The sequence below is a fragment of the Notechis scutatus genome, chromosome 2 (genome assembly GCF_049901735.1).
Source record: "Notechis scutatus isolate UNSWTSFEM ecotype Mainland chromosome 2, rNotScu1.2, whole genome shotgun sequence".
Lineage (NCBI taxonomy): Eukaryota > Metazoa > Chordata > Lepidosauria > Squamata > Elapidae > Notechis > Notechis scutatus.
Window position 1 is genome coordinate 183,431,680 of NC_142010.1, and position 288,358 is coordinate 183,720,037.

The following is a 288,358-nucleotide window of genomic DNA, read 5'->3' on the forward strand; positions in this document are numbered from 1 at the left end:
CATGTTTCTTTTAAATTTGGAAGACACTCCAGTAGGATGCAGTTGGAGGGCAGATGAGCCAGAGAGGATCCTGAAGACAGAATTTGCTGTGATGGGTATATTTTGGTTCCTTCTCTCTTTGATGAAAGGCTGAAAGGGGTCAGCAGCAAAATCAGAGGAGAAAGCCCAGCACATTATAATGAATGCCACATTCCCAAATTAGGTTACCATTCAGCAGTAACTCAGACGCAGCAATGCTAAGATAAAGATTAACAGTGAGGTCTGCAAATGCTATTATACCAACATCGTTTTGATTCTGTGCCAACTTGAGGATAGGTAACTAGTGAGGAAATTACCTGATTCGCTAGTGGGGAAAAGATCCACAGTCTCTTGCTTGGAAGTTTGCCTGCCCAGTTCCCTAAGTACTGCCTAAAAGCACTTTTGCTTGCATGCACAGCAAGAAGTAAACACACACATTTTAGCCTCCTTCTCTATTTGCCTCTCAAATCTAAATGCATCAGCCTTCGCTGCCAATCTGCACTTACTTTATTTGGCCCCTTGCCTAAGGATTATTTCAGGAATGTGCAATTGGCAATACGTACATTGTCAAGAAAAAAGAAGAAGAAAAACACATAAAAAGTGCTTGAACCAAAAAAAATAATGAAATAAATACCTAGAAAAAAACATGGTTTGGATAGTGAACACTTTCCTTTTGGGTGTGGCGTTGCAAAAATGTGTGCAGGGGTGGGATTCAGCCGGTTTGGCCCGGTTTGGGCGAACCGGAGGTTAAATTTACATCTGGTTTGCCGAACCGGTAGTTGAACAGACTGGCTGGCCCCACCCACCCCGCCCCTCCCAGGAGTCTCCACATGGCCCGTTTTGGGTGCAGATAAGTTCAGAGTCCGCGTGGAGGCTCTGGGAGGGTGAAAAACGGCCCTCCAGGAAGTTCCATAAGTCCGGAAACAGGCCTGTTTCTGGTTTCCGGAGCCCAGGGGAGGCAGTTTTCACCCTCCCAGAGGCCCGAGAGAAGCCTCCAGACTCTGGGGAAGGCAAAAAACGGCCCTCCTGGAAGTTCCGGTAGGCCATTCCCACCCAGCCACTTGAACCAGTTGTTGGGATTTTTGAATCCCACCCCTGGTGGTGTGCCATAATTCTAACAGGAAGTTAAATAAGCCTAATAAGAGAGTAGATTTGCAAGAACTTTCAGAATCAGTGGGAGCACTGAAAGACATCTGCTAGCATTCAAAGGAGTCAGTTAAAATGAAAAGGGGAAAAAAGAAAATGAGGGAAATCTGCCTTTTAAAAAATCCTCAGTGAGTAATTTCTGACTGTTAGGGGGGATGAGCGTTGGGGGAATTTTATTAATATCTAATAACTTTAAAAATGAATGCAGATTTTGTTAGATATCTCCACAAAAATTATTAAAATAACAGTGATTAAAAAATAATATGCGACTTGGTACATAAGGCTGATTAAAGTGATCTTTCCCACGTTATGGTTTCTATTCTCAGCTCATGAACCTGGAAGGGAATTGGGATATCATCCACTGTGAATTGTACCAATTGCAACCCAAAGCTGGGGATGGGACGGGGTGGAATTGCACATTTGAATGCTGCTACATATGGTATATTTTGATGGGTGAGAATCACTAATCTCAGAAATACAGCCAGTCTTCCCGCTGATCTGTTTAAATTAGAGAGTTGCTTACATACAGGGATAACAGTAAAATGTTTCATATCGTACCTGCATATCAAGCTATATGCAGGACACTGATACTCTTTTAGCCCTGGCCTGAAGATTTCCTACTGATACTCAACATGAATGAGAATAGCTGAATTTTGGCTGAATCCTGGCCAAAGTCACAATCAAGTTTTCTATCACACAGGTGCTGTAGATGTATTTGCTCCTGCTTTCTGAGAGAACAACCAGTCATTCTTTTGGCACGAGATTGGCGGGAGGGTGGGGAGAAAGGATTTCAATTGATGAAAGAATAAGATTACATAGGTATAAATTCCAGCTCTGGTAATTATATTTTGCTCCTGAAATCCTTCCATAGGAGGCTCAATTAAGTCAAGGTTTTCTTCTCCAGGTCTGAAATTATATTCTAGCACTGAGGTGTATCGCTTAACAGTTGCTCTTTTGGCCTGCCACATAGGTATAATTTAAGGTCCTTGAGTGATCCAGGCATGTCCTTCCTTGGACAAGACTCACTTCAGAAGCTTCTCAAGGAAAGTGTAATTTCTCAGGTATCAGTCAGTACTTTAAGCCTTACAGTTTCATGGTTTTGAGAGTTGTTAGTAGAATGATACACATCAGAATAGGCTGCGCTTAGATCAGTGTTTCTCGATCTTGGTAATTTTAAGATATGTGGTCATGAGTTGAGGACTAGCTGAGTTTTATTTCCCTACACATAGGGAAATTCAGAGGGCTGAAAAAATGAATTATGACCAGTCGTCGCACTTATGACCTCGCACCTAGCCACGTCCACCCGGTCACATGACCGTGTAGCCAAGCCCACCCAATCACATGACCACATAGCCATGTCCACAGAACCAGTAGTAAAAAAAATTGAATCCCACCACTGAGCATGACCAATGTGAATGGTAGTATAATATAGTGTTGCACTGTCTCAAACACTGGCTAATAGTTTCAGGTTACCCTTGAAAATATATATATTCACCTGGTGGTGAACTTGCAAACGAGAAAAGACAAAGTACAAGGTTTTTAATAGCTGAAGTTTTGCTCTTTGCATTTTTAACCAAATGAATATATATATATATATATAAGGGTATATATAATTTTAATCATATTATGCAAGTTGTGGATTTCAACTTTTCTTCGTATAGAAATTTGGGCTATCTTAGTTCTGAAGGTTGAGGGTTTTCTTTCTTCCTTTTTTCCCTTTACTGCCTACTTACTGGTTGGTGCTTAGTCAGAAGCCCACTATCAACATATTTTGATTGTTACATAGCTAAGACTGTGGTAATTTTGCATTTTCTCTCCATATCTTCTCTCTTTATTTCCCACTCACTCATTACTTTCTTTTCATTAAGTAATCCAGCTTTGATTCTGTTCCAAGTAACATTTTAGTGATAGTCTGACAACTGTGTGAATGAGCACAGATGCAGCAGGAGGTAATCAAGAGAAATTGACAGTCTGCTGCTTGAATGTGGAAGAGATTGTGATAGTGTCCAATCCATTTATGGAATGCTACAATAGAGTTGTTGTTTTAGAACATATCATATCATTTCTTGTAGCTTCTGGCTTTCTATTCTATTTGCATTCATTCGTATGTATGTATGTATCTATGTATCTATATATCTATGTATCTATGTATGTATGGTGACCTGACTACCATTGCGTGTGTGGGTGTAATTTATTTATACATTTTATATTATATTTAAATAGATAGATAAACTATATTTCCATGCGCTGGGTATTAATTTTTATCCTTTCCAATCCAATGGAATGTTAGGTAGAAGCTACGTAAAGGGGCTTGACATTTGGTTTGACTCTCTCTGTGTCTCTACAGATTTTCATAAAATGCACTCAATGGGATCAAATTTGCTCTAAAAGAATCTGGCAAAAGAAAGTTTTTAAAAAGCATCCAGATTAAGTTTGGGACTAGAGAGGAAAACAGTCCAGGAGTGGTGGTGGGGAATCTCTTGAGCAAAATGCATAGCTTTGACAATGAAAATTGAGCATTATGTCTCATAATGTTGCTTTCTATTCTGGGGCAAGCCCCCTTTGCTTCCAATGGGGTGGAGCATAAACAGCCCGCCCTGTGCTTCCTAGTGCATACAAACTCAGAAATGCAACAAGAGAGGAAAGAAGAAACATTCAGCCACCCATTCCCTGTTGCTTCATTAAATATAGACATGTCCAATGGCCACTTCTGGATTGAGTGGAGGTGGGGGATCTAGAAGCGACGTCCTGCATGCTTTTCCCAACCTTGTTATTTTTTCCATCCCCAAAAACATTGGAGTTAAATTATGTAAAGGACGGTAGGGGTCTGATTGGCTTGTAAGCAGCAGGGCCTTTTCCTGGGAGTACTAAGGGGACAGGCTCTCCTCAATCTGGACAGTGAGCGGAAAGGACCTGGGGTGGGCGGTGGAGTAAGGGCAGTAGGGCTAGACAGGTATTAAAGCAGATTGTCATTGCAGGGTGGTCATACAGTCCAGCAGACCAGCACAAGACACCCCCTTCATATCCAATAACAACATCTACCAGAGCAGAGTGAGGTGTGTTTTTTTTCCTCCCTTTATTTTCAGCCCCTGCAGCACGCTCACACACCTCATGCCTTCCAGGATGGGCAGAAAAAGTGACAGGAGTGTGCAGCTGTTGGCTCACCTTGAGTTGAGTTGGTGCAAGGGATTGTCAGTGGCAGCAAGAAGGACGGCGACGTGGACCAGAAAGGGGGAGAGAGAAAGATGTGCGAAGAGGAGGCCCTGCTTGGGCTCTGTGCAGCTGCATATTTTATTTTTATTTATTTATTTGTTTGTCAAACATATGCAAGATAACAACTATAAGTATGAACATAAACAAGAACAAAGCGAGTAAATAGAATGATCTCTTCAAACAGTCTCTGCCAACAAGATGGCAAGAAAGTTAACAGTGGTACCCTGTGCCAAATACTCATTCTGAGTAGCCGGGGCAAAGCCTAGCGGCCCTACTTAACTTTTATAAAGCGGTTTTGCAAGTGAAGACGGCCACCCCTTCTCTTGCTTCACTCCTTCTACCTCCTTCACTTTCCTGTGGAACAAAATAAAAGTTCTTCTGCATGTAAGATTGGAGAGGTGACAAGAGGCCCCTGGAGAAAAGCTCGCCACCCTCAAGAGGTATAATCCAGCAACGTCTGCTTAACAATGAACCAAAGCCAGGGAAAGGCAGGTAAGGAAAAGCGGTGGCAAAAATGGAGTCTCCTGCCTTTCCCTTTCTCATTTGTTCTGGTCAAGAAGATGGAAATCATCCTTGGTTGACCTGCAGCTCACATGTTATAAAAGACTGTTAATTTCTGCTCAAAGGAACAGAAGGTAGTAAACATAAGCTGGCATTCCTGTCTATATCACAATGTTCGGACTACCTATAGTTTCTCTCCCTCCCCCCTCCCTCCCTCCCTCCCTTGTGTGTGTGTGTGTTTACATTAAAAGAATGGGCATTTTCCCTTAGCTTTTTAAGAAATGGGAAAGTCAAGAGAAATCAGGGAGAATCAAGACAGCTTATTAGCTGCATCAACATTGAACTCTGTATACATTGCTTTTGAGACCATTCAGTTTCACACCCTCAACTAACTCTCTTGTAACCTACTTTCTTTGTAGCACAGAGCAAATGAGAGCAAAATGTCTTCTCACATGGGAAAAGTGAGTGTTCCTTCTAAGGCTATGCTTGCTTTTTCCCCAATATGCCATGTAACAGCCAAGCAAAGGTGTTATTCTAGCGTGAGCCAATCGTTTCTGTGTGCCTTGGGTCATCTATCCTTAATGCAGACTTGAGAGTAGCAGAGCATAGATTTTATTCTTCACCTGCACGTCTTCCCCATTCTTTTTATAGACTTGGTAGCCATGGAATGCGGTTATGTCAGCACAGGCCGGGCCAAAGAAGAAAGTGTCTTAACGTATTCAGTTCTAGCCTAGAGCCCCTTTTTATAGACCAAGAAGATCTGTTATTGCTATCTTTATTCTGTTTGCTCCCTCATCACTCCCAATTAGAATTTTTAGCATATATTATGCCATATGCAAATGATGGCCTCCTCGGTTCATTTCCAAACAATTATAAAGCAAGACTCCCAGAGTTTTTTCGGTTGAGATAGAGAGATAGATAGATAGATAGATAGATAGATAGATAGATAGATAGATAGATAGATAGATAGATAGATAGATAGATAGATAGATAGATAGGGATAGATAGGGATAGATAGATAGATAGATAGATAGATAGATAGATAGATAGATAGATAGATAGAGATAGATACATCCATCCATACGTACACATACATAGGGATAGATAGATAAGGATAGAGATAGATGATACATACAGTACATATATAGATACATACATACATACTGATAGATAGAGATGGATGGATAGATAGATAAATCTTTCTTTTTTTAATGGTCACCAAGTGACATCACTGAAGGAAGATCAGTTGAAATTTTAATCGTACGTTTGTAAGGTATGGCAATTTTAAAAGCAAAATGTGTGCATGTAATAGATGACTCTCTTTCCTATTGCATTTCAGAGGCATGAAATTGAATGGCTGTCTTAGCCCCCCTCCAAGAAAGTGGGATATGTATGCAGTTTACATATGCATGTTCAACCATCTCTTTTACCAAAATCACTGTTATAATATGAATTTAAAGAAATACATTTAAAGGAAGAACAAAGATCCACATGACTTTACATTCAAGCTCAAACATTGATACCTGGATGGTTTTACATATTGGCTATGCTATACTTAACCTGGTTCATGAGATAATCCATTGCAAATGAACTGTGAAGAAGCCCAGTAGGCTCGGTTTAAAAAAAAGTATTCACAGTTAAAATAGTCTCCAAACAAAGCAAGTTGCACAGATGTAGCTCCTTGTTCTTCCACATGAGGCGTATCCTATGAATACAGTCACTGAACTGTTAATAGCAACGGTAGCAGCTTGGAATAATCAGGGAATACAATCTACTCTGCTTATATGTGTAGAGGAAAGCTGTGAAACAACACAACATCATCCAGGAATCATGCAAAGATTCATTCAGAAGATGAATGTTGAGATTTTAGGGGCTGCAAAGTACAAAGGACAAAATTTCTGAGATTTTTTTTTTTTGCTTCCTGCAAGAAACATTGCCTTTTTTTCTTAGACTCAACATATTTGCCCTGTTTCACTGGTGTAGTTCTCATTATTTTTAATTAATGCATCAAGCTCAGCAGCTTTGCATGAGGCAACACATTACAAGCTATTAATTCTCCTGAAATGTTCTGATGATTGCTTGTCTAATCCAGAACAAACATGGATCCAGAGCTTGCTGAGGCCAGCGTCGTCCTCCTGGGGGGCGCGGGGGGGGAGCCTTTCTAAATTCAGCTAGGTTACATAGAAGCAAAGAAGAGGTTTTAAAGACATCTTCAGGTTTTCAGAAGTTTTAAAGCTGGATCCAAGCTATCATATTGAACCTAAAGCTTCTGGTTTATTAGGTTTTATTTATTTATGTATCAAATATATATTCTGGCTTTCCTCCAGGAACTCAAGGTAATATAGATTGCATTCTCTCCATCAATTTTTCACCAAACAACATTGCTGTGAGGTAGATTAGTTTGAAGGGCAGTGTCTGATTTAATGGCTTCCAGTGAGCTTCCAGGCTAAGAATGGATTTGACTTGGCATCTCCTAGGTCTTGGGCCATCACCTTAACCATTACATCATCCTGTTCTCTGTTAATTATTTTAAACTCCCAATAGATTTTTCAAGCAGCGAGTCAAACAGGTCAGTCTGACAGTTTGTATGTGTGTCATGAGCTCTCTCTCTCTCTCTCTCTCTCTCTCTCTCTCTCTCTCTCTCACTCTCTCTCTCACTCTCTCTCTCTCTCTCACTCTCTCACTCTCTGTCTCACTCACACACACCAAGAGTGTGTAGACACTCATAATTTTGCAAATTCTAGGAATCTTGGGTTATCTCAGTGAGCATTAATACAATCTGTGAAAGTAAGAGTGGTCCAGGACTGCAAAACTCCTGAACAATCACTAGATGACAGCAAAAAGTTATTATTTGAGCCCCAACATGCAAAAAGCAAATATAGGAAGGGAAAAAAATAAGAAAGGGGGATGAGTGAAAAAAGTTACAGAAATGAAATTTATATTACATATCTCTAAACTGGGGATGGAGAAGTAGAGGGATGGATGGAGAGATGGTGAGACACACAGGTGCCTACAAACAAAAATTAGTTTTATAATGTTATGTACATACCATTGTTTCTGTTTAAGAGTTCAAAGCAATATACATATACTGTCCCACTCTCCTGTGGTTTTTTTCCACAACACATTTTATGTTTAAAACTATATTTTTAGCAGCAAAAACTACAAATGAAAGCACAATGGGTATATTTATTTTTTTAATAGATCTTTTTTAAAAAGAGTATTGCCTCCTTAATGGGCTGATATATACATGACACCGAACAGTCCGGTATATACATGGACGCCAGAACAGGCTACATTTATAAAAGCTTTCCACCTTGACCTTAACACTATTCTTACTCATGATGTTATTGAAATACTATCTCTTGAAGGTCAGTTTGGTGCAGTGTTTAAGACACCAGGCTAGAAACTGAGAGACTGTGAGTTCCAGTCCTGCCTTTGGCATGAAGCCAGCTGAGTGACTTTCAGCAAGTCACTTATCTGTCAGCTCTAGGAAGTATGCAAGGGCAAACCACTTTTGGAAAATCATGCCAATAAAATAAATAAATAAAAACCTTGCAGGGATTTATCCAAGCAGTCACCAGGAATCACTAAAAGGTGCAGAAAAAGTTCTGTCACACCTAATCCTGTGTCCCAAAGGTGCTCCTTCCAAAAGGCAACTGGACTTTCTTTGGGTTTTCTTTTCCTTGAAGACATTTTGCTTCTCATCTGGCCAGAACTGAAGAACCTTCTTGGATGACAAGTGACACATTTTTAAGGAAAAAAACAAAAGAAAGTCCAGTTGCCTTTTGAAAAGCACCTTTGGGATAACCATGGCCTGGATGATGGGGAATCTCCACAGACACCTAACCCTGTGGTTTTGGGATGGTAGTGTGTCCTTAATGTTAGTGACAACAAAATGAAAATCATGTGTGCGGCTGAGTAATATATCCTTATATTTTAAAAAACAACAACCACATAAAAATCTGCAAAAGAGCGGAAAATACGACAAAGATATAATATATTTAATAATCCATGTAATCACAGCTGCAAGATTAGTTTATGCCCAAAAATGGAAATGTAAAGAAACTCCAGGTGAAATAAAAATAATTAGGAAAATTTGGAACTGCGCAGAAATGGATAAATTGACACAAGAATTAAAATATAAGGATGATTCTGATTACTACAAAATATGGGGAAAGTTTTATCATTGGTTGGAAACTAGAAAGGATCAAAAAATATAGAAAATGATTAATGTTTATGTATATATTATATACTATGTATATAAAATGTAAATATGTATTATTCTTTATATGAATTAGCGATATAAGACAACTAAGTGTGTCAGGATGATTGCACCATGTCTATTGTTTTTAAATGTATTTTTCTTTTTTGTGTGTGTTTGTTCAATAAAAACTTAAAAGTTTTTTTTTTTAAATCAGCAAAAGAGCTCATTCTTCTATGTATCTGCATGAGCCCCTCTTCTGGAAATTCCTGACTGACACAAGAATGATTGTGCCAAAGCACAACAAGGTAACACAGCCAGTCACTCCATGGTAATTTTGCTTTGTGGCCAACTGACTGGTCTAATGATACTTAATGCAGCATTTCCCTTGCATAATGGGAAATGATTGGTTTGACCTAAATTCTTCTAGTGAATCATACAGGGACACGGTGGGCTGCCTCTGAGGTCAATAGATATTTAAAGGTAGATTGTTCAACTATTGAATCATTTACTTCTAGCTGTTTCATAGACCATTGGTTTGAGTTAGCAAATGGTTTTGACAACTGCTATGCAAAGAAAGGGTAGACTAAAAATAATTTGGATCATAGGCACAGATATCAACCCATGCAATTACATTATTTTGTCCTACCTATAGTGAAATAGTGACAATAGTCTCTGTTCTTATACAAAAATTTAATCTTGGAAATCTAGCATTGAGAAAACTATACATGTATCCTTATTGTCCCCTCTGTTACATTCTTCCAATTCCTCTTCAGTCATTCATATCACTCATAGTACCTTTTTATTCCACTTTAATTATACATGAATATGTGCAGTTGAAAGGCTGCATATTTTTTCCCTGATCCTTGACCTCATTTTCATTTCTCTTACTTTCCTCTGTTATCTACTTGTACCTATTTCTAGATTATAGTCTTCTTAAGGCCAAGAATGGCGGACAGAAATAGTGATCATATACACATTCAATTTCCTTACATGTCATTCTAGCGGTGTATAATTGGCAATCAACACATTACTATAATGATGCCACACTATTGCTATGGCAACGCCTGTCTGACACGTGCTTGTTCCCCTAACTAATAGTATGCTGTACACCAGGGGTCCCCAACCACTGGTCCGTGGACCGGTACCGGTCCGTGGAACAAATCCTACCGGGCCGCTGGTTTGCTGGGTGCCGCCATCTTGTTTTGATGAAAAAGTGCTTCTGGTGAGCTTTTCCGGGTAGAAAGCTCACCGGAAGCACTTTTTCATCAAAACAAGATGGCGGCGCCCAGCTGATGCCGGTACCGGGCCGCGGCATAAAAAAGGTTGGGGACCACTGCTGTACACCATGGAAAGGATAATGACAATGGTAGACCAGCAACCAAAAAAAAAAGCTATTGTAGCAAATGCTTGTAAAGTACTGTGGAGGTTCCTTTTCCTGGCTGGTCATTTGCTTTGCAGTTTAACTCTACATCCTTTGTACCTGACCCTAATAAAGCCTCTTTTAGCTTCTTACTGAGACTTTGGGTGATCATATGCTAAACTGAGTCACAGAAAGTAGCAGTATAAAAACAAGCTGGAAAGTGGATTGATCTAGTTAGGGCTTAAATAGGAGACCACCAGGAAATCTACAGCTGTTGATTGAACTGAGAAATAAAAGCAATGGAACAGAATGAAACACAAACTATTTCTGCAAGACAACTATCACCCTCAAGATAAGTATCGCCATGAAACACGTTGACTTCAGTTTGGGATGGTTTTATTTTTATACTGCATCAAGGCTGTAATGCTGTGTCCATGAAACTCTTCAATGTGACAGACATACTGGTTGGAACAGTTGAAGCTTGATAATGATAAAAGTACCCGGCAAGTATCTGAAATCAGCTTGCAGTTTTAAATTGCCTGGTTTTAGTTTTACAGTCTTTTGAGTGATTTCCCTTCCAATAGAAGGCCCAGTTTCAATCCATTCTTCTATTAAGCTCGCTCCTGGGGGAATTACATGTGTCAACTCAAAGTACTTGGCAATCTGGCAGTGTTCCCAAGCAGAGTCATTTTATATTTTTGCTATTGCTGGGTTAGTATAAAAATCTTCCAAATGAATGTCTTTGGTTGTCAATCATGTGTAGTGACAGAATGCATGCGTCTCTCCCACCTTCAATACATTATTTCCTCAGAAACCTTGTTCCTCCTAAGGATTTATTGTAGGAGTCACAGAAAATATACAATTAGACTATAAAACTATTAGCATAAATTCAGGCATGGTAAGAGAACTGATAACTGATTTAAGTTGGAGTTCTCTGACTAGATTTGTACAGTAGAAAAGATTCGATGTTAGTTGTTGTGTGTCACTGAATGTGAAAAAGCATTTACCTACTGAAAAACATGCAGGATGTTTTTGCAAATGTTTCGTTTGCAAATGCCCAATGCCTGAGGATGCCTCCAGACAAATGTGTGGTTTATTGTCATTGAATAATGCTGGACTGGAGTGTTTGTGCCAGTGGTGGGATTCAATTTTTTTTACTACCAGTTCTGTGGGCGTGGCTTAGTGGGTGGTGGCGTGGCTTGGTGGGCATGGCTTGGTGGGCATGGCAGGGGAAGGATACTGCAAAATCCCCATTCCCTCCCTACCCCACTAACCTGCTTTCCAGCTCTGTTCTCCTGTGCAGGGCAACAAAAGAAGACCCAGCCGATCAGCTGGGACTTGGGAGGCAGAGAATAGATGGGGGCAGGGCCAGTCAGAGGTGGTGTTTGCCAGTTCTCCGAACTACACAAAATTTCCGCTACCGGTTCTCCAGAACTGGTCAGAACCTGCTGAATACCACCTCTGGTGTGTGCACATGCACAACCACATATACATATGCACACATTTTACATGCCTACATGCTTAAAGAAATCTGTGGCTATCTAGTTTAAACTCCCTTCCCAACAATCTTACAGAAAAAGTTTTTATCTCTTTCATGAGGTATAAAAGTGTAAATGCCAGCTTGATCTCACGCGGTACACTGTTCCAAAGTGAGAGGGCTGTCACTAAAAATGCAACCTAATCTCTCTAGGGATGGGCACCTTCATCTTCTTTTAGAAAGGCCAAGTAAGATGGACAGCTTTTATCTGAAGAAGAAAGCCCAACGTTTAATTAAAAGTTTTTAAACACAACCCTAGAGGGCTGTATCACGTTATAGTCTCTTCAGGATTGCACCAATTCCATTGCTTTTAGAGGAATCACAGATATATCTTAATGTTCTATAAAGGTGCAGTGTGACTATATGTAATTATGATGGGCAAATAAACATCCTTTCTTTTCCTCCCTGATCAACCTATTTTACTGCCTCACTCTGAGGCTACATGCTCTTGTCTCCTTCAAGTTGACCTCAACTCCTAGGGATTGTTGGCATATGCATACATCTCCACTGACTTTAATAACCCTACTCCTCACCTAGGCAGGAGCAAGATGGAAGAATACTTATTCTTAATGTCTTTAAATATTTAATATTTTTCTTCTATACTTTCCTTGGCTTCATACATTAAATATAAAATAGGAGCTCTCCTGTCATCTGTTATCACAAAGCAATACAATGTAATTCTGCTCTGTTTCCCAGAATGTATTTTGTTTTCGTTGTAAGTGTATTCTATGCTAGATAGTTTCTTCAAGGCCTCTCATAGCCAGAAACCAGCTGCCATTGAGAGAACAAATGGCTTTGCTGAGTTGTAGATTCTAATGAGATCTTCTCATTAGAATGTCTTGTTATTCTTTTCTTACAATACATTGATTCCTATCTGCATTGATCACTTAACATGCAGCATGAAAAACTTGATTTTAAAGATGACCAGGAAAAGACGCTTTCATAATTTGATCAATTTTCATTGAAGAGTTGAGTTGGCTTCATTTGTCTGTCGCCCGTTAGGAGTGACTCTAGGGTAAAGTTTTTGAAATAGTATTTCACAATAACTTGATGAAACCTCATGAACTATGAAGGCAAAACACAAAAACCTGCTCTGGAGGATGGCAATAAGGAAAGGCAGTTTCTGTGATTCTAAGTTGAATGGAAAGACTCTTTTTCTCCAGAGGTTGGAGAAAGCTTCCAAGTTTAGTGAATTCATTAAACAAAACCATACCTGTAATAGTTAATGGGTAGCATAACTCCCCAAATAGTACCTACAAGGTAACAGATTGCTATGCCAAAAGTAACATTTTCAAAATGTGTATGGTATATCACACAAGTAATTTGAATATCCGGCATATACATTTTAATTGTATGCTTCCCATCAACAGGGACGTTGTGGCTCAGTGGTGCTAAGATCGTGAAAGGTCTACAGCTCAGCAGTTCGAGACCCAAGTGCCACAAGATGGAGTGAGCTCCGGTCACCTGCCCCAGCTCCTGCCAACCTAGCAGTTTGAAATAATGTAAATGCAATAAGCATACAGGAAGGTAACAGAATTCCATGTTTGGCCTGACGCAGCATGATATGCTGGCCACTTGATCACGGAAATGTCTCCAAACACTGCTGGCTCTTTGGCTTAAGAAATGAAGAACAGCACTGCCCCCTAAAGTTGTTCACAACTAGTGGGATAAAACCCACAGGGACATCTTTACCCTCTTCCACCAACTGATTTTTGCTAGTTAAAGGCTATACTGATTGGCTTCCTGAAAACTCTCTGAGTGCCAGTGTCACAGAGATTTGATATTCCAGACATAATCCAGGAAATGTATTATATATAGATGTTGCTGTATTAAAAGTCATTGTGATGTAGTTGTCTCTAATAGATAGAGGGAGGGACTTCCAAGTACTTCTCAAGATGAACATAAGAACTCCAAACTGGCCAGTTTCTGTGTTGATCTCAACAGAAAGAGTGCTAAATTTGAATCCTGACACACTTGGGCAGCCCCATGGATATCCAGTTTGCATAAAACGGATTCCAGTTAAATAAAAACTCAAACCAGGTACGAAATAACCTCTATATCTGAAAAATGTCTGGGGAAATGTAATGCTTAATTAGCAAAGGCAATGAAATATAATTCTGCTTTTGCAATCTCTTTGAACATTAGGGCTACCCTGTAATGACTGGGTGAGCAGAGGAGGCGGAATGAAGGATGAGAAATTCATTATTCTTTATCTACTTTGCTAATGAATCCTGTTTAAAGACAATGGTGCAGTGGCTCATCACAAGTTGGCTGGATTCCGCAAGTGGTTTGGGATATTCTCCCTTAGGAACAAATTTGAACATTAAGTTTCAAATAATATGGTTGATATGGCTTGACCAATTTATATATTCCTACTGGAGTTTCTTTGGAAGTGAATTGCGAAATACCAAAATGTTTTTAAAAAGGCTCACATTTGCCAGAAAGCTTCTTTAACTCCTAATCATTTCACATTTCATAGTCTCCAGAGATATTGGACTGCAATATGCGTCGAACTGAACTACCCCAGTGAGTTTGAAAGGCAACATCCAATTTCTAATAATCACAATTTATTTAGGACTAGCCTGACATAGGAGCCATTTCATAAGTTCCATATAAAAATGGTGAAATATGAAGTTGTGTATAAAAATTAATTTTTATCCATTGCAAAAAAATAATCTTCCAAATGTGAGAACAGATATACATTTCTTGTATGAAACTGCATCAAAGAAAATGTATACAGTATGAAAGAGAGAGAGAGAGAGAGAGAGAGAGAACTGAACAGCAATGATTTTATGTACATATTATTGTATTTTACATAATTATTTTTGACATTTATATAAATTTATAAATAGGAAAAATGTGAAATTGAGTGTTTGCAGTTTATACTTGACCTGCCAAATGATAAAATGCTTTTTCAAATATAGAAAGAAAAGATTATTTTTTATTCCGACTGTTGTTAATTGACAAATAATAGTGTCCATCAAGCCTTTGAATATCTTTGCATGTATGATGATAAAAGTGTACAGCATTCATTTCCCTGGTCCTTCTCATAGATTACAGCCATTGGTTTACAGTTCAACTTATATATTTATAAATACCAACCAGTGGTGGTATGCTACCAGTTTGGACCGGTTCGGCTGACTGGTAGTAAAAAAAAGCCAACAATCATCTGAGAGGAGGAAAAAAACCCTCACACAATCAGCTGAGAGGAAAATTTGAAGATAAAAGTGCAGGATTGGCCCTTCCACCTGCCCCTGTGCTTTTCTTTCTTTATCCTCTCAGCTGATTGGCGCTGCAGGTCTCAGCTGGTGTGGGAAAAGCTGCGCGCTGGTGTTAGGCAAAGCACGCCCACCAAGCCACGCCCACCAAACTGGTGGTAAAACAATTTGAATCCCACCACTGATACCAACACATTATGCCAAATAAAGTTCCTCTGTGAAATAGCTTTTTTTTCCCCAAAAGGGTTTGTTATGGATATGTATGAGAAGGATGGGGAGGAGCCAGAGGCATCTAGAGACAATTGTCTTAGTGGGGCTGTTTCCAGTAGTGATGGAGCCAGTAATGCCACTAGTTGATCTGCTCCAAAAAGTCCCCAGGACATCTTGCCCACATTTCCCAACTGTCTCTCTGAAGTTCAGCCAACCTGTCCAAAGCATAGGAGAGAACGATCTGGCAGCCGAGATCAGGACTCCATAGATCAAAGAGACATACCAAGAAACAAGGCTACAGAATAGACAATGCAGAGGAGTAAACTGCTGCAGATGGTTGTTGAGCGGAGGCACCACAGCATGGTGGATTTATTGGCCTCCCTCCCTGGGAACAGATGCAGAAAACAACTTTTCAAACCTCAGCTCTGTTGGGTTTACCTGGCTATGCTTGCCTAGGACTCTGGAGTTCCACCTCACTATGTCTCTTGTCTTTGGCACTTCCTTACTGGATTCCTTCTCTCAACTGTGCCAAGCCTGTGATTACCTTTGCAAGTTGCCATCTTAAAATACTGCTAAAAATGACTCTTTTAAGAGTTCTGCCTGAGTTTGTATATATATATCACTAGAGTATATCGGGCATCCAGCTTGCTGTCTTGTTGGCTGGCAGCCAGTAGTGATGGCTCAGAAATGGGTTGAAAAGAAGCATGTCTCCTTTACATGAATCAACACGGTATTGCATTTTGAACATCACGTATCTGCCTTTCTTTTCCTAAAAGAAGCTTAGGTGCCTAATAGCCACGAAATTGTACTTTGGGTTGAATTAATCATACTGATTAATTCAACCCAAAGTACAATTTCGTGGCTATTCTAAAGCAACAGAAATGTCACAAACAGACCCAAAGGATAAGAGAAAGTCTAGAGCAGGGGTGTCAAACTCACAGCATCATGGCGGCGTCACGTGGTGTATCAGGACTTTTTCGCCCTTTACTAAACTGGGCAGGGACAGGACCAGCATGTGAAACATCTGGCCCGTGGGCCGCGAGTTTAACACCCTTGGTCTAGAGAAAGTTGTTCAAGTGAAGAGCTCATATAGTTGGCTGGCTCCTGGTACCATTGCTTAAGCCAGGGGTGACAAACGCAAGGCCCATGGGCCGGATCCGGCCTACAAAGTGCTTAGATCTGGCCCGCAGGGCCACCCTGGAAACAACAAAGGACCAGTCCATGTGCCTCTGCCAACAAAAATGGAGCTCAGGAGGGTTGCGCACGGCTTTCCCAAGCTCCATTTTCACTTGCAGAGCACTGCAGGAGGCCGTTGCAGCTGAAAACTGAGCTCAGGAGCCCGTTTTCTCTGGCAGAGTGCTCTGGCCACCACAGGCACCCCTGACATGAGTGACATCGAGCTGGCCATGCCCATCCCAGCCCCACCCCCCCGAGGTCAAACACAACCCTGATGCGACCCTCAATGAAATTGAGTTTGACACCCCTGGCTTAAGCTAGTGGTGAAGAATAATGATCCCTTTATGACTTGTGGACTTCAACTACCAAAATTCTTGAGACAGCCATGCTGGCTCAGGAATTCTGGAAATTGAAGCCCACAAGTTTTAAAGGGGCCATCATTCCCCAGCTCTGGCTTAAACAATGCTACTTAACAGGACCCAGGAAGCAGCTTTCACTGTTGTGCTAACTGCCTTCTGGGACAGCATCCTCCTGGAGATCACATCATCCTTCCTGCCATATCTTAGTAGCTTTTAAAAGAGCATTAAATGTTTAAAATACAGGTAGTCCATAGATAGATAGATAGATACAGATAGATAGATACGGATGGATAGATGGATGGATGGATGGATAGATAGATAGATAAATAGATAGATAGATAGATAGATAGATAGATAGATAGATAGATAGATAGATAGATAGATAGATAGATAGATAGATAGTGTGTGTGTGTGTGTGTACACACAGATGTTGGTTACTCAGCTCTGTTGGGTTTACCTGGCTATGCTTGCCTATATGACACGACCACTGCTGAATGTTTCTGTCTAAGATTTAAAACAAGGAATTCAGCAAAGGGCTCTTTTTTTTTTAAACCACATTATCCACGTATATCAATCCTTAAAGTTTGTAGGTCCTACTTAGCTACCCATGAAAGAAGCAGGTAGAAAGTATAATTTCTGGACATTTCATACAATTTAAACCACTTGGAACTCAATGGGCAAAGTCAAAATGCATACCTCTCCAACATATTGATTTCAGCAGCAGCAATTCTTATAAAAATTAGCAAAATGCCTATGATTCTAAACGTTCTTATCTAGCAGGATTACAGTCTTTTGAGTGTAATCACTCAACCCAACATTCATTGCTCAAAAATTAAGCTCCAGTTGTTTATATACTTTCTTTCCTACCACAGCTAGCTAAATCCTTTGAAGAATACATTCATTAGGGCATGAATGGATAAATGTACATATGATTGACTTCGTTTATTATAAATATTTCTAAGCTGACTTTCAAGATTGCAGCCTTCCCAAAAGAACATAATCTCTCCCATATGACACATAATTTAATTCCAAACATCATGAATATCTATCTCATCAATGCAACATCCAGAATATTTATTAAAAAGGAGCAGATGCCTTAAGAGGCTCTTAAGGATATAGATGATCTTTTACAATAATCTGGACCTATTTAACTTTTTAAAGATCAAACTCAACTGAGAATTTTGAATTAGAAACTTGCTGTCAATAACCATAACTTAATACAGAATCAGTGCAATACATTATGGACTGTCTTAAATGACTATCTCATTCAATAGATTCTTTAATGGCTCCATTCTGCACCAGAAATAAATTTCAGAGCCCTCCTTTCAAAGTAAGATAGGTCATTAAAGAATTGCAGTCATGATTTTATGCATAAGTATAATTCGTCTTCTGTATTTGCTATTGTCTCTTGCTGTTTGTAAATCTGGCATCAGAAATCATTACCTCTCACTGTGAAATTCTGATGAATTAAGAATGGTTACACTTATTTTCATAACTAATTACAGCTTTTTTTCCCATCAGAGTTTGTATTTACAAGACAGTACATTAAAAAAGTAAAATGACATGTTTTAATGGCTTAAGAATACTTTCTTAAAGTTAGATTGATGTGTGGGACAAGTTGGCTCTAGTTTTTTTTCCTTTAATTTTTTAAAGCTCAAATATTGTTACTTTGTGTTTTAAAACATTTTTCAGGAAGACATGCTATATGTGTTCTTTTCAGTAGTACTTCTAATGGGTTTGTTTACTTTAAATATTTCTAAAAGTCTCTGTATCTTTAAAGATGATAAAGGAGTCATTGCTTCATGCATTTTAGGTAACAGCGAGGAATTGGTTAATACACAAAAGACACCTACAATTAAGTTAAAGCACAAAGAAAGTAAAGTAAGTAAGTAAAGTAAGAAAGTAAAGAAAGTAAGGTAAAGACTGCAACGACGACACTGTTAAGCCTGGATTCCCCAACGGGTGTTAAGGAAAACAAACTAAACAGAATGTGCAGCGAAGTCAGATAGGAAGACAGGTAAATGTGTGAGATAAATTTTCTAGTTAACACACAGCAAAAATACAGATACGCTTGTGCTATCAAAAATTATAATTTATTCCATTTAAGAATTATAGCATAGTCATGTAAACAGTCCAGTAGTCATATATCAAATTCAGTCAAGTCTTGTCAAGTCTTGTCAGGGATACTCTATTTGCAAAGTCCGTGTTGAATAGCCAGTGTCAGTACACATATAATAAATCTGTCCAAAACTTATCTTCTCTCCGTTGAGAAATATCTTCAAAATAATCCAACACTTCTTCTCCTCCCCGATCCAGCAAGAATGCAGTCTTCAATAAGCCAGCCAGTAAGAGCCAGAGAGTGCCTTGCTGCTTATATAGTACTTTACAGCTGCACCCTTAATTACATTCCTTTAGCTTAAAGTCACATACACTTTATCTGACAAACCATGATTCATCATTTTATTATCTTTACCCAAAACAGTTAGGGTAAACAATGTTATCCCTAACATTCTCCCCTTTTGGGTAATAATAATAATATTACAATAATATAACCATTTACACCTTTAAATCATAATTGTCACAACTCTCTTTAAATTTTACAACTCCTTGTGCTTTTGTAAACTGGTCTGCAATATTTTCTTCCGTCATGCAGTACTCAAGTTTAATTAAACCATTTTTAACAGATTCTCTAACATTTAAGTATCTTAAATCAGTATGCTTTGATCTAGTCTTTACAGCAATATTAGTAGCTAATTGTATAGCTGCCTGGTTGTCTTCGTATACAATAATAGAATCTTGAACAGTTATACCCATGTCTAATAATAACTGTTTGTACAGAATTAAGTCAGTGCATAGTAATGACAGACATGAAAATTCTGCTTCCATAGTTGACAAGCTAATATGCTGTTGCCTGATTGACCTCCACTCTATTAGTGTCTTACCAAATAATATAGCCATCCCAGATGTTGATTTTCTAGTGTTTATGTCAGTTGCAAAACTTGCATCTGCATAGGCACTAAGATTCAAATCACCTTTTGGCTCTAGATACAATGCATGGTGCATTGTTCCTTTAAGATATCTTAAAATTCTCTTTAATGCTTGCCAATGACATTGATGTGGATCATTATTATATCGTGCCAGCTGATTAATACTATAAGCTATATCTGGCCTTGACCAATTGCTTATATATGATAAGCTACCAATCAAAGATTGATATATGGTCTTATCAAATTTGGGACTTTGAGCATCCATTTTTCAAATTTCCTGACTCATTGGAGTCTTTGCAGGCTTAAAAAGTTCCATTTTATACAATTTAATTAATTGGCAAATTTTATCCTCTTGAGATATCTTAAATCCTTTTGCGGTTTTGTTAATTGTCAATCCTAGATACTTTTTAATTTCACCTAAATGTTTTAATTTTATCCTTTTGGCTAATAATGAAATAATCTCATTAGCTTCATTATTGGTCTTAGTAATCAAAGCAATATCATCTGTAAATAATAACAATAATGACACCGTTCCATTATTTTCTCTTTTAAACAAACATGGATCTGCTAAACCAGATTTAAACCCTATATTGTTTAATTCTTTCACAATATATTGGTTCCATTCATAGCCAGATTGTTTCAATCCATATAAACTCTTCTTGAGTTTCCAACAATCATTGCTATTTACTTTATTATCATTTATACCAACCGGTTTTTTCAAATATATTGTATGCTGCAATGGTGCATGTAGATATGCAGTTTCTACGTCTAAATGGTTAACTATATAATTATTCTTAGCTGCCCATACTAAAGCGGCTCTTAAAGTTGTAGCCTTAAGATTTGGTGCAAATACCTCATCATAATCAAATACATTTTGGTTAAATCCTTGTGCTACTAACCTAGCCTTGTAAGTTACTTTCCCATTATTTCCAGTCTTTACTTTAAATATCCATTTGCACCCAATGGATTTTTCTCCTGGAGGTAATTTGGTTTCTTCATAAACCTTCATTTCCTTTAATGAATTTAACTCTTTTTCCATTGCCTTTTGCCAATTCTCCTAATCCTTAGCAGGATACATCTTAAGTTCATCTATGCTAGTAGGAACTTTATTTACTTGGCAAACAATACTCGCCTGATATCTATCAGGTGGTCTAGTTATACGTGTTGTGCGTCTAGGTATAACAGGACTTACAGGTGGACTTTCCTTTATTTCCTGTTCTTGACTATCTATCTCTTCTTGATCAATTATTTCCTCTTGATCTGATTCTATTTGCTCTTTGTGGACTTCTTCTTTAATTGGACTTTTCTTATAACTAGTCTTTTCTTTCTGCCTCTTATAGTGTTCTATAATAATATCTTTATCTGAATCCTGCTCTAATCTATTCCATCCTATATGTTCTAGGAATTGTGCACTAGCACTGCAGTATACTCTAGATGTACCTGGTTCCCAGAATCTGTAAGATCTATGGTTTGCTTGATATCCAACAAAAATTAATTTTTTTAGCTCTACATTGTCCTTTGTGCCTGAGTTGTGTAGGGATATGCACCCATGCTGGTGCACCAAATGTGTGAATATAACTCAAATCAGGTTTCCTACCATGCCACAGAGTGAATGGTAATTCACCTGTTGTTGAATTAACAACATTGTTTAATATGTGATTCCCACACATTATAGCTTCTCCCCACAAATTGTCAGGTAATCCAGAATCAGATAACATTGTCCTTCCCATTGATTGCAGTGTTTGGCCTCGTCTTTCTATAAATGCATTATGTTGAGGTCTATATGGTGCAGACTTTTTATGTTGAATACCGGCCATTCTAAGTCTATTCTGGAATTTATTATTTGTAAATTCCGCACCATTATCTGTTATAAGAGTTACTAATTTCTTTTTAGTTTTTCTCTCTGCAAATTTTAACCAATTAAAGAAATTTGTATACGTTTCAGTTTTTCTCTTCATTAAAAAACAAACCATACCTAGAATAGTGGTCCATTATGCTTAATATGTATCTAGCACCACCTACACTTGGCTTTTTAGGACCTATTATATCGGCAAATACTACCTCTAAAGGCTCTTTGGTAGTAAATCCATCAAATCTATTTGCCGGTATAACTTTGCTTTTGTTTTGATCACAAGCAGAACATTGCAAATACTTATTACAAGGTTTTAAACTTATTCCTTTAGATAGTTGAACAGTTCTCTTAATCATTTTAAAATTTAAATGACCTAGCCTTCGGTGTAACAAGTGAATACATTCATCATGAGGTTTCTTATTTTCATAAACTGTGTTAGCCACTTTTAAACCATTATCATTTAACACATATAAGTCACCTCTTAAAGATGCAGTAATTTTCTTACCTTCTTTTTCAATTAAACAAGTATCTCCCCTAAAGGTAACTATGTATCCTAATTTAACCAACATTCTAACTGAAAGCAAATTAAATTTAAGTTGAGGTACATATAACATTTTTATGTTCTCATTTATACTAGAACAATGAGCAATACCTTGACCTTTTGCTTTAATTTTCCATCCGTTTGCCAATGAGATATGCTGTGAACTCATGGACATTTTTAGAAATTTTTTGTTATCATTTGTAATACAGTGGGACGCACCACTGTCAACCACCCATAAATTATTCTTTACAACTCCATTACTATACATTGCTAACTCATAATTCTTATTTCTTCTTTGATGGCTTACAGCATTCTGGCTTGCATTCTGGCGCTTTGGTTTCTTACAAAATCTTGATAAATGTCCTCTCCTTCCACAATTAAAACACTTTTAATTGCGTATGCAGTAGGAGATTCATTATTTTCCTTTTGAGGTTGCTCCCTCCTTAACTGATCTCTTTCAAGCCTTCTTCTGGCCTCTTCAATCAATCTGCCAGTGATATCAGTTAAATTTAGGCTTTCTTTAGGCAATATTTCAAGGGAAGTTACGTAGTCATCAAAACTTTCGTCTAATGAAGATAGAATTATGTAGACCTGGTGTAGTTCAGAGAAAATTAATTCCTTCTCATGAAGTTCTTGGAAAATGCTTTTCATAGTGTTCAAATGACTCAGCATATCACCATTCTTTTGTAGATACGTCCGGAAAAGCTTCCGTGTTAGATTTATGTGAGCACCAACGTTATCTCGAACATAAATCCTCCTCAGTTTTTGCCAACACCCAACTGCAGTTTGCTCTCCTTGTATATGAATAAGCTGCTGATCAGTTAAAGTTAATCCTATGATGCAAAATGCTTGTTCATTTTTCTCTTTAAATTCTTTTATCTTTAGACTATCTTCCTCATCTTCAGGATCCCATTCTTCTACGTTTGGTGGATTCTCAATATATGTTCCACAGACCTTCTCTTCGTAGAAGTAGACTACATTTCATAGACCATGAAACATAGTTTGTTCCATCCAGCTTGGATATAAGGGACAAACTTTGTAGACTGTCTTGTGCCATATTTCACTATATGGATATAAAACTATAATTGATAAAACACAGCTGTCTGTTTATTGCACCGTGTAACAAAACAAAAATCTCACTTTTTACATAAACCTGTTTTTATCCTAGTTAAACTGACTTTGCAGTCTCTCTGGGCCCATAACCAGTGTTAAGCCTGGATTCCCCAACGGGTATTAAGGAAAACAAACTAAACAGAATGTGCAGCGAAGTCAGATAGGAAGACAGGTAAATGTGTGAGATAAGCCTTCTTGTTAACACGCAGTAAAAATACAGATACGCTTGTGCTATCAAAAATTATAATTTATTCCATTTAAGAATTATAGCATAGTCATGTAAACAGTCCAGTAGTCATATATCAATTCAGTCAAGTCTTGTCAAGTCTTGTCAGGGATACTCTATTTGCAAAGTCCGTGTTGAATAGCCAGTGTCAGTACACATATAATAAATCTGTCCAAAACTTATCTTCTCTCCGTTGAGAAATATCTTCAAAATAATCCAACACTTCTTCTCCTCCCCGATCCAGCAAGAATGCAGTCTTCAATAAGCCAGCCAGTAAGAGCCAGAGAGTGCCTTGCTGCTTATATAGTACTTTTACAGCTGCACCCTTAATTACATTCCTTTAGCTTAAAGTCACATACACTTTATCTGACAAACCATGATTCATCATTTTATTATCTTTACCCAAAACAGTTAGGGTAAACAATGTTATCCCTAACAGACACCATTAAAGCCAACATCTTTAACACATTCTTCGGCTCAGTATTTGTAAACAGCAATGGATCATGCCCAGTATTTCCTAGCCGTACCACAGATAACAACAATGATCTAATACATATCGATTTCACAGAAGACAATGTTAAAAAATCACTACGCAATCTAAAACCATCTCTATCTATTGGACCGGATGGAATATGTGCCTACTTCTTAAGAAAGCTATCCACTGCCATAGCCAAACCTCTAAGCATAATCTTTGAAAAATCTTTCAGGACCAGCTCCTTGCCTAACCTATGGTCACAAGCCACAGTCATCCCCATCTTCAAAAAGGGAGACCCAAGCCTAGTTGAAAATTACAGGCCAATCTCCTTATGCTGCGTCACCTGTAAAGTCATGGAATCAATTATTAACCAATCCATCATCCTCCACTTAGAGACAAACAACCTACTCTCCAATAAACAATTTGGTTTCAGAAAAAAACTATCCTGTAATCTGCAACTCTTACACTGCAAAAACATATGGACGACACAACTCGACCAGGACAAAGCAATAGACGCAATCTACATAGACTTCTGTAAAGCCTTTGATTCAGTGGTACACGACAAACTACTCCTAAAAATAAAATCCTATGGTATCTCTGGACAACTGAATAACTGGATAGAAGCATTCCTGTCAAACAGACAACAAATGGTCAAAATCGGGAGCGTCCTATCAAATCCAGTACCTGTCAATAGTGGTGTCCCCCAGGGCAGTGTTCTAGGACCAACTCTCTTCATACTCTACATAAACGACCTCTGTGATCATATTAAGAGCAATTGCGTTCTCTTCGCTGATGATGTAAAGCTGTTCAATACCACAGACAATACTGCTACCCTACAAAAAGATCTTGACTATGTATCTGAATGGTCAAACAAATGGCAACTTCAAATCTCAACAAATAAATGCTCTGTCCTACATATTGGCAAAAAAATCAGAAAATAAAATACAAGCTGAATAGCCAAGATCTTGTTGATGACCCAAGCTCTGTAAAGGACCTTGGAATACTCACCTCTAATGATCTAAGTGCTAGAGCCCACTGCAACTACATAGCCAAAAGGCATTAAGAGTTGTTAACCTAATCCTACGTAGCTTTTTTCTCTGGTAATATCACACTACTAACCAGAGCATACAAAACATTTGCTAGACCAATACTCGAATACAGTTCATCAGTCTGGAACCCTCATTACGTATCTGATATTAACACAATTGAGAAAGTCCAGAAATATTTCACAAGAAGAGTTCTCCACTCTTCTACTCGTTGTAGAATACCTTATGCCACCAGACTTGAAATTCTAGAACTAGAAAACCTTGAATTACGCCGTCTTCGGTCTGACTTAAGCATGGTATATAAAATCATACATTGCAATGTCCTACCTGTCAATGAATACTTCAGCTTCAACCATAACAACACAAGAGCACACAATAGATACAAACTCAAAATAAACCGCACCAAACTTGATTGCAGGAAATACGACTTCAGCAATAGAGTGGTCAATGTCTGGAATACTCTACCCGACTCTGTAGTCTCTGTACTTTAACCTTAGACTGTCTACTATTGACCTCACCCCTTTCCTAAGAGGTCTGTAGGGGCGTGCATAAGCGCACCAACGTGCCTACCGTCCCTGTCCTATTGTTTCTCTTATTCTTTTATTTTTCTTATATGTACCCATTTCATGTATTCACAATTATGTATACACTTATACTTATTATCTTGTAAACAATTGGCAAATCAAATAAATAAAAATAAATAAAAATAAAATAAAATAAAATAAAATAAAATAAATCTGAATAGGCAAAAATGAGTTCATTTTTGTAAACCACATTATTTTTTGCTGTGAATATTCTTATTCACAGAAGAGCTGTATTATTGATAACACCACATCTCTTTGCTATTTACATTTTAATAGTAGATGGTTTAATTGCAAACTCCCCCAACAAAGTTATTGTTAGTTTTAGCAGCCATTGCAATTTCTCTACAGAATACGCTAGACAAAGGAAATCAAATTTTCAAGCATAAATTTTGCTTGGATTGGATTTGAGACAAGCAACATAAATCTTTTAATGGCTTTTCACAGAATATTAAAAATAGAGGGATGTAGTAATTTGAGGAATGTGGTTTTTTTTGTTTCATGTTGGCACTGGAACTTCTGAATAAAGTTAGGATAGCATATCACATCATAATTTATCACATATGATGAAATTATTTCCTTTGGAGACTAGGAATTAGTATGAAATGGAGAACCAATGTTAAGTTTGCTTTGTTAATTTTGTTTTGAACCACTGGCTGAAATCCACAGGAGATTTGTTTGGTTACTTCTATATATACAGTACAATCCAGAAGAAATCACAGGGAGATTTATAAGCATCCAGATGAAAAACCACATCCAGTTCATCCTTCTGAGCTTTTTTTTTTTAATTATAGAATTTCTTTGTACCTTCCGAGAAATATCTTTGCCTACAAAGATTGATACCATGAAAAAAAAGATTCAAGCAGTTGCCTCAGCGTATGTTGTTGTTACTGAAAATAAATAGATTCCTACTTCACAACAGGAATAGACAATTGAGCTGCACAAATAAGCCACCAGTGGGATGTGGCTGCAAAAAGCAAATATAATTGTAGGTTGCATCAAAATAATTCCCAGTGGGAAATAATTATTCCATTCTGTTTTAAATTGGTCAGAAACCGCCCCCACCCCTTAAATTCTGTAATCAATTCTGGGCATCACACTTTAAGAAGAATTCAGAGGATCCAAACAGGTTCAAAAGCAGACAAAGAAGGTACTCTAAAGACAAATAAAGAAAAATGAAAGGATCTGGGTATGATTAGTCTTGAAAAAAGGACAAAGAGAGGAAGAAGAAGTTTGAGTTTTATTTTTTCTTACTCCAAAGTGCAAGACATGAAATAGTGGATTGTACTTACAGGAAGGCAGTTCTATTTGAAAGGGTTATTGCTGTGTGTTTTTTTTTAATTCCTAACAGAGCACTTGAACAGTGGAGCCAATTATTCAGGCAGGTACCTACCAATTTTTATTATTTTTTTGGATGTCCTGTTAACCAACTTGAGCAAGAGAGGGATCTCAAGAGGCTCCTTAGTGGCCAGAAGGGGAGATTTGTGGCATGGCATGAGTACAACTGCAAGAATACAGAAAACAATTGTGCTTATGGATGGTTTCTGTAACTCCAGAACAGGTCTTTATTTTCCTATAATAGTACTATCAAGCTTTTTCTCAATAGACCTTAGAACTAGAAAAATCTACAACAGCTACAGACAACCTTCTGATTTGGAGATTTATTGTAGAGCAACTAATTGTAAAGAATAAAAAAAAGATGACCTTGTTGGACTTGTGCCAGGTCTAGTCGGCAAGGTGTTGAGAAGGTGATAAGAGACAAAACTGATTTTAAATCTACAAAGGACAGATGATATTTGAAATTGTCTCAGATAGTCACCTCCAAAATTCACTGACCTATAAGTTGGAGGCAAGTTTCTTTTATTATAGCCAATCTCAATAAAAGGAGTTTTAGCTTTCCTGTAGAGTGGATTTCTTAATCTGGTCTACCTAGTGGGGACTGACACTAATAAAAGCAATTACAAAAGGATTCCAGAACTGCTGTGTACTAAATGTAGACCTTATTTATAGTGAAACCAAAATTCAAATGCTTGCACCTTTCCTCCTGTCTTGCAAGGAAACAGACTTGATGGGTTTTTTTTCCAAGTGGGAGGAATGACTACATTGGAGATTTATATCCTCTCTTCACACTGTTTTGACTACTAAGTCAAATGGTAAAAGATACAGGCGTAGAAAAGTCTTCTATATCTTTCTTATCCGGCATATTGTTAAGTGTTTAAGAGGGAAAGGGAAACTCTTTTTCTCTCTCTTGGGATTCTCCCCTTCAAGAGGCAATTTAGAGAGATTTTTTTTAATCCTCAGTTATTTCTTAATCTTTTGCTTCCAGTATAATGCATTTTAGGATTTATTGAGAGCTGAGATAAGCGGATATCTCCATCCAAGACAACCATCATATGAGCATATTTTTGAACAGGGTGTTCTGCTACTTAGTATTCTTTTAGCATTCTGCTTATGTTTAGAACATTTTGTCACAAGAATGGATCCAAATCTCCAAAGGTTTTCTACCTGTTTCTAGTTATGGCAATGGACTGGCTTGATTTCAGGTGGTTTGCTGGTAACCTTGCAGAACAAGAGGCATTCGGGAAGATTTCTATGTAGAGAAACTAGTGACACAGCATGACCATTTCTTAAAACCTCGTTTCTGTCAAAAAACAGAATTATGACTGTGTTCTATTACCCCTCTCTCAAGAGCAAAAAGGAACGTCCGGATGAAGGCCGCCTTCTGCTCAGTTTCATTTTCCGAGCAATTCTCTCGTTAGATGCATCCGAGATAGTCCATTTTCAAAGTTACTCAACAGCATAAAATATTGATGTGGAAAATCATGGGCAGTCCAAAACAGTTGGGTATTTGAGGAGGATTATATTATATTCCTCCATTTTATTATACAATGAAATATAAAGAATTAAACCTACCACTGTTTAAAAGGGAACTTTTTCATTTTCTTGGAATAAGTCCAATTTTGCCAATGAAGCATCCTATGTATATTGTCAGACTCTAATCTATGGAATTCCAGCTGGGGATAATGGGGTAAAGGCAAAGTGGATGTATCATTTGATCTTCAAGATAAATTTGTGACTCGGAAAGGCTCTGATTAAATTTCCCTTTGTCTACAAATACCGTTCCCCCAAAAATATGACCTACCCTGAAAATAAGTCCTAGCTTGATTTTTACATGTGTGTCCAATATAAGCCCTACCCCCAAAATTAGCCCTAATTAAGATCCCGCGCACCCCAGAGTACACAGGAAAAAATTAAGCTCGGGTGGGAATGGTGGGGGAGGAGGGTAAAGCTGCCCTACTACTTACCTTTCGACAGTTGTAACCAGGCTTTGCACACCCCGACACCTCCCTTCCCGCCCATTTCTTCTGTAGCTGGCAAGGCTTTCCTAAAGGCCCTGTAGCTGATAACAGAGGCCCAGATTGATCTGGAGCTCTGTTGTCGGCTGTAGAGGCCTTCAGGAAAGTCTTGCCGGCTGCAGAAGAAGAAGTTCCTAAAGGCCTCTGACAGCGAAAAGGAGGCCGGGGGCAATGCACGCAGGTGATGATATCCCCCGAAAATAAGACCTAGTGCCTTTTTTTGGTGGCAAAAAAATATAAGACAGGGTCTTATTTTCAGGGAAACACGGTAGTTACTACAAGTGGAATTAACAAAAAGATTGCTATTTTTGGTTTTGACAATTTATTCTTTTTACTCATTCAAAAATTATTTGAGACCTACATAGAGGTGCCACAATGCCTCTCTAAAGGACTGTAAACATAGAATAACATATGCAAGTTAAATTTTGTTCAGCCTATAGGGAAAAAATCACATAACCAGTCCATTAGGTTTCTACAGCCTCTGTTGATAGACCAACATACAGAATCTATTAGCAATATGAATTACTCAAAATATATCGTTGCTTTGATGAGTGTATTGATTGTCATCTTATTGAAGGCTAAAAATAATATTCACGTAAATAAAAAGAACAGTAGTCTTTTTGCTTCCCTGACTTATGGAAATAGACTTACTGTAATCAGGTTCAGCAGGCAATTAACTTTGACAAATCAGCATCTTGTCAGAGAATAGTTTATGCTTTAATCTGGGATCAGTCTATATAAATTCTCTTCTTCTCTTGTGCTTATGAAACCTCAATGGTTTACTTTTACACCTATCAAAGTAACTATGTCACCTACAAATTCATTAACAAACTTGAGCTAGCAAATCCAATTGGATTATTCCCCCCACGCCCTCTTAAATATCCACCTCTGCCAGTTTTATTACTGTATGGCACAAAGCAGGGTAATGTTTTGTCAGAGTACTGCAGTGGAAAATACTGTTATGATTTATTAAAAGCATAGGAACCCAAAATAGGATAGACAATAGAGGGGAAAAAAATTCAGTTTGTGCTGTGTTCAGCTCAAAACTTTTTTGATGGCTCTTAATTGCTAAGAAGGCAAACCAAAATCTGTATATCATTAAAGATAATAAAGTTATAAAATGTGCTGGAATAGTTCATGGAGAAACCCCATGCCTTGTAAAAAGTCAGGAAAAAAACAACAGATTCAGTTTTGATTTAATAGCGAGCCAGGGCTTCCTTATTTAATCTGAATGTTCTTATGTACTGTTTCATAAACAGCTACATGTGACTTAACAATACTCCATATTGACATTTTATTCCAGATAGAATGTTGATAATTATTTAAGTCTGGTTTTCTTTGGGATCTCAGAAAGAATCTTTGGTCCACTAAATATAATCCCCCCTCTGATAGACAATAGAGTTTGTGCATTTTGGGGGGAAGGGGGAGAGGCAATGCCATAGTCACCAGCTTTCCCTGTCTCCCCATCCGGGATGGCTAAATGCTTATAATACTGTTCCTACATGTGTACGTCAAGGAACATATCTGGAAGCACAACCCGATTGCTACTCCAACCTCAACTTACAAACACAATTGAGCCCCACATTTTTGTTGCTAAGTGAGACGGTCATTAAGTGAGTTTCGCCTCTCAGTGCAGGTTCATTGACTGTTCCTATTGAATGTTTTAAAGTAGCTGGATTGGACCCCAAACAAGTAACATTTCCATTCAGGGGAACATTACAGGTTGTCCTCCACTTAAGCAACTCATTTAGTAACCGTTCGAAGTTACAACAGCACTGAAACAATCAACTTGTGACCATTTTTCACACTTATCACCATTGCAGCCTCCCCATGGTCATGCGATCAAAATTTAGTCGCTTGGCAACTGATTCATATTTATGACAGCCGCAGTCATTTTTTCTCCTTTTGTGACCTGACAAGCAAAGTCAATGGGTAAGCCAGATTCACTTAACAACCGTGTTACTAACTTAACAACTGCAGTGATTCACTTAACAAATGTGGCAAGGAAGGTCATAAAATGGGGAGAAAGCTCACTTAGCAACTGTTTCACTTAGCAACAGAAATGTGGGGCTCAACTGTTAAGGACTACCTATATTCATATTAAAACTGGGGTGCAAAAATCTGAAGAGTCACTAGCTGTCTGCAAAAAGTTAGTGTTGTAGTTAACCGGCACCAGGTGCAGATGGCTGAGGAGAGCGAGGACTCAGATGAGGGGCCAGGACTGTTAGGGCGTGGACTGCTGCCTTCAGAGATTGTGGGGGTTGGCAGCAGCGATGAGGAGGTTCCCGAGGAGCTTGTTCCAAGTGCACGTGCGCGCAGGGCTGCTCGCAAGAAAGAGCAGCTGCAGCAGCACGGGCGATTTGGGAGTAAGGCTGCAAGGTAATGGCCCCTCCTTCAAGAAGATAAAAGCCAGCTGTGAATCGGACGTTCTTTGCAGGAAGCAAAAACGTTTTGAAACTCGAGCCTCATGGACATTGCAGTATTTTAAGTTGGTATTTGAAGACTCTTGTGTTGTAAACTATCTCTAGGACACCTTATCTGTTATTCTTGGCAGCCTTGCACAGTTTTGGCGAGGCTCGTGCTTATCAAAGTTAATTAGTTTGCAGCAGCCTTTTAACCGGGGATTCGTAAAAATCATTAAAAGGTTTCTGTTCCCTTTGGTTCTTGTTTGTTTTATTGGAAAAGGGTTTGGGTCAGAACAGGTAGAGTTTGCTGGTACCTAATACTTCTCTGGACTTTTGCAGCCTAGATATGATAGGCTTATAGTAGGGGTGTCAAACACAAGGCCAGCGGGCCAGTTCCAGCCTACAATGTGGTCGGATCTAGGCCATGGAGCCATCCTGGAAAATGTAAGGGGCCGGCTCACATTGCTTCAACCAAATCTACCCAATGTGAAGAGGAAACATGCCAGCAGTTTGGGGAGTGGTGTCAAGCTGGCCACGATCACCCAGTTGACCAAGCCCAGCCGGCCCCCCAAGGTCAACCACAGCCCTGATGTGGCCCTCGATGAAATTGAATTTGACATTCCTAGCCTATAGCTGTGATGGCAAACCTATGGCACGCATGCCAGAAGTGGCAGGCAGAGCCATCTTCACTGGCACATGAGTCGTTGCCCCGGAGCAGGTCCACTGTGCATACCCGCCCACCGTCCACTTGCCAGCGGATCAACAGATAGCTGTCGCGCATGTGCAGGGGGGGCGCACGGGAGACGCACATGCATGTGAAGGAAAGGCGCGGGGCGTGCAGGGGGGGGTCTCACACACAAGCACAGATATGCACGGCGTGCACATGGGTGTCGTGCATGCATGCACAGGGGGCGTGGGAGGCCCGCATGCATTGCCTTATGGGTGTTGACGCGCGGGGAAAGAAAGGTTAGCCATCACTGGCCTATCGGGTACATGCCTTTGAATCTATATTTATCAGATCCCTTCCTCCTGTTTCCTGGGTTTTACTCTTCGTATGAACATAATCTGCCAAACACAAATTTACCTATAGTGTATTTGTCCACCTTTAAGAGCAATCTCTCCAATTTCCCTGCTCAGTTGTAATGAAGACCACGTCTAGGGAATTCATTTGCTTGAAAAGAGAGAGAAGAGAGAAACAGCAGTTGACAAAATTATTCATTTGTATTCCCATGATGCTTTTTTGCTTGGCAAGCACACAATGTTTTCTATGTGATAGAAAGAACTGTTACTGTTTTTGTCCTGGCTTCTTTATTTCACTGCTGGGCATTTACTTCCCTTTTTTGTTATTTTTAAAATTAAAATGGCAATTATATAAAATGTTACAAAAGCATATGTCGCAATCAAGGCGAGTTAATTAAACAATAGATCTTACACTTAAATGAAAAAATCAAATGAAAAAAGATGTTCCCTTTTAACTCATACATTGTAGCTAGTAATCACAGGGCTATAGATATTTAATTCAATCTGTTTAATTAGTTCCAAGCCTGCTTTGCTCAAAATTTAAGTTGCATATATCTTACTTATATTGGCTGATAGTTGATTTTAATTTAAAAAATGCCAATCATATGTTCTCAGTGCAGTTTTAACTTCTGAAGAAAGAGACATTGGTTTGTAAATATCAATAAACCATAAAATTCCTGTGAAATTGAGTCCTGGTTAGCTAGGTAGGCATGAACTCAGATTTTCCTGACTAGGTACTTGCAAGTTGTGGGAAATGGGAAGAGGGATGGTATAGTTATGATTCATAAAAACAATATAGCAAGATACATAGGAGAGAACCAGTTCTTACTGAATGAGTGTCTTTTGGTCGTGGGATCAGAGATATAAGGGGGATTCTCTTAGTATGTTGTGCCCTATTGGTTCATGAAATTTCTGATAGAGCTGGTTTCAGACTTGATTTTGGAGACCCCTAGGCTGACTGAAGGGACATGGTGGCTCAGTGGCTAAGACACTGAGCTTGTTGATCAGAAAGGTCGGCAGTTCGGCGGTTCGAATCCCTAGCACTGCGTAACAGAGTGAGCTCCCGTTACTTGTCCCAGCTTCTGCCAACCTAGTAGTTCGAAAGCATGGAAAAAATAGGGACCTTTGGTGGGAAGGTAATAACGTTCCGTGCATCTTCAAGCATTTAGTCACGCCGGCCAAATGACCATGGAGACTTCTTCAGACAGTGTTGGCTCTTCGGCTTTGTAACAGAGATGAGCATCGCCCCCTAGAGCCAGAAACGACTAGCACTTATGTGTGAGGGGAACCTTTACCTTTTTTATGCTGACAGCTCAGGGATTTTCTAATCGAGTTTGGGGCTGGCTTGCCTAGAAGTGTCCAGAAGCCCATAGTGGCTATGAAAACCATGGCCTTATCTCAACTGGCTTATGATACAAATCACCCGTTCTACTTGGTATTTTATTCTGATTGGGGAGATGTTCTTTGCATGTGGATGGCTCTGGTTTTCTCACTGTCATGGAGAGTTCACTGTCTGGATAAGGCTGTACTAATGGGCTGAATAGGATGATCTGCTCTATGAGATAACTAGATCCAGCTGGATTTTAAGAAATCTTGGAAAATGCAGCTAACCTGCTCCCAATTACCCTGCCACAGTCTTGAGAGCTGCCCAAAGCACAGCTGGCACCTTTCTCCATCCAGCAATCTCACATCTCAGTTGCTTCACCAGAAGAGTCACCTGGCTTGGCTCTAAGATAGCAGATGGTTCCTGACTAGTTTATTTGGAGCAGGGGTGTCAAATTCGATTTCATTGAGGGCTGCATCAGGGTTGTGTTTGACCTCGGGCGGGGGGGACGTGGCCAGCTTGACATCACTCATGTTGGGGGTGCCTGTGGCCCGAGCGCTCTGCCAGCAAAAACAGGCTCCCAAGCTCTGTTTTCGGCCGGGATGGCCTCCTGCAACCCTCTGCCAGCAAAAACAGAGCCCTCCCAAGCTTAATTTTTGCTGGCAGAGGCACCGTGGGCCAGACCTTTGCTGTTTCCATAGCGGCCTGGCGAGCCAGATCTAAGTACGTAGGCTTTGAGTTTGACATCCCTCATCTAGAGCAATCAAGTGCCCTTCATTAGTTTGGCTGACCATGAGTATCACAGCACCCCGTATCACAGCATATCACTTTCCAAAGTATTCAGGAACCTCTTTATAAGGCTCTCAGTTCCCCCTATCCCCTTCCATTTTTATGCTGGCCATCTTCCTTTCCCAATTGTTTTAGAACTGTTAGAGTCTCTAGCTGGTTTTACATTCCCACTCTGCTTGGAGAAATTGACAGTATTACAGTTGTAAAATGTCTTACAATTTTATTCACAGGATACATACATTATTTTAAGGGCTCGGGGATCATAGAGTTGCAACATTTCTGTTCTATGTTAGGGGCGTGTTTTGAAATTCTGTGATCGTATGTGTGTGTGTGTGTGTGTGGTGTGTGTGTGGTGTGGGTGGGTGGGCGTAAATGTTTGGAATTTTCCAGATATGTTAATATCTCTTCTTGTGCATGTATATTTTGGTCAATGGTTCTTCCCACTTGAGTGCTGAATCCACTTTACATGTTATCAGTAGATCAGGCAATTAAATGTTTCAATAATAGATCAGGCAATATTATGAATACTTCCATTCCAGAAAAATGTTAGAAGCAAAATTGCCTAAATGCATAAACAAGTGTGCTTCACTATTCATTATTGCGTTCACAGAACAAATTTTAAATATCTGAAGTGGACAGATAGCCACTTTCTGATTTTTATCTATTTTGTTATATGTTATTGGAATGGAAAATGAAAACTTTTTCTTCTGTCAACGAATTTCTAATTGGCATCATTTAAAATTCTATGTTTCTTCAACGTTTTCAAACCTGTCTTTATTTAAATGAAAGCCATTTAGGGTCCAGACAATTGATATCACCTTTGGGACTGCAAAAAGGAATTTTCAAAACATACAGTAGTGGTAAGACGAGATATTGACAGAACTTAACACCTTGATATGCTGTACAATATATAAATGGTCTCCCATTCTGTTCTATTTTTACAGATGTTCATCCCCCAATCTCTGTATGAATAGATGCCCCCATGGGAGTGAAGTTGCACATGCTTCCTGCTTCTGCATGATACAAACTGGAAAACAATGAAGCATTTTGCCAGCTTTCTGGATCCATTGCTTGGTGCTATCAAATGCATACATTAGCTCCATTTAACTAATACTAATTGGTTGTAGAATTTTGCATGCATTCTTTTTAAAAAATTATTAGAACAAAAAAGCAGAGCAAAAGAATGTTGTGTGCTATATTTATGGAGCAATCCAGCATGGATTTCTACTTTCTTCAGGCAAACCCAGCTGTCAGAAATATTCCCCAAAGGAATGTAACCACATGGGCTCCCGTTATGCTTAATCAACCAAATATGGACTTCAGTACACTTTCAGTATGAGTGTGCACTTACACAAGCTTCACTGATATTCACAAGAGTTCGGTGTCCCTGTTTGTAGCAATCTCCTTCCACAATTCCTTGACAATGTAGCCATGGGGGGAAGAGCGGGGTGTGTGTGTGTGTGAATAGCAAGGTCTGTTGAAGTCTCAGAAGGAGCCAGTCACCTGACATAATAAAAGGATTAAGATTAATGAGGTGGATTAAATGGCTTCAAAGAAATACGGCTCAGCTAGCCGGTCCTTTTTTTTTTTTTAAAGAATGTATGCAGACTTATTTTTAGAACCAATTATAATGAGAATACTGGTAATCACATCTTGTCATATGATTTTTCTTCTTCTTCAATTTGGTTAAACAGCTTTGCCAACAGATGAACTATTCTGAGAAATTTGGGTTTTTGTAGAAATGCGGGCAATATATATGTGTGTAGAAGGCTCTCAGATGCGAGAGGCTTTAGATCTGACTAAACTTATAGGCCCTACCCTTCATCCCTCCCTCAGCTGGAGTTGTAGCTGTGCATGGATGTACAAGAGGGGTGCCCAATAGTGGTTCCATGTCCGTGTATGCAGACATAGTTGGGAGTAGCTGATGAAGCACAAACCTGGAAAAAGACCTCGGCCCTTTTATGAATTGTGACAGGCCTTTGAGAAACCCTCTTTGAGAATTTGAACAACTCTTATCTATGCCAAAGAAGATGACAAGAAAAATTAAGACATTTTCAGCTGTAGAACTATTGGAAATTGAACTGCTGTGTTTCTTTGCAAAATGGCTTGATCCTCAGGGCTAACATTTTATTTATTTGTATCCCACCTTCATTATTTTTTTTCAAATGCCCAAGAGTGGAAAACATATCCAACATACCTTCCTGATCTTATATTCCCCACAACAACAACCCTGTGAGGTGAGTTCGGTTGAGAGAGAGTGACTGGACCAAGGTCACACAGATGCCATTCATGGCTAAAATGGGACTAGAGCTCAGAGTCTCCCACCTTAACCACTAGATCAAACTGGTTTTATTTATCCCAAAAGTGCTTTTTCAAGAAGCAGCTGGACTTTCTGATTTTTCTCAAAACTGAAGAAGCTTCTTGGATGAGAAGCGAAAAATCTTCAAAGAAAAACCAGAAACTCCAGTTGCCTCTTGAAAAAGCACACACAGCGGAGAATCAAAAAATGTTTGGAGGAAATTATGGCTGAGCAGATTGAATTAAAACCAGAATTTTTCCTATTAGGGATATTCAATAGACAACTTCCAAAAAAAGCTAAATATATAATATTACACATACTTACTGCAGCTAGATTAGCTTTTTGCACAATGTTGGAAACAAGCCTATATTCCAACAGAGGAAATGACAATTCAGAAAATAGTAAACTGTGCAGAAATGGATAAATTGACCCTAGCACTTAAGGAAAAAGAATCATCAGAATATTACAAGAGTTGGGAATGTTGGTACGATTGGATAGAACAAAGATAGATAATATAATAGCAAACATTATTAAACTGTAAAGGAGATTAAGCTACATCGGTAGTAACTATATACTCGCATTAAGATTTAATTGTAAATATGACACCAATAATGATAACAAATAAGGAACCACAAGCTGTCGATAATGAAATTGCTCTTGATTCATTTTTTTTCTTTGTTTTTCTACGTTGTGTATGTGTTTGTTCATTTATTTTAATTGTATATTCAATAAAGTTTGCTTTCAAAAAGAAAAAGAAAAAGCACACGCGGACATACCACGTCACTGAAAAGGTTATTTATGACCATTTCCACACTGCAACATGGTCATGTGATCAAAATTCAGACACTTGGTAGTTGACTCATATGTATGATGTGTCTGGTTTTGGACATCACAATGGAAGAAGTATCTTTATTTATTTTTATTTATTTATTTGATTTGTCAATTGTTTACAAGATAATAAGTATAAGTGTATACATAGTTGTGAATACATGAGATGGGTACATATAAGAAAAATAAAAGAATAGAGAAACAATAGGACAGGGACGGTAGGCACGTTGGTGCGCTTATGCAGGCCCCCTACAGACCTCTTAGGAAAGGGGTGAGGTCTTGAAGAAAAAAAATGCCAAGAAAAGCAACAAAGATGGGAAAGTGTCAATCTGTGCTCATCTGGGTTTTAAAACTATCTTGATCTGATTCTATTGTCAGAAACACTTATGGGACTTAGCTGGAGAATGCTACGTACCCTTTCCATATACATCTGAACTGGAAATTTTTGAAAGGAGGCTAACTACAAATAGTCCTCAACTTATGACCACAACTGAGCCCAAAATTTATGTTGCTAAGTGAGAAATTAGTCAAGTGAGTTTTGCCCCATTTTACGACTTTTCTTGTCACATTTGTTAAGTGAATCACTGCAGTTGTTAAATTAGTAACACAGTTATTAAGTGAATCTGGTTTCGCCATTGATTATACTTGTCAGAAAGTAGCAAAAGGACACCGCAACCATCATAAATATGAGTCAGTTGTCAAGCATCTGAATGTAAATTACGTGACCATGGGGATGCTGCAACAGTCATAATAGCAATAGTACTTCGATTTATAGTTCTTTTACAGCCCACTCTAAGCAATTGCCAGCCTATTGCCCCCAACAATTTGGGTCCTCATTTTACCCACCTCGGAAGGATGGAAGGCTAAGTCAGCCTTGAGCCTGGTGAGATTTGAACTGCCAAATTGAAATCAGCCGGCAGTCAGCAGATGTAGCCTGCAGTACTGCATTCTAACTACTGCGCCACCGTAGCTCCTAAGTATGAAAAATGGTCATGTCACTATTTTCAGTGCCATTGTAACTTGGACCGGTCACTAAGTAAACTGTTGTAAGTTGAGGACTACCTGTACTCATAATTCCTCTCCCTCCCTCCATCCCTCTCTCTCTTTCTCACTCACCCTCTGTCTCTCAAAGTTTTAAAACTGGATATATCCTGCCATCTTGTGATGAACATGGGGAATATTCTTTAAATCCCTTTTGTGAGGACCCAAATATTTATATAATTATTACTGTCCAAATAATTATTTTCAAAAGCAATAAGCATTCAGTGCGGATGCTTCCTTTTTATATCAGAAACCTACTCTGTATTCACCCAGCGTTCCTTTTCAGCTGTCTCTTTAATTCTGCCTTTTAATTGAGAGCTTTGCATTTTTATTTTCAGTTCAACACTGATTCTCTTGGATAATTATTGGCTACCTATTTCTTCCAACACATTGAATTCCTTGCTCCATGAAATGTACAGATGTGTATGGTGTGCAGATATGCACAAACACAGCCAATCATTGATTTCAGATTCCAACATTAGTTTGCTCCTTTATTGATTATAATTCCCATGTTTCCATTGTTAAGAGGAGTCCCATACAAGTGTTACTGTTTTATTCCTGATTCACAATGGGTTTTGTTTTTTTTTGCTAGTTTCTGGCATTTTTTTGTTGGTTTCAGCAAAATAAGTCCAATCAAATGAAGAGGTTTGCTTAATGGCCACCACTTTCAGGAAGGGATGTTGAGTTACAAATCCATGCACAAACAACCCTTCCCTCTAAAATCTAGCCTGATTTAGCTAACAAGGATAGGAAACAGGGAAATACAAAACGTGAAATCTTGCTCAGGTTGCTCAGCTCTTACCAGTGAGGATGGTTTATTTATGCAGATGAAATTCATAATGGAAAAACACAAGAGATTTCTGAAAAGCTTCCATCCTTCACCCATCTAATTACTTTTATTTTGTAAAAAAAATAAAACGGAAGCCATCAAAGCATCTTTCTAGAGAACAAAGAATGAAAGGAATAATTGGGTATGAATGATTAATAAACATGAACTTACAGCCTTGATAATTACTTTCTAAAGACAGACCATATACTTCCCACAATTTCTTTAGCGGTTTTATCAAGATTTATACATTGTTCAGAACATATAAATACTGCGCCTACCTACAATATACATTTTATTAACTAATAGTTAATTTTACATGTTTAAGTTCATATTCATGATTCTATACAGAAGTACAATTTTTAACATTGACAATCCATTGCTTGCTGTAATTTGGGCTGCTGAGATGTGTATCAGTTCTGGCTATGATGTTAAACATGGGGGGAAATTAATTAATTAAACAACTCGTATATTCAAAAACCATTCCAAAGCATTTATTTCTTTCCCCATGCATTAAAGTGTTATATTTAGTAATATCACCATCTTTTTTTCAAATTTCATGGGCAAATGTCATCACTGAATTTTGTTACAAGTTGCCCTTATCTATGTTAAATGAATTATTTTCTTAGATGAAATATGTAATATTTATTGATTTAAACTATCTGGCCCTTCATTAATTCGCCCAAGGTTAAGGAAGAGCAAATACTATATTCTATAGAAATCATGCTACAGCATTTAATAGCATGTGCTTATTATATATGAGTGCAATCTTAATTCTAGTAAAATATTTATTTAAGAACAAGCATTTCATTATCTCTGCTCTCATTATACTTTCTAATGCCTCTTTATTAAGATACGAGTTTCATTGCATTTAATGTGCAGTACCCATATTGCTTATTAAAACAATCTTTTTTCCCCCTCAAAGCCCAACATCCAAAGGATGGGGTATCTCTGACTGCATCTTGATTCAGCCCAATATTTCCATTTAGCACCAAGACTGAAATGCATCAAAAACAATGCCCTACTTCTTCGTGAATTCTATGTTCAGCAGCCTATTTTTCAGGAAAAAACTACTTCTGTGGCTATTGTTCAACATCTAGGACCATAGTACTATTACCAATTTACTACAGATTGCTGAAAGATTTTTCACTGAGTCCTGCTTGGCATGACATGATTTAACCTTAAAAGTGAAGAATAGGCATCCCATAAAAGCCATTCTAGCCTGATGCAATTTCACTGAGCTACTGCTGTGGCAATATGAAATCGGCCTTTATTAGTGATATATTGCCACAGCAATGGTTAGATGATGTCCTAAGGTCTCATAACTCACTAGTGCACAAGTAGTGAAGAATTATTCTGTGTCCATGTGCTTGCGACTAACGTTGTTAGGACTGAGCCTGAGAGAAGACTAGTCAAACACCTAGTCCCGTGATGGCAAACCTATGGCATGTGTGCCACAAGTGGCACGAAGAGCCATTTGTGCCAGCACGCGAGCTGCAGGCAAACTTACTGTGCATGAGTGCACCTCAGCTGATTTTTTGGCTGGTTTGAGGTCTTTATTGGCCTTCCAGAGGCTTTTCAGGACGAATAGGCCCATTTTGTCACTTCCTGTAATACCGGAAGTGACGAAACAGGCATATTATTTGGCCTGAAAAGCCTTGCAGAGGCTTTTACCAAGCCTCTGGGAGGCCGAAAAGGCCTCAAACCAGCCGAAAAATCAGCTGTGAGGTGCAGTGCAGGTAAGGGGGTGGCAGGGGGGATTGTGCACTCATGTGCAGGGGTGGGGGGGCATGCATTGCATTCTGGGTGCTGGCACATGGGTGCGCGCACACTAACGCATGTGCAATTTTTGGCACAGGAGCCCCAAAAGGTTAGTCCTGGTCAGTCCTGGCTTTGATAAAATATACAAAGTCGTGCCTTCATATTTTATTTTATTTTAAATTTAGATGAGCAAATTAAAATGTGTTCAGCAGGCACTCATAAGTTTATCATCCCAGGAAATGTTTTTTTTCCCCCAGGAATCATTCAGTAGAGGAGCCAGTTTGGTGTAGTAGGTAAGGTGCTGGCCTAAAAAAAAACAGGAGATTGTGAGTTCTGGTATGACTGGGTGATCTTGGGCCAGTCACTCTCAGCCCAACCCACCTCACAGAGTTGTGGAAAAAAATAGGAGGGTTATTCAGGGGTGGGATTCAAAAATTTTAACAACCGGTTCTGTGGGTGTGGCTTAGGTGGTGGGTGTGGCTTGGTCATGTGACTGGGTGGACATGGCTTGGTGGCCATGTTTTTGGCTGGGTGTGACCAACTCAATATCACTCACATTGAGGCACGCATCTCCTCGCCTGGCCTCTCATGACTGTGGGGATGCTGCAACAGTCATAAGTGTGAAAAATGGTCATAAGTCATTTTTTTTCAGTGCCATTGTAACTTTGAATGGTCACTCCACACAAGCAAAGTACCAGCAAAGGACAGGAAAAAACCTCCAGAGACGTTCCTGAGACAGGAAGTCTAGTTCTGCCAAGAATGTAATAAGGGTTAACAGAGAGACAGTTTCTGTAAGCAATACCAGAATGTTTCCTTCCTGCCTTCCTTACAGGATTAGGCCAGTAATTTCTTCTAACAACCGGTTCTCTGAACTGCTTAGAATGTTAACAACCAGTTCTAGCGAATAGGTGCGAACTGGTAGAATCCCACCCCTGGGGTTATTAGATATGTTTGAGTTACTTATAAGGTAATAAAGGTTGAAAATATTTTTTAAAAATCAAATAAATATAGTTTAGTTGGCAGAAAATCCAGAGATGGTCCTCTGATGAAGATACGGAGGCATGGTTACCAGGGGTGGGCTTCAAAAACTTTAGCAACGGGTTCTCTGCCCGCTTGCTGTGTGGGCGTGGCCATTGTGGGTGTGGCCTAGTCTGTCTCCTGCACCATGGGGGGTTGTTTTTACTCTCCCCGGGCTCCAGAGGCTTTCCTTGAGCCTCCGGGAGGGCAAAAAACGGCCTCCCTGGGCTCCAGAGGCTCTCTGGAAGCCAGAAACAGGCCCATTTCCAGGAAGCTCATTTTTCACCCTCCCCGAGCCCCCTCGTGGGCCCTGCACTTACTTACATCCAAAACGGGTTGTGTGGGGACTCCTGGGAGGGGAGGGGTGGGCGGGGCCAGCCAGAAGTGGGATTTGGGGGTTCTTCAAACTGCACAGAATCTTAGCTAGGGGCTCTCCTGAACCCCTGCGAACCCCCAGCAGCCCACCCCTGACGGTTACCGTATATAAAGATATGCAATCCTTATGATATTTATTGCTCTTGGAGGCTTTGAAGGGATTTAAAGGTGGGACAGGACTTTTTAAATAGATGTGAGAAACAGACTAGGGCCGGTATGAGGATATACTGTAAGTATTAATCCCTTGATCATTGTTGGGATCTGCTTTTTCTCCCCATAGCCTCTTATCCTATCACACGGGGAGCTCATATTTGAGTTAAGATTTTTGTATACAATATTGCATACATGTGCATGTTTGCTTATGAATATTATGGTGAGGAGGTGGTAGAACCAGCTGTGCTTAATATGTTGCATTCATAATACTGGAATTATCCAAACAGAAGCCAATTATTTTGAACAGATCATCCCCACTCCTTGATTAGCTTGAATGATGAAGTTGTCTTGAATCTCTGAAGTATATGCTATAATGCAAGGTTTTAGCCTTTGAGAAGCTCCAAGGCTAGAGCAAGGAAGGCTAAGAGAGTAAAAATGCCCCGTATTTCTTGCCTATGATTCTCCACTGCTTTGTCTATGGGGATATGCTTTTGTATATCTATATACTCTCGTGGCTCTTTGTAAATTGGAAGGCATAAGGTAAGAATTATTGAACGAAAGTAGCTGAAATGAGCTAATTTACAGAAATCCAGCACCCATGACTCACTTAGGAATGAAGTTTGGGAAAGCTGTCACTTCAGTGCCGCCACCACGCCTTCTGACTACACTTCCCAGAAACCCATAGCTGTATGGTGCAAGGGAGGGTGGGAACACTGTATCTTCACCTTCTTTCCTACCTCCCTCTCTCCCCTGCATCCAATCAGCTGGTGGACAGGCAAATGGCAGTTGGCTGCCTTGGAACCAAGGTTGACAATTGAAATAACAGTGCTGGAGATGAAGGAAGGTGGTGAAATAAGGACGAGAGAAAGACTCAGAAGTTCTGGGGAGTGCCAGAGATTGATAGGTGAGCCCTTTCTCTTTGAAGAGAGGGAACCCTTGCGGACATGCTGGGGTACAGTTTTCCTCACGGTCTGCAGCTTCCATTGTCCTCTCCCTTCCACAAGCAGGCAGTTTCATTGGTCAGCTGAATAGGATCGGTTTCCGAACTCCCTGCCAGATTCCCACAAGCAACATCGATGGGGAATCAAACAGGAAGTTGGAAGTCACGCCTGCTCCCAATCTTTTTTTTTTTTTGCCCACCCAAGACCATTCTGTTTCTCCCTTTCAGTGAGGAAATAGGTATCTCCAAAAGAATCATCCACAAGGGATCATGAGCTGTTTAATATGAAGTAAGACTGACCTCTAGTGAAAATATCCAGCACTTCAACTCATTTGTTTTCCTTCTTCCCCTGATGATAACTTGTTTTTCTTTTTTTAAAGTTCCTTTGCTTTGAGTCCTCGTATTTCATACTGAGGACTCCTCGCAATGAAGGAAGAAGCCATTCACAGAGATCAGCTTTTGTAAATCAACTTCCGTTTCAGATGGTGCACAAAGTATGATCATTTGTTAATATGAAAAAAGTAGCAACTGTTGGATCTTTTCACGACACATATTTTCTGTGGATTGTGCCAAAAGGATGATTATAACAAGCAACATTTTAGAAAGGGAGTCCAGGACTGGTTAGAAATAAAAGAAGCTGCTTTGGATCCCTAATCCATTTAGCAAAATATCACTGCAGGGCCAAGAACCTGAATCTGGGATCAATTCTTGCTTTTGCAACAGAGACAAAGTATGCACACTGACCCTTTCTGACCCTTCCCTAAATAACTTGATTAAAGGACTCGGGTTTCTGTGAGAGAAACGTGAGTTGTAGCTTCTCTTTGGCTAACACCAAAAATGCCACTATAAATATGCAGAAGCACGTGACCATACATTTGCTACAAACAGGAACAAAATTCCCTGCTGATCATATCATATGCCATATTGTGATGTCATGACATGATCATATTTATCTCACTGTAGGCCTCCTATTGTGACATCACACACTGGAGGTCAGGCGGTTAATCTTCACACGTCACAGAAGTGCATTGGAAAAGACAGAATGGAGGCTATTTTGAGGCATGTGGAAAGCAGGGTGCTTTTTTGTGCATGTCACTTTTTGGTATTGAGATTTTGAGAGCACAATCAGTTAGAAGAAGAAACCAACAGAATTCTTTCAAAATACGTCCAATTATCCCATTGTCCTTTCAGTCATGGATGGGAAACGCTCTGTGCGAAGATGTCCAGCTCCAGCAATGCCAGCTTTTCAAGATAACTCTGCTGAGGAAGGTAGCAATTCCAGGGCGACAAGAGGATCAGGCAAGACCCAATCAAACAAGTAAGAAAGATGCATGCATTTATATTTAGGTACTGTAAAGAACAAATATATCTGTGAAAAAGAATCTGGGAGACTCTTCTTCAAATTAATGCTCTTCTTTTGAGGCCTCACTTCCCAGAATTCTCAGCCAGCACAACTAACCACTCCCTCAACTTTCTCCTCAGCTGCATTTGTACAGTATAGCTTCCTACAGGTTGAGAAGATACTATGAATGACTACACGATTGCACATATGCTGCTGCAATTCACCACTTGCTCGTAAATGATTCTCTAATTGCATCACTGGGTTTCCCAATGTGGTCCCTGAAATCCTGAGTTTTTCCAATCATATCCAGAAATCAGTTGCTGAGGAGGACAACAAGAAGATAAGCGGCCAAAAGGCCTGAGAGCAGTATCTCTTTTCCACTGACACACAACAATAAGGATATTTTGAATGCATCTGAGGATTCATATTCAGTTTGTCATAGTTTGGCATCTGGGCCAAACAAGCCTGGCCATATCCCTAGGCAAAACATAAGTGGTTTGTTTGTTTGTTTGTTTTTAAAAATCAGACTCCTCAATTTTCTGCAATGAACCATTGGACAATGACTCCTTTAGCAAACAGCGGTGAAGAGGATTTCCTAGGAACAGTGCATTCAAAAGAAAGTAGGAGCAGCAGATACCATAACATTATTTATATAAGATAAAAATGACCTGTGGAAAAGTATCCCTTGCCGTACAATGAAATATATATTAATATAATATAACTCTCAACATTCAAAAGACAAACACTGGAGGATTGGAAATCACTACAGTAATCAATTGATCAAACAATAGGTTGTATAATGTGATGAACGTGGAATTTGGCATTTCTTAAAACACTTAAAAGCGAAGAGCCTTCTGCATTGTAACGCCAGCCCTGTGCAACATCCTTCCCCCTCCCTCCTCCCCGGGTGAGGAATGTCCCCATCCTCCTATCCTTCTGCAAGAGCATAGCTGGCTGGAGAATTCTGGGAATTGAAACCCACAAGTCTTAAAGTTGCCAAGTTTGGAGACCTCTGGCCTGGAGACTTGGCTTGGCTGGTTAGCCTAGGGATCCAATAAGGAAGTACATCAATGGAGGTATTTGCTAGACCAACTTGCTGTCCCCACTTTCCCCCTGCACTTCCCGCTCTCCCTCTGCTCATCTTTTTTATTTCATATTTCATATTACTGTACTTCCATTGTTCATTCTTTCATTCCTTTACTATTGCTATTTTTATATTTTTAATCTTTTTTTTTCAATTTTAATGTAAGCCACCCAGAGTATTCCACAGTGAGATGGGCGGCAAACAAACTTAACAAACAAATCTTATGGTATCTAACAAACTGGCCTTTCTCCAAGAAATTCAAAGCAGTGTAGATGATATTGAGAAACTGGACTGAAGCATTATCTGGATATGAAGAGGGAAAAGTAACTTAGAGCATGTGCAGGGGTGGGATTCTACAGTAGAACCTCTGGTCATGACCATAATTTGTTCCATAACTTTGGTTGCAACCTGATTTGGTCGTGACCCAAATCTAATTTTGGAAAGTTGGTGCTTGCAAAAAAAAAAAAAAAAAAATGGCACAGAAGAGGAAATTGGCTGTGAAAAATTTTTGTGAATTTTTGGGTTGGAACTCGATTTAGTTGTGGTCAGAAGCGTTCATGACCAGAGGTTCTGCTATATAATCTAAATGTACACATCTCCCTTAATACTGTACTCATATGAACACAAATGAACAATAAAAACAATACAATGAAACTTTGGGAAAGATGGATTTATTGTAACAATGGGGTTAAAAGGTTTTTCACACCTCCTCTGGATCCTGTCTGCACTTTCCCAAGATAGGTACACCATGTTTGGGAAACTATAGTCTAGAACCAATATTTAGGAATAGCAAATAGTATTTTAATATGCCTTGTTGCCACAATGGATAAGACTGAGGACACTAAGGAACATCATTCTTAGGATAATGTATTTCAGGCAGCCTCCACATTACAGCTACAAAACATGAATAAAGCTTTATTCAGGAGCTGTGGTGACACAGTGGTTAGAATACAGTATTGCAAGGCTAACTCACCGTTGACTGTCAGAAGTTTGATCCTGACCGGCTCAAGGTTGACTCAGCCTTCCATCCTTCCGAGATAGGTAAAATGAGGACCCAGGTGGTTGGGGGCAATAGGCTGACTGTGCAGACTGCTTAGAGAGGGCTGTAAAGCACTATGAAGTGGTATATAAGTCTTAAGTGCTATTGCTCAATGCTAAAGGGTTAGTATTTTTCACGGTAATTACAAATGGTGCCCCAGCATAACATGTACATTTTTAGAGCGCTGGAGATCATTTGTAACTCTTCTTCTTTCAGCTGGTACCTGCTTAATTCTTCAGGAGGTTGTCCCAGGACATCTACATCTAACCAGGTGTCTTCAATTTACGATCAGGGAGAAGAAAATGGGCGTAAGTCTAAGAAACATTTAGGCTTTGGAGGACCCACTAATCATTAGAAGCCACAGATTTAAAAAAAAAGGATTGCATCTTGCATCTTTTTGCTAGTTTAGATCTGTGCAGTGTATACAAATCCACTAAAGATCTTCAGTATTGGCCTAACAACACATAATTTTGCAGTTCCCCCCGTTCTCTCTAGCAATTAATCTATTCAAGAGGGCCAAGAAATAAGAATAGGAAAGAAAAGAAGCTACTGTACAGATTGTAGAAATATATATTGATGCAGATGGAAGTCAGAGCAGCTGCTGTCAATCCAATCTATATACAGAAATCATTGATGTAGGACAGTGATGGCTAACCTTTTTGGCACCAAGTGCCCAAAGTGCGCGTGCATCCCCAAAATGCAATGCACCCCCCCCGCGCATGCCCCCTGCCCCCTTGTGTATGCCATCTCTGACACGTGTGCCATAGGTTTGCCATCACAGATTTAGAATGATAGTAATGATTGAATAATGAAAAGGGTTTTCTTCGGCAGGAGGTTTTGCCAGAGAAGTCATTGCCAGTGAGAATTGCTGTAGCCAGTTATCATCTGATTCCACAGCTTCATCTCAAAGGAGTACGCTGAGTATGTATCTAGCAGTTCCACTTTCGTACAGCTTTCCTGAAAATATGGTGCATTTGATAGCTAAAGTTATTGAAGCAGGAGCTAGACAGCTTTCAACCAAGGATGGAAATTAATCCTCCAAGACACCTTCCAACTTTAGAATATCATGATCGTCACATATTGTTTTATCTTTGAGTGATATTTAAGTAGATTGACAAATATAAACTCTTCTGGAGTTTTTTCTTATCTACTTGACACAATGATTGTCCCAAAGGTGCTTTTTTTGACACAACGATGGAAACAAGATGTTTCACCTGGTGGTGTTCATGCTTTTCTGGAATACCAGATCTGTAGCACAGAAACTTACATGTTCATCCAAACCTATAGTAAGCTCTAAATGCAGGAATGACAGACTTGAGAATACCCTTATCCATCTTTCTCATCTACTGTACTTCTTCCTACATGTAGAAAGGGACAGTGAGTGTCAGAAAACTTTTTTAAGGTTGCCTACTGGACATAATTATTTTCTGACCTAGTGTGAAAGTCTTAAAATATATTGCTAAGGTGACATGTTTTTTAAAGAATAGGATTACATTCCAGCAACAGTTTTGGTGGACATGATGATGCATTTAAAATTAAAGCCCCCCTTTTTTATACAGTCCAGAAAAAGTTAACCTTAAAAAGTCTAACTGAAATGAACATTTAACTCTAAAGGTTCTTCTGATTTTAGTAAGCTTTAAGAAGGCCTAATCTCCTCTGGATTGAACCTAAGGTCAGTAGTAGTGATTGGCTGTATTCATATAATCTACTGTGTTTCAGATTAAGCCACTTCATTGTATAATTCTGCATATCAGTAATTTGGAGAGCCTTATTTGATAGAATGGGATGCAGATCTAGATCTCAGTGCAACCTAACATTTTATTTGGGGTTTTAATGTTGACTAGATCCCACCACATTAAAATAGAGTTTGATCCGATATCTCATGTTGTGACATGATGAATCATACATGGCAACAACATACATGGTGCATACCGGAAACTGGTGTATTTGCTAAGAGTTTGAATTGTGAATTTACCAGTTTTATTTATTTATTTTACCTTTATACTTAACAGTCTTCAGCAGATCAGATGACCAAACAAGTATATTCCCAGTTACTTTATAAACTTTCAGAAATAACTCCTTAAATGTTTTGTGAATTGTTCTGTTTCACAGAAACCATATGCTGCCTTCCCAGCCTTATCATATATTCTATTATCTGCTTTCTTCGAAAACTTTTACAATCCTGCTACTGTGCAAGGTAAGTAGCAGTGCAAAAATGTTCAAAAACTCCTTTGAAAAGAAATCACGATCAAGACTTTGCATCTGACAGTCTTCCCCATTACAGAAGATCTCACTTGGGTGGGTTAGAAGTTGGAAATGTCATATATTGGATGTCTTTTGACAGGCAAGACTTTAAAGATGTGCTTTCTCTAATACCTTTCTTATTTTAATTGTCTTAGTGAACTTTACGTATTTTAAATATTTTAAAAAATATTTTATTTATTTGTAAATTCATGTTATATATTAAAATAATTTATTATAATTTTATGAAACATTCCACTATCTTATTGTATTTTAATGGTGCATTTTATGCACAAATTAATTATCCTTATTTTCTCCCTTCCTTGACTCTAAAAGTAACAAATTCTGCATGGTCCCATTTGCACTTCCTTGCTTGTTGTCTCTCTGGTACTAAGTCCCTCCCTCTCCATTCAAGTCTACTTCTTTCAGATTCCCCAAACCTCATATCTTCTCCAGCCAACTTACTTGGCAATTTCTTTGGTGGTGAAAGTTGCCAAGCTTGTTCTACCCACCCTGGCTGAGCTGGGAATGGGACAACCCGCCATAGCCAAACTCATCACTGCAACCAAACTCGCCACGGCCAATATACCGCAGCCAACTCACCATGGCCAACTACCCGCAAGACAACTTGCCACGGGACAATTTAACAATTCAAATTTATTATTTAAAATAAATTTAAAAATGTTTTAAATTTTTGTCATTTACATTTCATCCTGTCCCTCCTTTCCCATCCTTTCTTCAATGATTCTATTCCATCATTTCTTTGATATTAGTGTAGCTCTTGCCCTGTGGCGAGTTGGCCATGGTGAGTTGGCTATGGCGAGTGGGCCGCATCAAATAGTCGTAGATCCAGCTGAGATATCCACTGACTTTGTGAATCCTTTGCATGGATTCAAGCTGCCTCTCTCCTCCATGACTTGCAGGAAGAAAGATAAGGATTGTGTTATGTCTTCCTCTACTGGTTATTCACAGTATTCCTCTTGCTGGTTTCCAACCACTCTTCTTTTTCTTTTCCTCTCCCTTCTGCTTTTCCATGTCTCAAATGTGTGACCTTAACATGCTTCTGAGCGCATTCTTAATCACGATCCTGGTTTATTTCCCCTCCCTCTCCCTGATCTTCTTAGGAGCTGGTTAAAGTATATTCCCAGAGTAAGGATATTTAGAAGAACAAACTCTTCTACATCCTGTGATTTAGCTTAACATTTCAACTTTTGCCTAGTTTACACCAACTTTATTGCAATCCCCTGGATTTCATTTACCATACCGGGACAATGAATGGTAATACTTCTGGTAGCTATCAAGCCTAAACACCCTATCAAGCCTTTTGGCTCACAGTAGATGCAAACCAAAATCAACAGTAAAGAGGGAGAAATAAGACTGGGGTTAACTGCTCGCATCATGCCACTACCCAAGTTGTATAATGAGGCCTAAGGGGCCAGGAGGCTTAATTCACAATAATTGACTCACTGTGTGGTGGTATCACTACATATTTCAAGAAACAGTATTGATGTTCCCATGTGCTATAGCTTTTATGTCTAGAAAGGGGAAGGCACTATTGACCCTAGAAAGTCAGTTTAATGTGTTTGTAATAGAAGGTTTTGAGGTGGAGTAAGGATTGTAGTGTCTCAGAGAAGTCATTTTAATTCTAAACACAGGAATGCACAGGGCATTTGCAGTCTAAAGTGCTATGGATAACTAGAACGGACACCCTGCATAAAATATATGCCCCATATATCAAGATTAGCTCGATACCCGTGCTTCGCTACGAAACTATGTGGTCTGGCTTAGTTTTTGGGGAGGAAAAGAAGGAGGGGGGAATTCTGCCTTTGCCTACCAGCATCCATCGATATTCATCTGGCTAGCATCCTATCTGTGTGTGTGTGTGAGAGAGTTGAAGGCTGTTTGGAAACTGAAAGAGTTTTGCTGTGTGAGCAAGGAGGAGACAGCAATGAGCCTGGGCGTGGCTTAGCTCAATTGTTCTGTACTAAAGCTACTTGGTGCTGTGAAACTAAAACTGAAGCTGAAACTCCTCTGCTTGTGTTTTGCATTTGGAAGAGATTTCTTTTCAAGTGGGGAGGGGGAGTAGAACTCCTTAGCATCAGAGCGTGTTAATAATAATATACAAAATACTAATGCTCTGATGGTCATTTTGAAAAATCCTTTCTTAGTGAGCACCTAGAAGCCAAGAGGAACATACAATTTCAAGTTTGTAGGCTTTACGGTTCTGGTGATTTTGTGATGATGTGTGAGTGGTATTTCGCTTTTATATATATAGATAACTGATTTAAAAATGCATGTAGATTGAATAATGGCCTAATAATTCAAAATGCATATGCATCCATCACAGATCATGATGATATGCAAAGGACAAAATACATATCATGATGCATGTATTGGCCTTTGATATTCCCCAGTATCACATGATAGTACAAAAATCAGGTGGTCTGCAAGATGATACATATATCCCATCCTTTGCCCTCCACCTGTCAAGATGGCTGCCTCTTTCTGGATACTTTTGGATTGCTCTCAAACAGCCAAGATATGTGGAGGGCAGAGGGAATGTCCTTGAAGGGCAGAAAATAGATCCTTATGAAGGCAATAGTTAGAACAAGTTTGAGCCCAGGTCAAGAAAATAATGTGTGAAAATATCTCAGGTCCCTCCCCAGGTCATATGAAGATAAAGTGAAGGAGGGAGGAAGCATGTCAACTTACAAGATTCTGTTAGTATAGATTTGCAATAAAACATCTGAATTTATATGGCTTTGGTTTCTAGTCTTGTCTACATTATAGGACTGACCATATCATATATCATATCATTTCATTCATTCTACATGATAATCTTATGCTAATTTATTCCAATAGCCTCTTGCCTTCTTAAGAACCAGCTTACTTCCTCCCTTACTTGCAGGAAGAGAGACAAGGCTTGTGCTATGTCTTCCTGTACTGCTTACTCACAAGTAGTCTTTCTGCTGACCCTCCTGGTTTCCAACAACTCTCTTCTTTCCTTTCCTCTCTCTTCTACTTTTCTGTGTCTCAAGCAATGGAACAACTTGAGCATTGCCTAGAATTGGATGCTTAGGAGAAAATGACCTGTTTTACACGAAGGCAAGCAATTTCCAATTCCATCTCTGCTTATCCAGTCTGGGAAAGGCCCCTGTTTGAAATCTAAGAATGCTGCTAACATTTTAAGCAATACTGATCTGGTTGAACTCAGTAAATGCAACTTCTAGGTGTTTGTTCCCTCTCTCATGCAACAGCTAGTATGGCCATAAGGTATGATGTGATACCATTGGCACTGGGGGTTAAGGAAACACCCTGTTGATGACATCACACCATGCATTGTTTTATGGCAGATATCAAGCAAGGAAGAGAGGAGAGAGAAAAAGACATGAAGTAGCAGCAACCCTTAGAATGACTTGTTAATAAACCTCTCTGGTTTGGGAAGAAACCAGCAATGTCCTTGAGTGACTTTCGCTATTATCAAGATTCCTATTCTTATCCTTAGCAAGTCCTAAGAATTGTTCCGTCCATTGACTTTCACTTAATGATCCTACCTTCCTCCTCAGGAATCAAAACCCCATGGCAAACTGTGTGAGATGCTTGACGTTGCTCCTCATAGCTGCCTCAATCATTTATGGTAAGTAAGTACTCATTGTTCTACTTGAGATTTGAAAAACATCCGAAGAGCGGCAGGTTCTCATGGGTCTAACATAAAAGGTGAGCTCATGTCGAGGATCTGACGGTCAGAAGTCCCAATGTGCCAGAGATAACAGTCACTTTTATCCAGAAAAGTTCATGCTTTATAACGCAAGTCAGGTGCACAATGCAGAGGTTAAGGAGGGTCTGTTTACTGCTCATTATCACTGTGACAAACAACCCACCAATGGTGCCAGTGAAGCTCCACCCCAGCCCCCAGTTTTCCATCAGTCTGGGTTCACAGACGAAGTTCCAGCCAGCCCACAAGGCGAGAGGCAGGTAACAATACCAACAAGTCCAGTGTTCCAGCAACCAAAACACAGTCCAAGAGTCCGAGGTCTGAGAGCTGAGTCCAAGTCCAATGTTCAAGGAACAGGATCCAGCGAAGCCGGGAAGAAACACTTCAAAGTGAACAAGGTGTCCCCAACAAGCACATCTTCCTAAGTGTCTGGTTAAATCACCCTTCCCCAGCTTTCCTTGTGAGGAAGGGCAAAGCTGCTTCCACCCAAGCAACCTCGCTGACCTCCTCTGTGTCCTTCTCTGTCCGGCTCTGCTCATCCGCGGATTGGCGAGGGAAAGGGTTGTTCCTCATTGTGATCATCTCTGTTGGCCCTCTGCAGCTGCTCTGCTCCTGCAGGGGGCTCCCCGTCCAGTTGGCCGCCACCCCCTACACTGCCAGACAGCCCTGGGACTGCCTCGTCCTCCGACCCTCAACTCTCCACTCCTTTGGAGAGGACTGTGTCCTCCCTATTGGGCGGTCCCAGCTCCAAGAACTCCAACCTCCCTCTCTGAACCGGGATCCGACAAAGTCATGGCACACCCGCAGATTCTTGCAGGACAAATATGCACGACAGTGTACAGCAGAAGGATCCAACCTGCATCAAGGGCATGTTATTATACATCCTACGACTTTCACCCTTTCCTTAGCAGATACAGATTTTTCTCCCAGTACTGAAAGAGATCCTGTCAGGGAAAATTTGGGTAGGTGGTTGAAGTAGAAGTAGTTGGGAGTTTGAATGGCAAGTATTGGTAGGAAGAAGTTAGTTTTTAAATGCTCTTTCAGGTAGTGGGAGAAGATGGCTTGGTGTGGTGATATCTTTCTTATATACACTTCTATATTACACAGTGTTTATAAAACTAGTCTTCCAAGCTTTTCTATTCTTTCAAAATGAAAGTCTTCAATATACCCTGTTTCTCCAACAATACGGCCTCCCCCAGTAGGAAGTCCCAGCATGTTTTATAGGCATGAAATGAAATTAAGCCCCTCCCCCCAAATTAAGGCCTATATTAAAACATGCGAAATGGGGGGGAATGGTGGGGGGGGGCTTGCCGTTAGGAAGCACTTTTGTGGCACACCCGGATATGGTGCTGCCTGCGTTGACCCCGATATGAAGTGCCCCGCCAATGCCGAGGTCAACATCCAAGCCATCGCTGCCCGCCCGCCCGAAGATGCAAGGGGGGGGGAATTAAGTCATCCCCGAAAAGACGGCCTAGCCATTTTTGGGGGGCTCAAAAAAAAAAAAAGACTCGGCCTTATTATATGAGAAACACGGTAGTTACCAAATCTCAGCGGAAATAGGATTAATTTACTTCTTGAAGAGTTTTGAGGAAAGAGGAGGAGGACACAGGAGTCTCCAGTCTTAGCTTTGCTTGGCTAAGGAATTCTAGGAGTTGAAGTCCACAAGTCTTAAAATTGCCAAGGTTGGAGACCCCTGGGATAACATGTTAGAGACTTCTTTCCTAATACTGTTCTAGTATGTCGCATGGCTGCAGTCCTGTCAGAGACCCAAAAAAAAACAGGTACCCCTCAACTTATCACCACAACTGAGCCCAAAATTTATGTTGCTAAGTGAGACTTTTGTTAAATGAGTTTTGCCCCATTTTAGGAACTTTCTTGCCACGGTTGTTAAGCGAATCGTTGCAGTTAAGTTAATAGCATGTGTGAAAAACAGGCATAAGTCGTTTTTTCGGTGCCATTGTAACTTTGAATGTTCACTAAATGAACTGTTGTAAGTCGAGGATTACCAGTACTAAGAAAACTGCATGGACACATGCATAGTTAATAGACATTAAACATCACTCAAAGGAGATTCCAGTAGAGAGAAGCTTCCTGAATATGGGCTCCCACCGGAGTCCAAAAGCTTGGGAGTCAACCTCTGGATCCGGTGACTGGCCCACATTCAATAAAAGGAAATTTTATATTCACTAAACTGGATACTGAGGCTGAGAGTTGTTCTGTAATAAGTCCCAGTTAAGAGGCTGTAGGTGAGAGTCATGCAATTTCAAATTGGACTTGCAGTGTGAAAAAGCAAGTCTATGAATCGGCACTTGAGCAATTCCCTCTGTGTGAAATAACCAGGTTGAGTTCTGTGCGCCTTTAGCCATTTCTTGGACATGAAGCTTCAAGTTAAAAGACATTTATAGAGTTAATTGTAGAAACTTCCCATTTTTGCTTATTTCTTACAGGTGTCGTTTACTGCGTTTGTCAATACCTCCAATTATCAGATGGCCTATCCTCAAAGGTAAATACCATTCCACATAATGGACAGAAAGGGAAGTCATCAAAACGGTTTGGGGCCAGATTGGGCAACTCATGGAGAATTTGGGAAGTATGCCATGGGCCTCAAGACAAAATGGCTGCCACACACAAAGAGCTTTTCCTCACTAGCGATTCTCAATGGAAAAAAGCACTTGCTGGATAAGCAGAGGTCAACATAATGGAGGCGCTGTTCATATTTGCTTTCTTGGGTTTTGAGGCTGCCAAAAATGTTGTATCTGGAAAACAGAAAATGAATTTGTGTATAGTCCACTATCATGGGAGTGACAGTTAAAACCTGGATTTCCTTTGTTTTTTTAAATAAAAGAATGGCTCAAGTAGCTCCTCTATTTTTGTATCCAATAACAGATAGTCCTTGTTTAGTGACTGCAATTGACAAACTACAAGTGGGTTGTTCAGCAAAGCTGTCACTAAGTGAAAAATCACATGACCACAATTCTGCTTATTATTTTACTTCAGCTTTCCCTTGCTTTACAGCATCAGAAAGATACAATCCCAAACAGTTGCTTGAGCCCAAACAATATGGAAGGTGTTGGAAACCCAGTTTATGAAGAACCTGGGGAAAATGCCCTTTTCCCCTATTCCACACCACTTGAAATGCTCACCCTGGCACTGGGATAATTAGAAGGAAGTTAATGTTTGCATTTACAAGAGTGAGCAGGCACACAATGGGGGAATACATATTGAAAGGAGTGTAGCTGCTAGCTTCTTAGGAGGCAAATGCCTTCAGGGTGAAAGTGGTTAGGATTTTGTCAATTCCAGACAGCAGCTGCCAGCAGGCTGTAATCAACTAATTAAGATTACACACCTGAGCCTATTAAGTTGTTCTCAGCAATTTTGGAGGAAGCACTGCTACACAAATAAGCAGCTCAGGAAGTGATAGCTTGGTTGAATTTGGTATAGTGATTAAAGTGCTGGCTTAGAAACCAGGAGACTGTGAGTTCTAGTCCTGCCTTAACCATGAAAGCAAGCTGGGTGAACTTGAGCCAGTCACACTCTCTCTCAGCCTAATTCACTTCATGTTGTTGTAGGAAAAATAAGAGGAAGAAGGTTGGATATGCTTACCACAGGGGTAGGATACGACAGGGTTAACTACCGGTTCGGGATTTACGAGCTTCCCTGCACGCTGTGAGCCGCGCGCCTGTAAATCATCATCAGCATGCTGTGTGCAGAGACGCAGCCTTTGAAACAGCCCTGTTTTCCTGCTTTTTTAACTGCAGCTGTGGTTTGTTTGGTAGCTGAAGTTGAAAAATTAGGAAATAAAGATCAGGTAAGAGCCTGGGTGGGCAGGTGGGCAAAAACATCAGCAGACATAGAACCGGTTCTATGTCTGCTGCTCTTCAGAGCTACCAGTTCTACAGAGGTGGACAGAACCGGTAGAAACCCCCTTGGCTTACCACAATAGATTATTTTGTTTATAATAATACTAATAGTAATAGTAATAATAATAATAATAGAAAGTGGGATACAAACAAGCAAACATAAAAATCTCTTGGCTCTATGAGGGGAATGGGATAAGCACAAGGCAATGCGGACATGTGACCAAATGACGTTGCAAAAATAAATGTGGGTATCAGTCTCAAAGTTACTTTTTCATCATCTTTGTAATTGTAAATTGTCACTGTCTGAGGCAATCACTAAATGAAGACTTATCTGTAATCAGTATGATAAGATTGTAATTTGCCACATAATTCTGATTGGGTAGGTATGGAATTGAACTTAAGTCAAGAAGTATTTTTTTCTAAGATGGTCATAGATTAACTACAGTTAATTATGGTTAGGGTCCACATGTTTGACTGTTTATATTAAAGTTGAATCTTATCTGTTTGTTTATTCTTCCAACAGGAACTTACAAAAGTGTACGAAACTGAGCTAAATGAACTCTGGTAAGGCTATTCTACATCCCTCCAAAATATCTTTTAAAAAAAGACTCATTAATTAAATTTGTAAGCTGCTTCAGCCTATCCCAACTCTAGGCAGTTTACAAAATACAATAGTAAAAACAAGAATGTGCATAAGCTTTAAAAAAAAAGTCTAGAGATCCTCATTCAATAAACTAAAACACCCCAAAGAGGTTTCTCCCCTTCAAACCTAAGATATGGAAGAAAAGTGATGGTTTAAAGGCTTGTATAGCATGAGAGCTGTACAAACCTCAGGGAATGTGGCTTATTGAAATGCAGCATCAACCCAGCCAGGCTAGACTCACATGAACCACCTAAGACAGGACTGCCCTACCTTGGCAACCTTCAGACCTGTGGACTTCAACTCCCAGAATTCCCAACCAGCCATGCCCTGGTTTAGGAGTTTAGGCCTCCACCCTCATGACCTCATGTACATTAGGATTAAAACGATAGGTTGTCCAATCCCATCCTTGGCCTACACCAGTCCCTTTGGAGACAGTCTTAAGATTGAAAACACATTGGAAGCAGTGGTGGGATTCAAATATTTTTACTACTGGTTCGGTGGGCATGGCTTGGTGGGTGTGGCAGGGAAAGGTTACTGCTAAATCCCATTCCCTCCCCACCCCACTAACCTGCTTTCCAGCTCCGTTCTCCTGTGCAGGGCAACAAAAGAAGACCCAGTCGATCAGCTGGGACTCAATGGGAAGCAGAGAATAGATAGGGGTGGGGCCAGTCAGAGGGGGTATTTGCCAGTTCTCCGAACTACTCAAAATTTCCACTACCAGTTTTTCAAAACTGGTCAGAGCCTGCTGAATACTACCTCTGACTGGAAGACTTATCCAGAGAATAACTTTGGTTAGCGACCACAGTGCAACATTCTTTTGCACTGCAGGATAAAATATTTAAGTTGCAATTCTATGGACCTTTTTGTGGAAGTAAGTTCCACTGAATTCAATAAGATTCATTCCTGACTATGTATTTTTAGGGTATTGGGGTCAGGCATGCATAATATATCATTTCCTGAATCTAGCATCCTTCAGATTCAGGGGAAATGCCTTAATTTTCAGGCTTATGTACCCACAATAATAGGCTGCTGCATTGCAGGCCCAGGAATGGTCTGGCAAACAGTTATGATGACAGGCAGTCCCCAACTTACGACCACAATTGAGCCCAAAATTTTTGTTGCTAAGCGAGACATTTGTTAAGTGAATTTTGCCCCATTTTAAGACTATCTTGCTACACTTGTTAAGTGAAACTCTGCCCTTGTTAAGTTAGTAGCACGGTTATTAAATGAATCTGGCTTCCTTATTGACTTTGCTTGTCAAAAGGTTGCAAAAAGGTGATCAATCAGTTGCCAAATGTCTGAATTTTGATCCCGTGACCACGGAGAGGCCGCAACGGTCGTAAGTGTGAAAAATGGTCATAAGTTACTTTTTTCAGTGCCATTATAACTTCAAACCATCACTAAGTGAACTGTTGTAAGGCAAAGGCTCCCTGTATTAACATTAGTCTACGGCAGAGGTCTCAAACACAATTTACCTGGGGGCCGCTGGAGGCAGAGTCTGGGTGAGGCTGGGCCGCATAATATTATACTTTATATTATACTTTATATTTATATTATACACTAATATTATACTTTCATATCACGGTGGGGGCCACAGGATATTGTCCTGCGGGCCGCAATTGGCCCGCGGGCCGCGAGAATGAGACCTCTGGTCTACGGCGAAGATCCGGGCAACACAAGATGGCAGCAACAGTAGAATGATTTGTATCCTTTTGCTGCCATCTAGCAGTTTTTCAGAGTTTTGCAGCCCGTATATAATCCTGACACCCATTTTTTCCCCCTTTATTCCCAGGAAATCACAACATTTGCTTGAAGAACAATTCCAGGAAATTCAGGGCCTTAAAAAAGAGATGGATCAGATGCATTCTGAGATCGGCAGCATCAAGAAAGGCATCCTACAGTCCACAAAGCAAATCATTGAGGAAAGTGACTTTCCAGGAGAGAAGAAAGTAGGAAGCTGAGGCTAATCTCAGAAATTCTCTGGTTTCCTATCTTTCCAGATTATCGTTTTTCTTTTCACATCTATTGCTCCCATAGAACGTCATTTTTTTTCTTTTTTTTCTTTCACAAAACTAAGTCTATTAGACTTGTTCTCATGCCCAGCCTCAAGACTACCAAATATGCTTAAAAATACAGTAGGGAAAACATTGAACCCCAATGAGGGTCTCTTTCCTGCTGCAAAGGGTGTGTGTGTGTTATAATTTCATACTGGGCACTAGTATCCTAGATGGCATCCAGTTTTGGTCACCACAATATAAACAAGATTTTGAGAAAGAAGAGCAGCAAGGATGATTAGGGGACTGGAGCAGAGGTGGGCTGCTGCTGGTTGACACTGGTTCTGGCGGGCTGGTAATTAAGATTAGGTTCACTTTGGTGAACCTGCAAATCCCACCATTGGCTGGCCCTGTCCCTCCTGTTTTTTTGGTCTGTTTTTCAGGCTGTTTTCAGGCTGTTTTGGGGCCATTTTCCAGGCCCAAAAAACAGCCTGAAAACAGACCAAAAACAGGCCAACAAATGGGCGGGGTGGGGCCAGCCATTGGTGGGATTAGCTCCAACTGGCTGAATCTTACCTCTTCCTTTGAGGCGAGTGGCCAGGAGGTGGAGTTGGTTGTGATAAGTGACATCACCCACCCAGTCACATGACCAACCGGCCACGCCTACCCAGCCAGAGAACCAGTTGTTAAAAAATTTGCAGCCCACCACTGTACTGGAGGCTAAAACATACAGGGAATGGTTACAAGGATTGGGTATATGTGGTCTAATGAAAAGAGGGACTAGGGATGACAAGATAGCACTGTTCCAGTATTTGAGGGGCTGCCCCAAAGAGAAGGTCAAATTCTCCAAAGCATCACAGGGCAAGACAAGAAATAATGGATGGAAACTAATCAAGAGAAGAAGCAACCTAAAACCAAGGAGAAATTTCCTAACGGTGAGATCAATGAACCAGTGGAATGGCTTGCCTTCAGAGGTTTTGCAACCCTGTCGCTGGAAGCTTTTAAGAAGAGACTGGACAGCCATTTCTCTGAAATGGTATGGGGTTTCCTGCTCTTGAGCAGGAGGTTGGACTACGGGACCTCCAAGTTCCCTTCCATCTCTGTTATTCTATGAAAGGACTAAATAGCTTTGCATGGTGTACAGTTTAGCTCTTTTATGTGTTTAAATATCTTTAGTGAGGACATAATGTGTTCTGTATGATGGGAGTTATCTTGTCTGCTTGGCTAAGGATGTGCCAGGTGTGCAGTAACATGAGGCAAAAGTAGGACAACCCCTAGACAGGTTTCCCACTGCTCATGATAGTGATACTTATTGTTGAGGTATTCCCCGTTAGGAGAATGAGTGCACTCAGGGAAACGTAGTGAGACTGATGTTGAATAACACACGATCAGCATACAGATACACTGAATAGTAAAATGTAGGTTTTACTTCCAGTAAACGGGTAAACGATGTCCAACAAACAGTCCAAATCATGCATGGTTAAAGCAGGTAGTATTCAATACAGTCAATCCAAAAACGAAAGTCCAGTATCATAAACAAAGTTCAGTAAATGGAGTTTGCTAATAGTTTGCAAGACTCACAGCAATCCAAGCAGAATGACATTCAGGCAAAAGGCAACAAGGAAATGCAAGAAGAGAGCAAACCAGGTTTCTGAACTTTGTTTATGATACTGGACTTTGTTTTTGGATTATCCCTGGACTGATTGTATTGAATACTATCTGCTTTAACTGTGTATGATTTGGACTGTTTGTTGGACTTTGTTTACCCATTTACTGGAAGTAAAATCTACATTTTACTATTCAGTGTATCTGTATGCTGGTTGTGTGTTATTCAACACCACTCTCACTACGTTTCCTGAGTGCACTCATTCTCCTAATGGGGAATACCTCAACACTTATAATAAAGGGTGTTCTAGTATGTTTTAAGTCTTTATGATGAAGACAATTAGTGTTTTGGAGAGTTGGGTGGTATAGAAATTTAATAATAAATAAATAAAAACTAAAATTATAGGATTACCATTTACCAAAAGTTCAAAGGGAATTTGTAGATCTTCAGCCTGCTACATGAACTAGTCTGGCTCGATTGATTGATTGTCCTATGAATTATTAAATCACCTCTCCTTTCTGTCCATTTTTCTTATCTGCAGAAGTCCCAACCTTCACACCCCCAAAAATGTAGGCATTGCATGGAGATTTCTGCACTGACATAAAGTTTTGTCTTTTGACATTGGCCTCGAAGTGCCTTTGACTAGAGCTCTCAAAATGAAATGCTGTCTTTCAGTGGTCTGAAAGATTTGAAGAAATCATCATTTCCTAGAGAAATCAAGATGGTTATTTGAAGTAGAGCTCTCAATTGTGCCCTAGGGCTGGCTACAGTGAGTGTTTCATAACCATCATCTTTCCACATACTTAAATCATATATGAAGACATCTGAATACTATCTAATAGAATTGTGGTACACAGCATCAGCAGCCACTCTTTATTAGCTAAATTTTGATATAAACAAATATTAGGTTAGATCAACTGGTAACATTAGATACCAGTTAACATTCCTTTATGAGCTATTCATTTGGGCACATTTCTATCTTTATCCAGCAAACGTGAGGAACAAACCATTTCCTGAATTGGCAAATTTTGGCTTTTTTGACATGATGCTTCATTTTCCATATTCTTGTGTCTGTTGCTAGCAGTTGGAACCAAGTCTTTGTGCTATTTATAATTTATGGTGTATAAACCATTCCCCTGATGCATTTTTCTTCTCCTTCACAGGAAATGCTCAATATACTCAGTTTGGCTTTTAAGAAGATTTTTGAAGATGACATACAGATGGCTGACTGGGCTCAAAAGTCAATAGGTAACACCCTGACAAGATGGTCGCCAGTTACCCCAGTCTAAACTGTTGGGTTATTCTCCCATTTACTACTATAATCTCTACTGGGTTGCCTAGGAGTCGGAAGATTCCTTTGCATTCAAAATTCAGTGGCCCACATAGTTTTGCACAAGACAAGATTTGTGCATGTATCACCTCTTATGAGGGAACTTATCAATCTGCTTCTGGGTGCAACTCAAAGTGCTGTATGTTACCTTTAAATCCCTACAGGGACATCCTTTCATCAGTTACATCTTTCTATTCCCTCAGAAATAAGATTGGCCTCCACCTTGTTACTTTTTGGCAAGGCTTGGTTTTGTCAGCAGGCCTGAGGACCCCTGGTTGATATGGCGCTAACCAAGCAGCTGATGTGAGTTTGTGGTAACTGTCACTGGGGAGGGAGGGCTAATGGGGTTTTTCACACTGTAATCTTTTTAATGTCGTAAGCTGTCTGGAATAACTGTAAGAGTTGGGCAGCCATATGAATATGTTTAATAAAGAAACATATATATTGAAGGAAATGTGTGCAAATAGATACGTTGAACAAACTGGTATGAGAATGGAAAAGAACTGAACTGAAGCTTGGAAAAAAAAATAAAGTGACTTGAAATTGTTTATCTCTCTCTCCACACTAAACTCTACAAAAGATGAGTTGCTATTGGATAATTATATAAAACAATGTAATGTTTGATGAAAAGTTTCTTTATATTTTATTCTGTACTTATTCTAGCATTTATACAAGCCTATCATCTATCTACATGGAGACTATCTCAGGGGTCGGATTCAAATTTTTTAACAACCAGTTCTGTGGGTGTGGCTTAGGTGGTGGGCATGGCTTGCTGGTCATGTTATTGGCTGGATGTGGCCAACTCAATATCACTCACATCGAGGCACGCATCTCCTCGCCTGGCCTCTCATGACTGTGGGGAAGCTGCAACAGTCGTAAGTGTGAAAAATGGTCATAAGTCACTTTTTTCAGTGCCATTGTAACTTTGAATGGTCACTCCACACAAGCAAAGTACCAGCAAAGGAGGAGAAAAAACTCCAGAGATGTTCCTGAGACAGGAAGTCTAGTCCTGCCAAGAATGTAATAAGGGTTAACGGAGAGGCAGGTTCTGTAAGCAACACCAGAATGTTTCCCTCCTGCCTTCCTTACAGGATTAGGCCAGTAATTTCTTCTAACAACTGGTTCTCCGAACTGTTTAAAATGTTAACAAGCGGTTCTAGAGAATAGGTGCGAACCTGTAGAATCCCACCCCTGGGGTTAATGGAGAGGCAGTTTCTGTAAGCAACACCAGAATGTTTCCTGCCTTCCTTACAGGATTAGGCCAGTAATTTCTTCTAAAAACCGGTTCTCCGAACTGTTTAAAATGTTAACAAGCGGTTCTAGAGAATAGGTGCAACTGTAGAATCCCATCCTGGGGTTAATGGAGAGCAGTTTCTGTAAGCAACACCAGAATGTTTCCGCCTTCCTTACAGGATTAGGCCTGTAATTTCTTCTAACAACCGGTTCTCGAACTGCTTAGAATGTTAACAACCGGTTCTAGTGAATAGGTGCAAACTGGTAGAATCCCATTCCTGGGGTTAATGGAGAGGCAGTTTCTGTAAGCAACACCAGAATGTTTCCTGCCTTCCTTACAGGATTAGGCCTGTAATTTCTTCTAACAACCGGTTCTCCGAACTGCTTAGAATGTTAACAACCGGTTCTAGTGAATAGGTGCAAACTGGTAGAATCCCACCCCTGGACTATCTATGTGGGAACTGATATTGGGAATGAATGAATGTAATTTCTGATAAGAAATCTCTTTGTATTTTACTCTGTACTAATTCTAGACTTTTTAAAAAATCTGTCACCTAGCTTTATGAGAAAATGCATCTATGTGCTCACTAGGAATGGAACATGACTTGAGGGTACATAATCATCTGTCTGTCTGTCTAGGAGCCACGATCGATAAAGACAGGACATCTAAGAGTTACAATTTTTTGCACCAGGAATACTGTTGGTTTCCATTTATCTCCTCAGCCAACCCCCCTGAAACTATTTTAGAGGTGCAGTATTTCTATCATTGCTATTAATTCAATGGAATAGTACAATGTCTCAACTAGAAAAAAATGATTGTCCTCTCAGTCCAGTTTCTATCTCATAATTACATGTCATTATTTTCTTCTGGGTGTTTTCTTTAATTTTTCAATCTAGCCTATATAGCCCTTGGATTTCTTAGAGATCTTGTATTCCCAAATGAAATGTTGATAAAAATCTGACTTCATTTAATTTTAAGGAAAGCTCAGTGCCGCTTGTTATATTCATTATGCACATATTTGTGTATGGCTCTGCAAACTTTTTCTGCAGTTCCTTAGGGCTTATTTTGTTCTGACTGGAAAATATAACTGTTGCATTTCCTTGCATTATACTAAGGCTGAGTTCACAAATTACAATAAGTGATTTTGGTTGGTTTAGAGCAGGGTGAGGGATAGTTTGTGAAGTTTGTGAAATGTTGTGTTGCTGTCTTTAAAAATATTTTAAATGATGGCAACAGCTGTGGTGACAGAGTGGCTAGAATGCAGTATTGCAGGCTAACTCTGCTCACTGCCAGAAGTTCAATCCCGACCAGTTTAAGGTTGATTCAGCTTTCCATCCTTCTGAAGTCGATAAAATGAGGACCCAGATTGTTGGGGGCAATATGCTGAACAGCTCAGAGAGTGCTGTAAAGCGCTCTGAAGCAGTATATAAATCCAATTGCTATAATGTAGACTCCTTATTTATGCTTTCTGGACATTGGGAAACAAAAGGAGAATTCCCTCTGGTTTCTATAGAATTCTTCATTATTTGGGATTCAGAATGGAAGAAAATGGTTCCTTGTATATTTAGTTAGATGCTGGTTAAAGCATTGACTGCTGGTGATAAATGCTTGGGTGCACGCCATCTTTAGTAACAATTTGTCAATCTTCCAGGAATATTCCTGTAATGGGCTTAATCCCATCCATCCCCTTTCTCTGTTCTTTTCACCTTCTACTTTCCTTACTTTATATAAACCTTTTCCTCATGCTCTTTATTTCTAGGGGGATGCAAATAAAAGTGTTGGGAGATCCGGGGCTTTTCTTGCCCGTTCTCTTCACTAATCTCCTCAGTGAGATTAAAAGGCAGAGATAGACAGACCAATCATGAGAAAGAAAGAATGCCTCATTCAAAAGGGAGAAATGGGGGAAGAATGACATTTTCTGGATTGCAATTGATTGGAAAATTTACACTTGTTGGGATATTATTCTGGTTTAATTACAGTACACTATTTGCCGAGTAATAGTTTACTTTGCTGATGTATCTGACCTCTTAATAAGCCAGAGAGAACACAGGTAAAAGGTCAGAAGCAATTTTGTCACACATTCACAATTAAAGTTCACCATACTTTTGGAGAAACTCCAGTGGTTGTTGTACTCACACATAAAATCAATCTGCAGGACCTGAATTTAGACTGTGTCTGTTGAACATTTTATTTATGTTAATTGCCTCCTGTTTGTAGCCGGATGTTAACCCTGGAAACTGCTGGGCATTCTCAGGATCTGATGGCCAAGCAGTAATTAAACTGCCTGAAAAAGTCCAACTCACAGCCATTACAGTTCAACACATCTCTAAAGCAATAGCTTTTTCGGAAGGAATCACAAGCGCCTTAAAAGATTTCTCGATTTATGTGAGTACAACATTGCTTTAACTTATATCTTTTCGCTAAGGTGCATTAAAAGAACTTTGATTTAGAAAGCACTAAGGCTACTGAGCCCTTGATATTGATCTGATATATGATAAGGAGCCATTCTGGTATAAGGGTTACGGTGAAGGATTAGAAATCAGGGCTCTGAGTTCTAATCCTCCCTTTTGCACAAAAGCCAGCGAAGTGACTTTGAGCCAGTCGTTCTCTCTCGGGCCAATTCATCTCTCAAGGTTCTTGGGAAAGAATGGGAGGGGGAAGCATTATGTACATGCCTTAAATTATAACAAATCAAAGTAGGATACAAATCTTTGGAATAATGGGCCAAATGGACATTTCAACTGTAGGATTCTAAGACAAGCAATAGTGCCTGCCTAACTCTACCAGCTTCTGCCCTAAGTAGTTATTAATTTTGCTTATCCAATGGTATGGCCTCGCCTTCTCTGGTGTCTTTAACTCAGAAAATGACTAGCACTTTCTTTGCTGCTTCCCATATGAGTTCATTTAAATCAGGGTGTCCAACCTTGGCAACTTTAAGACTTGTGGACTTCAACTCCCAGAATTCCTCAGCCAGCAAAGCTGGCTGAGGAATTCTGGGAGTTGAAGTCCACAAGTCTTAAAGTTGCCAAGGTTGGACACCCCTGATTACCCACTCCCTGGGATTCTTCCATAAGGTGACTATCAGGGAAACTTTCTTCCTTCACTACAATCTCTGTAACAGGATAGTGATTTGGAATACAATATCTGGGAGGAGGATGAAATGGACAAGACTTTTTCCTGCTACTTCCAGCTTTTTCTGAGAATATTAATTTCTAGATCAGTACACCAGAATTGCTGGAAATCAGCAGCATGGCTCTCTGATACAAGCCCTAACGCAGGTATCTCAACATCATGTTAAAAACAGTGTCTCAAATGCCCCTAGCAATAGTCAGGGTGAAGAGTGTACTTATCACACCACTCTCCATAGCTCTCTGCCCATTTCGTATAAAATAATTCCCCTCACCATTAAGAGTGTCTGCCTGTCGAGACTCAAGGCTTCCTTTCTTTTATCTCTGCACTGACCTGACATCGTTGACCAAGAACTGTTTCTAGGTTGTCCTTCAGGGCCACTGCAGCATTTAAACTCTTCTTTTGAATCTTCTACTCTGATTCCCTCCCTTTAATTTTAGGGGCTAAATGATGAAACAAAAGAGGAGATCCTGCTGGGAACGTTCATGTATGATACTGAGAAAGAATTAATTCAGACATTCCAACTGAAGGTAAACTAGAAATGAGAGAAGTGGGGTAGAGGTAGAACCAAAAATGAGTGCAGTAGGATAGAATAAAACTGAAGAGGCTATGTCGGATTGAACGGTTTTGAAAGAACCTCTCCATGTTCTGCCACATCTCCTAAAAATCAGACAACTTTTAATTCAGCGTTTTAAGGAATGGATTAGGCTAGAGCTGGAAAATCAGAGCTCCTCCTAAGGAATGTAGTTTAGATAAGATGTAGCTAGCTAGCTAGTCCTCAACATACAACAGTTTGCTTAATGACCATTCAAAGTTACAATGGCACTGAAAAAGTGACATGACCATTTTTCACACTTATGATCATTGCAGCATCCCCATGGCCACGTGATTTACTTTTGCACGCTTGACAACTGACTCTGTACATTTATGATAGTTGCAGTATCCTGGGGTGATGTGATCAACTTTTGCAAAGTCAATGGGGAAACCAGATTCATTTAACATCCGTGTTACTAATTTAACAACTGTAGTGATTCACTTAATAACTGTGGCAAAAAAAATGTAAAATGGGGCAAAACTCACTTAAGAAATTTTTCACTCAGCAACATAAAGTTTGGGCTCAATTGTGGCCATAAGTTGAGGACTGCCTGTACTGATGGGAGCTAATGGGACATAGTTTTTAAAAAAATCCTTTTGTAACAATCCCAAAGCAGTTATATCAGCTATTTGGGAAACAGGTTTGCAGATATACAGGTTTTGCACTCTTCTATTAAAGTGATAGAGCCATTCAAGATGGTGACTTCATCTCTATTGTTGTTTATTATGTTTGTTCTCTTCCCTCATCTACATTTCAGAATGAACAAGAGAAGGCATTCCAGTATGTAAAAATCAAAGTGCAGAGCAACTGGGGAAATCCAGAGTACACCTGCATTTATCGAGTCAGGGTGCATGGAAAGATGGCCAATATAAACCTTTTGAGCAAGAAAGTGGACGAAATCTCCCAAGATAAATAAAGGAAAACGGGAATATGAACATTTATACGAGCAAGTGTAAAGAGCACCTAGAACTTGCTCTAGTTTTCCCAGGAGAGAATGGGAAAGAAAACACGAGGGCATACTAATGATGTTGAGTTATTTGACTAACTGTCACTAACAGATTTCAGTTTGATTTCAGCTGAAAATTCAGTTAGATTAACACAAAGGCATGCAGTTGTTAAACTAATTTGAGTTGCATGTATACTTTTGATTCTGTCCAATCTCTCAAAAAGATGAGATGACTGGAGGTGATCTCCCAATAAATATTTCAGTCCAGATTATAGCATAGAGGCAAATGCACTATGTGAGAAAAAGACAGAGAGGGAACAAGAAAACCTCTGTTTGAATATGATCTTGAAATATATTCTGAGAGTTATCAGCCAGAGCTTAATTCTAGAATACTTCTCTTTCTGATGGGCTTGATAGAAAGAAGAATACTTCTTTCATGACAGATGTTTAGCTGATCAGTGGTGTCTCCCAAATAGATATAACTAGCAACAAAGTCCTATGTGTACCATTTGCAAGTAAAGTTCCAGTGAACTAACCATGTGGCCTAGCTATGCTTCTTATGGTCTGCCTGTGAAGGAGAAAAGAAGGTGATTTCTTCCCTCAGTAGTTCACTGTTTCTCTATGTTCTTGGTGGATAAATGGAATGATCTCATCACAGAAGAAGAGATGTCATTTCATCCTACCTAGACAGATCATTGTTTTCTCAGTGGGACATTCCTTGTCATATAGCAATGTGACAGTCAAGTCTGGCTCTAGGCTCGTGCCCTGGCATGAATAGACCTCAGTGAAGCAAACCGAGAGGAAGAGGGGCATCAACATATACCTACAGTGTGAAAAACAGCATACTGAGTTAAAATAGCTTGTACATCTACAAACAACCCGGCTCTGTTGATAGGTAGTACAACTAGCATTAATGAGTGCACAAACTCCACCTTGATCTGCCAATAAAAAATCTAAAGTCATAGGGTTCTGAGTAACAATTTGATACACTGAGGAGACTTCAATTTGTAGTTTTCTAATGGCATCAGGTGTTGTCGTATAATTTTTCAGTAGTTTGGAGAATTCTTTTTGAAGTGGCCACAGTTTCTCTGACAAGTTGCTATTGAAGTCTACCAAAAGAAAGTTAGCTTACCAGAACTGGAATAATTTGTCTGCTTTCACCTTAATTGCACTTTTTTTTCCCTTTAGGGAAAATAAAGCAGAAACAGTTAGCATGTGGCGAGCATTGCCCCAGATAGCTGGTTCCATACTGTAATAGGATAAAGGTGTAGCCAATAGTCCTAAAGCAAGACTTAAACTGTCCAGTTCATTCCTATTTACTCCAGCTGCACATGAATTTTAATACCTTCCCATGCTTAATAACTCCCTAGATAGAATGAGATCTTGCAGAGCTCAAATATACAGGAGTACATATTCCTTGAGCCATGGTGGCACATCGGTTAGAATGCTATACTGCAGGGTACTTCTGCTGACTGCAATTTGACAGATCAAATCTCACCAGGCTCAAGGTTGACTCAGCTTTCCATCCTTCTGAGATAGGTAAAATGAGGAGGCTTGCTGGGGGCAACATGCTGATTATGTAAATCGCTTAGACAGGGCTGTAAAAGCACTGTGAAGCAGTATATAAGTCTAAGTGCTATTGCTATTGAGTGAATGGATTAGTTCTAAAACCAAAAGTTGAAAAAAAAAACTTTTTTGTTCTTGGATAGATCATACCATTCCATGGAGCCTGCATCAAATATTGTCAAACTTTCTTTTCTACCACCCTTTCACCCTTATCAGATGTCATGTTAAGGGAAATATGTCTTGACCAATTTAGGGTTATTAAAAAAAAAAAACCACAGGTAAACCCTTATTGTTTGAGTCTCTCCTCTCCTGGTCCTTTTAAAGTTGCATTTGTTTTTACTTTGTTCCTTGGGGGCCAATGACATATTTTGGATTGATTTCCAGGCATCAGGAGGAAATGCAAGAAGCCGATGATAATCAACGTGATTGGGAATGTCCCATTATCTGCCAACATATTTCCCATTGTGGGGGCCATTTAATTAATTTGCTGATAATTTGTTTATCTTCTTCCCAGGTGCTTTTCGCTTGTTCTTGCTGTCTGCTACAAAATTATTATAAAGAAGTAGAAACTCTCCCACCATCCACATCCATTATGCCTTTCATTTTAAGTTTCCAATTTAGACAGGCTTGCACTTCTAGCCTGCTAAATTGCCTGAGGGAATAATTTCAGGTTGACCTCGTTTACTTAGCCCTTTTAAGGGACCCTTCACACTTTCATGGGCACAAAGGAAAGGATAATGAAATATCTGTGAGAAAGCAACCAAGTTCTGAGAACCCCAGGGACCCCTCAGAGCTCACTTGACACGCTCCGATTGGGACAGTCCAGGCATCCTGATATTATAATTAATATAACACAATAAATGCAACACATAATTATATATGCTATGCCGATATTGTATACAATTCTTTTATTAGGAATCACTCTTTTGCATAAAGAAAAGGCATTCAAGATACGGGAGTGGGGGAGCGGTTGGGGAAAAATCCTTTCCCGTTCGTTTTAAGATACAAGACAATGAGATTTCGAGACACTTCGCAGAGGTCTCCAACCGTGGCAACTTTAAGACCTGTGGACTTCAACTCCCAGAAAGCTTTGCTGGCTGAGGAATTCTGGGAATTGAAGTCCACAGGTCTTAAAGTTGCCAAGGTTGGAGACCCCCGCTTAGCGTCCCCCCTGCCTACTCCAACCCTGCTAATCATGAGGAAAAAATTAATGAAGAAATAGGAAAATGGGCAACCGGAAGCAGATGCCCTTTCGTATAGTGTCTGATATCGCTTGTCTTTATTCCTAAGTCTATGGCTGGGCACGCGACTCGGAAGTGACATCCATGTTACGCCTCCCTCCACCCAGGACTGTCCTCTCTCCGCGGGAAGGTCGCGCAGGCGCAGAGCCGCAGCAGGTTCCCAGACCAGAGATGGCCAAGATGCCGCGGGGTTCGGGGTTGGAACCCAGAGACCTCCCCGAGGAGGTGATCGGCTACAAACCGGAGCAGAAACTCCGGCTCCAGCAGCTGCGCGAGCTCCGGCGCCGCTGGCTCAAAGACCAGGAGCTGAGCCCCCGGGAACCGGTCCTTCCCCCGCGGAAGGTCGGCTGGGTGGAAGGTTTCTGGCAGCGCTTCCTTCAGCCCGAGAGGTTGTGGAAGAGACAGGTGAAGCCTAGGAGAAGGGGAGGGTGGGGGAAAATGGGGTTCCTACCGGGGTAGCCTGGTCGGTACCTTCTGGGCACGGGGGTTGAGGACGATGAGGGTTGTAGTACAGCATCTGGCCCGGGCAACAGCTTCGGGGAAGGTGGTTTACCTGAAGCAAAGCAAGGTCTTGATGGGTTAAGATTGCAAGCCTACATTTTATTGGGATTAAAAGTAGAAACTCCAATCAATCAATCAATCAATCAGAATAGAGGTGGAAGGGACCTTGTAGGTCATCTAGTCCAACACCACCACCCCCTCCAAGCATGAGACCCTACACCATTTCTGACAGATGGCAACCCAATCTCTTCCTTGATCCTCTGGATGTGAGATCCCACCAGCGCCACTTAGCAGACGCGTGTTATGATTTGTGTGGTTTAATACCCCGCCCCCCACACACATACCCCTTCTTGACATCTTGCTTAAAGATGCTCCTGTAGTAATTACTGGTGTCTTTCTACCGTAGCGATATTGAATCTATAGGTCATTTGGTCATGCTACTTTCCCAAGAAAGCTAAAAAAAAATGAGTTTTAAAAAGTGCATTAAGTTCAATATAATGATATGTACAGTAAGGCTGTAAATATCCCTAGCAAATCAGATCTTCCTAGATTTTGTATATTGAGCTTTATTGATTGGATTGGGTTTAGATATTGCCCCTATTCCAGATTGATTCTGAGGGGGTCGTGATGGAAAGAAGATAAAAGTATAGTAGAAAATAGGGGGGGGAAATAGAGATTGAAGAATGAAGTACACAGGGGAATCACATCCATTAGTCCTTCGACTTATGGCCACAATGGAGCCCGCAATTTTGGTTGTAATGTGAGACATTTGTTAAGTGAGCTTTGCCCCACTTTATGACTTTTTTGCCACAGTTATTAAGTGAATCACTGCAGCTGATAAATTAGTAACGGTTGTTAAATGAATCTGGCTTCCCCATTGACTTTGCTTGTCAGAAGGTCGCAAAAGGTGATCACATGATCTTGAGACGCAGCACTGGTCATAAATATGAACCAGTTGCCAAGCACCTGAATTTTGATCACATGATCATGGAGATGCTACAAAGGAAGTGATTGTGAAAAACAGTCATAAGTCACTTCATTCAGTACCGTTGTAACTTTGAACGGTCCCTAAATAAACTATTATAAGTTAAGGACTACCTGTATAGTCTTTAGTCACAAAGGTGATTAATCTTTTTTTTTTAAAAAAAAACAAACAAATTTTATTAATTTTACAGACAAACAAAGCATCATTAAACATTAAAGACATTGAACCTCTTTCCATTATAAATTTTTACAAGGCAAATAAAACATTGTTTTATACAATACAATTCTAATATATCCCATTTCCACTTAAATATTTTTTAAGCAAATTTCTCATTATTTCTCTTTACTCTTGTTCAATTACATTTCTTCTATATTTATCCATTTTATACTCATCATATTCATATTTCCCTCTGCCTTGTTTACAAATATTCCTCTCGCTTTCTCCCAAGGTTTTATTAAATCTCAATCAGACATACACACACAAAACACAAAAACATAAAACTTCTTTTTTAAAAAGTAGCTTGGCCCCGGATTACCTCTCTTTGTATGGACTTCAATTAAATTCATGTTCAGCTTATATGCCATTACCTATCTTATTACCCTTCTATATCTTTATTATAACTTCTCCCCGCTTTCCACTCTTCTTAATTCTATTTTATTTATTTCATCTTAATTTAAATCATTATATTTGTATCTTTTGTCCATTCTTTTCCAATTATCCATTTATCTCATTCATATTAAAAAAAAAAAATATTTCTCCTGAAATCACTAATCGAAGTATGATGCCTTTCCATCGCTCCCCTACATTAACATTTAAGGTAACACCTAATTCCCTATCTAATTCTGCTTAGTACATTCTACTTACTAAAATAGTAAATCCATAAAGTAATTAAATATATAATTAAACATTAAATCTCATAGCATTCCAATTATCTATTTCAAAAACAAATACCATAATAATAAGTTCGTACAAACATCCACACAATAGTCAATTAAACTCTATACTTAAACTAAATGTTTTAGACATTCCTTTTAATATTTTATTAAATCTTAAAATCTATCATTATTAAACCTTTAATATTTTAATCTTTACTTAAGCCTTATAAAATTCTGATTTTCTGATTCTCATACAAATACTACAATACTATCATGTACCTTGCAGAAACATTTTAAAACAAAGTTATGCATTACCCATTATCAATAAAAAAAAGATTTTTTTTCCACATCTTATTTCATACCTTTGTGGCTTTTCCCCCTTCTTCCTTTCTATCTTATCCCATCTGGTCTTTTTACCCCCTTTGCTCCCCCCTCTGTTGCATTTCTCTTTTCTTTTGCTTTCTAACAGTATATTGATTTTGCATCCTATTTTTCTCTTTCTTGGATGTTTTTTTAAGTCTTATGTCCTTTTTCCTTCCTCTCTTTTTCCCTCCTTTCTTGATCAGCTTTGTAGACTCATTAAAGATGGCTTCTTCTTCTTCTTCTTCTTCTTCTTCTTCTTCTTCTTCTTCTTCTTCTTCTTCTTCTTCTTCTTCTTCTTCTTCTTCTTCTTCTTCTTCTTCTTCTTCTTCTTCTTCTTCTTCTTCTTCTTCTTCTTCTTCATCCTCCATTAATTGCTGTGTTTGTTGAAAAGTAGCAAGCGCCATTTCTAAAAAGCAAAAAAATTCTCTCACACCGTCTTTACCTTCTTTTTTTATTCTACCATAGTCCTCTCTCAGTTCATCAACAGATAAAGCCATTATAAACCTTTTCTTCTTCTTTTTTCTCTTCTTCTTTTTAAAACAACCAAGATAATTCAAAGCTTAAAACAATTCCCCAAAATCCCAAAGTCATCAAACAATCCAAACAGAACACAAAGTTCTTCACACTTTTTCTTCCTGGGGTAATATCAATTGGCAAGGGAAAAAAAAAACCAATCTGTATTTTAAAGTCTTATTACAATTAACTTCCAGTCTCAAAATCTTCCAGGCATCTTCTCCAACAAAATCTTAATGAAAATTTTCCTTTTGTCCTCTCCCTTCCCACTTATAAAAGCTTTAAATTTTTACCTTCTATTAAAATCACAGGATTTTCAATATCCGTTTGTTAAATCCATGTGGAAGGAGAGTAAACTTTCTCTTAAAACACTTTCACTCGCCGCTTGTAAATCTCTTCTGGAAACAAAGTATCTTTCAAAAAATCCAAATTTTCAGGATATTACTTGTATTACTTGTATCTTATAATCCAGTTCAGCCAAGAAACTTTCGCTTCAGCACTTTCTCCTTCTTCCTCCAGCACGATCTTGTCCAGCTGTCAGCTTCTTTGTGGCGGCCATTACTGACCGCCGCTCCACCGCCTTGAGAAAAGAGGGTTAAGCCGGGTGGGGAAGGGGTCTGCGAAGACCCCGACCCCCTGTCCGGATCCCTCCTATCTTGGGCTGCCTCTTCATGGCAGCCCTAGCCTCCAGATCGATGGATCGGAGGCACCAAAGCGGCTAGCGCGGCAGGGATCGCGCAGGATCGCAAATCCCTGCCGCTCGCGAAGCCGACAAACTGGAAGTCCCACAAAGGTGATTAATCTTATTCAGGGCCCTAGTATGGACAAAATAACAACAAAAGATCTTTTATACATACCAGTAGATGATGTATAGTATATGTTTGAAGTAACTCCATTGAAATCCAGGAATATTTTCTAACACAGTGTTTTTCAGCCTTCTGTTTTTGAAAATCTCTGAAAAACTAAATTACAAGCAATGCAATTAAAAGGCACAGTGAAGGAAGTGAAGCATTTCTCTAATATATCTGAAATTTCCTATATTTGGAGAACGAAACAGGAATTTGGCAACAGGTGAAAGTTCTAAGAACTTTGGGGATAAAGACAATTTATATAAAGTCTCTGAGATAACCACATGCTGCAAGGCATCTTTTATCTTTCAGCATGGTGGGAAGAGCCGAGAAGCTTGGCTTTCATTTTGTGTGAATTTTCCTATTTGTATCCAACAAACTGATAGATGAAAACTTATTTGGAATGAATTACCTTTACGGCTACTTCAGCTATACATAAAATTATAGTTTAGTACAGCAGGGGTCCCCAACCACCGGTCCCCGGACTGGTACCGTCCGTGGAACAATTTCTACCGGGCCGCCGGTTTGCTGGGCGCCGCCATCTTGTTTTGATGAAAAAGTGCTTCCGGTGAGCTTTTCCGGGTAGAAAGCGGCGTTTGGGTGCTGAAAGAATCCTCGCGCCTTAATTTCATCGAGGGGGCAGCTTCAACAAAACTAAGGCGCGAGGATTCTTTCAGCACGCATGGCAAGGCGAGCCGAGCGACCGTCCCGAGCCGTCATGAAGCCCATCGACACAGGTACAAAGGAGGAGTTGAAGGTGGCGGGGAGAAGCGGGGAAGGCTGGCTGGCCGGTCGCTCGGCTCACCTTGCCATGCGTGCTGATGCCAGTACCGGGCCGCGGATGATTTTGTGATGTCGGTACCGGGCCGTGGCACAAAAAAAGGTTGGGGGCCACTGTAGTACAGAATGAAATGATAAATATGTACGGATAAAAAAATATGTACAGATACATTTCTAAAACCTGGAGGCTATTCCAGAAGGCAAAGGAGATTTATTCCTACAGGACCATAGTTTGCTATTACATAAAAATAACATTAAACATAATTTTTAAATTTCAACAAATCCAATGAAATTGTATTGATGTAATCAAGCATCAAAGAACTAATTTTTAAAATTATTTTTAGGTATTCAATGTCTACAATGCTGGAAAATATGCTATAATTCACCTTTTTATTCCTCTGTGGATTGCCCATTATATTGTCAAGTATCATGTCAAGGTATGTATATATGTGGGGTGTATCTTTTTGCTGATTTAATTGCAATAACAGATTTTATTTCTGATATTAGAAAGCTAGGCTTAGGATATGTTAAAGCCCCACTTCCCCCCTCCCTATCAGAGTGCTGAATTCAGACTGCTGAAATGTCCCTTCTGTTTTAGCTTCTGAGCGACAATAGAGTTTTTTCTGATGAAGCAAGGATTTAGGATGGGCCTGTTTCCTAATTGGAATAGTGTCTCTCCTTTAAGAAGTATTACTGGCTCAGCACTCATGATTTGGTGTGGAATGGTAGAACAGGAGAAAATATATATATATATATATATTTGTGTTTTTTTTTTAACTATTCAGTTAATCTGAGATCCAGTGGCAGTACCAAAGGTGATCTCTTACTTTCTAATCTGATATGCCCCCACCAAGAAAATGCAACATGCAAAAGTCTTTGATACTATGCTACTACAAAATAATAATTATGAATGCCTACAGTTTGATCAGAACTTTGTCTAAAGCTTTTTAATGGGTAAGAAATTCTGGTTAAAGCCCATGAAGAACAATGCACTGCATCAATAGCTTTCCTGAACACATTGAGCCAGTGTTAATCGTTTTTGTGGGAAATGATAAGTGAACTGTTAGATTTAATAACTGTTAACTACTCTTTTAACAATAATGACTTTAACCTTTTTCTTTTCCTATAGCTATTCAGCATATTGCCTTGGAAGTATTTTCAGTGATACTTGTAATCTTGCATGACCTACTTGCTTTAGGTCATGTCACAACAATTTAATTGATTAAGGTCTGGGAATTGACTTGACCACTTTGGAATTAGAAAATTCCTCTGCTATAAATCTTCTCTTGTGTGTTCAGGATCATTGTGCTGCATGGCTCACGTTTGTGTAAACTTCAACTTATACTCAATACTCCTCTGACATTCTTCTCTAGAACTTGGTAATGCAGTCATTCCAAAGGTGCTTTTTCAGGAGGCAACTGGACTTTCTTGTTTTTTGCTTCTCACCATCCAAGAAGCTTCTTCAGCTGCATGATGTTTTCTGAACCTTTGGGACAACTGTGACCTGGGTGACTGAGAATCTCCATAGACATTTAGCTATGCACTTTGGGATGAACGCCCTTCAAATGATGTGGGACTATGAACGTATTTCCAGAACAAAAATACAGATTTTTTTTTTGCAGACTATAGGAACCATGTGTGCTTCTGTTTGAGATGCAGACGACACAGACACATCCCCAACAACCTTGCACCTCTCTTCAACAGTGAAGGGACACAGGGCAGAAAACATCCGGCAGCCAAGAAGGCTCTACACACACATTTGCACTACTCAGGTGACTCTGAGGACATTAAACGAACCTCCTAGGGAGCTCAGCTATTCGCTAAAAGAATGCAAATGACCAGCTGTCTGCAAGGAATATAAATCCTTCCATTCCCTGCCATCCAGTCAGAGCTGAAAAAGCTTCTTGGATGAGAAGTGAAACGTGTTCAAAAAGAACCCAAGAAAGTTCAGTTGCCTCCTGAAAAAACACCTTTCGGACAACCATGACCTGGATGACTGAGAATCTCCAAGACATTTGGTAGTGCAGTCCTGAATTGTGGAGTTGAAAGAGACCTAAGAGATCACCAAATTGAATTCCCTGCACACTGCAGCATTCACTACCTCATTCCCGTTATAGAACTATCCAGCCTTTTTTTTTTTTTTTAAACTTCCAGGGAAGGGAAGATTGGTTGTTCCTCCTGTCAAGATGTTTTTTTTATATCTTTGAAATTTCATTCCATTAATTCTAGTCTTTACTAAAAGCAAGTGAGAATAAGTCAGAACCCTCTACAATGTGACAATAGCTATCACATCTCTTTTCAAACTTCTCCTCTGCTAACCTTATCTAGATCTTTTAACCATTCCTTGAATAGAATGGAATGGAATGGAATGGAATGGAATGGAATGGAATAGAATAGAATAGAATAGAATAGAATAGAATAGAATTCTTTATTGGCCAAGTGTGATTGGACACACAAGGAATTTGTCTTGGTGCAAATACTCTCAGTATACATAAAGAAAAGGTACATTCGTTAAGAATCAAGAATCATCACGTACAACACTTAATGATAGTCATAGGGTACAATCAACAATCAAATCATACCAGGAAACAGTCAAGTGGGAGGGGATGGGTGATAAGGAGTGGTGAGAAGATTAACAGTAATAGTAGTGTACACTTTGTAAATAATTGAACAGTGTTGAGGGAATTATTTTATTATTGTAGGACTTGATTTCCAATCTTTTCAGCATCTTGGTAGCCCTTCTCTGGACTAGCTCCAGTTTATCAATATCTTTTAAACCGAGCTGAAAAGGACTGAACATGATACTTCAGATGAGGCTTAAGGCGGGATAATTACTTTTGTGTCATCTGATATCTGTTTTTTCTTGATGCTCCTCAAGATATCACTCGCTCTTTTTTTCTTCAGCTGGGACATATTGAGCTTGTGATCTACTAATACAGTCAAGTTCTTATATGTGCTGCTCTTGAGCAAGCTTTTCCCCATCCTGTATATATTTTTGTTTGTCTTACTTACGTTTCTGCATATTAAATTCCTTTGTTTGTTTCTACCCACTGTTCCAGTCTTAAGTTTTTTTTCTCCTCCTCTCCTCCCAATTGGTAGCCATTTTAGATATAATGTATCATTATCATCCTCTTTAACAACCCAACCCCAACCTTGCAGGATGGAATCTGGGCAACTGAATGGAGATGAGTGTTTACTGGCCCTTCCTGTCGCCAATGAGGAGGTGTTTTTTTTTTCCAACAGATATATTCTCAGTGTGCCCAGAGAGAAATATCTGCCTCTATCTAGGATTGAACTCATAGCCTCCTGATTGTGAGGCAAGAGCTCCACCTCTAGGCCACTGCACCACTCATTTTAGCTAATATATCCTGCCTTGATATCTGCTGCAAATTACCCATTGTTCACTCAATAATCTTGAGCAATTTGGGAAACTGCCCCGAGCCACGTTGATTCTACCATTTTTCATGGTTGCAATGAAGATCTTTTCTTGGAATGCAGCATATCAACATTTCCCCCCACAATATGTAGTGTTTTTCATCAATGCCTAGTGGTTCTGCTTTCGCCTCACCTGTCAACATGGCATTGTTCAAACAGCCTGCTACATCATCCGTATGGCTTTTGACAAACTTGAGACAAGCAGAGGGTACTGGGGTGAGCAATCTGCTTTCAACGAGTGCAGCAGTGGTTTTCTCCAGTGCACAGCACTCTTTTTTTAGAAAATTCCTTACAGTGGATTTATGAACATTGGCATCAGAAAAAGCAAGAATGGCCTGCAGATCCCTGCGGTTGTTCGTGACCTAACAAGAGTATTGTATGTCTTGCTGTTGGGTTGATTATGTGTTGGATTACCACACATGTCCTTCAGGGTAGACCTGATTAGGAAACTGACTCCATGGGAAGATTAGAGCTGTTCTTTCTTGAGATAGGCAAGACAGAACAATAAAATCTTGCAAGCCTGATTGTGCTTAACTGCTCTTATATCGAAGACGAGCCTGCTTAAGTCTCTTCTAAATACTCTTGTTGCCCAAGACATAAGGAATTTTTCAGGCCCCTTTTATAATAGTTCTTGCCCATTTTCTTCAAGGTCATCTTCCTAATGTACTCCGCAGCGTTATTGCTTTTTCTCTCATCATGCAGTATTCGACTGACCATAGATTGAGGGAGGCCAAATTCTTTCACAATGGTTTTATGGTTCTTTCCAACTCATGAGCATTAGCAATCATACATTCATAGACAAACAGACGGAGTAAATTTTGGCTTAGGGTGTTGTATGACAGTACATTGTTTTATATTTGGTTTGAATGAAATGTGTTAATGGAAATAAGGTTCTGAAAATTTAATTACCTGTGGGATTTGACTCTGCAGCAAAATACAAAATTTTAAATTAAAATAAAACCACCAAAGCAGTTAGCGTCAACGATGCACAGATGTTTCTGCAGTGTCCTGGGTCTTCCTTTGAAAACTATGAAATAGAATCTTAGTGTGATGAGCTTCAACTCTCATCTCTTTTTTTACTACACCACTATTCCCCATTCTAATACTGGCATTTGACCGTACCAGTAATATATTTAGTAAGCACCTGTGTAATTTCGGAAATGTGTTCTTTCACTGTTAAGAAACTGTGTTATTCACTCATGTGCTGATATGCACAAATAAGAAACAGATACAGGTATTTTCTAGAAGCCTAATTAAAAAACGATTACCTCCTATTCGTGAAAATGTCTATATTCCGATTTAACTTGGCTGCAGAGAATTTTGCTGAGAACACATTGAGGTCAAATGTACAGATTCCATAATACAAGGAATTGAACAGATACCAAGAGAGGAAAAATCTATCAGATAAATTCCAAAGAACGTCCAAATTACTTCTTTCTTCATAATCATTATTCTTCTGTTTTTGTTTGCAGCCCACTCCCTATGGGATTATTGAAAAGAAGCCTGTGATATATCCAGTAAGTTGTCTTCTTAATATTCTGTGTAGCATCTGTTTATGTATTTTCGTATTCTGATTATTATTTTTTTCATTTATCAGGGAGACAGGATGGAGGAAAAAGGAATTCCCCCACCACCACATGGAACTGCAACAGAATTACCATTTTGTGAGGACTGAGATACTCTTAAGACCTGCAAAATGAAAACACTTACTTTATTGTTTCCTATATAAATGAGTATATAATTCAATAAGAAACTGAATGATTTTGGCTAATGTGCGTATATGTGGGATGCAGTGCTATGCTGGGATGGTCTCTAAAGGTAGTCACTAATCGTGTATAAATACTGAATCCAACAACAAAGTATTTTGGTTATTGATAGGCCTTAGAAACATACAACATAGAAACAACATTAAAATATAAATAAAATGAAATAAAAGATGTGCGTAATAGCCAAAGAAGATAAACTTTCTTCATTCAGATAAACCACTTTGAACCCTGAAGTTATTCACTTTAAAGTTTCAGTGAGGAGACCATCATAAATATATCCAGAGCAAATAAACAAGAGGGTTAGTGCTTACTGCTTTACTTGGAGAAAAATAAATTTAATTAATTATAGTAAGGGCCTGTTGACTTTTGATGGCTGTTAAGCAGATTTGACATTGAAAGAGTGCCATCAGCTAAAAAAAAATGATTGGGATAAAAATAAATTAAGGTCTGGGTATTGTACCAGAGAAGAAACCTCTAAGACAGGGGTGGGCAAACTTTTTGGCTCGGGGGCCGCATTGACTTTTAAAATTTGACAGACGGGCCGGGTCAGCACAAGATTTTTTGGGAATCGCCCCCCCCCACCCTTCCCCCCCTTCTCCTCCTTCCCCTCCTTTCGGAGGCCCCCTGAGTCAGGAGTTGCTACCGCCGGTGCGGCTTCGCGCGGCTCCAGTCCCGCGTTGCCTCGGGAAGGAAAGGCAAAAAGGAAGAGCCGCGGCGGTGCTTTGCAATGGGAGCAGCGGCACCGGAGGCTCAGGCTCAGCGGCTCCTGGTTTTGCCTTTTCCTTCCCAAGGCAACGCGGGACTGGAGCCGCACGAGCTGCGCCGGCGGTAGCAACTCCTCACAGCCCCAGCCAGACACCTGAGCGGAGCCCGGGCGAAACTGCCTGTTGCTGCTGCCGGAGCACTGCCGGGTCGCCTCCTCCAAGCAGCTCGCCCGCCCGCCGGGCTTCCCTCTGCCGCGCGGCTCGGGGCCAGGCGCGGCGCCCGCGAGTTAAAAGGAAGCTGAAAGTTGCTGGGAAGTTGCTCGGGTGCTGGGAGCAGGCTTTTAAAGTGCCGCCCGAGCAAAGTTTAAGCCTGGAAGCCCCAGAAATCCGAACAACTTCCCAGCAACTTTCGGCTTCGTTTTAACTCGCGGGCGCTCGCGCCTCGCCCCGAGCCGCACAGCAGCCCGATCCAAGCAGCCCGCCCCGCCCACCGGGCGGAACCCTTCCCGCTCGGCGGGAAGACGCTCCAGCCTGCAAACTTTGCCTTTGCAAAGCCCTGGAAGCCCCGGAAAACCGAGCAACTTCCCAGCAACTTTCGGCTTCGTTTTAACTCGCGGGCGCTTGCGCCTCGCCCTGAGCCGCACGGCGGAGGGGAAGCCCGGAGCGCCGCTGGGTCGCCTCCTCCAAGCAGCCTGCCTGCCCGCCGGGCTTCCCCTCCGCTGCGCGGCTCGGGGCCAGGCGCGAGCGCCCCAGGCATGATATTCTTCCGATTAAAATCGAATTCCGATTTTTTGGGAATCGCCCCCTCCTTTCCCCCACCCCTTCTTCTCCTCCTTCCCCTCCCCTCGGAGGCCCCGAGTCAGGAGTTGCTGGCGCGGCTCCGCGCAGCTCCAGTCCCGCGTTGCCTCAGGAAGGGAAAGGCAAAAAGGAAGAGCCGCGGCGGCGCTTTGCAACGGCAGCAGCGGCTCCTGGTTTTGCCTTTCCCTTCCCGAGGCAACGCGGGACTGGAGCCGCGTGGAGCTGCACCGGCGGTAGCAACTCCTGACAGCCCCAGCCGGATACCTGAGCGGAGCCCGGGCGGTGCGAGCGGAGGCCGCTGAGCGGCAGGAAAAGGGAGCTGGGCCAGCCACAGACCAGCCTCCGTGCAACACGCCGCCGCCCGGCCCCGGCGAGGGAAAGCAGCGGGCACTCCCCGGGCGCGCGGCAGGGGGTCTCTTTTGGCCGGCCCCGATTTTTTTTTCAGAGCGGAATATCATGCCTGGCGCCCGCGAGTTAAAACGAAGCCGAAAGTTGCTGGGAAGTTGCTCGGGTGCTGGGAGTAGGCTTTTAAAGTGCCGCCCGAGCAGGACCGCCGAGCCGGGAAATGGGCACCAAGGCAAGGCAAGGCTCCACCAGCAGCGGCCTAGCTTTAGGTGGCTCCAAGCAGCCCGCCCGCCCGCCGGGTGGAACCCTTCCCGCTCCTCGGCGGGAAGACGCTCCAGCCTGCAAGCTTTGCCTTTGCAAAGTTTAAGCCTGGAAGCCCCGGAAAAAAAAGGGGGATCGGCGGGGACTCACCTTCGGAGAGGTCGCACTCGAAGGTGATTTCGAACTCCCAGCCGAGGCCTTTGCAAATTTCTTTTCTTTCCTACCCCTAGATCGCTCCGCACTGTTTTGCAGCTTTGGGGGCCACGCGGCACAGGGCAATACGCCACACCCAGCGATTTTTTTTCAGGGGCGGGCCGGATTGGACAGACCAATGGCAGTGATTTTTTTTCAGGGGCGGGCCGCATTGGACAGACCAACGGGCCGGATGTGGCCCCCGGGCCGTAGTTTGCCCACCCCTGCTCTAAGAGAAAGTCAATACTCTAAAAAAAATCCTTACCAAAGCACCAAGCCATTTGCAGACAAGCAAACTCAAGCTGAGATTCAACCAGAGGAAAAAAATGGTCAAGAAACCCAAGCATTGAGGTACATTTATGAAAGGAAAGTCACTGATACAACAAAGCGTGACAAAAAGACACAAAAAAGACAAGGTGGATAAAAATCTTACCAATTCCCCTCATTATCTTCTGTTGTAATTACAATTGACAGTAATAATGATAGAGAGAATGGCACCACAGAAATTAAACCTTTCAGCTAGTTACCAACTAACAGATGGTCTTTGTTTTTATGTCTGGCACAAATGAGTTGGTTGAATGTCTAACTCAAAACTCAAGTTTGAATGTCCTTATTCTACCAAAAGAGAAAGAAGGGCTCTTGACTGCATGATCTTAACATGTTTATTCATTAATAAAAACTCGATCAAAATTGGAGTTCAGTGCAGAAGTTCCCACTGTCCTCTTCCTTTTTCTTTCCTAATCATTCATTCATTCATTTAATTTATATGCCATCCAACTCCCAACAAATTTACAAAAGGCTAAAACACCTAAAAGCAAGAAAAAACATAAAAAAGAAACAAAGATGGGAATGGTAACTCACCAGAACAAAGCAATGAAGAGGGCTTCAATCATACTTGCCGAATGCACAGGCAAGGGTCTTCTCTCTGACTTCTCTCAAAGGTGCTTCTTCAAGAGGCAACTGGACTTTCCGGTTTTTCTTTGAAGAGGTTTCGCTTCTCATCCAAGATGCTTCTTCAGCTTCAGAGCTTGGATGAGAAGCAAAATGTCATCAAAGAAACACCAGAAAGTCCAGTTGCCTTTTGAAAAAAGCACTTTTGGGACAGCCATGACCTGGATGACTGAGAATTTCCATAGACATTTCTCTCTGAAACTTGGAAACTGAGTATTTATGCTGCTTTGTATTCCTTCTGTTTCCTAAGGGAGTTTTTGTTCTTGGATACTTTGGGAGAGGGGTGTGTGTGTGTGTGTGTGTGTGTGTGTGGAGAATCTGGCACTGGCAGGGCTTATTTGGAGGGGGCTCACCCCTCCCCAATTTATCTCAGGTTATTAGGGTTCTGCCTTGGGTGGCAGTGTCATGCTATGTGGGAAGCCTCCAAAAGCCTGGGAAAAGATGTTATTTTCAAAATGTGATAAATAAGAGAAAATAAATACTTTGATTTGGGTGAAGGGGTAGCTAAAAGCTGAACCCTATTTTCTGGAATGCCAAAGATTTCAACAAGACTTCCACCTCTGCAATGAGTTTTGATAGGATGGTAGCCAGGGGCGATCCTACACACCTATTTGAAAGTAAATTGCAGAAGATCTGGCTCGTGTAAAAACCTTGATGTTCTTGGCAAGATGGGGAAGGGCAGGGATTAAATCAGGACGATGGAATGAAAACAATGAAGAGCGGCCTATTTTTGCTGGAGACAGAAGGTGGATGTTATTTGTCCCTGCAGTGACTATCACTAAATGTTGTATCTTATGATTTATGAGGAATGTATTTTTACAATGATTATGGTTATGATTTAACATTTATTGCTTGTATGTACATTGAGAGCTTATCCACCTGAGACAAATTCCTTGTGTGTCCAATCACACTTGGCCAATAAAAATCCTCTTCTCTTCTCTTCTCTTCTCTTCTCTTCTCTTCTCTTCTCTTCTCTTCTCTTCTCCTCTCCTCTCCTCTCCTCTCCTCTTCCCTTCCCTACCCTACCCTACCCCACCCTATCCTATTCCATCCCACCCCATCCTATCTTATCCTATCCTATTCTACATTTTAAATTCTATCTCAACTCCGTCTAATTTCAGGGGATATCTGGGAATCTTCTTTCCCGAATGGGAGGGGAAAAGAAAGGCGGAGGCTTTGGCTCTCAATAAAAACGGCTCTCCCGCCTTTAATTTTTTATCGCTCCGCGGACATCGCTTCATGAGGGCTTCCTGAGCGAGGCGAAAGCGGGGCGCGAGCGGGAGAACCTCGGCATGCCAACGGTAAACCGCCGAGCTCTGGAATGGCTCTACTGGCTGGTAAGGCGGTGCTGATTTTTTTTTTTGGGGGGGCTCTCCCGCCGCCTCCTTTCCCTCCCCCGCCAAAAATTCTTTTGGTGTTTGAGGGAGCGGGACACGGCATCTCCCTACAAAGAAATCCCGCAGCTCAAAAGCAAGGAGCGGTGCGGGATCGTCCCCATAAATTGGGGTGTGTGGGAACTCTCTGTCTAGGAGGAACGGGCTAGGACTTCTCTCTCTCACACACACACACACGTTTGCCATTCACTTGACACTTTAATTTAAACGGATTCACCCAATGCGAGACCCCGTGTGGTTACCCCCTCAAATGTTAGGCGTTACTCTTAGCGTGTATAGCAGTCCTTGAATATACGCTTGCAACTTTTAAGAAACATACTAACCTAGTTGGGAAACAAGCAATGTAACCCATAAGTTTTGCCACTTGGGGAATGTTACTTAGAATCAGGGTCTTCTATTATTCAGGCATTGCATGTAATCTGTGCCTTTTATTGTTTGATCCCTTGCTTTCTAAACGTGTGCTTCATTGATTTCTGTACCCTGTAAATGGCCTTTGACACCCCCTCTCCTCTTAATAAATGTTGTTTTTTGCTTCGCTTGAATTACTTGGTCATTTTTATTTTCTGCTGAACAAAGAAGCCCCTTTCTCTCCCCCCCTCCCTCCCTCTCTCTCCCTCTCATATTCAGGGATCAGGTTCACACTAAGGTTTTCCATGGAGGTCTCGAGGTTGCCTGAACACAACATTAGCTCAGCCCCCTGCCCTTGACATTTGACCAACTTTCCAATTATAATGACACTGGCATTTCTCATCCCCTTTTTAATCTCAATAACTGGATGTCTATAGAGGAGCTGTATCAAGAGTTTACAGAGGTGTCAAACTGAGCTTGTACAGAATAGATCACTAACCCACTTTAGGTCATGGCTTCTTGCCTTTCTGCCTTTCTCTCCCAACTTTAATCAAAGATTAGGCTTTAGTTAAGTCTAAACAAATACAGGCTTCGATTTAGTCCTTTATAATAATGTTGTTTCCTCAAGCCATTTGCATGCCTGGCAACTGCCTGGAGAAGACGCTGTGGTTTACTTGGCAACGTTTTTTAGAAATGGGCTTGCTGGTTTCTCCTTAGGGCTGAGAGAATGAAGATCACCCAGCTGGCTTCCTGCTTAAAATAATGTCTCTGTTTCTTTAGGGTGGGCACATTTTATGTCTGTGTTTATCGGTAAATTTCTGGAGGATTTGAAATTTAATCCACACATTTTTCTGAATCCCTGCTGTCCAACAGTTGCAATAATTAAAAAGCCTGTCCAATCCTTTCAAACTGAACTGTAAAAAATATAAATTCCTAGGAGAAACAGAATAAACGTTAGGTGAAGTCTTGTGAGCTTTGTTCTAATTTTACCCTAAACATCTGAAATAAGCATGTACTTTTTGGCTTTCTTGTTAAACCATGTTTACCTATTATTTTAACCCTCAAAGTGATTACATTTTGGTGTTTTTTTTTTCTGCTTTTGATACTCGACAACTGTCTGGAGTTCCTGCCCTTTTTCTGCCAATATTTTACATGTACTTTACCATTGCTGCTTTCATGGGACCGCAAGAAAAGTGAGTGGCCTAAAATCACCCAGTTGCGCTCCATGTCTAAGGCAGGACTAGAACTCTTAGTCTCCTGATTTCTAGACTGGTGCCTTAACCACTAGACCAGGGGTGTCAAACTCGATTTCACTGAGGGCCGCATCAGGGTTGTGTTTAATCTTGGGGGGCCAGGGTGGGCATGGCCAGCTCAACATCACTCGTGTTGGGGGCACTTGTGGGGTCCAAGTACTCTACTAGCAAAAACGGGGTCCCAAGCTCCATTTTCACCTGCAGCAGCCTCCTGCAACTATCTGCCAGCGAAAACAGAGCTTGGGAGGGCTGACCACAGGAAAGCATGGGCTGGTCCTTCACTGTATCCAGGACAGCCCCGCGGGTCAGATCTAAGTACCCCGCAGGCCAGATCTGGCCCCTGGCCCTTGAGTTTGACACCCCTGCACTAGACCAAACTGGCTCCAATTCTGGCTTTCTGGGATTTAAATTAGACCATTATGTATTGTAAACTATGCTTTATAATTTAGCAAATTAAATGCATCAAGCAAACTATGATTCACTCAAGAAAAGTGGTTAACATAAAACTTATTTGTGCACAATAATCACTGTGGTTTTGGGGTGAAGGTATTGGACTAGGATGCAGAGAATCAAGTTCTGATTCATTCTCAGCTATGGAATTTCACTATATATCTTTAAGGCCAGCCATACTCTCCCAACCTAACAGGGATAAAATAGAGACCCTTGTGGAAACTCTTGTGGAACTCCTGTGGAAAAGGCAGAATTAACATTTAATAAATAGTTACAGTACATAAGCACAATCTCATATGAACCTCTTAAGTTCCTGGGTTCTTGTAGGTAAGTTGCAGATTTGATTTTGGTGGTGGAGATAAAATAAGTATAAAGAGAGGCTTGACATATCAAATGTAAATTCATATTAAGAAGGGTATTTTCTTCTTTTCTTTCACAGATTCTTCTTGCTACTGTATTGATTTCGTGGGGCTACGTCATTTACGCAACCCGAATAGCAGCCAAGTGGCAATTGAAGGAGATGTATCCCACACAAGCCCAGAATATTTGAGATATCTCCAGAGTGGAATACCACAGAAATACAAGCACATTCTATAACACCATAAATAATAATCTGCAAAAACATGAATTCCCAACTGGAGCGGTTGAGCTGCACGAGTATTATTGAAGCTTCAGAAATGCAGATAAAGATATCAAAACAGCTGAACATCTGATACGCAGTACTATTAACATATAACTGAGAAAATATTTTTGAATACAGTTTTAAAAAAAAGAATTTTATGTTTTCCACTTTACTGCTTATTTCAATATGTTTCAGAAGAGCAAGGCTAACTAGATTCAAGAAAGTTTGGTTTGGTTTTCAAGTTAAAAGTTACTCTCCTACACAATGCTTTTAATGGTACAGAACTAAATGCCTGAATATCTATGGAAGGATTGGCAAAAAATGTATATGTGAGAATTATACAGTGAGAATTTGAAGTTAAATGGATGATCAAGCTATTTGATACTATTCTGAAGAAAAATCCTCATCATACTGGTATGTTTCATTAAATATATCCACTCTACAATGTATTGTTAAAAGCCAAGGTTATCTAATTAGGGACATTTTTAAAGGACTATTTAATTTTACTTAATAATTTATGTAAATTAAATGTAACTTTATTTTATTTTTTGCTTCACTTTATTATATCAGTTAAAAGAATTGTTTTTTGAGTGCACTAATTGAGTCCTTGATAGCCAATCTATAATATTTTGAATTTACTTGTCTAATTTCATCTGCAGCTTCTATAAAATCCAAGGTCAGCTACTAAATCAGGAGTACTAATAGATTCAATAGAAGTGCCAATGCTACCTGCAATACATCAAAAAGTTGTCCCCAAACTACAGACCAATTAATCTGTAAGTATAATCAGTCAGTTGTATATCAAATACCTGTGTCAGGGCAACATTTTGACTTTTGGCCGGGGCATTCAGTTTTATATTCAGCCTTTATTGGACAGGAAAACTCCAAAACTCATCTAGGTTTATAACCAGCATTAATTGATCCTTGATCCACATTTAACCTGATTTTAAAACAATGTTTGGGCATAAATTATGATCTTGATGTCAAAATAACGTGAACGCATATATTGGGGTTCACTGCAGTAGCCAAGGACACCTGCTTTAAAAAAAAAATCCAAATTATAGGGGCTAGGCAAGAATGCATCCTGGCTCCATTATTGTTCTATACAGTATTAATCCATTTGGTGCTTATTTAGACTATCTTCCACAAATTTTGACCATTTTATATAGGTGATGGATAATTCTAAAACTCCTGTCCTCATTTAGCAATCACAATTGGGACAGACAACTCGGTTGTTAAATGTGCTTAAGATCTTACTTTGCCAATTTCCTTTGTTTTACAGACCTGCGAATGTTGCAAATGAGAGGATTGGTTACACTTTTTCATTGCTATCCTAACTGAACGTTGCTGCACAAGGCAGATGCCAGATGAGAACTACCTGTAAATCTACCTGTAGATTTAGGAAGTGGTATATGCTCTGGTTAACTCCTGTGATAACCTTTCATTGCAGATTAATGATAACGACATTACCAAAATAATGCTATTCACTAACAAACACAAGAGGGTAAATTATCACAACATGATCAGAGTTTATTACAGATAATCTGACCCAGAAGTATATCAGACAATGATTATTTGATAAGAAACTAAGGCCAGTCTCATACTACTGATGTCTTCTTAGAAAACCAGGTATTCAGGTATTGGAGAACTTAATTTGATTTTAATGCCTCTAGCATTAAATAAAAATGAATGGCAGTTCGGGTTCTTCTAAGCCTTAATCCAATCAATAGTTAAGTGAAAAGGAATGGAAAGAACAAAAGAAAAAAAAGAAATTCTTCAGGTTCTTCACCACCTTAATCCAATTAAAAGGTCTCAAAAATAGAAAAATAAAAACATAAAAATGAACCAAAAGTATAGATGGAAAAAGCAAAAAATCCCAAAGAAGGGGAAAAAAAGAAAAAGAAAAATTTTGAGGCTTTCCCTTTAAAACAAAACGCAAAAATAAAAATATTACAAAAATAAAGGCGCTTTTTTTTTTAAAAAAAAGAAGTACAGTAAAGCTGGTAAGGAGGGGTAGCACAACTTAAAAAAAACAAAAAGAGCACACTGCACTTTATTTAATCATCCAAGGCTCTTATTATAACTCTCTTCTCCACAAACTTCAAAACCAAGCTTCAATTGTTGATAGAAATCCAGAAGAACACCTGCAATAACACTCTCCCGTGCTCTTCCCTCTATCTTATCACGTTGCAATGTCCTTGAAAGGGAGTCTCTGATCTTTCTTTCTCAGCTTTCACAGCTTGTCTAAGATATTTTGAAGCCTCTAGTTGGCAGTGTTACAAAGTTTCTTCACTCTCACTTTCCCCCTCCTTTCCCAGGCAAAACGTAATAGAAGTTAAAAAATAAAAGCAAAAGTATATATGAAAAAAAGGAAAGTAACTAAAGGGAGCCTCTAACCTAAAATATTGCAAAGTCAAAAAAGAGAAGAAAAAATACATGTAAACAAGAAAAAAGCCAGTCCAGTTAGCAAATGTTAAATCGCGATAGAAGTCCAGTAATAAGAAAAAAAAATAAAAAAATAAAAAGCCAAGCCTTACTTTGACGTTTCCGTTTAAAAACTGCTGCTTATTCCGTTCTGTCAAAACTTTTACAGATTTTTCCTTTTTTTTAGGGTGTCCCTTTAAGTCTTAGAGTAATGGTAAAGACAAAGTTCTCACCAAACCGACACACTTTCTCTTTCCAGTCTCTTCCGCAAGAAGGGCTTCTCCTGGATCAACCAGGGACTTTGCGGTGTCCCTGGGATCGGCAGGATGCGCTCTTCACTTTCACCGTCTCTTCGGGACGGTTTAGGTCCATTGGGACTGCCCAGAGGCAAAGATATCGGCTGCAATCTCAGACCTCCGAGATTGCATGCAGTATCGTTGCGACGTCAGCTCCGCCCCCATTCGCTCCGCCTCTAGCATTAAATAAAAATGAATGGCAGTTCATGACTTAGTAAGAATAGTCATATGAAGTTTTTAGTTGGGGGACCTACATAATACAACACTAATCTAATAAAGGCCAACCATGTCTTTGTGATATCAATTATTTTATCTGGATAAATGGTAATGTATCAGATCTTAACCCAAATGAGAAATATTAGCCTATGGATAATTTGTGCATACATTACTTTTAACAAATCAGTTCTGGGTTTAGCTTTTAAACTGAAATAAGCATATAACAAAAATTAAACCAAATCTGATCCGGGCAAGTTTTTAAAAATCTTTGGAGAAGGTTATATCATGATATGGGACTGATCTGCACTGTCATTATTTAATGAATAGACTATAAACAGAAGTAAAGCCCATACCTTTCTAATACTGAAGATATTATCCAGTCAGATAATGAAACAAGCAACCAAACTCAGAAAACACCAAGCACTCCAAGGTCACATTTTAATTAATTTATTTTATAAAATGAATTATTCCTTATGCCTTACAACAAAGTTAGAAACAATAGTAAACAATAACTATTAAAAAAATGAAGGCTTTTTCATCCAGCTATATAAGTTAAACAATATGCACAAAGACACCTAAATATTGGCTAAGGTACAAAGCAAAAAAATTGTAACTAAGAGGAAAAATAAAGACTTTGGTAATACTTAACAATTGGAGCCTGCCCATTCATAAGTAAAAAAAACGTCGCAAAATGAGTAGGACTCAATTTTATGAAATTTTAATTTAATTTATTAAAATTAATTTCATAAAACAAGTTATACTTTATGCATTGGAACAAAGTTCAAAGCAATAGTGAACAAGTAACAATTATTATAAAAACATTCTTCCTAACTTCCTTTACCACCATTTCGTGTCAAGGGATACAGAGTTCTTTTGGTTGCCTCAACCATTAATTAAAAATTAAAAACTAAGGCGTTTTCATATAAAGCAAACAAGATGTATAAGGACAACTAAATATTGGTTAAACTACAAAGCAAAAACTTGTAACAAAGAGGAAAAATAAGGTTTCCAAGAATATTTAACAAAGAATAGTACTTTAAGTTGCTTTTCTTAATTTAGTCTCTTCTTTTTCACTCCTCTTGGATCTTCTTTTCTCACTGAGGAGAGACATTCATTATTCTTATGATTGGCCGCACTATCTCTGGAACCAGCAGAGGATGTTGATGCAGATCAACTAGCATCAGTAGCACTAAAGCTGCGCAGTTGGATAGGCTGCTCTTCTTCTAAGTGCTATTCCCATGTTATGGCAGGGTCTTCTCCATTTGGCTCCATCCAGCGCATTTTCAGGGTGACATCCACGCATTTCATGTCCTCTTTGATACAATCCGTCCCCCTTTTCTTGGGCCTGTTGCTTCTACTTTTGCTGGTTGTGACATCTGCAACCCAGTTATGTTTGCAGAAGGGTCTTCATCAGAGCTTCCAGAAGTGTTTAAAACAGCAGATGGAGAAGCATGAGTTTGCTCTAACTTGGAATAAGATGGGCCTGGCGTTTCATCATCCCAGGGTGCCTGGCCTGTGTCACTTCTGAAAGCATTGCATTCAGGTACTTGGGTTTCAGTCTAATTGGGAGATGGTAATAATAGAAGAGTCAGAGTTGCTTCCTTACCTGCTGGAGCCGGACAGTCATAATTTGCATGCTCGTCATATGCATCTATATTAAATGGACATCTAGCAAAGTTGGTAAATTCATGTAAGAAGTGTTCCCTATTTTGAAATAAGAAAAGTTGTAATTCTTTAGCACATGCCTGGCTTTCTAGACCAAACTTAATTAAATTATGCATTATTATATGTTGTACAATATTGGAGAACCATGAATACCAAACAGAACTGTAAGCTCATTTTTGAACTATGGCAGCAGCCTCTGAAGGCAAGTAGGATTCCTACAGAAAATGATGTCCCTATAATCCCCAATATTGGCCCTCCCATCTATGGACCCAACAGAGGCTGGTGATGCAGATCTATGATTCAGATATATTTCTCTTTATCACATTTTGTATTAGGAATCTTTCCTTCATAAATAATTTCAGAGCTTGGGCTTCTTGGCCCTTTTTTCTTCTTTTCTTGTTGAGTCTCCGCTTGAACTTGTCTGACTGCAATGCTAGCTGCCTTTCTACAGATGGCCTGGGGCTTTGATAAAGATATCTTTAGGCTTTCTCTGATAGACAAGGTTTCCTTGCTACCTCTCTAGTACAATACTTAGCCCTTAATGGCTTTTTTAAATCATCTTTTAGCTGATACACTCTTTCAATGTCATAAAATTTTGCTTTTTGCTTAACAGCCATCAAGAGTTAACAGGACAACCACTAGATTTAATTCAATTACAATTAATTTTTCTCCAAGCTTAGTAATAACAGTAACCATTAACCCTCCTGTTTATTAGTTCTGGATATTTAAAAACAATTAGTCCCTTTTAATAATTTAAACAATACAACCAAAAGACCAACAGAGGTAGATGCAAGCATTTCGTATGGACTCATTAGTATCTACATTACAATAACAGGGTTAAAATCAGCCTCATAGTTCTGGATGTATTTATGAAGGTCTCCACACCGAAGCTTTAGTGTGAGCAGCCTCAGGGCTCAAAGTGGTTTACCTGAATGAAGAAACTAACTTCTTTGGCTATGTATTCCATTTTGTTTTATTTATCTTTTAAAGTTGTGTCTATTTTTTTTAATTATGAATCTGTATCTTTAACATTTATTAAACATACAAAAAGCAGTTTTCTAACGATTATTTTTTTAAAAAGGAAGGGGTGGGGCTTCACTTCGGGTGCAGCCGGAAAAGAAACTTTGCTTCTGACGTTTTTTCAGGGTGGGCTGGATGCTCAGGCTCCCCCTGAGGGTCCTGGGAATGAGGCCGGATGCTGCACTGGGGGGCTGCCAAGGCTTCAGACTCCATTGTCTCTTCTAGGACCTGCTTAAGGGCTTCCAGCTCTTTGCAGAGTTCCTTATTTTTTTCCTGCACCTCTTTCAGCTTTCCATCCAAGAGACTATTGTCCTGACAGGTTTCTTCCTTGCACTTGCAATCCTCCGAGCAGGCCATTTTCTGCTTTCGGCAACCAATAGTCCTTGTTTCTGCAGCGCCCTCGACAGGCGCACCCGGAAATCTTCCTCGTGCCTCGGGTGATTTTGGCTGGCAGCCGGTCCTCTTCCGAGTCGTCTGGTTCTGAGAGCAACTCTTCGGGGCCCATTTCAGATCTCTGCTTTGCGCCGGCCACCCGGTGAAGCTTTGGCCCAGAAATCTTCTACCTCGTGCCTCAGGCGATTTTGGCTAGCACCCGCTCCTCTTCCAAGTCATCTTAAAGTTGTTTCTAAGTTGTATGTTTTCTAAGACCTATCAGTAACCAAAATAAAGTACTTTGTTGTTGGATTCAGTATCTATACACGATTAGTGACTGCATTAGAGACCATCCCAGCTGGCAGTGCTTTCCCGATAACCCCACATTAGCCCAAAATCATTAAGTCTCTTATTGTCCATTTTGAATCACATCCCACTGGTGTGGAAGGCACTTCTGAGTTGAAAAGATTAGCTACCGACTTCACCGTTGCCCTGGGGACAGCCAGTTGAGGGTTCCTTTCACGTCCCCAGCAGAAGCTGGAATGAAGGATGGAAGCTCACCCTATCCCACAGCAGCACTCGAATCTCCAATGAAGGCTTGCTAACCTCCAATGCAAGCCACTGTGCTGAATTATATGTTCATTTATATAGGAAACAAGTTTTTAGTTTATCAGGTCTTGGAGTCTCTCAGTCCTCAGAGATTAGTATTTCTCCTCCAGTAGCTTATGATGGTGATGTTGCTTCTTTTTCCTCCAGCCTATCTTCCTGATAAATGAAAAAAGTTACAATATACATATATTTAAAAAAAACCATATACTAAATACTTCCATGGCTTTTTTTCCCAGAGGAAAATTTGGTATTATTTATATATATATATATAAATTATACAAGAGATATTTTTCTTAACTTAGAAATCCTTGGTATATGACAAATTGGTATAGGGCAAACAGTGCTAGTCACAATAACTTTGTATTGCTGTAAAAATTAAAAAAAAAATTACAGGTCATAAAAGTAAATGTCTACTTCAAACTTGCATTTGTGACAAGTTCAATATTCAGAATTCAGAAATGACTAATACAGAAAACATTCTAAAGCCATTTAAGCAACGAAGCAACATACCCATTATTTTCAAAGAATATTTTTGTGTTCCTTTTGTAATTTGGTAGATGCTCCCAATTGAGGAAGTGGTTAAAGATGCTGGCAATGAAGCCAGCTGGTGACTTTGGACTAGTACCTCTCTCTAAGCTTTAGGAAGGAAGGCCAAACCACTTCTGAACCACCTTGCCAAAAAAACTTGCAGTCATCTTAGTCAAATTTGAAGGCAAAAATTAAATGAAATAAAAAATAAGCCTAGGTTTACCTTAATCTACAATCTTAAGATTTTTTTTACACAAATAGAGGTTACAGAGAATAGTAGACAACTTACTGGATATATTGTAGGCTTTTTTTGGGGAATATCTTGGGGAGTAGGCTGCAAATGAAAACAGAAGAATGATTATGAAGAAAGTAGTAATTTGGACATTCTTTGGAATTTATCTGATAGATTTTTCCCATCTTGGTATCTTTTCAATTCCTTATACTATGGAATCTGTACATTTGACCTCAATGTGTTCTCAGCAGAATTCTCTGCAACTACATAAAATCAGAACATAGCCACTTTCGCAAATAGGAGGAACTCATTTTTTATTAGGCTTCTGGAAAGTTACGCAGGCACTTACTAAATATATTACTGGTACGGCCAAATAGCAGTATTAGAATGGGGAATAGTGGTTCTGGTCACAACGAGATGGAAGTTAACTGAAGGTCTTGCCTACTGGCAAACAAATTTTTGCAAAATTGAAGCTCATCACGCACAAAAATTCTTTCAGTTTTCAAAGGAAGACCAGATCACTGGAGAAACATCTGTACAAGGTTGATGTTAAATGTTTTGTTGGTTTTATTTTAAAATTTTGTATTTGCTGCAGAGCTGGGACCAAATCAAACAATTAAAATTTTAGAACCTTACTTTCATTAACAAATTTAATTCAAACCGTATATAGAATAAATGTATTGTTACACAAGACTTTAAACAAAATTCACTCTGGTTTTTTTTGGTAGTGGTTTGTTCTCTGAACTTACCATTTAGCTCCCAAACATTTCATTACCAAACTAGGTAACATCTTCAGCAGGACTTTGGGTTATGCGTCTTGTTCCACTTCTCTTTTGTGTGGTGTTGTGGTCAGTACATCATGTGATTGGCTTGGCGCGAAATTCAGCTGGTGAGGGGGTGGTCGGTTTCATTGTCGATTGTGAACGGTCTTGTTTCTTATAGGATCATATGCTGGTTCTAAATCAATGGGTTTGTTGATGGATCCATTTGTAGAGTACTAGAGTTCGATGAATGGTGAATTTTTAGCATGGCTAATGATTCTGGCTTCGTCCCAGTTGAAATGGGACTTTGTTCATTGTCGATGTGGCTCGAGATCAGAGACTTCTGGTTATGTCAGTTGATTGCCAGTTGATGTTCATGAATTTTGGTTTTTAATTGTCATCCTGTTTGTCCAACATAGAAAAATAATATTTTAAAATACTTACAAAAGCAACTATAGCACTCCGGTCATCAAGCCAGCACCAATGACCCTCCACAAAGCAGCAATGAAAAACAACCACAGCAACTGCAAAATCCCTGGCTCTTTATTGCCTATGTGACCAGAGGGGGTAAAAAACCCAAGCTGAATCATATGGGACTCCAAAAATTCTTTTTTGCCTTTTTTTTACAACTTTCATTTCTTTTTGGTAAAACAAATTATTATTTATGCCTTACAACAAAGTTAAAAATAGTAAACCAATAACGATTATTAAACATTACAAACTTGTTTTCCCCAAAATAAGACCTAACTAGAAAATAAGTCCTAGCCCAATTTTTAGAATGCTCCTAAGCCCTACCCCCAAAATACAACCCAGCTAAGTTCATCAGAGGTGTGGTCAGCACCGGAGGTGGTGAGTGTGCAGGGGGTGGTGTCTGGTAGCAGCCACAGCCTGCGCAGCACAGGTGAGTTGATTACCTGTCCAAGTAGCAAGTGGAGGCAGAGGTGGGGGGGAAGGCAGGTGATCCATATGTGCTGTGCAGGCAGGAAAGTTGAGTCAGTGGCTGGGGCGGGTGGGTAGCTTGCTTGTCTTCAAGGGCGGCACTGGCAGCAGATGGAGGTAGAGGCACAGGGGAGGCAGGTGATCCTGATACGCCATGTGGCCCGCAGACAAGCCAAGAGATGGTGGGTGAAGTGGGCAGGCGGCTACAGGACCTTCATCTTTGCGTCACTCCTCTTGCCTGCGGCCCATGTGGCAAATCAGGATTTCCTGCCTTCCCTCCACGCCTCTGCCTCCATCTGCTGCTTGGACAGGTAATCAAGTCACCTGCACTGCATAGGCTGTGCAGCCTGAGTGCACCAAGGGGCCACCGGGCTGCAGCGGATAGTCAGCTCCCACATGCTTGCTGCCTCTTGTGCACGGCTGGGGATGGGGTGCCCAGCTGGGCTGATCACCCTGAAACTGCTTCTCCAAAAGTAAGCCCAAATCCATCTTTTGGAGCCATAAATAAATAAATAAATAAAGACTGGGTCTTATTTTTGGGGAAACAAAGTATAAAAACTAAGGTCTTTTCCTAACAAAAGATGGAGAGGAATTGGTAGGATTTTTATGAGACTTCATTCTTTTCCCCCCCTTTTTATCATACCTTGTATCACTGACTTTCCTTCATACTTTCAACACTTTGGCTTCTTGATTGTTTTTTTTTTCTTCTATTCTTGAGTCTCCACTTGAGCTTGTCTGTCTGCATTCCTAGTGGCTTTTCCACAAATGGCCTAATGCTTTGGTAAGGATATCTTTAAAGCATTGATTTCTTTTGTAGAAGAGGTTTCTTCGTTACCTCTGTGGGTCTTCTCCTAGTAATTGCATTTTACATTTCCTTTTCCCATATATCTTTCCAGAACATCCTCTATCAGGACACCTGGAAGTTCCTGATCTGTTGCTAGATTGACTTCTTGATCTGCTGCCAAACAGGTTTCTTGATCAGTTTCTTAATCTATATCTTTCCTAAGGCTGACTTTCCATATCAGATCTGGAATATCACTTCAGAAGACTGCTGCATTCTGTAATCTGGGTTTGTAGGCTGCCTGGAATACTGTGCTCCAGTCTGAGCCGTAAATTTATCTTTAAAAAAATATTCAAGGATATTTTCCCAATTATATGTTATCAGTGTTAAGTATCAGAACATTAAATCTGTATTTCTGAAGCTTCAATGTTGCTGCTGCAACTCAGCCACTCTAGTTCATGTTTTTGCAGATTATTATTTATGGTGTTATAGAATGTGCTTGTATTTCTGTGGTATTCCACTCTGGAGATATCTCAAATATTCTGGGCTTGTGTGGGATACATCTCCTTCAATTGCCACTTGGCTGCTATTCGGGTTGCGTAAATAACGTAGCCCCACGAAATCAATACAGTAGCAAGAAGCAGCTATGAAAGAAAAGAAAATATCCTTCTTAATATGAATTTACATTTGATATGTCAAGTCTCTCTTTATACTTGTTTTATCCCCACCATCAAAATCAAATCTGCACCTTACTTACAAGAACCCAGGGGCTGAAAAGGGTCATATGAGATGGATGTCTTACTAAGACCTTATGTACTGTAGTGCTACTATGTAGTAAATGTTCATTCTGCCTTTTCCACTGGAGTTCAAGAGTTTCCATGAGAGTCTCTATTTTATCCCTGTTAGGTTGGGAGAGTATGGCTGGCCTTAAAGATATATAGTGAAATTCCATAGCTGAGAATGAATCAGAACTTGATTCTCCGCATCCTAGTCCAATACCTTCATCCCAAAACCACAGTGATTATTGTGCAAAAATAAGTTTTATGTTAACCACTTTTCTTGAGTGAATCATAGTTTGCTTGATGCATTTAATTTGCTAAATTATAAAGCATAGTTTACAATACATAATGGTCTAATTTAAATCCCAGCAAGCCAGAATTGGAGCCAGTTTGGTCTAGTGGTTAAGGCACCAGTCTGGAAATCAGAAAAGTGTGAGTTCTAGTCAGTGGTGGCATTCAATTTTTTCTACTACCGGTTCTGTGGGCGTGGCTTGGTGGGCATGGCAGGGGAAGGACACTAAAATCTCCAGTCAGAGGTGGTACTTGCCGGTTCTCTGAACTACTCAAAATTTCCGCTACCGGTTCTCCAGAACTGGTCAGAACCTGCTGAATACCACCTCTGGTTCTAGTCCTGCCTAAGGCATGGAGCCAGCTGTGTAATTTTAGGCCACTCACTTTTCTCTTAGTCCCATGAAGGAAGCAATAGAAAACTACCTATAAAATATTGACAGGAAAACTGCAGGAAGTTACCTGGAATCAAAGATTCAGGGGGTGGGATGGGGAGTATTTCCCAGTTAGGTTTATATGTTTCTTAAAACTTGTGACTATATTCATGAACTTTCAGAATACATATATAGCTTTCCATATAAATTAGGGCTTCTGAAAATTTTTGAAAGGAGGCAAATTTACAGGTAATCCTCAACTTGCAACCACAGTTGAGCCCAACATTTCTCTTGCTAAGTGAGACACTTGTTAAGTTCTACCCTATTTTTACTACCTTTCTTGCCACAGTTGTTAAGTGAGTCACAATTGTTACATGTTTATTAAGTGAATTTGGTTTACCCATTGATTTTGCTTGTCAGAAAGTCACAAAAGAAGATCACAAAGATACTGCAACTATCATAAATGTGAGACAATTGCCAATGGTCTGAATTTTGATCACATGACCATGGGGATGCTGCAACTGTCATACATGTGAAAAATGGTCATTAGTTGCTTTTTTCTGTGATAGTAACTCTGAATGGTCACTAAATGTACTGATGTAAGTCGAGGGCTCCCTGAAGTTGCTGAAAAAGCAAGTTCTCATCTATCAAAGAAATGGCCTTGGCTAAGAAGACGAAAAACGGGTTCTCTGAAGGTTAAGAAAAAAAGAGGCCTAGACCGCCATGTTAAAAGTGCTAATATTACCTTTAAAAATGCTAATAAAAATACTAATAACATTTGAGATAACGAAATAACCACACGGGGGTCTCCATGTCTACAATCTGGAGAGAAAGAAAAACGACGCTGGAGACAGAAGTTTGGCTTCAGCCGGCATGAGGGGAATAGCTTTCAAGGGAATGGCAAACTTTTTGGGGAGTCCCAGGCCCTTTCCTCCAAGACAGAGAAAAACGGGGAGAGACAGTCCCCATCCCCACCCTCCACCAAGGTATGGGGCCTATCCGGCACCGGTCCTTGCTTTTGAGCAGCGGATGCGAGATTGAGCCAGTAAATCGCCCTCCCGGGATTTCCTTGTAAGGAGACGCCGTGTCACGCTCCCTCAAACAACAAAAGAAATGGCGGCGGGGGGTGGGTGGGGAAGAAGGAGACAAAGAAATCAGCATCGCCTTACTAGCGAGTAGAGCCATTCCAGAGTTCGGCAGCTTACCGTCGCCATTCCCAGCTTCTCCCGTTCGCGCCCTGCCCTCGCCTCGCTCAGGAAGTGATGTTCGCGGACTGGCAGGAAAGGGAAGGCGGGGAGAGCCATTTTTATTAAGGGAGCCAACTCTTCCCCCCCTCCCCTCCCCTCCGGGAAGTGAGATTCCCAGCTGAAATTAGACGGAGGGACGGTCTCTTCGGTTCCTGGGAACTTCAGGGCCAAATAATGTCCGCCGTCGGTCTCCAGCAAAAATATGTCGCTCTTCCTTGTTTTGATTCAGCCCTCCCGATTTAATCCCTGCCCTGCCCTTCCTTGCCAAGAACCACCATGATTTTGTTAAGATAGCCGGATCCTCTGCCATTTACTTTCGAATGGCTGTATGGAATCGCCCCTGGCTTCCCAAAGTAATTGCAGAGGTGGAAATCTCTTGAAATCTTTGCAAACCTGAGATTACTCGGGGGTGAGCCTCCTCCAGATAAGCCTTTGTCGTTGCCAGTGCTGGTCTCCCCAACACACCCTCTCCCCCAAAGCATCTACGGACAAAAACTCCCTTAGGGAAACAGAAAGCAACACTTTGCAAGTTTCATCAGAGAGAAGAACCTCGGCTATGCATTTGGCAAGTGTGACTGAAGCCCTCTTCTTTTTCTTTGTCCCCCACCTCAGTTATTCCCATCTTTGCTTCTTTTTGTGTGTGTGTGTTCTCATTTATGTCGTTTTCTTGCTTAGATTTGGTAAACCGCCCAAAGTTGCTGGAAATCGGAAAGCATATACATTTACCAATAAATAGGACAGCTTCTGTACCGAGTTCCGATTTGGACCGAGTTTTTCTCATGAATCAATACGAGTTAAGAGGGTGCAGTCAAGAGCCTTTTTCCTTTGGTGTCCGTATTGACTGCTAAATTGAAAATTATGGGTTAAAAAAAGAAGATTGGGAACGTGGCCTTTTCCCTCTTGAATGCGAGGAATGTGGACCTGCCGATGGACTCCTCACCGCACACATTGCAACAGCGATAAACTTTTGAACTATAACTCCCGAGATGCTTTGGGGGCTACCGTCTTGATCGCTGAGGCTTCTGGGAGTTGAAGTCATGGAACCGTACAAGCTTTAGCTCAGTCGAGGAAGCCTATCTAACCGTTTTCATTTTAAACCCCACCTCCTTTTCCCTTCTAACCCGGCAAGCGACTCCACCCCCTGCCTGCCACTTGGATTGTACATCCGGTTTGGAGAGGACGGGAAAAGCAATCCAAAGCAGCCGCAGCCGCGGCGGCAGGAGCCTTCTCAGCACCTGTCTCAGCTTGTGCCGCCGTCCATGTGTGACCCCCGAGAGCGACGGAGCCGAGCCGCCGGCGCCAATGGCCGTCGCCGCTGGCACCAACGGTCCAAACCGGTTAGTGAGCGGCTTCTATTGGGAAAGGGCGCCCGGCAAAACTCTGCATCTTCCGGACACTTTGCCCCCACCATTAGTTGCCTTGAGGAGGAGGGGAGAGCCGAGCGAGGTCGTCCGTTTCCGCTCCTGGCCGAGGGGCTTCATGCTCCGAGACTCGTTTTTAAACGGTCTCAGCCAACGGAACGCTCGGGTCTCTCGCCACCCCGCCCCTAACCGTTTCCCCCCCCCTCAGATAATATATGTAAATATACAGATAAATCGAACTCTGGGTCCATTTGCGGCCGCTGATTGGCTGCCCGGATGCTTAAATAGCAGCCCCGCTTCTCCCGATCTTTAGTTCTTCTTCGTCCTGGGTAGGCGGAGGAGGCGGCGGCGGCTTGGAGAATCTCGGAGGCACCGCCGTTGCTTCGGCTCTTTGGATACCAGGTGGTTCTTCTGATTTAGAGGAACCGTGGCCCAGCCTTTGGCTCTTTTAGGCCCTCTTTTTGGCCCCTACTCTTAAGACTGTACTACACCACAGGGTTGCGTGTTGAGTCCCTTACTTTGTACCAGTGATGGCTAATCTGTTCCATGTTGCGTGCCAAAAATGTGCATGCTCACATGCCTGCACCCATGATGCAATGTGCATGTGACTTCCCCCACCCCCTGTGCATGCAACCCCCCCCCCTCACATGCCATATGCAGATGTGCACTCATCTTCCATGTAGGTGTCTCCCCCTGAGCATGCGTGGCAGATACCCAACAATCAGCATGTGCGGTTGGGGTCTTCCGGGCGACCTCTCAAGTGCTGGCAGAAGTGGCTCTGCGTGCCACTTCCGGCACAGGTGCCATAGGTTTGCCATCATGGCTCTATACTCTTTATGTTCATGACTCATGCCAGTAATACCATTACTAACTTTGCAGATGAAACAACAGTGGTGCGACTCATCTCCGGGGGGGGGATAAGTCTGCCTACCGAGATGAGGTGGACTGGTTGCTTTCGTGGTGTGGAGACAATAACTTGGTCCTCAACACCAATAGGACCAAGGAGCTTATAGTGGACTATAGAAGGAACAGATCAGACCTCCAGCCCTTGCTTATCAATGGAGACCAAGTGGAGCAAGTGGCCAGTTTTAAGTTTCTGGGTGTTACCTTAAAAGAGGACCTGACCTGGGGTGCCCACATTGCAGCCCTGGTCAAAAGGGCCCAGCAGAGATTATACTACCTGAGACTTCTCAGAAAACAACAACTGAATGAAAAACTGCTGGTGACCTTCTGTCGCTGCATCATAGAGAGTATTTTAACTTACTGCACCTGTATATGGCTTGCCAATTGCACAGTGCAGGTAGGACAGTGCTCCAGAGGATTAATGTCATTGCCCAGAAGATCCGCATACAGACAGGAGGTTGTACAACTTACCTCGTGTAACCGGAATAGTCTGGAACTGAATACACTCAAAACCGTAGAAATGGTGGTAGACTTTAGAAAAAACCCTCCTATACTACCACCTCTTACAATAGTAAACAACACAGTATCAACAGTAGAGACCTTCAAATTTCTAGGTTCTATTATATCACATGACCTAAAATGGACACCTAACATCAAAAACATCATCAAAAAAGCACAACAAAGAACGTTCTTTCTGCACCGACTCAGAAAGCTCAAACTGCCCAAGGAGCTGCTGATCCAGTTCTACAGAGGAATTATTGAGTCTGTCATCTGCATCTCTGTAACTGTCTGGTTTGGTTCTGCAACCCAACAGGACAGACACAGACTTCAGAGGATAATTAGGACTGCAGAAAAAACAATTACTATCAACCTCCCATGAGGTTGTATACAGGACCTGTATACTGCATGAGTCAAAAAGAGGGCTGTGAAAATATTTACAGACCCCTCACATCCCAGACATAAACTGTTTCAAATGCTTCCCTCAAAACGACGCTATAGAGCACTGCATACCAGAACAACTAGACACAAGGACAGTTTTTTCCCAAATACCATCACTCTGCTAAACAAATAATTCCCACAACACTGTCAAACTATTTACAAAGTCTGCACTACTATTACTATTAACCTTCTCATTGCTCCTTATCACCCATCCCCTCCCACTGTATGACTGTAACTTTGTTGCTTGTATCCTAACGATCTATATTGACTGTTTCCTAATATGATTTGATTGTTTATTGTAACCTATGATTATTAAGTGTTGTACCTTATGATTCTTGACAAATGTATCTTTTATGTATACCGAGAGCATTTACACCAAGACAAATTCCTTGTGTGTCCAGTCACACTTGGCCAATAAAGAATTCTATCATTGGTTACCCTTTCCCCTATTTGGAAGAGTTTTATAACTCCCGCTGCCAAGAAAGTTCAAAACATTCTTAAAGATCCATCTCATCCTGGGCACACTTTTTTTTTTTAACTATTACCATCTGGCAGACGGTACAAGATAATAAAAACAGGGACAAATAGGCTGAAAAACAGTTTCTATCTCAGAGCAGTAACTATATTTAATTATATTGTATAGTGCAGTATTGGTGCGGTGTGGGGGGTTTCGGTTCAATGTGTGGAGGGTGAAGGATGTGTTTATTTTTATGGTCACGGTCATGATGTGCACTGAAGATGCTGTTTGATTTCATTGTATGAGGTGCAATGACAATAAACTAAACTAAACTGTACTGTCTTCATGTATTAGAAGAGGATACACAACTTACTAATAATGACATATTTCTTTTACCAACACGAGAAAGCTCCCAGTATTATCTTACCTGAGGTAACGAGCGTGCTCCTTGCTTCAGTTTAAGGTCCAAATACTTGAACATTAGCGTATTATATGGGTTATTCCCTGTAGTGTTGTGGCACTCATCGAATATCATCAATGTGAATGTTGAAAGAGAAATATTTGTCCCCTTATTATTCAGAGAGTTCAAAAGAGTCTGGGGCGTCATGACAATAATATCATTCTGCTGAATGCAATATCGGAGGTTTTCAATTCAATTGTATAGAATGTGAAGGATGTGTTTGTGTTTTACTTTTATAGTTATAATGTACATATTTAATTTATTGTACTGTAATATTTAATTTCATTGTACTAGGTGCAATGACAATAAAGTAAACTAAAATTAAGATTGCCCAGACTTTAACTACTTTAGGCATTTCATACTGAGGGGAGATTCAAGTGGCTCTTCTTCTGACTTAGGGGCACCATGGCCTTGAAGATTACTCAGCCTTTGGCTCTTAGTAAAAGAGTTAGTAAAACATAAAAAATAAAGATAAGACAAGCCAGGCACAGGATAGCAAGGAATCTCACTTTTGTTACCCAAGGTTAACCAAAGATTGTTGTGCCTCTTCTAAACATCAACACTGTGGAGCCCTCTGATCTAGGGGTGAAGAATATATCTCTAAATGAGGAATGAAAGAACAGCCTTGCAGGAAACAAATTTAATCTGATAAATTGGTGATATTTTTACATTGTAGTTTTAAATACAAACATGTAACTCATGCCAAGCTTGCATTGATCATTGTATTTCTTTTCCATTTTCAGGGCTTGATACCCCTGGCAGATTTTTTCCCAAAGGATAATTCACTCCTATCTGGCATCAACAGGCTGCATCAGACAATGCCAGAGGAAATATCTCCAGATTCGAAGTGCCCGATCTGCCTGGACATGTTTGAAAATGTGGCCTACTTGGATCGTTGCTGGCACAGATTCTGCTTCCGGTGTGTGTTGGAGTGGTCCAAAAACAAAGCAGAATGCCCACTCTGTAAACAGCCCTTTCATTCCATCGTGCACAGCATGAGATCTGCAGATGACTACAAGGTGCATTCTGTGAGGCCTTCAGAAATGGAATCTTTTGCTAACCCGAATGGGAGGCGATTCCGTTACCGAACTACGTTAACAGGAGAACGTCCTGTAAGTGTTAATTCCCAGAGGTCTTCCTCTTCTCGAAGGACAATGTCTTCCCCAAATTGTGGGATCTTGTTTGAAGGGTTATCAACTCAGACAACAAGGCAGAGAGATGCAGAAATGCATCAGATGATCAGACGGCTTGCATCAAGGCGACAAGCTAGTTTGGAAGGTAGATTTATGCGGCACATTCAAGAGCAAGAGATGATTAGCTTTCGAAAAGCTCTGTATCGTTCTGGCACACGTGTGAGAAGCATTGAAGATGGAGGGCGTTATCGGGACATATCAGCTGAATTTTTCCGCAGGAATCCTGCCTGCCTTCATAGGCTGGTACCATGGCTAAAACGTGAACTTACGGTCCTGTTTGGAATTCATGGATCGCTCATTAATATAGTTCAGCGTGTAATAATGAACAATTTGATTATGTTTGACCTGGAAAGCCAGGCATTTGCCAATGAACTACAGCCTTTCTTATTACAAAGCACAGAGCATTTCTTACATGAATTTATAAATTTTGCCAGATGCCCATTTAATATCGAAGCGTACGACGAGCATGCAAATTATGATTGTCCAGCTCCATCACGAGAAGAAGGAAGTGCATCTGAATCTTCAATTATTACAATATCACCTGACGAAACTGAAGCCCGGGCACCTGATTGCAATGCTTTCAGAAGTGACACAGGCCAGGCACCCTGGGATGACGAAACACCCGGCCCCTCCTATTCTAACACAGAGCAAGTGCATGCTTCTCCATTGACTGCATTAAACACTTCGGAAAGCTCTGATGAAGAGCCTGCTGGAAATAGGACAGAGTTGCAGATGTCACAGCAAGCAAATATAGAGGTGAACGGTGACAGTTGTGATTCATCGGACAACTGTGTAATTGTGGACTACGTCAAACCATTAGCTGAGAGAACCCCCGAGCTTGTTCAGCTGTCCTCAGACTCTGAGGTTTCAGCTGATGATGGGAAAAAGGAAGAGACCGATAAAGTGCAGCCTATCCAATTCTGCAGCTTTAGCCCGACAGATGTTAGTAGATCTGCTTCGCCATCTTCTGGATCCAGAGATGGTACTGCTAATAAGATTAATGAGTATCTCTCCAATGAAAAAAGAAAACCGAAGAGGGGTGAAAAAGATGAGACTAAATTCAGAGGAGCATCTTCGTTGCAAAGCTTTTCTTCAAAGGAAGCCTGTTATGGATACAGTTCGTCAAAAAGAAGGAAACCTGAATCGCATGTGCAGCATTCTGACAGGGAGCACCACAGTTCGAAAAGGAAGAGGAAGCATCACAGTCGGGAAAAAAGAAAAAAGAAAAGAGACAGCAATAGACATAAACACAAAAAGAATAAAAGGAGATCAACCCGAGAAAAGAGTACATCCCGATCTCTTTCTCCAAGTAGTGAAAGCACTGATCTGAGAGATTTAAGCTGGTCACGATCTCAAAGTAGAGACTATAGTGGAACTTCCAGGAGTAAAGACACAAATTATTATTTGAGAGACGATTACCCAAAAAGCAGAAAAAGAGGTGAATATGCTTTATACAATCCAAATGCAGTCAGAAGTTATGAAAGACATAGATCAAGAAACCGGTCAAGAAGTCGATTTAGCAGTCGATCCAGCAGCCGATCAAGAAGCCGATCTAGCAGCAGATCAAGAACTTCCAGGCATCCTGAAAGAGGACGTTCTGAAAAGCCAGGTGGGAAAAGGAAATATAAAACACGTCACTTGGAGAGCAGCCAGAGAGGTAGCGAGGAAACCTCTTCTGTAAGAGAAAGTAATGCTCTAAAGAAATCCTTACCAAAGGATCAAACCGTTTGTGCAAAAGCCACCAGCACTGTAGATAGAAAACCTCAAACAGAGACTCAGCACAAAAAGAAGAAGAAGCGGTCAAGAAGCCCAAGTGTGGAAATTGTTTATGAAGGTGTGTGCACATCAAAATACGGCAAAAAGAAACCAAAAAGAATTAAGTCTACCAATCTTACCAATTCCTCTGCATTATCTTCTGTTGTGATTACAATTGACAGTGATAGTGATAGAGAGAATGACATTACAGAATCTAAAATTTTCAACCAGTTGCCAGCTAAGAGATCATCTTTGTTTTTACGTCTGGCACAAATGATAAATGGCAATTCACATTGCCAGCTACATTCACCAGAGCAAGATGTGTAATTTTTTAAAACTTTTTTTTAAGTAGATTTTTTCCTCTTAGATAGGTTAAGCCTTAGATGTAGACATAGATTTTTTTTTTAGTTTTTAAAGTTTTTAATAATTACTTGTTTGCTATTGTTTTTAACTTAAAGAAAGAAAAAATAACTTGTTTTATGAAATAAATTTTATTAAATAAAGAAATAGATAAAATAAAATGTGACCTTGGGAGTCCTTTGTGCTTTCTGAGTTTGGTTTTTTTGCTTGTTTTATTATCTGACTAGGTAACATTGACAGTGCTAGGAAACTATTAACTATTTATTAAAAGTGGCGGTGAAGATCAATCCAGTATCATGATAAAAATCTTCCCAAACTATTAAAAAACAAACTTGCCTTAATCAGATTTGGTTCCGTTTTTGTTACATGCTTATTTTAGTTTAAAAGCTAAACACAGGACAGATCTGTTAAAAGTAATGTATAAGCAAATAATTATCAGTAGGCTAATATTTCTCATTTGGGTTAAGACGTGATACATTACCATTTATCCAGATAAAAATGTTGACATCAGAAGGACGTGGTTGGCCTTTATTGGATTAGCATTGCACTATGTAAGTCCCCCAATTAAAAACTTCATAAGACTTATTCCTACTAAATTATAACAAGTAGATTAAGTTGGATTTTTTTTTTTATGCTAGAGGCCTCTTGAAGGGAAAAAGTATGTTCATGTATGCTATTTTTGTTCCTTAGCTTATGTGACAGTCTTCAAAGGCTTTAATGATTTAATCTTTTAAAACAGACCTTTTTAATAATTTAAACAATAGTCAAAAGACAAACGGGCAGATGTATTCCATGTTGACTCATCAGTACCTACATTACAATAACACAGTTGAAAATCAGCCTCAGATATAAGATCTAGCAAGAGTGTTAATTGAGCCTATAACATATACAAAAACGCAACCAATGACAAGCCTTATGCCCACAGGAGGCGCAGATTGACATGAAAACAACCAATGACAAAGCTGCTTCTGCACGAATCAGGGAGGCTTTAAACGGTTAATAGCAACAGCCTCAGCAAAATGCAGGAAATGAGAGTTCCTGTGGTGTAGTAAAACTTCTATTTGGATCCACTAGTGGCAGGGCTGCCTTACGCATGGGTCTGATGGGCACTTGCCCATGGACCCCATGAGCATAGGGGGGGCCATACTAATCTGTATGCTAATCCTTCAATGCACCTTATATAAATACAGCAACATTTATTACATTTTACTGCATTTTTAATTAATACTAACATGCAAATATATGTTTAATTTTATCGACCATTTACATTTTTATTCCTGAGAGTAGTAGTTGTAGGGGCCGCAATACACTGCTTTGCCTCGGGCCCATAATGCTGTTAAGTTGGCCTTGCCTGATGGCCTGTAGAAAGTATCTTGCAATGGCCAAAGAAGGCATTTTATGGCCATAATTTGCTGCTGCTGCTGGATTACTCAAGACTCTCTGGACCCATTTCGGAAGATGCTCCTTTATTCTGAAAGACAAACACCTATCAGTTCTGCCAATGTAATTGTCTCTGCAGTTACAAATAAATTGGTAAACACAATGAGTTTTGGCGTTGATAAGTTGTCCTTCCTTAATTAGGGGCAGCAGTATCCTCTGGGTTTGATGTAATATATGAAGCTCAGCCCTAGTGAATGTTGCTTCAATTAAGGAATTTTAATCAAGTCATCAAGCCTGCTAATTGATCCTCCTTAAAGGGCAGCTCAATAAATACCTCTTTTTTTACTGGCAGTTGGAACTCTTGACTTTGGTTCTCTTATTTTACTATGCCTGTCAATAAAGCACCTGGGATGGCCTCCCTTATGCGTGCAGAAGTGGCTTTATGTCATTCTACGCTTCCCATGGGCGTAAGACTTGTCATTGGTTGTCTTCGTGTAATCTGCACCTCCTATGGGTGTAAGGCTTGTCATTGGTTGCTTTTCTGCATATGTTATAGGCTTAGTTAATGCTCTTGCTACATCTTATATTTGAGGCAAATTTTCAACCATGTTATTGTGATGTAGGTACTGATGAGTCACTATGAAATGCTTGCATCTACCTCTGTTCATCTTTTGACTGTACTGTTTAATCATTTTTGGATGAGGCTAGCAAAAAATTTTAAAATCAATGTTTAATAAGGAATTTTAAAACAGTTCGCAGGTTTTCATCTGAATTGTTTGATACTAGGAGTTTAATTGTGTTAATAAATATGGATGCTAGTCTTTGATTATATAATATACATGGCAGCAGTTGTTCAAGATAAGTCAAGCAGAATGAGATACACAATCAGCCTGATTAACTGATTAAATGACTGCAATTAGGCAATCCATGATCATTCCATTTCCACACCCCAATCTCTCTTCCTTCTCTCCCCACATCTGCTGACAGTCTAAACCAGGGGTGTCAAACAGGGGTGGCAGGGGAAGGATCTAAAATCTCCAGTCAGAGGTAACTGGTATTTGCCAGTTCTCCAAACTACTCAAAATTTCCGCTACTGGTTCTCCAGAACTGGTCAGAACCTGCTGAATACCACCTCTGGTCGTGGCCCAAAACAGCCCAGGAAGGCAGCCCCCCCAAGCTCCCTTTTGGCTGGCAGAGGCACCGCAGGCCAGTCCTTTGCTGTTTACAGGGCGGGCCCACAGGCCAGATCTAAGCATCCTGTTTTCCGGATCTAGCCCCCGGGCCTTGAGTTTGACACCTCTGGTCTAAAAAATCCCAACCTGCCTACCTTTAAGAGAGTTTTCAAGAGTGAATTCTTATAGGTTTTAGTATAAAGATTTAACTAATTATTAATAGAAAGAAATGTGTTAGCTTATTAAAATGGTTCATGCTTTATCGGCATGGACATCTTTATCCTTCCTTTCATATTCTGCTAAAATAGATGTTTCCTTATATATCATTAGCTACAATGCCTATATAAATGTTTTATTCTTTCTACATATCTGTCTTCTGATACATATGCTGTATGTCTCTCTCTACATAGATTTTTCTATGTGACGTAGTCATTTATTTCTAATGACAGGAGACTTTTTAAAAATGGAATTGCTGCTATCTATACAATAGAATAGAATAGCGTAGAATAGAATTCTTTATTGGCCAGGTGTGATTTGACACAAGGAATTTGTCTTTGGTGCATAAGCACTCAGTGTAGATAAAGAAAAAAATAAAATACATTCATCAAGAATCATAAGATACAACACTAGTCATAGGTTATTAATAAGCAATCAAATCATACTAGGGAACAATAAAACAATATAAATTAATACAGATACAAGCAACATGATTATAGTCATAAGTTGGAAGAGATAGGTAATAGGAAGGATGAGAAGAATGATAGTAATACAGTCTTATTCAATAATTTGACAGTGTTGTGGGAATTAGTTGTTTAGCAGAGTGATGGCGTTTGGGAAAAAACTGTCCTTATGTCTAGTTGTTCCAGTGTGCAGTGCCCTATAATGTCGTTCTGAGGGTAAAAGTTGAAACAATTTATGTCCAGGATGTGAGGGGTCTGTAGATATTTTCACACCCTCTTTTAGACTCGTGCAGTATTCTCAGTGGAAGGCAGGTTGGTAGCAATTCATTTTTCTGCAGTTCTACAATCTTCTATCGATCCTTAAACTTAGTGTAAACACATAAGAAAAATATTCCAACAATCGTAACTGATTATATCTTGATGATTCCCAGTTATATATCCATCTAGAACTGAGCAGATGATATTATGGAAATCCTTATTTGAAGTCTGCAAGCTAGATGGTCAGGATGGGATAAATTAAAACAAGTTCAGACTGATTTCTGGTAAGAATGGCTGTGTCCTGAACGGATGGGATGGTTGGATGGTTCCTTCACTGGCCCTGGAGTGGAGCCATATGTTCCTTGAAACAAGAATATATTTATTTATATTCTTTATTTTTATAAACCAGTCAAAGCTGTAAAATATACTCCATCCTCTTATTTCCCCTACAATAATCCTGTGAGGTGAATTAGGCTGAAAGAGAGTAACTGGCCAATGGTCACCCAGCTGGCTTTTATGGCTGAGGCAGGATTAGAATTCACAGCCTCCCACTTTCTAGCCAGGTGTTTTAATCAGCAGGTCGCAGTGGCTGTGGTTGCAAAGGGAAGGGCCGTCTCTGGAAATGTCTTGCTTTGGAATTCCTCACCTTTGGAATTCTGTCTTCTGGTGACGCACCAGTAGATTTACTTGGCTAATACGAAGAAGGCTTGGGCAGTTTTGATACAGATCGAAATGGTGCTTTAAATCGTCTGGCTCCTCACTAACCCCTAGAGGTACTTTCTTAGAGGCTTTCTGATCTGCCCCCATAGGATCAGGACTCCGCATTCCTAAGCTAACCCTCAGCAGATGAAGATAAGAGGCAATCAAAATTTGGCAACCAAGCAGGTCGAAATTAAAATAAAATAAAATGTTTAATTATTATGTATGTGCAAGAGAGAAGGGTAAGAATTGTGATGAACAGTATAGGTAGCCCTCGACTTACAACAGTTCATTTAGTGACCAAAGTTAAAACAGCACTAAAAAACGTGAATGACCTTTCCGCCCCCACTTATAACCAATTGCAGCATCCTCATGGTCACCTGATCAAAATTCAGATGCTTGGCAACTGACTCACATTTATGGTTGCTGTTTCCTGGGGTCATGTGATCGATACCCTTTTGTGACCTTCTGACGAGCAGTCAATGGGGGAGCCAGATGTAGTGTTTCACTTAACAACTGTGGCAAGATAGGTTGTAAATTGGGGCAATTGACACACTTAAAAAATGTCCCACTTAGCAACAGAAACCTTGGGCTCCGTTGTGGTCGTTAAGTCGAGGACTACCTGTATTCTGGGTCACATATGGATACACCTCTTATCTGTTGAAGAGCAGCTTCTCCCCCCCTTTCCTCCCCTTTTTCAGTGTTTGGGAGGGAAGGGGGGGCAGTTGAATCAAGCAGGCAACCTTCGGCTTTCAGACTGTGGGGGCATTAACACCCCCCCCTCACACCTCCAATTACAGCTGACCATCCCTGGCCATCCTGACTGGAGAGCTGGGGTCCAAAATATTGGGGTGCAGACCAGAAAGCGCTCTTAGAGCAGGGCGGGAAACAGGGCCATCTTAACATCACTATGGGCCCCAGGCAAAGCAATGACCTGGGACCCCAACGACTACTCACAGGAATAAAAATGTAAATGGTCAATAAAATTAAGCATGTATTTATTTGATTGGCACTTCCAACAAATAAATATGGCAATAAACATGTTGCTGTATCTATATGAGACAAGGTGCATTGAAGGGTTAACATACAGAGATTAGTATGGGGCCCTTATGCTCTTGAGGCCCATGCTTTAAGACAGCCCTGGCGGGAACTGCCGCTTACAGCATCTCCCAGCTGAGGCGAGGGGAGGAACTCGCACCTGGCCATCGTTGTGACGGCCAAGGCTCCCTCCAGCCGGCCACTCTCTTTTGGCACGACAGCAGCTTAGTTCAGGGGTCTCCAACCTTGGCGACTTTTTAAGACTTGTGGACTTCAACTCCCAGAATTCCTCAGCCAGCAAATCTAGCTGAGGAATTCTGGGAGTTGAAGTCCACAAGTCTTAAAAGTCGCCAAGGTTGGAGACCCCTGGCCTAGTTGATTTCTGATTCGGCCACGTTTGCCTAAAGCTGTCCGCAGCCAATTCGGAGACCAATCCAAATAAAGGCAAAAGGCTCCGCTTCGTTTCCCTGCTCAACGGCGCCTCCGCCACTCGGTTTCGCTTTCCATTTCCTCCGTTTTTTCCGCTCGCGTTTCCTGCCTTTGGGAAACTTCCTTCCGTTTCGTTTCTTATTTCGGGTCGGCTGATTCTTGAGGAATCGAGTCGGTCGGAAGCGGAGGGTTTTCATTGGACGGCCTCGCCCGACCTCGGGAGGGGACTTTATAAGCTGCTTCCCGACTGAGCAGACGATCTTTGCAGTCGGGTTTGAATGGGTTTTTTTTTTAATGGGGTTTTTTGGTGGGCAGGGTTGAAAGAAAAGCGGAATACGAGAAGAGAGAGAGAGGGGGGAAAAAGCCATTGCAAAGCCAGAGGTTTAAGAAGAACGAGGCAAAATGACCGAGACCCAACGAGAAAATTTGCTTCGCTGCAAGGACTATATAGTGAAGACTTTGAATCCCGCTTATATATTGAGCTACATGAAAACTTGGCTGTCTGACGGTAAGTAGGAACCACCCCGGTTTTCTATCGAAGTCACGTTTTGTTCTGATGTCCCCAACTGGACGCCCTTTAGGAACTGTAGTGTTATTAAAGCGCAGATCTACTCTGAGCATCGGGCATGCAATGCAACGTCCCGATCAGACTGGGAGAAGTGGTTTACCAGGTGCATTTTATTTGACACTTAGGACGAGGGATATGTTAAGGGACACCCTCCGTGTCATCTAGCCCAGAATAACCGTGGCCGCTCCTGACGTTAGAAGAAGCGCATGATCTGGCGCTCTCCAGATGTTTTGGAGACTATTCGGTTCAGATGTTTGGAACGGGGGAAAACAGATACCCAAATGAAAAGCAGATGAGCTGAAAAATGCCTCCCCCCCCCGTGAATTATGTTATGACCAGGCGTGTCGATTAATTGGTTGACTTAAGAATCAAATCACCTGCCTGCAATGACGTGGAGAGGTTACCTGGCTGGCTAACCAGAAACTTCCTAGTGATGTTTGGAATCCGAATGAATAAATCAAAACTCCAGCCGAAGACATATTTTTAAGGAATCTGTTTTTTAAAAAAAAAAAAAAAAACAACCGTCTTTCTCACACAATCTCGGCTGCTAATTAAAGCAACATAATTTAAGAGCACAGATCTACCGGACATATTGATTTCACTTAAAGGCATGGGGTCTCCAACCTTGGCAAGTTTTAAAGACTTGTGGACTTTCAACTTCCAGAATTCCTCAGCCAGCCAGAGGAATTCTGGGAGTTGAAATCCACCAGCTTTGCTGGCTGAGGAATTCTGGGAGTTGAAGTCCACAAGTCATAAAGTTGCCAAGGTTGGAAACCCCTGCCTTAAGGCTATGCCTTTGCAGAAGAGGTTGGTGATGGTTGAACCAGAAAGTCGTTGAAAGGATAAAAGGTTTAGGCGTAGCTAATGTTCAGCAAAGAACCCGAGAGGCATTTACACTACTATTTCGCCCACCGTTCTTATTCTCGTTTTTGAAAAGAGAAATCAGCCTTAAAGCGGGTTCGGGCATTCAGAAAGGTGGTGTTTGAAGCCATTTTTCCTTGCACGCGTTTTGCGGCGGCTTTGCGTATTGTACTTTCGAGTTGGCAGATGCGCCTTTGCTGTATGCAACATTGGCAAGGCGTTCGTCATTGGGTTTCCAAGGCCCACCTTCGCAAGCGGTTTGGTTGGTTGCATCGAGATAATGGAGCGGGGGAGGAGAGGGGGGGGATGTTCTCCCAGCAAGAGCGGGACCGCACCCAGCATGCTCTTTTTCTTGATAACCGGGAGGGGGAAGCAGGGGCGCTCTTGGCTTGAAAGCAGTTGTGGCGGCGGGGCAAGAATCCTGCCAGCAGATGGCGCTAAAACCCCTCAAGGCGCGGTCGTGTCCTGCCTCCTGTTTTACTCCCTGTCTGAAAATGGCAGAATTTTTCGCCCTCTACAGGAAGCGAAATAAGCACCGGCTGTCTGAAAATCCAGAGTAGATTTCATTCTTTGAAACAGAGAACGAGATTGAGGCATTTTCTACACGAAGTCGCGGTCTTTCAGAGTGTACAATCTTGATAAAGAGCTCTGAAACAAATTTCGACCTTCTGATAGTAATCATCTTTAGTTTCACCTAATCCATATGCTGCTTCATGCATTCCCTTTTACTCTTTAGACTTACCTCTGCCATGAGGGTTCCAGCATTTCCATATCTCTGGTGTTCTCAGGTTTCCTCTGGTCACATTTGGTCTCCCTTCATATATTTATTTGTAATCTAATTCTTATTCATTCTCTCCACATTCTTTTCATAACACTTAACTCACTTTTAAATACAACCCAGGTTCATTCAGAACCCTTAGGTTCAAAGGATTGATGTTAGAAAACAATCAAAAGTGAAAAGTGATTCAGTTTCACTAAAATTTCTCTAATTATATATATATTTTGTGATGATGCGTTGAGTGGTATTTTGCTTTTATATATATAAAAGCAAAATACCACTCAACGCATCATCACAAAATCTCCAGAACCCTAAAGCCTACAAACTTGAAATTTGGCACGTATGTTCCTCTTGGCTTCTAGGTGCTCACTAAGAAAGGATTTTTCGAAATGACCATCAGAGCATTAGTAGTTCGATATTATTATTAACACGCTCTGATGCTAAGGAGTTCTACTCCCCCTCCCCACCTGAAAATAAATCTGTTCCAAATGCAAAGCACAAGCAGAGGAGAGACCTTTCAGTGTTAGTTTCACAGCATTAAGCAGCTTTAGTACAGAACAGTTGAGCTAAGCCACGCCCAGGTTCCTTGCTGTCTCCTTGCTCACACAGCAAATACTGCTTCAATTTTCAAACAGCCCTCAACTCTTTCACACACTGACAGGACACTAGTCAGATGAATACCAATGGATGTTGGTAGGCACAGGCACAATTCCCCCCCCTTATTTTCCTCCCCAAAAACTAAGCCCGATCACATAGTGAAGCACAGGTATTGAGATAGTTCAGTTATGTTTAATGACATACCCTTTGTGTCAAAGTACCGTATGAGGCGATATCAGTGTTAATTCCTTTACTTTCCTCTCCCCTCTCTTCCTCTACCCCCCTCTCTCCCTATCTCATTTCTTTCTCTCAAGTCCCAGTCATTCCCATGCCATGGACATCATCAGAAGATCCCATAGATACTGGCTCCCGTCTCTCATTACAAGAGTACCTAATCCCAATTTCAATTCATGAATCCTCATTCTAGTCTGTGCATGCAAAGATTTTTAGTTTAGCTTTAGTTCATCTAGTTTATCCTCCAGGAAAACAAGGATGTATGGACATAGAATTTTTCCATTTTTTCTCATAACAACCCCATGAAATAGCTAGGCTGAGGGGTTCATTGGCCCAGAGTCAACCTTGACAACTATATATTGGTTATGTTAATGAAGACTTAAAATACTAGAACCAACAAGAACACAGAATAGATTTGTCACTGTATCGGATTAATTTAATTATATATTTCAGCAATTGGAAGAAAGGTTTGGTAGAGTAATGCATTTGTCAGGCATGTGATTCAAGTCATCTTAAAAGCTTGGTCTTATACAGAAGATGAAGCATACTTGGTCATATGTACAAACGTACTTTGTAGTTGGCTGTAAAATCTCGTCCATTGATAACAACTAAGAGAGTGTGATGGAGAAGATGAAGAGATTCCTGTGCTGGTCAAATATTAGTCTTCCCTAGGTCTAACACAACCAGACTGAAAAACACCAACTGCCCATTATCTAAACCAGGGATGTCAAACTCGATTTCAGCGAGGGCTGCATCAGGGTTGTGTTTGACCTCAGGCCCAGAGGGGCGTGGCCAGCTCAATGTCATTGGTGTCAGGGACACCTGTGGTGGCTCGAGCCCTCTGCCAGAGAAAACAGGCTCCCGAGCTCCATTTTCAGCCATGACAGCCTCCTGCTGCCCTCTGCCAGTGAAAACGGAGCTCTGGAGGTGTGCGTAAACCAGTCCTTTGCTGTTTCTAGGGTGACCCCACCAGCCAGATCTAAGCCTTGACACTCCTTTAAAAAAAAACATTTTAAAATAAAGTTTATTTAAGTTTCATATATTTAAAACATTTAAGAAGAAACAAACAAACATATAAACAAATATATATACATATATACATTTTGCAGCAGGTATTGAGCATTGGTTACATTTTTCTTTTCTTTTTTTCTTTTACCCCATAACATTGACTTGATCTACCTTGTTACAATATCTTCCTCCTTCTTTTAATGTTTTAATTTCACAGAATACTTTATGATTAAACGCATGTCCTTCATAGTTTCATAAATTATTCAGTTGTCAAATGTTGCTTTTTCTTTAACCATTCATACCAACAGTTCCAAACTTTGTAGTATTCACTATTTTTGTTGTTTTTTAGTAATTTGATTAGGCTGTCCATCTCTGCACAGTCGTGAATTTTTTTAATGTCCATCTCCTCTGAAGGAACAATAGACAGTTTCAAATTTTGAGCATAACTTATTCTGGCTGCCGTTATAATGTGCAAGATTAAATATTGATTTTTTTTCTATTTTTGAGTCTATCATACCCAGCAAAAAGGTTTCGGGTTCAAGTTTTACTTCTTGTTTAGTTATATTTAGAATCCAATTTTTGATATTTTTCCAAAACTTCTGAGCATATGGACAGGTCCACCACATATGAAAGTATGTTCCCTGGGCGCAGTTACACTTCCAACAGTTTGGGGGGAACATCTTAGCCAGTCTTGGGGGTGGCAAGTGCCAATGATACAACATTTTATAGAGATTCTCTTTCTACGAGGCTGACATAGTTAGTTTGTAATTTATTTGCCAAATATGTTCCCACTTGTCTAATTCAATACTGTGGCCCACATTTTTTGCCCAAATTATCATACACACTGACTGTTTCTTCTTTTAATTTATAATCCAATAGATATTTATATATTTTACTAATCAATTACCTTTCCTCTCCATGCCAAATTTTATCTAATTCTTGGTAGGTCATGTTAAAACCAAATTGTTCTTGATCTTTTTTGTAATGAGTTTGTATCTGTGCATAGGGCCACCATGCTATCTCTTTTCCTTGAATTTGTATTTGATTCCTACCCTTTAACTTTCCGGTTTGATGTAATAGATTTTTATATCTTACAGTATTATCAAAATCTAAAACGTTTGGGACTTCCGGTTTGCAAGATTTCGGCAGCGGCAGGGATTCACGATACTGTGCGATCCCTGCTGCGTTCGCCGCCAAGGTTCCCCCGATCCGTTTGGATCTGGGGGATATAGCTGCCCCGTAGAGGCAGCTGAAGACAGGGGGGATCCGGACAGGGGCTTGGGGGTGTCGCAGACCCCCTCCCCAGCCGGCAGAACCCTCTTTTCCCAAGGCAGAGGAGCGGCGGTCAGCAATGGCCGCCACGAAGAAACCTGCAGCCGGACAAGCTGGTGCAGGAGGGAGAAAGTTGGAAGAATTATGAAAGTGGCTTTCGACCAGGACAAGGCAAGAGAAAGTGCCCTGGAATCTTGAAGGCTGCTAAGGATACATTGTTTCCAGAGAGAGTTACAAGCAGCGAATATCCTAAAAGGGAAAGTTTTTTTTTTTTGTTTTGTTTCACTCTCCTTCCTAACGTGACAGCGGATGGAATCATAAGAGAAATCCGAAAATCTGCATTGGAGGTAATTGAATGCTGAAGGGATAAGGATTTCTGAACATTTAAAGGGAAAAAAAATCTTTTTGGCTGTGAGTGGGAAGGGAGAGGGAAAAAAAATTGGAGCAAAATTTGAAACTAAGAAGATTGCCTAGAATTCTAAAGAGTTACTAAACATCAATAAGACTTCTAAAAGATATATTTTAAAGGGAACTTTGTGACTAAACTTTAACCCCAGAAAGAGAAAGTGAAGAAGGAGAAAGTATTTAAAAGAAACAGCTTGTTTGGATTGTTTGGTGATTTTGGAACTTCTGAGAATTATTTCTGATTAAAAGCACTTGGGTGGTTGTTTGGAAAAACTTTTTCTCTATACAATGGCATCACTTGTGGATGGACTGAAACTTGTATACCAAAAATATGAAAAAGAAAAGCAAGAAGGGAAAGATGTCCTTGGCACTCTTTTTCAATTTTTAGAAATGGCGGTTTGTACTTATGTAAAGCTGAATGAGCAACAGGATGACTGGGACAAAGAAGAAGCCATCTTTGATGAACAAGTGACTTTGGTCGGGGAAGGAAAAAAGAAAGAGAAAAAGGAGAAGAAGACTTTAAGACCTGGAAAAACAATCCAAAAAGAGAAGAATAAGGTGAAAAGGGGATATTATGTTAGGAAACAACAGAAAGGAGGAAAGCAGAATAAAAGGGGGGTGGAGAGACAAAGGGGGTAAAGAGGACAAGGAGAAGAAGAAGAAAGGGAGAAAGGAAGGGATGAGAAGCCTTAATGGTGGGGAGCAAGATGCAAAGAAGCAAAAGTTTTTTAGAGATAATGGATAAATTTTATTGAAAAAGGGATTCTAGAAAGGTACATAAGATTGTATTTCTACATTTGTATTTAGAAATAACCATGGAAAGTTGGAAATAATATGCAATTTAAAATGTGATAAAATATTTAGTATAATTTAGTGAAATTTTTGTTAAGAAAAGGGGAGTACTTCAATGAAACAATGATTTAAGATATGTGATGGGGGGAATAATTTTGGAAAGCATAAGTGTTCCCACAAAGGCATGATATTTAACTGAAATGGGTAAAATGTTTAAGATATAAATTATTGTTAATATTAATGATTAGACTATGTTATCCTAGTGAAACTTTTTGTGAAATGAGAGATTTGAAGTAGGACATAACATCGTAATGAAATAATGATCTATAATATGTGATGTGGGGGGGGAATAACTACGGAAAATAGGTGCTCCCATAAAAGTATGTGATTTAACTGAAAAGTAATGTGCTAAATGTTTAAGATATAAATGAATATCAATATTAATGAATAGATTTGTATTGGTTTTGATAATACTGTATAATTTTAGAATGTACCAGATAGAATCCCAATGTAAGCTATGTATTCCATATTAAGTATTATAAATATAGGGGAAAGAGATAAAGGCATCATACTCCAATTAGTGTACAGGAGAAATTTTCTTCAAAGGAGAAAGATAAATGGATAGCTGGAAATAGAACAGACAAAAAATAATAAATATTATGATTTGAATCGAGAGGAGATAAATAAAATAAAATTGAGAAAATTTAAAAGAGAGGAGAAGTTATATAGAAAATTGAAAATGCTAATAAGATATGGAATGGTATGTAAAATGAATATGAATTTGAATTTGTGTCTGTACCAAGAGTTTTAACCCGGGACTAAGCAACTTTCAAAAAAGAGATTTTTTTATGCTTTTATGTTTTGTGTTTCTGTGTATTTATGTTTTGTATGTCTTTAAAAATTAATAAAATTTGTTCAAAAAAAATAAATCTAAAACGTTTGGATGTGTAACTGCCTCCATTGTAGATAACCACGGTGGGACCTTACAGTGATGTACTTTTTTTATCTTTTCCCAAATAGTTAATAACACACTCCTTATATAATGCCTTTGAAACTACAAGTGGTGTTTACTCTTTCCATCCCACATAAATGTGTGCCATCCAAGTTGGAGATCAAAGCCCTCTAATGTTAAGATCCTTTTATTTATCAAATTAACCCAGTCTTTGAGCCAGGTTGCTATCTCAGCATAGTAGTATGTTTCGAAATCTGGAAGACCAAAGCCTCCTTTCTTTCTATCGTCCTGTAATTTATATTTTATTCTGGGTTTCCCCCCCCCTGCCATATAAATATGGATATATGTTTATTTAGTTCTTCAAAAAAGCTTTTTTCCAACTTGACTGGCACCGTCTGAAATAACAACAATTTTGGCAAAATATTCATTTTTACTATTGCAATACGGCCTAATAGAGATATTTGTAATTTAGCCCAATTATCTAAGTCTTTAAATATTTGAATTGTTAATTTATCATAGTTATCTTTTTTAATTGACGAGCACCTAGCTGTCAGCCATATCCCCAGATATTTTACTTTGTTTACCACCTATATCCCTAATCTCTTTGTTAGTTCTTCCTTTTGTTCATTTGTACCGTTTTTTGTTATAACTGTTGTTTTTTCTTTATTAATTTTTAACCCTGCCACCTTTCCATATTATTCTATTTCTTTCATCAAAATGGGTGTCATTTCCAGGGGATCTTCCACTATAAATGCCATATCATCAGCAAATGCTTGAAGTTTGTACTCTTTTTTAACTTTTAACCCCCTGATCTCTTGATTTTGTCGGATTTGTACCAGTAGTGTCTCTTCTGCTAATATATAAAGTAGGGGAGCCAAGGGGCATCCTTGTCTTACACCCTTATTTATCCCAGACATGATATTCTTCCGATTAAAATCGGAATTCCAATTTTTTTTGGAAATCGCCCCCCCCTTCCCCCCTTCTTCTCCTCCTTCCCCTCCCCTCGGAGGCCCCCTGAGTCAGGAGTTGCTACCGCCGGCGCAGCTCCAGTCCCACGTCGCCTCGGGACGGGAAAGGCAAAAAGGAAGAGCCACAGCGGCGCTTTGCAACAGCAGCAGTGGCACCGGAGGCTCAGGCGCAGCAGCTCCCGGTTTTGCCTTTCCCTTCCCAAGGCAACGCAGGACTGGAGTTGTGCGGAACCACGCCGGTGGTAGCAACTCCTGACAGCCCCAGCCGGACACCTGAGCGGAGCCTGGGCGGTGCGAGCGGAGGCCGCTGAGCGGCAGGAAAAGGGAGCTGGGCAGCCACGGACCATCCGTCTCTCCGTGCAACACGCCACCGCCCGGCCCTGGCGAGGGAAAGCAGCAGGCGCTCCCCGGGCGGCAGCCTCGGCCCCGCCCCTAGGGAAGCGGCTGCCCAGCTCTGGAGCTGATCCACACGTGACCGGCTGGAAAGGAAGGGTGTGTAGCGTTGGTGTTGTGTGTGCGATTTCTTGGCTCGCGGCGCGGGGTGTCTTTTGGCCGGCCCCGATTTTTTTTTCAGAGGGGAATATCATGCCTGTTATCCTTATATTATCTGTATTTTCCCCATTTATTAATATTTTTGCAGTTTGGGTATTATATATTGTTTTAATGAATCTTAAAAAATTGTCGCCAAATTTCATGCCTGTCAATTGTTTAATAAGAAAATTCCAATTCAAATTGTCAAAAGCCTTCTGAGCATCTAAAAACATCAGTGCCATTGTTTTAGTTGTGTGTACTTCGTAGAATTCTAAAACATCCATAATTATTCTTATATTTGTCTTCATTTGTCTATATGGCAGAAAGCCATTCTGGTCAGTATGAATAATCCTACTTAATATTTTCTTTAATCTTTCCACTAATATTGTGGCCAAAATCTTGTCATCTACGTTTAAAAGTGATATTGGCCTGTAATTTTGAATTTTTTGTGGGTCTGATTGCTCTTTGTGCATAAGGGTTATATATGCTTCGGTCCATGACTTTGGTATATTAGCACTATCGAAGGCTTCGTTATATAGGTCTGTCATTAATTCTTCCAATAGCTCTTGAAACTCCTTATAGAATTCAGATGGAATTCCATCCGGGCCAGGGGTTTTATTCAGTTTTTGGGCTCCAATTGCCTTTCTAATTTCTTCTGTGAATATTTTATTATTTAAAATGCATTTCTCTTCATCCATAATTTCTGGTAAATTTTTTTCCTCCAGATATTGATTAATAAGTTCTTCTGGTACTTCTTCTTGATTGTATAGATTTGTAAAAAAAAGTCCTTGGCAATATCTGCCCTCTGCCAGTGAAAACGGAGCTCTGGAGGTGTGCGTAACCCAGTCCTTTGCTGTTTCTAGGGTGGCCCCACCGGCCAGATCTAAGCCTTGACACTCTTGATCTGGACAAAGAGATGAACAAATCTTACTTATTGCCTGGTCTTTGAAGTTACGGGTCGCAGCATCCCAAGGGATCAAAATTTAACACTCGACAATCTACCCACATATTAACCTCACGATACGCTTCAACGTTATTCACTCACCTATTCCCCCCAACTCTGCTCTTCAGGATTCTTGCCATCCTTAGCTGACCTTTGTTGTTGTTTTCTTCCCACTGCTGAGGAGATGTGCCTAAACTGGCCCTTCATGAGTGTAGCTGGACAAGGCTGATTGCTACCAGGGAGTGGGAAAACATGCAAACAGGAAATAAGTCACACATAGGAGAGATTGCTTACAAAAATGGCTTTGCCTCTCCACAAGGTAGAGAGATTGAGAAGAGGATGAGATTACAGAAGAGTAAGTAAACACCCATTGGGGAATATATGGGCTGTGTGCATAGTGTGCTAGAGGCTGCCAATGCCAGCACATTGCTTTTGATATGTATTCCCCATTGTACGCCGGCTTACTCTCTTGTAATCACTTCCTTTCCAATTCTCTACTCTGCAAGGAAGATGGGAAAAGAAAAACAACGTATTAAGTCCAGGACGATGATGAATATTGACTGTATCAGTAATCACATTACTGAGGGACAGTACTTGTAACTTTCAATGGGAGGCAATCAGTAAATAAGAACTACTTGTAATGTGTTTTCAATAAGCAAGCACACAGAGAAACATTTTCTAAATATTATTGCCTTTGGGTATGTGGCAAACAGAACCATGGGCACTTGGAAAGCTAAAATGGAAAAGGTGCTTTACTTTGAAAGCCTATTGTTTTGCTTTGAATCTTAAAGTGAGAAATTTACTGCAGCAGTTTTGTCTACAATCTGATTTCATTCTAGAGGCTGTGGAGCAAATCCAAGAGCAAAGCAACCGGCCAACCAAGGCAGCAGAACTCTTTCTTCAGTCTATTCTACAGCTCAAGGAGGATGGATGGTTCCGTGGTTTTCTGGATGCACTGAAAGCATCGGGTATGATTGCTTTATTACTATTATTGCTAAACTACAATCCTTCTCCCTCTAAAACTCCAATCAATGGTTTTATGTAAACAATTGCAATTTCATTGAGTAGATACCACGCAAAAGAATTATTCAAAAAGTTCTGTGTTATATATATATATATAGGATGCTATTCAGTTACAAGACAGGAAACACATTATTAGTTGACATGTAAATATCCTGTTTTTGAAAGATGGCTTCTTCCAAAAGCGTCTGCAAATGAGCTGATAAATTCCTTCAACCTCAGATTTGGGAGTCTGTGATCCAGTAAGTTTGCTGGAAATGAAAGCTGGAATTATGAGCTGGGGTTTTCTTCATTTTTAAGATGACGTTTACCAGATAAATGTGGTTTAAATTAATAAAGTAGGCACACTACCCAACTTGAGGGTTACTGCATGTGTTCTGTTGCTTTAAAAAAAACACCATTGTGACAGTGAAATTAGGGATAATTTTGGGTGGAGAGAAGCTGTTAAAGCTGTTGATTTTGGGGAACATCTAGCAATCGGGAAGGAAAAGAATTTCCTTTGCTCAGGGGAAAAACAATCCTTTCTTTATCTCAGAAAAGAGAAGAGAATGGCTATATCGGCAAAAAAAAGCAAATATTGATTATGGAGCTTAGGAAATACCTCCGATCAGGAACACCAAGCAAGTTGTGTGACTTTTGTGCTTTCCACTGTGGGAGAGAATCTCATCAGTTCTTCCAAAGATAAAATGCTCAGAGTTGCACAAACGAGAAACTCAGTGGGCTGCAACGTGCTTTAAGATTGCTTGTATTTGGAGAGCAACATGCTTCCCCTCCACCATTGTCTTGACATTTCAGGAAATCACCTGGTGTATTTTCCTCAGAGACTAGTCCTGCCTCAAAGAATTCAGATTGCATTCCTGCAAAGCAAAGGCCTTCAGCAAAGGCCCGCAGTTTGTTTCATTACTGAAGATACCTCTCCAGAAATAGAGCCACTAACTTCTTGCAATCCCATGCAAGTAACCAGGATCTCAAGGGTGCTAAGAAGCTTAAAGTTGCTAATTTTCCTTACCAATTCGTGCCAAGGCCTTCAATAGTAGTTGTCCCTTCATATGTTAAGAGAAGCCATTCAGGGGCTATTTCTTCATAGGACTTATTTATTTCATCATTGGGCGTACCTAATAAAGCATGTGCTAGATCAGTGATGGTCAACCTTTTGGGCTTGGTGTGTCAAAAATATCAGAAAATGCTTAACTTGACTCTGCTGGCTACTCTGAAAAAAAGATTTTCTATCTCCCCCCCCACCCCACACCATCCCCCACACGCCACCCAGGCCACCTTCAACAGTGGTACTCTATGGGAGCACCGAGGCTGGGGTCTGTCTAGGGCAACTCCCTGTGGCCAACTCGACACAGCTATCTTGCTTGGTCCAACTCGCTGCGGTCAACTCGACACAGCCAACTCTCCCTGGGACAAGAGTTAAACTAATGATGGAGAAAGAAATGATGGAACAGATTCACTAAATAAAGGATGCAAAAGGAAGGACAAGATGAAATGACAAAAATTTAAATATTTTTTAAATAATTAAATTGAATTGTTGTATGGTGAGTTGGTCGTAGTGAGTTAGCCATGGTGAGTGGGCCCCAGTGAGTTGGCCACAGCAAATTGTCCCATTCCACCAAGTCTGGGCCTGAGGTAGAGGACTCAACGTCAGCCCTAGTGCCACTATGAATCCTGGGGAACGATGCAGTTGTCCCCGTGGCTCAGCACCCCCAGGATCTGCGGTTCGTGCTCACTTTCATGCACTGTTCTGCTTGTGTTGACAGGCTTCTGCAGGAGGCTGCTCTGGCTTGCAGGAAACCTTTATTCATTCTGTCCTAATCTTAATTTTTTTAAAAACAAACTATCCTTCGCCCAGCTGTTCTGATCAGACACAACTGTTTTCACTGTGTTGTGTGTTATCGGTTTATTACTGTGAGCTCGATGCCGTTTCTGTGCAACTAATTTTAAATAGAAGTCTGTAGAGATTCTCAGTCATCCAGGTTATGGTTTTGCCAAACGGTGCTATTCTACCGGTTCTGCCAAGCCGGTAGTGCCGATGAGCAGCAGAGACCGAACCAGTTCTCTCCAATGCTCTGCTGTTGGGCCCACCTGCCCTCCTTGTTATGATATGTACAGAATAACCCTTGAGTAACAAGGATATGCACACGGAAACATTTATGAGAGTAGTTATGAATAATTATCCAGCCACACACTAAATTGAGTTAAAGTTTACTTTAAGAAATGGAACAGTCCAATAAACGGTCCAGGTCATATACGTTTAACAGTCCAAAGAATATCCAATTACAAAGTCTTCTTACCGGTTGCCTTTGTCATTTACAGTAAACAAAGATGTCAAAGTATAAGCACAGCATAAATACAACAGAGAACCTTAGATAGCAACAGAATGTCAGAGAGACGGAATGTCAGAGAGAGCAAGCTATGATCTCTAGCTCCCTCTTATGGTAACTTGCAATATAATCAATCAGAATATAGTATAAATCAATACGGTGATTTTGTCTTAAAGCTACAAACACACATTGTTGGTTTATATATTGCCAACCCAACTAATTGGTGGACAGATTCCTTACATTCCTGGGATCCTATACTAACCTTTATGTCCTGCTTTTGAAGCGCAGCTGCTTTGGGCGGCACAGCAGTGCCACGCGGCAGCTACTGAAGTGACTGGGAGATTGCAGGAGGTGAGTTGGAAAGCCTCTGCACCTGCACAAAGTGCATGTTTGGTGCATGCGCAAAGCGCGCCCACCAAACCACGCCCACCGAACCGGTGGTAAACATTTTTGAAATGCACCACTGGTCCCCAAGGTGGTTTTTTCAGGAGGCAACTGGACTTTCTTGCTTTTTCTTTTGAAGATGTTTCGCTTCTCATCCAAGAAGCTTCTTCAGCTCTGACAGGATGGTGGGGAATGGAAGGAATTATATTCCTTGCAGACAGCTGGTAATCTGCATCCTTTTAGGTAATCTGCATTCTGCTTCAATGACCCGCTAAAAGGATGCAGAAGCTCCTTGGATGAGAAGTGAAACGTCTTCAAAAGAAAAAACAAAGTCCAGTTGTCTCCTGAAAAAGCGTATTTGGGATAACTTTAAATAGCTTAAAGAAGTCAGTCAACACAGCCAACAGAATCAGAACATCAAGTTAATAAGATATTTACAATGATAAATGTCATTTATCATTTCTTACACTCAGAAGTTCAATTGTTCCAGTAAGTTATTTCCTTCCTTCAGTTCCCAAGTGGGTGTGTGGGTGTGTGTATTTATATTTATTTAGGCGGGCAGGTAAAAGCTTTCTGAGTCTATGGGGACCTGGAGTTTCTTACCAAACTTGATTGGTAGGGATTCTCAACATAATTCACTTTCCACATTTTGGGGTGGGCTGAAGCTAACTGAGAAAGGCATCAAATAAATCACCTGTTGCTTATAGTCGATTTTAGTCAGTTGCCACTTTAATTTAAATTTGTACCTTCTGTTCTGCTTCTTAAGACTATACTGGCCTTTATCAAGCAATTGAAACATGGGATTTCAAGACAATTGAAAGTTTGGAACCTCACAGGGAACTGTTGAAACGAATTGAGCCCGCTATTCAGGATATTGACGTCATAGATCTTCAGAGGTACATGGGAGGATGCCTCCAATCTCAGGAATGGGAAGAAATTCATCAGGTATTATTTATTTAATTTATTTATTTATTCTCTTATTGTTACTCTGGGAGAGGAGGTTTGAATTTTGCTCCAATCATTGATGTTTTCTTGAATTTAGTTACTTGTATTTTGGGCAGGGGTCGCCAACCTTTTGGACCTCAGGGCCCACCAAACTCATAATTTTAAATCCCGCGGACCAGAGACCCTGGGAAAATCCCTCCAAAAGTCTGCAGGAAAATTCGCCACCCCGTTTTCCTACCGATCGATCATTTTTTATTTGGGAGAGAGAGGGGGGGAGAGGGAGAGAGAGAGAAAGAGAGAGAGAGTTTTGGCTTCATGCAAGGAAAGCAGCAGAAGCAGCAGAAGTCTTTCTTTCTCTCCCCCAAATTCCGCCATAAATGAGTCTTTGTGAAACTTGTCGGGGGGGGGGGTGGGGGGGGGGGGGGGGGGCCCCCCGGCCCCTTTTTTGGGGGGGTTGGGGGGGGGGGGCTTGCGTGCAGCCAAAAGCAGAAGAAGAAAAGAAGTGGAAAGAAGCAGCCCAGTGGCCAGGTGAGGCAAGTGGGGCAAGTTCCCACCCCTCTGCCCTTTCCCCCCTCCCCTCACTACCTTGTGTTGTTCACAATGCAAGCGATGCAAGCTTTGTGTTCCCGTGGGCCATGTGGGTGGTGCAGCCTTGTTTTCCCGCACAGCCTGGATTAATTGCTTTGGTGGGTGCTTTGGGGGTGACATTTATCTGCGGACCACCAAAATTTCTTGCGGACCACCAGTTGTCCCCGGCCCACTGCTTGGTAACCACTGTATTTGGGCATGTATCTTCTGATATTATTTTCATAAAATGTTGAAAGTTTTACAAAGAATATTAGAACTCAAATTAATAGCAGTAGCACTCAGGCTAATTTACCGCTTCAATCATGACTTGGCAAATCCAGCATTTTGAAGTTTTGAAGAAATATTGTACCTGAAAAAAAATGCAATTATTTCGGTTCTGAATATTGTAAACGTTATGGCAATAGCACTTAGATTTATATACCACTTCACAGTGCTTTACAGCCCTCTCCAAGCCGTTTACAGAGTCAGCATATTGCCCCCAACAATCTGGGTCCTCATTTTACTGACTTTGGAAGGATGAAATGCTGAGTCAACCTCAAGCCGGTCAAGATTGAACTGCTGGCAGTTGGCAGAGTCAGCCTACAATACTGCATTCTAACCACAGCTCCACCAAGGCTGTAATAAAGAGTGAACGCAAGGAAGAAGAAAATGAAAAACACAAAGGTGCAGAAAGAAAGGATAAAAAGAAATAAAAACCTTCTCGTTTCCTTTGCAACAAATATAAGTACACTTACAAAATTATCTCCTACCCTATAATTACAAAAGAAAACTTTCTTTTCTATTCAGTTTTTCCCTTAATCTTCAAAAACACAAATTATAGCCACACATTCTTCATTTTTTCTGTTTTATGGAAAAAGTCCATAAAGAGTGGAAGTGAATATTTTGAGTTTTGAAATACAATAAATAAGTACTCCCCTCTACCTCCTGTTTTTGATTTGCAGATTAGTCACAATAAAGGGAGAAGAGCAAGTGCAAGCAAACTGCTGGAATGCCTGTGTAGATCAGACAAAGAACATTGGCCTAAAATGTTCCAACACGCACTGTATGAGGCTGGATACGACAATCATGGCAAGCTGTGGGATTTGAAAGGAGGTATTGTTATACCTTTGTTTGCCTCTCCATTCAGTTTCTTTCTTTCTCTCGGAAGACTTCCAGAATAGAGGAAGTTACGAGAGGCAGAATCACCATTCGGGATGTCAATGGGGTGTGTCTGTAGTAATGGTCATAATCAGGGGATCGAAACCCCTCAGTTTTAACTTGTTATGTGCCTTAAAATTGGAAAGGCGTGCATTGTCATGCTGTTACAGGTAGTCCTCACTTAAAAAGTCTAACCGGGACCTGCAATTCTGCCACTAAGTGGAACAGTCACTGAGTGGGAAATCACATTACTGCAACTGGCTAGAAATAGACAATAGATTCAGTTTCACATCTTTGGCTTTATTTGCTTCCTGACTATTCCCCTGTGCTTTGGGGTGCTCAGAGTACTTGTTTACTGCCTTATATACATAGAAAGCAATGCATTCGTGCTGGAAGACACAGGTGCATTACACAAATAGCTTCCAGTACTCTCTTGAAATCCCTTCCTCTCCGATATCTTCACTATATAAGTGGGGAGGCAGATTGGGGGGGGGAGGGGCTGGAAAAAAAAGCAAGCAATTTCTGTAAGCAATCACTTCCTTACCTGCCCTTTTCCCATTACTTGTACAATCACATTGCTTTTGATGTCTAGAAAAGAAAGCAGCTTACTCTTGAAATCCCCTCCTCTCCAATCTCTCAACTAGTATCACTTAGTGAAATGGGTGGGGTAGAAATACACTGAATATATAAACAAATGAAGTATGTAGAAATTTTGTCACTTGAGCAAGATTATTCAAATAGGTCTTTCCACAGTGTTTAAGATTGGCAACTTGCAGTGCTTCTGCATTCATTAGAACATATTTACATTTTGTTCCCAACAACATGCAGAATATGAATATGACTGTATTATTATACAGTCATTGATGTTCAATATACCCCAGTACAACAATATATTCTTTCCTATTCATATTGTCCTTCATTTATATCTGCGGAGTGCTTTTACAATAGATGTGCCAAGCCAAATAGTAATGAAAATGCAAACATTGAACGGACTTCTCTGTGTCACATTCAGATTATAATACAGACGTTGAAATGGAAAATGATGAAAGCAGCGGTGTTTTTCAAATACAGATTTCTGAAGAAGCAGAATCTGATAATCTTTGTGGGAGTTCATGTTCAGCTTCAGGTAAGACAGTGGAAAGCTGCCTTGGGTTCAATTCTCTGCATTCTTCTAGGAAATGTTTAGTAGCTTCTCAAGAAAAGGATCTGTTCTACCAAAAGTTCTCTGTCACTTTCTTATTTAGGGCAAAGGAGTATGACCAGGTGCCCACGGTGATGCCTGCGGTACTTACATTTTTTGAAATATTTCAATGTTGTCCCTACAGCCCAAGGGTCTTCAAACTTGGCAAGTTTAAGACTTGTGGACTTCAACTCCCAGAATTCCTGAGCTAACATGACTGGAGGAGGAATTCTGGGAGTTGAAGTCCACAAGCTTTAAAGTTGAAGACTCCTGCTATAGCCCCTAGTGGATTAATATTGTGGCATTTTGTGATGTGATTAAACATAGAAATGGTTCAATACCAAAAGAATACTCATTTATTTTTAAAAGAATTACATTTACCTTTAACATAGTCTGAAATACCAGCCACAGGCCAGTGAAGGCTTTTGTTCTGAAATAGCTTGAACACAAATATGGTTGATGAACCAAGAGACTAGTGTACCTAGCACAGATTCTATGTATTTTCACCTCAGCATTTTCTCTGGGAGGTGTCTGTCACAGGACTATATTAGAAAGCTTGCAGGGTATTTTCTTGTTTTGAAAAATGTTACTTTTTGACAGCTGAACATGGGGCATAAGTGCAATTTCCGCCCCTTGAATCAGACAAAAAGGACTTCATACTTTTATTTCAGGATCTAGCCACCATGTTTAAACCAACTCACCCAGCCTATAAGCATTTTCACACATCACTGTACATAATGACACAAGCATGCAAAAGTTTTCAACTTTATAGCTATGGTTATTTGCTTTTAATCAGTTTTGTGCCAGTCTAAAATTGACAAAAAAGAACAAAACATACAGAGGGTAAAGAAAACCAAGATAGATTTGGACACTTACCCGTAATAGTTACCTTTTATAGGGAATTTGAGTAAAGATAAAAGATACCCTATTATACACATCTTAACTGCAGCAAGAATCACTTTAGCACAAAATTGGAAGAGTGATAAAATACCACCAGATGAAGTTCTGATTCAAAAAATAATGGACTGTGCTGAACTAAATAAAATCTCTATGGAACTGAAAGGCAAAGATGATCGAAAATACTATGCGATATGGGAGAGGTGGTACGAATGGGTGAAGAATAAAGATAAAAATAATGTATAGTCACAAAACAAGAAACATTTATATACAATGACACAATAACTGTTAATGGAAATGAGATTTTTGTATTTTTTGTTTTTTAAAGAATAAAAAATTATTTTAAAAAATAGTTACCTTTTATAATGGTAAGCTATGATGGAAGAAGGTTCTTCAGAAATTACCAGCTGACACCATCTCTGCAAAGAGCAAGTGATCTTATGGTTCTTCCTCACAGGAAAATTACTTCCAGTGGCCTTGATAAGGTGACAAATTTTGCCCACTGACTTTGCTAGTCAGAAGGTTGCAAAAGGTGATCCCACCCTGCAACCGTCATAAATATGAACCAATTGCCACCTGTCCAAATTTTGATCATGTTCCCATGGGGATGCTGCAATCATCCAAAGTGTGAAAAATGGTCATAAGTCACTTTTTTTCAGTGCTGTTGTAACTTCCAACTATAAACTGCTTAGAGAAGGCTGTAAAGCACTACGAAGCAGTATGTAAGTCTAAGTGCTATTGCTATAGTAGATACTCTATTTTTCATACATATGTTGTATTTTATATATGTTACATTTTTTTTTCAATGTGCTTTTGTTCACTTATTCTTCTAGATACCTTCCAGCAGACCAGATATGTGCCGAGGAAGGCAAGGAGCTATCAGATAGAACTTGCTGAGCCTGCTCTTAATGGAAAACACACCATGATTTGTGCCCCTACTGGTAAGATCATATTTCTCGGAACTACAGTTACACCTAGAAGAAAGCTTCTTGCTGATTTGAATGGAAAGTTATTTTAAACTTTTTTAAAGAAAGGCCAAAAGAAAAATGTATAAGAAAATAAGAAGAAAACGTTTACAATTTCCTTTTTTCTCTCCTCCTGCTATGATGGAGATCTGAATGGTTTGCTAGTGCCATCATCAAATCTTGATTATCCCTTTATAGGAATACTAGACAACCCTGTGATACATTGAGTCATCCTTTAAGAAGAAGATAATGCGGTCTTACGTGAAAGAAATTAGCATTAAATTTTGGGGTCACCATATATTTTTTTATCCCAGTGCTGGACAGTCCTGTGATCATCTAACAAGAGTATATATTATAATAGGAAAAATAATTGTAGTGGCAAAGAAATTTAAATAATAAGTCAATATTTGCTTACCTAAATAGATAAACATGATGACTGGCAGACCAAAAATGATTGGGGGAGCGAGTAACTTCTGACTTCCTGCTGGCTTCTCCTTTGGCTTTTCTTGTGGGAAGCTGTCAGGAAGCATCTACCAACTTCTATCCTTTATGTAAGAAAGAAGAAATTTGTATCATATTTAATTAAGGCATGTATGTACACTGTATGTGTGTGTATGGGTACAGGTGTGTGTAAATAGGAGGAGCACCATTTATTTGCTTATTTTATTTCAATTTTGTGACTGGGCAATGTAGAATGTGGAATAAAAATGAAAGTTGTGAAGAATAGTGTAATAATCAATTAAAACAAACAATAACAATATCTGGAGAAACCATAGGCATCAGTCAGTGTAGTCAAAAGTTTATTGGAATAACCTTCATGAATAAGAGGAAAAGGTATCTTCTTATTCCTTCAGAGATGACATATTCCATAATATGGGGTCATCTTGTCCAATTCCCACAAGGGTCTTTCAGTAGGCCTTCCCCAAAATGTCTGAACCAGACAGATGACATCCATGGTATGGTCTTTGATATATCACTCCCAGATCAACTGCAGTCCTCAGCTCAGAAAAGGGTGTATGTCCCCCTTTCATTTAGAATAATTTAGAAGAAAGTATTGGGACAATAATAAATCAGGGAATCTCTGCTTATTTCTGGCTTGACCTGATCAGTCACTCAGATCAAATGCCATGGGCAAGGGAGGTCAGTGGGTTCATATTATATAAGAAAACTTCATATACTTGCTGTCTCTTTTTTGTACTGCACTATTTACAGTATCAAAGTTTCATAAAATAATGGACTTGACAGTGAAGGAAAATTATTTAAATTCTGTTGTAAAATATGCGTCTATTTTATCTACATTTCTTGAAACCCATTTTTGTCACCTAAAATTGTTGCTCCCGTCTCCCATATTTTTTAAAGCATGTATTTCCATATATGTCCCTTTTGCTACTCATTCAGATAGAATAGTGTTTTTCAATCTTAGCAACTTTAATATGCATGGACTTCAACTCCCAGAATTCCCAGTTAGCATTCTAAAAATCCATATATCTTAGAATTGCTGAGTTTGAGAAACACTGGGTCAATGACAGATGGCTCATTTTTTGTTGCCAAGCTGAAAGGGATTCCAAGTTTCACTCTTCCATACCATCTGGGCTTGAACATCCCTTTTTATGCTGAATAATGTGTGTTGTATTAGAGAGCCGAACATGGTTTTAGTGAAAATGTCTTTGAAAATATGCACAAAAGATTCCTATACACAATAATACTAAACAGTAAATAATACTTAAATGGTGCTTCACAAACATCATCTTGGCACAACCTTTAAAGATGGCATTATATTACAGCTGAGGGAACAGGTTAGAAAGGAATGTTAATATTGCCATGTAACTTAATGACTAGGGAGTATGGGTAGCCCTTACTTACCATCTGCCTTGTTTAGCAAATATTGGAAGATAAAATGGCATTAAAAATTTTTTTTGTGACTATTTATAACTGTCACAGTATCCCACAGACACTAATTGTGTGATTTTCAACTGGCTTGCAATAAAGAAATAAAATCATCACATCATCGTGATACGATGTTTTGCTTAACACCTGTAATGATTCAGTAACTGTAAGGAAAATAAACCTGTTACGGTAAGAGATTTTCCGTGTCGGAGTTTCCAGTCCCAGTTGTGATCTCCTATGTGAGAGGACCATCTGTTATGGACTTGCCAGCTTGTCATTCAGATTTTTAGCCCATGGCTTCCAAATGCGTCCAACCAGCCTTTTATTCCTTTTTACAGGATCTGGGAAGACTTTTGTGTCTATTATGATATGTGAGCATCATCTCTGCAACAGACCTGCTGGGCAGACAGGAAAAGTAGTCTTCCTCGCTACAAAAGTTCCAGTTTATGAACAACAGAAGAAAGTCTTCCAGGAACACTTCAAAACTGAGTATGATCTTAAGTCTGTCCTAGGCAGATTTCCTGTTGCTTCCTAGTTCTAAAATAATAGCAATGTGTCATTTTTTAGCCATTGATTTGGACTGTTGCTCTACAGCAGAGTTCCCCAATCTTTTCGGCTTTGTAGGCCGGTGCAGGAGTGGAAGTGGGGGAAGCGCATGAAGCAGGCAAGCATGCCTGTGTGCACAGCTCCATTTGCACAAGGGGCAGGGACACACGCGGTCGCCTCTCACTTCCCTGTCCTGGTTCAGAAAGGTTCAAGGCCTGGTCGTGGGCTGGGGGTTGGGGACCTCTGCTCTATAGAAAGATGGTCTGCCATATCTCAAGAATGAAATTTAGTACCCTTGCTTACTTTGAAATCAGTGTCTGGAACAGCAGTTTGCTTCGTAATGTGTACAATGTGATAAGCACCTATGTGTATGTTGCAATTAAAAAAAGAGCTCTCGGATACGACCAATTTATGAGTATTTGTGTGTATTTGTCTATGTGAGTGTATAGGAAATTGGATGACCCCTCTTTGTTTTTTTCTAATTTTGTAGTTTTAGATCGAAGGCTTAAACAGGGTTGATGGTGCTCTGAGAAGTATCTATCTCTTTTCTTGCAGCTACAAAATTGACGGCATCTGTGGAGAAAATGCTTCCTCGACTTCTGCAGACATAGTTATTCAGCAGAATGATATTATTGTCATGACGCCCCAGACTCTTTTGAACTCTCTGAATAATAAGGGGACAAATATTTCTCTTTCAACATTCACATTGATGATATTCGATGAGTGCCACAACACTACAGGGAATAACCCATATAATATGCTAATGTTCAAGTATTTGGACCTTAAACTGAAGCAAGGAGCACGCTCGTTACCTCAGGTAAGATAATACTGGGAGCTTTCTCTTGTTGGTAAAAGAAATATGTCATTATTAGTAAGTTGTGTATCCTCTTCTAATACATGAAGACAGTACAGTTTAGTTTAGTTTATTGTCATTGCACCTCATACAATGAAATCAAACAGCATCTTCAGTGCACATCATGACCATGACCATGAAAATAAACACATCCTTCACCCTCCACACATTGAACCAAACCCCCCCCACACCGCACCAATACTGCACTATACAGTAGAATTCAAAAGAGCTACTGCCCTGGGATAGAAGCTGTTTTTCAGCCTAGTTGTCCTTGTTTTTATTATTCTGTATTGTCTGCCAGATGGTAATTGTTCAAAAAAAAAAAAAAAAAAGGGTTCCCAGGATAAGACAGATCTTTGAGAATGTTTTGAGCTTTCTTAAGGCAGCGGGAGTTATAAAGCTCTTCCAAAGAGGGGAGAGGGCAACCAATGATCTTCTGGGCAATGACATTAACCCTCTGGAGTGCTTTCCTATCTGCCACTGTGCAATTGGCAAACCATACACAGGTGCAGTAAGTTAAAATGCTCTCTATGGTGCAGTGGTAGAAGGTCACCAGCAGTTTTTCATTCAGTTGTTTTCTGAGAAGTCTCAGGTAATATAATCTCTGCTGGGCCCTTTTGACCAGGGCTGCAATGTGAGCACCCCAGGTCAGGTCCTCTTTTAGGGTAACACCCAGAAACTTAAAACTGGCCACTCGGTCTCCATTGATAAGCAAGGGCTGGAGGTCTGATCTGTTCCTTTTATAGTCCATTATAAGCTCCTTGGTCTTATTGGTGTTGAGGACCAAGTTATTGTCTCCACACCACGAAAGCAACCAGTCCACCTCATTTCAGTAGGCAGACTCATCCCTCCGGAGAGGGAGTCCCATCATAGAAAATGTTGAACCTCTCAAGAAGATAGCATGCACACCTCTAGGAGTCATTTAGTCTGACAATATTGTGGTAGAGATCCACTTTGTCTCCCACTCTTTTCTTAAATAATGATCACTTGAGCTTCACTTTGGGGGAAAAATTGGACTTTGGTGAATTTTAATCCATGAACAAAAAGAATGCAGTTAGTGTTCAATAAGTAATGCACATTGTGGTGCCAAGCACATAGAAAGACATGTACTTGCTTAGTTATTTTAGATGGGACTTTTAGGAAAAATACCCCACCACAGCAGTGTTATTCCAGTATCATAAACACAGTCAATAAACACAAAGCCAAACTTGGCATTCAAAAGGTGTCCTCAATTATTGATCTGTTCATCATTCTGCTTCCAACACTTGAGCATGCTTAGGCCTTATTTTCTGAAATATATTATTGCAGATATACTTGTTTTAACAAGAAATAGCAACAAATATTAAGCAAATGATAAGCCATAAGCAAGGCTGAGCAAAATATTGCTCCAAAAATATTCCTGAACTTTAATTCCATAAGTTAATGATCAAAGGCACTGGAACTTGTAATTAGGCAACATCTGGAGGACTAATTGTCTACCCCTTGAATACATATTCAAGAAATATTGTTATAAATTCTTTCTAACAATTAGAAATATTGTTGTTTTGTTTTTTTAATAATTTTTTTATTAGTTTTCAATAAACATACACAAACAAAACACAAAACATGAAAACAAAACTTCTTTTTGGAAAGCGGCTTAGTCCAGGGTTACATCTTTTTGTACAGACATAAATCGAATTCATGTTCACTTTATATACCATTTCATATCTTATTTACCATTCTACATTTTCTATATAGCTTCTCCCCTCTTTTCACTCTCTTAATTCTGTTTTATTTATTTCATCTCAATTTAAATCATTATGCTTACATCTTTTGTCTGTTCTATTTCAATTATCTATTATCTTTTCTCATTAACACAAAATTTCTCCTGTAATCACTGATTGAAGTATGACACCTTTATAACTTTCCCCTAAATTTAACACTTAAAATAATATATAATTTTCATTCTGATTCTGCTTAGTACATTCTAAAGCTATGTACTATATTTTAAAATAAGAAAGAATAATAAGTTTATAATATAATTAAAACAATAATCCATAGCAAATTAAACTCTATCGTTAAATCTTAAGCATTTTACATATGCCTTTTAATATTTTATCCCATTTTATAATCATATAATGTTTCAGTTTTCTTAACATTATTTCAAATACAAATACAACAATACAATCTTATGTACTTTTGCAGAATCTCTTTTTTAATTATATTTTTACCCATTATCTCTGAATAAATCCTGTTTCTTTACATCTTGTTTCAAACCTTTGTAACTTCTCTTCCCTTTTTCTCTTACTTTCTTCTCCAATCTAGCCTTTTTACCCCCTTGTCTCTTGACCTCCACCCTCTTAATCTCCACCCTCTTCTGTATTCCTCTTTTCTGTTGCTTTCTGACATTGTATCGATTTTTCACCTTATTTTTCCCTTTTTTGGTTGTTCTTTTAAGTCTTAAATTCTCCATTCTCTTTCCCCTCTTTCCCTTTTCTTCCCCAGCTAGAGTTGCTTGTTCATTAAAGATGGCTTCTTCTTCATCACAATCTTCTTGTTCTAGTAGTTTCTGATAGGTAGAAATCGCCATTTCTAAGAAATGAAAAACAGATCCAGAAGAGCCCTTCCCTTCTTGTTCCTCTTCTTTAAGCTTTTTAAATTCCATTTTCAATTCATCAACAAGTAATGCCATTGTGAAAAAATTTTAAACAACCCAAATGTTTTTAGTCTTTCAAATAATAATTTCCAAAGGTCCCAAAGTCACCAAGCAATCCAAATCCACACAGACTGTTTCATTTAGGACTTTCTTCTTTTTATACTTTCTCTTCCTGGGGTTATAATTCAGTTGCAAAGTTCCAAAATATATCTTTTAGAAGTCTTGTTACAATTTAACTCTAGTCTTATAAATTCCAAGCAGCCTCCTCCAGCAAAATCTTAATATTAATTCTTTTCCTCTCCCTTCCCACTTATAGCAAAAAAAAGTTTTTTTTTCCAGTGTTTAGAAATCTTTAATGTCCCCTTGGCTTTAATTTTCCAATTTAATTACCTGCTGATGCCAAAATGGGTTTTTCCAATTTCCATCTGCTATCACCGTAAGGAAGGAGAGTGAGAAAAAACAAAGTTTCCCTTTCTACTTTCATTCGCCGCTTTTTCCGAATCTTCTTTGGGAACGATGTATCTTTAATGAAGTTTAAATTCCAGGGTATTTAAATGCTACTTGTTGTCCCGGTCAGCCCAAAAACTCACTTTTCAGCTTCCTCCTGCGCATTCTTATCCGGATGAAAGCTTCTTTGTGGCGGCCATTGCTGACTGCCGCTCCACCGCTTTCAAAAAAGGGAATTAAGCCAGCTGGGGAGGGGGGTTGCGATTCCCCCGGACCCCTGCCGGATCTCCCCTGTCTTCAGTTACCTCTACGGGGTAACTAATAACCCCCAAATCCGGCTGGATCGGGGGCACTCCAGCGGCGAGCGCAGCAGAAACCGCGCACGATCGCGGATTCCTGCCCCTGCCGAAGCCTTGCAAACCGCAAGTCCAACAATTAGAAATATTGTTGTTACACACCTTTGAATTGTACCTGACTCCGGATGGCTATAAGGATAAAAGCCTAATAATTTCTGGGATTAGAAACTGATGATCTGATCCAGCAACTAGCAGTGTTTTGTGATTTATCCTAGAAATGTATTGCCCTTTTAAATAAGTGAAAATAAATGCGATGGTATATGCTGTAGATTGGATGCTGGGAATGGCAAGGGGAGGAAGAGTTTCAAAAAAGAATATTCCTGGGAAAGAAGAAGGTGTGAAAGTGAAGGAAGCTCAAAACAATCCACCTTGATTTTTAGAGAAAGTCTGGCAGGCTTTTAAGATTCTGTTAAAATACCTCAACAATAATAAAGAGCATTCTAGAAATTCCAACTATTCCTCTTTATTGACCTGGCCTATTTCAAATGACTTGACAGTAAGATTTATAACATAGAATAATAGAGTTGCAAGGGATCTCAGAGGGCTTCTAGTCTAACCCCCCCCCCCCCCTGCTTAAGCATGAGACTCTACACCAGGGGTGTCCAACCTTGGCAACTTTAAGACTTGTGGACTTCAACTCCCAGAATTCCTCAGCCAGCAAAGCTGGCTGAGGAATTCTGGGAGTTGAAGTCCACAAGTCTTAAAGTTGCCAAGGTTGGACACCCCTGCTCTACACCATGCCCTTGCCCAGTTTAGCAAAGAGGAAAAAGTCCTGATATGTCACATGACGTCACTGTGACAATGTGAGATTGACACCCCTGCCTTACACCATTTCAGACAAATAGTTGTCCAGTCTTTTTGACAACTTTCCACGGGTAGAGCACCCACAATGTTTTGAGGCAAGGTCAATTTGGAATTGTTTTTCATGAGAAACAAGATTGAAAGTAAGAAAAATATACATCTTCTAAAACTTAATTTCTAAATACCATGATGGAGTATTTTTTATGTAATTATGTTTTTTTATGTTTCAGTTGTAAATTATTTCATCCTAGTACTGGTATTTCTTTGAATAAGGTTAAGAAGAGGTCATTTCTCTTCTGATTTCAATGGATCTCTTGCTTTTTCTTGTCATGTTTCAGTGTCTTAATTGATGCGTGGTACTTCTGCTTTTAAAGTGAATGTGAATGTATCTTAATTATTCAGATTGTAGGCTTGACCGCTTCTCCTGGCATTGGCAGTGCCAGGAACATAGGTGAGGCCATAGACTACATCTGCAAGATTTGTGCTTCGCTCAATATTGAAGTGATCTCAACAGTCAGAAAGAACGTAAAGGACCTTGAAGAAATTGTTCACAAACCTGAAAAAAGTAAGCCTGCATTCTAATTCTCTCTTTTGGAATACAAGTAGTCGTGTTTTTTTTTTTAAAGAGTACATGTAGTTCTTCAGTTTAATGACCATGCTTGGGATTGGAATCTCGGTCATTAAGCAAAAAGGGTCATTAAGTGAGACAACCACACGACTGCTTCACTCAACGACTGCAATCCCAGCACTCCCTGGTTGCAGTCATTAAGTGATATCCTAGGTCATAAAGCAGGAGGTGTCTCAGGTGAGGAGATCTGATGCAGGGGAGAACCCTTCTTCAGGTTGCAGAAACAGAGCTAAACTCCTGAAAATTTTAAAACCTTGATTATTTTAGCTCCTTTTCTGGAGCCCAAAAGAAAACAGAAAGGAGGAGAAATTCACTGCAGGTTGGAAATCTCATCTGGGATTATCCCCCAGCAGGCAGGCAGCTCCCAGGGATGAGAGGGAGTCCCCTCGGCTTGCAATCTTCCCTGCCAGCTTCCCCACTGACTTTCTGGGGAAGCCAGCAGAGAAGATTGCAAATGACAATCACACATTTGCAAGATGTGCAACAGCTGGTCGTAAGCGTGAACAAGTTGCCAGGCAACCAAGTCAAGTTCATATGACCATGGAAGAGGCAAACAATTTTATAAGGGCTCAGGGTATTTATTGATCACAAAGCACCCTTTGTTTGAACAGTCATTAAACAACCTGTCGTGACCACGTCTAACCTTGGAATCCCTTACAATGCAATTATGCTGGAATTTTTATGCTGCCTCTCTCCAATGTCTCCACTCCTCCAAATTAAGATGAGATATACTTGAATAGGAATAGGCAGGCATAAGGCTGCATTATGTTCTCATAGTGGCTAAGAAGAAGACCACAAGCTCGTCATGTACATTAATCTTGTTGCTCAGCAATTTATACTAAGAATTTTGTGTGTGTGTAATGAAGGAAATACATTAATATTGCACGACCGTATTTGCCTCATATTTCCCTCTGCTGCAGATAGGTAGTGGGGAATGCCCATGAAATCTGGTATCAGTTGTTGGAAGAAATAGCCATTTGGGTTCAGTTCCAAGTGGGGAGAAAGACCCTGGAAACATGGAGGCTGATGGGAAAGATGATTTATTTATGGACAGGACCACGTGGGTTTTAGGTCCTGGGCAGCTCTTGGGCCTTGCCCTTGAGCTTCCTGTTCCTGTGGCAAGAGCATGTATTCTATTGGCTGTAGTCAGACTCCCATGTGGAGTCATGTTTGTCTGAATCAAGTTTGCTGGAACCTCGGGCTGACGTAACGTTCCCCAGGTGATTTTGCAATGCAGTGAGCCCTGCTGTTAGATGGGTAATCCTATTATGTCTTGAGGGGCCATGTCTTAATCCCATCACCCTGGAGCTGGAGGATTTTTGTCTTGTAGCTAGGCTGGCCCAGTCTTAATGTGCACCAATTATCTGCTGGGTTGTAGGGAGCTGCTCTTCGTCTTTAAAAACATGTTTCTCCTTTTCTCACCCAGGGAAATATAATATTCTGCCTTTTTAATATATGCTAAAATATTTCATTCTTGGAGGAGACGGGTGGGTGCTAACTTTCTGCACAGTGTACCTGTGGTTCAGACTGGAGTGCTTTCCAGACACTTTTCATTTCATAGTTCGGTTGAGACTTGATACTGGGGATGAACTGCTGTAGAACTCATCTCTCAGTGAGATGAACCCATAATCTGATATCCCATTCTGAAGAGCCATAGTGGATGTACTACAGGTAGTCCTCGACTTACGATCATAATTGAGCCCCAGATTTCTGTGAAGTGAGACATTTGTTAAGTGAGTTTTGCCCCGTTTTATATCCTTCCTTGCCATATTTGTTAAGCGAATCGCTGCAGTTGTAAATTAGTATCACGGTGGTTAAGTGATTCTGGCTTTCCCCATTGACTTTGCTTGTCAGAAGGTTGCAAAAGAGGATCACATGACTTTGGGGGCATAGCAGTGGTCATAAGTATGAACCAGTCAAGCATGCATATGCGCTCCATTTGCCAAACAGTTTAAGAGTCTTAATCAGGGGTGTCAAGCTCGATTTCATTGAGGGCCGCCTCACGGTTGTGTTTGACCTCGGGAGGCCATGGTGGGCATGGCCAGCATGACATCACTCATGTTGGGGGGCACCTACGGTGTCCCAAGTGCTCTTCTAGCAGAAACAGACTCCTGAGCTCCGTTTTCGGCCACGATGGACCTGCAGCCCCCTGCTAACAAAAATGGAGCTCGGGTGGGCCATGCGTTCCCCCCCCCGCTCCATTTTTGGCTGCAATGGCCTCCTGCAGCCCTGGTAGAGCTCCATTTTCGCTGGCAGAGGCTGGTCCTTCGCTGTTTCCAGGTCTTGAGTTTGACACTCCTGGTCTTGATGGTCGGATTAAAAGACCCCCATATAGATCCTGTTTGGCATTTCCATTAAACATCCCTGGGCTAGAAATTAGGACACAGCTGTACTCAGTAGACAGCTACTTAGGTCCAGAAAGAATGAAAGTTTTCTGCATGTGTCAGATGATGCTCTGTAGCTAAACTAATTCCTAGATAGGGACTTTCGCCTAAACACACGTTTCTTCCTCAATAGACTCATAGCAATGAATTAATTTAAGTCATCAATTGAGATACACTCCTGTGTTGAATCCTGCCAAATTTCAGGTTCCTTCAGGGATTTCAAAGTGGGGTGTTTTTTTTTTTCTAAAAGTGTGCCACATTTGAAACATTTGGGGCTGAAAAGACTCCGTTTCAAGTTCAAAGTGCCTTGTTTTGCGTTTAGAATAGATTATCCCAACTTTGAAATCTTCCAGCGAAGTCCTATGTTGAATTAAGAACCCTTCTAGAATAGGACAGTGAGAATGTTTCTGGTGAAATTCAAACAGTTTGTTTGAACCTCCAGGAATTTTTTTTTTTTTTACTTATGAGGGGATATTTTCAGCTCAAGCCATTTTTATAGCCATTATTGAATTGTCAAGCAATTCTGAGCAGTTAAAATCCCTAATGGAAGAGAGTCATAACTGGACCAGGAGAAGAAAAACTCTTACACACAATTCAGCATGCATGTTGAGGTAATTCCCCGTTAGGAGAATGAGCGCATACAGGGAGACGTATTTGAGAGAAGTGTTAGAATAATACAGACACAGTACACAGATACGCTGTACAGTAAATGTAGGTTTTTTACTTCCAGAAAGGTTTAAGCAAAGTCCAAAATAAGCAGTCCAAAAGTCATTCACAGGTAAATCGGTCAGTTTTTCAATCCAGGGATAATCCAAATATCAAAGTCCAGTGTGAAAAAACAGTTCAGTAACAGACTTACATTAAATCCAGTAATATCAGTCAATTAGAAGAAATGGAGCAACAGCAATACTTTCCAACAGAAGGAAACAGAGATACACTCACACTATCTTCTGAGACTCAGACTAAACAACCCAGGTTTCTGGCTCCATCTTATGGCTGTTTGAGAAACCACACCCAATTGCATGCTCTTGCATTCCCTTAAAGATATAGTACTAAAATGTTTATCCTGGTTTATATATTTCTAACCCAAATACCTATTAGGTGACATATATTCCTAACAATGCACATATACAGTGTTTCAAACTCTGTGTACTTTGCATGACTCTAGACTTACAGGGATTTCTCCAATGGGACCTGGATCTGATGAATCCAGATGGCTTTTCCAGGAATTCCACAATGCCAGCCCTGTATTCTTCCCTTCCCTTGTGGTAGAGATTAGATTCTTCCTCAACAATACACCAATACACTTGCCTTTATTTGACTATGGAGAGATTCTCAGTCATGCAAGTCATGGTTTGTTCCAAAGGTGCTTCTTCAAAAGGCAACTGGACTTTATTTTTCAAAGTCCAGTTGCCTTTTGAAAAGGCACTTTTGGGACCTCCGTTTATTGTTGTAGCCAATACATGGATTTAAGCTTTACAATATTTGGCTTTGGCTTTGATTTGGAAAAGGTTCTTGAGAATGGGTGGGAGCATAATAGCAATAGCACTAATATGAATTTTGACTGCCGGTGGCTTGCTAACGTTGGTGGGAAAGTTGGTCCCATATTCCAGAGCTTCAGTAGTCACAGGTCTGGCCCTTTGGTCATCCCAGAGCAGCTCCTCCAGTCCATGGCAGGCCAGTGCATCCGGGTGGAGGAGCAGCTGCTCCGGGATGACTAAAGGGCCAGTCCTGACTACTGCAGCTCTGGAATATGGGACCAACTTTCCCACCAATTTCCCTCCGCCGCCGTTGGTCTTACCTTCCAGTTCCAGCTCACATGGCTCTACTCAAGGTAAGGTTTGCGCTTGGCCAAAGGGTGGGGCCCAGCGGGTGGGTGGGCCATCTAGGCAGCGTAGCCTTGTGTTCCCGCGCAGCCTAAATTAATTGTTTGGGGGTGGGGGGACATTGCGCACCACCAAAATTTTCTTGTGGACCACAAATGACCACTGCTCTAGGGCATCTGCCTTTCAAAAAAAACCATACATTTTGAGCCATTTTACTCACTCATGTTGTGTCAGGTAACAACCGTTGCAAAGTACTTGATGATGGGTATATTGGGATGATAGCTGTGTCTTCGAAAGGCAAAAGTTTAAAAAAAGATAGTGTAATAAATTAGTTTGCCACATTCTTAAAGAAACGTAATGCTTTCTCCGACAAAAGACTTGTAACTATTTTAGAAGAATTAAATGTGCAGCTAATAATGGCGGTTTCTTTTTTATTTTTACTACAGTTATTAGGTTTATTGGGACCCGTCCACAAAATCGTTTTGTAGATATTGTATCTCAGATGATGTCAAAAGCAGAGGATCTAGCAAGACAATTTTATCCTATTGGTAAGACAATTGAGATTGCTCGGTGATGTTAATTACCGTATTTTTCAGAGTATAAGGCGCTTTGAAGTATAAGATGCACCTAGCTTTTGGGGAGGAAAACAAGAAAAAAAAAATCTTCCCCTGCCTCCCAGCAATTTGCCTCCTTGCAGTAAACAGCCTGTTTCAGTTTCAGCACAGTTTGATCAGCACAAGCAGCTGATTGTCGGTTGGATCAGCCTCCCGGTGATCAGCTGTTTCAGACGGCAGGGATTGCCATAGCCTATTGCATCCTCCACGCGCCCCATTTTCGGCTCCGCATCCCATTTTCAGCCTCCGTGCTCCCCATTTTTGGCCTGTTCTGGGCATTCGGAACAGGCGGAATATGGGGCATGCAGAGACCGAAAACAGGGTGTGCGGAGGCCCAAAATAGGATGTGGAGGCCAAAAATGGGGTGCGCGGAGGTGGCAATAGGAAGCCTGAAACAGCTGATCATCTGGAGGCCAATCCAACCGACAATCAGCTGCTTGTGCTAATCAGGCTGTGCTGAAGCTGAAACAGACTGTTTGCTGCAAGGAAGGCCAGAGGGTGGGGGCTGGTGGGTGGGCGGGGCTTCAGCAATATTAGTTGTTTAAGACAGTGATCCCCAACCTTTCTTATGCCGCGGCCCGGTATCCCCAACCTTTTTTATGGCGCGGCCCGGTACCGGCATTAGCTGGGCGCCGCCATCTTTTTGATGAAAAAGTGCTTCCGTGACCTCACGGAAGCACTTTTTCATCAAAAAGATAAGCGGCGCTTGCTCGGTGAGCTTTTCCGGTAGAAATGGCTTTCTACCTGGAAAAGCTCATCGAACGATGTGCGCCACCATCTTTTGATGAAAAAGTGCTTCCGTGAGCTTTCAACCCGGAAAAGCTCACCGAAGCACTTTTTCATCAAAAAAGATGGCGGCACCCAGCAAACCAGCGGCCCGGTAGGACTTGTTCCACGGACGTGCACGTCCGTGGACCGGTGGTTGGGGACCCCTGGTTTAAGACACACAGATTTCCACCCACTTTGGGGTGGGGAAGGAGTGCATCTTATACTCTGAAAAATACGGTATATGCTATATATAAATAAAAGGGGGGAAAAGAACCATTATCAGTTTAAAGAAAGTTTAAAAAAAAAGACAAAATCAAGGTCCCCAATTAAAAACATCTCATAAATCGTAGACAACCACACCAGCGTGCCATTAACATGCGTGTCTTCACCTTATCAAAGGCTAACATGCAATGATAGAGACCATATCTTCTAGCCTGGCTTAGAACAATTCAATATATTGTACTGCAGATTACAACATGCCTTGAATCAGAACGTGAATCAAGAGATCTCTGCTCTTCATTGTAGGCCATTTTTATTAAAAAAATAATAATCTTTCCTTCTCCATTAGATGACTTGTCTGTGATGACGAAACAGTGTTATGGGACCCAGAAGTACGAGCAGTGGATTGTCGACGTGCAGAAGAAAGCTGTGGTGTTACAGTTTAAAAATACCGAAGAAGAGAGCCGAGTCTGCAGGGCTCTGTTTATTTGCACGCAGCACCTCCGGGTGGGTAACTTCCTCCTACTTGGGAAGCAACCATTTCTCTTGCCTTGGTGCTCTATTGCAGGGGTGTCAAACTCGATTTCATTGTGGGATGCATCAGGATTGTGTTTGACCTTGCGGGATGGTGGGCATGGCCAGCTTGACATCACTCGTGTTCGGGGGCGCCTGTGAAATACTCTGCCAGCGAAAATGGGCTCCCGAGCTCCATTTTTGGCTGTGATGCTGGGTTGCGGGAAGATGTCGCAGCCAAAAACGGAGCTCGGTTGCCTGTTTCCACTGGCAGAGGCACCATGAGCTGATCCTTTGCTGTTTCCAGGGCGATCCTGTGGGCCAGATCTTAGCACCCCACGGGCCAGACCCCTGCTCTATTGCCTTTGAGCTGTGTTTCTCCTGTCCTGTTTCCTAATGTTTGGCATGACTTTACTCAACGGTGTGTTAAGAGTACTTTGGTTTGTTAGTAGTATCAGAAGACTGCTCCAAACAAACACCAATACATGTGTTAACTCATCCTGTTCAAAATGACTGCATTGCATTCTGGGTCGTTTTGCTTACTGTCAGGTACAGGTAGCCCTCAACGTATGACCACAATTGAGCCCAAAATTTATGTCGCTGAGTGAGAAATTTGTTTAGTGAATTTTGCCAGTCTAGTGAATTGGAAGGGCCTCTCCTTTGAAATGCTGCATTTGGAGTTCAAATCCGTTGTTTTAGGTTTGAATGAGGCTGCTTTGATCTTTCAGAATGTGTCTTAAATGTGAAAGGTGATTGAAGCAAGTCATTTGAATTTGGAATGATTCAAGTTTGAAATAGGTCACCTCGCTACAGGTAGTCCTCGGGTTACAATGGCAATTGGGACCAGGTCGTAAAGGGTGATGTCACATAAGTTTGTGGTTTAGCTATTTCCAGTAGTCCCTATGGCTGTCATTAAATAAAGACCTCATGTGATTGTAAGGGCTTCCTCTCATGAGTGTTGTTTGCTGCCATGTTCTCAGAACAGCCTTTTTTATGATTATAAAAATAATGTAAATTATATTTTTATCACAGAAATACAATGATGCCTTAATCATCAATGAAGATGCCCGAAACAAAGATGCTTTGGATTATCTGAAAGATTATTTTGAGGATATAAAAAATGGCAACTTTGATGATATTGAAGAACAGTTGGCTTCAAATTTTGAAGGTGCTTTATAGATATTTTAAAAAGGCTCACCATTCATGTTGCAAACATCTGTCTATTCCAACAAACTTGATTTTCAAAATTTATTAGAAGCAGTAAAGAATCTAACATCACTAAGAGTATCACTAAGATAATAAAGATTGTCACTGATGATTCTTGATGAATGTATTTTATTTTTCCTTTATGTACACTGAGAGCATATGCACCAAAGACAAATTCCTTGTGTGTCCAATCACACTTGGCCAATAAAGAATTCTATTCTATTCTATTTAAAAAAATATAACAGTCCTGTCTTCCAGTAATACCTCAACCCTCATCTCTGTCTGTCTGTCTGTCCGTATCTATCTATCTATCTATCTATCTATCTATCTATCTATCTATCTATCTATCGGCATTAAACGAAATGCAATTATACATGTTGAAAATAAGGGGCTGGTTGTGAACAAAATAGGAAGTTGTGTTGGCTGCCTAATTTTATCATTTTCAAGTGCGGGTTCATATGATTGATTGCTGATATTTTACCAGTTAGTTCCCTGTATCATAGAAAACTAGAATGGCATGGAAAGGCTACTGTAGTTTTGCAGTAATAACTTACGATTTTTAGGTCATATTATTAAGTGGGTATTAAGTGATCATGCTTGCCTCACTGAGAATTAGGTCAAAACATAGAACAGACCAGTGCTAAGGAAGGAAGAGAGAGGGAGGGAGAGAGAGAACTGATAAAACTTTATCATAAACCAGTTCCAAGAATTAAAAAAAAAATCCTGATCCATATTGCCCTGGATGAAAGGTGAAATGCAAAATTATTGTGGATGATTTTTGAATCCTTTATAAATGCAGCTAACTACCTATATAAACAAATACAATAAAATATAATTACTTATCTATATGGTGTTAGGTTATAGTTTTGTCGGGGAAGATGTCCCTTTCCTTATCCATCCTTAGATAATTGCATTTTTTTTCCTACCAGTTAATTTGTTAGAACTCACTGCTGCTTCCGATGATGAATCAAATGAAAACCCTAAATTGGAAGATATTCAAGAGATTTTGGGAGAGGCATATCATGTCAATCCTGAGACACGCACTATTCTCTTCGTGAAGACAAGAGCGCTGCTGGCAGTAAGAAACTCTTCCAATATGGAGGAAGCGGGATTTCCCTCCGTTTTCTGCTATGTGTGGCTTAGCATTTAAGATCAGTTTACCTGTGTTTTGAGGTGGGGAGGGAATTTCCTCTGGAATGGGACCACAATGCACTCTTCTAACTAGCTGGTGAGCCGCTGAAGGCTTTCTGCTCAGCTGGTAGCATCATAAGAATGGATAGGGTCAATTTTGGCATCACTTTCCTCTTGTTTGTGTTGTTACGGTGTTGGTGATGAAAAAGAAATTACAGATAAGTCCTCAGGACAGAAAATGGGAGTGGAAAATTAAGGAATGTGCTTATTATTATTATTATTAAAATGTAACACTATAAAGATATTTCCAAAGGTTCTGTGATGATGTACAAAGGGCTACACATACAATCATGCCAGCCAAATTAAACTTGGATCCCTATGATCACAAATGAATTTTACAGGCATTGAAGAACTGGATAGAAGAAACGCCTGAACTTCAGTTCTTGAAGCCACAGACGCTGATGGGACGTGGGAAAAGAAACCATTGCACAGGTGAGGCAACTTGGATGGACTGTATAGGCTAGGGATGGATGGTGTACAGGTAGTCCTCAATGTATGGCAGGGGTGACAAACTCAAGGCCTGGGGGCTAGATCCGGTCCGTGGGGTGCTTAGATCCAGCCCGCAGGTCTGCCCTGGAAACAGCAAAGGACTGGCCCGCGATGCCTCTGCCAGTGAAAATGGCAGAGCTCCATTTTTAGCTTTGCTGGTCCCCTACAACCCTCTGTCAGCAAAAATAGAGCTGGGAGGGCCGCCGAACTTAATTAAGAACTTGAAACCTCTGTGTTGCATTTTATGAAGTAGAGTTTCTTACCAAAGTTAAAGTCAGGGGTCCAAGTAATACACCCGTAGCAGACAAACCTCTGAGGCAAGCAGTTCCTCAAATAATAGTTTTATTGGAGATATCATATTGGCACAGTTCTGGTGAAAACCGACTCTGAAGGTTCCTGTGGTTTTTATCTAATTAAAAGTAAAAAAAAAAATCCCCTTCCCCAAACAATCAGTCACATGGTCCAATCAAGGCGCTGTCTGGTTGCCTGGTGACATCACTCCGCCTTCCTCGGACCAGGTGTGAGAATGCCCTTGGTTCCCAAGAGAAAGTATTTTGTTTTGGCTACAAAACTCCAGCTATCTCTATTCCCCCCCCCCCACCCACACCCTTCCCTCAGCTCCCATGTAGCTACACTGAAAGCCTCAAAATGGCTGTGGTCAGGTCAGCTTCAGGGTTGACACCTGGGTGCTTTTATCACTCTGTACTTTTTCTTGCGCACCCTCTGCAGACCTGGGATAAGGGCAATATTTGTAGGATTGATACTCTGGTTTCTCCTTTATCACCTCTCTCTTAGGCATGACCCTCCCAAATCAAAAAGGGACTTTAGATGCCTTCAAAATCAATGGGGACAGCAAGCTGCTAATAGCAACTTCAGTGGCTGACGAAGGGATCGATATTGTTCAGTGCAACCTGGTCCTACTATATGAATACACAGGCAACATCATCAAAATGATACAAGTCAGAGGTAGGTTGGTGAAACGGATGTTTTAATTACAGGCAGTCCTCGACTTACGACCACAATTGAGTCCAACATTTCTGTTGCTAAGGGAGGCATTTGTTACGTGAGTTTTGCCCCATTTTACGACCTTTCTGATCACAGTTGCTAAGTGAATCACTGAAGGTGTTAAGTTAGTAACCGGGTGGTTAAGTAAATCTGGCTTCCCCATTGGCTTTGTTGATCACAAGGTTGCAAAAAGTGATCACCTGACACCTTGCAACCGTCATAAATATGAACCAGACTGCCCAGCTTTTGAATTTTGATCATATGACCATGAGGATGTTGCAAAAATTGTAACTGTGAAAAACAGTTGTAAGTCACTTTATTCAGTGCCATTGTAACCTTGAAGGGTCACTAAATGAACTGTTTTAAGTCGGGGATTACCTGTATGTTAACTGAAGGTCATGCATATCCACCTTAGGATGAAATGCTATCGGATACATAGCAAACAATACTTTATTTGGGCCTATTATGCAAACACAAAAGTGCTTTTTGATATTGGAGGCATTATGTAATGCTCGGAACCAATTGTTGGACTTTTCCAATCCAATTCCACATAGTCCTCAATTTATGGCCAAAAGTGGGAGCGGCCTCTTCATCATTAAGCAATGCCATAAAGCAAAAAATCATGACTCTGCTATAACTTTCAGCAGCAGTTTGGGCAATTCTGGTTTCTGTCATTAAGTGTGATGTCATCTGATTATGATTTGTGGTTTGTGATTATGATTTGTAGTTTGTGATTATGATTTGTGGTGCGAAGCCAGCTTGCCCTCGGCTGGCACATCTTAGGAAGCACGTGAGCGTCTTCTAAAATAAGGCTGGTACATTGGCAGCCAAACTATTAGTCTGCAATAGCATTGTGGTCTCCTGGCCAATGTAACAAACAGCATACATTGTTAATAAGAATAATAATACTGTGATTTGTGATTTCTTGCCAGCTTCCCCATTGACTTTGCTTGTTGAAAGTTGGCAGCAAAGGTTGCAAATGGTGATCATATGACCGGAGGACGTTGGTTGCCAAGTGCCCAAGTCACAATTGCATAACTGTTGAGATGCTGCAACTTTGAGGACCCATTGTAAATCTCCTGTTTTAGCGTTGTTGTAACTTTGAAAGTCACTGAATGTGTATTTGCTAACCAAGTACTTAACCCAGGGGTGGGCAAACTTTTTGGCTCGGGGGCCTCATTGACTTTTAAAATTTGACAGACGGGCCGCTACCTGGTGTCGAAATGCCTGTCCTTACAAGTCAAAATCAAATGAATGCAATCATTCAATCATTCACATCAAACCTTAATTCTGTACCAATCTTCGGCGGGCCGGATTAAAAAGACCAACAGGCTGGATGTGGCCCTCGGGCCATAGTTTGCCCACCCCTGACTTAACCTGTATTGCTTGTCTGGGGGCCATCATTAAAAAATTACCTGGGTAATATTCAGTCAGTGTTCAGGTCTAGGCCTGGAACCGTTAACAGTTTTGGCCAATTTGGCTTGATAACTTTCATAAGGATTTGCAGTGAGTGAGTAAGTGTGCACCTTTTGTTCCTTTTAAATCTTTTCAGCAATTTTCAGTGACATCAACCACAGTGTCTTTCTGTACTTCCTATAAGAGTTTCTGTTTTAAATAGCTCAGTTCTTTTATGAGTGGATGTGCTGTAGGGGTTTGCCTTCTCTCTATCCCATCTCCCACTTTTCAATAGCGTCATGAAGTGAATAACACTCAAGTGTATATATCTCCATCCTGGGCTGGGCTAAACTTGCTATAAAGGTCAATGGGTTCAGTGGGAAGAATTAAATTGAATCACATTTAAGATAGAAGTCTAAAAGCCAATTGGCCCTTAACTGCTTTGGTTGTAATTCTGGATAGCATAGCAATTCATCTCGTAGAGCAAATCTGTAACCTGAGAATCTTCCTAGATTTTGTAGTCATTGGTAAATAGACAGAGGCCATGACTAGATGAGTCTCTTGTAATGTCCATTATGGCTTCACTCGAAGGAGGCCTTGGCAACAATTATCCATCACTTTATCATGGAGAGGAAGGGATTGTAAGAGAGTAATTTGGCACACAAAGAGGAACACACTGGACTGTTCGTTAAGCGTGCTTGTGGTTGCTAGAGCCGGCACCTTTCTCTCAATGTGTATTCCCCATTATGCTAACTCTTACAATTCTGCCTCTTCAATTAATGTTAAGTACAAATACTAGTTCTCTTCTTGGTAATTATCCCAGACTGAGGTGAGCATTGAAAAGGGCAGGGGAGTGGGGAAAAGGGAAAGCTGAAGTAAAATGGTTGTGAGGCAAATAAAACATAAAGATGTGAAATTGAACAAGTCTTTGCAGTTTCAAGCCAGAAAGCACAATCTTGGTCATGCAATTTCTCACCTCATGACTTCCCTCAGCGATGGAAGTGCTAGTCTCTATTGTGGTCACTAAAAAAAAAAAAAAAAAACTACCTGTAATGTGCCATCTCCAGGTCGTGGAAGAGCAAAAGACAGCAAGTGCATTCTTGTGACGAGCAAAAAAGAAGAGGAAGAGAAGGAGAGGTACAATTTACAAAAAGAGAAAATGATGAACAAAGCTATTGAAGAGGTACAGAGCTGGGATGAAAAGACGTTTGCAAAGAAGGTGAGCAGTTTTACAGTGAGGGTTTCCTTCATGTCCCATTCAGCAAAGGGGGGGAAATTCTGTACTTTTTGAGCCAACACTGTTCAAACACAGAATGGCTGAACCTGCAGTTTTCTAACTTTGCTTACAAGGTTTGGTTGTCGTTTATTTATTTTCAGGATGGTTGCGGGTGGGGTGGGAGGTGGGGAAGGTTGATTCAGGACAACATTCCTGGCCCCTTGAGAGCAGTTGGTGCCTTGTGACCTGAATTCCATCGTTCTCTCTTCACCTCAGATAAACAAGTTGCAAAAGCAGCAAATAAAAATGCTAAATTCCAAGAAAAAACCAACAGAACCCAAACCCTGGAAAGACAATCTAGTCCTTTTGTGTGGGAAATGCAAAACCCAGGCCTGCAACACGGAAGACCTCCGGGTGATTGAGGTAACCTGCTGCCTTCGCTTCACAGTGCCTTTTTTGGCCGGATAAGTGTTGGAGGGTACAGATCAGCCGTGTTTCCGTTCACTTCTGAATGAGGCCTGATTCAGTCCAAGTCTGTGATTTGAATTTCAAGATTTGAATCGATAAAAGCTTTATCCATAGCCAGTGGTGGGATGCAACCGGTTTAACAACTGGTTTGGTGAGCGCGTGCGCAGCATTAAGAAAACCACCCATTTTAAGCTTAAAAACTTACCTTCTATGTCAGTGCTGGTGAGTAAAACAGCTGAGGCATGGGAATCTGCTGTGCCACGGGAATCAGCTGAGGTAAAATACAGCGAAATATAGGACAGGAAAGGGCAGGTGAATGAGGCCAACTGCTCACTGGAACTACCAGTTTGCTAAAACCGGTGCAAACCGGTTAGAATGCCACCACTGTCCATAGCCTATAAAGCAGGAAAAATATATGTCTGCATCTGCTTAATCTTTTGGCAGAACAAAATGAAGATCACAATGATAGAGGCTTTAGAGAAGTGTTACTTAAAACATTTCTCTCTGGATTCCTTCCTGTTTTAAATTTTTTTGGAGCACTCTTCCCCCCCCCCCAAACCCCTCTTTTTGTTTGTATGGGTTATATTTATTAAAATTAATCATATTGAAAATTAAAATTGTCCCATTTGCTGCCATTTCCGTTCCTCACACTTCCTTGATGGGATTTTAATATTACATTATTTTTCAACAGGCTGGCAAATAATTTTGATTTTGCAGATTCCTGAGTAGTTCTTCAGGGCTCTTCAGGCCATACTTTAAAAAATGCAGCTTCAGAGGACATTGATGCAAAGTTTCAGCTGGAAAGTGTTAAGGCTTTCATTGCTTTATGCAGTATTTTTAATTGTTTCTCTGCCCTTTATAATAGAGGTGTCAGGACTAGGGTGCAGGAAACACAGCAAATAAAAGGTATTGATTTGATTTTTAAACTTCAAGTATTTACCCAAGGATTAAATTTAAAAAAGGTTATTAAATCAAATCTTTCAGTTGAAGAATTCCTTTAAAGTTTGGTTATATTTACACTAAAAGGAGTGAAAAAAAACAAACATTTACCTTGACTTGTCAAATTGTAAGGGTAAATCTTAGTACTTTGTACTTCTGGTCATTGTAAGAACATTTTAAGATGCCCAGCCTTTGGGTTACACATATACAGTAAGTAGGTGGAGTGTCACCTTTTGGTAAATGGAACTCTAGCATTCTAGTCCCTTTGAAGTGGTCAGATTGATCAAGGGTAATTGTTCCTACATTATATGTATGTATGTATGTATTATACACACACACATACATATATGCATTTTTCAATTAGACTGTGAATGCACAATAGAGATTTCAAAATATATTTTGAAGTCTTCTGCCATTCCATCAAAAAAGTAGCCAGTCTCTCCCCCCCAAAAAAACCCCTCTCCAAATTTTAAATGTTTCATACATTCATTCCACATCTTGTGGCTTTCATGGTGTAGGCCAGGGGTGTCCAACCTTGGTGTAGGCAGTAAACAGGAAAGATCATCAAAGGCTTGATTTTAAGGTCTCAAAAGCCATGTGATCTCCATGCAAACTCATAACCAACAAATTGCACAAATCCCAAAGACCAGAAACAAAAGCGCTTGTGGACACGATCCAACTGAGATAAATTGCATTGCAGATTTCTGGAAAATCTCATCCTTCTCCCAAACTACCGTATTTATCGGGTGTATAACACGCACTGGCGTATAACACGCATCTTCATTTTAAGGGGGAAATTTCAGGAAAAAAATTTAAAAAAATTCTGCCTGCCTGCCTTAGTTTCTGGTTGTTTGGGAGCAGCTTCGGCTGAGAATAATAACTATTCGCCTCTTTTACTCAGCCGAAGCTGTTCCGATTCAACCATTAACGAAGGCAGGCAGGCAGGCAGAACGGAGCACTGCGGGCGGGCGGGCGGGCGGACGGGGTGGGGGTGGGGAGAGGCGACAGGAAAAGCTCCCCCCGCTTCTTTGAAGCAGTTTCTTCCTGTGCTGGTGGAGGAGCGAGAGAGCAACTGAGAGAGCTGACCCAGAGAGGACAGGCTTCGGTTGCTTCCTCCCTCCCCTTCTTTCATTTGTGTCCTTGATCCCGATCCCAGCAGCATTCACCGAAGGCTTCTTAACATTATATCGGCGTATAACACGCATACATCATTTGCCCCCTATTTTCAGGGGGAAAAAAGTGCGTGTTATACGCCGATAAATACGGTATTTTGGTGAGCAGGGCAACAAACTATACGGGCTAAGGGTAAACTCTTTTTTTAAAAAAATACTTTATTTTAAAAAGCAAACTAAATGGGCTCAAAGGAGTCATGCACAGATTTTTTTTTTTCCTGTGTCAATTTCACATAAAGACGCATTTCTGAATTCCTACTACAAGGTGAAGCTTGGAATTTATCCAGTCCTAAACAAAACCTGAGCTAGTTGAATGCATTCATCATGAGAAAACCCTTCTTTACATTCAGTTGAAAGAAACTTGGCTTTGCCATATCAGAATTAAATGTTGGAAGTGGAACTCTAGAGGATAAATGGAGCTGCTTTGACTGCCGTGGTTGAGAAAATTGACAATTGAATATGCACTTCATATACCAAGAGGTTATGATTTAAATTGACCTGAAAGCATGCAGCCTTAGATTTTTGACTAATCCATTTATGCTATATTCTGTGCTGTGTTCATTCTAGGAGTCGCACCACACTGTTTTAGGTGAGAAATTTAAAACACGGTATACCACAAAACCTCATAAGGCAGCATGCAACTACGGGGATTTTGAGAAAAAATCCAAGGTGCATTGCATCAGTTGCGGTCACGACTGGGGAATCATTGTGAAGTACAAGACCTTTGAGGACATGCCCATCATTAAAATTGAGAGCTTTTCTGTGCAGGATGTTGTTAGCAACAAACAGTTTCATTTCCGAAAATGGAAGGATGTTGATTTTGCAATGAAAGACTTTGATTTTGAGGAGCTATCTTACTGAAGTACGGTCTATTCAAACTTTATAATCTTGCATGACCTAGTTAATTCTATTTTAAAGTCAAATTGGTAACTGAGGTCCTATTGACTTTCCACTTACTCCAGTGTAAAAATTCAAACTCCAAGTAGCTGTGACATCTGATTCTTAGTACGCTTCCAGTAATCAGCGCTTCTTCAAAAAAGCTGATCTGTTTCCACTGCTGTCTTTTGTTTACGCAATCTAATAATAAATGTACATATTTGAAACTTTAAAGGGTCCTTGGTTGCTTGTGGAGGCTGTTGGGAGTAAGGGGTTGTTTTTAAATTATAGCTGTACTTGGCTATTTAAAAAGTTAGGGACATATAGCGGAGGATATTCTAAGAAGTTTGAGGTTGAACTAGAACCATCATTAATAGTAATGGTTAAAGCCAAGTTTTCATTCTTCAGATTTAAGATTAAAGATATTATATAAATTCGTTTATATTTCTATTGTATTATAACCACTGTTAGGATCCATTGCTGTTGCAACCTTTTATTGCTTGGAACCCCAAAGCATGTTCCTTTCTGCTAAAGCAAAGGAGAATTTATTTAATCTTGGACTTCTGTTTCAGAATTCACATGCGACCGAATGCAAACAAAAGTAAAATCCACAAAAGATTCTACTGGTTTTTGAAAACAGGCTTGTTACAAATAGCTTTAATCCTGCAGTCCCATGAATGAAGGCGTCATAAGAATGAAGTGCACATATGCCAAATAATAAAGAGCCGAGTCATTTAATCATTTTAGCAGTATTAAAATTTTAAGGAGGGATTTTGATAAGCGCTTTTAATGCAATAGTGCTGGGTTAGTAACTTCTGAGGCAGGCAGGCAGGAAAAGGAACTGGTACTGTTAATGGCTGTATAAAATGTTGAAAAGAATCTAGCCTCCACATAACGTAGGTGAGAAAAGTTTTTTGTTCCATCTACGAGTACAAAATAAATGGATGAAAAACAGTACTGTAGAAAGGAGTAGTTCAAAAATACACATAAATCAGACTAGCGGCCAAAGGGTTGACAGTGTAAAAAAAAAAACCTTTACAAGCCTTTCCCTTCAATTCTGCTGAAATCACATCCCCCAGGAGCACCAGCCAGCCCAGAAAGTGGACGTTGTAGTTCTAATAAGCTGGGGAAAACTGCACATAATTCCCTTGTTACTGTATTTTTTTTTCATAATTACAGCATTTATAATTCTGATCGTTTGTCCTTTGAAAAAGTGGGGTTTCTGGATATGAGCAGTGCTTCATTTGGGGGTTAAGATGCCATTTTGCGAATCATATAGTTCAAGATGCCGCCATTACGAAAATAGGTGAGCTCCACGTCTGTGTCAAACCTCATGATGGCTTGAAAAGTTTTTCCTGTGTCCAACTGTGGAGAGAACATAGAGAACAAGGAGGATTAAGGAAAAGTACAATGGTTTTCAGTTCAAACAGGGACTTTTAAATAGAAATTATGCCAAAGCTCCAAGGAAATAGGATCTCCTTGGAAATAACATTACGTCACCACACATTATTTTGGTGTGTCCCGTTGCAAGAAAGCTCTCCTAACGTCTTAAATGAGCAATCTGGGGGATGGGGGACATGAAAACCATGTTCAAATGTGCACACACAATATTTCAACAACTGTCAAGGGCTCACATTACTTATTCCTGCAACACCCATTGTTAGAACACTCATCTTACATGCAGACCATCCCATTCAACACAGTGCTAAAAAGTTGTTTTTCACTGAATTTAAACCTCTTTGTTTATTCTGGAAGTCTGAACAGGGCTTCAGCAGCATCAGAGAATAGGCTTCTTGGTGGCAGCCTTTTAAATATTGGAATACTGCTATCATATCTCCCCTTTTCACTAGACTAGACATACCCAATTCCTGCAACTGTTCTTCATATGTTTTAGCCTCCGATCCTCTAATCATCTTTGTTGCTCTTCTCTGCACTCTTTGAATTTAATCCAACTTGCTTCAATAGAAACAATAGCTTCCATGCACGGGAATCTTGATTTCTCACATTTTAACAATAACAATAGCAATAGCACTTAATAAGTCTTAAGACTGTAAACTGCTTAGAGCCCTCTCTAAGCAATTTACTGAGTCAGCATATTGCTACCAACGATCTAGCTCCTCATTTTACTGATTTTGGAAGGATGGAAGGCTGAGTCAAGCTTGAGCAGGTCAGGATTGAATTTGTAGCAGTGAGTTAGCCTGCAATACTGCCCTTCTAACCACTGTGCCACCATGGCTCTTTTATAAAAGCTGCAAAGCAACAAGCCAAGTTTCCCTCAAAAGGGCAAATAGGACTTTGTAAGGGAATGTGACTTAAAACCCTAGATTATTTCGACACCCAAAGACTTCTAATATTTTCAAGCCATCACTCCTTGAAATCTTGCAAGAGCACCAAACCGTAAAAAGATTTGAATGATTCAAAGTCAACTCAAGGTCTTGTTCAGACTCCAAATTTTGTTCCTTAAATCCGACACACCAGCCCCCTCACATAACTGCACATCCTTCATGTGTGCAAACACAGAGACACACTGACCAACACACTGAGCGTTGCGAGGTTAAAATAATGCAAGCCCTGGAAACGCTTACTTTGATCTGGATATTCATTCCAGGCATCAGGTGGTCCTCCGGAATAAGGATTGTGTAGCGTTCCCGCCCTGTCAATCCTAGAGACTCTGCATCCTGGCCGGGGAGATACTGTAGCGGGATGACTCCCATGCCCACCAGATTGCTGCGGTGAATCCTCTCATAGCTTTCTGCAAGAACTGCTTTGATACCCTGAGGGAACACACAAGGGCATTAATAGTCCAATTTAAAAAAAAAAAAAGTTGTAGAAAAGAAGTGGCTAATTATTTGCCGGGCAACTATGCAGACAAAAGGCTTCACGTCCGTTCTTAACACCTCTAGGTAAAGTTAAAGGTAAAGGTTCCCCTTGCACATACGTGCTAGTCGTTTCTGACTCTAGGTGGCGGTGCTCATCTCCATTACAAAGCCTAAGTGCCAGCGCTGTCTGAAGATGTCTCCATGATGTGCAGACATGATATTCTTCTGATTAAAATCGGAATTCTGATTTTTTTGGGAATCGCCCCCCCTTTCCCCCCCTTCTTCTCCTCCTTCCCCTTCCCTCGGAGGCCCCGAGTCAGGAGTTGCTACCGCTGGCGCGGCTCTGCGTGGCTCCAGTCCCGTGTTGCCTCAGGAAGGGAAAGGCAAAAGGAAGAGCCGGCGGCGCTTTGCAACGGCAGCAGCGGCTCCTGGTTTTGCTTTCCCCTTCCCGAGGCAACGCGGGACTGGAGCCGCGCCGGCGGTAGCAACTCCTGACAGCCCCAGCCGGATACCTGAGCGGAGCCCGGGCGGGCGGTGCGAGCCCGGGCGGCGGGCGGGCTGCGAGCGGAGGCTGCTGAGCGGCAGGAAAAGGGAGCTGGGCAGCGATTTCTTGGCGCCCGGTGGGGGGGTCTCTTTTGGCCGGCCCCGATGTGGTCGGCATGACTAGGGCGCATGGAACGCTGTTACCTTCCCACCAAAGTGGTCCCTATTTTTCTACTTGCATTTTTACATGCTTTTGAACTGCTAGGTTGGCAGAAGCTGGGACAAGTATCTCTTCCCACTTATGACTATAACCGGGTTGCTTGTATCTTTACAATTTATATTGTTTTATTTGTTCCCTAGTATGATTTGATTGCTTATTAGTAACCTATGACTATCACTAAAGTATTGTACCTTATGATTCTTGATGAATGTATTTTTTTCCCCTTTATGTACACTCAGAGCATACGTACCAAGGACAAATTCCTTGTGTGTCCAATACATTCATCAAGAATCATAAGATACAACACTTCAGCGATAGTCATAGGTTACTAAATAAGCAATCAAATCATACTAGGAAACAAATAAAACAATATAAATTGTAAAGATACAAGCAACGTGGTTATAGTCATAAGTGGGAAGAGACAGGTAATAGGAAGGATGAGAAGAATAATAGTAATACAGACTTCCTAAATAGTTTGACTGTTGTGGGAATTAGTTGTTTAGCAGGGGATGTTGATTAGTTTTGAAAAAAAGATAATGAGGGGGAAGTATTTGACAGCATTTTAAACTGTTTACGGTTGTGAAAAGAAAGTTGAGAACTGTTTTCTATGGCCCCACAGAATTACAGGTGGTTCTCGGCTTATGATCATAACTGAACCCCCAATTTTTTGTTGCTAAAGCGAGATAGGTTCGTTAAGAGAATTTTGCCCCATTTTATGACTTTTCTTGCCACAGTTGTTACGTGAATCACTGAGGTTTTTAACTTAGCAGCACGGTTGTTAAGTGAATCTGACTTCCCCGCTGACTTTGGTTGTCAGGTCACAAAAGGCGATCCCTTGACCCCAGGCGACTGCGACCGTTTATAAATATTGAGTCCGTTGCCAAGCGTCTGCGTGCAAAAATGATCCTAAGTCATGTTTTTCAGTGTAATTTCGGGCACTAAATGAACTGTTGTAAGTTGAGGACTACCAGGTAAAATAAACGTCAACGTACAAGGCTATATCTGAAAAAAAATTCCTAGCAGAAACAGGTGTTTCACCCGGAGAATGAATAGAGAACCAAAAACGGAAAGCAGGAGACGGACTCCATTGGTTCATCCAAACCTATGATGCTATGAAGCTTCCTCTTACTAAAATAGGCTACTCACCAGCAGGAAAGGCCCCTTGGCAGCCCAGTCCCGGGAGCTTCCTGAGCCATATTCCTTACCCGCCAATATGATAAGTGGGTGGTTGGCTTGCTGGTATCTCTCAGAAGCATCAAATACGTCCAGCTAGAGACACAGAATGCAATGGAAGCTCAATTAGTGAAGCAATGTCTCCTGTCAGATTCCTTCCTTCTATCTCTGTGGTAGATATTAACTCATTAACTATTGTAGTGTAACACCTTTTACACTTAAGACGCCACAATAAAAAATAATGAACTATGAAAGCACAATTGGCCTTTCCCTCATTCATTTGACTCATGAAATTAATGATCCCTGTATCTCTACAATTCATGCTGTAGAGATAAAAGTGGCATTCCCCCTTTTCTGTCTTACACATTACTCATGAAGGGTCCTTGGCGCTCTCTGAGCTTGGCTGTTTTCTTGAAGACATTTCCTTACCCAAACTAGGTAACATCATCAGTGCTAGTAGGGAATGGGGTTTTCTCTCACTTTATATTCTAGTCCCTTGCCCTGTCTAATGTTGGTGGGGGTAGTTTTGGAGGTTCTTTATTGGGCTGCTAATTGTTACTTGTTTGGCAGTTGCTTGATTGAATATTGTTTACTTCTTGTTTGTCTGATGTTAATCTTGGAGTTAATCTATGCTCATCTAGGTGTTGATTGCTGGTGTTTGGCAGTCCCAGTCAAGAAACTACCAAACCAGTTAACAGTAAACAGCAACCAAAGAACCTCTAAGACCACCCTCCACCAACACTGGTGAGAACAAACCCCACTCCCCAGCGAAGGATCAGCAGGGAGCAAACCAATTAGGTTTGCTCCGATGATCAGCTGTTGGGCCCACCCGCTGGCCTGGGCTCTAGGCTGTGCTTTATATCCTGTTTTTCAAGCTCAGCTGATTCGCGCGGCACAACAGATTGACGCACATCTGTTTAACACAGGGGTCCCCAACCACCGGGCCGCGGACTGGTACCGGTCCGTGGAACATTTCCTACCGGGCCGCCGGTTTGCTGGGCGCCGCCATCTTGTTTGACGAGAAAGTGCTTCCGGGTGAGTTTTTTCCGGTTGGAAAGCGGCATTTGGGTCCTGAAGGAATCCTCGCGCCTTAGTTTCATCGAAAGGGGGGGGGCTTCGAACGAAACTAAGTCACGAGGATTCTTTCAGCACCCAAGGCAAGGTGAGCTGAGCGACCGTCCTGAAGCCATTCCGAAGCGAAGCCCATTGACAAAGGTACAAAGGAGGAGTTGAAGGTGGCGGGGAGAAGCGGGGGACGGCTGGCTGGCCGGTCGCTCAGCTCGCCTTGCCTTGTCATGCGTGCTGATGCTGGTACCGGGCTGCGGATCATTTTGTGATGCCGGTACCGGGCCGTGGCACAAAAAAGGTTGGGGGCCACTGGTTTAACACACAGGGATTGCTGGAGAAGGTCAGTAGCAAATGCTGTGTGTGCGCGCGAAGCACGAGTTTGGCGTGCACGCTCACCAAACTGGTTGTTACACCAGTTGAATCGCACCCCTGCCACTCCATACTGGCACTGCTGATGTTACCGAGTTTGGGTGATGAAACATCTGCAAGAAGAAGACAGACAAGCTCATAGAGTTATTTCTTATTTTTTAAGGTCATGTCTTGGTGTGAAATGCATGGGGACATATATTTATTTACATATTTATCCTTGCACTTTAAAATCAGCTCTAGCCACCCTGATTTCCCACACTTCCAACGAAAGCCCATCAAGCATGCAAGCAAAAGCCATCTCTCGGGAAATCACCCATTGGTGTTATTTTCATAACAGGAAAAGATCCAAAATCACTTTGAATAAGGTTTCTGGAGGAGGTAGGTCCAGAGTTGGCACATGTACCACGGGAGTCCATTCATGGAAAATACATACAGAATTTTCACCAGCGTCTATGTTACTATTACTGAAAATGTAGTAACTAAACACAGAATATTTCTTCTAAGGGGAACTCCTGGTTTTTATACCAATCTACAAGAGTCTCCTAAAGCCCTAGATCACTGTGCTATATGAGCACACTGCAGCCTACTAAGCACATAGATTGAAACTTCTGCCTGAAAGGAGACAATCCTGCAGCAGCAGGAAAGCCCAAACTACAAGGTGAAGGGGGCTAAACCTAAGGCTGGGAGGGAAAATACTTACAGTTTCATCAGATGGGAAGTGGATAGTTTGCGGGGCCTGCTTCTTAAGGAATTTGTTCAATAGGCGTATGTTTGCAAATGTTCCTCTGGCCATGACAGCATCATTGCCCCGGCGCGAACCGTACGAGTTGAAATCTCGAGGGGTGAGACTATCAAGATGCAAAAGAGGCACGTCTTAGTATTCAAAATTCCCAAAGGTTTAATACTGTTTCCCCCAAAAATACGACCTACCCTGAAAGTAAGTCCTGGCTTGATTCTTACACGTGTACCCCATATAAGCTCTACCCCACCAAAATAAGCCCTAATTAAGATCCCGCCCACTCCAGAGTGCATGGGTAAAAATTAAGCAAGGGGGTGGAGCTGCCCTACTACTTACTTTTGGACAGTTACAGTCAGGCCTCGCACACCCCGACACCTGCCTTGCCGGCCCATTTCTTCTGCAGCCAGCAAGGCTTTCCTAAAGGCCTCTGTAGCTGATATCAGAGCCCCAGATCGATCTGGAGCTCTGTTATTGGCTGCAGAGGCCTTCAAGAAAGCCTTGCTGGCCATAGAAAAAGAAGTTCCTAAAGGCCTCTGACAGCGAAAAGGAGGCCGGGAGCAATGTGTGCAAGTGAGGTTAGTCAGTGGATGACATCCCCTGAAAATAAGACCTGGTGCCTTTTTTGGTGGCAAAAAATAAATAAAAGACAAGGTCTTATTTTCAGGGAAACAGTAAATAAGCAGAGAGATTCAATCCCCTGGCACATAGCTTCTTTCAGTGCAAGGTCTATAACAGTAGATAATACCCACTGACACAACCTTGATTTGACAGTATTACCTCAAAGATTTAATTGGGAGAATACCAAAGAGGAATTGTGTTGTGTGGGAAAAACAAAAATCTTTCAAGTCTTCTCTAACTTGGACCCTTTCAGATTTGTTGGGATGCAATTCCAAAAATATCTACCCTGCTGGCTGACAATTCTAGGAGACCAAATCCCAATCAAGTCTTTAGGATGCTATGTTTGAGGACTTCCTCCAAAAGGTAATCAAAGAAGGATAGGCTTTTGGAACATCTTCAAAACATTTTTAAAACATTTGAAACATTTTTAAATGATCCCTTGTAATGATAGTTGAGAAAAAACCTTGAGAAACCAGCGAAGAAATGCTGTCTAGGAAACAATCAGATAGCAATAGCACTTAGATTTTATATACCGCTTTATAGTGCTTTACAGCCCTAAGCGGTTTCCAGAGTCAGCATATTGCCCCCAGCAATATGGGTCCTCATTTTACGGACCTTGAAAGGATGGAAGGCTTTAGCCGGTGAGAATCAAATGGCCGAACTGCTGGCAGCTGGCAATTATTGGCAGTCAGCAGAAGTAGCCTGCATTCCAACCACTGCTCCACAACAGCTCTTTATAAGATAAGAGAGGATCCAGCCTGAAGCCGCATAACAGATAGAGGAAGAGGCTCAGAATAGACTGTCCCTTATTTTTTAGGCTGTAAATGAAATGGTAGCAGCTTATCTGGTCTGTTTCTCATCTGTATATCCAGGAAGAGTAATACCCCTAACACAAACAAAAATAATTCAAGGGGTTAAATATGCCAGAAAGATGTTTCAAGACACGACAGAAAAAAAAACCACACACTCAGCAGGTGACACACAATGCAATTTAGAGGATTTAAAGACTGAGCATGCTGGATGGGGAATTCTGGGAGTTGAAGTCCACACAGCTGAAAGAAGCTGGGGTTGAGAAACACTGTTCTAGGACACAGGTGACTAGAGAGCATGTTTATAACTATGAATGTGCTTCAAAAATGAGTCAGAAAATAGGTTTCGCCCTTGTGCCCGGACAGCACTTCTCTAATATCCATTTCAAGAACTAGCTTTCTTCTAAGTTAAGATTGGAGTCTGAAGCGGAGAAAAAAAAAGACATCGGGAATCTAGTCACAAGAATTAGCACAATGAGGAGACCAGTTACATAATATTTCTCTTCAGCACTGGCAGTAGTTACACAGACCCGGTAACTGGGTTCTAGATATTGCTGTTGAGATCTACAACTGAACAACTAAATGATGGCAAAGAGAGTAGGTAGAATTTCTTTGTCCAAGAAGAATTCCTCTACCTCACGGGGGCATTGACTGGACTCACCTTCTGCTAGTCAAGTAACGGGCAGCCGGACTGTTTCTTGCTATATTCCCTGCAGGAGAGATATGGTCAGTTGTCACAGAATCACCGAGATTCAGCAGGACATAGGCATCCACTATAGATTTAGGGGGATGAAGCTCCAGGGTCTGAGGGGAAAAAAGATCACCAAAAAGGGGTCAGGTTTGTCTGTCAGGCATATAAATGAGGACTGGTTTATGAGAACAGAAATATACCGAGCTTCCATTTCTCTAAAGTATCTAAGAACTGGACATTCTTTTTTTTAAAAAAATTCAAAAATAAAGTTTATTTAAGTTTCATACATTTAAAACATTAAAAAAAACATACAAACATATAAACAAATATATGTACATATATACATTTTGCAGCAGGTATTGAGCATTGGTTACACTTTTTCTTTTTTTTCTTTTACCCCATAACATTGACGTGATCTTCCTTGTTACAATATCTTCCTCGTTCTTTTAATGTTTTAATTTCACAGAATACTTTATGATTAAACGTACATCCTCCATAGTTTCATATTATTAAAGGTAAAGATTCCCTCGCACTGGCTCTAGTCATTTCTGGCTCTAAGGGGCGGTGCTCATCTCCGTTTCAAAGCCGAAGAGCCAGCGCTGTCTGAAGACGACTCTGTGGTCATGTGGCCGGCATGACTAAAAGCCGAAGGTTCACGGAATGCTCTTACCTTCCCAACAAAGTGGTCCCTATTTTTCTACTTGCTGTTACCTTCCCACCAAAGTGATCCCTATTTTTCTACTTACATTTTTACATGCTTTTGAACTGCTAGGTTGGCAGAAGCTGGGACAAGTAATGGGAGCTCACTCCGTTATGCGGTGCTAGGGATTCGAACCGCTCAATTGCCGACCTTTTGATCGACAAGCTCAGCATCTTAGATGCTGAGCCACTGTGTCCCTTCTTATTTGTATTGGAAAAATCTAAATGTACATAACCTTTCTTTTTTCTCACTTTGGGCTATTTTGCCTAGAATTTGGGGGAAATGTCAAATTCTAGGAACACCGATGTTTTAAAATAATAGCTAAACTAGCTATTCCCAAAAGCAAATATGAAGCAATTCATGTAGATAATTCCCTAACCAGAGTTACGAATTTGGAGGGGAGGGCAGTCAGAGGTTCACACACACACCCCTTCCATTTCCACCTTTCCTCCTGCATCCAAATAATCTAAAGATTATAAACTGGATGTGTTATTCAATCAGAGCACTGACCTAATTAGAAGATAATCTAGTTACTTGAAATACTTTTGCAAATGTAAAAGCTTTATTTCCTACTAATGAATACTCATTTTAATGATCCTCCCTCCCTCCCTTCCCTTCCCTTCTTTCCTTCCTTTCTTCCTGAGACGTCTAATACTTCACACTTTGTTACTAGACAGGCTACTTTTGTTTATAATTTACAAAACTTTTAGAGAAACTTAAAAAGAAACCTGAAATCATTTAAACCAACCACAACCCAGAAAGCATGTTTGTCAGCAAATTCATCAAAAGGCCATGAAAAGAGAATTACCAGGTTTTCAAAAAATGGAGGAGATTTAATATATGTGGATTTTGGATTCCAAGCATATAGTTTGTCTGATGAGACATCTAGGTCATTCCAAGATTTGTTTACTGTCTAGAAAATTAAAAGAAAAAAGATACAAACATAGCAAATGTCAATTTTCTAAATCCCTTTATCTCCGGCCTATGAATAAACAAGCTATGTGAGAAAAAAAGTTCTTTTTGATTCAGAGACACATGAAAACAAATGCAGATTTATGCTTATTGTTCAATTTCTGAACTAAAGGCTCCATTCTTTTACACATTCATCTAGCCATGCCTATTTTTGCCAACTCAATCTGACCTGGTTAAGTTTGAGACCAGGAGAATCAAGTAGCATCCCTATTTAGAATGTTCCTTCACATAAAAGTTTCCCCAAAAATTTCATTGGGTCCAAAAAGGTTTAAAAAGTGCATCAAAGTTTGGCCAATCCCATATTGGCACTTTTGTTGTCTTTCTGGTGATTTTTTTTTATTAGAATATCATTATCTTACCCAACTCACAAGTGAACTCTCTCTTGTTTTGGGGGAACCTTTATGAAGTTTTAACTTACAAGTAACAAGAAGCAAATGTACACCAGAGCAAAGGCAGAAAGCACAGTTTAATACTAAGTATTACCTCTATTTTCTGGTAGACCTCTTTAAACATTCCTGGAATTACATGTTGACGTTCAATGGCTTGGATCTCCTCTCTCAGAGGCCAAATATCCTTCAGAAAGATCTTTTTGCCTTGTGCATTGACACCTGCAATTAATGGAACACCGGTTTTCAGCAGGCACCCTACTAACTTGTCCTCCACAGAGGCAATGAGCTGAACTGGATCTCGTTTTCTATAACCAGGTTGATCCCTTCTCCATGAACATAAACCCTATATACGTATGATGATTAAGGAATACAGAGAAATATGGAGAATAGTCTTATGATCCCAATCAGGGGTGGGCTGCTAGGGGTTCGCAGGGGTTCAGGAGAGCTCCTAGGTAAGATTCTGTGCAGTTTGAAGAACCCCCAAATCCCACTTCTGGCTGGCTCCGCCCACCCCTCCCCTCCCAGGAGTCCCCACACAACCCATTTTGGATGTAAGTAAGTGCAGGGCCCACAAGGGGGCTCGGGGAAGGTGAAAAACGAGCTTCCTGGAAGTTCAGAAAGGCTGGAAATGGGCCTGTTTCGGGCTTCCAGGGAGCCTCTGGAGCCCAGGGAGGCTGTTTTCGCCCTCCTGGAGTCTCAAGGAAAGCCTCCGGAGCCTGGGGAGGACAAAAATGCCACCCCCACCACGGTGCAGGAGGCCGACTTGGCCACGCCCACCATAGCTACGCCCACTCAGCAACCAGGCAGACAACCTGTTGCTAAAATTTTTGAAGCCCACCCCTGATACCAATCCCTTTACACAGTCCATCTGTATACACAGAGACCCAGAGATTTGGCATGGTTTCTGGTTTATTTAAAGTCATCCCCTTCAAAAAAAAATTCCAATCCCGTAGTTTGCAAATTATGCCTTACCGAGAGGATCCTTTTCAAAGTCAATCCTTACAGTCCCTGCAATAGCATAGGCGATTACCAGGGGAGGGGAGGCCAGATAATTAGCACGTGTGTTTGGATGGACACGGCCTTCAAAGTTCCTGTTTCCAGACAGCACCCCTACAGCTACTAAGTCTCCCTGCAAAAATACCATCCATATTGAAAAAGAAAGTAGTTTCCATTTGTTCATATCACCAAGGTCCATATACAATGTCCATTAAAGTCACATGAAATCTCACTCCTCTCCTTAAAGACTATGTTAAATAGCCACATTAAAATTGAATAAAAATGGGAGTATTGACCCAGGCTTCCCAAGATCATGAAGGAGACTCCTTGTCTCGATAAAATCCCTTTTATTTAGGTTAAAGTGAATTCCTCTCCAGCAAACTGTCTTTCATGAGATTTCACAACTACAGACCTTTATCAGGCTTGGAGAGTTGCCAGGCCAATATCTTCCAAACACCATGCTGTAACAGCAATTACTTGACAAGAAGTCAGATCTTCACCCTAATGAATTAAACTAATTGTCTCCTGCAAACACCACTCCACTTTCGCTCCTCTTTATTCCCTACGGGAGGGGCCATTCACTGTCCACCTGAGCCTTTACTCCCGAGTTGACCCTTGTTCCTTAACTGTTCCCTTCTCCTGGCAGCTCTGTGGATGCGCACACTGGGAACAGGCTCCAGCTGTTCTTCTTGCCCCGCTGATCTCCGACTCTGAAGGCAGCTGATAAGTGTCAGACGGCCCTGGCTCCATCTCTGCCTCTGACACAGAGCACTCATAAGAGCCTTCCCCAGACTCCAGGACTGGCCCATGTTCCTCCCCAACCTCCTCACTGCCTGAGTCTGCCACCAGCTCCGCTGGCCGGCTACAACAATGGGAAGTTGGCTATCCATTTCCAAATAAAGTTCAAAGTTACTTTTCCTGTACTATAAGAGCAAGGAATTATTTTAAAGCAGCATTTTTCAAACCTGGCAACTTTAAAATGTGTCCTCTTCAATTTCCAAAATTCCCAGATAGCTTAGGAGTTGAAGTCCACATATTGTAAACTTTCCAAGTTTGAAAAGCACTGTTTTTAAAGCAAGGGTGGGGAATGATGGTCCTTTAATGACTTGTGAACTTCAACTCCCAGAATTCCTGAGCCAGCCATGTGGGCCTTAGGAATTCTGGGAGTTGTGGTCTACAAATCATAAAGGTCTACAAATTCCCCACCTCTGTTTTAAAGGGACACAACTCCATCATCTCAACAGCTCTTAAACTCTTAAACTAAACAGCTCTTATGCATGATAACTATCATTAAACTGTCAGCTTTGGAAGCCATATTTTACCTAGGAACTTCCACGCTGCCACATTCGAGTGCCTGGGAATTTGGGAGGGGGGATCTTACAGAGGTGTAAGTTAAACATAACAACATTCTTCTTCTGAGTCAAGGACAAGCCACCCTGCACCTGGGAAAGGAGTGGTTGGAGGGAGGGTTGTGATGGATTGATGGATGCAGGGGAAGAGTTTTGGATTTTCAATTACGAAGGGAAAACCCCGAATTCTCAGATTCGGGTTCTCCCAGATGTGCCAATAGGACTACTCTAATAAAGTGGAACTTTGAGAAGATGCCTGTCTGGGAGTTTATTGGTTTGGAGTTCGTTCGTTGGAACGCTGACATAAACATTATACTGACAATGTTAGATCAATGTACAATAAATAAGCATTGCCCTTCTACAAATAGTCTTCAAATTGCAACTACAATTGGCCCAGAATTTTGGCTGCTGAGCAATGGCTTCATGAAACAAATCATCCCCAGACCTGATTTTATTGCCATTTTTATGGGGGTTAAGTGAACCACAGGGTTGTTAAACAAAATTGGCTTCCCTAATTGACTTGCTTTGTTGGAAACCAGATAGAAAGGTTGCAAATCACGATTATGTGAGCACAAGACACTGCAACCACCATAAATGAAGTTGCCAAGCATCATGTCACCAGGTGACTGTGGTAGTGGTATGACAGTTGCAACTTCAAGGATGAGTCAAGGCCACTGTAATTATGAACCGTTATTAAATGAACAGTGGTAAGTCAAGAACTACATGCAAGAACAATAAGCCTTCTATTCTGCACGTCTAAAGTGTTCATACATTGTTCCACTGTCTATCCACAAATCCAGTCACTACCAATCCTATTTTTTGCTGGGTTCTGATCATTTGTATGCAAAATCGCGAAAATTAAAAAAAAAAACACAACAAAAAAAATCAGCAATACCTGAGTAATGGCTTCAACAACAGATTCCGGCAAAGGCCCACTATTACCAATGCATGTCATGCACCCATAGCCAACCACATCAAACCTGCGGAGAACATGAAAGTCAATGGATTACCAATGGACATCTAGTAGAAAAGAAAAGATCAAACAAATGCATTTCTCCCATTTGCCAGATCATGTAATAAATTCAGAATAACGACCATAGCGTTGATGGTACATTCTTCTAACTGGGCAAAGAAACTTTATATAAACTGATTCCTATGGAGGGGCTGGTGGGAGGATGGATAACTGTTTAGATATATTGTTCCATATGTTTCAAATAGTGAAACCATAAGCTCCTCTCACGATCACTCTCAGCCTTTCAGAAAGTACGGCCTCTGGTCTACTCTGCTTGTAGACCAGCTGCTTCAAACTGAGAATGGGGGGGAAAAAACTTGACCAAGCATAAAAGGAAATCTTCCAGCTTTACCTTCTTTCTGACACATCAATTTATGAGCAGGGGGGATAAGTATTCAGATTGTTTAGTAAAGATTAATTTTATAATCCACACACACATCATGAGACAATTTATCCTCTTTCAATTTATCCTCTTTGAGCTGGGCTTGGCCATGCATGCATCTCAATATGGCATACAATAAACATGGCACTCTTTGATACAAATTGAGTTGGAAAGTAAGTTAATCTCCCTAACTTGAAACAACGCCAAGGACTTAATCCACCCCGCTTTTCTTGAGGAATTAAAGTGGTATGAAGTTTCTTCCACTTCGCAAGCGATCTGTAATCCAGTGAATGATGCTGGCATATCCAACATTCCCATAGTAGCTGTGTGCAGCGGTTTTCTTAACCTTCAGGGTCAATGTCTACAAAGCATGGGCTGAATAGATTCTCTATTTGGTTTGTACTCTCCCTTCTTCAGCTGAACATGTGAATTGTGTTTATACAGAGCCATTCAACCAGTGATTTTTAAGGCCATACAGCTCATCTGATTCTATAATAAAAGGGTGTTTTAGAGCACACAAGATCAAGATCACTCACAAAATACTTGTCTGCAACTCCTCAACTGAAGAATTGTGGATAATATGTATGTATGTAACTATACGTAATTGCAGCTCCAGATGCTCTGGAAATCCAAAGTGCTAAAAACAGAGTTGGAAGGGACCTTGGAGGTCTTCTTGTCCAACCCCCTGTGTAAACTGGAGATCCTATACCATTCTGGACAAATGGCTGTCCTATCTTTTCTTAAAAACCTTCAGTGATGGAACATCCACAACTTCTGGAGGCAAGCTGTCCCTCTGGTTAATTGCTCTCACTTGTCAAGAAATGTTTCCTTAGTTCTAGGTTGGTTGTCTCCTTGATTAGTGTCCATCCATTGCATCTTCTCCTGCTTTCAGATGCTCTGGAGAATAGGTTGACCTCCTCCTTTCCTTTGTGGCAGCCCCTTAAGCATTGGAATATGGCTGTAATGCCAGCCCTAATCCTTCTTTTCACTAGACTAGACGTACTCAATTCCTTCAACTCTTCTCTATATGTTTTAGCCTCCATCCCCCCAATTATCTTGTTGCTCTTCTCTGCACTCTTTCCAGAGTCTCAGCATCTTTTTAACGTTGGAGTGACCAAAACGTAACAATTTTACAGCACACATATAGTTGGAATTGCTATATTTTCCTTAGGTTCTTTAAGACAACATTTTCCTTATTTTTTTTAGATATAGCTGCTTGATTAAACACACGTTTCTTTGTTTTTGCAACCAGGAATCCATCTTTGAGATTAAAAGTATAAATGGAAAAAAAGAAAGGAGGAAGGAAGGTCTTACCCTAGTTGAGCAAGATAAGGCATCACTCCACTCTCTCTTAAATAGTATGTGACTACTCCACTTCCTGGAGACAAGCTAGTTTTAACATATGGTTTCACGGTCAACCCAGCTTCTACAGCTTTCTTTGCAACCAAACCTGCATAAAGAGTCACACATATATACAGATATATGAGTTTGTGTACTTCAGGCTAGTTTAGGCTTTTTATACAAAAAAATATTCTAAATGCTTACATAGCTGGCATACCGCTACTCAATCTGGCTCAAAAAATATATAAATCTGATACCTTCTCTCCTGCCTTGGAAATAGAGAGAAATCCAAAATGTGAAGCCCCTATTTCCCATAGTAATGGAAGTCTGGTCCTTGCTGCCTTTCTTTTGCAACACCTAGAAGCCCAGCAAGCTCCATGATCCTCATGAAAATTCAATGGAATATCCCCAGGGGTGGGATTCTACCAGTTCGGACCAGTTCTATAGAACTGGTTGTTATGATTCTGAGCAGTTCGGAGAACTGGCAAATCGTGCTCTTGACTGACCCCGCCTCTCTCCTCCCTCCCCTTCCCACCCATTCAGTCCTTATCGTGCATGCATGACATCGCATACATGCCCAACATAGCTGACTGTGTTTTCCCCACCCAGTCACTCTTTAAGATATTTCTTTTTTCCCCTCCTCCCGATGATCAGCTGTTCCGATGATCAGCTGTTCCAATGATCAGCTATGCCAGGATCCCCCTAGCTGTCTTACTGCTTCGCCCAGGAGGCTTCCCTGAGGCCTAGGAGACAAACAGGAGAGCGTGGGTGGGTGGGTGCTGCAAAAGAAGAAGAAGAAGCCATCCCCACCCAGTCACATGGCCATGCCCACCTAGCCACGCCCACAGAACCAGTTGTTAAAAAATTTGAATCCCACCCCTGAATATCACTGCAACAATGTGCTCTCTATGATTTATGGCCCAAGCCACTGAAAAACAAGATTGACTTAGATCTCAGACTCTGTGCTGCAGTGCAGGAATGCAGTGTTTTTACGCATCCCCAAGATATCTTGGAGAAACGTGATTGTTGTTTCATGGAATCTATACTGCATTCATGTATAATAAAATGAAAAATCAGGAAGAAATAAAAGGGGCAAGGAACAGCCTCTGCTCCACCACTTTTCAGCTGATTTTAATAGCCATTCCCCTCTTTCCAGAGAATTATGGAATTCAACTTCTGTGGAAGGAAATCTAAGGCTCTTTAAAACAGTTTGCTGTCAACTAAATTAAGTTAAATTAAATTTAAAAAGAGATCTGTGGGGCACTTCCATTAAATGTGCAGTACGGGTAGTCCTTGACTTACAACCATTGGTTTAATGATTGTTTGAAGTTACAAGGGCACAGAAAAAAGCGATCAGTTTTCTCACAATCATTGCAGCATCCCCATGGTCACATGATAAAAAAAAAAGGGCACTTGGCAACCGGCATGTATTTATGATCCTTGCACTGTGTGCCAGAGTCATGTGATCACCATTTGTAACCTTCCCAGCTGGCTTCGAACAAGCAAAGTCAACGGGAGGCAGTCAGATTTGCTTAATGTCTGCATGATTCATTTAACAACTGTGGCAAAAAAAAGGTGGTAAAATGGGGCAAAGCTCACGTAACAACTGCCTCGCTTAACAACAGAAATTTTGGGCTCCACTGTGGTCGTAAGTCGAGGACTACCTGCCTCTATCTTTGCTTTAACTGGTGCTCTAAAATGACAACTTACCAGCTCCAAGCATCACAGAAGGATTGCTAGTGTTGGTACAGCTAGTAATAGCTGCTATCACAACTGACCCGTGTGTTAGTTCAAACTCCTTGTCATTGTAGACAAACTGGACAGGGTGGTTGTGATATTCGGGGGCAATCTGGAAACCTTTAAATCCTTGCTGCAAAACAGAAATCAACAAAAAACATACATATTTGTAAAATTGGTAAGAAACGCTCAGACAGAGCTAATTGGGGATTTCTGGGCATTGAAGTCCCTACATCTTAAAACTTGCCAAGATTGAAAAATACCTGATCTAGATGTTTGAAACTGAAAAGCGGCCACAAAATATTGTAGCACAGCCCATCCTTTCAGTGTTCCGTCCAGCGTACCCTATTCCATTCTACCATCTCTCAGTTTCTCATAATTTACTTCCAATTGCCAGCTGGCTTTCCATATCGATCAGTTTGGAATTACTTTGCTTACTTGGATTATAATTATATTGTAATCATTATAACAATTCGGGAAGGTTTACGGCTCTCTTGAATGTGCTGACACACGTCCTCTTGTTTGTAGATAGATGAAAGTGTAACCACATTAATTACCTCTGATTAATTTTAAATCAGTTTAAACAAAATAAACCAGTTCATTTTTTTCTCTAGCTCTATCTTTTTTTGGGGGTGGGGGTGGGGGGGGAGATATACTTCTGTATGTCATTCAAAGCCAGGTGCAACTGAAGGATATATGATATTCTGTGTATATTCTGTGCATAACAGACACTCTGTAAAAATGCTGTTGAGAAGGGAAATATTTTATTGCTTCTTCCTCCACCCAGTCAGTTGGAATTACCAACTTTGCAAAAGTCTTAGCAGAATTTAGTTGAATTTTCAGTTTTCCAGCTGACTTCTGACCCAATCCTTCATTATTGTCGACCGTGGTCAATAATCTAGGTCTAGGACAACAAAAGCTACAGTCTCATCTGGGGGATCTGGGAATGGTCATGACAGTGCAAGTATAATGTTGTGTCTACTGATTTTAAAATAGCATGGTCTTTGGCTGATTAAACGCCACATTTATCAGCATCATCCTTTTAGCTTCAAAATCCATTATTTGTACAACAAAACTATTACAATTCTATCTTTGAAATTTAGGCACCAAGTTGGCTTTGCTAGTCAAAGGAAACACATTATCCTAAAGAATAACACTTTAGATCTGGATAGCAGGAGAGCATATGAATTTATATCAAAGGCAGCCACCAAAGAGTTTCATCATTAATGAAAACTGAACTGTGAAAACATATATATTTTATATTCAAGTCTGGCCCCACCAGCAAATAGATTCTCCACAAATAAGAGTAGCCTCACAAAGAAAGATATCTTCTGTACATTGATTATAAATTAATAAATATATCGGAAGGAAGATCACATACCATATAAAAGGGGTATATTTTAAGTTGAAAATAGCATTACCTTTGCTCCCAAGCAGGTCTCAAAATCCTTCTTCATGTCAGAGACAGCTACCTTGTCCTGCGGTCTTTTAGGACCACTGCAACATGGCACAACAGTTTGCAGGTCCAATTCTACAATCTACTGAAAAGAAAGGAAGTGGGAAGAAAGAGAAACCGAGAGGTGCTAGCTTCCTTGAAATTGTTCCCTTATATATTTATATAAGTAGCCCTTGACTTACAAACACTCACAAAATGACTTACAAAATTATGGTGGCACAGAACAAAAGGGATGCTCGGCTCATGCCGCCGTGGTCACATGTTCAAAATTTGGGTGCTTGGCAGTCTGTCCACACTTACGACTTGTTGATCTTTCTTTCCCCCACTCCTTAAGTGCTGAAGCTAAACTCTCCCCCTCTGCCCTGCAGTCTTGATCCCCTATAACCACTTAAATTGCTAAATTTATTGCATGCCTGGAAAGAGGATGACCAAATCTATAAGTTGTTTACCTGGAGGACTGACTAGTCGCCTGAAGAATAGAAAAAAAAAAAATTTTTTTTAAGGGCACTGCAGAAGCTAAAGGGATTCAGATAAGCAACAAAAAGCTTGGAAACTTGAGAGAATTTGAGCCAAATCCTCAGGATTCATAGCACAGCCTTGTGGGGGATGATTTCAAGACAGGCCTGTAGCAACTTGAACCTAACCCACCAGCTTCATTGTACGGCTGCCAAGGCTCTTCCTAATCCTTGCTGGTTCTGAAATCCCAGCCATGAAGCATTAATAAGAGGGTTTCCTTCCTTGGTGGTCTGCCACAGGTAGGTGGTGGGCTTAATTTGGTTTGGCAGATCCTCCATTAGGCCTGTGCTGGCTTGTTTCAAGGGCTTCAGCATGATTTTAAAGTAAGAAGCCTAGAGGTTACCCACATTTTGCTTCCACCAAAGTGCATAGTAGTTAAAGGATTTTGGTAGAAAATCCATCAAAACAGGCTTCTCTCACGTTAATAAAAACGGAATTAGATGCCAGAGATAGCCACAAGACTCTGCCTATTGGGCCAACTCTATGACCATCCAGTAATTCTAGTAATTTTGAAAACATTACTTCTTTTTAGACATCTTTAATTTAACCACTGTACTCAATGAGAGGCTTTCTGGTTCTTATCTTCTAAATAGTTTTGTAATTGGCTTCTGTCTTTTCAGTTAGTGGAAGATGCAGGATCATTTCCTGAGATGTCTAGAAGTCTGAGGCTTGGATGTTCCTTTGGGGAACAGTAAAAATTTAAGCAAAGGTACCTGAGTAAAATCTGGATCCTGAGATGAGTTATTGAAATCTCTAAACATTCCTGTAGCCTTGAGGTACTTTCTTATATGATTGATCTTTTCTTGATCACGGCCTATAATGGACAAAAATAACAACTCTGTGACTGTGCAAAGAGATAGAAGGACAATTTCTTAAGGAACAGCAAATGTAAGATGCTGCATAGCAGGGGCCTCCAACCTTGGCAACTTTAAGCCTAGAAGACCAGCTTTGCTGGCTGGGAATTCTGGGAGATGAAGTCCTCTGGGCTTAAAGTTGCCACGGTTGGAGAGCCCTGCTGTTTAGAATTTCAGAAAACCTCTAGTATCACACCAAATGTACAACATTGGGTATCACCAGACTGTTTAGTATACACGCTAAGAGACTAATCGTAAAGTTCTAACTCATCTTTAAAAGTGAAGAATGTAAACATGTCTGAATCATCATATTGGCACTCCCAATGAATACTTACTTGGGTGTAATTGGAAGCATACTGTATATGTGATAAGAAACACATGGTGAAGGATTTACTGTTTATATGTTCAACAGAATATGAAATACATACTGTCTGCATGCAAATGTGCAAACTAAATAAATTCACACTATCTCTACATAAATGTGCATGCAGTATCCCTGAAACCATTACTTGAGTTAATTATACATGAGCCAATTTTTTGAATTAATAAGTTTATCCTTTACTAACTCTAATTTTCAGGATGACACACAGATTGTTTGTGAAATTAGAAAGATCCTATTAGAAGACTGTCTGAATCCTTTGATTTACTAAATAAATAGACTAAAGTACAGGAACTTGAACAATCAGCACCTGAGGTTGGACCTGTATTTTATATTTCGCTAAAACTGTGATTTTTAATTGACTAATCAATGTGAGCCACTTTATCACACACTGACCAAAGCATAATTCACAAATCTCCAATATTTTATTTTCTGCATAGGCACATAAAGCAATAAAGAATTGTTCTAATTCAGATGCAAGAAACCATATTTTATTATTGATAAAATAGCAAATACAATCTCGGAACTCAAGCAAAAGCCCCCAATATCTTCTTTCTCTTTTACCTGAAATAGCCACACTGTTTGACCCAGAATAGTTTTATATTTTGGGGTTAATTGATCCATTTACAATGTTGAAGTCTGATGTGGGAATTTGAAGTCTTCCAGGAGGAGATTTCCTTTTCATAGTAACTGCTATAGCGGCTATCTCTAATTACAGAATCTTATCTTGCTGCACTACCTCTGGTTCCCCAGGATATTTTTCATAGTGCCAGCTTTCCTGTGGATTTTTCTTTTTATCTTGAGGAATATCTAAATGGACTGCTATGGGTTTCCCTGTATTGCTTTAGGTAACATGGCTTCCTGTCCTCTGTTCAGTTTTGCATCATCCCAGCTTTCTATTCAATTTTTAAAATTGCATTAGAATTAAGATTTTAAAGAATCAGAGAATCTTGATACATGCCAAGATTGGAGCTTACATTTCTTTCCACAGATGCTATATTGGTCTAAACGGGCTGGTATTAAAGCAGGCATCCTATCTTCATCTGAAATGAATACTCTCTGCTTCAGAAATTCAGGTTTTACATATTGTCTTTTGTCTACTCACCAGTTTGAACTAAGTATTTGATGCTAACTTCATCAACTGGGAAGAAGGCAGCAGTTGCTCCATATTCTGGACACATATTGGCAATGGTGGCTCGATCAGCAATGGACAACTGAGCAACTCCAGGTCCAAAGAACTCGACAAATTTTCCCACAACCCCTACTTGGCGTAAATGCTGCAACACATTTAAGTTTGCATTCAGTTCCATTTTCACAGTATGTTCTATACTATATTTAAAAAGGCTGAAATCAGATATAACTGAGCTTTGGTTTGTTTTTTTTTTATAAAGGAGAATCCAAGGCTCCATTTAAGCAAAGTTTGCTGCCAAATTTGAACCTATATTGCAACACTAAGATACAAGTCTAATAAACAAATAAAATAGGTTTGATTGATTTCAATAGTTTTTCTAGATAAATACAACTGCATTACAGTTTTATAATATGGCACAAAACTTTCGGTTGGACGTTTTGAATAAAAATTGTCCTGAATGTAAATTATCAGCTGGCATCCCCCTATAGCCCCAAATCTCACTATCTCCAATTTGCGTTGGCTGCCTCAATCAATTTAATGTTGGCTGAGTTCTATTTTTATGCCTCTTGGAACCCCTTTAACATTTGTTGAAAACTGATAATACATTTTCCTGCAATTTTGAATTAGGAAACAAATAAAAATATAATGTTGTCCTCAAATTAAGTATGTCACAATTAAAAATCCTGCACATGTCTAATATGCACCAATGTACTTTGTGGTCCTCAGTATCTCTGTGTTAAGAGGTCCTTATCTCTAAAAGGTGGGACTATGGAACTATTTTATTAATTCAATACTTCTGACACACATTAGTGCTTAGAATAGTGATCACTAAGTGACTTTGTTGATTATATTAAATTGGAATAAAACACTCTCAGAAATAGAGTTCAAACACTTGATGTAGAGGACTTAAACTCCTACCCTGTATCTATTAGCATGCAGATTTCTGAGATTAATTAAGCAATAGCCTTGTATCATGATCAGCTGTGGTCAGTCAAGCAAGTTATTACCTTGGTAACTGTGAGCACGATGTCTGTGGATGTGACCAATGAATGAGGACTACCGCTCAATTTGTAGCCAATCACTTCAGGAAGAACCATACTGATTGGTTGGCCCAGCATCACTGCTTCAGCTTCAATGCCACCCACACCTGATCAATGGGAAAGAGAGAGAGGGAGGAGGGAGAGAGAAAGATGCATTAAATATGATTGCTGATTTATCTTGCAGCAACATTCATTCAGGAAAACAACAGTGGGTCAACAGTATTATTGACAGGGAGATGAAAACAGTAGTTATTCATCTAAAATAAATAAAATTAGGGTAAAAAGAACATCAAAAATATTACTAGATCAAAACAATGGCCTATCTAGACTCATTTTTTGTTCCCACAATGCCCAAGCAGATGCTAACAGGAAGACCCAAGAACAGTTGTGCATTAGCACGTTCCCTACCTCATTTCCCCAAGGAACTCAAATTGGACTGAGAAGTTGCAAGGCAATCAGTTTTAAAGCAGGGTTTACCAATCTGCAGATGAAATTAAGCGGAATGCCGCACCCCTTGTTTAAGAAACATGCACATGCTAAACATACAGTATAGTTTTGCTGTAAAAACTATGCTGTAAGGATCAAAAATAAAAACTCTTTTAACATGTGAATCTGTTCTCTTGCATTCTGCAAATCACTGTGCATACAAAATCAATTTTTTCCCTTTCCACAGGCAAATAAAACACAACCTAAAAACAACAGAACAAGGCATTTAAATGTAAAAGATTCAAGGAGCTTAAGAACAGGAAATGAAAGAATTGAAAACACACGACTATCATAAAATAATACTAACCCTGTATTTAACGCTTCCTTCCCTGGCTAGATCCTACATCTTCTTCTTACAGGTGAAACTCGAAAAATTAGAATATCGTGCAAAAGTTCATTTATTTCAGGAATGCAACTTAAAAAGTGAACCTAATATATGAGATAGACTCATTACATGCAAAGCAAGATAGTTCAAGCTGTGATGTGTCATAATTGAGATGATGATGGCTTACAGCTCATGAAAACCCCCAATCCACAATCTCAGAAAATTAGAATATTGTGAACAGGTTCAATATTCTAGGCTCAAAGTGTCCCACTCTAATCAGCTACTTAAGCCATAACACCTGCAAAGGGTTCCTGAGCCTTTAAATGGTCTCTCAGTCTGGTTCAGTCAGAATCACAATCATGGGAAAGACTGCTGACCTGACAGTTGTGCAGAAAACCCTCATTGACACCCTCCATAAGGAGGGAAAACCTCAAAAGGTAATTGCAAAAGAAGTTGGATGTTCCCAAAGTGCTGTATCAAAGCACATTAATAGAAAGTTATGTGGAAGGGAAAAGCGTGGAAGAAAAAGGTGCACAAGTAGCAGGGATGACCTCAGCCTGGAGAGGATTGTCAGGAAAAGGCCATTCAAAAGTGTTGGGAACTTTCACAAGGAGTGGACTGAGGCTGGAGTCAGTGCATCAAGAGCCACCACACACAGACGGATCCTGGACATGGGCTTCAAATGTCGTATTCCTTTTGTCAAGCAGCTTCTGAACAACAAACTTCAGAAGCGCCTTACCTGGGCTAAAGAAAAACAGAACTGGTCTGTTGCTCAGTGGTCCAAAGTCCTCTTTTCTGATGGGAGCAACTTTTGCATCTCATTTGGAAACCAAGGACCCAGAGTCTGGAGGAAGAATGGAGAGGCGCACACTGCAAGATGCTTGAAGTCCAGTGTGAAGTTTCCACAGTCTGTGTTGATTTGGGGAGCCATGTCATCTGCTGCTGTTGGTCCACTGTGCTTCATTAAGTCCAGGGTCAACGCAGCCGTCTACCAGGAGATTTTGGAGCACTTCATGCTTCCTTCCACAGATGAGCTTTTGGGGATGCTGACTTCATTTTCCAGCAGGACTTGGCATCTGCCCACACTGCCAAAAGCACCAAAACCTGGTTCAATGACCATGGGATTACTGTGCTTGATTGGCCAGCAAACTTGCCTGACCTGAACCACATAGAGAGTCTGTGGGGCATTGCCAAGAGAAAGATGAGAGACATGAGACCGAACAATGCAGAAGAGCTGAAGGCCGCTATTGAAGCATCCTGGTCTTCCATAATACCTCAGCAGTGCCACAGGCCGATAGCTTCCATGTGACGCCGCATTGAGGCAGTAATCGCTGCAAAAGGGGCCCAAACCAAGTACTGAGTACATATGCATGCTTATACTTTTCAGAGGTCCAATACTGTTCTATATACAATCCTTGTTTTATTGATTGCATGTAATATTCTAATTTTCTGAGATTGTGGATTTGGGGTTTTCATGAGCTGTAAGCCATCATCATCTCAATTATGACACATTACGGCTTGAACTATCTTGCTTTGCATGTAATGAGTCTATCTCATATATTAGTTTCACCTTTTAAGTTGCATTACTGAAATAAATGAACTTTTGCACGATATTCTAATTTTTCGAGTTTCACCTGTATATTCATAACCCCCAATACTCTCACACACAAATGCTTGCCAATGAATTAGAAGATAAGGATATCTCGAAACATGACATCAAGAAATACATTTATTTTACTCAGCAGTGGAATACCATGCATGCATCTCTTGATCAAATTTAGATCCACTCTAGATCTAGTTTTCCTTGGCTATTCCCAAGGGAAAACAAACAATGTTTACCACATTGTCTTCTCAATTTTAAAGGGATGCACCACTACATTTCCAGATACGTACAGCTTTTCTCACTTGTATCGAACTGTGGCACATATCTCGGCTGCATGTTTTTTTTTCCTGTGCCCACAACACATTGCTTTGAGATGTAAGTGATCTATTCTTAAGTCAGCTGAATTGGAATTAAATTAGTATTTCTCCCTTAGTCTGACCATCTTTTAGGGTAGTGTCATGCCCTTGTTGGGAGTCTGATTCTGAGGGGAAGATTGACTGACAGGGAGTGGGAGTGTGGCTCCAGCGGCTGTGGAAAAAACAGGGGAAGGGCACAGTCTGGCTGGGCATTCAGCGGAAGACCCAGGGCCACCCCCTCTTTATCCTAGGGCATGCACGGAGGAATGGAGAAGGGAGCAATGTGGCTTACAGGAGAGAAAAGGGCCCTGATCCCTTTCATTAGTTGCAGCTGGGAGAACAGGATATAAGAAGGGCGTTTGCACACAGCACCTTGCTGGAAGCAAAGCGTACATTATCTTTGTCAAGACTTATCTGGGTTTTGGCATCCTCCCAACTGTGTGTGCTTCGTTATCTTTTGGAAGTCTGCAATTTATTATCCTGGCCTGTCGTGTTAATTACTTCAGCGTGGTTTGTGTTGGTTTTTTTATTTCTAATTTATTTGTACTTTGGGTTCGGACTGCATTTCTTGCCTTTGTAGACTGTTTTTGGAAGAGTTTGATCACCAGCCGAGGATAACTGGACACTGAGGGCCAAGTTGGTGGTATTAAAGGGAATTTATCTACTTTTGTGCCATGCCCCGGGTCATCACATGTAGTTTGAAAGTGTGTGAAATCTGCTAGGATTGTCACCTTTGATCTTGAATTGATATAAGTTTTTTTAAGTCAAGTTTTTTTTTGTTTATATATATATGCATTTTGAATACAGTATATTGTCTGGGCATTCCATTTTACAAAATAAAGAAATAGTAACATATATACTGATAGCAATAGTAGTAATACAATAGAATAAGTCCAACCATATTTATAATTATCTTATCTTATTTGTAATCCTATTGATTATATTAGCATACTTATAGCTTTGAACAACATTCATGTTTAACTTATGCTCTTTCTTAATCTAATTTCTACCTCTTATCTCTAACCATTGGTAAAACCTATTCCACGTTAAGTAATATTCTGTATCTCCTTTATATTTTATTTTCAACTGAATTGATATAAGTTATAGTGATTTCAAAAGAATAATAGAGAGAAGGCTCAGTAACCGCGGCAGCAAATTATCATCTCAGCCAACTCTAGAATGAGTAAAGAACACATCAACTAAGCAGTGAAGAAAGGCCTCAAGTTGTATTAACTGAATCAAAAAAAAAAAAACTTTAAAAGTTTCTTACTTTGCCCTGTTTGCATTTTTATGTTAGCTGATCAAGCAAAAGTGTGTGTGTGTGTTTGTGTGTGTATAAAACCAAACAAATTACAACTGGAATTGAAAGAAAAACTTATGGTTTCCTGATAGATGCTGAGTCAAAGCATTTCTCTAGAAAGATTAAATGCATTACTGCTTTGAGCTTATTTTAAACGGGATTTTAGGCTTAAGTTTGGTGGGTTTTTTCATGGGATTTAAAGGGGTCTTTCAGGGATTTAATATTTAGGAACAGGGCTCTAATTAATATATATGTGATTTTTAAAAAATCCTTATTTTAAACTATTTCCAAAATGGCTAGATATTCTGAAAGATAAGAAATCAACAACAGTATTTTATTCTAAGATCTCACAGTGTGATTTTGCTTTCTTTTAACACATGCCGATCTAACGTTACTTTTCTTTATCAACCTTCTTCACAGAACAGTGCAGATGTATATCGAGGCTCTCTCAACATCTGCTAAGAATCTCAATTTTATCACCTTCAACATGCAATCCCGCCTTTAATTAACTGATGTAATCTAGAATCAGGAAGATTTTGCCCTCAAAATAAAGTGGGGGTAAGAATGCAAGCCAGGTATATAAACCTTAGAATTCTTCCATGTATATTCTTGGCACATGGGAATATTTCTTCTGGGACAATGACTGATATTATCCAAGGTAAATAAATGTCTTCTCTTCCCATGGAAGGGGTAAAAATGATCTTCATCTGACTCAGTCATTTATGGAGAACACTTTGAAAATTAGAGAAACTAAAGGCATGGCTTCTATCTTGTGAGCCTTTTGTCATGCTTCAGTCACTGGGACAATTTCTGATTTGTTTCCTTCTACCATTCAAGAATAGGGCTATTTCAGTAGTGGTATTAATTTGTCATATGATAACTAACTGGTATCTCTCCCCCACTTCCCCTAACTTTCCAGGGAAATATAAACTCAGTGCTGCTTCGGCCTGCATTTCCTTGAATCAGGCATGATCAATGGTGTGAAAAACATTTTGGTGATCAGAGGCCACGTCTAATTATGGTTAAATAGGGCCTCCACTTATGAATTTGATTCCTTCTCTGCTTTTGTAATGGGGTTAGTAACTGCTCGCTTCTTCTCCTATTTCAATTCCTGGCATAAGTTCTTCTGCCACTGTATGGAAAGAGGCTGTGTGACACGAAGCTCCTAGCCTGAATTCGACTTTTTAAAAAAAAACAACCACTGACCAAGTACAGGTAGTCCTTGACTTACAGTAGTTCGTTTAGTGACTGTTCAAAGTTTTAATGCCACTGGAAAAAGTAGCTTATGTCAGTTTTTCACACTTATAACCTGTCATGGCCCCGTCGGAATCTGATTTTAAGGGGGAGGCCGAGCAGCTGACAGGGAGTGGGAGTAGGGCTCTGTTGGCTGTGGAAGAAACTGTGGAAGGGCAAGGTCTGGCTGGGCAGAGCAGGAAAGAGAAAGAGCAAGGCAGAGGGAATTCAGAGGAAGCTTCAGGGCAACCCCCTTTTCATCCTAGGGCATGCAGGGAGGAACGACGAAGGGAGCAACGTGAGTTGCATGGCTTACAGGGGAGGAAAGGGCCCTGATTCCCTTCATTAGCTGCAGCTGGGAACACAGTGTTTAAAAAGGGAAGCTACGCACAGCAAAGTTGTTGGAAGCAAATTGTGAGTTATCTGTTATTGTCGAGGCTTATCTGGATTCCTGGCGTCTTCCCAACTGTGTGTGTTTTATTGGCTGTTCAAATCTGCAATTCCTTATCCTGCCCTGTCAAGTTAATTACGGCACCCTGGTTTGTGTGGATTTTTATGTACAGTTTGTATGTACTTTGTTTTCGGACTGAATTTCCTCCACTTAAAGACTGTTCTTGGGAGAGTTTTTTCTCCAGCCGAAGGTAACCTGGACATTGGGGAAAAGGTTGGAGGTATTAAAGGGACTCTTCTTGCTTATTTAACTGTATTGCCTTTGTGCCACGCTCTGGGTCATCACATAACCATTGGAGCAACCCCATGGTCACATGATCAAAATTCAGATGCTTGTCAGCTGACTCGTATTTATGACGGTTGCAATGTCTCAGGGGTCATGTGATCACCTTTTGCGATTTTCTGACAAGCAAAGTCAATGGGGAAGCCAGATTCACTCTTAACAACTTAAGAATTTCTGCGCTTTAACAACTGTGGCCAGAAAGGTTGTAAAATGGGGCAAAACTCACTTAACAAATGTCTCATTTAACAACAGAAATCTTGGGCTCAATTGTGGTCGTAAGTCAAGGACGACCCGTATAGGGAATATATTATTTTCCATACATTTTGGACTTTGGATAGAGATATTGGAAGCTGTACTTCAGCAAGATCAGGAGGACTCCAAGTTCCATTGCATGGCCAATGGATTTTTTTCTCTCTCAGAAGATATAGAGCTGATTTGGTGTAACTGTTATGGATCAGGCTAGAAACCTGGTGATGGTGAGTTGTAGTCACACCTTAGCAGAGGTGGTATTCAGCCAGTTTTGACAGGTTCTGGACAACCGGTAGCTGAAAATTTGAGTAGTTCAGAGAACCAGTAAATACCACCTCTGACTAGCCGCGCACCCATCTATCCTCTGCCTCCTGAGTCCCAGCTGATTGGCTGGGTCTTCTTTTGTTGCCCTGCACAGGAGAACGGAGCCGGAAAGCAGGTTCGTGAGGTGGGGAGGGAATGGGGATTTTACAGTATCCTTCCCCTGCCACACCCACCAAGCCACGCCCACCAAGCCATGCCCACAGAACCGGTAGTAAAAATTTTTTGAATATCACCACTGCATGAAAAGCAAGTGGGTGATTCCAGGCCAGTCTCTCTCAGAGGGTTGTTATTATGGGGAAAAAAGGAGGAGGAAAGAATATTAGGTATTCTCTCGCCACTAATAAAAAATAAATCAAAGGGGGGATAAAAATAATAAATAAACATACAAAGCTATTTGAACATAAATTCAGCAACAGAAAACTCAATCAATATTGTTTTCAAAAAAAAAAAAAACAACTCACAAATTTTACCCCAGTTGATTATATATTAGACCCTTAGTGGCGCAGTGATTGGAGTGCAGTACTGCAGGCCACTTCTGCTGACTATCGCCTGCCTGCAATTTGGCAGTTCAAATCCCACCAGGCTCAAGTTTGACACAGCCTTCCATCCTTCCGAGGTGGGTAAAAATGAGGATACAGATTGTTTGGGGCAATATGCTGACTCTGTAAAATCGCTTAGAGAGGGCTGTAAAGCACTGTAAAGCAGTGTGTGTGTGTGTGTGTGTGTGTATATATATATATATATATGTTTGTTTTCTGAGGTTAGGTATTTGTATGTGGATCTTTGGTTATCGGGTTTCCTCCGTAAATTGGAAGTATCTAGCGACGTTTCAATGAAGTCTCATTCATCATCTTCAGGCTTGTGTCTTGCTTTGTGCTTCTCAGAGTAAAGAAGAAGCACATAGCCGAAGACACAAGCCTGAAGATGATGAATGAGACTTCATCGAACGTCGCCTGATACTTCCAATTACGGATAAACCGAATAACAAGATATACACACACACACACACACACACACACACACACACACAGTGCTATTGCTATTAGGAGCAGGGGAAACAGCAAGAATAAATTCAGAATAACACCTTCTCATTTTTGACTTTTGCTAAACACCACGTAAATTCCCAATGTACAGACAGCTCCGTTTTAAAAGCACTTACCCCAGCCAAGTACACCTAAGCCGTTAATCATTGTGGTATGTGAATCGGTACCCACAACGCTGTCTGGATAATAGAATCCATTCTGATCAAAGACAACTCTTGCCAGATATTCTAAATTCACCTGATGGACAATTCCTGAACCTGGAGGAATAATTCTCATGTTCTGGAAGGCTTGAGAGCCCCACTAAAACACAAATGGAAAAGAAGAAAATGTCTTAAGAAGTAGCAAAATTAAGTATTTCACTTGCCTCGTCATCAATTTATAAATATTGGGATATGAAGGTTTGTTTTTTAAAACATTCTGCCCACGTGGACCTACTACCAAGTTTTTGAAGTTCTATTCAGACTTTGTGGTTTCACCAATACACCTGTTTTTTTTAAAAAAATCTTAAAATCTGACAAGATGTAAATTAAGATACCATAATCAAGCAAACAGCCCCATTCTGATTGGCTACCCACTGACCCAGATGCATGAGCTAGACAGAAATTACAAAATTAACTGTCTGGCTTGGTACGTGTGATACCGATGAATAACCAAGCTCAAATTTAAAAACATTTAAATTTTGGAGAGCATTGGTTGGAGAGCATTTATCAAGTTTAATTCTTTCTCTTCTTTTATGGAAAAAAAAAACTTTGCTAACTTCTCTTCTTAGCTAATCTTCCAAGACAAAAACAGGTCCATGTCATACTTCTTAATACATCTGTTGCTAGTTGCAAAGTCAAGCCCAACCCATCGCGACCCCATGGACAACGTTCCTCCAGGCCTTCCTGTCCTCTACCATCCCCTGGAGTCCATTTAAGCTCAGGGCGACTGCTTCAGTGACTCCATCCAGCCACCTCATTCTCTGCCGTCCCTTCTCCTTTTGCCCTCAACCATTCCTAGCATTAGGCTCTTCTCCAGTGAGTCCTTCCTTCTCATTAGGCGGCCAAAGTATTTGACAGTTCCTAATACATTAGGAGCTGTGATTCTGTAGACTCCCTTCTACCTTAGTAGGCTGTTCCATGCTTAGCTTTGCAGACACACAGAGGAAGTATGATCTTACCTTCAAGAACTCAAATCGTTCTTTGTTTCTCTCAAATTCCAAATCTTGATTCTTCTGTAAACTGTCTGGCCTGCAGTGAAAGGTAAGAGGTTAATACAAGTAAGAAAACATCAGTAGGATAGAGTGCAGGATTCAATGTCTGTACCTTGAAAAAGAAAGTGGAGAGCGAGTTGGTATTTATTTAGCTCAGCATCATGGAGCTCTTTAATCGCCATGCACTAGAGAGTTAGGAAAAAGCAAAGCTTTTATAATAATTCCTACTGTCTCAAGGAACGGCTAATTCCCTGTAGGCATTTTGGCAGAGAGTATTCTGAATATAACAGTGACGGAAAGGTTTCTAAAACATGTATTATACAAGAAAACAAGTGTTCTAGTGAGCAGAAAAAGATTAGAAAGTACAGCTGACAAAAATACATTCAAGGCTTTGAAAAAAGCACTGTGTAAATAGGTACTGGAATATTGGCCATATGAGTTGAGAACCAGGCTGAATTAGACCAAAAAGTCTAGTAGCAAGACAGATTTTGTTCTGACTCAAATCAAAAGATTCAGCTAATCATGTGGGAAACACACTAGCAGGATACAAGGGCAAATGCTCTCTTCTCAGTAAATGATTTTCTGTTTGTTCCCCATCTCTGAGGTGATCGTTCCTTTTTCCCTCATAAATTTATCTAATCCCCATTCAAGACTTAAGTTCATGACCCTCATATATACTGCATGAGGGCAAAATCCACTAATCTGGGCTCAATAAATCCTTAACCTGGAATAAACAAACACAATGGCTGTGTTTAGGACAATGTAAGTATCCTCCTTTCATAATATGCTAAACTCATGGTTGAGCCACCTTATTTTAACCTCATCTGGTCTGTTCTATAGAGTAAGATAGAATACAGTCCTCGATTGTAGTCCTCGACTTACAATCATTCGTTTAGTGACTGAGCTTACAACGGCACATAAAAAGTGACTTATGATTGTTTTTCACACTTACGGCCATTGCAAACCTCCCCCCGCCCCCATGGTCACGTGATCAGAATTCTGGCACATAGCAACTGGTAGGTATTTATGACACTTGCACTATTCTGAGGTCATGTGATCACCATATGTAATCTTCCCAACTGGCTTCTGACAAGGAAAATTAATGGGGGAAACCAGATTTGCCTAACGGCTGTATGATTCACTTAACAACTGCAGTGATTCGCTTAACAACTCTGGCAAAAAAAGGTCACACATTGGAGCAAAACCCACTTAACAACTGCCTTACAAAGGAATAGAAATATTGGGCTCAATTCTGATCGTATGTCGAGGATTACCTGTGTGTGAATGACTGATTTTCGTCTACTCTGAACCTTTGAAATTTGATTTATGGGGCCTCAGATTTTAATCACGACAGAAATCTCTTATCTCTGCTTACATCATAAAAGGAATAATTGTATGTGCCTCTATCACATCTTCTCTTACTTGATTTTTATTTTTAAGCAAAACAGTCTGATTTTGCTTAAATTAGGCCTCCTAAACTGTTTCAGCCTCTAATCATTTCCATTTTTCATCTTGTACTATCCTGTTTCTCCAACAATATGGCCTCCCCAATAGGAAGTCCCAGCATGTTTTATAGGCATGAAATGAAATTAAGCCCCTCCCCCCAAATTAAGGCCTATATTAAAACATGTGAAATGGGGGGGAATGGTGGGGGGGGGGCTTGCCGTTAGGAAGTACTTTTGTTGCACACCCGGATATGGTGCTGCCTGCGTTGACCCCGATACAAAGTGCCCCACCAACGCCGAGGTCAACATCCAAGCCATCGCCGCCCGCCTGCCCGAAGATGCAAGGGGGGGGGAATTAAGTCACCCCCCCAAAAAAGACGGCCTAGCCATTTTTTCAGGGCTCAAAAAAAAACAACAACCCCGGCCTTATTATATGAGAAACACGGTATTTTCCAGCTTCAAATAAATGGAAACCTAGTGTTCAGAAACAAGACTTGGAACACCAGGCTTCATATATAAATAAGACAAGAAGGGAAGCTTTTCAGTAGCTACACTATTGTTGGAGAAAGACTAGACTTTGGTCTCATCTAGCAAGTTCCCTGGAATGCCCTTATGCTAAAGATTACATTTCAAAGAATGCAAACTTTTTGAGCTAATCATTCCCAACATTCACATGTGAACACCATTCCCTGTTAATCTGAGGAAGGGATTATCTAACTCAGAGCTTCCAAACTTGGTTACATTAACATGTGGGGACTGAGGAGAAATTGCCATCCACCGGAACTCTCTCCTGACTGACAATTCCATTGCTATGCTGTCTCTGCTTGTGGAGCCATTGACAAAGATATTTCACCTCGCCTGGAAGCCAAAGCAACATATGATGCATCATTGGTACATGACCCTGGAGAAATACTATAGAACAGGGGTCTTCAAACTTGACAGCTTTAAGACTTGTGGACTTCAACTCCCAGAATTCCTCCTCCAGTCATGTTAGCTCAGAAATTCTGGGAGTTGAAGTCCACAAGTCTTAAACTTGCCAAGTTTGAAGACCCTTAATCTAGAATGTATAAAGCAGGGGTCCCCAAACTTGGCAACTTTAAGACTTGTGGACTTCAACTCCCAGAATTCTCCAGCCACGGTTGCCAAGTTTGGAGACCTCTGGTATAAAGGCACTTCAAATGCACTGTATGTTGTCATTGTGAATAGCATGAAGAAGCAATTTGTTATGCTTGGTGGACATGTAAAAAAGCTAAAAAAAATTATGAGTCTGGTATGTTTCCATGACTGAAAATGGCTTGTATATAAGCTACACAAAGAAAGAGCATCTAGCCCAGGATTTATTACTTTTTGTAAATATATTGATAGCGCATTTTGTTTTTCAAGCAATTACTTTCAATTATCAGTCATAGTTCATTCAGGTCCAGTGTCTCCTTCCCCCGTTTACACTATGGATCTTCTACATATATACATGTATGAACACATGCAAAGATGTCACCTGGATACATTTAAGAGCCTCGGTGGCACAGTATTTAGAGTGATGTACCTCAGGCCACTTCTGCTGACTACCGTCTGCCTGCAATTTGGCAGATCGAATCCCACCAGGCTCAAGGTTGACCCAGCCTTCCTTCCTTCTGAGGTGGGTAAAATGAGGACCCAGATTATTGTGAGGGAATATGCTGACACTTAGAGAGGGCTGTAAAGCACTATAAAGCAGTATATAAGTCTAAGTGCTATTGCTATTTTGGGGAAAAATAATGATTTTAGCTGGAGATAGCAATTTAAGTTGACAAGGGGGAGAAGCTCATTGTGCTGGATTTTTGTTATATATTACTGGTAGTTCTCAACTTACAACCATTTGTTCAGTGACTTTTTAAATTTCTAATGGCACTAAAAAAAGTGGCTTTTGACTGATTTTCACTTTTAGGACCACTACAGCATCTGTGTAGTCAGGTGATCAAAATTCGTATGCTTGGCAACTGGAATGTATTTATGACGGTTGCAGTGTCCTGGGGTCATGTGATCACCTTTTGTGACTTTCTGACAGGAAAAGTCGTTAGATTCACTGAACAATCACATTATTAATTTAATAACTCACTTAACAACTGTGGCAAGAAAGGTCACAAAATGGGACAAAAATTCACTTAATAATTGCCTGGTTTAGCAATAGAAATTTTGGGGTCAATTGTGGTCATAAGTTGAGGATTATCTGTATCTTGTTTTTGTACCTTTAGGATTAACATGGCTACCTTCCTAAGGGTTCCCAGTCTCTGAATGTAATGAATCCTTGCTCTTCACCGAAGTTCTGGTCTTTCTTTTCTTTCTTTTCTTTCTTTCTTTCTTTCTTTCTTTCTTTCTTTCTTTCTTTCTTTCTTTCTTTCTTTCTTTCTTTCTTTTTCTCTTTCTTTCTTTCTTTCCTTCCTTCTTCCTTTCTTTCTTTCCTTTCCTTTCTTTTCCTCCTTCCTTCCTTCTTCCTTCTTTCCTTCCTTCCTTCCTTCCTCCCTCCCTCCCTCCCTCCCTCCCTTCCTTCCTTCCTTCCTGGCATGCTTCACGAGTTCTGGTCTTTCTTTTCTTTCTTTTCTTTCTTTCTTTCTTTCTTTCTTTCTTTCTTTCTTTCTTTCTTTCTTTCTTTTTCTTTCTTTCTTTCTTTCTTTTTCTCTTTCTTTCTTTCCTTCCTTCCTTCCCTTCCTTTCTTTCTTTCCTTTCCTTTCTTTTCCTTCCTTCCTTCCTTCCTTCCTTCTTTCCTTCCTTCCTTCCTTCCTTCCTTCCTCCCTCCCTCCCTCCCTCCCTCCCTCCCTCCCTCCCTTCCTTCCTTCCTGGCATGCTTCACGAAGTTCTGGTCTTTCTTTTCTTTCTTTTCTTTCTTTCTTTCTTTCTTTCTTTCTTTCTTTCTTTCTTTCTTTCTTTCTTTCTTTCTTTCTTTCCTTCCTTCCTTCCTTCCTTCCTTCCTTCTTTCTTTCTTTCTTTCTTTCTTTCTTTCTTTCTTTCTTTCTTTCTTTCTTTCTTTCTTTCTCTTCTTTCTTTCTTTCCTTCCTTCCTCCTTCCCTTTCCTTCCTTCCTTTCTTTTCCTTCCTTCCTTCCTTCCTTCCTTCCTTCCTTCCTTCCTTCCTTCCTTCCTTCCTTCCTTCCTTCCTTCCTCCCTCCCTCCCTCCCTCCCCCTTCCTTCCTTCCTGGCATGCTGCTTAAAGGTAAATTTCCTACCTTTTATTAAAGTCAACCTGGATGGAATGATCAATGACTAAATCAGCAGGACACACGGGGTTGATTTTCTCAGGGTCACCTTCCAGGGCCTTCACTGCATCACGCATAGCAGCAAAATCAACCACTGCCGGGACACCTCTGCAACAAGAAAGTAAAACAAACAAACAAAAAACACAAGGCAAATTTGTCAAAACTGATAGCCCAGGGGCTGCAGAAATGTGCAAGCAAGATTTTGAACTCAACATACGCAAGCAAGCAACACTTTTGCAAGGTCTAGAGTTGGAGCTGCTAAGTGAAGAATGGTAGCTAGATTCAACACACCCGAATGTGCTATAAGAGCAAACACCCTGGTTCAATAGAAAGAACTTTCCAAACAAACAAGCTCCAGAGTCATGTTTTACTTTCCTTGTTCCTTCTCCTGTCCTTTTACAATTTGTGTTGTAGCATTAACTCTAATTATCTGTGGTTATCTGAGCTGGCAAGCTCTAGGTCCTGCTAATAGGCAAATGCCAGAGATTGCTGACTTATTCACTTGTGGAAAGTATTGGTTTGTAGATACTATGGTAGTGCTGACTGCAAATCAAAGAGCAAAAGGGGAGGAGAAGAATGTCTCTAATTCTCCAAACTGCAATCAGGTACATGAATTGCCCATGAAACTGTTCTTTCTTGCAGATATATTGATACTATGGTACAACTCTCAGAAGACCATAGTCAATAGTGGTTTTTTTTAGTCTAAATCTATGCAAAACATTTTTTTCCAGTGCTGTTGTAACTTGGAACAGTCACTAAATGAATGGTGGTAAGTTGACTACCTATAGTTATTTTGGATATTTATTTGAATATTCAGCAAACTTTTTGCAACCAAATGTTTGAGGCTCAAATCACAAATAGATCCAGGGACTGGGAGGAGGAAGAGGAGGAGGAGATTAATGTGAAAAAAAAAATTATAGTTTTAATGCAACTTGTCACAGGCAGTAAACAAGCTAGGACTCTTATAGTATTATCCCAGAATCCTTTTTATCTCATCACAGCTCAAGCCCAATAAATGAATAAATGAGCCTGGCGCTAAATTTATATTTTATATAACTTACAATACACTGAAGAAGAATTGGGAGAGATTATTCTAATTCTACACCCTCAAAGCATCTGCACAAATATCAATTCCTCCAATGGAAAATAAGAAAATTATTCAAAACCATAATTAAATCTACAACTAATAATGTTGTGGATTATCCAAAAATGTAGTTGCAAAGAATTTGTTCAAACACTGCTATTACTTAGGATAATTACAGAGCAATGTCTGAACAAATCCTTTGCAAGTACATTTCTCCAACATCAGCAACCCAAATTCATCTGGAATGCTTTTAAAAAAATGCTATTAGTTGTTTTCTTAAGAGTAAGACCACACAACAGGTTTAGTAAAAGTTGGAACAGAATTTAGTGATTCCATTCCCACTACATTATATTTGTTTTAAAAACTCAGTATTTTTAGCTAGGACAGATTCTCACAGGTAATTGGGAAAAAAATGAAAGTTGTTTTGGAAGAAAATAACCCTACTATGGAATGAATGTTCATGAATATGTGGCAAACTTTGAATACATAAGAATCAAAATGTATGCAACATACAGCCAGAATCTAGAGTCCAAAGTTTTACGTAATTGTAGTACTTAGGTTGTAATGAAAAAGCATATATTAACCATAGTTTAAGAAAACCGAGAGATTCTACTCTTGCAGTGATGTTTCTATCGAAGTGTTATTCGTTCACATTTACACAAAGCTCAGCCTTCGTATGCAAGGATTTTGATTCACAACAACTGTTATTGCTTTGAGAAAAAAAATGGCCATTGTGTACATTGTATAAGATGGCATTTCACAGACTCCCATATAAGGCTCAAGGCAGGTACTGAGTAACCACAATGTTAGGAAGGACTGCTGTGTTAACCCTGTTCCAAATACATCTTCTGCATTCAGAAAAACAGCATATAGCTTGTCAGGAAAAAATGCTAGTTCAAATCTTTCTTCCTGACATAATAGATTCCACATGTGAACAGAGGTACCAAGTCAGGGGAGTAGCACCAATGTCAAAATGGAAGATTCCTGGGCCTTATCAAAACTATTTAATACGCTCAAGCTTCACATAATATTTTCTCATTTAGGACTAAAGCTTAAAGGAATGAAAGAAGACCAAGATAATGATCAGAAAAACTAAAACTTGAGCCAAGACAAGAAAATAATTTGCAAAAATGCCTCAGATAGCACCCAACTCAATTCTTATGAAGGTAAAATAAAAACTTTCCCCACTTACACCCAAACATGATGCAAACATACCCTATCAATACCTTTTTTTAATCATGCCCCCAGAATAGTCATCTTTTTCCCAGCACAGAACAGATATTTTAAAACGCATCTGTCCCAGTTTTTAGCAACTATCTACAAGATACACTTATTTTTTTCATGTAGAAATAAATGCAATCTTCTTTTTAAAATTCCATAACAAGATCTGAAAATATGATGAAATGATCCTGATCGAGTGTAAGAAAAATGGAAAACACCAGATATAATATCTTTATCTTTATTTGGCATGGCATTAATACTGTATTCCCTTGAATACATTACTTCCCCTCCCTTTTATTTTAATCTTCTGGTTTTTTTTTTTTACAATACTTAAAACATTCCAGATGTTTTCAGTTCTTTTATTTATTGAATGGTTTAATATTTTAAATTTTATCTTGCTACTGGTTCTGCACTGCTCTTCTGTACGTTTGCAGATAAGCTGGCTGGCAATTATTAAGTTTTGTAGGATTATTAAGTTTTGTAGGATTATTAAGTTTTGTAGGATTTTAGTTCAGTACTGTCAGTTTTTAATGGTTGTATGGTATGTAGCAGGGGTCCCCAACCTTGATAACTTTAAGACTTGTGGACTTCAACTCCCAGAATTCCTCAGCCAGCAAAGCGAAGCTGGCTGAGGAACTCTGGGAGTTGAAGTTCACAAGTCTTAAAGTTTGATAGGTCTTTTTAACTACAGATAATTCATTCAAGTTTAGCTTGCAAAAATATTCAAAAAGAGAGAGATATTTAAACATCACTGGGATGTTAAAAAATGCAGCAGGTGTTAATAATTGGCAGAGATGTGCTATCACTGACATTTCCTTGAATGTAAAGATGCTTTCGTAAAGTTTGCTCAAATGTGAACTCTGACCTTGGTCACCAAGCCAAAGACTACAGTCTTCAGAACTCTGTCCTTTGCTTGTCACTGATTTCCAGGCTGTGACTCTACCTGAGGTGGATGTTTCTTCCCTTCTAGGAGGAAACATGACCAGAGGATTCTCAAATTTGCTTTTCAGGTTTAAGGTGGTACTAATGAGAGTAAGTTTTACCATGATACAAGGTAGGTTATTTTTAAAATTATATCCCACATATTAAAGACCATTGGTTCAAGGGGAAGAAAGTTATTTCATGTAACAGTTGTTTTTGGAACAGCACTCCTTAAAAACCAGGAGACACAATGTTAGCAGTGAATAGCCACTATTGAGAAAAAAAAAAAACCTTAGTCAATTTGTATTGAATTGTATCAATTTGTATCAGGTAGGCAGACATGATAGCAACAGCAATAGCACTTAGACTTATATTCCGCTTCGCTTTTACAGCCCTCTCTAAGTGGCTTACAGAGTCAGCATCTTGCCCCCAGCAATCTGGGTGAGACTCGAACTGCCAAACTGCTGGCAGTCAGCAGTCAGCAGAAGTAGCCTGCGGTACTCCATTCTAACCACTGCGCCACTATGGTTCAATAAATCTTGTAATTCCTAACTAACATAATCATTCTGAAAATTCTGAAAGTTGAATTTTATATATTTTAGAGGGTTCTCAAACTGGAAATAAATTAGTTTCATGCTGCTTCTTATCAGCCAACTACAACCCAACACCTGGTTTTATAGTCTACTGAAATATCAAAAGGCCGTGTTTTTGGTGAATTTTGCTTGAGATATTCATTCATGAGCATGAACTGAATATTTTCCTAGAAACAGACCAATGCTGTCTGTTTAGAAGTCTTCATCCCAGTGCAATTTGTAGTACAGGCAATCCTCAATTTAAAACCATTCATTTAGTGAGTATTCGAAGTTTACAGTGCCACTGAAAAAAGCAACCGATGACCATTTTTCATGTGACTGTTCCAGCATTCCCGTGTTTATGTGATCAAAATCTGGATACCTGACAACAGACATGTATTTAAGACTGTTGCAGTACCTCAGGGTTATGTGATCACCTTTTGTGACTTTCTGACAAGCAAACTTAATGGAGAAGTCATACACATACACACACAACTCACGTAAAATCTTGCAGAATAACCCGAGCAGGCTTAAATGGCACTTCAATATTTTTGTGCTGCATCACTTTCCAGTTGAGGATATTCTCAACATCGTTTTCCTTCACAAGAAACTCGTCACAGTTGCGAATTGCAGCCTCGAGCAAGATTCTGATAGAAAATGGTAAATGTGCTGGGAAAGAAAGGAAAAGGGAGGGAAGGAGAGAATGAAATTGAAAAGAAGACTCAGAAAAAGAAGCTGAGATTTTCAAACATTTGTCTCACATCAAAGAGGGAGCATCTCTCTGAGTGAAAACCAAAGACACAATACAGAACACGCTTCTCATTTGGGCACACTCCAGATGTTAACTCCCACAATCGCCATCCGGCCACACATCGATGAAAATTCTGGCGGTTGAAATTCACATCTCTCCGGAATATACAGATGGAGAAGACTGATACAGAAATTAAACCAGACTTCTACAATCTCTGGATCTAGAGATTTACAATCTTTTAGACTGGGGGTGTCAAACTCGATTTCATTGAGGGTCACATCAGGTTTGTGTTTGTCCTCAGGGGGCTGAGGTGGGGTGGCTGTGGCCAGATTGACATCACTTGTGTCGGGGGCGCCAGTGGTGGCCTGAGCACCCTGCCAGCCAAAATGGGCTCCCGAGCTCTGTTTTCGGCTGTGATGGCTTCCTGCAACCCTCTGCCAGCAAAAATGAAGCTCAGGAGGGCCGCATGCTGGCAGAGGGTTGTAGGAGGCCATCACAGCTGAAAACAGAGCTCGGGAGCCCATTTTGGCTGGCAGAGGCACCGTGGGCTGGTCCTTCACTGTTTCCATGGCAGCCCTATGGGCTGGATGCGGCCTACGGGCCTTGAGTTTGACACCCCCGTTTTAGATCCAACAACTAATAATTCTGGAACTTGGAGACCCACCCCACTGGGGAAGCTGTAATATAAAGGAAAAAATATGACTTTCTGTAATAAACAGGGAGAAAGTGACCTCTATACATATGGAGATTGGTAGCAAATATACGTGTGAAGCCGCAAGGGGTTGGGTTGCCTGATGAAAGCCACTTGGATGGTTAGGAGAAATATTTCTCCATACTTTTCACCCAAAATAGAAAAAGTGTTTTCAGATCTTTGATCCAATATGTTTTCTTCTGATAGGTAATAATGCTTAAAAACCAGCCCTTCCATACTTCAATTTTCTGTCTGGAGATGAAAAGTCCTAAAATCTGACACTTTTTGCTTGTGTTTTCCAATGAGCTATGGGTCTCTAAAGGAGTGATCCCCAAGTTTCTTAGCCGGACCGGATCCAACCTTTGAGGGGCATTGTAAGGTAGAGGTGCAATTTTTTGGCGAAATGGGACAACCCACCGTGACCATTTTCATCAAAATACCATATCTGGCATCTTTCAAATGATTCAGATTGAAGAACTTCTTTGCTGACTGGCCCAAGTCCAGAGGTTCCGTGAGGTGTGCAAAGGGGTTGCTCATTGTTGTAAAGTTTTGCTTCTACTGAGAAATACAAAACAGGTTTATATCACTGGATTTTATTTTAAGAGTTTTTTTATTTTTATTTTTAAATATAGTTTATTAATTTTTACAATTAAAACCAGTCACAATACATACACAAATAAGCAAAAGAAAGAAAAAGAAAGAAGAGAGAAGAGGAAGAGAGGGAAAGAATTTTGAGAAAAGAAAGAAAAAGAAAGGGGGAAGGAAGAAAGAAAGAAAGAGGTTACAAGAGATAAAAGTATTCTTATTTTAACAGTTTGCAAGATCTTTTAACAGTTTGCAAGAGTTTTTATTTATTTGCATCCCACCTTTATTATTTTTTACAAAGAACCCCATATAGTGAACATATCCAACATATCTTCTTCCTCCTATTTTTTCCATGGCAACAATCCTGTGAGTTGGGTTGACCTGAGAGAGAGTGACTGGCTCAACTGCTAAGGCAAAATTGGACTCATGATCTCTGGCTTTCTAGCCTGCTGCCTTAACCCCTAGTAGACCAAACTGGTTCTTAAGACGATCAATTTAAATATGTCTAGGATATGCTTGGGGCAAGTATTTTTCCCCTGGTTAGAGATCCATATTATTCTTTTTCTTTTCTTTCTTGACAACTGAAGATCTTAGTGCTGAAGAAATAGATTTCCTGCTTTTTTTTTTTTTACCTCATGAGCCTTTTTTTAAAAAAAGAAACCTATTTTAAAAGTCTAAGGCAAATCACATTAAATTAATCCTAAAATCCACAAAATCGTACGTTGCACATTAGGAGGAGGTTTTGGGGATTTAGAGAAAAAAAAAGCCACAACCAATAGGTTCCCAATCCATGCTGCATATCAGTGGCCTCTAAACTTAGTAACCATAAGACCTGAGGACTTCAACTCCCAGAATTCTCTAGCCATCTGACTGAGGGATTCTGGGAGTTGAAATCACACAAGTCTTAAGTTGCCAAGTTTGGAAACCCCTGCTGTAAATGATCAAATACAGGTAGTCCTCGGCTTACAACAGTTCGTTTAATGACCGTTCAAAATTACAATCTGATGAAAATTCAGACGCTTGGCAACGGACTCATGTCTAGGACAGTTGCAGTGTCTCAGGGTCAAGTGATCAGCTTTTGCGACCTTCTGACAAGCCAAGTCAATGGAGAAGCCAGATTCACTGAACAACCGCGTTACTAATGAACAACTGCAGTAATTCATTTAACCACTGTGGCAAGAAAGGTTGCAGAATGGGGCAAAACTCACTTAACAAATATTTCACTTAGCAAATGTAAATGTTGGGCTCAATTGTGGTCGTAAGTCGAGGACTATCTGTACAAACACATCTGTCTACGCAATTCATACTTTGGGGACCAATACAATGTTTACAAAGTTTTAACAAAATATCTGTTTGGGGTATTATTGCTATGATAAAGTCAAACTATATTGGCAACATTCCCTGTTATATTTTAAGTAAGCTGCAACCCCACAGAAAAAATAAAACTAATTTCTGGGCAGAAATAGCAATAACACTTAGAGTTATATATCACTTTGTAGTGCTTTATAGCCCCCTCTAAGCAGTTTACAGAGTCAGCATATTTTCCCCCAACAATTTGTGTCCTCATTTTACCCACCTTAGAAGGATGGAAGGCTGAGTCAACATCCATTACTCTGTTAATAATTTTGAAATTAAGTTCTGCACTAAACGGAAATTAATGTGGTGTCATATAAATTATTTGTTACTATATTAGTATTTAACAAATTTTAAAAGTTCCATATTTTTCTGGGTATGTGTATGTGTACTTTCTTTAACAATAAAAAAGAGTACATTATCTTACTAATTTGTATCATGTGTACTACTAAAATATGTATTACTGTTATATTTTTCTACAACATTTTCAAATACTTAAAGCACTTCCTATACTTCAGCTAGGTAGAGTCCTTGTAGGATAAATCCAACTCTGTTATCCTGAATCAATTTATAAGTATTATAGATCCCCATATTTTCTGTTATTAACTAACACAGCTCATTGCAATTCTGACATAGATGAGATTCAAGCCACGCATTTTACAATCCATAATTTAGACTCTTAGCCTTATGCCAGTTCTTCCACTTATGCAATAGCAAAATGAAGCACGTTGTTTTAATAAATTATTGCTGTTTTTTAAAATTATTATTGCGGAGTTAGTTGAAATGATTTGAAAAGACAATAATCAGCACCAGATTTGACTGCACATTTTGTGTTTATGCAGCATTAGTTATAAAAGAACACTTTAATTCTATAAAGTTTAAATACAACAGATATGTCAACATACATATCAGTATTTAAACCATCACAAGAAAAGGAGGGCAATTAGTATTCAGACATAGATCACTGCTTGCTGAATATTATTTGTAAAGGAGAAACCAAGGACAAGATATACTTTTTAATCCAGCTCAAAAAACAACGAACCATTTATGAGATAACAGAATTGAAAACTAATTTATAAAGGATTGTTTTTAAAAACAAACTGTAGAATAATTACCTTTTTAAAATCAACTCCCTGTTCTTCTAAAAGCAATTTAGTGTTGGGCGTAAAAACAAATGCAATTACTTCTCTGCTTTGAGGCTTTTGAACAAAAGGAGGCAGTTATATTACATACAGAGTAAACACCAGGGCACCAAAGATAAGGATATCTGGACTGAAGTTCATGGTTTGCAGTACTATAGACACCATTCGTTGCCTTGAAATATGCTAACTGCAACCTGACCTTACAGAAATCAATTGAAAAGCTGTAGCTGGCCTCAAAAGGGATCTGAACTTTAAACGTGCTACGTGGATATAAGCTCCAGAATGTTCTGCAGTTTTCAGCTGCAGGAAGGATGATACCAATTGATAGAATGATGCTTTTGATCATTCATCCTTCTCATTATACATTCTAAACAAACAGACCGTTTTCATTAGAGACAGCCTGCTATCCAAATTGCAGTAAATGGACACCATTCAGCATCAAGGCTTTGTCAACCCTGAAGCTGGCCTGACTTGAGGCCATTTTGAAACTTCAGTGCTGACACACTGAAGGAGAGGGATAGGGAGAGGGGAATGGAGATGGTTGGGGTGTTATAGTCAAAACAAAATACTTTCTCTCGAGAACCAAGGACATTCCGGTAGGTGCTCGGAAGGAGGGAATTGGAGTCACCTAGCAACTGGACAGTATCTTGATTGGACCATGTGACTGTTTTGAGAAAGTGACAAACTTTTACTGTTAATTAGGTGAAAACTGCGGGAAGAATCAGAGTTGGTTTTCGCCAGCCTGTGATAATATGACATATTCAATAAACCTATTCTCTGAGGAAATTGCCTGCCTCAGAGTTTTGTTTGCTATGGGTATGTTACTTGGAACCCTGACAGGCTTATTGAAAAATTATGTCAACAGCTGGAGAAATACAGGTAATTCTTGACTTACGACCACAATTGAGCCCAAAGTTTATGTAGCTAAGTGAGACATTTATGAGTGAGTTTTGCCCCGTTTTACAACCATTCTTGCCCCCATTTGTTCAGCAAATCATTGCCATTGTTAAGTTAGTAAAATGGTTTTTTAAAGTGAATCTGGCTTCCCCATTGTCTTTGCCTGTCAAAAGGTCACAAAAGGGAATCACACGACTGCGGAACATTGCAATTGTCGTAAATACGAGTCAGTTGCCAAGCATCCAAATTTTGATCAGGGGGCCACAGCGATGCTGCAACGGTCCTAAGTGGGAAAAAATGGTCATAAGTTACTTTTTTCAGTGCTGCTGTAACTTTGAACGGTCACTAAAGGAACTATTGTAAGTCGAGGACTACCTGTACTTCAACCCTAAAAACAGTAATTGGACTGGAATATCTGCTGCTAAGCAATGGAGTCAGATAGGACAACTTTATAGGACTGAACTGCTTAGCAATCCCAGCAATCCCCACTGCCGTTAACCCATTGAACCCCATTGGTCATTAGGTGAGTGCCCCTCCTCAATCCAAGCCATTCTCAGCTTGTTCCCTCTCAGTCCTGCTGCCTGGGCAAATTACTGACCATTTTGCTCAAGAGGGGAAAAACAATTAATCTTGACCATCTGCACTCCTTTGAATTGTGAATCTTTCATCTGGGCATTTAGAATCTGAAACACTAAAAGTTCTGGGGATTTAGCATAGAATTCTGATTTGCTTAGAATGCTATTTTTATTTGAATAAAGAAATTTAACCTGAACCCTCAGATTTAAACCAGTTCTGGTTTTTCACCTGTCAACAGAACTCATCTGTCCATAAAAGTGCTACAGAGTTTTTTTGGTTGGAAATTATCTCAGATCTATATGTAGGATCAATATTTCCAATTATCAATTTTCCAGGAACATCTAAAAATGGCTGCCTTTGCCTTTTGGGCCCATGTGGGTGATGAAGATGAAAACAACCTTCCTTCACACAGGTTGTTTCGAACTGATTGTGCAAACTTACCATTCCAGAATCAGATTTTGCAAACTTAACATTCTAGAAATGCCAAAGCCACAAGATCTGAAGTAATCCACAGTCTATATAATCTATCAACTAGGCATCAGTGTTTAAGACTACTGAGCTTAAATCACAAGACACTTCTCTTAATTGGCCTGAATTACTTGGGGGAGGGCGCTTCAAAAAAGAATGGGACTCTAACATTTAAAACAAAGACTTTAGAAGAGTTATGCCTTGATCAGTTCACTCTGTATCTGCTTTCTTCTAATTATTAACCCCTTCCAGTTCCTCACTTTGTAATGATTATTCCCCACTGGTTTTATTTTCAAAATGGTTAAGACTGGAATTCTTATTTTCTGACATTAGGAGTGAACAAATGAAGGACAGGAATCTTCTGCTCATTGGACGGAAATATATCCCAAGCCAATTGTACATTTTGACCCATAGTAACGGAAACAGAAAAGGGAGAACAAAGTTCTGTTTGTTTGTTAGGGTTTTAAAAAACAACAACACCTTGCCATGAGATGGATCAAATCCTGCATTCTTGGCCATTAAGCACTTTCTTATTTCTTCTCATAAGGAGGAAAAATCCTTGACTTGTATTGCCAAAATAGCTCCATCAACATACCAGAAGGTTTAGGGATACCAAGATTTCTACAGAAGCAAATGAAATCTTCACCCAAGCTTCACAAATAAAAGGCAACCAGCAAAGGCAGGCTAATCCAATGAAGACTGAACCTGCTCAACTACTTCAATCAAGATGCTTAGGAAATAGTTCAGGGAGGGCCCGGGAAAACTAGGAAAAAAAATGAAGAGGGGAAATGAACAGGGCATGATGGAGACAGTGTTGGAAAATCACTCCACACTGCCATGTTTTCCTGCATGCACTAACTGTGATTTTTCAACTATCCAAATCAATGGAAATCACTATCAACTAAATTCAACTGATACGTGCAACTGTATCTTCTGTTCTGTGCTGAATACTTCTTCCCAAGCTTCAGTTTCTAGGCTGAAGAAAGCAAACACAAGAGTTTAGAAACTGGTAAAAACACCCTTGAGTTATACTGGATTCATAACGTTTTCTCAACTTTGGAAGGGGTTTGCCATTTACTTTATCAGGAATGGGTTGTTATTCCCCCCCCCCAACTTTTCAGTTTAACCAACGTTTTAAAAAATGCACTGTGCAATGTTATATATTTAATTTAAAAAGCAAGGAATATTTTGTCCATAGGTTTCCAGAGAAAGCACTGGGAATGAGAGAAAAACAAAGAGATGACAGAAATTTGACAGCGCCTAACTTAACTGGACCACAATGTTTTCTATGAGCCGACTCTTAAAAATTATGCACACCTATTCTTCTGTTTTGAGCAAGTAAAGAATCATAAGAAGCTAAAAGGGACTTTAAAATCACAACTTCAAAGTGGTTTCGTCCAAGGGAAGACATAAGGAATATTTTATTTCCATGTATTTAAAAAACGGCACGCAACTTCTGATTAGCTGAATGAAAGTGCTGCAATCTCAGTAGATTGGTTGCTACAGTCAATCTTCTTTATTATGAGTCTTATGCCAGCCTTCCCAGATTTGGGACTATCCAGATGTGCAGATTCCCAGAATTCCCCTGTTGGTAAGGTTGCTATTGAGAATTCTGGCATTTAGTATTTCTGCATACAGAAGGTCCATGGCTGAGAAAGTTTGCCTATAAAGAGATCCTGGGAAAATGATACATACATGTTTCATCCCAAGTGACCTGTTAAAAAATGGAAAAACAGCAATTGAATTCCCAACTTAATGCAGAGAATTCCCCAAGAAAGAGACGGCTTCTGCAAGCATGTGCTCCTCTTTAAGCCACTGGTTAAAGCAGCCAAGCAAGTATTTTTACAAACTGGAGATGGGTGTGGGGTGTGTGGGAGGAGATATGATTTAAATCCATTGATTGGGAATCCATTTGCACTGATCCGGATCAAAAAAAACCTCCACCCACTGAATGTGTGTGCATTGATCTTAGATACACCCTGTCCTGAATGGCTATGCTTGGCTTCCACATGCAGATAATAAGAAAGCCAAGACCAGAATGTCTTTTAACAGTGCTAATCACCCGATCTTAAATCTTGGCACAATGCAAATTGTGCAACGATTACACCAACTGATGTTGAAAGCAAAAGCAGGAATGTGTGCCTGGGACAATATAGTTTAGCCTGGGATGTATGACAAAATGCAGAGGGACTCTTTACCTAGGTGTCCCATTCTGTTGTTCCTTCCCATTTATTTCACTCTCTAGACTGTTAAGCATTTAAATAGTAGTGTAGTCCTAGTTATCTGCAGGACACATTTTGATTTTGTTAGCCACCAAGAGAAAACAGATCAGGAGAACATCACCTTTGGGGGGAGGCATAGTGGAAGGAATCAGGGCAAAACTAAAACTAAGTTTATATGGAAGTTAGCTGCAATTAAAATAGTTATCCTCTACACTGAATCATTCCTCTTTTCTACTCTGTGCCAAGAAAATTACATGTATGATTACATACACATTGATAGGAACCATAAAGTCACAGGAGTTGAGCTTGAATTAAAGGAGACTTGATCTTTCTCTACAGTGCTTTGGAAAAATACTTCCAGGAAGGCTAATGAAAGTATTTAGAGGTGACCCTTCTCCTGTCCCATTTAGGCAGATTTTAGGATAACTTTATCCCTCTCTCAGAATTCACCAGTGCCTAAGCAGCATAAAGCTAAAAAAAAAGGTGAATCCAATAATCTTCATTAAATGGTTATACTATTTTCTTGAAGGTGTAACCACCCTTCTTTGGATATTTGGGCTTCCTATGAATTTAGGGTATGTTGTTTTTTGAATAGAAGAATACCTAACATGGGAGGCTCACCTGGTTATTAGGAAATGGTTTCTTTGGTGGACATGGTTGACAAGGATATTGCTGAACTCTACCACCAAAAGTTACATTAAATTTTGCCACCTTCAGCTCTCTTAAAAAGCACTGTCACTAGCAAGTCACTGAGATCCAAAAAGTGACTAAAAGGTAAAGTCTTATTCCCAACAAGGAGATATTTTTCCAGATTTAGTTTTAGTTTCCAAAAAGAGGCAGGTGTCATTCCTCCTTTCTGAAAAATATTCAAGAAGTAAAACATTTTACAGATTGCGACTCTTTAGAAGATGACCCGGCTTTAAAAGAAAAAAAAAAAAAACTACTTTAAAACTACTTTTATAAAAGACTGAAAACCCTTTATAGATATTTGCTGAAAATGGATAAAAACGAACTGCTGATTTCTGCATTTATAGATTAAAAAGAAACATTTATGGGAAAAAGAGAAGGATGATATACAATATGGAAGGGTAGAGATTGCTACATGTAGCAAAAATGTAGCAAAAGTTGCTGTTTGTTACTACGGCAAAAGAGGGAAATCCCTTCTTTAGATATCTTTTTTCCTTGCTTTTTTCTTACTCTCCACTTTTTTCTTTTACCCTTTTATAAACTGTTTTCTTTTTCTCTCTTCTTCTGTAAAAACCTCTGCAGTTTTTAAAATATTTGTAAAATCTTATTTTAATTAAAAAAATATTCATTTAAAAATGTTGTGGTTTTGCTATTTGCTGAAGAATATGTTTTGATAAAAAGAAAGTTATCAATACACTTAATCATAAATTCTCACTTTAATAATCAGGACACATGTAATTTGCCTGCTTTATATCTATCTCAGCTAAACTATACAGTAATACTGTACGTGGGGATCATGACAGAAAAGAACTAATCCAGAAAACAGAACCATGCAAGAGCATGCCTGAAAGAAAATTAAATTTGCACTCATACACAAGCCCATTTAGCTAATGCACCAAACCATGGTTTAAAGCAGGGGTGCCAAACTTGCATCGTCACGGCAGCATCATGTGACATATTGTGACTCCCCCCCTTTGCTAAACTGGGCAGGGGTGGGGCCAGCACCGGCTGCGAATTTGACACCCCTGGTTTAAAGAATAAGTCAAATAAGAGGACTCCAAACTTAATAAGCCACAATCATGATTACAAACTGTAATTGTTGGGTTCATTCAACATACTAAGCCAAACCATATTACAGTTTAGTATAAATTGTTGATCTTAGTTCCAGATCCTCATTCATAAATACATGACATCCTGTGAGAAAAATAACTATTTTTCACACGTATAATATTTTTAAAAATCCAATATAGGAAAATATTTGAGATCTCAAGTAAAGAATGAGAGAGAAAATAAATCACATCAATGTGATTCATTTAGAATACAGAGTACAATCGTAATCTGATTTCTTTTATTAAAAGAACTAGAGGTCCATTAACACAGTAGTGTAGAAATTCTCCCTTTATTACATAATGACAAGAACATTTTGTAAGGAACAGAAGATGGATGCCTGGAGCAGTATTTGTCTGTAGCAATTGCCAAGAAAGGTTTACTCTCATGTGAATATAGTAAACTTGTCACATATTTGCAGAAAATGCCAAAAAGCTGTTGCAACCTTGTGACACAACCTTTAAAATCTTCTCCCATGTGGTGCTGAAATGCTGCCTTTGCACGGCTGTTGCAACACGGCTTATCTCTGGAATCACCCATAGAATTAATTGGGAATAAAAAAGTAAGCTTCGGAATGCATTGATCATCCACGTTGTTACATGGTAAGTAAACTTACCAAAATCTCCCAAGAGCTGATTATAAATAAGGAGGCTGCCTTCTGTGACTCTGTGTGGGATTCAAGTGAATCAATTAACTAAACATTACAAATGTCCTACAAGCTTTTATTTTAAACCTGATAACCCTGTAACCTATTGGGTCATGCTTTGGGAGAAAGGTAGCACAGTCTGATCTGACTAGAATGAACATTAAATTTTACACACACACACACACACACACACACACACACACACACACACACACACACATAAAATCATCTAAGACAGGGGTGTCAAACTCAAGGCCCATGGGCCGGATCCATCCTGTGGGGTGCTTAGATCTGGCCTGCGAGGTCGCCCAGGAAACAGCAAAGGACCAGCCTGTGGTGCCTCTCCCAGTGAAAGAGTTTTCACTGGGAGAGGCACCACAGGCTGGGAGGGTGCATATGGCCTTCTTGAGCTCCAGGAGGCCATCCCAGCCAAAAATGGAGCTCAGGAGCCCGTTTTTGCTGGCAGACCACTCGGGCCATCACAGGTGCCCCCAACACGTGACATCAAGCTGGCCACGCCCTCCTGGCCACGCCCCCCCGGTAAAACACAACCCTGATGTGGCCCTCAATGAAATCGAGTTTGCCATCCCTGATCTAAGAAGAGTATATATCTTAGTAGAAAATTAGAAAAATAATTGTAAAAGCAAACAAACTTCAGCAGTAAGTCAATATTTTCTTAGCTAAAGAGCTAAACAGAAAGACCATGTGTGGGCAAAAGAGCAGTGCAAGTGGGAAGAATGACGTCCAACTTCCTGTTGGCTTCCCCATTGACTCTGCTTGTGGGAAGGTGGCAGAAAGCACCAGAAATCATGCCTTTGTGACTGCTGGGATGCTACAATGGCCATTACTTTGCAAATAAAACTAGCATGGACATCGTGGAAATTTCAATTCCACAGGAGTAATGGGTCCCAGATTTTTAATGCATTCTTTAAGCTAGTAGATTTTTGGTACCTCGATTCAAAAGTATAATCAATCCCAAAGGTGCATTTTCAAAAGGGTTCTGAACTTGGTTTTTCCTTGAAGACATCTCACTTCTCATATAAGCTGTTTCTTGGATGAGAAGCAAAATGTCTTTGGGACAACCATGACCTGGATGACTGAGAATCTCCATAGACAGTTGTAGTATAATGCACAATGAGAACTTTAATAGTATATAGATGAACCAATACCTCCCACATTTATTTAATTTTTATTTAATAATACTGAATATTCTTAGTTCCATTTTTCTCCCTCTTTCAACTTCTTTTCCTCCTATTTCCTGCTTCCAGTTTTATTTCTCTTTATTTTTCCACCATACTCTGTTCAACCTAGACATCTACCTTCCTGTTTCTGATTAAATTCTAATAAAGTAGGAATCTAACTGCATTGCCATAAATGGCAGTTTTACTATGCTTATCTTATACAGTACATATAGTAGTAATTTTTAAAACTTTTCAATGCTGTTAGAATTCTACCTTGTTTTTATTATAGCTATCACCATTTTCAGCTTGGTTGCAGTGTTTTTTTCTCCATATAAACTTTTCTGATGTAACGTTTTTAACATTGCTAACATCTGTAAATCACACTGAGGACTGCAGTTTTGGGGTGGTTGGAATTTCAGAAAATAAATGGTAGAACGATAGGAGTAACTACAACCTAACCTCACTGCTTACAATTCCCCCCACCGGTATCTAAGAAGTGTGTATATACTTGCAAATAAAGAACATTAAGTCCTAATCCTCGAAAGCATTTGTCATTACATATTTGTTAGTCTTTGATTTTCCTGCCATAGAGAAACCTATCCTCAGAGAACAGCTGACTTAAGCATTACCAATGAAATTCACAATTTAAATCTCTTATTAACATTTGCATGAAAAACAGGTAGGTAAAAAACTAACAAAACTTCAAACTGAAATCTGTAGCACATCAGTGGAACAGTAAAAAAAAAATTGCTGCTCTTTTTTATTTGTATTTATTTATTTATTTGATTTGTCAATCACTTACAAGGTAATAGGTATAAGCATAAACATAGTTATGAATGCATGAAATGGATACATATAAGAAAAATAAAAAGAAACAGGGATGGTAGGCACGTTGGTGCGCTTATGCACGCCCCCTACAGACCTCTTAGGAAAGGGGTGAGGTCAATAGTAGTCAGTCTAAGGTTAAAGTTTTGGGGTTTGGGGAAGAAACTTTTGCCAAGCAGCCGGGGGTGGGGGATCATTCAAACTTCCCCTAGGTTGTTTTATATGTATGTCTCCCCAATTAATTCTCCTATAAACTGGGCCAAAGTAACTTGAAAGAGTAACTCTTAAAAACTTTGCACCAATAACACAAGAGATGCCTCTGCTGATACCTGTGAGTTGGATTATTCTGGCAGATTTCAATCATGGTATTTTTTTGTGTATAACTATAGCTTTGTGTATTACTATTACTGTCAGTTGTATCAACAGATGACTTTTACAAAATAAATCTAGTTAGATTGTCACAATGAAAAACAGGTAGGTAAAAACTAACAAAACTTCAAACTGAAATCTGTAGCACATCAGTGGAAATAGAAGAAAATGGCCCTTTCAAGAGACCAATTCAGCATGTTAAGGTATGAAATACTTTTTCATGAAGGACACAATTTCCATTTCCACTACTACTCTGGGTAGAGACAGAGGGAGCCTTTTTTTTAAATCACGGCTTTCCTATTTTTATTTATTTACACCAGAGGTCTCCAAACTTGGCAACTTTAAGACTTCTGGGACTTCAACTCCCAGAATTCTCCAGCCAGCTATGCTGGAGTTGCCAAGTTTGGGGACCCCTGATTTACACTAATAAAAACAGTAGTTAATCTTAATTACTGTTTATTGAAATATCTTATCTTCACAACCCATGGCTTAAACATGATATTTTCAAAGAAAACTGAGTTAGGAATTTTTAATTTCTTGGTTTGGAGAATGGCAAGTTGTGGTCAATCAAAACAGAAGTGAACACTTCAGAAGAGAGGGAAAAGTTCACAAACTGAAGCTTATTTTGATAAACCAGTTTTGTAATGCACAAACCACTTTGGTGATCCTTTATAAACCAGCATAGGTTGAGTGAACAGTTACGCTAACCCAAAACTTGTGAAAGCACAACTTACTTATTCGTGATTACAACACCTGTGCTTTACTGAAGTAACTAGATTTCTGGGTGAGGTTCATCCTGTATGTTAAACAAAACTGTGGCTTTGGGAGCTATATAAGTCTAGCTTACAAACCAACATTTATGGCTTAGTATAAGGTATAGTATAACTAAATGTAGTTTACTCAGCAAACACGGGCAATGCAAATTATGATTTAATGAGATATAGTGTAAGTTACAGTGTACAACTAAGGCTGTTGAGATTAAAAAATGAAGATTCTCCCTTGAGTTGGGTTTTTCTCCTATTGACTCAATGAACATGTTTGCCTGACAAAAACATCAATTTTGTTGCTTGCTTGTGGATTTGTTGACCTTGCCTCAGTTTATCCTGTAGCCCTGGGATTTCCTAGGGGTGCTAGCAGTGCATTCCCCAAATTTCTCTCCATAGCTTTTCCAAGGTGAATCAAGGTGGGTTAAGGTTACCCTCAAACTTAGCAAAGCTCCATGTAGAATTTAAGAGTACCTCTGTCGAGACACAATTTAAGACTGTGTGGCTAAGAGTGAGTATCCTGAGGGAATACATATCATGCATTTATGAAAGGAAAATCCATTTCATATGCCCTCATTAAATATTATACAACAGTGGCCCCCAACCTTTTTTGTGCCACGGCCCGGTACCGGCATCAGCACGCATGACAAGGCAAGGCAAGGCGAGCCGAGCGACCGGCCAGCCAGCCGTCCCCCGCTTCTCCCCGCCACCTTCAACTCCTCCTTTGTACCTTTGTCGATGGGCTTCGGGACGGCTTCAGGACGGTCGCTCGGCTCGCCTTGCCTTGGGTGCTGAAAGAATCCTCGCGCCTTAGTTTCGTTTGAAGCCGCCCCCCCCCTTCGATGAAACTAAGGCGCGAGGATTCCTTCAGGACCCAAACGCCGCTTTCCAATCGGAAAAGCTCACCCGGAAGCAGTTTCTCATTGAAACAAAATGGCGGCGCCCAGCAAACCGGCGGCCTGGTAGAAAATGTTCCACGGACCGGTACTGGTCCGGGGCCTGGTGGTTGGGGACCCCTGTTATACAATGTATAATTTTAACACAGAGGGATGGGAATCTTGTCAATGATTTTACAATTCAATATTCATATTCAGAATATAGCAAAGAAAAAAAAAGATTTCTTAGAAGGAAACCTTAATTCTAGCAGGTTAGTTCTGTCAATGCTTCTGTGCTCAGTCTTGAATGCTGCTCTTTTGAGAATCCCTTCACAGGTGTATTAGCAACAGACAAAACCTGTATCACTCTTAATCTGCTTTGACAGAAACAAGAAGGTCCACCCAAGACATGTTTCCTAACCTGAACCTTTCCTAGCCTTAGGGGGAAAAAGTGTTGTGAAACTGACACTGAACTTTGTTCCTGCTGACAAAGAGAAGAATTTTTTTTTGGGGAGAAAAGAAAAAGAAGAAATCTGAAGTAGAGGGAGGGGGGAGAAGAAAGCAAAGCCTCAGCTTGCTGAGTCAACAGTAAACCAAGGGAAGTGTAAAAGTTTTCTTTACAGCAAACCAAACACCAGACTTTCTGCTGTATTTTCTGGTGAGCCAAAAAAAAATATGGGAGGAACTGTTCGGAAAAGTTCTTAACCCAAATAAGAATTTGTCTTCAGGGGTTCTTCTTTGGCAACTGGGTTCAGTCAGAAAAACTTGATATAACGTAATAAAAGATAAATAAATAGGCACGGACCAGCCCCACAAGGTTCCCCTTTCTCTCCTAAGCCTAATAACGCCAAAAATGTATTGCAAAGGGCATGACAGTCAGCTCTTTATTAAATAAATAAAGTATAAAAAGGGAAAAAGACTTTGGAGCGACTCCTTTCGTCCTTCGATTCTATTTGTGCCTATAAATCTGTAATTCCCAGGAAGCATAACCGATGGCAAGCAAAATTTGGGAAAGAGGCTGTGTGTGTGTGTGTGTGTGTGTGTGTGTGTGTGTGTGTGTGTGTGTAAGCCGACAAAAACACACAAGAACGGTGGAACAAGCCAGCAATTCTGATCTACCTTTAGGCTACACGTTGGGTTTACTTTTGAGGAAGCGCCCCTGAGATTATCCAAAAGCAATTCTGTCCAAGACGCATCTTAAGGCCCAAAGGTGCTTCCCCCCCCCTCCCCCAAGGCAACTGGACTTTCTGGTTTTCCTTTACAGGATTTTCACTTCTCCTCCAAGCTTCTTCAGATCCCAGAGCTGAAGAAGCTTCTTGAATGCGAAGGAAAACGTCTTCAAAGAAAAACCAGGAAAGTCTTAGGAAGAGGGGGGGAAAAAAGCCCCTTTGGAATCAACCATGACTTGGAGGATTGAGAATCTCCACAGACGCGCGCGTGCGCGTCTTGAGGTGCAAACGGCTAGGGTCTCCTGCTTGGGGAGGGGTTGGACTAGAGCAGGGTCTCCAACCTTGGCCACTTTAAGCCTGGTGGACTTCAACTCCCAGAATTCCCCAGCCAGCAAAGCTGGCTGAGGAATTCTGGGAGTTGAAGTCCACCAGGCTTAAAGTGGCCAAGGTTGGAGACCCCTGGACTAGATGACCTACAAGTTCGGTTAAGCCCCCGTTCGAACGTCAGAGCTGTCCTCTTTCCCACAACCCCGAGGCGAAACCCAGAAGGTGGCCCTCCGAATCTCCCCGGGCCTCCAGCGAAGCTTCGCCGCGAGGATAAAAGGCTCGGCCGGGCGCCCCCTTCTCCTCCTTCCCTCTCCGTTCTGCGCCTCTTCTCTAAAGCCAGCGGGATTACTCGCGAGCAAGGCGGCAAGAAGAAAGGGAAGGAAGGCCGTCCCGAAGCTTCGGCGGGCTGAACCACCGGGAGGGAACCCCCTCCCCCTCCCCCAAAGGGCAGCGCTCTCCTTGGCGCAGGCGCGTCCTCGCCAGAAGCCGCGGAGACTTACCCGGCTGCAGAAGAAGCGGCGGCGGCGGCAGCAGCAGCAGCAGCAGCAGCAGCGACTGTTTTGCGCGGCGCCGGGACAGCTCGGGCAAAGAAACGATCCCCCGTGCTTGCCACCGCTGCCACTCTTGCTCCGCCCCCTCAGAGGCTCCTCCCACCCGGGTCAAGCGGGCGGGCGAAGAAAAACAGTTGCTCCGCCTCCCTTTCGGAGGGGGGGGGAACCCCTTGTTCGTGTGTATCTCCTCTCCCCCCCCTCCCGTCTCGCCAAAGGGAACGGCCGCTTGGCTGCTTCTCCTCCCGCGTCCGGAGCCGAGCTGTGCAGCTTGCACGTCTGGATCGGCGAAACCGACTTGCTTACGGCCCCTCCTCCCTCCTCGTTTCTCCCTTAGGGGCTTCGGCTCGGCCAAAAAGTTATCCTCCCCCGTCAGAATCGCGACGTGGTTACCAAGAAGAGTTCTCCACTCCTCTACCAATTGCAGAATACCTTATGCCACCAGACTCGAAATTCTAGACCTAGACAACCTTAGAATTACGCCGCCTTCGGTCTGATTGAAATACAGTACATAAAATCATACATTGCAATGTCCTACCTGTCAATGAATACTTCAGCTTCAACCATAAGAACACAAGAGCAAACAATAGATACAAACTCAAGGTTAACCGCACCAAACTTGATTGCAGGAAATACGACTTCAGCAACAGAATGGTCAATGTCTGGAATACTCTATCCGACTCTGTGGTTTCTTCCCCAAACCCCAAAAACTTTAACCTTAGACTGTCTACTATTGACCTCACCCCTTTCCTAAGAGATCTGTAGGGGGCGTGCTTGCCTACCATCCCTGTCCTATTGTTTCTTTTATATATATTTTTATTTTTCTTATATGTATCCATGTATTCATAACTATGTTTTTACTTATACCTATTATCTTGCAAGCAATTGACCAAATGAATAAATAAATAAAAATAAATAAATAAAAGCTAAATTGGGGTGGGTGGCTGAGGGAGGGAAGGGCATATCTGAGAACTAAATCCAGCAGCAACCTCCGTGTTTGATCTATTATTTTTATCTGTTGTTGATTATTTTTATTATTCTAAGATTTTTAACTGGATAGTCCTTGAGTTGCTTTTTATTTGTTTCTAATCTCTGGTCTTTGACTGTAATACAAGGTGTTAAGCCTGGATTCCCCAACGGGTGTTAAGAAAAACAAACTAAACAGAATGTGCAGCGAAGTCAGATAGGAAGGTAAAAATACAGATACGCTTGTGCTATCAAAATTATAATTTATTCCATTTAAGAATTATAGCATAGTCATTATAAACAGTCCATTAGTCAAATACCAAATTCAGTCAAGTCTTGTCGAGGATACTCTAATTGCAAAGTCCGTGTCGAATAGCCAGTGTCAGTACACATATAATAAATCTGTCCAAAACTTATCTTCTCTCTGTTGAGAAATATCTTCAAAGTAATCCAACACTTCTTCTCCTCCCCGATCCAGCAAGAACGCAGTCTTCAATAAGCCAGCCAGTAAGAGCCAGAGAGTGCCTTGCTGCTTATATAGTACTTTTACAGCTGCACCCTTAATTACATTCCTTTAGCTTAAAGTCACATACACTTTATCTGACAAACCATGATTCATCATTTTATTATCTTTACCCAAAACAGTTAGGGTAAAACAATGTTATCCCTAACACAAGGGTCTTCAAACTTGGACAACTTTAAGACTTCTGGACTTCGACTCCCAGAATTCCTGAGCTAACATGACTGGAGGAGGAATTCTGGGAGTTGAAGTCCACAAATCTTAAAGCTGACAAGTTTGAAGACCCTTGCTGTAATAGAATTGGGTTGGACTGGATCATTTGAACCTCTGTGTTTTTGAGAAAAGGGGAGAGGAGCCAAGATGTTAAAACAGAGGTCTCCAAACTTGGCAACTTTAAGACTTGTGCTATGCTGGCTGGAGAATTCTGGGAGTTGAAGTCCACAAGTCTTAAAGTTGCCCAAGTTTGGGGACCTCTGAATATAGGCTTGGTGCAAAGGATCAGAAGGGCTGATTCCCCCATCCTGAATCCCGGGGAATCCTGAAACATCTGGGGACCGTAGAAGAGAAGATCTGTGGCTCAGGACTGAACTGTGGGGTTGTTGTTATATAGTGCTCTCTTGAGTTTGGTTGGTTGTTCGCAGGGGGTTCAGTGCCCAACTAGGTAATTAATTGGATAAGTAGTTGGGTAATGAAGTATCTGCAAACCAAACACAGCACCAATAATTATGTAGCTGTATTCCATATTCTGAGGGCAAACCTAATGGGCATAACAGGAGTCTGTTCAACTGCATTCTGTCCATTCAAAAGTTATTTAAAGAAACATTGGGCAGGTTAACTCTATTGCAAAGGTTATTTTTTCCTGCCTGGGGGTAGCTTTGATTAGTTCTTGGGATTTTTGTCAATAACCTATTCAAGTGAAGTGTGAACGTAATCAATAACCATTTTAACAGAGAAAGGATGCACAATAAGTTAAAATTGAGTAAATGAATATATAGAGAAATAAGCCAGGATTGGTATAAAGGTAAAATATGTAAGCGACAATAGTTTATAAGAAAATGTGATTATTGATACTTTGGCAAGGAAAGTATGCTAATTATAATTGTTAGCACAAGATATATGTACCCAGTCGCCACACTGTTTAAATGAAAGATGGACTTGTTGTAAATATAAAATAAAAAACTTTATGACAAAAAGAAAGAAAGAAAGAAAGAAAGAAAGAAAGAAAGAAAGAAAGAAAGAAAGAAAGAAAGGACACACCATACCAGAAAGGTTAGGTTTCCTTCATCTTTCATTCATACATCCTTTCCCCACACCTCTAAAGGTCAAGGCAGCATAAAAAGCATTCTATTTGATCCCCCAAACTAGCTGTATTTTATAGGTCAGGGAAAGAGAGTGCAACTGATCCAAATTATCCAGGAGATGAATAACCGAATGGGAAAATCTTCCTGGTTTACTGTGTCTGAGCAAACCATGATGACATGTATGCGCATGTTGTCAACAAATACAGTCACTGTCTGCTTGCATCCCAATATCTGAGGTGAGGACAGGAGTGATCGCATTTTCATGATGACATATATCATCCTTTATACATATAAAACCAGGATTCTTGAGTCTCTGCTCCAAGTCTAATCCACTAGCCAATAGCAAGGATTCATGTCTGTTAGATTTCTGGAATTGGTACATCCAGGAAGCAATTATTATTAGGATATGGTGGTGTTACAGTAGCCAGGAGACTACAATGCAATTTCAGAATAGTAGTTGAGCTGCCAAGGTACCAGCTCTGTTGTAGGAAACACACACTGTCCATGGTGCACCACAAGGGAGTGAGCTTTACACCAGAAAGAAAGACCAGTGGCTCTATCTTCCTGCAGCAGCGTCCAAGGTCCCCTTCCTCCCTTGAGCTGCCTTGCAAGCAGACACCGCAATCAGGAAGGTTCAGAGGACAGGAATCTGACTGCCTGCATGGTCTTCTCTCTACCAGCTCGTCTTCTCTCTTTCCCCCCAGTGGTTGTGTCATGCCCCTATCGGAGCCTGAATCCATGGAGAAGGATGAGTCGGAGCTGTGGCCGACAGAGACTGAGGGGACAGCTTGGTTGGCTTCGGAGGAATGGAGGAAGGAGCAAGACGAGGCATCCCCAGGGCCCTCAGGCTTGGGATGGCTTGCCAGCAGGGAGGAACAGGGGGCAGGATGACCAAGGGAAGGCAGGCAATGGAGATGAAGAGCGTCGGAGCTCAGGTGATGAGCAGGGACTGACCCCTCCTGATCCCTGAGCATGGAGTGGAGAGGAGGTGGGAACAGCGCAGGAGGAGAGCACCCCACTCCTCTTCACAAGGCACACCTGGGATCTGAGACTTAAGGAGATATTATGGGGAGGGGCATTTGTCAGGAACAAACACTGAATTTGTGGAGTTTTGTGCGATGTTGCTGATGTTTGGGAGTTTCCTGGACTTCTTGCTTTATTCCTTGCTTCCTGAAACCATTGCCTCGTTCCTTTGTTTCCTGAACTCATTGACTTATTCTCTTGCCCCCCCGGATTCCTTGCTTTAAAGCCATTGTGCTAACAGCATTTTGCTGGACTACTTGCAGCCAGAGACTGTTAGAGGTGTGTTTGTGTGTGTGTGTGTGTGTGTGTGTGTGTGTGCCAGAGAGAGAAAGAGAGCAAGAGCGAGAGCCCTTTGCTCTGGGACTTGCCATAAATATGGGAGTGTTTGGGGGAAAGTTGGAGCAATAAATGGGTGGTTTGAACTATCAGCTGACTGTGTTGCCTCCGTGCCTTGCCCCAGGTCATTACAGGTTATCTACTCACATAGAGCATGCTTTCAAACTGGAAGGTGTGAAGAAGCTGAGGTGAGTGATGGGAACTCACCCCGACACACAGTGCTGGGACTCAAACCACTGGAGCAAAAATCGTTTCCAGCATCATTAAACCACCAAGCCGCTGCGCCCCTAGGAAGCAGTACAAGCGCTTCAACTGACTCATTAGGAATCGGTCCTTATTTCAGAAACAATGCAGCCTTTTCCCCATGCTGAGTTGCAGTGGTCTCCTCTACCCATCCTTGCAAGGCCCCAGAAAACTATCTCCGGAGGATATTTGATGTTCCTGGTGCTGATCTCTTCTCTTGCCTCTGTTTCAGGTGATGGCAGTCACCTGGCTTCCTTCAAGGTAATAAATGGCAAAGTAACTGTGAGAGGGAACTTAAAGTCCTGGGGAATGATCCCTTAAATATTAGCCAACAGTGTGCAGCCGCCACCAAAAAAGCGGATGCAATCCTAAGCTGCATTAATAGAGAGAGAGAGAATCAAGATCACGTGAAGTTTTGGTACCTCTGTACAAAGCCTTAGTACAACCACACTTGGAATACTGTATTCATTTCTGGTCACCACAATATAAAAAAAGGATGTTAAGACTTTGGAAAGCGTACAGAGAAGAACAACACAAATGATTAGGGGTCTGCAAGCTAACACATACAAAGAACGGTTACAGGAACTGGGTATGTCTAGTCTAGTCTAATGAAAAGAGGGTCTAGGGGAGACATGATAGCAATGTTCCAATATTTGAGGGGCTGTGTTCCAGGATGTGGGAATCCAAACTATTTGCCAAAGCATCATAAGACAAGACAAGAAACAATGATTAGAAATTAACCAAGGACAGAAACAACCTAGAACTAAGGATAAATTTCCTAACAATGAGAGCAATCAATCAATGTCAGCCTTCAAGATCTTCTACCTTTGCTTTGCATCTTTCGGCTGCCATAAGTAACGGGGAGGAGGGGGAAAAGTATGGGAAGCAAGCTGGAGGTGATACAAACTAGTATTGTATAAACTGAGGAGGGGGAGTACATTCTTGCTTAGGTTTCTATTTCTTGCTTAGCTTTCTTTTCTCTGCGCAGCTGCAAACCTTTATCAAAGTATGCCAAGGTCAACGGACAGAAACTTCATCACCACCTGAAGATGTCCACATGATGATATTCACAATTTTTAATTGGAAGAACCATTTGAACTATTGGGGGTGGGAACATTTCCATCACTTTGTATATATGATTTACGCGCCTATTTCCTCAGATTCAGAATCTTCTTGTTGCTACCACTTCATTTCCAGTAAAAGACATCTTTTCTCTAATTAAAAGAGTCTAAGTATTTCTTTCTTGGATTTTGAATGGAGCACCAGCTGACATTATTCTGAATCTGAGGAAATAGGCGCGTAAATCACATATAAAGCTGACAACCAATGGAATAGCTTGCCTCCAGAAATTGTTGCCAGTGCCCCATCACTGGAAGTTTTCAAAAAGAGACCGGACAATCATTTGTCTGAAATGGTGTAGGATCACCTGCTCAAGCAGAGGTTGGACTAGAAAACCTCCGAGATCACTCCCATTATTATTCTAAGTTCTAAAGCCCTTGAGTTTGCCTGCACAGAGATGGAATTAAGGGGGAAATGCTGCTTTAATAGTGGTACAGTTAAGGGAATGAGATGAAGGTAGTGCCCACAAAACAGGGCAGAGAAAAGGCATTGCTTGGACGAGTGTATGCCATGCTTAAGACCAATTTGGTGAAAGAGACTCAAATCTTATTTGTTAACCATGCTTCTTTTTCAACCTTACTTTCGTTTCCATTGCCAAAATGTACTCTTCTTTTAATTGAAGACAAAAGCCAATATGTTGTGTCTGGCTGAGTAGTTTTATGGTGTGGGCATTTTTTTTGTGTTTTGTTTTGTAACATGTGTGTATGTGTGTTTTAACTTTGTGTATATAACTTTTTATCATGTCCTATACATTAACTTGGTGGCTTTTATGGATAAAGCTTTTCACAACAAAATTAACCACTTTTGTTTACTATAGCCAAAGCAAAAAAGAAAAAGGAAACATGTGAAAGTTTAAAATTAATCAATTTATTCTGGTATAATTTCATGTTTTAGAGCACTTTAAGACTATACCCTACTGGGTTCTTTACACACACACACACACACACACAGAGAGAGAGAGAGAGAGAGAGAGAGAGAGAGAATAAAAATAGGTAATATGGAGCAGACATTTCCTTTTATAAAGAATTTTCCATATAAGTGCTCTAATACTTCATAAAATAATTAGAACTCCAGGAACGCTCTCCCAATGGCACACTGTAATATTTTTTTTTTTCAAAAAAGAATCAGTTCTAAAATTATATTTTAAGTGGACAGTTTTGTGGAATGTTATATAAACTGCCCGAGAAAGGGAAATGAATGAATGAATAAATTAAAATAAAAGGTAATAACAAATAATAAAAGCTAAAGCCAGTTATATGACTTTATACTGAAATCTTGTATAAAAGGTTTGAGTACTGTAACATTGTATATGAAATAGGTTATCTGATGATTGAAATGGTTAAGCAAAGTTTGCCATCTAATGGTGAAGTACTGAAAGTACAACAAAAACAGACGTACTACTGTACAACTCAAATACTAAATAAGTTTCTATAAATCCAAGTAAGTTTTTATTAACAAAACTAACATAATTCTTCATTATATTTATTACTCAACGAATTGTATTATTCCAGAATAGACGACAGCAACCAGCTGACTTTGTCTAATCTTGAAAAATCTTAGCAGGGTTCAGCAGCTGTTAAGTGAGTTTTACCCCATTTTACAACCTTTATTGCCACAGTTGTTAAGTGAATCACTGCAGTTGTTAAGTTAATAACATGGTTGTTAAGTGAATCTGGCTTCCCCATTGACTTTGCTTGTCATAAGGTCGCAAAAGCTGATCACATAACTCTGAGGTGCTGTGACTTGTCATAAATATGAATAAGTTGCCAAGCATCCAAATTTTGATCACATGACCATGGGGATGCTGCAATCATTGTAAGTGTGAAAAACAGTCATGACATTTTTTTCAGTGCTGTTGTAACTTTGAACAGTCACTAAATGAATGGTTGTAAATTGAGGACTACCTGTAGTTCTCTGTATCTCTTTGTGACATTGGTCCTTTAGTAACTTGGTTCTGGGAATCCTAGATAATCTTAATTCCATAGAACAAATACATTTTTGAAAGCCATAATTAGAAAGGAATGGGGAATTTCTAAGGTTATCAACAATGTAACAGGCACAATTCATTAGCTGTCTACTGCAATCGCACAACATACAAAGAAGACTACAACAATAATAAATGGTCCTATTTAAACTATCTGCTTCCAACTATAGAATGGGTGAAAAGCAATTCTGTTGCTGCAGAGATAGAAAATGGAACATGCAATGAAACTCACAAAGAAATGCAGAATTACTTGAGTCACTTTGTTGTTCGTATGTACACAGAAAGCTTATGCACCGAGACAAATTCCTTGCGTGTCCAATCACATTTGACCAATAAAGAATATTCTATTCTATTCTATTCTATTCTATTCTATTCTATTCTTATTCTTATTCTTATTCTATTCCTATTCTATTCTATTCCTTTTCCTATTCCTATTCCTATTCCTATTCCTATTCCTAATCTAATTCTATTCTATTCTATTCTATTCTATTCTATTCTATTCCTATTCCCATTCCCATTCCCATTCCCATTCCTATTCCTATTCCTATTCCTATTCCTATTCCTATTCCTATTTCTATTCTATTCCTATTCTATTCTATTCCTATTCCTATTCCTATTCCTATTCCTATTCCTATTCCTATTCCTATTCTATTCTATTCCTATTCTATTCCATTCCTATTCCTATTCCCATTCCCATTCCCATTCCCATTCCCATTCCTATTCCGTTTCCTATTCCTATTCCTATTCCTATTCCTAATCTAATTCTATTCTATTCCTATTCCTATTCCTATTCCTATTCCTATTCCTAATCTAATTCTATTCTATTCTATTCCTATTCCTATTCCCATTCCCATTCCCATTCCTATTCCTATTCCTATTCCTATTCCTAATCTAATTCTATTCTATTCTATTCCTACTCTACTCTACTCTACTCTACTCTACTCTATTCTACTCTACTCTACTCTGCCCTATTCTTGGCAAGCTTACCTATTAAATTGGTATAGATAGTCTTTTATATTTTGGACTGCAACTGTCATTACAGTAGCCTCAGCCAGTTAGAGGGGAAACAACAGAGGGGACCTGGGCTCATGGGAGACAACTGAAGTCATAATACAATTCCAATTTATTTCTTCACTTTGCAGCTTGCTAACTTAAGCAAGAAATAAATATTATAAATTATTTCCAAAAATTTTAAGAGAATCTTCTTGCCATGCAATAAAAAGAAATGCAATACTAGGAATGTTCAGTAAGAAGGAAACTGGGCCTTATATATCAGTATTCTGATTAGTTGAGCAAGTGAGTTTGGTGTAATGGTTAAGGAATCAGGCTAGAAACTGGGAGACTGAGTTCTAGTTCTACCTAAGGCCCAAAGTTAGCTCAGTCATCTTGGATCAGTCACCTTCTTTCAGCCCTAGGAAGAAGGCAACGGCGAATCACCTGTAACATCTTGTCAAGGAACCTGCAAGGATGAGTCCAGGCAGCGGCCAGAGGTCAAAATTTATATTGAAGGCTCACACAAAATGCATTATTTTATTTATTTATTTATTTTATTTGTCAAACACTTACAATATAATAGAAATAAGAATAAATGTAAGTACAAATACCTGAAATAGGTACTAATAATTGGGGACAGTAGGACAGGGACGGTAGGCACGATTGTGCGCTTATGCACAATAGTACAAAGCTTTGTATGGTAGTTTATATATGAGCTCTGTATATACTTTACACCTTTTATTTGACATCACACTTGAATTCCCTCTTCAGAAGAGTGGCTAACTAAGAACGAGGAGTATGCATCAATGCGAAACATAATTTGATACTTATAAAAAAAACAAGTATTGACACAGAATTTAATTCACCTTGAAAATCATCCATGAAATATAACTCTAAATAAAAACGTAAACAACATCCAACATTTCGGTTTTTCTTAATACAAGGCTTTAATATATTGCTTTCTGCATAGTTTGTTAAATAAGAATGGAAATTTCAGATTAGATAACTACTTTTTTTATTAGTTTATTCTGTCCTGGATGGCTGCTTCTCATGAGCAGACCACAGGGGAGTGATTTCTATGGGTTTGAACGACGGGAGGTGATGGGATGAGTCAGTTTGTTCATAGTTGCAGTAGAATCTTTTAAATCAGTTTTAGAAATTGTCTATTTCCAAAATTTCCCTATTTGTCTTAGAGCTATTAGAGGACTTCGGAAGGACAAATTGAAAACTCTTCATGGGATGAATTTGTCTCCAAAGAAAAATTAATTATAGAACTTAGAGAATTTGAAGTAAACAACAAAAATGTTATAAATAAAGGGTCCAGATAAATTTGGAACAGTGACTTTTTTCTATAATATTTTGGAATTGACAAAGTTAAACAACTGGGGGAAACTGTCAGAGGCAAGGAATCAAGAATGACTCTCAAATACCAGGAGTTAGTTCAGAGTGGTTTCTTTATTGATGTTGACCTAATAACAGAAATCTTGTCAGATAAAAACAATTACAGTATCTGCATAATTATTAGATATACCCTATGAACTTCTGGGATGTGGTGTTCCACCTTTGACCCAGTAGTGGATCAAATAATTTAACAACCAGTTCACCCAGGATCAGGTTGGCTGTCATGGGAGGCGTGGCCCATCCTCCATCCTCCAGTTCCACCACACATGCGGGACGAGCCTCCAGCAATGGCCAACCTGACCCTGGGGAAACTAGTTGTTAAATTACCACCCCCCCTGCTATCAAAGTGGATCCTGGGTGCTGTGCTGCAATGGAGAAAGGGGCAATGGAGCGGCTGGCATCAGAGAAGGAGGAGGAGCAGGGAGAAGAAAGAAGGAAAGCGGCCTTTTCCTTCCCTCATGCTGGCTGCTCCGTTGCCCATTTCTCTATTGCAGCGCAGTGCAGCACCCAAGATCCACTTTGATAGCAAGGGGATGGGTGGGTATTTTAACCCAGTGGTTGCCAATCAGTGGGCCAGGGATCACTGGTGGTCCACAAGAAAATTTTGGTGGTCCGCAGAGAAATGTCACCCCCCCAAAGCAATTAATCCAGGCTGCGCAGGAACACAAGGCTACGCCACCCACATGGCCCGAGGGAACACAAGGCTTGTGTCATAACATGAAGTAGTGAGGGAAGGGGGGAAAGGGCAGAGGGGAGAACTTGCCCCACTCACCCCAGGCACCTGGCCTGGCCACCGGACTGCTTCTTTCCGCTTCTTTCTTCTTCTGCTTTTGGCTGCACACGTGGAAAGCAGCAGAAGTCTTTCTTTCCCTCCCACAAACTCTGCCAGAAACGAGTCTTTGGGACCCTGCAAGGCATCCTGCTCCAAGAGGCTGCACCAGCTCAGTAAGTCTCACAAAGACTCATTTCTGGTGGAGTTTGGGGAAGAGAAGGAAAGACTTCTGCTGCTTTCCTTGTATGAAGCCAAAAGTCTCTCTCTCTCTCCCCCACCCCCCGAGAACAGAGCTGGAGACAGTATCCTACGATCCCAAATAAAGAATGATCGATCAGTAGGAAAATGGGGTGGGGAATTTTCATGCAGACTTTTGGGGGGATTTTCCCAGGGTCTCTGATCCGCGGGATTTAAAATGATGAGTTTGGTGGTCCCTGAGGTCCAAAAGGTTGATGACCCCTGATTTAACAACCAATTCACTTGAACTGGTGTGAACCACCCGAATCCCACCACTGATTGGATTTCTTCCCATGTATCAAAGATTCCAGGCCACATTGTCTCTTTGCTCTCTGTAAAAGACCGTCTCTCTCCTATGACTCTGGGTTACATTCCATCATAGAAACAGACTTATTCTGGCTACCTTTGATATTGTACATAATAAGAAAAATAAGTTAATGACTTTAGAAACTGGACACTTTAGAGGGGACTGAAGACTCTAGGCAGAAGAAAAAAAGAAAAGAAAAATACAAACCTATTCTTGATGCCAGTTTATACTGAGGTTTACAAAATGATATGAAATGTTGTAACATCAGAAATATTAAGGGAGATCATAGAAGAATGGAGCCAGAAGTTAGTAAGTACAGTATTTATTTATTTATTTATTTATTTATTTATTTATTTGTTTGTTTGTTTGTTTATTTATTTATTTATTTATTTAGTCAAACAATTATTAGATAACAGATAAAGTATAAACATGGTTATAAATATATGAAATGGATACGAATAAGAAAAAAAAGAAACAATAGGACAGGGACGGTAGGCACGTTTTGATGTGCTTATGCACGCCCCCTATGTATGACCAGGGTCAGTAATTATGTCTGCTTCTATGGGTAGATAATGTTTCAAAGATGTTAAAGAAGGAAAGATAGATGGGGAACATTTTTTTTTTCCTGACAAGACAGAGAAAGTACCAAAAGTAGTACAAATGACAGGCCAAGAGAAGGATGTAGTTGACCTGAGATGACAGTTGATGCTGGTTATCTAGTTGGCTCCAATTGATCCAAATAGGTCTGCTGTGGGAACTGCCCCATTCCATCTGCTTGCTAGCCTCTATGCCTTTTCTTCACTGCTGCTTTGGCTGTAAGAGAGACTAGGACCCTGGCTTCCCCAGTCATTTGTGTTTGAGTGTGTTATTTGTGTTTGGGTGTGTTAACAGCTTGCCGTCGGAAGTGGAACAGCTTGCCCTCAGAAGTTGTGGGAGCATCATCACTTGAGGTTTTCAAGAAGAGATTGGACTGACATTTGTCAGAAATGGTGTAGGGTCTCCCGCTTGGGCAGGGGGTTGGACTAGATGATCTACAAGGTCCCTTCCAACTCGGATTATCTGTTATCTGTTACCTATATTTCAAGTAGATCCAGGGGTGGTATTCTACTGGTTCGGACTGGTTCTATAGAACCGGTTGTTATGATTCTGCACAATTCGGAGAACCGGCAAACCGTGTCCCTGGCTGGCCCCTTCCCTCTCCACTGGCCCTTCCCCTCCCCACCCAGTCAGTCCTTATTGCACATGTGTGACATCACTGACTGCATTCTCCCCCACCCAGTAACTCCTTAACATATTCCTCCCCCCGACGATCAGCTGTTCTGATGATCAGCTGTGCCAGGATCCCCCTCGCTGTCTTACTGATTCACCCAGGAGGCTTCCCTGAGGCCCAGGAGGCAAAAAGGGGCGCAAGGAGGAAGCGGAGAGGGCTGTGGCCCTCCCGTGCTCCATTTTGGCCTCCTGGGCCTCAGGGAAGCCTTCTGGGAACAAAAACGTCCCCCCGGAGGCTTCCTGAGGCCCAGGAGGCAAAAAGGGGCATGGGGGAGGGGAAGCGCAGTGGTGTGTGTGAGCAAAAACACCCCTCAGGAGGCTTCCCAGAGGCCCAGGAGCCCCAAAAATGGAGTGCAGGGGAGGTGCTACATGCCCCCTGGCTCAGTTTTTGCCTTCCTGGGCCCCAGGGAAGCCTTTGGGAGCAAAAATGCCCCCCTCCCGAAGACTTCCCTGAGGCCCAGGAGGCAAAAAAAAAAAAAAAAAAAAAAGCAAAAACCGAACAAACAGGGGAGGTGCTGCAAAAGAAAAGAAAAAATATTACTCAATCTGGCATAAATGGTACGAATGGTTAGAAAATAGATATAAGAAATAAGAAGAATGGATTAGTGTAACCAGAAGCAGCCTTCTCTTGGTCCTTTATGCAAGGGTAAGTTGACTCAGACATAGCAAAATCCATTTCTCAAACTTCAGCTCTTTAATATCAGCTGGGTTTCAGCTGCATGAATCCCAATGACCCCTAGATGGCAGCCAAGAGATGCACAAATCTAACTCTTTCCTGCTACTGCTGGTCGACTAGTTTAATAGTCTTGGGGGGATGAAGATGATGATGATTTAAGCTTTTATGCCATCCAACCCCCAATCATTCTCGGATACTCACAGCAATCAAAGAAATTAACAGGGAAACCAACAAAAGATAAGCACCAGAGGTGGCATCCAGCAGGTTCTGATCAGTTCTGGAGAACTGGTAGCGGAAATTTTGAGTAGTTCAGAGAACCGGCAAATACCACTTCAAGAGAAATTTTAGGCATAATTGTGTTTGCTTGAGGACTACCTGTACTTCTTAAAGGATTTGGAAAGAGAAATTGATTGGAAATGGATGGGAAAAAGTCAACCACTGTTGCTTTGATGAGAAAACCTGCTTCTGTGCTACCTATCATTGAGCAATCCATGCAATATTAATTCTTCTATTAGAATTCCACCTGCTGTTGTGGATCTCAAGCACTGCAACATTTCGGGACCTCCTGTGACAAAAATGGTTTCAGAGAGGCTTTTCATTATTTATCTTCCCGGAATCCAAAATGAATCAAATGGACCGTTTCCCCTCCCACAAATTGGGAACATGATGCACAATAACTTTGGCAGCTCTGAAGTTTAACTGCTCACACAGATACGAATTTCCTAGCCAAATAGGCAAAGTAATAGAAGCATTTCCCTCATCATTTTGCTAATGTGCTTTTTCATCCCAAATCTGGGAGAAACATTATTTTTTGCAATTTTGTCTCAATTTCACTTAAGTACCACTTCAGTTGATGGTACTTTTCCAGCTCTTCGTTTATTTGCCACGCATATCTTCTTTCGATTGTGCAGAGGTAAAAGCAGCATAGTCCTGATTTATGTAGTAACTCTGTTCAAAAAAGAAAATGAAGGGCTCTCTTCTTTGAACCGGACACAAAACTCTGATCTCCAAGCTCTTATCCTCACGGAAGTGCTTTCTTGAATCCACGATTGAGAACCTTAAATCAGAGAAGCAGGCATACGCTTGCACCTTGTCTTGTCTTTGTTTAGAACTGTTTATTTGTATAATTTGATTTTATTTTTGTAACTTGGCACAAGTGCTCTACAAATAAAGATTTACTGCTGCTGCTTCAATTGAACAACAGGCCTTGATTACTTGGCCCGCTCTCCATATTATCTTAATAAGAAGAATTGGAACAATGAATAGGTTAGTGTTATTTTCCCGTGTTATTTCCTCCTTGAATCAAAGTGTTTATAAAAGACTTAATTGCAACATAATTCATACCGTGCCTGTCATACAGCACAAGGCTGATTTTAAACCATGGCAACAGTTCGATTTCCTATTTTTGACTACATCCTTTTGCTTATTTTTAGAAGAGTGTTAAAGTCAGGCAATAGATGCGATGTTAAATATACTCCATTTAATTGCACAATCTAACAAGTGGCAGAAGGATCAGCTCCCAGTCCTGTGGTCTGACTGCTGGCTCGCGCAGGTGTTGAAGGAAGCACCTTTGCTGCACAGATGACTTGCTTAACTAAGCAAAACAAAACCTTGTCAAAAACCTGCTCAGGAGGGATCAGTAAAAATTAAACTCTTCAGGCAAAAAAAAGAGATGCTGAGACTCTGTATTTTCTTTGGTCCCTAGGTGGCGCTATTGGTGCATCAATCCAATCCCTTTTGATGGCCGAGATGGGAAACACACATTTTTATGAAGGGAAAATGGATCTTCGTAATAAAAATAACACATGAAAAAAAAAACACACCACCCAAGGTCATTACATAGAGGCTTTCAACAATGAAATATATCAAACAAGGGTGAAAACACAGGCGACCGTTTTCTCTCACCCTGAGTCAGTGTGTGTGTGCATCTGCACGCTCACCCATAGACTAGTTATGTAAATTTGCTTGTGACTAAATAGAAAGGGATTGCTAACAACAACAAAAATATTTTTTGCCTGGGCACTGACCTACACACATTTTGTGGAGATTTCAGTCACAATTTGTTCTGATGAATTACTTGCTGAAAGAGAAATTGAGACAGAACTACCACCCCATGGAATCGCTGGTGTTACTTATGGTTTGGCTTTTCTTCCAGGCGTGCAGAAAGTGGGGGATTTCCTTTATTTTACCTTGGCAACAACAATCCTGTGAAGTAGGACAGGTTTAATAAGATGCCTAAAATGATCCATTGGTCTGATGGTCAACTTGGCCCTTAAATGTGAGTTTTCCTTGTTCAATCTGATGCAGCGCTAGATTGGGTCAGAGTAGTTTCCATTTTCCAATCAACACTGAGGATTTTCAGGCAATTATTTAGAGAAAATTGCACTTAACCAGCAATCTATAAAGATGTAAACCTTATTTAAAAAATCATTCTTTTTTAAGTAGTACCAATGGGTGGGGTGAAGAAGAAACACCCATTCTCATTACAAAGATCTTTTAAAAAAAACCCTACTTATAATTCACATTTTAGCATATATTTTTACTTTCTGATTGATTTCAACATATGGCTCTTTTGGTGCGTGGCCTGAATATATATTTCAGAAACGTGACATTTCTGAACAAGTGAGCTGTCTGATTTGTCAACTGGAATATTATTCTTTTGGCACACAAATATACTGCCCTCTAAGCACACTGAGCCACCAAGATTTACACCCCATAAATAATGATGAAACTGACTAACCTGGGGCTAGGATGCAGAACCAAAAGTTGAAACCAATTTTAGATATTCTCTAACCCAGTAGTCACCAACCGGTGGGCCACGGCCCACTGTTGGGCCGCAAGAAAATTTTGGTGGGCTGCAGAGAAATCTGACCTCCAGAGCACCCCCCAAAGCAATTAATCCAGGCTGTGCAGAAACACAAGGCTGCGCTGCCCACATGGCCCGCAGGAACTCTCCCCACCCACTCGCTCCTTACTCGGCAAACTTGCTGCTAAATTGCTATTTTTCCTTTTTCCGACCATCATCTGTTCTGCTATGCTGGGAGATTTAGATTAGCTAGGAAGCAGGAAATGGTTGGATTTCTTGCTTTCTAGCTAGTCTTTATATCTTTGGCTCTGCTTTTAAGCACAGCCAAATCTTCCTTAGGACTGAAGTTTCTATTATTCAGTGCAGACTCACGGCAAGCAAATTTTATGTGACAAACTGAGCTAGTCGATGGCAGATAGATAGATCACTGAATGATTCTGTGAGCAACTCAATCTGCCTGCCTGCTTTGCCTGACTTTGGGTAAAAGTTGCTCTTTTTTAACAAAAAAAATTCAATATTTACATACATGGTGTGTTGTGAGTTAATTTTGTGAGTTTGCTTGCAAGCAAATTTTATGTGACAGACTGAGCTAGCCAATGGCAGATAGATAGATCTCTGAATGAATCTGTGATTCTGTAAACAACTCAATCTGTCTGCCTGCTTTGCCTGATTTTGGGTAAAAGTTGCTCATTTTTTATAAAAAAAAATCAATATTTATATAAATATTTATAATATTTACATACAAGCCATGCCCAGCCAGTCACATGACCATTAAGCCATACCCACAAATTAGGCCACACCCATAGAACTGGTTAATGGTCCCTGGGATTTAAAATTATGAGTTTGGTGGTCCCTGAGGTCCAAAAAGTTGGCAACCCCTGCTCTAACCCACAGTCCTGCAAATTATGCTCCATGGAATTCTAGTCTTCTGGAAATGACCTAGTGGGGTTTTCCGAGAGACTAAGAGTTTAAAAAAAAGGTTCATTTGAACCCAGCCAATTATCTATTGCTAAAACTTTGGTAAGTTTGGAGTCCTGGGAATTTTTTTTTCCAACCAAGAGGTTCATATCATGAACAAGTGTGAAAAACCCTGCTCTAATATATCCCTCTTGTAATGGTATGTGGGAAAGACCCTGGGAGAATGGACTAAGAAATGCTATCTTATGGAACAATCAGATAAGAGACAGCATAGCCCACAGTTGGATAGTGGATTGGTCAAGAAGCTTAGAAGAACCTTTCCTAATTTGTTGGGCTGTAAAGAAAATGCAGAAAAACTGTACTTTCAGACTTGCAGGATTCTGTTAATGTAACTTAACTAGAGCAAAGTAGAATTCACCCACTGGTTTGGTTTCCAATCTACGTAGTAAGATAGACATCAACATTGCAATCTGAAAGTATTATTCTCCCACCACTGGTAAGAACAGGACAATTGTGAATTTGATAAAAGCCTTTGATCCTAGATAACACAGTATTTTAATTTGAGGGCTATCGGGCAATTTGTTTGTTGGAAAGGGGTCTATAGCAGGGGTTGCCAACCTTTTGGATCTCAGGGACAACTAAACTCATACTTTTAAATCCCGAGGACCACTAATACGATTTTTTTAAAAAAAGCTAATATATTTAATATAATTTTTTATGTTAAATATAAATTTATATATATATATACCGTGTTTCTCCAACAATACGGCCTCCACCAATAGGAAGACCCAGCATGTTTTCTAGGCATAAAATCAATTAAGCCCCTCCCCCAAATTTAGGCCTAGTTTAAAACATGCAAAATAAAGGAAGGGTGGGGGGACTTGCCATTTGGAGTGCCGTTGGAGCTACCACCGCCATTTACGGAGTGCCCTTGGAGCTGCGCCCTTGGAGCTGCCTCTGCCGTTGGAGCCGCCGCCGCCATTTGGAGCTACCTCTGCCATTTGGAGCCGCCGCCACCGTTTGGAGCTGCCTCTGCCGTTTGGAGCTGCTGCCGCCGTTTGGAGCCGCCGCCGCGTTTGAAGCTGCCGCTTCCGCGTTTGGAGCACTACCACTGTTTGGAGCACCACCGCCCTCCAAACACGGCGGCAGCCCCAAACACTGAAGCAGCAGCTCAAGCGTGAACGGCGGCACTCTAAACTGGCGCCCGGCCAACTCAAGCGGCAGAGGCAGCTCCAAACATCGAGCCGAGCCACCGCCGCCATTTGGAGCTGCCGCCCGCTGTTTGGAGTACCATTGGAGCTGCCTCTGCCGTTTGGAGCTGCCTCTGCCGTTTGGAGCTGCCGCTTCCGCTTGGAGCACTACCGCTGGAGCACCACCGCCACTCCAAACACGGCGGCAGCTCCAACGCGGAGTGGCAGCTCCAAGCGACGGCGGCGATGATGGCAGATGAGATTCTGCTGAAACATTGCTACAACTTTAAAAGAACTACAATGACGTGGGAAAATACCCGAACCAAGCCGAACACCATACATGTAAGTACCAGAAAACTTAAGAAAATATATATATATATATATATATATATATATATATATATATATATATATATATATATATATATATACACACATACATACACACACACACACACATACGTATATACACACACACACACACACACACACCGATACACACACACACACACTCATTTAATTATAACAAAAATGTAAATGCTTAATGATAACAAAATAAAACGTTCCGGGCTGGAAGCATCCCCCCACCTGGCACCTTCCAAAGAGACAGAAGAGCAGGCGGTGTGTGTGTGTGTGTGTGTGTCTGAGCTGAGGGGCCTCGGGGCAACTGCCGCTGGGAGAAGCAGAGGCAGAAAGGGGACTTTGCTCTCCTTGGGGGGCAGCGCCCCTTGACTGCCACTCCAGGGTCTTCTCATCAGGCATCTGCCCAGGGGTGGGATTTAAATTTTTTAACAACCGGTTCTGTTGGCATGGCTTAGTTGGTGGACATGGCTTGGTGCTCATGTTATTGGCTGAGCGTGGCCAACTCAACATCATTCACATCAAGGCATGCATCTCCTCGCCTGGCCTCTCATGACTGTGGGGATGCTGCAACAGTCGTAAGTGTGAAAAATGGTCATAAGCCACTTTTTTCAGTGCCATTGTAACTTTGAATGGTCACTCCACACAAGCAAAGTACCAGAAAAGGAGGGGAAAAAAACTCCAGAGAAGTTCCTGAGACAGGAAGTCTAGTCCTGCCAAGAATGTAGTAAGGGTTAATGGAGAGGCAGTTTCTGTAAGCAACACCCGAATGTTTCCTTCCTGCCTTCCTTACAGGATTAGGCCAGTAATTTCTTCTAACAACTGGTTCTCTGAACTGTTAGAATGTTAACAAACGGTAGCGGTAGTGCCCTGAGTTGCTTGCTTCTCCTCTACTGCCTCCTCCTCCTACAGCACCACTTCCTTCTCTGGGTAACTAACCGAGCATGCTAAGACAACTCAGGACGCTACTGCTGTGGCGGCTTTGCCTGCGTTTCTGAGGCTTCGATGTTGGGAGAGGCAGCGAGGGCTGGAAAAGGGGAGAGTTGTGCACGGCTCCATCTCCCTTTCCTTTCCTGCCTGCACATGGGCGGGGGGGGGGGGGGGGGAAGAGAGAGAGCCGGTAGCAATTCAAAGCTAGAAAACTAATGGGGAGAGCTGACAGCCGGCGCTGGGGAAGGTGACTGCTCTGGCTGCCTCTGGGGTGGGGCTGTAGGAGCTGGTTGGCGTGTGCATCTCAGGGACCTGACTCTGGGGTCCCTCAGAGAGCCGGGAGGTGCAAGAACTGCGTGGCCCAGATTAATTGCTTTTGGGGGCCATTTCTTCTGCGGCCCACCAAAAGTTTTCCACGGCCCACCGGTAGGCCGTGGCCCACCAGTTGGCGACCGCTGGTCTATAGTACTGTGAAACCTGAGAATACCACATGAGTTATCACACATCAGTATTACCAACAAGGTTATTCTGCCTTTGGTGGAATATCTTTGGAAAAGGTGAGTCATTACCCACCTCCAACTCCTGGGCAATTTATTCCTGAATATATTTTCTCCAGTAAGGACACTTCTTTTGCTTTCTTTTCTGTCCTTCCTTGTATTTCATACAACGCTGGAGACTTACACACAATATAGAAACATTGGGCAATTCCTGAAACACCATTCCATTAATACTGGAACTTACTAGAATTTAGAGTGGGATATATCAAAGACAAACCTTAGACTTCATTCAGTGTCCATAGCTCATGTTATAAAACATTGAAAGAAAAAAATCCACACCTGTCTTACAGCAGTGGGTTTCTGATAGGTATTATTTTTCTAAGCCCTTGTTTCAATAATGTCCCTTTCTATTGAGAGAGGCAAAGAAGATCTATCAGATCAAGTTTCCTCAAGTTGCTCTGCCTAAGATAAGCGTGTGAACTATTATTTATTTTCTTTCCTTAAAAAAGAAATTAATGCCAAGTCTTCATGACCATTGATGGTCACAACATTATTTGTTAATTAATTCAGATTTACAAATAGAAACATAGAAAACTGATGGCAGAAAAAGACCTAGTGGCCCATCGAATCTGTCCTTTCAGTTTTTCCTTCCTTCCTTCCTTCCTTCTTTCCTTCCTTCCTTCCTTCCTTCCTTTAATTTTTTTCGTTTTTGTCAGATAATGGATTTATTCCATGAATGTTAATGTTTATGCTCAGTTACAAATTAACCTCCGATGGAAGTTGGCTCAAACTTCCACTACTTTTTCTGTGAAGTAATATTTTCTAACATTACTTTTGAATTTCCCTCTTGTCAGTTTGAGGTTATGTCCCCATGTTCTTGATTTTTGCTTAATATTGAAAATGCTGCTTTCTACAACCTTATTCATTTATATATTTAAAGCTTTCAATTATGCTCCCCCTTTTCCTTCTGTCCTTCAGGCTGTACATATTGCCCAACTCAATTGAACCTGGGAGATTATAATAAAAACAATCCATTAAAAATAACCCATTAGATGGAACAAGCTGATAAAACTAGAAAAATTCCTCCTAAAGAACAAGGGTCAATTATATATATAAGCATCGTATGTATGTATATATGTTTTATTTATTTTATTTTTTTATTTGTCAATCGCTTACAAGATAATAGGTATAAATATATACATAGGTATGAATACATGAAATGGGTACATATAAGAAAAATAAAAGAAACAATAGGACAGGGATGGTAGGCACATTGGTGCGCTTATGCATGCCTCCTACAGACCTCTTAGGAAAGGGGGGAGGTCAATAGCAGACAGTCTAAGGTTAAAGTTTTTGGGGTTTGGGGAAGAAACCACAGAGTCAGGTAGAGTATTCCAGACATTGACCACTCTGTTGCTGAAGTCGTATTTCCTGCAATCAAGTTTGGTGCGGTTAACCTTGAGTTTGTATCTATTGTGTGCTCTTGTGTTGTTATGGTTGAAGCTGAAGTATTCATTGACAGGTAAGTCATTGATTTTATATACCATACTTAGTTTGTATGTATGTATGTATTTTATATTTCTGAACTAAGGGGCTCTTTGATAACGCAAAGCAACTAAAAATCCAACTACTTATTTTGGGGACCTGGGATAAAATACAACTCTCCAAAGCTCACTTGAAGAATGGCAACGTTGGGGAGGCAATTAATTAATTAGTATAGCTGCCAAGAGGATGCGGTGGCTCAGTAGCTTAAGACGCTGAGCTTGTCGATCAGAAAGTTTGGCAGTTTGGTGGTTAGAATCCTAGTGCTGCGTAACGGAGTGAGCTCCCATTACTTGTCCCAGCTTCTGCCAACCTAGCAGTTCGAAAGCACATTAAAAATGCAAATAGAAAAATAGGGACCACTTTGGTGGGAAGGTATCAGCATTCCAGGCACCTTCGGTGTTTAGTCATGCCGGCCACATGACCATGGAGACATCTTCGGACAGTGCTGGCTCTTCAGCTTTGTAACGGAGATGAGCACCGCCCCCTATAGCTGCAAATGACTAGCATGTATGTCCGAGGGGAACTTTTACCTTTACCTATAACTGTCAATCTCAGAAAGTGACTCTGGGAGGTGAGCAGTATTAAAATAAAATTAAAACAACCAACCATACAAAAATTAAAATACACGATCAAATCGATCAATCAGAATGAAGTGATGCCAATGTAGATTGTGCAGTCTAGTCATATTTGAAGGGTATTATTTCAAATGTTACTTTTTTTGTCAGGTTTTATAAAGAGAGGGAGAGGAGAAAAAAAAGGCTGACACAGGATCCTTGTTCCCCCCTCCCTAGTTGCTGTGTTTCTAACATCATGCAGATAAATGTCAAATCAGGAGTAAAAAGCTCAGCATGGCAAGTCACGGCACTATCATTTACTCTGGAGCTGGAGACGAGTGCTGAGAACAGGCATCAAAAGCTATTTTAAGCCAGTTTGTTCAAATGTTAGCCTCTGTGTGATGCCCATGGCTCTGGTGGATGCAAAAAAAAAAAAGATCTCCCTGCTGAACTGTCAGAAGAAAAGCCAGAGTTTCGGATTACACTCAAAAAGGAAAAGAGTGGGTGGCCAGGCACTTGTAGCCTGCAGTTTGTCGATTTGTTGCCTGTTAGCTCTGAGAATCCATCACACAATTAAAGGTTTTTGAAGCAGTGTGGGACTCTTGTTAAAAGGCTCTGTTTCAATGCAAGACGGCATTGCCGAAAAGCAAGAAGGTCAAGAGAAAAAGATACTGGGAAGCAATGGGTAGAAACAGTGGTGGGATTCAATTTTTTTTTTATTACTGGTTCTGTGGGCGTGGCTTGGTGAGTGTGGCAGGGGAAGGATGCTGTAAAATCTCCAGTCAGAGAGGCTATTTGCCGGTTCTCCGAACTACTCAAATTTTCCGCTACCGGTTCTCCAGAACTGGTCAGAACCTGCTGAATACCCACCTCTGGGTGGAAACTAATCAAGGAGAGGAGCAACTTAGAACTAAGGAGAAATTTCCTGACAATTAGAACAATTAATCTGTGGAAAAAACTTGCTAACTTGTGAATGCTCCAACACTGGAAATTTTTAAAAAGATGTTGGATAACCATTTGTCTGAAGTAGTATAGGGTTTCCTGCCTAGGTAGGGGGTTGGACTAGAAGACCTCCAAGGTCCCTTCCAACTCTGTTATTCTATTCCACTTCCTCAAGTCCTCCTTAGTTTATAGTCTGGATACTGTCTGGTAGATTCTCATCATATAGTATTTTTCTGTTTCGGCCAGGCACTCATCAGGGGCACTATTGTGGGTTGTCAGAGCCCAGTTTGAAGCTATGGTGTGATCCATAGAAGAGAAGCTGATGCAAATGTAAGGCAAGAAGTTATGGTAGCAACAGGTTTTTCTAGAATATGCCTTATTAAATATGGCTTATTAAAAAGAGGAGCCAGACTCATCAGAGATGCTTCCTGTCTAGGAAGCAAGACAGCAGCACTTAAGCAGCATCATGGACGGTTAGTGTTGCAAGATCTAAGGCAGGGGGGTCCAACCTTGGCAACTTTAAGACCTGTGGATGTCAACTCCCAGAATTCCACAGCCAACTGCACTGGCTAGGGAATTCTGAGAGTTAAAGTTAAAGTCTTAAGAGTTAAAGTCACAAGTCTTAAAGTTGCCAAGGTTGAACACCCCTGATTGAAAGTGTATAGATCAGAGGTGGTATTCAGCAGATTCTGTCCAGTTCTGGAAAACCGGTAGCAGAAATTTTGACAAGTTCGGAGAACCGGCAAATACCACCTCTGACTGGCCCCGCCCCCATCTATTCTCTGCCTCCCGAGTCCCAGCTGAGTCTTTTTTTGTTGCCCTGTACAGGAGAACGGAGCTGGAAAGCAGATAAGTGGGGTGGGGAGGGAATGGGGATTTTGCAGTATCCTTCCCCAGGAGTGGAGAGGGAATGGGGATTTTGCAGTATCCTTCCCCTGGAGTGGGGAGGGAATGGGTATTTTGCAGTATCCTTCCCCTGCCACTCCCACCAAGCCACACCCACAGAACCGGTAGTAAAAAAAATTTGAATTCCACCACTGGTTATAACTGAGACCCCCAAACATGTAGATAGTTTGGAAAGCCTTCGGAGGATGTGGTGATATTATTAGAAGGCATGCAACCAGTTTTATGGTGCATTTTGGAGTTATAAAGAATGGAAATAGGAGTGGGAAGCTTCTGAGAGACAAAATCTTTCTATTTCACTTTTAGTTCCCCACCCCCAAACTCAATATATCTTTCAAAGACATGGTGCGAAAAGTCAGAAGCAACATTATTGGGGGGTTGTTGTTGTTGTTTTTTTTGGTATGATTTTGAGCCATGAATAAGAGGCTGGGGTAAAAGGGGAAATGGAGGCAGTTTGCCCATCATTTGTACAAAGATGGAAGAAAGACCATACACTGCAAATTAGTTATTTTGTTGCCAGAATTTGGTGGCTCAGTCTCACCACAGGTGATCGACTTACGATCAAAAGTGAGAACAGAGCTGGAAAGCAGGTTAGCGGGGTGGGGAGGGAATGGGGATTTCGCAGTATCTTTCCCCTGCTATGCCCATCAAGCCATACCACGCCCACCAAGCCATGCCCACAGAACCGGCAGTAAAAATTTTTGAATCCCACCACTGATAAAGATTCACCAGCAGGTTCTAGTTGAAACAAAAACTATCCCACAAAAATGCAGATTCCTATAACTCCCACTGAAAGAAATGAAAGGCAAACATTTGGTTCCTGGATCATCCAGAATGCCAGGAGATGAAGGCAAAATTTAAGAGTACATTCCAATTACAATGGGAAATGCTATGGAAAAAAAACCTATACAAATTATTCCAAGCTACAGTTTAAATGGCTTAGAGGATTCAAACAGAAACCAATTCCAATTGATGCAAAGTCTGAATATCTAGGTTGCAGTTATTGGCTGAGAATAAAAATGGAAGGGGAATGAAGGATATCTCACCAAAAAATATTTTTTCATTATGTTTTTTGTATATGCTCCCCAACTTTATGCCTTAAAGTTTGTTTTCTATTGTCTTTATTTTTCAGCACAGTAAGCATAAATAGTTTTTTTTTTTTGAAAAAAAAAACATTTAAAAAATGTTAAACATTTTTTTCATGCAATGCTGTTGACAATTGGGGCAAAAATATTTACAAAATGGGGGGAGGGGTAACCCTATTGGTACTCTAGAAAGAAGCCAAGATGAGCCCAAATTCATTGCCAGAGTATGACAATATGTCATTATTATCCCTTTCTGTTCTGCCCCATCCTTGCCACCCATCTCTCTCTTTCTGCCCCCAAATCAACCCAACTGAATAACAAAACGAACATTTTGCAGCAGAAGTCTCCAAACTTGGCAACTTTAAGACTTGTGGACTTCAACTCCCAGAATTCTCCAGCCAGCTGGCTGGAGAATTCTGGGAGTTGAAGTCCACAAGTCTTAAAGTTGCCAAGTTTGGGGACCCCTGATTTACAGGATAGCCCTAGACAGGTTTAGTCAAGAATGCATTTCTCTGATTTCAGTGGGATTTATTGTGTAATAGGATGCAATCTGGGACAATCCTTTCTTTCACATCAGTCCTGCTGGACACAATTTCCAAGGAAACAGACATAACATTGTGTTGCTAATAGATTTACAGGTATATTTACAGTAATCTGAGTTGGAAGTCTGTGTGCTTCTGTATATCCTCACTTCTGAGGACACACGTGGAGAATTGTGCCGCAGCATGCATGCTTATAAGCAGTATTTTATGCACATTATCTAAGAAGCCCCTGATAAGATGGCTTACCTAACAGGTGATAGGGGATTGCCATTTTACGGCGTCTCCTCTCTGTTTGTTTACATAGACATTTGCAAGAGTGATTTATTCCCAGGAAAAAATAACTATTTCCCAAGAGGGCATCCCAGAGACCAATGCATTTTTCAGAGTCCCCCTCGTGCGTGTGGCAATTTCGGGGGAGGGAAATCCAGCATAAGTAGGGATATCTACTGATTCCTCAAGAACTGCCAAGGGCAATTTTTTTTTTTAAAGCCAGGAATGGAGCAGAGGGACTATGGATAAATGGCATCAAAAGCTCCCAAGCAGCCTCCAGCCAAACATTTGCTTTATATCAGCTCCAGCGCTGGCCTACTTACTTGTTTCTTTCTAAAAAAATAATGAGTGTGGAGACAAACATTTTATAAAAAGCTCTCTTTAATTTCTGCCTTGCTGGGCTGAATTTAAGTGGAAGTCCTTGCATTGAAGCTTTCCCAAAGGATATGAAGACCCACTATTTCGTCTTATATTTGCTGCACCCCCCTCCACAGAATTACAATTGTTGGCTCCTTCTACATATTAGGAGAAGATCTATAGGTGGGAAAGAATGCCAAGGATGGCTTCGTAAGATGGAACAACAGGTAGTCCTCCACTTACGATCACAGTTGAGCCCAAAATTTCTGTTGCTCAGTGAGTTTTGCCCCATTTTATGACCTTTCTTGCCACAGTTGTTAAGTGAATCACTGCAGTTGATGAGTTAGTAACATAGTTGTTAAGTAAATCTGGCTTCCCCATTGACTTTGCTTGTCAGAAGGTCGCAAAAGGGGATCACATGACGTTGGGACATAGCAACGGTCAAAAGTATGATAGAATGGCGTATTGTAATTTTGAATAACCAAATAATTAAGGGCTATGTCTTAATATAAACATGTGTATTAAGGCTAGGATTAGTAATTGTGGCCTGACTAAAAGCTAGAATAGAGGTAGAAATAAGAAATAGGGGGAATATTAGCAGATATAATTTTTATATAATAGAATATAAAAAATAATTAAATGGAAAGATTAGAGGTTGAAAGATGGTATTACTATGTACGCGTAACAATATCATTGACATTGAAATGGAACACTGAAATATTAAATAACTACTTTAAAACAAACATGTATATCAACACTAGGATTATATAAGTTTGATTAATGCAACAACTATTATTATTATTATTATTATTATTATTATTATTATTATTATTATTATTAATATTTAGTGAGATTCACAGCCTTTGGGGCTAGTTGGTAGCTCAACAGCTCGAGTCCTAACCAAGGACCTAGGAACTATTAAGGTAGTGTCAGAGGATATAAACTGTTCCAAGTAGGGTGGTTTTTTTGTAGAATCAGGGTGTTCAAGTCTGATAAATTCAGAATTTCCAAATAGTGAGGTATTACTCCAAGGGTTCCAATTACAGTTGGGATAACACACGATTTCTTTTTCCAAAGTTGCTCAACTTCAATTTGTAAGTCCCAGTACTTTGTGATTTTTTCTTGCTGCGCATCTTCAATTCATGCATCACAGCTATTGCAAAGTCAATGTTTTATTATTATTATTATTATTATTATTATTATTATTATTATTATTATTATTGCTGTTTGTATCAAAATGAACCATACCACACTGTTCATATATTGATATTGATGTATATTTAAAAATAAAAATTCAATAAAACTTAAAAAAATAAAGTATGAACCAGTTGCCAAGCATCTGAATTTTGACTCTGGGGATGCTGCAACAGTCGTAACTGTGAAAAATGGTTGTAAGTCGCTTTATTCAGTGCTGTTGTAACTTTGTATGGTCACTACATGAACTGTTGTAAGTCGAGGACTACCTGTAATTGATTTCCTAGCAGGTCAGCATCAGAAACCAAGCAGAAAAAGAACTCTAACCATGTAATTGGCGTTTGGACCGCTAGGGCCAGATACCGATGGGTCTATCAGTAAAGATCCCTCATGTATCCCAATTTTCACTTGGAAAATATCGGTGGCGTGGGGGTGGGGGCTGATAGATTAAAAGGAAGCTGAAGAAAATAAGAATTTCTCTATTTGTTCCAAACTTGTCAATGGTTACTAATTCGTATTGCGACCCTGAGTCCCACAGCCAGTCTCTATTTGCAAAGAAATGGGCCTCCTATCTCCCCCCTCCCAGTTACTGAGGACAGTATAGGAATTAATGAACTAATTCATCTGTGTCTCAGCAATACTGGTGTCACCTTTAACAGGGAAATCAGAAGCCTTGGGTTGAGGAATGTGTGTGTGTGTGTGTGCTAAATGTCACTTTCTTCTTTGTAGCTATCCACTTAGAAGCTTCATTAGTAAGAACAAAACTGCATTCTGTTTTTCAAGTTGCAGAACAGTTTCCCTCGAGAACCAATTGGCTATGAAGTTATATTGGCTATTTCAGAATGCAAGAATAATTTTTCTCTCTCTCTCTACATAACCTTAGTTTCCAGACTTCATTTGTTAGGATACCCACAAAATTCGTATTTATTTATGAATTCATTAATTCTACAAATTCATATGGATTCGATATCAGAGGATCAGTGCGTTCCTGACCTGCATTTTCTCTGGGTTGGTCAAAACATAATCTTAACCAGGTGACAGGTGCAATTCTACTCAGAGTACCTCTCTGCAGGATGGGACTAGAGGAAGCAGCAGCTAAACTCATGCAAAACCGTATACTATTGTTTAAGACAGGGGTGGGATTCTACCAGTTTGGACTGGTTCTATAGAACCGGTTGTTATGATTCTGTGCAGTTCAGAGAAGCGGCAAACCATGTCCCTGGCTGGCCCTGCTGCTCTCCGCTCTCCGCTCGCCACTCCCCTCCCCACCCAGTCAGTCCTTGTCACATATGCGCGACATCGCGCACATGCCTGACATCGCTGACTGCATTCTCCCCCTCCCAGTCACTCCTCAAGGTATTTCTTTCCCCCCTCACCCAACAATCAGCTGTTCCTATGACCAGCTGTGCCAGAATTCCCCTCTACTGCTTCGCCCGGGAGGCTTCCCTGAGGCCCAGAAAGGAAAAAAATGGAGGGGGGCATCTCCCCCAGGCTCCATTTTTCCCTTCCTGGGCCCCATGAAGCAAAAACTTCTGGGAGCAAAAACACTCCCCCCCCAAGGAGGCTTCCCGAAGGCCCAGAAGGCCCCAAAAATGGGGGGGTTGCTGCCAAAAAAGCTATGTCTACAAGGGGTGGGATTCTACCATTCGCACCTATTCGCTAGAACCGGTTGTTAACATTCTAAGCAGTTCAGAGAACCGGTTGTTACTGGCTTGAAAAACAGAATGCAGTTTTGTTCTTACTAATGAAGCTTCTAAGTGGATAGCTACAAAGAAGAAAGTGACATTTAGCACACACACACACACATTAGAAGAAATTACTGGCCTAATCCTATAAGGGAGGCAGGAATTCTTGGCAGGACTAGACTTCCTGTCTCAGGGACGTCTCTGGAGTTTTTTTTTCCTCCTTTGCTGGTACTTTGCTTGTGTGGAGTGACCATTCAAAGTTACAATGGCACTGAAAAAAGTGACTTATGACCATTTTTCACACTTACGACTGTTGCAGCATCCCCACAGTCATGAAAGGCCAGGCGAGGAGATGCGTGCCTCGATGTGAGTGATATTGAGTTGGCCACGCCCAGCCAATAACATGACCACCAAGCCACATCCACCCAGTCACATGACCACCAAGCCACACCCACCACCTAAGCCATGACCACAGAACCGATTGTTAAAAAATTTGAATCCCACCCCTGACGCCTACCCAGTCACATGGTCATGCCCACCTAGCCACACCCACCTAGCCACACCCACAGAACGGTTGTTAAAAATTTTGAATCCCACCCCTAGTTTAAGGTGAAGAAAGAAAGGATGGATCTTCATATCTTTTAGTGCTGGCACTACCAGAGAAGTCCTATGAGCCATGCCTGGTTTCTGAGAGAAAATAAGCAATCCTCTAATGAAGGATGGTTAAGAAATACATTAGATTTGTATTCGATGAATTTATTAACATTGCATTTTCCGAACATATATATCTCTTTTCAGAATTTAGTGCACAAAAATGTACTCATTAGTGAACAAACCCCCAGAACTGAAACACATGGAGCAAAAGAGGGTGTGGGGTTGGAACCGGAGCAAACACTGTGTGCAAACAAAAGAAGTCTATATAGAAAAATGTGTATATCAAGACAAATGTGAGCAGAATGCCTTCATTTTTCATTTGGACTGCTTGGACTGAAATGGCAAACTGAGGCGGAAATAAGATGAAATGAATTTAAGTCAGAAAAATGACTCGTGGAACAAAATCGAACTTGACTGATATACTCCTTGCTTTTTTTGGATTAACTCAGAAGCCAAATCATTCCAAAAATATCTCAAACATTAAAATAGTACACACATATATTCTTAGTAAGCTAAAGGCTTGCAGACCTTAACAAACCAATTTTGCTTTGTTTTTTTTTTTAAATAAAAAGAAAAGAAATTGCACTTCTGAATTTCAGTAGTAATTCTATATATGGGGATCCATTGGATGGACAAGGGGACAGCAAGTGGGATTATGTCCATCATCAGGTCATCACATCAAAATTATTGCATTATTTTTGTGATATCTTACAATGTGTCATCTATGCCTCTGGCTTGTAATGCCTCATGCTACCTTTCTAGTAAAGGGACTTGTTCTGAAGAAGGTATAATCATATATTCTTATTCTTTTGATGCAAGCCAGAGAAAATTTAGAGCCTTTTAAAAATCTTTGTCCCTGATTTAAGGTCAGCTTTTGTAACCTCAATAGCTAGTTTTCACCTTGGGATAATTTTGTTGGCATCTCTGGCTGGTTTTCACATGATTATAATTAGGCCTCACTATGTGGTAGGAACTTAAGCATTCACTCAGTAATCATTGAGGTTAATTAGCCCAAACATCCCTTTCCCACATGGATTGGAGACTGTTTGAATACAGGTGTTGCCTGACATAAATTTTATAAAAAGAAAAGAAAAAGAAATCTGAAGCCTTACTACGGCAATACATTCTAATTCTTGCTTTTCAAAAGAAGAATGCCTACTTAGAATCTTCCATGTAATGAAAGACTCATTCTCTTTGCTCCTTGGGCTTACAAAATTAAGTACTTAATTCACCAGTGCTTAAAGAATTAAGATGCACCTTGTGGGATCAGAGAGGAACGTTCATAAATTCCAGCACTTTTTAATGCTGTACAATTATGAAAAGGTTTTTCTTTTTCTTTTTTTATTCTGTTGCTGAAAATTTGGATACATTATGTTATTTCAATACAATGATATCTGATATAATTACAAATTCTTGGCACTCTGTTATTTAGATAATTTAGAGAGTTGTAAATAAAGAAAAGGAAAAAAGGCAACATATTAACTACAATATTAACTATAATTATATATAAACCCATGCTGGCTGAGAATTCTGGGAGTTGATGTCCACAAGTCTTAACATTGCCAAGAATGGACACTCCTGGTCTACTCCATCTTCAGTTACATTAGTTCACAGAGTGACTTTGGGACAGTCACATTCTTGCAACTTAACTTACCTTGCAGGGTTGTTGTGTGGAAAAATGGGGAAAAGGTACACAGTGCAAACAACTTTTTCATGCTGAAAATGTCAGAGTATATTCATGAACTAGCAGAGACATAGTTAACAAAGTCAGCCAATGGGAGATGAATTGGGGGCTAAGAGTCTGGGCGTGCTCTCAATTCTGAAAGTGAAACTAATTTGCTTGCTTGCGGAAACTGATATCTGCTCTGAGCTGCTGCTGCTTGTGTTTTTGCTTTTGTTTCGTTGAAAGAATCTACAAATGGTATTGTAAACTTTACTCATATTATTCTGTTTATAAAGAAGTTAATGATCCTGCTGAATCAGTCATCTGTGTGTTTTCTAGACTTGAATTTCTGCTGCAAACTCTAACTACCCCAAACATAGCTTTTTGACATTGCTGCAAATATTTTTCTATAAGTTGAGTGGTTACAGGTCATATATAGCAAGGTTTAGTTTAGCAGCTGGCTTATCCATGCTTACTCAATTCTTTTTTATTTTCTGCAAAAGGGACATTTAGTTTTACTTTTTAACTTTAACAATACCATTGTCGAGTTGACAATAATGTATTAACTTTTTTGCCTCATATCGGTGTTCATTTTTACAAAAGTGGTGTTGATGCAAAGTTGTCATATACCTGAATAATCAAAAGTGACTTTGTGGAAGATTTTAAGAAAGGTGCCTTAAGGTATGTGGAGATGCACCTAGATAAACACTAACATCAGAAAAATATGAAAATAAAATAAAAGATGTTTTTCATTTTAGATATAAGCAGTGGTAGAACTCTCTGTCACCTTCCAAGTGTTTGCACTCTATACGAATTTCTATCGTGTAATTTCTGTCACTTAACATCCTGATCACTTATCTAACTAGAAAAAAACTTATGATTGCATTAAGACGAAACAAAAATCAGTGGTATGTGTGTGTGTGTGTGTGTGTGTGTGTATGTATGTATGTATGTATGTATGTATGTATACCCTTCATACATGTAAATCATAAACTGGATGTACATGTGAGCTATTCTTACATCCATAGACTAGATAAGACAGTTCAAAAGGTCGTTTATTTTGGTGTATATGGGTGAATACGTTATTCTTGAGCAAAGTGATTATCGTATGGAAGGTTGGGAGAGATGAGTGTTTTTTTAAAATCTCTCCTCAACACCCCCCCGCGAACCATGAGTCATCTCATAAAGCTGAGTCATGAAAAATTAAAGACTGCAGTTTTCCATTAAAAAAAAAAAAAGGTTTCCCTGTCCAGTCACATTGGACTCTATGGAGCAGTGCTCATCTCTGTTTCCTACCTGAGGGAGCCAGCATTTTCTGAAGATGCTTCTGTGGTCATGTGGCTGGCATGACTATAAGCTGATGCACACAGAACACTATTTTTTTTACCTTCCCACTGAAGTGGTACCTATTTATCTATTTGCAGTTAAATGCGTTTGGACTGCGAGATTGGTATTTACTAAATAACTAAAAAACTAATAAACAACGAAGGTATTTGCTGCCAAATGTTGGTCACCATTTTGAATGATAGGAAACAAATCCATGGAAGGTGAGGAGATCATATGAATTATAACAGCTCACTCTCCAGGGTCAAAAGTCATCATGTGCCAGTCTGTGAGGATAACTCTTAAATCCATAAACATCTGAATTATATCTGGGATAGCATGAGAGAACAATTTCCACCTTTTGGAATTCCCTATCAAAAAACAACAGGCTGCTAAGTCCTTCTCTATTGCTTGCAAAGAAGCCTATTTTTATTTAGACTGACCTTTGATTTGTGATTTAAGGACTCTTGGAGTGTGTTTGCGCTAAAGTATACTTTTAAAAAAATCTTAAATGATTTCTTTTGTTTATTAATCATCTGGAAGGTAAGTTATAAAAAGAAAGAAAGAAAGAAAGAAAGAAAGAAAGAAAGAAAGAAAGAAAGAAAGAAAGACTTTTTTCCTATTCTGCTTATAGGCTTCCTAAAGCATCTAGTTGGCCAATGTGAAAAAAGGACATTAACAAGAGGGGACTTTGATTTTATTCAGCAGGACTCCTAGTTTTCTCACTGACAAAGCTATGCTTACTGAAAAATAATGTTGGAAATGATTGATTTGGAAGGAGATTAAAGCAATCATGTACGTATTATTAATTATGTCACCTTGGGCATGAAATTCAATCACAATTTAGCAGGCACTCTATTTCACCCGTCAGGTGGAAGGGAAGACCTGATATCCTTGGGAGAAAGACCTCCTTTTCATCACACAGAATTGTTGGAAGGAAAATCCATCTGGTTCAGTTCCAAGCTGGGAGAAAGATGCTAGAAATAAAATGGAGGCTGATTGGAAAGGAAGGTTCTGTTTATTGATGAACAGAACCACCAGGGTTTGTGGCTCTGCTGCAGCTGACAACATGGAGTTGAGAATGGGTGGGTTTTTATACCTTCTTTGGGCTTTGTATTTGAGCTTCCTGTTCCTGTGCAAGAACATGTCCTTTAATATTCTATTGGCTATTGTCAGATTCCTATGGGGTCATGGCTGGCTCTATTGGCAAAAGGGGAAATGAAAATTCTAGGTGCTTCTCTGAACTAATCCTCTCAACCCTTTGGCTTGCCTAATTGCTTATTTGAAGTTTCCTGTCTGACCCAGTCTTTCTAATGGATTACAAAATCTGCATTTTTAAAAGCTGGCCTCCTCAGTTTCTGCTTGGGGGCAGGGAGACTTCTGCTGGTTTTCAGCCTCCCATAAGATATTCTTCAATTTCTCCTTTAGGGTAAATATTCTATCCTGCCTTTTTAATATCCCTCAAAATATTTCATACTTTGGTGGGGGGGGGGCACTTCCCACAGCACCGTAACAGGCATCATAACAGACTTTGAATCCCTGTCCAATGAAACGACCCCGGCAGATGGAGCCATATTGTTTCAGGAGGGGAATGCTGCTTCTGAAATGATGGCATACCATTTTTTGAGCTTGGAAAAGCTTTCCTGTGCTCTCAGCGGAGTGAAGGCTTAGCTTACTCTGCTTCCCACTTCCTGGGCCCCCATTATGCAACATGGTCAGTGGTGTGGTATTCAGCCGGTTCACACCAGATCAGGTGAACCGGTAGCAACGATTTGGAGTGAGTCACCGAACCAGTAGTAAGTTCTGGTTGGCTACGCCCTCGACTCGGTCACCCGGTCGCTGCTGCCTCGCTTGCCCCGCCTGCCCACCCGATGCTTGCTTACCCCTCCCGCACCTGATGCTCGCCCCTTAAGGTATTTCTTTTTCCCCCCTCCTGACAATAACCTGTTCATACAATCAGCTGTGCAGGATTCCCCTTCCTGAGCCCCAGGGGAGCCTTCTGGGAGCAAAAACACCCCCCTAGAGGCTCCTCTGAGGCCAGGAAGGCCCCAAAATGGAGCAAGGGGGGTGCTGCATGCCCCTCCTATGCTCTGTTTTTTCTTCCTGAGCCCCACGGGAGCCTTCTGGGAACAAAAACATCCCCCCCCCAGGAGGCTTGCCTGAGGTCCAGAAGGCCCAAAAAAACATGTGGGGGGGCAAAAAAGCAAAAAAAGCCATGCCCACCCGGTCCACCAAGCCATGCCCCCAAGCCACATCCACAGAAATGGTAGTAAATTTTTTTGAATCTCACCACTGAACATGGTGGCTCATAAAACAACACAGCCCCCAAATACAGAACATCCAGCCAGCACATCAACAAGATGTATTTTGAAAGCAATGGCGATTTTCCAACATGGTGAAGCCCCAAAGCGTTAGAGATATATATTTAGGACACTCGGTCATTGGCCAGAATCAAGCATTTAATAACTTAAAGTTTCTTTGTTCGCCTACTGACCAGAAAAAAGAACAGCTGATTGTCTCAATTTACAATGCTTTGTGGGCTCAGAAGAAACGTTTAGATGTGCCCTTAATCCCTGGATGTTGAAGTAGATGTGAATAGGTACAAAAATAATCAAGATAGAGTCTAAATAGGTTGGTGAATAAGGTTTGTTTTAAAACTACTTCTGGAGGCTGGAAAGTATAAAGGCTGTAAATTTGAAAGCGTTTCAATTGTTATTAAGTCTGGAGAACAAAAAGAGAGCCTGAACTAATAAGGTGACCAACCGTCCTCCTTTAGGGAGGACAGTTCTCCTTTTGAAAGTTTTGTCCTCTCTCGAAAAGTGTCCTCCTACATGTCCTCCTTTTTGATATTTGAAGACTAATCTGTAAATCTCCTTATTTGATCGATGCCAATCCGATCCGTTGTGTGTGATGTGATGTATTTGTATTTGACATGACGATTCATCAAGGCTTGGTACAGTGTGGTGAGACGCAATTATGAGATGCATGCGCTCCACACAGGAGAATTGTTTTGAGAGAGTGTGTGGCACGCAAGTGGCTTTGTTTTTTTCCCCTTCAATTTATTTGTGTCCTCCTTCTCATTGTAAAAAAGTTGGTCACCTTAGAACTAAGCTTTCTGGGCCTGTGTTGCTTCAGAGGGATCACATCATATGATTGAATATCTTCCACAGCAGAAATTCTTATGGCTAAAATATTAGTTCTTTCTGAAAGAGAATACAAAGGAAACTTTTTCCTGAGGTGCTAATTCCTAAATCAAGGATGTCCAACCTTGGCAAGTTTAAGACTTGTGGACTCCAACTCCCAGAATCCCTCAGATACCATCATTGATTGAGGAATTCTGGGAGTTGAAGCCCACATTTTACCAAACTTGGACACCCCTGAGGTAAAGGAATCCAAATAAGAGCCTTCTCTCTCACCATATTTCTGCTCCCATTTGCCTTCTAACATGGAGCTATCCTTGAGCTTGTTTTATTTTGAACTGTGCCAATTCCCTCTATTGCTTCTGAAATCTAGGAAGGAAATTCAGGCATTTTTTTTTTTAGCTGGGGAGAATGGAGGAAATAGAGCACATGAAGAAACTCCCAATGAGGGAAGGGAAAATAAAGAGGCTGTTGCTAAGCTGAAGGAAAGCTTCAGGAGAGGTGTGCTACATACTTTAATGCAAGATGAACTGAATACATTGCTTGAGAACATTGTAGCTCCTGGCCTCATTTATCATACTGACAAGGATACTGACAGCTATCTGCAGTGATTCATCAGAGTAATGGCTGACTAGCAAAGAGAGCCTGCTAGCCAGGAGCTGCTGGGGTAGATAGGGAATCTGGCTTGAAACAAAAATTCCCGGCTTTCTGCATTTGTGCTGTTTCTGTCATGTTTTATTCATTGTGCTTAATGGGACACAAGCATCTCTTGCGTTGACTGTGGGTTATTTTTCTGATCTTCCAGAGCCTTGCAGTCTCTCTGCTCTCTCAATATGCCTGACCTGGCAGGGAGGTGATCCCTCTCTTTCCTTTCAAGTGGGGGATGTGAGGAAAAAGCCGTGGTTGTGCTAGAAAGCTGGTGTGACCACCTAGGTTGAATATCTTCCACAGCAGAAATTCTTATGGCTAAAATATTAGACAAACGGGAGTTAGAATACAAATTGGAATTGGGCTTTGGGGCAATTGGCCTTGAGAAATGAACCTCCTTAATCGATTAGATCAGTGGTTTTCAAATTTGGCCATTTTAAGAGGAGTAGACTTCAACTCCCAGAATTTCACAGCCAGCAATTCTGGGAGTTGAAGCCCACCCCTTTTAAAATGGCCAAGTTTGAAAAACATTGTATTAGATGGATTTATCTCAGAGGTGGTATTCAGCAGGTTCTGAGCAGTTCTGGAGAACCGGTAGCGGAAATTTTGAGTAGTTCGGAGAACCAGCAAATATCACCTCTGACTGGAGATTTTACAGTATCCTTCCCCTGCCACGCTCACCAAGCCACGCCCACAGAACCGGTAGTAAAATTTTTTGAATCCCACCACTGATTTGTCTGTGGAGATTCTCAAGTCATCCAGGTCATGGTTGTCCCAAAGGTGCTTTTTTTTTTTTTTTTTTTAAAGAGATGGATTATACCTAAAAAACAAAGGCCTATTATTGGTTAAAAAAAAAAAGATGGTTTCTAAGCATTAATATTACGCCAGTGAGGAATGGAGCTGGGTTATCTGCAAGATCACCACCAAGGCCGACTGCCATCCTATCAGATTGAATAGAATAGGGACTTTTGAGATCCCTTCTCTTAAATAATTTGACCTAGATCTAGTAGAACCTAGAAGTGGTGATTTGGCAAGCCTCCACACTTTAAGCCTTCCAGAAGCTCTTCCCCCAGCACCAGGGTAGTGTGAGATTGGCCAGGGAATAGTTTGTAGGAGCATCCTGGAAGCTGAGGCATCAATGTTTTTGTCTTTGTTATAGTTTTTTTTTAATTAAAAAAACCATTTTATGGTTTGTTGTGGTTGTGAGCCCCCCAGAGTTCTGCTCCAAGATGGGTACCCATACAAATCTAACAAACAAACGAATTTAAAAAATCTAAAAGGTCATATACAAATACTTCAAGAGTGACAACATATATAGTTGATAACAATGCATTTTTTTCTGAAAGATAATTCTAACTCAATTTCCCTGGCTTTACATCATCATTTTTTGTTCATGTTGAGTTCTATTTTCCTTCCTTGCTAATCCTTTTTGAGAAAAAAAAATCTCAAGCTGCTAAAGACAACCTTAGGCCTACTTTCTGCTTGAGTGTGTTAATGGATGTGGCTACAAAGAAAGCAATAAAATAAGACTCACTTCTCACTTCTCTTCAAACCCAGTGCACAAAAGACAAGTCATGCTTAAGTCTTCTGGCAGTTTTCTTTTTAAAATGAGATCCATACATTTCACAGAAGTTTTGCTTAGTTTGGTGGCTGCGTCTTCTTGTTTTATATATATGTATCAAACCATTTGGTATGTACAGTCGATGAAAAGCTCATAGCCCAGCAAGCTGTTATCATTAAGGAAGCCCTTAATTTTGAAGTCATTCATTATTTAGCCACAGCACAGCAGCTTCAAGACCTCTATCAGGATCAAAGAGGCTGTTTGTTTGCATGCTGGGCAAATTTGTACTGAAGTAGAATATTTTCAAGATTGCAAAGTGATTCTGTGAAAGAGGAGATGCAGAAAAAAAAAGAAAGAAAAGAAAAATCAATTTCTAATCCAAGCGTTCTCAAATACAAACGTCTCTACAGAACAGAGGCCATACTGTACTGTACAGTACATATGGAGAGCAACAGAAATTGCCCTGAAAAATTGAGAGCCTTCCATTTTCCTGAAACGTTTAGCTTTACATAACTCCTAATATCATGACACTTCATTTTTCCTAAGCTAGCTTCCCATGATCACCTGTGGTTAGAAGATTCTTCTATGTGCCACAACATGCAACAAATATAAATCAAGGTAGACCCTAGTTGCCCTTCAGTTCATCTAGCTGGCTTCAACCCCAAAAATGCTTCTACAGGCAAAAATGTCAGTGTTGGAGAGGGATTTCCCCCTTAGCTCTCAATGTTATTTTCCATGTTATTCTAGCAGAGGTCCCATTCTGATCAGTGCTCCATCCTTTGACTCAAGGAAAACTGTAGAGAGTTGAGAAATACAACAGAGATTACAGATTACTGGCACTTTAGTTGGTTCTATGATAATCTGAAAAAGGGACTTGATGGCTCAGTGGCTAAGATGCTGAGCTTGTCGATTGAAAGTTTGGCAGCTCAGAGGTTCAAACCCCTAGTGCCGTGTAATGGGGTAAGCTCCCATTACTTGGCCCAGCTTCTGTCAATCTAGCAGTTCGAAAGCATGTACAAATGCAAGTAGAAAAATAGGGACCACCTTTAGGGGGAAGGTAACGGCGTTTGGTACACCTTCGGCATTTAGTCATGCCGGCCACATGACCATGGAGACGTCTTTGGACAGCACTGGCTCTTCGGCTTTGAAACGGAGATGAGCATCGCCCCCTAGAGTTGGGAATGACTAGCACATATGTGTGAGGGGAACCTTTATGTTAAGTCTGGAAGGATGGGTCCAAGAACGGAGACGAGACTCAGATAGCAACAACAGCTCTTTATTAGTGACTTCCGATCTGAGCGAAATATCCTAGCCGCAGCAGCCCCTTTTATAGAGCTGGCTGCGGCTAAGCGTCCAATGACATCGATTTGAGCTTGCCGCGCTTGGTTTGCCCAATCGCGGCAGCCCGTTAACTAGCCAATCGGATCAGTCTGGAGCGACCAATCACGACCCGCTGTTAGCGGACCAATCCGAATGCAGGCTTTCAAGCCTGCTAGTCCGGAACACCCCTCCCCTCTAGGTTCCATCTAAGGGGTGGGGTTATGTAGTCTCGCAGGTAGGCGGGTCTTCGCACCTGTCTACCTGACTTGCGCGGTTCAAAATGTCTGTGTCCGGTCTCGGGTTCCGATGGGCTGCTCGCTGGGATTGCCTGGAATGGTGAGCCGGTTCCATAGCTGTGATTCCCTTCTGGTGACCTCGGGATGATTGAGTCACCTCCTTCGTTGCTACCGCTTGGGCTCCCAGGGCTTGCTAAACCTGCTCGCCTGCTGCTTCTAGGTGAAATGCCCGATTGCCAAGGCTCTACTTCAGCTGGTGAGTATTGTAGGCTTTGATGTGGTGATCGTGGGGTTTGTTCTTCTAGGCCAGATGTTGGTTCTATTCCAGAACCCGCGGTTTCCCCTCCCCCTCTGGTTTCGTGGTTGGGGTCACTGATGGGAGATGTGGCCAGCCTGGATCGTAGCTGGTCGATGTGGCGTTTCCACACTCTCCCATCTGTGGTTTCTAGGCGGTAGGAACGGGGGCCTGTAATCTGAGTTATTTTGGCAGGGATCCACAATGGGTCTCCTGAAAAGTTTTTTGCAAACACAGGGTCTCCTACCTTAAAGGCACGGTGTTTACTGCTGGAGCCCAGGGGCTTTTCCGGGGTGTATGCAGGGTCTAGGCGGTCTAGGGGCGATCTGAGTTTTCTGGCCATCAGAAGTTCAGTTGGGCTTTTGTTGGTTGTACTGTTTGGTGTGATGTGCTGGAGAAGGAGCATCCTGGTGACTTTATCGTGGATGTTGCCTTGTTCCATTTTTTGTAGAGTTCTTTTTGTGAATTGAACCATTCGTTCGGCTCTACCATTCGCCACCGGGTGAGCCGGTGATGTCAATGCGTGTCGTATGCCACGGTTTGCTAAGTATTGTTCGAAAGCTAAAGCGGTAAATTGAGGGCCATTGTCGGATACCAGGACATCTGGTAAGCCGTGCGTTGCAAAAAGTCTGTTCAATTTCTTGATGACTGCATCTGTGGTGGTAGTCTTCATTTTGTTAACCTCGAGCCAGTTAGAGTATGCGTCTACTGTTATTAGGAAAGTATGCCCTTTTGTAGGTCCCGCGAAATCGATATGGATGCGCGACCAGGGGCCTCTGGGCGTTTCCCATTCGGCTGGTGGGGCTTTTGGTGGGGCCGAGCGTGTTTCTTGGCATCTGCTACAGGTGGCGACCCAGGTTTCAATTTGTTTGTCCATACCTGGCCACCAGGCGTAGCTTCTTGCCAGTGCTTTCATACGTACGATGCCCGGGTGCCCGTCGTGCAGTAATTGTAGAACTTTTTTTTGTAGTTTTGCTGGTATGACCACTCAGTCTCCCCACAACACGCACCCTTTTTGTGAGAAGAGTTCTGTTTGTCTGTTCTTGAAGGGTTTAAAGGTTTCGTTGGGTTCGATTTCTGGTCATCCCCTCTCCACCCAGCCAAGAACTCGTGCCAAGCATAAGTCTTTTTTGGTTTCTAATGCGATGTCTTGTGCTGTTAGTGGAGGTGAGGGAATTGTCTCAATTTGTAGTATTGGTAGTGTGGGAGCTGGGTCATCTTGGAGTTCTGGTAGTGGAGAGCGGCTCAAAGCGTCTGCATGGGGGATGTTTTTCCCCAGGTGATGTCTCAATTGATAGTCGTAGGCGGCTAGGAACTCCGACCATCGTGTCATTCTAGGGGATAGAATATGTGGAGTAGGTTTGTCGCCCACCAGGATGCCCAGTAATGGTTTATGATCTGTGATGATGGAAAATGATCTCCCATACACATACTCGTGGAACCTTTTGATTGCAGATACAATGGCGAGGGCTTCCTTGTCTAGGTGACTATAGCTCCTTTCTGTTTTTGACAAAGTTCTTGAAAAAAATGCAATAGGCGCCTCTGTACCGTTTGGTAGGACGTGGCTCAGGATGGCTCCTACCCCAAAAGGTGAGGCGTCACAAGTCACAGTTAATGGAAGTGTTTTATTATATTGGATGAGCACTGCATCCAAAGTTAAAAGGTTCTTTACTTGTTGAAAGGCATGTTCCTCCCGTTGTCCCCAAATCCAGGAAGCCTTTTTATCGAGGAGTCTATGAAGGGGTTCAGCGACGGTCGCCTTCTGGGGTAGGAAAATGTTATAAAAGTTAATGAGTCCCAGGAAGGCTTGAAGGTTTGTTTTGTTTTTTGATCTCGGGGCATTTTTGATGGCTGCCAATTTCTTTTCTGTAGGGTGAATTCCTTGTTTGTCAAGGAGGTAACCAAGAAATTCAACCCTTTCAGTGCATAACTGGCACTTTTCCTTTTTTACCTTGAGGCCAGCATCTTGGAACTTTTGTAGGACTGTTCTTAGTCGTTTCTCTAACTGACTCCTTGTTGGGGCGGCTATTAACACGTCATCGAAGTAGGGCACGACCCCTTTAATGCCCTGCAACAACCTCTCCATCAGACTTTGGAAAATGCCTGGTGCTACGCTTACTCCAAACTGGAGCCTGTTACATTTGAACGCGCCTCTGTGTGTAACTATGGTTTGGGCTTCGGCGGTTTCAGCATCTACTGGCAACTGTTGATAAGCTTGGGCCAGGTCAAGCTTTGCGAATATTCTGCCACCCCCAAGTGAGTGAAGGAGATGCTGGACCACTGGTACCGGATAGGCACTCTGCTGTAATGCGTGGTTGAGGGTGTCCTTGTAATCCCCACAGATTCTCAAAGACCCGTCAGGTTTTATGGGAGTTACAATTGGGGTCTCCCATCGGGCGTGATCAATGGGTTCTAACACGCCTTGTGCAATTAGTTTGTCTAGTTGCTTGTCAATTTTGGGTTTGAGAGCAAAAGGGACTTGGCGTGGTTTTAGGCGAATGGGCACGATGTCAGGGCAGAGATTAAAGGAGATAGGGGACCCCTTGTACTTGCCTAGATTTTCACTGAAGACTTATTGGAAGTCCTGGACGAGGGCCGCTTCCCAGTCTTCGTCTTCAGTATGGTTGATGCCTGCCATTCCGATTCCTAATGGTGCGAACCACTGTAGACCCAGTAGGCTGGGTCGGTCTCTATCAATGATGGTGAGTGGTAGTATTGTGGTGTGGTCCTTGAAGGAGACCTGGAAATGACTGGAACCGGCGACTGGAATCCGGTTGCCCTGGTAGTCTTTTAATATGAGTCTCTGGATGTTGAGGTCTCGGCGGCGGATGTTGGGAATCAGCTGCTTTAGGGTTTTCCAGGAGACCATGGATAGGGAAGACCCGGAGTCCACTTCCATGATGCACGGTTGATTTTCGATGGTGACCTCTACACTGATTTTTTTGGTGTCCAAGGATGAAGCGTGGCCGATGGTGATAGTCTGATGTGCTTCTTCCCATCTGGGTGCGCCAGTAAACTTCCGGGGTCTGTTGTACTGGTTCTACTGGTTGTTTGGGCAGTCCCGATTTGTGGTGGGGGTGCCATCGGTTTTTCTGGGATTGTTTTCTTTCCGTCTGGGGCTGGAACCTCTTTTGTTCCGGCATACTTTAGCAATATGCCCTCGTTTTTCACAAAAACGACAGATGGCATCTAGGAATCTGCATTCGGATCGTGGGTGGTTCCCACCGCACCCAGCGCATTGGAAGTTCGATTTACGACCCGGCCGGTCTCGTTGCTCGCGTTCTGACCGGAGTCTGTGGACTTCTTCCTCTTCACTATCCGATGAGGATTTGATGTCTTCATGATGGGTGGCTGACGTGTATTTCTCTGATGGCGTTGCCGTATCGTTGGTGGGTTGGCGGCTGGCCCCATTTGCCCGGCGCATTCGTGCCGCTGATTTACGGGTGGCTTCAGCTGCAGTGGCGTCGGCTATGGAATCCGCGAGAGAGATGTCTCCCTTGGCCATGATTTTGCTTTGGAGCGTTGGATCTCTTAGGCCAAGGACGACTCGATCCTGCATGGCTTCTTCTAGATTAACGAAGCCACACAATCCGCCTAAGTTCCTTAGGTCAGCCACAAAATCCCCAATGCTCTCATCTTTGCGTTGATCCCTTTGGTAAAATTCGTGTCTGCGGATGAGAGTCGGTACCGCTGGGGCGTAATGGTTGCGAGGGATGGGAGCAAGGGTATCCCAGTCCATTGATTTGACTTCAGCCGTTTTTGCAAGTGCTTTGGTCATCTTAAAGACGGCGGGTCCGCAATGCGTCAGGAAAACTGCTCGCTTTTTGCTGGGAGTGGCATCCTTCAGATTGTTGGACTCTAGGAACATTTGAAACCTGTCCATATATGAGTCCCAGTCCTCGCTGGCTGGATCGAACGGGACGGGTGGTATAGCGCTGCTGGCCATTCTGCCGACGTCTGCGCGCTGTCAGCCACCTGCTCTGTCAATCTTCTGCGAGTGCTCAGTCAGCTCTGCTGTCTCCGAATCCCACCTTCGTCGCCAGTGTTAAGTCTGGAAGGATGGGTCCAAGAACAGAGACGAGACTCAGATAGCAACAACAGCTCTTTATTAGTGACTTCCGATCTGAGCGAAATATCCTAGCCGCAGCAGCCCCTTTTATAGGGCTGGCTGCGGCTAAGCGTCCAATGACATCGATTTGAGCTTGCCGCGCTTGGTTTGCCCAATCGCGGCAGCCCGTTAACTAGCCAATCGGATCAGTCTGGAGCGACCAATCACGACCCGCTGTTAGCGGACCAATCCGAATGCAGGCTTTCAAGCCTGCTAGTCCGGAACACTTTACCTATGATAATCTGAGAAGGCAATGCACCTGAGAAGGCCATGGGCAGAAACACCTAAGGATTCTTTGGACTTTTAGCTGTCATTCTGACACATCTCCCACAATATCAGAGAACTGGCTGTGATGGCTAGTAATCTGGAGATTCAGAAGTACCACATTCCTTCTCTAAGTACACCATAAGTGCAGCTCTGACTATCCCCCCATCACTGTGCACTTTGTAAATACTTAAAAATTCAAAAAAAGCTACTTCCCAGCAATTCTTAGAAGCATGACGGTTTCCACAAGGAGGAGCAGCCATATGAATCTGTGCACTTCAAACTCTTAGTCCTTGCAGTGGGCAATGCTAATCAGTTCAGTGTTCCATAGTTGTGAGTCTGTGTGCCGTTTCTCTTCTTCTCTGTTACTGAATCTCTTTATGGCACGGTGAGCAAGCTAAGAGGAATGGGATAAAGGAATGTTTAGGAACCTGGGGAAAAGGAAGAAAAAATTCAAATATCTCTTAGTACAAAGAAATTCAGCAAATGTGAAATGGGCAAAATATACTTCAGAATGTATACAAGTAGTCCTTAACTTACAATCATTTGTTTAGCAACTGTTCTAAGTTACAATGGCATTGGGGAGGAAACTGGGGAAGGGCACAGGCTGGCTGGGCATTCAGAGGAAGACCCAGGCCCATCCCCTCTTCATATAGGGCACGCAGGGAGAAATGGAGAAGGGAGAAACATGAATGGCGTGGTCTATGGAGGAGGAAAGGGCCTTGATCCCCTTCATGGGCTAGAGCTGTGAGGACTGTTTAAAAGGACAAACTGCGCATGGGTCAGTGCTGGAAGCAAAGTGTGAAAAAATTTCTAGTCTGTCAGTTCTTATCTGAGTTCTGGTGTCCTTCTCGGTGTTGTATTTCGATATCTGTGGGTGTCTTCAAGCCCTTATCTTGCCTTATCTCATTAATTCTTCAGTGTGGTTTGTGTTGTTTTTTTCTATGTATAATTTATATGTATTTTAAATTTGAACGGAAGTTCTTCCTTTTCGCAACTGTTTGTGGGGGAGTTATTTCTCCAGCCAATGATAATTGGACCTTTAAAGCCAATTTGAAGGAATTAAAAGGACTTCACATGTTTTTATGCCTTTGTTGCTTTTGTATCCCACCCTGGGTCATCACAGCCATACCAGTCCTCACACATACGAACATCGCAGCATCTTCACAGCCACGTGATCAAAATCTCTGGTCACGTGATCACCATTTGTGACCTTCCCAGCTGTCTTCCAACAAGCAAACTCAGTGGATAAGTTGAATTCACTTAACAACTGTAATACATTTAACAACTGCAATGAGCCTTAGTTTTTAAAGATGACTGTTGCTTCTGAAGTAACCCAGACTTTTGACTGCTCTTAGGATTGTTGCCTTTCCAGACGCTAAAGGCCTCATTTGATTCATGAAGTTACATGTACAATATACACAAACAGGACAGACTTGAAGAATAGAGGAGCTGGAACTTCTTAATCAGCCGATAGCAAAAAGATCCAACTTCTCTTTTCCTCATTTTGATCTTTTGGAACCACACAGTTATTTTTTAAAGTTTTTATTTTTATTTTTTATAACAAACATACAAAACAACAAATAAAACCTTCTTTCAATTGTACAGTGTGTCAGTTTGGTACATTTATCCTGTGCACAATATCTATAATCTTTTCCTCTTAACTTTACATTCATATTGTATTAATCAACCTTGCATATCATATTATATCATTGTTATATTACCATTAAAATTTTAATTTCAATTCCAAGTTATCTTTAAGAGCAAATCTCGATTCTTACTAAATTTTATTCATGATATAACTTATTCAGAAATAATCAGTTATAATATATCATTACTATTATGTTATACTTCAATTTCTTGGAACCACTCAGTTATGAGGAGAACTGTTCTGATGGTCATTTTATTTGACCACAGAAAATTTCTGATTGGATGAAGTCAGGAACTGCATTCTCCTGACTTCAGAACTGATTATTGAAGGTACAGGTATTCCTCGACTTATGACCACAATTGAGCCCAATTTTTTTGTTGTTAAGTGAGACATTTGTTCCTTGAATTTTGCCTCGTTTTATGACCTTTCTTGCTACAGAAAGGTGTGTGTGTGTGTGTGTGTGTGTGTGTATACATACATACATATCTACATACACACACGCACACACACACAAAATGTTCAACTGGAACAGTTGTTGCCTGCAGATCTAATTCTGTGCTCTTTGATGCTATGAGAATAACAAAGGAAGACTAACTGAAGCCATTTCCATGGCAATAAACAAAGACCTTGGCTGACTTACCCATTTAGGTCCATCAGAGGATATATATAATTTGCAGTTTTTCTAATGTATCTCCCTTCTTCTGGACAGTGAATAAGCCATGGAATTAGTGACAGTTTACCTTCTAATCAAAGTGATCAAACATCCCCAGTGCCTTAAATTCAGGCCCCTCTCTAGCAATTAATGGTGCTTGTATAGCTGAAAGGGTGTTAGACAGAAGATATTAACTGCCAGAGGTAGTGAAGCTGAAAAGTCATTATAGGATAGCTCCTATTTAAATCTGCCCTCTCTTTTCCCGCTGACGTTTATTTCTGAATAAGAATGGATGAGACCAGGCAGTTAGCTTGTCTAGGAAACAAGGTACAATATCTATATTGGGAAGAGTTGGGCATGATTAATTTTAGCCTTAATTTTCTATCATTACAATGGGATCAATAATGAGTTACCTACATCACTATTCTTTGGAGTAAATGATCCAAGGTATATCAGGGCTTACAGTGACAAATCCAAATGGCCTACAACATGGGAGTAAAAAATAAAAAATAGTTCCAAAGCTGTTATTTAATACATAATTATCCTATTCTTCTCCCAAGGAGCTTAAGCCATATTTGGCACTTTTTATCAGTATCTTTCTAACCATATTTTAAAGAGATTAGATGGAGAGATAAGAATGACATTCTAGATCAAAATGATCCAGAAACTTTAGTAGGCGAGCAGGTATGTGAACTCAGGCCAAGTTTGCTACATCTCCTGACCTATACTGTATCGCCTTTCAGATTAATGGAGTTGTGATATAAAAAGCAATGTCATAGCGAGTTCATCACTAACATTATGCTGATAAAAAAATAACATTTTTGCTGATGAAAATGTGGATAATATGCTTGTCGCATTCCTTTGTCAAATCAGAGCTAACAGTCTGATCAGCCGTATTATCACTACTTCATGATGTCCTCTGTTTAGCAGATGATAGATCGATTTATACTTTGAAGGAAAAAAACCCCCATCAGTCTTGGGCTGCATCAGCAGAAGGAAAGCATCAAGATCACGAGAAGTGATCATACATACATTTTATAAATCATAAATTTTAGCAAAGGGTTCTCTGCCCAGTTGCTGGGTGGGCGTGGCCATGCTGGGCGTGGCCTAGTTGGCCTCCTGCACCACGGTGGGGGCGGGGTGTTTTTGTCCTCCCTGGGCTCCAGAGGCTTTCCTTGAACCTCTAGGAGGGCGAAAATGGCCTTCCCGGACTCTGGTGGCTCTCTGGAAGCCAGAAACTGGCCCCTTTCTGGCCTTCCCGAACTTCCGGGAAGCCCATTTTTCATCCTCCCCAAGCCTGCACTACTCCCTGCACTGACCTGTATCAAAATGGGCGGCTTGGGGATTCCTGGGAGGGGAGGAGTGGGCGGGGCCAGCCAGGAGTGGGATTTGGGGGTTCTCTGAACTGCACAGAATCTTAGCTACGGGGTCTCCCAAACCCCTGCGAACCTCCAGCATCCCCACCCCTGTATAGGAATGGGGACTAGAAGTCTTCTGAGGTCCCTTCCGGCCCTAGGACTCTATGTTCTATGAAGCTTTTCCTGTCCTGTTATAAAAGTCAGGGACAAGGGAGATTCTTGCAGCAGAAAACAAATGTAAATACAGACAGTGTGACTGATTATGAACAATCCAAAATGAGGCTCACAAAGATATGAGCAGACAGGATGTATACTTAAGATCTAATCACATAAGAAGTTAACGATGTGATTAGCAATAATCTTATTAAGTTTTAAAATATTAAACAGGAGGCAAGTTGGGGAAATTGTCATCTGCACTATAGCATGCATGCCAACATTCTAGATTATGCCCAACTGCTATCTCTAGAAGAAACGGTCCCTGTTGCCATTAGTATTACAAGAAAGTTTTTTCTCCCCTACTGCTAATTGCTAGGAAGCAATTAATACAGTCCCCACTTATGCAATTTTATCTAAATGATTATTACAACCCCATCTTGTACTTAATTTTTTTTTACTATCACCACAATTACTAATCATTTGTTAGCTTCAGGTGTAGCTAGCCTCTTTTATGTAGAGTCATTAAAGATAAATTACCTTCACCAATCCTTTTTTACTTGGGTATCTTTTCAAGTAAGTATATTAAATTCAAGTTACCTCAACTATTATCCTCTTATTTAGCAATTCATTCTCCACAAAGCCCGGCGACTCAGTTTTGACTGTGAGGAATGAGAAGATTTCAATATTATATATTGAAATGGGAATTTCTAGGGCTTCAAAGAAAGGCAAACTGGAACCTACCAGGATCTTCCTAAAGAAGGAATTGTATTTGATAAATAGAGTCAAAGTAAATATAGTTCTTCTCTCGTATTTTAAGTCCAGCTTCATTCTGCCTTGAGGGTGATTTTGCACAAAATAATCATTTTAGATTTTGCCAGCCCTTCAAGATAGATGAGATTAAGAAACCAATGCCACAAAGGTCAGGAATACTTTTATTGTAAAGCTATAGTAACAGAATTTTGCAAGTCTGAATACACCTTCCCTCTCTTTCTCCTTGTGTAAACTAGGGAGGGTTTATCGGAGATGTTCTCTCGCATTTTCTTGGCCCTGGGTTTTCTTGATCTTTCTGGCCTGGGCACAAGCCCGTTGCCTTAATAGCAGTTAGCACTTAAGACTTACATACAGCTTCATAGTGCTTTACAGCCCTCTAAGCGGTTTACAAAGTCAGCCTATTGTCCCCGACATTCTGGCTCCTCATTTTAACAACGTCAGTAGGACGGAAGGGTGAGTCAACCTTGAGCTGGTTAGGATCAAACTCCTGGCAATGAGCAGATTTAGCCTACAATACTGCTTCTAATCATTGCACCGCCATGGTTTCTAGTAGCATCTCTTCCTCTTGTTCTTCATTTCTTTTTCCCTCTATAGATTTTGTGTCATAGCCACTTATTATTACAGATTTAGCAAGACTCTATGCAATTTTTTTTCTTTCTTCCTAATTGTTTTCCAGATTTGTCCATTTTCTCAAACAATAAAGAGAATGGAGGGAATCTAATCCAGTTATCTCCATTACCACCCGAATAGTATTAGTAGACATATACCTTCTTAAGTACACGTTGCAATCTGCTGAATCCAAAATGAGAGACAGTAATGCCCATTGAACGTTGGTTGAATGGTGGCCATTACTGTTAAGTTTGAGGCATGGGTTTAATGAACGGAGACCAGACTGTAAACCGTGAACTTCAGCTCTTTATTCACAAGCATAACAGAGACAAACCCCCCCCGGCTAGCAGTCACTCTTTTATAGAGTAAGCTGCTATCCGGATAACCAATGGATAGCGTTATAGCGTTTGAATCTTGGCGCGGCCCGCCAACAGCCAATCAGATTGCTCGGAATGAACCAATCATAACTTGTCATTATATGGGCCAATAGGAAGTGCAGGATTACGATCCTGCTATGCAAATGAATCTTTATTAAATACATTTCTTTAGTTCACAACACCCCTCCCCCCTGGGTTCCATTTGACGGCCGTGGTGATGTAATCATGCAGGTATGCAGGTCGTTTTACCTGCCTATTTGATTTTCGCTGTTCCACCGGTTTTTGTTTAAAGTTCGGTTCCGGTGGAACGCAAGGCTCGTCTTCGCACGGGGTTGATTCCGCAGTGCTGTTTTCGATACTATCAGGGTCCCTTAGGTCCACTCCTGGATCGGGCGGGCATGTTTCCACTACGGTGTTCCTCTGCGGGGAGGATGCCCCCGATCCCGGACCTTCTTCAGGTGGCGCGAGTACTCGGTTTAGCGGCCGTCTGTCCTCGATTACATCGTCGTCTATACGGCCTTCGTCCCCCTCGGTATTCCCTCCCCTTGAGTTTGGAAGTCCGGGGGTCGCGGATATTGGGTTTAAACGAGATCGAAGTTGATCTATGTGGCGTTTCCATATCTTGCCGTCTGTCTTCTTAAGGCGGTAAGATCTAGGCCCAGTGAGGTAGACTACGGTGGCTAGGACCCACAACGGTTCGCCGGAAAGGTTTTTGGCGTAGACCAAGTCGCCTACCTTGAATTGGCGATACGTTCCGCTGGATCCACAAGGTTTCTCTGGCAAATAAGACGGGTGTAATCGGTCGAGGTGGGAGCAAAGCTTCTGCCCCATTAAAAGTTCGGCTGGAGTCTTGTTGGTGACACTGTGGGGGGTAATGTGTTGTAGTGAGAGTATTTTGTTCAATCTAGCGTCGATGTCCCCCGGATCCATTTTTTGTAGTGTCTTTTTAACGAATTGGACCATCCGTTCTGCCCTACCGTTTGCCGCAGGGTGAGCCGGCGAAGTTAAGGCATGGCGGATGCCCCGGTCCGCCAAGTATTGTTCGAAGGTGAGAGCAGTGAACTGGGAAACTAGAACGTCCGGGAAACTAGAACGTCCGGGAAACCATGTGTTGCAAATAATCTATCTAGTTTTTTAATAACGGAGTCAGTAGTCGTGCTTTTCATCTTGTGGATTTCGAGCCAGTTGGAGTAAGCATCCACGGTTAGGAGAAAAGTGTGTCCTTTAGTGGGTCCCGCGAAATCAATGTGGATGCGGGACCACGGGCTTCGAGGAGTTTCCCATTCAGTGGGAATTGCTCTCGGTGGGGCGTTGCTGACTTCTTGGCAGTTTCTACACGTGGTTACCCAGGCTTCAATTTGTTTATCGATGCCTGGCCACCATGCGTAGCTTCGAGCGAGAGCCTTCATACGGACGATGCCCGGATGTCCTTCATGCAGGGTTTGCAACACGAGTCGCTGTAGTCTCTCTGGCACGACGACTCTATCTCCCCATAGGATGCAGCCCTTCTGGGAAAATAGTTCCGTTTGCCGGTGTTTGAACGGCGCAAAAGTGGCAGGGGTTTCTTCGACTGGCCACACGTGTTCGACCCAACTGAGAACTTTTGCGAGGATAGAGTCTCGTTTTGTGCTGGCAGCGATATCTCTTGCCGTTAGTGGCGGCGAGTTGAGGGTTTCAATTTGCAGTGTAGTGAGGGTTGGAGCTGGGTCGCTGACGGTTTCCGGAAGTGGGGAACGGTTCAAAGCGTCAGCGTGGGGAATGGCTTTCCCCAGGCGATGCTGCAGTACGTAGTTGTAGGCTGCTAGGAATTCTGACCAGCGAGTCATTCTAGGCGATAATATATGCGGGGTTGGTTTATCACCTGCTAAAATGCCAAGTAAAGGCTTGTGGTCTGTAATTAGAGTAAAGGGCCGCCCGTAAACATATTCGTGAAATCGCTTCACGGCCGATACAAGAGCAAGAGCCTCTTTGTCAAGTTGGCTATAGTTCCGTTCAGCCTTCAATAATGTCCGCGAAAAGTACGCAATGGGAGCTTCATGCCCGTTTGGTAACACGTGACTCAAAATGGCTCCAACCCCAAATGGTGATGCGTCACACGTAATATTTAATGGCAAAGTCTCGTTGTACTGCATTAGAACAGCATCGGATGTTAATAAGTCTTTCACTTTTTGAAAAGAGCGTTCTTCTCGATGTCCCCAGACCCAGGTGGCTTTCTTGTCGAGAAGTCTATGTAGGGGCTCAGCTACAGTCGCCTTCTGGGACAAGAAGATGTTGTAAAAGTTAATGAGTCCCAGGAAAGCCTGGAGATCAGTCTTATTTTTTAGGTCTTGGGGGGTTCTTGATTGCCCTGAGTTTGTTTTCGGTAGGGTGAATACCTTGTTTATCGAGGAGGTATCCGAGAAACTTTACCCTTTCAGTGCACAGTTGACATTTATTTTTTTAACCTTGAGACCGGCGTCCTTAAATCTATGTAAAACCAATCTGAGACGCCTTTCAAGCTCTTCTCTATTTGGGGCAGCAATTAAAACGTCATCGAAGTACGGTACAACCCCTTTTATTCCCTGTAAAAGTCTCTCAATTAGGCTCTGAAATATCCCGGGGGCTACACTCACTCCGAACTGGAGTCTGTTACATTTAAAGGCACCTCGGTGTGTAACGATAGTCTGTGCCTCTGCGGTTTCCGCATCAACGGGTAGTTGTTGATACGCTTGCGCTAAGTCCAACTTTGCGAAGATCTTCCCGCCGCCCGGGAGTGGAGAAGATGTTGAACCACCGGCACCGGATAAGCGCTCTGTTGGAGTGCGTGGTTCAGGGTGGCGCGGTAGTCTCCACAAATTCTAATCGACCCATCTGGTTTGATGGGGGTTATGATTGGGGTTTCCCAACGGGCATGGTCAATAGGCTCCAACACCCCTTGGGCTATTAACTTATCAAGTTGCTCGTCAATCTTTGGTTTAAGGGCGAACGGCACCCGACGAGGCTTAAGGCGGATAGGGGCTACTTCTGGATTGAGGCTAAAGGATATAGGGGTCCCCTTGTACTTGCCTAAGTTGTCCGAAAACACGTCGTGGAATTCCTGGACGATGCTCTCTTCCCAATCGCCGCTTCTGGCCCGGTGAATGCCGGCCACCTCGATCCCAGTGGGGCGAACCATTGTAGGCCTAGTAAACTGGGCCGGTCACCATCGATGATAGTCAATGGGAGTGACACGGCACGATTTTTAAAAGATACTTGGACTTGACTCACTCCGACGACTGGGATCGTGTTCCCTTGGTAATCTCTGAGGATGATTTTCTGTGTCCTGAGGTCTTGACGACGGATGGCAGGGATCAGCTGTTTAAGGGTCTTCCAGGAAACCATCGAGAGGGACGATCCAGAGTCGACTTCCATCAGGCAAGGTTGGTTCTCGATGGCAACTTTCACTCGGATCTTTTGTTTGTCTAATGACGAAGCGTGGCCGATAATAATAGTCTGGTGTGCCTCTTCTTGTCTTGCTGGAAGAGCAGATGTTTTGCTGCTGTAGGCATGGTTGTTCCATTGGTTATTCAAACGATCCCGATTTGCAGGGAGGTTCCCTGTGGTTTGGCGGAGGTTGTTCTCCTTTCTGTTTGTGTTGGATTCCCTCTTACTTCTGCAGACCCGTGCGATGTGGCCTCTCTTCCCACAGGAATGGCAGATTGCGTCGAGGAATTTGCAACCGGATCGCGGGTGGTTTCCCCCACAACCCGCACATGGGTGCTGAAATTTTAGAGTTTGTTGATCTCGTTCGGCCTGAAGTCTGTTAACCTCTTCTTCATCACTCTCGGACTGGGACTCGAGGTCCTCATGGTGCGCTGTTGCTGAGTGTCTTTCTAGTTGAGGCGAGGCTTCATGGGCGAATTGACGGAGCGGTGCGTTGGTGCGGTGCATTCGAGCGGCCGACTTCTTGGTTGCCTCTGCTGCAGTAGCGTCTGCAATGGCATCTGCAAGACCGATGTCCCCTTTTGCCATGATCTTGCTCTGTACTGTGTGGTCATCTAATCCCAGAACTATGCGGTCTCCCATAGCTTCTTCTAGGTCTGAAAAACCACAGAGGCCTCCCAGGTTTCTAAGGTCAGCGATGAAGTCTGCAATACTTTCACCCTTCCGCTGATCCCTTTGATAAAATTCGTGTCTCCAGACCAACGTTGGTACTGCGGGGGCATAGTGAGCCCGTAGGATAGGTTCGAGGTTGTCCCAATCCATTGATTTCACCTCAGCCGGTTTCGCGCGTGCTTTTGCCATCTTAAAAACGGCCGGTCCACAATGGGTCAAGAACACCGCCCGCTTCTTTCCGGGTGTAGCGTCTTTCAAATTGTTGGTTTCTAGAAACATTTGAAACCGATCCATATACGACTCCCAGTCTTCCTTTTCCGGGTCAAAAGGAGCGGGTGGTATAGCGCCACCTGACATCCTGCCGATGTAGATGCGCTCTCAGCCACGTGCCTGGTTGGTGCTCTGTAGGGTTTAGTCAGCTCTTTTGTCTCCGCATCCCACCCTCGTCGCCAGTGTTAAGTTTGAGGCATGGGTTTAATGAACGGAGACCATAATGTAAACCGTGAACTTCAGCTCTTTATTCACAAGCATAACAGAGACAAAAAACCCCCGGCTAGCAGTCACTCTTTTATAGAGTAAGCTGCTATCCGGATAACCAATGGATAGCGTTATAGCGTTTGAATCTTGGCGCGGCCCACCAACAGCCAATCAGATTGCTCGGAATGAACCAATCATAACTTGCCATTATATGGGCCAATAGGAAGTGCAGGATTACGATCCTGCTATGCAAATGAATCTTTATTAAATACATTTCTTTAGTTCACAACAATTACCACAGGTAATCCTTGACTTAAAACTGGTCTCTTTGAAGTTCAAAGTTATGATGGAGCCCCGCCCCCCCAAAAAGGTACTTACAACCTGGATTCAAAGTTCCAATGGCTGCCCCTCCCCCCTGCAGTCATGTGATTGTATTTTGGATGTTTGGTAACTGGCAGGTATTTATGATATTTTTTTATGGAAACCGGTTCTGGTTCTGACAAAACACGCACATTACAGATAATGGGTGCGCTTAACAACCATGGAGTTTGCTTAATGGCTGCAGATTTGCTTAATGACCGCTGCAAAAAAAATTGTAATAAAATTGGGTTAGTCATATGTTGATCTGCTTCACGACTTATGCCTACAATTTATTTATTTATTTATTTATTTATTTATTTATTTATTTATTTATTTATTTATTTATTTATTTATTTATTTATTTATTTGATTTGCCAATTGTTTACAAGATAATAAGTATAAGAGTATACATAGTTGTGAATACATGAAATGGGTACATATAAGAAAAATAAAAGAATAAGAGAAACAATAGGACAGGGATGGTAGGCACGTTGGTGCGTTTATGCACACCCCTACAGACCTCTTAGGAAAGGGGTGAGGTCAATAGTAGACAGTCTAAGGTTAAAGTTTTTGGGGTTTGGGGAAGAAACTACAGAGTCTGGTAGAGTATTCCAGACATTGACCACTCTATTGCTGAAGTCGTATTTCCTGCAATTCCAGACTTCAATTATGGTTGTAATTCAAAAACCACCTGTAGTCCTCCAAACTTGCAATGAGAGGTGGATTTTCCCTCCAAATTCTTAGGATAAATAAATTCTTAGGAAAAAGAAATCACTAGTTGTTGAAAGTACAGAATGGTTTACTGTGACACATGAATTAAATGCCAGTTTTAGAGTAATAATTCAGTGGTAGTATACGAGAGAACATGGTTGAATAGTCTGCTGTAAGAAAGGGAATTTTCTTCTAAAACAAAGACGGGTTTTCCTCCTGGAGATCTGTTTTTCCTTCTTATTGCAGAAGAGAAAAGAGAGAGAGCAAGTCACAGATGAAAAAGAAAACTGATTTATTCCATTTGTGAATCTGGAGACACATTTTCCTCCTCTGGAGACTAGCTTCTGTTTTTGTCCCTCTGTCTCTTATTCATGCTCCAGACTCCTGTAAGTTTTTCAAGGTGATTTCTAAATTGTCATGTTATGTGACATGTAATTGTATTTTTCTTGACAGATCTATGGGGAATCTTTACTTCCTCTTTAATATCTATCATCTATCTATCTATCTATCATCTATCTATCTATCTATCTATCTATCTATCTATCTATCTATCTATCTATCTATCTATCTATCACTCTGAAATGTAATCTTTTGAAAATTAAAGATAAAATAAGCACATCGAGAATGTATTTTCTATTTAATGTGAGAAGATAAGCAACAATAAAGATTTGTTTGCCTATAATAAAATAGGTTTATATTAAAATGTTGTAGCTTTCAAATGACCTTGTTTAGAATGTGAAATTCAGAAGTTTTCATGAAATGAAATATATAAAGCAGTATATAAAGTTTTCATATGTATGTATGTATGTATGTATGTATGTATGTATGTATGTATGTATAACACATAATTATTGACATGTGACTCCAAATGGATTAACTAAATTCTTGTCTATCCTAGCTACAAAACTACCAAACAAATTCTAACTTATGTCTTTTTGGCATAACCACGGGCTAAGGACTTTTTTGTATAGAATTTAGCTATGTCTTTTGCTTTTGCTAATCCTATGGATCCATATCCTAACTAACCACCTTTACTTCATTCACTCAATCAGTTCCACCATTCCAGAATCCTGGAATTCATTTCTGTCATTTCTGGAACTATAGTAAATAAAGGAAGATACTAGTTATATGAGAACTTTATTTAATTCAAATCATTGGTCGCTGAAAACTCCAGACTAGGACAATTTCTGTTGTACTTTCTAAGTTATCATGGTATTGTTTGTGTATGTGTATTTTTTGATGATTATTTTGGAAAATGTAAGGCAGACCAGACAGGCAGCAAGGAATTGAAAAGGAATTACAGGTAGTTCTTGACTGACAACCACAATTGAGCCCAAAATGTCTGTTGCTAAACAAAACATTTGCTAAGTGAATTTTGCTTCATTCTATGACCTTTCTTGCCACAGTTGTTAAGTGGATCATTGCAGTTGTTAGGTGAGTAACACTGTTATTAAGTGAACTTGGCTTCTCTATTGACTTTGCTTGCTAGAAGGTCGCAAAAGGCGATCGCATGATGCAGGGACCTTGCAATTGTCATAAATATGAGTCAGTTGCCAAGCATCTGAATTTTGATCACATGACTGTGGGGATGCTGCAAAGGTTTTAAGTGTGAAGAATGTTTATAAGTCACTTTTTCAGTGATGTTGTAACTTCGAGCAGTCACTAAAATGAACTGTTGTAAGTTGAAGAATATACCTGCATATAATATACCTGCATATAACTCTGCCTGGTTGCTGGGTAGGCGTGGCCATGATGGGTGTGGCCTAGTTGGCCTCCTGCACCATGGTCTCATAGGGGTCTCCAACCTCCCCTGGGCTGTGGTAGTGGGTCGCAGCTCGTTCAGAACCGGGCTGCATAAGCAGCGGGCGAGTATGCAGCTCTAGTTGTGTGAATAGTGGGTGTGTGCACACAAAGCTCCTTTTGGCTACCCTCCAGCATAGGGTGCCCGCTGCTTACATGGAACCCTCCCTTACCCTACTGCCACTGACATCACTGGGCAACAATGCGTTCTGACCTAGGCTTCACAAAATCACGAAGCAGACCCCTTGTCCCGAAAACCCCCTTTTTATTAGGCTAATTTGAATGCCTGTCATTCATATCCAGCAAAGTCTTGGCACCAGTCTTTCAAGGGTGAATTACAACCACAGACCTTATCAGGCTTGGAGAGCTGCCAGGCCGATAGCTTCCAAGCACAACGCTGTACAAGAAAATACTTGGCAAGGAGCCTCTGAGAGTCACAAACAAATCTTCACACTAATTAAGCGAACTAATTGTCTCCTGCAAGCAGCACTACCCTTTCACTTCTCTTTATTCCCTATGGGAGGAGCAGTCACCATCCACCTGTGCCTTTACTCCCAAGTTGGCCCTTGTTCCTGGCAGCTCTGCGCATGTGTACATCGGGAACAGGCTCCAGATGTTCTTCTTCCCCACTGATCTCTGGCTCTGTAGGCAGCTGGGAAATGTTGGACGACCCTGGCCCCATCTCTGCCTCTGACACAGAGCACTCATCAGAGCTTTCCCCAGACTCCAGGACTGGCCCATGTTCCTCCCCAACCTCCTTACTGTCCGAGTCTGCCGCCAGCTCCGCTGGCCACTGGCAGGCCACAACACAAAACTGGAAAGGTTGGGCATTGCTGGCCCAGTGGTTAAGATGCTGGGCTTGTCAACTGAAAGTGTTAGTTTGAGGCATGGGTTTAATGAACGGAGACCAGACTGTAAACCGTGAACTTCAGCTCTTTATTCACGAGCATAACAGAGACAAACCCCCCCCCGGCTAGCAGTCACTCTTTTATAGAGTATGCTGCTATCCGGATAACCAATGGATAGTGTTATAGCGTTTGAATCTTGGCGCGGCCCGCCAACAGCCAGTCAGATTGCTCGGAATGAACCAATCATAACTTGCCATTATATGGGCCAATAGGACGTGCAGGATTACGACCCTGCTAGGCAAATGAATCTTTATTAATTACATTTCTTTCGTTCACAACAGAAAGATTAGCAGTTCCTCTGCTAGGAAACAGAGAGCACTGTCCCCTAGAGTCAGATATGACCAGACAGGGGAAACCTGTGCCTCTTTTTAAAAGCATGTCATGATACATTTTAATAACGTCAACCAAAGATGCAAGCCCTGACTTTGATTTGTTGTATTGTTCATCAGAATTATCGCTCTAGATCAGATGCTAATGACCAGCAAGAAGCAAAAGTTGTGAGTAGGACTAAAGCAGATGCTGAACAGATGTGAAAGTGAATAGACAATGCCTTCTCCCCAGACACTCTCCTGCTCTCTTTTCCTTTTAATTTCCCCCTTTTCTTTTTTCTCTCCTTGTGTTTGGATGATCCTCTTTTCTCCCTCCCAACCTGCAGAGCAGGCTGACAGAAAAGACAGAGCGCCGGAGAGGTCTGATTCTGAACTGATTTCCAGAGGATCTGTACACTAGTCTATAGCTCCAGATTGGTTAATGGGCATGTACATTCCCTCGCTTCATTTTCTGATAAACTGTTTCCATATTCAGTCTCAATTTCATTAAGTCAGAAAGACTTCCTTCAGGCAATGTCAGGATGTAGACAGAAGCTACGTACTATGTAGTAGATGAGCAAAGAAGCAGTTCTCCAGAAAATAGTATATTCAGCAAGCTCTCCCTTTTTCTTTCCTTTTGTTTGTTCCCTGGTAACTCTCTATGCATACTGATGGCGTGGCACAAATGCTAAATCCTGATTCTAGCAGGTCACATCATTAGAACTGTTTTCTGAAGCCAGAGAAATATTCACCTGCAATTCTTAGACAAGCCCCAAGATGGAGTGAATGATCCAGCATAACATTTGTGTTGCTCCTTTAATTTGAGGAGGTGCTCAACCACTCTGGTATAAAATGAATTTCATACTTAGGAGTCACCCTTAGTTCAAAATATGACCCATTAAGAAGAAAGGTGTACAGAGTTTTGAATTTCATTCACAATCTTTGGAAACTTTTGTGAGTTCGCATGAAAGATGATGAATGAAATGAGACCTCACAATCTTTTGATCCAGCAAGATATGGGTGTCTAAAACAACATGCTTACTGCTTGGGAGATACAACGTTTCCTGTTTCTGAAATATGTCTTGAATGCAGTGGCATAAAATCTAACTACTGGAGCTGCCTCCTGCAAGTTGGATGGGTGATTTCAGTGGCATCGATTCTAGCCTCACAAAGAGGCAGGGGGATGTAAGTAGAGAATTTAGCATTGACTCCATATCCCATCTTAACCTTAGACTGTCTACTATTGACCTCACCCTTTTCCTAAGAGGTCTGTAGGGGGCGTGCATAAGCGCACCAACGTGCCTACCGTCCCTGTCCTATTGTTTCTTTCTTTCTTTCTTTTTTTCTTATATGTATCCATATATTCATAACTATGTTTTTACTTATACCTATTATCTTGGAAGCAATTGACAAATAAAAATAAAATTAAATTAAAAAATCTTTACGTGACACTGTTAACTGCTATTGCTTTGTCTTCCAGGCTGCTAATCTCAGGATGACTTCCATCTACCTGTGTTACTAGGCACACATGGAATCATTGTTCTCTTATCTCCTCTTGGCCGAATGTAGTTAGCTAAGTCTAGTTAGCTAGATCTAAGATGATTAAGGGACTGGATGTAAAGAACAGTTGCTGGAATTGGATATGTCTAATTTAATGAAAAGAAGGACTAGAGGTGACATGATAGAAAGGGCATTGGTACTTACCTGATACGCCCATTCTCTGTGAGCTGTGAAGAGCATCCAGTGATTGGACATACCAAAGCTTGGCACTGTCCTAAGGGAGGGACTCCGTCTGGGTTGCAGACCTAACTGTCTCTGAAATAACTTGCTGCAAAACTCGCCTACCAAATGAAGCCTCAGCAGAAGCAAATACGTCAATTTTATAATTTCTAATAAATGGAGATGGAGAAGCCCAGGTTACAGCTTGGAAAATCTCCTCTATTGTAGCTTGGGTCGCCCATGCTGCTGTGGTGGCTGCACTCCTGGTGGAGTGAGCGGTAATGCCTTGGGGCACTGGAATCAAGTGAGAGTCATACGACTTAGTGATGGTGGCCCTTAGCCATCTACCTATGGTAGAGGGTGAAACCTTGCACCCCAGGGTGTTAGGCTGAAAGGACACGAAGAGGGCTTCTGTCTTTCTGGAGGGCGCCGTGCGCTCTATGTAGATGCGTAAGGCTCTTCTTACATCCAAGCGGTGCCATTGGTGTTCGAGCCTGTGTGATGGTCATGAGCAAAAATTTGGGAGCACCAGCTCTTGAGCTCTATGGAATGCCGAATTAACTTTTGGAATGAAGAAGGGATCTGGTCTGAGAACCACTCTATCCGAATGGAAAATGCAGAGATCTTTGCACACTGATAATGCAGCTAGTTCGGAGATTCTTCGGGCAGATGTAATTGCTATCAGGAAAACTACTTTGTAGGTTAGAAATCGAAGCGTCGTGGTCCTTAGTGGCTCGAAGGGACCTGTAGTAAGGGCCAATAGTACATTATTTAAGTCCCAAGTTGGGTATCGGTGCACTACGGGGGGCCTCAAGTTCTTGGCACCGCGCAGAAAACTGCGAATGCAAGGGTGATGAGATATGGAGGTAAAACCATCCCAAGATATGACCGAAGCCAGGGCTGCCACCTGTCTCTGAGTATTGGGTGATAACCCTTTGTTTAGGCCCTCCTGTAAAAATTCTAATAACTGCGCTACTGATGGGGAAGTGGGATCGATCTGAACCTTCCGACACCAATGGCAGAAGCTAGACCAGGTGGCCTCATAGATTCGGTTCATCGAAGGACGTTGAGCCGACTGAATAGTGTGAATAACTTGAGTAGAAAGGTGTTCATCTCTCAGACGTCACCGTTCAACTTCCATACAGCTAAGTTTAGTCATTGGGGGTCCAGGTGTAGCACTGGGCCTTGAGACAGCGATATGACCGATGATAGGATCCTCCATGGTGGTACCGTCGAGAGGTCCTTCAGGTCCGCGAACCATGCTCGCCTTGGCCAATAAGGAGCCACTAATAGCAGGTCCGCTTTTTCTTCCAGCAACTTCTGAATCAATTTGGGAATCACGGGGAGGGGAGGAAAGGCGTATAGCAGTCTGGTGGGCCAGTGACATCTGAGTGCGTTCACGTCCTCCACCCCCTGCGATGGGTAACGAGAAATGAATTGGGGAAGCTGTGCATTGAGTGGGGAGGCAAACAGGTCGACTACCAGTTGGCCCAACCTCTGAGCAGCCTCCAGAAAAATCTTGGGGTCCAGACACCACTCTGATTGGTCCAACGTGGCTCTGCTGAGCCAATCCACTTGTACATTCGCTACTCCAGATATGTGCTCCGCCTTTAGAGAGAGAAGATGGATTTCGGCCCACAGGAATAGTCTTTCTTCTTCCCTCATTAGTAGATTGGAATGAGTGCCCCCTTGTTTGTTGATATGGGCCTTTGTAGTTACATTGTCTGTTAAGACAAGCACATGTTTGCAATGGAGATGCAGGAGGAATTGTCGAAGTGCCAAGTACACCGCTCTCAGTTCTAGCCAGTTGATATTGTGTGTCTTCTCTGAATCCGTCCAAAGGCCTTGCGCTGTATGTGATTGGAAATTGCCCCCCCCCCATCCCACTAGACTGGCGTCTGTTGTAACAATCGACCTGTGTGGATCCTTGAAAGGGCATCCCTTGTTGATTTCGGGTCGTGTCCACCATTGTAGAGACCTGAGAACGGTTGATGGAATATTTACGCAAGTCCTGCCATCGTCTCTCCCGGCACATTGGTATGGCAACAGGAACCATTGCAGGGTTCTTGCATGGAACTGGGCCCAAGGTATAATAGAAATACAAGAAATCATTTTTCTGAGCAGTTTAGAAAGGAGACATAGTTGTACTTTCCTAAGAGTTCTGATCTGTTGAGCCAAATCTCTAATGCTTTCTTGTCTGTCAGGGGAGAGGAAAACTTTGCCTTCCAGGGTGTCAATGATGGCACCAAGATGAATGAGTCTAGTAGAGGGTGTTAAATGACTTTTTGACCAGTTGATTGAGAACCCATGTTGTTGTAGGGTTACAAGTGTAGTTTGAGTGTTTGAATTTGCTTGATTGATGGAAGATGCCAGAATAAGAATGTCATCTAAGTAGCATTGAAGTTGGATGGACCTATCTCTGAGTGATGCTGCCAAGGCAGCCAAGACCTTTGTAAAAGTTCTGGGAGCTGAAGCTAGGCCAAATGGGAGAGCAATGGACGTTGTTGTAACAGAAACGAAGGAATTTGAAATGTGAGGGCCTAATTGGGATATGTAAGTAAGCTTCCATGAGGTCTATGGAGGTAAGGACCGTCTTTCCTGATGCTGAGTAAGGTGGATTGGAGAGTGGTCATTTTAAATTTTCGGTAAACTAAATATTGGTTTAGATGTTTTAAGTCCAGGATTGCCCTCCATCCCCCTGAACTTTTAGGGACCATGAAGAGGTGCGAATAAAAACCAAGACCTTTTTTATTAGAAGGGATGGGTTATATGGCCCAGATCTCTAGTAGATGTGCTATGGCTGTGTCCATGAGAAACCTTTTTTCTGCGTCCCTGGAAATTGGGGACTTCATAAAAAAATCTGGGGGCGTGGAGCTGAATTCCAGTGCCAGACCAATTCGTACTGTGTTCCTGACCCATGTGTCAGTGGTAGAGGAGTCCCATTGGTCGGTAAACCTTTTTAGGCGACCGCCAATGGGAATCTCGTTGTGGTCATTACTTGGACCTGCGGAAGGGCCTAGATCCTGTTCCTCGAAGTTGTCTCCTAGGATGGAGTCCCCTTCTATATCTGTCCCCAGGTTCAATTCTATCTGTCTGTTGTCTGAATCCAGGCTGTCTTTGAAATCTTGGATAGTAGGGTCGGTAGAAGGGGCAAAAGGAACACTTATGAAAGGGCTGTGGTGATCTGGACTCTGATCGACGAAAAGAGAGGGAAGAATTTTCTTTTTGGTTCTGGTTTCAATTAGGAGGGGTTCAAGCGCACTGCCAAATAGTTTGTCCTCCGAGATGGGAGCTGAGGCAAGCCGCCATTTGTGCTTGACATCTGCCTGCCAATGCCTGAGCCAAAGTAACCTTCTATTTGGGAAGCAATGGCCCTAGAGGAAAATTTAACTACATTGAAGGTAGCATCTGCTGAAACTCTGCAGCAGTGATTAATTTAGCCACATCTTGATGTGCCCTAATGTTTGAGGCTGGAATGGTATCCCTCAGGTGGTGGAGCCATCTGAGAGATGATTTGGTGAAAAAGGAGGCAGCTGTGGCTGCTCTGATGGCCCATGCATCCAAGACGTGTGCCCTGCGGAGGGCTAGTTCCTCCCTCTTTTCCTCAGGCTTGAGAGCCTCTTCAGCTTCACTTGGGATGGCTGAGGAAGATGCAAGCGCAATGATAGGTTAATCTGCTTCTGGACTGTTTAGAAATTTAGAGAACTCAGGTGCCAAATTATAGTATTTTTTATCATGTCCTGTGGGAGCGGGATATGAGGCTGCTGCAGCCCAATTGTTTTTGTACTAAATTGGAAAACATGTATGGCACAGGGATAACTTCTGCCTCAGTGACTGGTTGAGAGAATATGAGATCCTCTGCTTCCCCTGGAGTATTTGGTGGGGGAGGGGTACCTGTATTATCCAGTCATGCAGTGTTCTTGGCCTTAAACAGCAGGGATTTAAATAATTGTGGGCAGAATAATCCTGTAAATACGGGGAGGTCAGGTGAGAGGCCTTCATCATCAGACATCCCCCTTTCTAGCAGATCCACCTTTGACAATACCTGGTCAACAGTGTGTACCAACCCTTCCTCCATTTGATCTATTGGATCCCCTTGATCCCCCATATCCTATGTGTACTGAGGGTCTCTGACAATGGGCAATGGTAGTTCTGCGGGGGGGGTACCTGATGAAGATGTGGATCCGTGATGCCCAGAGATCGTTCAGAAAGAGATCTGCATCCCGAAGCTGAGGGTGTTCGTCCTGCCTGAATAGCCTGTTGGACGCCTGCTGCTATGCCCTTCTGGATAGCTAGCTCCATCCATGCCCTCATGTTGGCAGGGATTTCCTCCAGAAGTTCCTCCTCTTGTCTGAAGCCAGCTGCAGTTGGTGTAAATGTTGCCTCTGGGGCCCTCCTTGGGGAGAGAATGTTAGAAAGAGCCTCCTGGGGAGGTTGTATCGATATGCTACTCCTTCTGGATAAATCCAGAGGGGCGGTTGGAGGGGTCTGGGCCTGTGAGGTGGAGGGTATGATGAATGGTGAAGAGGTGGGCTGTGCAGCTGCTCATGTACATTTTTCCACCTACCTTTCTAATGCCTGATGGCGTCTGTGTGCATCTTTCTCTGCTGCCTTAGAGGTCTTTTTGGGCTCCGTGGACTTATCTCTATTTTTAGCAGTTAGTCTAGATTTGGAGTTGTAGCTGCTGGCCATGGTAATGCCTTTGATAGCAATGGAAAGGGGCAATGAAATTAGGTGGCTGGAACACCTAGGGGCCTGCTCCCTTAAGGGGCAGAATGAAAACGAAAGTAGCTATCACCGCCCAGCCTGCTGAAAGCAAAACCGCTCTGCGGGAAGGCGCAGGGGCTAATTCCCTGCCCTGAGGTGTTCTGCAGGGAAAACCTCGTAATAAAAAGGGAAAAGGGCTGCACTTTTAAATGGAAGCTTCAAACCTCGAAGGGACAGAGCGTTTACTCAGCCAGCTGGGAGATTGGAGAGATAAGCCTCTTTGTTTAGAAGTTTAAGGCAGCGTGTCTCTGAAAGGAGAGGCTTTTAGCCTCAGGGCAGATTGGAAAGATAAGCCTCCCCGTTTATGAGGCTTTAGCCTCGGGAGGCTGGAACATAAAAACAAAACAAAACAAAACAAAAAACCGAGCGAAATGACTTTTGGAGGTTCCCAGGGGGGTGGTTGGTGACAGAAACTATGGTATTACCTGACCTGAGAAATAAATCAGCTAAATCAGCTAAATCGCCAGTGTTCTGTTCTGACCAGGAAAACAATAACACAACCTGTCTGAAGAAAGGCTGAGCTAAAACTGGGGACGCTAAGGAAGAATCTTGTCGAGGAGGAGGAGTGTCCTCAAGTTTAAGCCCAGCCTTCCTAGAAGGGACTGAAGCACCTTCCCATCACTGGATGGTCTGAAAAAGCTCATGGGAGAAGTGTTCCAGTCTCTAAGGGGCTGCCACAAAGAAGAGGGGGTCAACCTATTCTCCAAAGCACTTGAAGGTAGGACAAGAAGCAATGGATGGAGACTAATCAAGGAGGGAAGCAACCTGACAGAACAATTAATCAGTGGAACAACTTGCCTCCAGAAGTTGTGAATGCTCCAACACTGTAAGATTTTAAGAACAGATTGAACAACAATTTATCTGAAATGGTGTAGGGTTTCCTGCCTGAGGAGGGGGTTGGATTAGAAGACCTCCCTTCCAACTCTGTTATTCTGTTATTCTATTTTGTGATAGGCTTTATCAATCTCTATCATACATTTCCTTAAATGCACAATTCTCTTATAAGTTATAAAAACCTGCTTCGCTAAGGATAGATTCCCACTCTCAGGAATGCTCATAAATGTGTAGGTATGTTTTCCCCCCAACACTATTTTCTGTTACTGCTCTAGTCTAGCAGATTGGCAAGCTTGGCATCTAGCAGTACCTCAAAAACAGCAGATGCGAATAAAAACTAATTCCAACTTGTGCTTCTCCATTCATGGGGAAGAAGATCATGGTGGGAGTAGACAAAGATTACACTGATTTTTGAGCCTTCCAAGAGAGGCTTCTAAATTTTAAAATATGTTTTAGAAGTGTGGCAAGCTTATAACTGTGCCAGGTCTTTTGAGAATATAGTATTGTTTTCTGGCACTTCCTGGAGTGGCACTGCTGCAAAATGGAACAAATTTGTCATCTGTTAATCCAGGTAATGTTATTTATTGATATTGTTTTTCAGTGGGAGAGCATCATGTTTAAGGAATAATGTGTAAGGTAGTGTAATTAGAGTTGGGAAGGGATACCCCTTCATATAATCCTTACTATCCGCCATGCACAATCTGGTAGCTTATAGATTTCGTCTCTGTACTGTATAGTATTTGTTTAACATATACATGGGCAAAATGGGCGTTGGTTCTTACCTGATACGCCCCTTCTCGGCGAGCAAGGAGCATCCAGAGACTGGGATGTGCTTCCGAGTCCTCTTCTTGCAGGCTGAGCTTTAGATGAGGAAACGCTCCGCCCCCTCACGTGACATCGCGGAGCGCCTCCCCAGTTTTTGCGATAACGAGAAGAGAGGTTATTGATTCTTTCTAATCTACTATTGGCTCCTTGGCTGAAGAAAGAGCCCCCACCAGACGGAGAAATTAGGGTGGGGCTGGATGCTCCTTGCGGCTCGCCGAGAAGGGGCGTATCAGGTAAGAACCAACGCCCATTCTCCTCGAGCCGCTCGGAGCATCCAGAGACTGGGACATACCAAAGCTGGGCTGTCCTACGGGTGGGACTCCGTCTGGCCCGAAGGCCCCTCCGGATCACTGATGACCCTCTGTAAGACCCGTCGGCCAAAGAGGCCTCCGCTGAGGCGTACGTATCTATTTTATAATGTCTGATAAACGGGGACGGAGAGGACCAGGTGGCTGCCCGACAAATGTCAGCGATGGGGGCTTGTGTGGCCCAGGCCGCCGAGGTGGCTGCACTTCTGGTGGAATGGGCGGTTATCCCACCCGGAGCGGGCAGAGAATGGGAAAGGTAGCACCTGCAATAGTAGCCCTGATCCAGCGACTGATGGTGGAAGGGGAAACCTTAAGCCCCATTGACCTGGGTTGAAAGGATAGGAAGAGGGATTCCGACCTTCGCATGGATTGAGTGCGCTTAATATAAATACGCAAGGCCCTTCTAACATCTAGGGTGTGCCAGAGGACCTCCCTGCCCCTGGAGGGCCTGGGGCAGAAATTTGGTAAAATCAGTTCCTGTGATCTATGGAAGGGAGAGTTAACTTTGGGTAGAAAGGTAGGGTCGGGACGAAGGACCACCCGGTCTGCGTGGAGCACGCATAGATCGCTCCTGACTGACAGAGCTGCTAATTCCGAAACTCGGCGAGCAGAAGTAATAGCTACTAGAAAAACTACCTTGAAGGTGAGAAACTGCAGGGATGACTCCCTCAAAGGCTCGAACGGGGACGTGTAAGAGAAACGAGGACCTTGTTGAGGTCCCATGTGGGAACCTGTGAACGGTAGGAGGGCACAGGTTGGTGGCGCCCTAAGGAAAGATCTAACCCTGGGGTGGTGAGAAAGGGAACCGTAGTTATCACAGGAGACCACGGTTGAGAGAGCAGAAACTTGCCGTCTCAGGGTGTTAGGTGCGAGCCCCTTGCGAAGACCCTCCTGAAGGAATTCCAGGATCTGTGCCACCGAGGGAGAGAGGGATTAACCTGAGACCCGCTACACCACTTGCAGAACCCTTTCCAAGTGGCATCATAAATTCGTGTGGTGGAAGGGCGCCTGGCGGCCAAAATAGTGTCGATGACTTGAGTTGAAAGATTCTCAGAAGTCAGACGGATCCGCTCAACCTCCAGGCGGCTAACTGGAGCCATTGAGGCTCCGGATGCAGAAGGGGCCCCTGAGAGAGGGAGACCTTGTCCGGGGGATCCTCCATGGGGGCGCTACTGATAAGATGCGGAGATCCGCAAACCATGGTCGCCTGGGCCAATAGGGAGCCACCAGGAGAAGTTCTGCCCTCTCCTGAATGAGTTTTGAACTACTCTGGGAACTAACGGGAGCGGAGGGAAGGCATATAGGAGCCCTGGGGGCCATGGGCAACGCAGAGCGTTGTGATTCTCCGACCTGTGAGACGGATACCGGGAGAAGAACCGTGGAAGCTGAGTGTTGGTCGGGAAGCGAAGAGGTCCACCACCGGAAGGCCGAATATTCTGGACGCTTCCTCGAAAAGGGATGGATGGAGACGCCATTCCGCCTGGTCCACCGTGGCCCTGCTCAGCCAGTCCGCCTGAGTATTGTCTACTCCGGAGATGTGTTCGGCTTTTAAAGATAGGAGGTTGGATTCTGCCCAGCGGCAAAGGCGCTCGGCTTCCCTCATTAGCTGGATGGACTGGGTACCCCTTGCTTGTTGATATGGGCCTTGGCCGTGGCGTTGTCCGTGAGCACGAGAGCGTGATGATTGCGGATCTGAGGAAAGCTGCGCAGGGCCAGAAGGACGGCGTGAAGCTCTAGCCAATTGATGCTGCACCCTGCTCGGTCAGCGACCATTTGCCCTGTGCAGAGATCGAGTCGAGATGGCGCCCCAACCGGATAGGCTTGCGTCCGTAGTGACGGTGAGTCGTTGAGGTTCCGCGAATAGGTGGCCTCTGTTGATGGCGGGATTGGTCCACCAGAGAAGAGACGTGAGGACCTTTGGAGGGACCCTGACCTTGACCCTCGAGTTGCTTCTTCCGGATCGTTGGAGCGGGAGCAGGAACCATTGGAGGGATCTGCTGTGTAGACGAGCCCAGGGAATAATGGAGATGCATGATACCATTTTGCCCAACAATTTAGAGAGGTCCAACAAGGCCACCCTCCTTGAACGCCTGATCTGATTGACCAGGGCTTGAATGCTAAGGAACCTCTCCGGAGAGAGGAAAACTCTCTGTGACACCGAATCAATTATGGCCCCAAGTGGTTAATTCGAGTAGAAGGGGTAAGTTGGCTCTTTTGCCAATTGACTAGAAAACCGTGTGCCCGTAGGCGGAGAGGGTGACCCTGGTATCCCTGACTGCCTGGGATTTGGACGGGGGAGAGAATAAGAATATCGTCCAAGTAGCAGTGGAGGCGGACGGGAACGGTCCTGAGATGGGCCGCCAGGGCCGCCAGGACCTTGGTGAAGGTCCGGGGCGAAGCCAGACCGAAGGGTAGGGCCACGTATTGATAATGAAGGTTATTATGGCAGAACCTGAGGAATTTGTAATGGGAGGGCCTGATTGGAATGTGGAGGTATGCCTCCGACAGATCTATGGAAGATAACCAGTCTCCCGCCTGGTGCCTAAGAGAATTGATTGCAAGGTGTGCATCTTGAATCTACGCTGGATGAGGTGACGGTTGAGCCGTTTCAAGTCTAGGATGGCTCTCCAACCCCCAGAGTGTTTGGGCACCACAAAGAGATGGGAGTAAAAACCCTTTCCCTTCTGGGCCGGAGGGACAGGTTGAATGGCCTGGATGTCAAGAAGATGATGGATGGCTGCATCCATTAGAGCCCGTTTGGAGGATCCCTTGAGGAGGGGATGGGATAAAACAATCAGGGGGCGGACCTGAACTCCAGGGCGAGACCAAACCTGATTGTGTCCCTAACCCATGCATCGGAGGTGGATATGTCCCATTGGGCGGCGAAGTGGCAGAGGCGGCCGCCAATGGGGAGGGAGGAAGAGGATCTACCTTCTACGGTAGGGCCTTCCTCCCGATCCCGGAATGGTCTCTTGTAGCCGCCACCGCGTCTGGTTCTATCACCCGGGTCCGAGCGGTCCTGGGACCGGAAGGAAGGAGGTCTAGGGTATCTGGGCGGGAAGGGGTTGGTAGAAGGGGCGGGGAAGCTCCTCCGAAAGGGCTGGGGCCCCTGGTCTCCGATCTTCGAAAAGGGAGGGCAAATACTTTCTCTTACTGCGGCCCTCGACCAGCAGTGGTTCCAAAGCTGGGCCAAACAGTTTGTCTCCCGTAATGGGAGCAGTGGCCAGCTTGACCTTATTCTTTACGTCCGCCTGCCAGTGTTTGAGCCATAGCATGCGGCGAGCGAAACGTGCGACGTGATGGCTCTGGAAGAAAATTTTACCGACTGGTAAGTGGCGTCAGCCGAGAACTCGGCTGCAGCCACTAACTTCGCTATATCCTGGTGAGCTCTCAGATTGGAAGCAGGGATGTGGTCCTTGAGCTGACGTAGCCAGCGGATGGAAGACCTGGTGAAAAATGAGGCGGCCGTAGCCGATTTAATGGCCCAGGCGTCAGATAGGTGGGCCCTACGCAGCGCCAGCTCCGCCCGCCTGTCCTCAGGCTTTAAGGCCTCTAGGGCCTCACTAGGGGTAGAGGAAGAAGCTAGACCCACAATGGGGTCATCAACCTCCGGGATATTCAGAAGGTTAGACAGAGCCGCATCGAGATTGAAGAATCTCTTGTCTTGGCTAGATGGAGCAGGAGGTGTCCCTGAGGAGGTAAGTTGCTTTGCAACCAGATCTACGAAGATGGGAGGGGATGGGATGACCTCGGCTTCCACCACTGGTTGGGTGAAAATGGAGTCTTCTGGGCCCTCTTGGACTGGGGGGTTCAGCAGGGGACTGGGGAAGAAGGCCAGATACATTCTTGGCCTTAAGGAGGAGGGACTTGAACATATGTGGTTTGAACAGCCCCCAAAGGTGGGTTGGTCGAGGGAAGGACCCTCGTCCTCCGACATCTCCCCCTCCATGATGTCAGCCTCTAAGAGGGGTTCACTATAGCGGGAGGATCCCATCCGGGAATCCTCTTCCTCCTCCCTGAAATCCCCAAAGTCCCTTCCTCCTCCATCTGGGCCCCAACCGGTGGAGGGCTATCCCTCTGAGAGAGTACCTGATCAGTTGGGGGACCGGTTGTGGAAGGGATCTGAGTGATAACGAATCGTGTTCAGAGGCTCGCGGAGAGAAACCTGATCTGGACACGTGTTGTAGTGCCTCTGCTATGCCCTGGCGGATGGCTGATTCCATCCAAGCCTTGATGTGAGGTGGAACCTCGGAGGTAGAGGGTTCATCCTGGCGCAGACCAGCGGCTGTGGGTGTAAAGGTGGCTTCGGGGTCCGTCTGGTCGGAGGTCCGGGGGTCGGAAGACCCTGAAGCGAACTGCGCCTAGGTAGGGAAGAAGGGTCTGAGGGGAGAGGTAGAGCAGAGGTAGAAGGGGTTGGAGGAGGAGGTATAGGCGTCTCCGAGCGGGACTCCCTTGAACGCCGGTCGAACTCTTTTTCTAACGCTTTGTGGCGCCTCAAGGCGTCACGTTGTGCGGCCTTGGAAGGTTCCTTGTCCTGTCTGGAGCCCTTAGGTTCCTTGTCCTGCCTGCGCAAGTAGTGGGACTTTGCTTTAGCCTTCAAAGAAGGACGTTTAGATGGATTGTCGTCTGCCATGTTAGGTAACAATACTAGCAAAGGCGGTTGGCTCGCCCAGAATAGGCCTGGATGAGGCCGGGTGAAGGTGAAGCTGGCCCTCTCCCCCTTTTGGAATTTGTAGTGTACAGAGATAACAGTGAGGTATCTGAATAATATAGTATGTACAGGAAAAAATAGATACTCTATTTGTAATTCCTTTGATTTCTTTTTGTTTGTTCTTTTTATCTTTTTTCTCTCTTTTTTTTTTTTTTGTACGCAATATATATACAGGTTATCCGTAAATGTCTATATATCTATGAAAAAAAATTATTACTGTACAAAAAAACAGAAATTATTATTATTATTATTTTGCAAATATATTCCTTTTATTCTCGAACAGTAGCAATAACTGGTATCTCAGTACAGGCCGGATCAGTCAAATAAACGCCTGAGGCCTATGTAGAAGAGAGGGCCTCTGGCAGCAGGCCTCCAGACAAGGGAAAACAAAACCGGAGGGGCTGCAACTTCGCCCGAAACGGACTGCGGGAGGCCAACTAAGATAAAAGAGCGAGCCAGGTAGAAAGAAATGGGCAGCAAAGCTCTGACCCAAGGCCTGGGGCTCTAATTCACCGCAGCTAGAATCAGAAAAAGGCGCCCGACCACGAGGCGGAGCCAAAATGGCGACCGCGAGCTGAACCGTCGGGGACGCCGGGACGGAAAAGGAGGGCTTTGCCGGTCAGCTCGGCACGCCTAGGGCCTTAGGGGCAATAACCCTCCCGGTCGGCGTTTGGGGTGGGGGAATCCAGCCGTAAATGAAAGAAAAACAACGCGTGCCACGAGGCAACGCGGAGGCAGCGATGCGATCTGATAAGGATGGGGGGTAGCGCTAACGCGCTGCGAGCCCGCAGCTTCGTCTCAGGGACGAGGGAAAATTTTCCCTTAAGTCCAGACCCTTTGCGCAGGAGGAGAAAGA

General features: G+C 41.2%; 7 protein-coding genes across 12 annotated transcripts; 5 read left to right on the forward strand and 2 right to left on the reverse strand.

Moving 5' to 3' along the window:
* Window positions 1-47,528: 47,528 nt before the first annotated feature.
* On the forward strand, window positions 47,529-69,128 carry LOC113415037 (SUN domain-containing protein 3-like). Its single transcript, XM_087953940.1, has 12 exons — window positions 47,529-47,670; window positions 48,194-48,283; window positions 49,475-49,559; window positions 53,170-53,240; window positions 55,766-55,821; window positions 57,702-57,742; window positions 59,614-59,770; window positions 62,585-62,669; window positions 64,624-64,733; window positions 66,203-66,370; window positions 67,555-67,644; window positions 68,467-69,128. Exons 1-12 carry the CDS (start codon window positions 47,529-47,531, stop codon window positions 68,623-68,625), a joined length of 1,254 nt encoding a protein of 417 aa, XP_087810066.1. The 3' UTR covers window positions 68,626-69,128.
* A 2,443-nt stretch (window positions 69,129-71,571) lies between these two features.
* Window positions 71,572-84,532, forward strand: NDUFB6 (NADH:ubiquinone oxidoreductase subunit B6). 2 transcript variants are annotated; one of them, XM_026672294.2, is made up of 5 exons: window positions 71,572-71,867; window positions 76,672-76,764; window positions 81,235-81,279; window positions 81,360-82,013; window positions 84,069-84,532. In XM_026672294.2, the coding sequence occupies exons 1-4, from the start codon at window positions 71,634-71,636 to the stop codon at window positions 81,435-81,437; spliced, it is 450 nt and encodes a 149-aa protein (XP_026528079.2). In that variant the 5' UTR covers window positions 71,572-71,633; the 3' UTR covers window positions 81,438-82,013; window positions 84,069-84,532. The 2 variants fall into 2 exon arrangements, with proteins under 2 accessions (XP_026528079.2, XP_087813723.1); XM_087957597.1 differs by lacking the exons at window positions 81,235-81,279; window positions 81,360-82,013; window positions 84,069-84,532 and adding an exon at window positions 79,571-79,630 and having other exon boundaries at window positions 71,573-71,867.
* Window positions 84,533-84,676: 144 nt separating this feature from the next.
* LOC113415027 (transition zone microprotein 1-like) lies at window positions 84,677-91,398 on the forward strand. Its single transcript, XM_087957598.1, has 4 exons — window positions 84,677-86,116; window positions 88,664-89,260; window positions 89,506-89,622; window positions 90,129-91,398. The coding sequence occupies exons 1-2, from the start codon at window positions 86,072-86,074 to the stop codon at window positions 88,772-88,774; spliced, it is 156 nt and encodes a 51-aa protein (XP_087813724.1). The 5' UTR covers window positions 84,677-86,071; the 3' UTR covers window positions 88,775-89,260; window positions 89,506-89,622; window positions 90,129-91,398.
* A 7,337-nt stretch (window positions 91,399-98,735) lies between these two features.
* On the reverse strand, window positions 98,736-101,380 carry TZMP1 (transition zone microprotein 1). Its single transcript, XM_026672292.2, has 2 exons — window positions 101,300-101,380; window positions 98,736-99,333 (listed from the first exon to the last, which is right to left on the reverse strand). The coding sequence occupies exons 1-2, from the start codon at window positions 101,342-101,344 to the stop codon at window positions 99,223-99,225; spliced, it is 156 nt and encodes a 51-aa protein (XP_026528077.2). The 5' UTR covers window positions 101,345-101,380; the 3' UTR covers window positions 98,736-99,222.
* A 35-nt stretch (window positions 101,381-101,415) lies between these two features.
* On the forward strand, window positions 101,416-108,971 carry TOPORS (TOP1 binding arginine/serine rich protein, E3 ubiquitin ligase). Its single transcript, XM_026672290.2, has 2 exons — window positions 101,416-102,714; window positions 106,241-108,971. Exons 1-2 carry the CDS (start codon window positions 102,637-102,639, stop codon window positions 108,770-108,772), a joined length of 2,610 nt encoding a protein of 869 aa, XP_026528075.1. The 5' UTR covers window positions 101,416-102,636; the 3' UTR covers window positions 108,773-108,971.
* A 5,460-nt stretch (window positions 108,972-114,431) lies between these two features.
* RIGI (RNA sensor RIG-I) lies at window positions 114,432-158,481 on the forward strand. 2 transcript variants are annotated; one of them, XM_087957599.1, is made up of 18 exons: window positions 114,432-114,969; window positions 125,210-125,338; window positions 128,868-129,046; window positions 130,576-130,726; window positions 131,784-131,897; window positions 133,682-133,789; window positions 136,039-136,189; window positions 136,802-137,063; window positions 141,741-141,903; window positions 146,623-146,724; window positions 148,127-148,284; window positions 149,323-149,458; window positions 150,426-150,574; window positions 151,029-151,119; window positions 151,972-152,142; window positions 154,644-154,795; window positions 155,069-155,215; window positions 157,939-158,481. In XM_087957599.1, the coding sequence occupies exons 1-18, from the start codon at window positions 114,864-114,866 to the stop codon at window positions 158,230-158,232; spliced, it is 2,763 nt and encodes a 920-aa protein (XP_087813725.1). In that variant the 5' UTR covers window positions 114,432-114,863; the 3' UTR covers window positions 158,233-158,481. The 2 variants fall into 2 exon arrangements, with proteins under 2 accessions (XP_087813725.1, XP_087813726.1); XM_087957600.1 differs by lacking the exon at window positions 155,069-155,215 and having other exon boundaries at window positions 114,446-114,969.
* A 476-nt stretch (window positions 158,482-158,957) lies between these two features.
* ACO1 (aconitase 1) lies at window positions 158,958-216,452 on the reverse strand. Of its 4 annotated transcripts, none has more exons than XM_087957601.1 (21): window positions 215,942-216,452; window positions 200,689-200,806; window positions 199,307-199,475; window positions 194,979-195,116; window positions 190,303-190,372; window positions 189,260-189,443; window positions 181,459-181,598; window positions 180,425-180,596; window positions 178,800-178,900; window positions 177,536-177,652; window positions 176,088-176,247; window positions 174,351-174,486; window positions 172,538-172,622; window positions 170,270-170,426; window positions 169,392-169,516; window positions 168,745-168,849; window positions 167,207-167,349; window positions 165,080-165,227; window positions 162,916-163,038; window positions 160,833-161,021; window positions 158,958-159,612 (listed from the first exon to the last, which is right to left on the reverse strand). In XM_087957601.1, the coding sequence occupies exons 2-21, from the start codon at window positions 200,783-200,785 to the stop codon at window positions 159,499-159,501; spliced, it is 2,673 nt and encodes an 890-aa protein (XP_087813727.1). In that variant the 5' UTR covers window positions 200,786-200,806; window positions 215,942-216,452; the 3' UTR covers window positions 158,958-159,498. The 4 variants fall into 4 exon arrangements, with proteins under 4 accessions (XP_087813727.1, XP_087813729.1, XP_026528073.1 ...); XM_087957603.1 differs by having other exon boundaries at window positions 200,689-200,803; window positions 215,942-216,047; XM_026672288.2 differs by lacking the exon at window positions 215,942-216,452 and adding an exon at window positions 203,302-203,570.
* Between the last annotated feature and the right edge of the window lie 71,906 nt (window positions 216,453-288,358).

What these genes read in the sequence shown, in the direction of transcription:
- LOC113415037 (XM_087953940.1), top strand. Translation starts at nt 47,529, where the DNA reads ATGTACATTTTTAGAGCGCTGGAGATCATTTGTAACTCTTCTTCTTTC. An exon ending in AGCTGCCTCAATCATTTATG is followed by an intron (nt 53,241 to 55,765) that starts GTAAGTAAGTAC and finishes TATTTCTTACAG; the next exon opens with GTGTCGTTTACTGCGTTTGT. An exon ending in CCCCTGAAACTATTTTAGAG is followed by an intron (nt 64,734 to 66,202) that starts GTGCAGTATTTC and finishes TCCTGTTTGTAG; the next exon opens with CCGGATGTTAACCCTGGAAA.
- NDUFB6 (XM_026672294.2), top strand. Translation starts at nt 71,634, where the DNA reads ATGGCCAAGATGCCGCGGGGTTCGGGGTTGGAACCCAGAGACCTCCCC. An exon ending in AGAGGTTGTGGAAGAGACAG is followed by an intron (nt 71,868 to 76,671) that starts GTGAAGCCTAGG and finishes AATTATTTTTAG; the next exon opens with GTATTCAATGTCTACAATGC. An exon ending in TTGTCAAGTATCATGTCAAG is followed by an intron (nt 76,765 to 81,234) that starts GTATGTATATAT and finishes TTTTGTTTGCAG; the next exon opens with CCCACTCCCTATGGGATTAT.
- LOC113415027 (XM_087957598.1), top strand. Translation starts at nt 86,072, where the DNA reads ATGCCAACGGTAAACCGCCGAGCTCTGGAATGGCTCTACTGGCTG. An exon ending in TGGAATGGCTCTACTGGCTG is followed by an intron (nt 86,117 to 88,663) that starts GTAAGGCGGTGC and finishes TTTCTTTCACAG; the next exon opens with ATTCTTCTTGCTACTGTATT.
- TZMP1 (XM_026672292.2), bottom strand. Translation starts at nt 101,344, where the DNA reads ATGGCGACGGTAAGCTGCCGAACTCTGGAATGGCTCTACTCGCTA. An exon ending in TGGAATGGCTCTACTCGCTA is followed by an intron (nt 99,334 to 101,299) that starts GTAAGGCGATGC and finishes TTTCTTTCATAG; the next exon opens with CTGCTTCTTGCTACTGTATT.
- TOPORS (XM_026672290.2), top strand. Translation starts at nt 102,637, where the DNA reads ATGTGTGACCCCCGAGAGCGACGGAGCCGAGCCGCCGGCGCCAATGGC. An exon ending in GGCACCAACGGTCCAAACCG is followed by an intron (nt 102,715 to 106,240) that starts GTTAGTGAGCGG and finishes TTCCATTTTCAG; the next exon opens with GGCTTGATACCCCTGGCAGA.
- RIGI (XM_087957599.1), top strand. Translation starts at nt 114,864, where the DNA reads ATGACCGAGACCCAACGAGAAAATTTGCTTCGCTGCAAGGACTATATA. An exon ending in GGATGCACTGAAAGCATCGG is followed by an intron (nt 125,339 to 128,867) that starts GTATGATTGCTT and finishes CTGCTTCTTAAG; the next exon opens with ACTATACTGGCCTTTATCAA. An exon ending in CATGATTTGTGCCCCTACTG is followed by an intron (nt 133,790 to 136,038) that starts GTAAGATCATAT and finishes TCCTTTTTACAG; the next exon opens with GATCTGGGAAGACTTTTGTG.
- ACO1 (XM_087957601.1), bottom strand. Translation starts at nt 200,785, where the DNA reads ATGAGCAACCCCTTTGCACACCTCACGGAACCTCTGGACTTGGGCCAG. An exon ending in GTTATTCTGCAAGATTTTAC is followed by an intron (nt 195,117 to 199,306) that starts GTGAGTTGTGTG and finishes TTCTTGTTGCAG; the next exon opens with AGGTGTCCCGGCAGTGGTTG. An exon ending in CAGGTTGACTTTAATAAAAG is followed by an intron (nt 190,373 to 194,978) that starts GTAGGAAATTTA and finishes CTTTCACTGCAG; the next exon opens with GCCAGACAGTTTACAGAAGA.